General features: G+C 45.0%; 1 protein-coding gene across 9 annotated transcripts; it reads right to left on the reverse strand.

Moving 5' to 3' along the window:
• Positions 1 to 2147: 2147 nt before the first annotated feature.
• Positions 2148 to 243234, reverse strand: L3MBTL2 (L3MBTL histone methyl-lysine binding protein 2). 9 transcript variants are annotated; one of them, XM_077275930.1, is made up of 18 exons: positions 242615 to 242774; positions 194458 to 194681; positions 154533 to 154666; positions 153745 to 153865; positions 140082 to 140161; positions 139840 to 139957; positions 111437 to 111571; positions 109938 to 110026; positions 71807 to 72038; positions 67649 to 67737; positions 63068 to 63172; positions 48458 to 48605; positions 42614 to 42696; positions 42173 to 42407; positions 39752 to 39817; positions 25624 to 25707; positions 20515 to 20598; positions 2148 to 2583 (listed from the first exon to the last, which is right to left on the reverse strand). In XM_077275930.1, coding segments are annotated over exons 1-18 (2151 nt in total). In that variant the 5' UTR covers positions 242617 to 242774; the 3' UTR covers positions 2148 to 2461. The 9 variants fall into 9 exon arrangements, with proteins under 9 accessions (XP_077132045.1, XP_077132043.1, XP_077132044.1 ...); XM_077275928.1 differs by lacking the exon at positions 242615 to 242774 and adding an exon at positions 243114 to 243234 and having other exon boundaries at positions 2328 to 2583; XM_077275929.1 differs by lacking the exon at positions 242615 to 242774 and adding an exon at positions 243077 to 243130 and having other exon boundaries at positions 2328 to 2583.
• Between the last annotated feature and the right edge of the window lie 45124 nt (positions 243235 to 288358).

Raw genomic sequence — 288358 nt, forward strand, 5'->3', positions numbered from 1 at the left:
CCAACCCAAGAGCCATGTCAATTGAAACAAAGGAGAGGATTATCAAACTCTTACAGCGTAAATCATCACGCAATGTTGCAAAAGATGTTGGTTGTTCAGTCAGCTGTGTCTAAAATCTGGACCAAATACAAACAACATGGGAAGGTTGTTAAAGGCAAACATACTGGTAGACCAAGGAAGACATCAAAGCATCAAGACCGGAAACTTCAATCAATGTGTCTTCAAAACAGGAAATGCACAACAAAACAAATGAGGAACGAATTGGGTGGAAACTGGAGTCAACGTCTGTGACCGAACTGTATGAAACCACCTAAAGGAAATGGGATTTACATACAGAAAAGCTAAACGAAAGCCATCATTAACACCTAAACAGAAAAAAACAAGGTTACAATGGGCTAAGGAAAAGCAATCGTGGACTGTGGATGAAAGTCATATTCAGTGATGAATCACAAATCTGCATTGGGCAAGGTGATGATGATGCAACTGTTGTTTGGTGCCGTTCCAATGAGATTTATAAAGATGACTGCCTGAAGAGAACATGCAAATTTCCACAGTCATTCATGATATCGGGCTGCATGTCAGGTAAAGGCACTGGGAAGATGGCTGTCATTACATCTTCAATAAATGCACAAGTTTATGTTGATATTTTGGTTACTTTTCTTATCCCATCAATTGAAAGGATGTTTTGGGATGATGAAATTATTTTTCAAGATGATAATGCATCCTGCCATAGAGCAAAAACTGTGAAAACATTCCTTGAAAAAAGACACATAAGGTCAATGTCATGTCCTGCAAGTAGTACGGATCTCAATCCAATTGAAAATCTTTGGTGGAAGTTGAAGAAAATGGTCCATGACAAGGCTCCAACCTGCAAAGCTGATCTGGCAACAGCAATCAGAGAAAGTTGGAGCCAGATTGATGAAGAGTACTGTTTGACACTCATTAAGGCTATGTGCCCACGTTGCGGATTCGTGTGCGGATTTTTCCGCACCATTTTTTGAAAAATCCGCAAGTAAAACGCACTGCGTTTTACCTGCGGATTAACTGCGGATTTACGGCGTTTTTTGTGTGGATTTCACCTGCTTTTTTACACCTGCGGATTCCTATTGAGGATCAAGTGTAAAACGCTGTGGAATCCGCACAAAGAATTGACATGGTGCGGAAAATAAACCACAGCGTTTCCGCGTGGTATTTTCCACAGCATGAGCACTGCGGATTTGGATTTCCACAGGTTTACATGGTACTGTAAACTGCATAGAAAACTGCTGCAAATCCGCAGCGGCCAATCCGCTGCAGATCCGTAGCCAAATTCGCAACATGTGCACATACCCTAAGTCCATGCTTCAGAGACTGCAAGCTGTTATAAAAGCCAGAGGTGGGGCAACAAAATTCTAGTGATGTGTTGGAGTGTTTTTTTGCTTGTTCGTTTTTCATGATTCCATAATTTTTCCCCTATGCTTGGTTATAAAAAGTAACCATTACTGACTACCACATTTTTCGTTGTTGATTTCTTTTAGTGTTTCTTAAAGCCAGAAAATTGCCATTTGAAATTACTTTAGTTTTGTGCCATGTCTGTGATCTGTTTTTTTTCTACAAAATTAAACAACTGAATGAACATCCTCCAAGGCCGGTGATGCCATAATTTTTGCCAGGGGTTGTAGATTTTAAAAGTGGCTTAAAAACCCTCCTGGGTCAAGCGCTGAATGTCCGCAGCTGCTCCTGGTGTTTCCAGCATTAACGGCATGTGGACATCGCTGCAGTCAATCACTGAGCTCAACGGCTCTGAGCAGCTTGTGCCATTAACCCAGGCAAAACAATTGTGCTCAACAATTGACTGGAGTGCTGTTGGTGTGAAGTCAGGTCTGCAGACAATATTCAGGCACCTGGAGCAGAGGCAGAAAGTCACTGGTAGACCAGGAGAGGGTGAGTAAACTGCAGTTTGGCTCAGGTTTTCCAATTTAATATACATTATAAAATGTAAGTGTTCCTACTACAGATAGCACCGCACACTATAGCCCCTGCATGCCAAGCTGCGCTGTGCTCATATCATGCCATTTTAATAGTAAATTACTATGTTAATAGCACAAAGCCCTGTGTGATATGCTTCTGTTGCAGGTAGGTGCAAGTAAACCTATGAAAGATTAGATCTCAGAAAGATTACAGATTCTACTTTATTTTAGAAAGCAAAAGTTGATATTTGCAGGTAAAGATATTAACGCGTACTGGTCTAGAGTAGTTACTAGAAGCCTTCACTCAGCCGTGTAGGAGATTGGTAAAACTTGTCCTTTCTAAGCTCCATCCGGCTACAGATAAAGCTCCAGCTCCGTCTGCTCCGGGAGCTCCACAGTCAGCTGAGAAGTGTGTGGCATCGGGGTCATAAAAGCCAGGTTTACTGGGAGTCTGGCAGCATACATGAGGCTGAGAAATACAATTGGGGACACTTGGAACTTTTTATTTCCACTCAAATAAAACCATAGTTGTCCGCTCCCCACTCCTCAGTCTTAATGTCTGCAGCTTGCACACTTCCTTCTTCCCTTACAAGTGGCTCAATCGGTTTATGTTCTTTTCCTTGTACGGAACTTTCTGCAAATCAAATAAAAAATTGTTTTATTTCAATCTACCAGTTATAAGAACAACACAATGAGCACTAAAATGACACACAGATAAGACAAAATAACAATAAATAATAACATTACTGATAGCTGGACTTTACATGAAAAGATTCACAGCCAAGGAACATTGAGTCATATGTCTGAAACCAAATATGAAATAGTGAAATGAAACCCTCCTGATATACAGTGTCAATTTGATGGTATAATTACCAGGCTGTACGGATACTCCTGAGCCAAGCTCATCCCCGGTGTACACACAGGTCCATGCTACAGACCGTCATCTCCCTGTAGAGGGAGCATCAGTATTCCGTTGGAGCGGGTACACACACGTGGCAGTCTCTATTCCATATTATGGAGCAATCGCACACACGTGGAAGTTTCTATTCCATATTATGGCGCAATCGCACACACGTGGAAGTCTCTATTCCATATTATGGAGCGGGCACACGTGGCAGTCTCTATTCCATATTATGGAGCAATCGCGCACACACACGTGGCTGTCTCTATTCCATATTATGGAGCAATCGCACACACGTGGAAGTCTATTCCATATTATGGAGCGGGCACACGTGGCAGTCTCTATTCCATATTATGGAGCAATCGCGCACACACACACGTGGCTTTCTCTATTCAATATTATGGAGCAATCGCACACACACATGACCGTCTCTATTCCATATTATGGAGCGGGCACACACACGTGGCCGTCTCTATTCCATATTATGGAGCGGGCACACACACGTGGCCGTCTCTATTCCATATTATGGAGCGGGCACACACAGGTGGCAGTCTCTACTCCATATTATGGCAGTCAATGCTTAAAGTACAAGTACTATCTGTTTTTTTCACGGCTTAACTCATATCTGACAGTCTATGGGGTTTTTCACATGTCTGTGATTTTTTGCGGACCGAGTAGTCCAAGTGAAAACAGAGCAATTCCACAATTGTTTTTGGGCATTTCATTTTCAGCTTTCATTACATGGTAGAAATGACCCGGCAATATGATCCTCCAGGTGAGCATTGCAGCAATACCAAACAGGTTTTTTGTTTTGTTTTATTTATGTAGTAAATTTTTTTTTAGAAGTGTAAAAATAAAATAAATGTCTGTCTTGCCATGTTCTTAGACCCGTAATATTTTCAGTTTTCGGCCAATGGAGCCATGTGAAGACTTGTGTTTGCAACCTGAGCAGACGTTTTTATTGATACTATTTTGGTGCAGAAACAATGTTTTTATCATCTTCTGCTGCATTTTTTGTGCTGTTGCAGAAGGCAAAAAATTGCAATTCCTGTGTTTTATCCTCTTTCCCAAAAAGAAAAAAAAAATTGGAATGCATAATATACCTGATGAAGGCTGTTGCTGACACTAAGCTAAAACTGTTTAACCTTAGTGCCGGTCAGGGGGGTGTACACTGCAGAGGAGGAGCTAACTTTTTTTTGTGCATAGTGTCAGCCTCATAGTGGCAGCAGCAAACACCCATGGTTTCCTGTGTCCCGAAATGTAGTGATATAGAAAATAAGCCTTCACCCAGCCTCAGAAAAATGGAGACGCTACGGGTGTCAGAAAATAGTGTCATTTTTTTTCTTTCACCTCTTAAATAAAAAAATAACTTATACATGTTTGGTATCTGTGAGCTCATAATGACCTGGATAATCATAATGGCAGGTCAGTTTGGGAATTTAGTGAACATGGTAAAAAAAAAAAAAAAAAAAAAAAAAAATGTGGAATTGCATTTTTTTTTTTTTTTTTTTTTTGCAATTTCACAGCACTTGAAATTAATTGAATGTTAACCCCTTTACCCCCAAGGGTGGTTTGCACGTTAATGACCGGGCCAATTTTTACAATTCTGACCACTGTCCCTTTATGAGTTTATAACTCTGGAACGCTTCAACGGATCTTGGCGATTCTGACACTGTTTTCTCGTGACATATTGTACTTCATGATAGTGGTCAAATTTCTTCGATATAACTTGCGTTTGTGAAAAAAACGGAAATTTGGCGAAAATTTTGAAAATTTCGCAATTTTCCAACTTTGAATTTTTATGCCCTTAAATCACAGAGATATGTCACACAAAATACTTAATAGGTAACATTTCCCACATGTCTACTTTACATCAGCACAATTTAGGAACCAAAATTCTTTTTTGTTAGGGAGTTATAAGGGTTAAAAGTTGACCAGCAATTTCTCATTTTTACAACACCATTTTTTTTTTAAGGGACCACATCTCATTTGAAGTCACTTTGAGGGGTCTAAATGATAGAAAATAACCAAGTGTGACCCCATTCTAAAAACTGCACCCCTCAAGGTGCTCAAAACCACATTCAAGAAATGTATTAACCCTTCAGGTGTTTCACAGGAATTTTTGGAATGTTTAAATAAAAATTAACATTTAAATTTTTTTTACGCAAAATTTATTTCAGCTCCAATTCGTTTTATTTTACCAAGGGTAACAGGAGAAAATGGACCCCAAAAGTTGTTGTACAATTTGTCCTGAGTACGCCGATACCCCATATGTGGGGGTAAACCACTGTTTGGGTGCACCGCAGAGCTCGGAAGGGAAGGAGCGCCATTTGACTTTTCAATGCAAAATTGACTGGAATTGAGATGGAACGCCATGTTGCGTTTGGAGAGCCCCTGATGTGCCTAAACATTGAAACCCCCCACAAGTGACACCATTTTGGAAAGTAGACCCCCTAAGGAACTTATCTAGATGTGTGGTGAGCACTTTGACCCACCAAGTGCTTCACAGAAGTTTATAATGCAGAGCCGTAAAAATAAAAAATCATTTTTTTTCACAAAAATTATCTTTTCGCCCCCAATTTTTTATTTTCCCAAAGGTAAGAGAAGAAATTAGACCACAAAAGTTGTGCAATTTGTCCTGAGTACGCCAATACCAATTATGTGGGGGTAAACGACTGTTTGGGAGCATGGCAGAGCTCGGAAGGGAAGGAGCGCCATTTGACTTTTCAATGCAAAATTGACTGGAATCAAGATGGGACGCCATGTCGCGTTTGGAGAGCCCCTGATGTGCCTAAACATTAAACCCCCCCACAAGTGAGACCGTTTTGGAAAGTAGACCCCTTAAGGAACTTTAAACATACTGACCAACTATGCACTTATTAAACTGCGTGTTGAATCAAAGAGTGTTATAACTTTTTATAAAAAAAAGAAACAACTTTATTGACACAGACAATACACACATTTAATTAAAATAATGCCTCTAAGCCGTAGAAAAATTGTAATAACAGGTAAGCGTAGAGAAAGTTTACAATAATAGCAGGTAAGCACTAAATAACATTACAAAACAGCTTGATTTGTTAGTATTAATGATAGAGCATGCTGCGATAATATCTCAATTCAATTAAAGCATACTAAGAAAATATCTCAATTAGATTAGAGCATGCTGAGAAAATATCTCAATTCAGGTAAGCATTAGATAAGGTAAGCACTAAATAACATTACAAAATAGCTTGACTTGTTCGTATTGATGATAGAGCATGCTGAGATAATATCTCAATTCAATTAAAGCATGCTGAGGAGATATCTCAATTAAATTAGAGCATGCTGAGAAAATATCTCAATTAAGGTAAGCACTAAATAAGATAAGCACTAAATAACATATCTCAATTCAATTAAAGCATGCTGAGAAAATATCTCAATTAAATTAGAGCATGCTGAGAAAATCTCTTAATTAAGTTAAGCACTGAATAAGATAAACACTAAATAACATTACAAAACAGCTTAATTTGTTAGTATTGATGATAGAGCATGCTGAGATAATATCTCAATTCAATTAAAGCATGCTAAGAAAATATCTCAATTAAGATTCCCTGTCTGAAACATTGCACCATTTTTGTAAAAAGCATGCTAAGAAAATATCTCAAACATTTTTAAAGCGATTGTGTTTTGTTATTGGTTGTCAAAAGAGCATGCTGAGAAAATTCTCAATTGTGCTGAGGGCAACTTTGCTGATACCATGGACATAATTTATAAAGAGTGCAGAAAGCTGCATATCAAAACACAGTATATTAATGCAAAGAGCGTTAAGCGCTCAGTCAAAAGATCAATACCTTAATTTCATAATATACGCTACATAAATTTTAATGTGCAGACCCCATAAATCAAAACATAAATAAAGCTATTATACTGGCTCAAATGACCTATCAAAAACTGGACAATAAGATCTCCACAAGAATTTATGCCGACTCAATTACCCTTTCAAAAATGAGCAATAAAGCCGCAGCTATATTTAATGCTACTCACAGCCATGCAAGGATTATATCCATTTCATTGCCCAGTCAGAGTAAATACTATGACCGCACCTATATTTAGTGCAGGTAGAAACCATGGATTCCAAGAGCCCTATATACCAGCTTTAACCAGATCAATGCGCTCCAAGACCTACTGCTAACCTGGATCCACTTATATCAAAATACATCAACTGTAAAAACTGAAAATGTACGTATTACCTAAATAGGTGGTGCTCCCTGCTTACAGCCACACATGGCACGCTAGTCCTGGCCGAACCCCAACGCGCGTTTTGCGACAGCTTCTTCCTGGGGGCGTGTTCCCCTAAGGAACTTATCTAGATGTGTTTTGAGAGCTTTGCTCCCTCAAGTGTTTCACTACAGATTATAACGCAGAGCCGTGAAAATAAAAATTCCTTTTTTTTTTTTCACAAAAATGATTTTTTAGCCCCCAGTTTTGTACTTTCACAAGGGCAACAGGATAAATTGGACCCCAAAAGTTGTTGTCCAATTTGTACGGAGTACGCTGATACCCCATATGTGGGGGGGGAACCACCGTTTGGGTGCATGGCAGAGCTCGGGAGGGAAGGAGTGCTATTTGGAATGCAGACTTAGATGGATTGGTTTGCAGGCGTCACGTTGCATTTGCAGAGCCCCTGATGTTCCCAAACAGTAGAAACCCCCCACAAGTGACCCCATATTGGAAACGACCTCCCAAGGAACTTATCTAGATGTGTTGTGAGAACTTTGAACCCCCAAGTGTTTCACTACAGTTTATAACGCAGAGCCGTGAAAATAAAAAAAAAAAATTTTTTTCCCACAAAAATGATTTTTAGCCCCCAAATTTATATTTTCCCAAGGGTAACAAGAGAACTTGGACCCCAAAAGTTGTTGTCCAATTTGTCCCGAGTACGCTGATGCCCCATATGTTGGGGTAAACCCCTGTTTGGGCGCACGGTAAAGCTCGGAAGGGAAGGAGCACTGTTTTACTTTTTCAATGCAGAATTGGCTGGAATTGAGATCGGACGCCATGTCGCGTTTGGAGAGCCCCTGATGTGCCTAAACAGTGGAAACTCCCCAATTCTAACTGAAACCCTAATCCAAACACACCCCTAACCCTAATCCCAACGGTAACCCTACCACACCCCTAACCCTGACACACCCCTAACTAATCCCAACCCTAATCCCAACCGTAAATGTAATCCAAACCCTAACCCTAACTTTAGCCCCAACCCTAACCCTAACTTTAGCCCCAACCCTAACCCTAACTTTAGCTCCAACTCTAGCCCCAACCCTAACCCCAGCCCTAACCCTAACCCTAGCCGTAAGCCTAGCCCTAGCCCTAACCGGAAAATGGAAATAAATACATTTTTTAAATTTTATTATTTTTCCCTAACTAAGGGGGTGATGAAGGGGGGTTTGATTTACTTTTATAGCATTTTTTATAGCGGATTTTTATGATTGGCAGCCGTCACACACTAAAAGACGCTTTTTATAGCAAAAAAGTTTTTGCGTCTCCACATTTTGAGACCTATAATTTTTCCATATTTTGGTCCACAGAATCATGTGAGGGACGAGTTGACGTTTTTATTGGTAACATTTTCGGACACGTGACAGTTTTTGATCGCTTTTTATTCCGATTTTTGTGAGGCAGAATGACCAAAAACCAGCTATTCATGAATTTCTTTTGGGGGAGGCGTTTATACCGTTCCACGTTTGGTAAAATTGATAAAGCAGTTTTATTCTTCGGGTCAGTACGATTACAGCGATACCTCATTTATATCATTTTTTTATGTTTTGGCGCTTTTATATGATAAAAACTATTATATAGAATAAATAATTATTTTGGCATCGCTTTATTCTGAGGACTATAACTGTTTTATTTTTTCTTTGATGATGCTATATGGCGGCTCGTTTTTTGCGGGACAAGATGACGTCTTCAGCGGTACCATGGTTATTTATATCCATCTTTTTGATCGCGTGTTATTCCACTTTTTGTTCGGCGGTATGAGAATACACTGTGTTCCAAATTATTATGCAAATTGGATTTAAGTGTCAAAGATTTAATTGTTTTGTTTTTCAAATAAACTTGTGGATGGCATTGTGTCTCGGGGCTCAATGGATCACTGAAATCAATCTTAAACACATGTGATAATTGGTTTTCCAGGTGATTCTAATTAAAGGAAAACTACTTAAAAATGATGTTCCACATTATTAAGCAGGTCACAGTTTTCAAGTAACATGGGAAAGAAAAAGGATCTCTCTGCTCCTGAAAAGCATCAAATAGTGCAATGCCTAGGTGAAGGGATGAAAACATTAGAAATTTTCCAAAAACATAAGCGTGATCATCATACTGTTAAGAGATTTGTGGCTGTATCTGAGCACAAATGTGTTTGTGCTGATAAAGGCATAATGAGGAAGATTTCTGCAAGGCAAGTTCATCAGATTAAGAGAGCAGCTGCTAAAAGCCATTACAAAGCAGCAAACATATTTGAAGCTGCTGGTGCCTCTGAAGTCCCTCAAACCTCAAGGTGTAGGATCCTTCAAAGGCTTGCTGTGGTGCATAAACCTACTATTCGGCCACCCTTAAACAGTGTTCACAAGCAGAAATGGTTGTATTGGGCCCACACATACATGAAGACTAATTTCCAAACAGTCTTGTTTACTGATAAGTGTTGAGCAACCCTGGATGGTCCAGATGGATGGAGTAGTGGATGGCCACCATGTCCCAACAAGGCTGCAACGTTAGCGAGGAGGTGGAGGAGTCATGTTTTGGGCCGGAATCATGGGAAACAGCTGGTAAAGCCCCTTAAGGTTATTAAAGGTGTGAAAATGACCTCTGCAAAGTGTATAGAGTTTCTGACTGACAACTTTCTTCTATGGTCTAAAAAGCAGAAACGTGCCTTCAGGAGCAAAATCATCTTCATGCTGACAATGCCCCATCTCATGCTGCAAAGAATACCTCTGAGTCATTGGCTGCTAGGGGCATAAAAGGAGATAAACTCATGGTGTGGCCACCATCTTCCCCTGACCTCAACCCTATAGAGAACCTTTAGAGGATCATCAAGCAAAAAGATCTATGAGGGTGGGAGGCAGTTCACATCCAAACAGCAGCTCTGGGAAGCTATTCCAACTTCATGCAAAGAAATACAAGTGCATCTGAACAGCAAGGTGGATTGCTGTTGAGGGGAGATAGAGAGAAAAAAAAAATCTATAAATCTTCAGCACAGCGAGTGTGAGCGAGCTGAGTGTGACCTGAGCGTAAGTGTGAACGGCGGTAAGTGTGTGACTTGTGATTCAGTGAGGAGGTATTTGGAAGGCCTTTAACCCCTTCCCGACCCATGACGCCTATGTGGCGTCATGGAATGATCGCATCCCTGCAGATCGGGTGAAAGGGTTAATTCCTATTTTACCCGATCTGCAGGGAGAGGGGGAGTTGTACTTCAGCCTAGGGGGGGTGGCTTTGCCCCCACGTGGCTACGATCGCTCTGATTGGCTGTTGAAAGTGCAACAGCCAATCAGAGCAATTTGCAATATTTCACCTATGAAAATGGTGAAATATTGCAATCCAGCCATGGCCGATGCTGCAATAGCATCTGCCATGGCTGGAAATCATGTTCTGCCCCCCCCACCGCCCCCGATCTCCTCCCCAGTCCTCCGTTCTGTCCGGTACCCCCCTCCGTCCCCCTGTTCGCTCCCCCGTGCTCCTGTCCGCTCCCCCGTGCTCCTGTCCGCTCCCCCCGTCCTCCGATCCCCCCCCTGTGCTCCAATCCACCCCCCCACCATCCCCTCATACTTACCGATCCTCCCGAAGTCGGTCCGTCTTCTCCCTGGGCGCCGCCATCTTCCAAGATGGCGGGCGCATGCTCAGTGCGCCCAAAGAATCTGCCGGCTGGCAGATTCGTTACAAGTACATTTTGATCGCTGTGGTAGGTTCTACCACAGCGATCAAAATAAAAAAATAATAAATAAACCCCCCCCTTTATCACCCCCATAGGTAGGGACAATAATAAAATAAAGAAAATATTTTTTTTTCTTTTTCCACTAGGGTTAGGGTTAGAACTAGGGTTAGAACTAGGGGTAGGGTTAGGGTTAGGGTTAGGGTTACGGGTAGGGTTAGGGGTAGGGTTATGGTATGTGCACACAGAGCGGATCGGCCGCGGATCCGCAGCGGATCGGCCGCGGATCCGCAGCGGATCGGCCGCGGATCCGCAGCGGATCGGCCGTGGATCGGCAGCGGATCGGCCGCGGATCGGCAGCGGATCGGCAGCGGATCGGCCGCGGATCCGCAGCGGATCGGCAGCGTATCCGCAGCGGATTGGCCGCGGATCCGCAGCGGATTGGCAGCGGATTGGCCGCGGATCCGCAGCGGATTGGCAGCGGATTGGCCGCGGATCCGCAGCGGATTGGCCGCTGCGAATTCGAAGTAGTTTTCCATCAGGTTTGCAGTACCATGTACACCTAAGGAAAACCAAATCCGCTGTGCCCATGGTGCGGAAAATTCCGTGAGGAAACGCTGCATTGTATTTTCCGCAGCATGTCAATTCTTTGTGCGGATTCCGCAGCGTTTTACACCTGTTCCTCAATAGGAATCCGCAGGTGAAATCCGCACAAAAAAACACTGGAAATCTGCTGTAAATCCGCAGGCAAAACGCAGTGCCTTTTACCTGCAGATTTTTCAAAAATCGTGCGGAAAAATCTCACACGAATCCGCAACGTGGGCACATAGCCTTAGGGTTAGGGTTGGAATTAGAGTTAGGGTTGGAATTAGGGCTAGGGTTTGAAATAGGGTTAAGATTAGGCTTGTGGTTAGGGTTACGGATAGGGTTAGGGGTGTGTTGGGGTTACAGTTGTGGTTAGGGTTGGGATTAGGGTTACGGTTGGGATTAGGGTTAGGATTAGGGTTGGAATTAGGGTTACGGTTGTGTTGCGGTTAGGGTTGTGGTTAGGGGTGTGTTGGGTTAGGGTTGTGATTAGGGTTATGGCTACAGTTGGGATTAGGATTAGGGGTGTGTTGGGGTTAGTGTTGAAGTTAGAATTGAGGGGTTTCCACTGTTTAGGCACATCAGGGGTCTCCAAACGCAACATGGCGCCACCATTGATTCCAGCCAATCTTGCGTTCAAAAAGTCAAATGGTGCTCCCGCCCTTCCAAGCCCCGACGTGCGCCCAAACAGTGGTTTACCCCCACATTTGGGGTACCAGCGTACTCAGGACAAACTGGGCAACAACTGTTGGGGTCCAATTTCTCCTGTTACCCTTGCAAAAATAAAAAATTACTTGCTAAAACAATTTTTGAGGAAAGAACAATTATTTTTTATTTTCACGGCTCTTCGTTATAAACTTCTGTGAAGCACTTGGGGGTTGAAAGTGCTCACCACACATCTAGATAAGTTCCTTCGGGGGTCTAGTTTCCAAAATGGGGTCACTTGTGGGGTGTTTCTACTGTTTAGGCACATCAGGGGCTCTGCAAATGCAATGTGACGCCCGCAGACCATTCCATCAAAGTCTGCATTTCAAATGTCACTGCTTCCCTTCCGAGCCCTGACGTGTGCCCAAACAGTGGTTTACCCCCACATATGGGGTATCAGCATACTCACAACAAACTGGGCAACAAATATTGGGGTCCAAATTCTCCTGTTACCCTTGTGAAAATAAAAAATTGCTTGCTAAAACATCTTTTTTGAGGAAAGAAAAATGATTTTTTATTTTCACGGCTCTGCGTTGTAAACTTCTGTGAAGCACTTGGGGGTTGAACGTGCTCACTACACATCTAGATAAGTTCCTTGGGGGGTCTAGTTTCCAAAATGGGGTCACTTGTGGGGGGTTTCTACTGTTTAGGCATATCAGGGGCTCTGCAAACGTAACATGATGCCCGCAGACCATTCCATCAAAGTCTGCATTCTAAAACGTCACTACTTCCCTTCCGAGTCCCGGCATGTGCCCAAACAGTGGTTTACCCCCACATATGGGGTATCAGCGTACTCAGGAGAAACTGGACAACAACTTTTGGGGTCCAATTTCTCCTGTTACTCTTGCAAAAATAAAAAAATTCTGGGCTAAAAAAATATTTTTGAGGAAAGGAAACACATTTATTATTTTCACGGCTCTGCGTTATAAACTTCTGTGAAGCACTTGGGGGTTCAAAGTGCTCACCACACATCTAGATAAGTTCACTTGGGGGTCTAGTTTCCAAAATGGAGTCACTTGTGGGGAGTTCCTACTGTTTAGGCACATCAGGGACTCTACAAACGCAACCTGATGCCCGCAGAGCATTCCATCAAAGTCTGCATTTCAAAACGTCACTACTTCCCTTCCGAACCCCGACGTGTGCCAAAACAGTGGTTTACCCCCACATATGGGGTATCAGCGTAGTCAGGACAAACTGGACAACAACATTTGGGGTCCAATTTCTCCTATTACCCTTGGGAAAATAAAAAATTCTGGGCTAAAAATCATTTTTGAGGAAAGAAAAATTATTTTTTTATTTTCACGGCTCTGCGTTATAAACTTCTGTGAAGCACCTAGGGGTTATAAGTGCTCACTATGCATCTAGATAAGTTCCTTGGGGGGTCTAGTTTCCAAAATGGGGTCACTTGTAGGGGAGCTCCAATGTTTAGGCACACAGGGGCTCTCCAAACGCGACATGGTGTCCGCTAACGATTGGAGCTAATTTTCCATTCAAAAAGTCAAATGGCGCTCCTTCCCTTCTGAGCCTTACCATGTGCCCAAACAGTGGTTTACCCCCACATGTGAGGTATTGGTGTACTCAGGAGAAATTGCCCAACAAAATTTAGGATCCATTTTATCCTGTTGCCCATGTGAAAATGAAAAAATTGAGGCTAAAATAATTTTTTTGTGAAAAAAAAGTACTTTTTCATTTTTACGGATCAATTTGTGAAGCACCTGGGGGTTTAAAGTGCTCACTATGCTTCTAGATAAGTTCCTTGGGGGGTCTAGTTTCCAAAATGTGGTCACTTGTGGGGGAGCTCCAATGTTTAGGCACACGGGGGCTCTCCAAATGCGACATGGTGTCCGCTAAAGATTGGAGCCAATTTTTCATTCAAAAAGTCAAATGGCGCTCCTTCCCTTCCGAGCCCTGCCGTGCGCCCAAACAGTGGTTTACCCCCACATATGAGGTATCAGCGTACTCAGGACAAACTGGACAACAACGTTCATGGTCCAGTTTCTCCTTTTACCGTTGGGAAAATAAAAAAAATTGTTGCTAAAAGATCATTTTTGTGACTAAAAAGTTAAATGTTCATTTTTTACTTCCATGTTGCTTCTGCTGCTGTGAAACACCTGAAGGGTTAATAAACTTCTTGAATGTGGTTTTGAGCACCTTGAGGGGTGCAGTTTTTAGAATGGTGTCACTTTTGGGTATTTTCAGCCATATAGAACCCTCAAACTGACTTCAAATGTGAGGTGGTCCCTAAAAAAAATGGTTTTGTAAATTTTGTTGTAAAAATGAGAAATCACTGGTCAAATTTTAACCCTTATAACTTCCTAGCAAAAAAAAAATGTGTTTCCAAAATTGTGCTGATGTAAAGTAGACATGTGGGAAATGTTATTTATTAACTATTTTGTGTCACATAACTCTCTGGTTTAACAGAATAAAAATTCAAAATGTGAAAATTGCGAAATTTTCAAAATTTTTGCCAAATTTCCGTTTTTTTCACAAATAAACTCAGAAATTATCGACCTAAATTTACCACTAACATGAAGCCCAATATGTCACGAAAAAACAATCTCAGAATCGCTAGGATCCGTTGAAGCGTTTGAGTTATTACCTCATAAAGGGACACTGGTCAGAATTGCAAAAAACGGCAAGGTCATGAAGGGGTTAACAAATACCTGTGTGAGTTGCTGAATTGGGAGTAGCTATATTCATAAGGAGTTAACTTAGGGTGGGGGCTCATAATTAAGGGGATATAAGGGGCAGCTGTTTGGGGCTCAAGTCCTTTTTGGAAGTGCATCTGAACAGCAAGGTGGATTGCTGTTGAGGGGAGATAAAGAGAAAAAAAAATCTATAAATCTTCAGCACAGCGAGTGTGAGCGAGCTGAGTGTGACCTGAGCATAAGTGTGAACGGCGGTAAGTGTGTGACTTGTGATTCAGTGACTTTGGAATCAGGGAGTTTCCAAGGGAGGAATTGCTTCTGTTTTTTTTTTTTGTTTCTTTTTAATTAATACTTTGTATTTATTTTTAATTAACGTTTCTGTGTGGTGCAATCCCCATTAGGAAATGTGCTCCACAATTGTTAATGCCATCCGGTGCACATCTTGCCACATGTATGCAGTCCTTGACCAGCTGGTCGAGGGTGCATACTGCTGTGCGAGATGTGAGCACGTTGTGCATTTGGAAACCCAGATACTGGATCTAAATGTGCAGCTGGCAACACTGAGATCCATAGACAATATGGAGAGGAGTCTTCTGCTCACAGAGCAGACGCTCAATGGGATAGATGAGGAGGGGGATGGTAGGATGGAGCTGCAGGACAGTGTGGCAGTTAGCTGGGTGACAGATAGAAGGCGGGGTAGAGGGAAGAGTGCCAGGGAGGCTAGTCCTGATCTGGCACACCCCAATAAGTTTGCTAAGTTGGCAGATGAGGGGGGTGCCAGTACAGGGGTAGCACTGCTGCAGCCAGGCATGTCCTCTGAAAGCCGGAGGAGTGGCTGCTCCAGTAAGGAGGGAAATAGGAGAGCAGGGCAGGCCAGACAGGTGCTGGTAGTGGGGGACTCAATTATTAGGGGAACAGATAGGGCAATCTGTCACAAAGACAGGGATCGTCGGACGGTGTGCTGCCTACCTGGCACTCGAGTCCGACACATCGCTGATCGGGTGGACAGATTACTGGGAGGAGCTGGTGAGGACCCAGCGGTCATGGTGCACATTGGCACAAATGACAAAGTTAGAGGTAGGTGGAAGGTCCTTAAAGATGATTTCAGGGAATTAGGCTGCAAGCTGAAAGCAAGGACCTCCAACGTGGTATTTTCCGAAATACTGCCTGTACCACGTGCCACGCCAGAGAGGCAACGGGAGATTAGGGAGGTTAATAAGTGGCTCAAGAATTGGTGTAGGAAGGAGGGGTTTGGGTTCCTGCAGAACTGGGCCGACTTCTCAGTTGGCTACAGGCTCTACGCTAGGGACGGGCTGCACCTCAATGGGGAAGGGGCAGCTGTGCTGGGGGAGAAAATGGTTAGAAGGTTGGAGGAGTGTTTAAACTAGGGATTGGGGGGGAGGGTATTCATTTTATAGGAGGGGAAGATAGTGCAGATAGAGACCTGGGCACAAATAAGGAAGTTGGGGGTGGCGGTGGCATGGGGGGTGGGGTTAGAACAGTTAGTAATTTAAGAAAGAATAGAGGTACAGAGAGTAACATCAAGTGCATGTATACTAATGCCAGAAGCCTCGCCAACAAAATGGATGAATTAGAACTAATGTTGTTGGAGCATAATTATGACATGGTGGGGATATGAGACGTGGCTGGATGAGAGCCATGACTGGGCTGTTACCTTGCAGGGCTATAGCCTGTTCAGAAATGACCGTACAGATAAGCGAGGGGGAGGGGTGTGTCTATATGTAAAATCTTCCTTAAAACCCATCCTGCGTGATAATATAGGTGAATTTAATGAAAATGTAGAGTCCCTGTGGGTGGAGATAAGGGGAGGGGGAAAAAATAATAAATTACTGATAGGGATTTGTTATAAATCTCCAAAAATAATGGAAGCAATGGAGAATAGCCTCGTAAAGCAAATAGATGAAGCTGCGACTCAAGGAGAAGTCATTATTATGGGGGACTTCAACTACCCTGAAATAGATTGGGGAACAGAAACCTGCAGTTCCAGCAAAGGTAATCGGTTTTTGACAACTATAAGAGACAATTACCTTTCACAACTGGTTCAGGACCCAACAAGAATGGGGGCACTGCTAGACCTAATATTAACCAACAGGCCAGACCGCATATCAAATATAAGGGTTGGGGGTCACTTGGGGAATAGTGATCACAAAATAATAAGTTTTCATGTAACCTTTAATAAGATGGGTAGTAGGGGGGGTGACAAGGACACTAAACTTCAGGAGGGCAAATTTCCAACGGATGAGAGAGGATCTTGGTGCAATTAACTGGGACGATATCCTGAGACACAAAAATACACAAAGAAAATGGGAGACGTTTATTAGCATCCTGGATAGGACCTGTGCACAGTATATACCGTATGGGAATAAACATACTAGAAATAGGAGGAAACCAATATGGCTAAATAGAGCTGTAAGGGGCGCAATAAGGGACAAAAAGAAAGCATTTAGAGAATTAAAGGAAGTAGATAGTGAGGAGGCATTAAATAAATACAGAAAATTAAATAAATTCTGTAAAAAGCAAATCAAGGCAGCAAAGATTGAGACAGAGAGACTCATTGCCAGAGAGAGTAAAAATAATCCCAAAATATTCTTTAACTATATAAATAGTAAGAAACTAAAAAATGACAGTGTTGGCCCTCTTAAAAATAATCTGGGGGAAATGGTGGATGAGGATGAGGAAAAAGCCAATATGCTAAATGACTTTTTTTTCATCAGTATTTACAAAAGAAAATCCCATGGCAGACAAAATGACTAGTGATAAAAATTCCCCATTAAATGTCACCTGCTTAACCCAGCAGGAAGTACAGCGGCGTCTAAAAATAACTAAAATTGACAAATCTCCGGGCCCGGATGGGATACACCCCCGAGTACTGCAGGAACTAAGTACAGTCATTGATAGACCATTATTTTTAATCTTTAAAGACTCCATAATAACAGGGTCTGTACCACAGGACTGGCGTATAGCAAATGTGGTGCCAATATTCAAAAAAGGGGCAAAAACTGAACTCGGTAATTATAGGCCAGTAAGTTTAACCTCTACTGTGGGTAAAATCCTGGAGGGCATTCTAAGGGATACTATACTGGAGTATCTGAAGAGGAATAACCTTATGACCCAGTATCAGCACGGGTTTACTAGGGACCGTTCATGTCAGACTAATTTGATCAGCTTCTATGAAGAGGTAAGTTCCGGACTGGACCAAGGGAACCCAGTGGACGTAGTGTATATGGACTTTTCCAAAGCTTTTGATACGGTGCCACACAAAAGGTTGATACATAAAATGAGAGTAATGGGGATAGGGGAAAATATGTGTAAGTGGGTTGAGAGCTGGCTCAGGGATAGGAAACAAAGGGTGGTTATTAATGGAGCACACTCGGACTGGGTTGCGGTTAGCAGTGGGGTACCACAAGGGTCAGTATTGGGCCCTCTTCTTTTTAACATATTTATTAATGACCTTGTAGGGGGCATTCAGAGTAGAATTTCAATATTTGCAGATGACACTAAACTCTGCAGGGTAATCAATACAGGGGAGGACAATTTTATATTACAGGATGATTTATGTAAACTAGAAGCTTGGGCTGATAAATGGCAAATGAGCTTTAATGGGGATAAATGTAAGGTCATGCACTTGGGTAGAAGTAATAAGATGTATAACTATGTGCTTAATTCTAAAACTCTGGGCAAAACCGTCAATGAAAAAGACCTGGGTATATGGGTGGATGACAAACTCATATTCAGTGGCCAGTGTCAGGCAGCTGCTACAAAGGCAAATAAAATAATGGGATGTATTAAAAGAGGCATAGATGCTCATGAGGAGAACATAATTTTACCTCTATACAAGTCACTAGTGCGACCACACTTAGAATACTGTGCACAGTTCTGGTCTCCGGTGTATAAGAAAGACATAGCTGAACTGGAGCGGGTGCAGAGAAGAGCGACCAAGGTTATTAGAGGACTGGGGGGTCTGCAATACCAAGATAGGTTATTACACTTGGGGCTATTTAGTTTGGAAAAACGAAGACTAAGGGGTGATCTTATTTTAATGTATAAATATATGAGGGGACAGTACAAAGACCTTTCTGATGATCTTTTTAATCATAGACCTGAGACAGGGACAAGGGGGCATCCTCTACGTCTGGAGGAAAGAAGGTTTAAGCATAACAACAGACGCGGATTCTTTACTGTAAGAGCAGTGAGACTATGGAACTCTCTGCCGTATGATGTTGTAATGAGTGATTCATTAATTAAATTTAAGAGGGGACTGGATACCTTTCTGGAAAAGTATAATGTTACAGGGTATATACACTAGATTCCTTGATAAGGCGTTGATCCAGGGAACTAGTCTGATTGCCGTATGTGGAGTCGGGAAGAAATTTTTTTCCCCATGGTGGAGTTACTCTTTGCCACATGGGTTTTTTTTGCCTTCCTCTGGATCAACATGTTAGGGCATGTTAGGTTAGGCTATGGGTTGAACTAGATGGACTTACAGTCTTCCTTCAACCTTAATAACTATGTAACTATGTAACAAGCAGAAACTCTCCAAAAACTCACAAGTTCAATGGATACAAGAATTGTGAAGGTGACATCAAAGAAGGGTCCTATGTTAACATGTAACTTGGCCTGTTGGGATGTGTTGGCGTTAAATAGCTTTTTTGTTCAGTGAATGTGACCTCCTAATGCTGCAAATTCCACAAATGAGCATTTTCAGTTCTTTAAAACATATCAAATGTTTAGAAATTCTACTGTGCATAATAATTTGGAACAGTGCATTTTGAGTTTTTATTCATTTTGGAGATTATACTGTTATCATTGGGAGGTTTCTTCAATAAAATTCGATGTATAATCTAACGGGTGATGACTTTTATTAGACTGACTGTCATTTGCACTGACCATTTAGGAAAATCTGATAAAAATGTAATTTGCATAATAATTTGGAACATAGTGTAAAGTGTTGTTTTTTTGCCTGTTTTTTTTTTGTTTGTTTTTTTCTACGGTGTTCACTGAAGGGGTTAACTAGTGATATAGTTTTATAGGTGGGGTCGTTACGGACGCGGCGATACTAAATATGTGTACTTTTATTGTTTTATTTTTTTTATTTAGATAAAGAAATGTATTTATGGGAATAATATTTTTTTTTCTTTATTTAGGAATTTTTTTTTTTTTTTTTTTTACACATGTGGAAATTTTTTTTTTTACTTTGTCCCAGGGGGGGACATCACAGATCGGTGATCTGACAGTTTGCACAGCACTCTGTCAGATCACCGATCTGACATACAGCACTGCAGGCTTACCAGCGCCTGCTCTGAGCAGGCACTTGGTAAGCCACCTCCCTCCCTGCAGGACCCGGATGCCGCGGCCATCTTGGATCCGGGCACCTGCAGCGAGGAGGAGGTAAGAGACCCTCGCAGCAACGCGATCACATCGCGTTGCTCCGGGGGTCTCAGGGAAGCCCGCAGGGAGCCCCCTCCCTGCGCGATGCTTCCCTGTATCGCCGGTACACCGCGATCATGTTTGATCGCGGTGTGCCGGGGGTTAATGTGCCGGGGGCGGTCCGTGACCGCTCCTGGCACATAGTGCCGGATGTCAGCTGAGATAATCAGCTGACACCCGGCCGCGATCGGCCGCGCTCCCCCCGTGAGCGCCGCCGATCGCGCTGGACGTACTATCCCGTCGGTGGTCATACGGGCCCACCCCACCTCGACGGGATAGTACGTCCAATGTCAGAAAGGGGTTAATGTCCACAATTATATAATAGCTATGGCACAAAAATATTCATGATAAGGGAACTACACCAATACTCACTTTCTTTTTCCTTTGAACCTGACAGATTCAGCGTTGTGTTGAGGTGGTTTGTTTTTTGGTACGATTTCTTTATATATTTTCTTTCTACAGTAGAAAAAGGTAAAAACACACAAGTTACACCATTTTATCCCAAATAAACTGTACTGAATAATGAAAAGAGATGTGGGGAAAACAAGTGCACCGTAAACATATCTGTACTAGAAAGTCAGCGCATAAATAGCAGTCCCGCATATAGTCTGATCACATTATGTATTAAAGTATTAAACTGAAGTATTTGCACCTCCCGTTAGCTATACATACCCCCTCCTGCAGCCACTGCGCTACATATTCTAAACAGTAGGACAAGTAAAAGCTTAATAATGTACATATGGAGGGTCATAATTGTGGAAAACAAATGGTATGGCAGTTGTATCCCCCAGTACAGTAGGAGAAAATACATTTATTAGTAACAAAAAAATCTATTTTCTGTTATTGGGGGACAAAGCACATTGGGACATTTAAAAAAGTCCCTAGAGGTGTAAAAAAATAGGAAACTGTAATAGACTGTCATAAAGGGAATCTGTCAGCAGGTTTTTTCTTTGTACTCTGAAGGTAGAATGAGGTGGGGGCAGAGGCCCTGATATCAGTGATGTGTCACTTATTAGGCTGTGTGCTTAGGAGATTTTTTTTTTTATCACTGGCGGACTAGCTGCCCACGTTCCTCCCGATCACCACGCCCACAGCACTGATTATCAGCTTACCGTCAATATGCAATGTACATAAAAAGCTGTAATGTTGGCAGGGTTAGCATTCTGAGCTCTGCTACATCTACAGCAGCGAAAACTACATTTTCCCTACATTCACTGCTCTCACATAAGGCAGCAAAAACATGGTGCCAGATTCCTTAAAGCAGTCTGCCAAATGTTACAGGTGGCATACTTTTGCATCAGTTGACACTACACTAGGATGCAATATAAAGTGTGAAGCAATGACCAAATGGCTGCTATGCAGACCTGTAGAGCAGAGGCTTTGTCAGGAAAAGCCCACAACTTCCCCACCACTCGACGAGAATGGGTTGTCACAAGAAACCCACTGATTGCACATTTAGACTTAGGCCTTGTTATTTGGTTGACCAGATCCAATGGACTACTGTGGGTTTTGATGCCGTCATATCCCACCTGTGACCCTTTATAAAAAGGGAAAGCCTGGAGGCTAAGGCTGCTTTCACACATCAGGTTTTTTGTTTCAGGCACAATCCGGCAGTTTTTGAAAAAAACAGATCCGTTTTTTTTTTTACGCCGGATCAGTTTTTGTCCCATAGAGTTGTATTAGCGCCGGATTGTGCCAGAAGGACATGCGTTTCATCCGTTTTGTGCCGGATCCGTCCCTTCAGGTGTGTTTTTTTTTCTCTCTCTCTCTCCTTTCACACATCAGGTTTTCAGTGTCAGGCTAAATCCGGCGAATGTTGAAAAAACTGGATCCGGCGCAGATTGTGAAAAACGGATGCGACGGATCTGTTTTTTTGACGGATCCGGCTAGCCTATCTAGATTATCGGATAAAAAAAAATTTGGAGCATGCTCAGTTTAAAAAACCGAATCAGACCGCCGGATCCGCCTTTTTCCAGATCCGGCACCTTCCGACTCCCATTCTAGCAAACAGCCAGAAGTGCCGGATTCGGCGCTTCAGGCTTTTTGGCCTGAGACAAAAAACGTTGGTATGGACGTTTTTTTCAAGAAACTGTAAGCGGCAGATTTGCCAGATCCGGCGAAAACCGGACGAAACGCAATGTCGTCCGGTGCAATCCGGCACTAGTACAAGTCTACGGGAAAAAAAAAACGATCCGGCGGCAACATTCGCCTGATCCGTTTTTTTGAAAATTAGCCGGATTTAGCCTGACACTGAAAACCTGATGTGAAAGTAGCCTTAGTGGTTAGCACTGCCGCTTTACAGTACTAGGGTCTCGGGTTCAAATACCACCATGACTAATAGCTACAGCTCAGAATAACAAGCCGATGCACAGCTCTTGGGGTAGGTAAATATCAGCTAGAAGAGTATATCCCAAAATGTTAAAACATAACTTTTACTACGGATCTTTAAAATGAACAAACAATACACAACCAAAATATAAAAGTGCTCACGCCGAAAACCGTGCTCAGATAAAAAACTGGCTTGATCTCACCAATTTACTGTGGTGGAATGCCACATGGGATTACCTGTCTCTAACAGGGTATACAGCCACTGCGTATACCTTCTGTGTTCGATATTGAAGTGGACTCGTTTCATGGACTTGTGAATCTGTGTCTAGGCCTGTTGGCCATCGAAAACTCCCCTGATGAATCTCCGCTATCGGTGAAGAAACGCGTAGGGAGGCGTGAACTACATCATACATGGTGGGGGGTGTCCATAATAGGGCACACTTGGGCCTGTCCTTGTAAGGACGGGAGTCTTTTTTGCTGGGGCACGACAGGGGATTAGAAACAGGTCCCCGTCCCCTACAAATACTACCCTACAAACAGTGGACCCTCCCTGGGACCACCCCAAGCATCTACGTGGGGATCCCTCGTCCACAATTGGTGAGATCAAGCCAGTTTTTTATCTGAGCACGGTTTTCGGCGTGAGCACTTTTATATTTTGGTTGTGTATTGTTTGTTCATTTTAAAGATCCGTAGTAAAAGTTATGTTTTAACATTTTGGGATATACTCTTCTAGCTGATATTCAAATACCACCATGAATCACATCATAGTCTCTCCATATTTGCTTGAATTAACTAATATAAAGTTTCTTTCCACACTCCAAAGACATGTGGATAAGGAGTTTAATTTACGAGGCCCAGGGGGTACAACATTAATGACGTCTGTAAAGAACTGTGAAATATGATGGCGCAATACAAGTAAAATAAATAAATCCTGAAAGAAGCAGTCTGAAAGCAATATATGCACAATCAGTGGATTATATTCAAAGTATGAAGGTACTTTTCCCTCAGTTGGAAAGGAGAAGGACAAAAGGACAACAAAACATCCTCATTAAAATAGAATGCCAATTAGAGGACAAGAAAACCAATTCTGACACTCACCTGATGGAAGTGATGGCCAATAAAAAATCAACTCTCCAAGAGAACAAGCGTAAAAAGATCCTACCTCTAACGGGATTGTACAAATGCTTCCAACTGCTCTTCTGTAAAGTTGCTCAAAAGGAGGTAATCTCAGTCCCTGTCTGTTATTACATGTGTCACATAGGAGAAAACTTGCTCTAACTGCTTGTGTGGGCGTGTTCTTTTCCTATGGTGTTACTGCAGGCTTACAATTGGTCAACTTCACGCAGGAGGAGAAGTACATGCTACACTACACATTACTCAGCTCTGCATCCACTATTCCATGTGGTGGCCAGTTTAACATTTTCAAACTGGTGAAAGATCCTCTTTAAACATGAGTGGAAAATCCTCAGTATTTACATTGAAAAGTGACCTCCAATTCACTCCAGTAAACACTGGAGGGATCTGGCAAGCCACAAACTGCTGGAGAATGACAGGAGCAGGGCCGAGAACAGATGAAGATGGCGGCTGGTAAGTAGAAGACTAGGGGCAGGGAACCTACGTTAGTAACACCACTTTAGCGTTTTTTTTTTTTATTGCAGCGCTGGAGTGGTGCTATAACTACATAATAGACAAATCTGTATCATGCATCTCCTCCCCTGCCCAGGAGCTGTGGTATGACCAGTCCAAGTCCCTGCACAGTCAGACACAGCCATTACACATTTATAAGATTATCTCAGCACAGGAACATTTTATTTAACACATATGTGAAAATTATTATTACAAAATCTATTGATTAAAGACTACTTTGATCATGGCACAACTCCTTTAAAGAAGAACTCCCATCAAAATTTGTATCCTCAAAATACTGCAATCATATTCTACCCAGCTAATTATTCAGTTTTCCATTAGGGCTATGACAACACGTGATTAAAACTGATCAGCTGAATACTTCTATGCTCTATGTAGAAACAGAAGATCAATTTTCCCTGTATGACTCATGAGTCACTGTTAGGCTAAGCGCACACGTTGCAGAATTGCCGCGGAAATTTCTGTGGCAATTCCGCAACTCCTGCCGCGGGTATATCGCATGCGGAATTGGCATGCGTTTTCCCACTAAACACTAGCGTTTTCCAAGCGATCTGTAGCATCGCTTGGAAAACTGATTGACAGGTTGATCACGCTTGTCATACATAGTTTTTGACAAGTGTGACCAACTTTTTACTATTGATGCTGCCTATGCAGCATCAATAGTAAAAGATATAGTGTAAAAAATATAAAAAAAATTAAAAATCATGATATTCTCACCCGGCGTCCCCCGGCAGGATTCCCGCTCCTCGTGATGCTCCGGTCGCAGTAATGCTTTGTGGCATGACCCCAGATGAAGTACGGTCTTTTTTTTTTGTTTTACCAATTATATGGTTCCCAGGGCCTGGAGGAGAGTCTCCTCTCCTCCAGCCTGGGTACCAACCGCACATGATCCGCTTACTTCCCACATGGTGGGCATAACCCCATGGGGGAAGTAAGCGGATCAATGCATTCCTATGTGCGCGGAATCCCCGCGATTCGCACAAAGAATGAACATGCTGCTTTTTTTTCCAGAATGCGATTCCGTCGCGGAAAAAAATGCAGCATGTGCACAAAAAATGCGGAATGCATTCTAGAAAATTAAAAATAGGATGCTTAATGTGAGCTTTTTTCACGTTTTTATAGCAAAAAAAACGTGAAAAAACATGAACATGTGCAGCACATAGCCTAGAAGTCCCTGGCAGGTGGAGGAGCAGAGCAGCTGGGTCAGGAGGTGATGAGGGAAATGATAAATGCAGGGACAAAAGTTTGTTTCTACATAGAGTTGAGAAAAGAAAATAATTTACTGGGTAGAAAGGCAAAATGAGCAATTGTAAGTACACAGTGCCATATAATAGGATGATGACTGCAAATACATTAAGAGGATAAAAACTTGATGGGAGGAGCACTTCTTAAAGTGAATGATCACTTCTGAGTTACCCCATCTAAGAAGTATTTTCATCATAAAACTATTGTTTTTATTCTATATTATTCTTTTGTTCCCTTTAAAAAAAACTCCAATAAACTTACTTGAAGCTTCTAAAGGAGCAGGATGAGAAAGAGAAATGTCTCCATTGTTTGCAGGTCCCGTTTTCTTAACAGCTCTCCTTTTGCCTGGAGTAAAGGAAAGATATCATCAATGTAGTTCCAAAGACAACAAAATATGGCAGCCTTATTCATTGGCTTCACTACTACATGACAACATCATAGCAAACACGTTTCTAACAGAAACCAGTCATTAGATCAAAGAATGAATCAGTCGATGTGCGGTTTTACATTTTATGCCACAATAACTGGTCTCCTTCTAAATCATTTGTGACATGATAATATTTTCATAGCAGAGTGTCTGCAAGTCCATTATTAGAAGGCAGTTCCTGCCACTTTGTCTGCATGTCACACTCCCCTGGAGAAAGCGTAACAGAGAAACGCGCGTTAAGGCACTGGTGGCTATATGTGGGGTCCAATAACTTCAACATGGGTAAGCATTATATTACATCAATGTTATATATGGACTGATTAGTCTCATGTCAGCATTGAAACAGTACTCCAGTACCTTCTGTGTGGATTGATTCATTTTCTGCATACTCTTGCATATTCTCTCTTATATTACATTACCATCTACATGGATTGATTAATTTATGTTTTATATGCACTATTTGAATATTTGAACCTAATCAGTATTTTCCGTTTTTTGACAACAACAAGACTATTTTTACCCATTCTCTGACTTCAACCCGCCACCTTTCTTCTTACTTGATTAATTCCTTTTTTTTAAACCTCTAATGTACCAAGGATGTTTGGTTCCTGTTTTCATAATGTTTAGAAAAATATTTAGATTTGAGAGTCCTCAGTGGTTGATACCTTTTAATAGCTAACTGAAAAGATGGTAACAAATTGCAAACTTTCGAGACTACTCAGGTCTCATCCCGAGTAGTCTGGAATAGGGTTGAGCGAAACGGGTCGATCATTTTCAAAAGTCGCCGACTTTTGGCTAAGTCGGCGTCTCATGAAACCCGATCCGACCCCTGGGCTTGTCGGCCATGCGGTACGCGACTTTCGCACCAAAGTCGCGTTTCAATGACGCGAAAAGCGCCATTTCTCAGCCAATGAAGGTGAACGCAGAGTGTGGGCAGCGTGATGACATAGATCCTGGTCCCCACCATCTTAGAGAAGGGCATTGCAGTGATTGGCTTGCTGTCTGCGGCGTCACAGGGGCTATAAAGGGGCGTTCCCGCCGACCGCCATCTTACTGCTGCTGATCTGAGCTTAGGGAGAGGTTGCTGCCGCTTCGTCAGAAGCAGGGAGAGCGTTAGGCAGGGTCCACTAACCACCAAACCGCTTGTGCTGTAGCGATTTCCACTGTCCAACACCACCTTCGGTGTGCAGGAACAGTGGAAGCTATTTTTTTTTTTTTTTCCTCAGCGCTGTAGCTCATTGGGCTGCCCTAGAAGGCTCCGTGATAGCTGTATTGCTGTGTGTACGCCACTGTGGAAACCAACTGCTTTTTTCAAAGCACATATCCTCTTGTTCCTTTCTGCACAGCTATCTTTTTTGTTTGTCCACACTTTTTATTTAATTTGTGCATCAGTCCACTCCTATTGCTGCCTGCCATACCTGGCTTAGATTACTGCAGGGAGATAGTAATTGTAGGACAGTCCCTGTTTTTTTTTTTTTTTTGTGGGAGATTAAGATTGGCATTTCTGCTACAGTGCCATCCCTGTGTGTGCCATCTCTCACTGAGTGGGCCATAGAAAGCCTATTTATTTTTTCCGTGATTTGTGTTCTAAATTCTACCTCAACACAAAAACACTACATCAATCAGTGGTAGAAAAATATTGGCCTCAGTCAGGGCTTGTGTGCCACTGCTGTGTGTGCTATCTCTTATTCAGTGGGCTATAGAAAGCCTATTTATTTATTTATTTTTTTTCTTATTATTTGGTTTCTAAAGTCTCCCTGAAAAAAATAAAAATAAATAAAAAAACAGTGGGAGAGTAATATTGCCCTTTCAGCTTGTGTGCCAGTCTTGACTCCTGGGTGTGCCACCTCTCTCTCTAATTGTGGGCCATAGAAAGCCTTTTTTTTTTTTTTTTTTTTAAATATTATTGGGTTTCTAAAGTCTCCCTTAAAAAACAAAACATACATAAAAAAACAGTGGGAGAGTAATATTGCCTTTTCAGCTTGTGTGCCAGTCTTGACTCCTGGGTGTGCCACCTCTCTCTCTCATTCAGTGGGCCATAGAAAGGCTATTTATTTTTTTGGTTTTTTTAATATTATTTGGTTTCTAAAGTCTCCCTGAAAAAAAAAAAAAAAAACATAAAAAAACAGTGGGAGAGTAATATTGCCCTTTCAGCTTGTGTGCCAGTCTTGACTCCTGGGTGTGCCACCTCTCTCCCTCTCATTCAGTGGGCCATAGAAAGCCTATTTATTTTTTTTTTAAATATTATTGGGTTTCTAAAGTCTCCCTTAAAAAACAAAAAATACATAAAAAAACAGTGGGAGAGTAATATTGCCCTTTCAGCTTGTGTGCCAGTCTTGACTCCTGGGTGTGCCACCTCTCTCCCTCTCATTCAGTGGGCCATAGAAAGCCTATTTTTTTTTTTTTTTTTTTAAATATTATTGGGTTTCTAAAGTCTCCCTTAAACAAAAAATACATAAAAAAACAGTGGGAGAGTAATATTGCCCTTTCAGCTTGTGTGCCAGTCTTGACTCCTGGGTGTGCCACCTCTCTCTCTCATTCAGTGGGCCATAGAAAGGCTATTTATTTTTTTGGTTTTTTTAATATTATTTGGTTTCTAAAGTCTCCCTGAAAAAAAAAAAAAAAACATAAAAAAACAGTGGGAGAGTAATATTGCCCTTTCAGCTTGTGTGCCAGTCTTGACTCCTGGGTGTGCCACCTCTCTCCCTCTCATTCAGTGGGCCATAGAAAGCCTATTTATTTTTATTTTTTTTAAATATTATTGGGTTTCTAAAGTCTCCCTTAAAAAACAAAAAATACATAAAAAAACAGTGGGAGAGTAATATTGCCCTTTCAGCTTGTGTGCCAGTCTTGACTCCTGGGTGTGCCACCTCTCTCCCTCTCATTCAGTGGGCCATAGAAAGCCTATTTATTTATTTTTTTTAAATATTATTGGGTTTCTAAAGTCTCCCTTAAAAAACAAAAAATACATAAAAAAAACAGTGGGAGAGTAATATTGCCCTTTCAGCTTGTGTGCCAGTCTTGACTCCTGGGTGTGCCACCTCTCTCCCTCTCATTCAGTGGGCCATAGAAAGGCTATTTATTTTTTTGGTTTTTTTAATATTATTTGGTTTCTAAAGTCTCCCTGAAAAAAAAAAAAAACATAAAAAAACAGTGGGAGAGTAATATTGCCCTTTCAGCTTGTGTGCCAGTCTTGACTCCTGGGTGTGCCACCTCTCTCTCTCATTCAGTGGGCCATAGAAAGGCTATTTATTTTTTTTGGTTTTTTTAATATTATTTGGTTTCTAAAGTCTCCCTGAAAAAAAAAAAAAACATAAAAAAACAGTGGGAGAGTAATATTGCCCTTTCAGCTTGTGTGCCAGTCTTGACTCCTGGGTGTGCCACCTCTCTCCCTCTCATTCAGTGGGCCATAGAAAGCCTATTTATTTTTTTTTTTAAATATTATTGGGTTTCTAAAGTCTCCCTTAAAAAACAAAAAATACATAAAAAACAGTGGGAGAGTAATATTGCCCTTTCAGCTTGTGTGCCAGTCTTGACTCCTGGGTGTGCCACCTCTCTCCCTCTCATTCAGTGGGCCATAGAAAGCCTATTTATTTTTATTTTTTTTTTAATATTATTTGGTTTCTAAAGTCTCCCTGAGAAAAAAAAATAAATAAATTAGGTGGGAGATTAATATTGACAATAGTGCTTGAGTGACAGTCCTGCGTGTGTGTCATCTCTGTGATTTTGTGCCACAGAAAACAGAGTGTGTAACATTGTGCCTGATTTTCCTTGTGGTCTCACCAACCTGTTAAGGGATATTGAAATCATACTGAAGTTATAGCTCACCGTGTAAGTTGTTTGACAGCAACAAATAAAGTTACTTTGGTTAAGATTTTAAAACAATGAGGAAGTCTGGTGCAAGAGGTCGTCGTGGGCGTTCATTGTCAGCTGGTAATGATGGTAGTGGTAGTGGAGCATCAGGTGGTCGTGGGGATAAAAATATTCCACCTAAGTCTGGAGCTGTGGAGCCAGTTTCGTCGTCAGGCTACACAAGGCCTCGAACGCTCTCTTTTCTGGGAGTAGGAAAACCGCTTTTAAAGGCGGAGCAGCAACAGCAAGTTTTGGCTTACATTGCAGACTCAGCCTCTAGCTCTTTTGCCTCCTCTTCAGAAACTGGTAAATGTAAAAGCAGCGCGTCGCTTGTGGATGTTCACGGTCAGGGACAAGTCGCTTCCTTGTCCTGCTCAGCAAAAACTACAACAAGAGAGAAGGATGCAGCAGGCGACACAACGGGTCACTCCATGGAGCTCTTTACACATACCGTCCCTGGCTTAGAAAGTGAAACATTTAACAGGCCATGCCCATTACAAGTAGATTCTGACATGGAGTGCACTGATGCACAGCCACAGCCAGAGTACTATGCTGCTCCTTTGACTCAGACCACCACATTGCCCTCTCAGGGTACAGATCCACAATCAGACCCTGATGAGACTATGTTGCCCCGCCACGAACGCTATACCACCGACCGACACAGTGACACAGACGAAGTTGCACACGAGCTCGAAGAGGAGGTAATAGATGACCCAGTTATTGACCCCGATTGGCAGCCATTGGGGGAACAGGGTGCAGGCGGCAGTAGTTCAGAAGCGGAGGTGGAGGAGGGGCCGCAGCAGGCATCAACATCGCAACAGGTTCCATCTGCCGGGCCCGTATCTGGCCCAAAACGCGTGTCAAAGCCAAAACCTGTTGGAGGACAGCGTGGCCATCCGGTTAAAGCTCAGTCTGCAATCCCTGAAAAGGGATCCGAGTCTAGGAAGAGTGCAGTCTGGCATTTTTTTAAACAACATCCAACTGATCAGCGCAAAGTCATCTGTCAAAAATGTTCAACTAGCTTAAGCAGAGGTCAGAATCTGAAAAGTCTAAATACTAGTTGCATGCATAGACACTTAACCACCATGCATTTTCAAGCCTGGACTAACTATCAAACGTCCCTTAAGGTTGTAGCACCCTCGGCCAATGAAGCTAGTCAGCAACGCAACATCCCTTCCGTCACTGTAAGGCCACCATTTTCCGCACCACCGGCAGTATCTGTGCAGGTTTCTTTGCCAGCCAAAAGCAGTCAGGGTCAGGGAATCACCAGTTTTGTAGGAGGAAATATTGCATCTAGGGCACCAGCGGAAACAATACCGTCTCCAACCGTCTCTCAGTCTGCCATGTACACCGGCACACCCGAAAGTTCCACGATCTCCAGCTCTCCAGTCCAGCTCACCCTACATGAGACTCTGGTTAGAAAAAGGAAGTACTTATCCTCGCATCCGCGTACACAGGGTTTTAACGCCCACATAGCTAGACTAATCTCGTTAGAGATGATGCCCTACCGGTTAGTTGAAAGCGAAGCTTTCAAAGCCCTGATGGAGTACGCTGAACCACGATACGAGCTACCCAGTCGACACTTTTTTTCCAGAAAAGCCATCCCAGCCCTGCACCAGCATGTTAAACAGCGCATCGTCCATGCACTCAGGCAATCTGTGAGTACAAAGGTGCACCTGACTACAGATGCATGGACCAGTAGGCATGGCCAGGGACGTTATGTGTCCATCACGGCACACTGGGTGAATGTGGTGGATGCAGGGTCCACAGGCGACATCAATTTAGGGACAGTTGTGCCTAGCCCACGGTCTAGGAAACAGTTGGCTGTAGGCGTTCGCACCCCCTCCTCCTCCTCCTCCTCGTCCTCCTGCAGAAGCTACAGCTCTTCCACAGAATGCAGTCTGCCAACCACTCCATCGGCAGATGACACTGTTGCACACCAGTTGTCCCATTATGGGCCAGCTACTGCCAAGCGTCAGCAGGCTGTATTGGCTATGAAGTGTTTGGGCGACAACAGACACACCGCGGAAGTTCTGTCCGAGTTCTTGCAACAAGAAACGCAGTCGTGGCTGGGCACAGTAGATCTTGAGGCAGGCAAGGTAGTGAGTGATAACGGAAGGAATTTCATGGCTGCCATCTCCCTTTCCCAACTGAAACACATTCCTTGCCTGGCTCACACCTTAAACCTGGTGGTGCAGTGCTTATTGAAAACTTATCCTGGGTTCTCCGACCTGCTCCTCAAAGTGCGTGCACTTTGCTCACATATCCGACGTTCGCCTGTACACGCCAGCCGTATGCAGACCTATCAGCGGTCTTTGAACCTTCCCCAGCATCGCCTAATCATAGACGTTGCAACAAGGTGGAACTCAACACTGCACATGCTTCAGAGACTGTGCGAACAGAGGCGTGCTGTTATTTATTTGTGGGAGGATACACGGGCAGGCAGTAGGATGGCAGACATGGAGTTGTCAGGTGTGCAGTGGTCTAAGATACAAGACATGTGTCAAGTCCTTCAGTGTTTTGAGGAATGCACACGGCTGGTTAGTGCAGACAACGCCGTAATAAGCATGAGCATCCCCCTAATGCGTCTGCTGATGCAAAGTTTGACGCACATAAAGGAGCAGGCGTCTGCACCAGAGGAAGAGGAAAGCCTTGATGACAGTCAGCCATTGTCTGGTCAGGGCAGTGTACAGGACGAGGTAGCGGGCGAAGAGGAGGTGGAGGACGAGGAGGATGATGGGGATGAGTATATTTTTAATGCCGAACCTTTCCCGGGGGCACAGGAAATTGGTTGCGTGTCACGGCCGGGTTCTGGTTTTTTGAGGGACACAAGTGACGTAGATTTGCCTGCAACTGCCCCTCAACCAATCACAACCGGAGATTTGACAACTGGAACTTTGGCCCACATGGCGGATTATGCCTTACGTATCCTAAAAAGGGACACACGCATTACGAAAATGATGAACGATGACGATTACTGGTTGGCCTGCCTCCTTGATCCACGCTATAAAGGCAAATTGCAAAATATTATGCCACATGAGAACTTGGAACTAATATTAGCAACCAAACAATCAACTCTTGTTGACCGTTTGCTTCAGGCATTCCCAGCACACAGCGCACGTGATCGTTCTCACACGAGCTCCAGGGGGCAGCAGACTAGGAGTGTTAGGGGTGCACACATCAGAAGTGGCGTTGGACAGAGGGGTTTTCTGACCAGGTTGTGGAGTGATTTTGCTATGACCGCAGACAGGACAGGTACTGCTGCATCAATTGAAAGTGACAGGAGACAACATTTGTCCAGTATGGTTACTAACTATTTTTCATCCCTTATCGATGTTCTCCCTCAACCGTCATTCCCATTTGATTACTGGGCCTCCAAATTAGACACCTGGCCAGAATTGGCAGAATATGCATTGCAGGAGCTTGCTTGCCCGGCAGCAAGTGTCCTATCAGAAAGAGTATTCAGTGCTGCAGGTTCAATATTAACCGAAAAAAGGACTCGTCTGGCTACCCAAAATGTTGACGATCTAACATTCATTAAAATGAACCACAACTGGATTTCGAAATCTTTTGCCCCACCTTGCCCGGCCGACACCTAGCTTTCCTATGAAAAGCTCTTGCCTGTGAATTACTTTTCTAATGTCTAATTTGCTGCAGCTGATTGTACAGCATACGACATGTTTACACCTCCCTAAATGGCCAAACTCCCCACACGGGGCCGTGGTATCGCGACTTGGCGCAAGCACCCGTGAGACTGCTGTTTGTCTGAAGAGGTGGGTGTGCTCGCTTTTGGTTGACGGCATTGCTACTGGGTCCCTCATAGTACAATGTAGTGTCTCTGGCGGTGGTGGTGCGCACCCAACGTCAGACACACCGTTGTAACATGAGGGGCCCTGGGGCGGTCCCGCCGGCCTCAAGAGAGTTCCCCCCTACCCCAGCTCAAAATGTGCTCTACCACGTGCAAAATTATGTCGCACAGCTCCACCAATCTTTAGTCTATTCGCTGACATCATTCAATGTCTGGCACTGACAATACAATTTTGTAGACATCTATGATGCAACTTAAAGTAGTCTGTGTCTGTGTCCTATATTGGCACCATTAAATAGTTACTGCCAAATTACTATGTCAGAAACTCAGTAGATGAGCCCACCCCTGTACCTAAGTATGCCACCTTTTTTTTTGTTTTGGTTGTTTTGCGAGACATTAACATCTATTTATATTTTGGGAGTACTGGGACAGACACTCCTTGCACTACTCCTCCACTCACCACCAAGCTGCCTGTGTATCCATGTAACCGCAGTAAAACTGCCATGAGCCTATTGTTTGTTATTTTAGGCCTTTGATAGCCTGTCTGCGGTCCCTACTTTAAATACTCCTCCACTCACCACCAAGCTGCCTGCCCGTGTATCCATGTAACCGCTGTAAAACTGCCATGAGCCTATTGTTTGTTATTTTAGGCCTTTGATAGCCTGTCTGCGGTCCCTACTTTAAATACTCCTCCACTCACCACCAAGCTGCCTGCCCGTGTATCCATGTAACCGCTGTAAAACTGCCATGAGCCTATTGTTTGTTATTTTAGGCCTTTGATAGCCTGTCTGCGGTCCCTACTTTAAATACTCCTCCACTCACCACCAAGCTGCCTGCCCGTGTATCCATGTAACCGCTGTAAAACTGCCATGAGCCTATTGTTTGTTATTTTAGGCCTTTGATAGCCTGTCTGCGGTCCCTACTTTAAATACTCCTCCACTCACCACCAAGCTGCCTGCCCGTGTATCCATGTAACCGCTGTAAAACTGCCATGAGCCTATTGTTTGTTATTTTAGGCCTTTGATAGCCTGTCTGCGGTCCCTACTTTAAATACTCCTCCACTCACCACCAAGCTGCCTGCCCGTGTATCCATGTAACCGCTGTAAAACTGCCATGAGCCTATTGTTTGTTATTTTAGGCCTTTGATAGCCTGTCTGCGGTCCCTACTTTAAATACTCCTCCACTCACCACCAAGCTGCCTGCCCGTGTATCCATGTAACCGCTGTAAAACTGCCATGAGCCTATTGTTTGTTATTTTAGGCCTTTGATAGCCTGTCTGCGGTCCCTACTTTAAATACTCCTCCACTCACCACCAAGCTGCCTGTGTATCCATGTAACCGCTGTAAAACTGCCATGAGCCTATTGTTTGTTATTTTAGGCCTTTGGTAGCCTGTCTGCGGTCCCTACTTTAAATACTCCTCCACTCACCACCAAGCTGCCTGCCCGTGTATCCATGTAACCGCTGTAAAACTGCCATGAGCCTATTGTTTGTTATTTTAGGCCTTCGAAGCCTGTCTGCGGTCCCTCCTTCCAGTAGGCCTCCACTGACCAGACCACTGCTGCCCGTGTACCCCTGGAACCAATTTTAAAGTGCCTACAGCCAGCCCATTTTATTGTGTTAGGCCTTCGAAGCCTGTCTGCGGTCCCTCCTTCCAGTAGGCCTCCACTGACCAGACCACTGCTGCCCGTGTACCCCTGGAACCAATTTTAAAGTGCCTACAGCCAGCCCATTTTATTGTGTTAGGCCTTCGAAGCCTGTCTGCGGTCCCTCCTTCCACTAGGCCTCCACTGACCAGACCACTGCTGCCCGTGTACCCCTGGAACCAATTTTAAAGTGCCTACAGCCAGCCCATTTTATTGTGTTAGGCCTTCGAAGCCTGTCTGCGGTCCCTCCTTCCACTAGGCCTCCACTGACCAGACCACTGCTGCCCGTGTACCCCTGGAACCAATTTTAAAGTGCCTACAGCCAGCCCATTTTATTGTGTTAGGCCTTCGAAGCCTGTCTGCGGTCCCTCCTTCCACTAGGCCTCCACTGACCAGACCACTGCTGCCCGTGTACCCCTGGAACCAATTTTAAAGTGCCTACAGCCAGCCCATTTTATTGTGTTAGGCCTTCGAAGCCTGTCTGCGGTCCCTCCTTCCAGTAGGCCTCCACTGACCAGACCACTGCTGCCCATGTACCCCTGGAACCAATTTTAAAGTGCCTACAGCCAGCCCATTTTATTGTGTTAGGCCTTCGAAGCCTGTCTGCGGTCCCTCCTTCCAATAGGCCTACACTAACAAAGGTACACCTGACAACAGACACATGGACCTGTAGGCATGGCCACGGAAGGTTACGTGTCCTTTGTGGCTCAATGGGTTAATGTATTGGATGCATGGTCCACACAGGGGACAGCCTGCTAAGTCTGTCTGCAGTCCCTAATTCAAGTTGTCCTCAACTGAATAAAGCTGAGCTTCTACCTTCCGGCTCTGATTAACTGCTGTTTTTAAACACATTGGTGGTTCCGGCCTACTAACGGTGTCTGCCCCTGCCTGGTGTTGCCCTCAACTGAATAAAGCTGAGCTTCAACCTTCTGGCTCTCATTAAGTGTTTTTTAAAAAACAAAATGGTGGTTAGGGCCTACTAACGGCTTCTGCCCCTCCCTGGTGTTGCCCTCAACTGAATAAAGCTGAGCTTCTACCTTCCGGCTCTGATTAACTGCTGTTTTTAAACACATTGGTGGTTCCGGCCTACTAACGGCTTCTGCCCCTCCCTGGTGTTGCCCTCAACTGAATAAAGCTGAGCTTCTACCTTCCGGCTCTGATTAACTGCTGTTTTTAAACACATTGGTGGTTCCGGCCTACTAACGGTGTCTGCCCCTGCCTGGTGTTGCCCTCAACTGAATAAAGCTGAGCTTCAACCTTCTGGCTCTCATTAAGTGTTTTTTAAAAAACAAAATGGTGGTTAGGGCCTACTAACGGCTTCTGCCCCTCCCTGGTGTTGCCCTCAACTGAATAAAGCTGAGCTTCTACCTTCCGGCTCTGATTAACTGCTGTTTTTAAACACATTGGTGGTTCCGGCCTACTAACGGTGTCTGCCCCTGCCTGGTGTTGCCCTCAACTGAATAAAGCTGAGCTTCAACCTTCTGGCTCTCATTAAGTGTTTTTTAAAAAACAAAATGGTGGTTAGGGCCTACTAACGGCTTCTGCCCCTCCCTGGTGTTGCCCTCAACTGAATAAAGCTGAGCTTCTACCTTCCGGCTCTGATTAACTGCTGTTTTTAAACACATTGGTGGTTCCGGCCTACTAACGGTGTCTGCCCCTGCCTGGTGTTGCCCTCAACTGAATAAAGCGGAGCTTCAACCTTCTGGCTCTCATTAAGTGTTTTTTAAAAAACAAAATGGTGGTTAGGGCCTACTAACGGCTTCTGCCCCTCCCTGGTGTTGCCCTCAACTGAATAAAGCTGAGCTTCTACCTTCCGGCTCTGATTAACTGCTGTTTTTAAACACATTGGTGGTTCCGGCCTACTAACGGTGTCTGCCCCTGCCTGGTGTTGCCCTCAACTGAATAAAGCTGATCTTCAACCTTCTGGCTCTCATTAAGTGTTTTTTAAAAAACAAAATGGTGGTTAGGGCCTACTAACGGCTTCTGCCCCTCCCTGGTGTTGCCCTCAACTGAATAAAGCTGAGCTTCTACCTTCCGGCTCTGATTAACTGCTGTTTTTAAACACATTGGTGGTTCCGGCCTACTAACGGTGTCTGCCCCTACCTGGTGTTGCCCTCAACTGAATAAAGCTGAGCTTCAACCTTCTGGCTCTCATTAAGTGTTTTTTAAAAAACAAAATGGTGGTTAGGGCCTACTAACGGCTTCTGCCCCTCCCTGGTGTTGCCCTCAACTGAATAAAGCTGAGCTTCTACCTTCCGGCTCTGATTAACTGCTGTTTTTAAACACATTGGTGGTTCCGGCCTACTAACGGTGTCTGCCCCTGCCTGGTGTTGCCCTCAACTGAATAAAGCTGAGCTTCAACCTTCTGGCTCTCATTAAGTGTTTTTTAAAAAACAAAATGGTGGTTAGGGCCTACTAACGGCTTCTGCCCCTCCCTGGTGTTGCCCTCAACTGAATAAAGCTGAGCTTCTACCTTCCGGCTCTGATTAACTGCTGTTTTTAAACACATTGGTGGTTCCGGCCTACTAACGGTGTCTGCCCCTGCCTGGTGTTGCCCTCAACTGAATAAAGCTGAGCTTCAACCTTCTGGCTCTCATTAAGTGTTTTTTAAAAAACAAAATGGTGGTTAGGGCCTACTAACGGCTTCTGCCCCTCCCTGGTGTTGCCCTCAACTGAATAAAGCTGAGCTTCTACCTTCCGGCTCTGATTAACTGCTGTTTTTAAACACATTGGTGGTTCCGGCCTACTAACGGTGTCTGCCCCTGCCTGGTGTTGCCCTCAACTGAATAAAGCTGAGCTTCAACCTTCTGGCTCTCATTAAGTGTTTTTTAAAAAACAAAATGGTGGTTAGGGCCTACTAACGGCTTCTGCCCCTCCCTGGTGTTGCCCTCAACTGAATAAAGCTGAGCTTCTACCTTCCGGCTCTGATTAACTGCTGTTTTTAAACACATTGGTGGTTCCGGCCTACTAACGGTGTCTGCCCCTGCCTGGTGTTGCCCTCAACTGAATAAAGCTGAGCTTCAACCTTCTGGCTCTCATTAAGTGTTTTTTAAAAAACAAAATGGTGGTTAGGGCCTACTAACGGCTTCTGCCCCTCCCTGGTGTTGCCCTCAACTGAATAAAGCTGAGCTTCTACCTTCCGGCTCTCATTAACTGCTGTTTTTAAACACATTGGTGGTTCCGGCCTACTAACGGTGTCTGCCCCTCCCTGGTGTTGCCCTCAACTGAATAAAGCTGAGCTTCAACCTTCTGGCTCTCATTAAGTGTTTTTTAAAAAACAAAATGGTGGTTAGGGCCTACTAACGGTGTCTGCCCCTCCCTGGTGTTGTCCTCAACTGAACAAAGCTGAGCTTCCACATTCTGGCTTTCGGCCTATACTATCAGATATTAAACTGCATTTGGCCTACTAGTGTGGTTAGGCCCTTGAAACAGTGTCTGCTGCTCTTGGGTTTGCTACTCCACTGAACAAAGCAATGCCGCCTGTTTAGTCCTGTTACCAATTTTGATCTGCATTTAGCCTACTTTATTCTTTGGCCCTATATCTGTTTCCTCATCATCCTGCCCATTGCCCAGCCACTGCTAGATGAGTCTGCTGGTACATTGACCTAGACCACTACATTCCCCTTGTACTCTACACAGCCAGAATCTGACCCTGCTGAAAGTAAGGTTCCCCTTCCCGCATATTATACCACCTTACACAGGGACAAAGAGGAAGGTGCAGATGAAAGTGCAGGTTCCTTCATCAGGTGGGGGGCCATACTCGTTGGCGACGTCACTGGCACAGGGCCACTCAGAGTACGCAAAAGTGTCGCTGCTGGTGGGAGGCGCCCCCGCCATGCAAACACACCGCCGTACTTTGAGGGGCCCTGTGCCAGTGCCAATGCGAACGAGTGGGCCCCCCCTGCTTGCTCAGGATCACAGCACTTGCAACGTTGAAATACTTACCTCTCCCTGCTCCACCGCCATGACATAGTCCATGTTTCCTGGGCCCACTAAAACCTTGAACCAGCCCTACCCCCACAACTTTTGCCAAATGACCCCCAATTTCCAGTGCCCAACTATTATTATAAAGTTAATTAAGATTGACAAGCTTCAGAAAACAAGAATGGATGTTTTTGGCAGTAAAATGTGCACTGTAGGTGTTTTCCTGGCCTCCACTCACTGCCGGCTATGCTTCCCCATTGACTTGCATTGGGTTTCGTGTTTCGGTCGATCCCCGACTTTTAGCGATAATCGGCCGACTTCACTCGACTCGACTCTGGACTAAATCGGGTTTCACAAAACCAGACTCGATCTTAAAAAAATGAAAGTCGCTCAACCCTAGTCTGGAAAGCTTGCAATTCGTTACCATCTTTTCAGTTAGCTATTAAAAGGTATCAACCACTGAGGACTCTCAAATCTAAATATTTTTCTAAACATTATGAAAACAGGAACCAAACATCCTTGGGACCTTATGGAGTGACAAAGTCCCTCTATATGACTGTGGCATCTGAGGAGCTGTCCCACTGCAATCTGAGACTGCCTCAACCGCGGCAGTTAGATTTTGGTATCAGATGTATAAAAGAGATGCCAACTAACATCCACATTACATATACACATGATGCCTCGAACATGTTAAAACCCACCCTGTTACCAAAGAAATTTAAAACAAAACTTACGCCTCTTTCCAAATATCTTCTTTTTTTTCTTGATTTCTTTAGGTCTTTGTATCTCCTCTGGCTGTTCTGCATAATGGCAAGATAAAGCACAAATTACATCTGTTTAGCCTGGGGATCTGATAGAGGGGTTCTCACAAATACAAGGTGTGATAAATTTCACACAAGAACTGATCTCGAAGGCTTTGTTCACATCTAAAGAAGTGGCACCAGAGTCTCTCCCCCAGTATCTATCCCCTAATATCTTTGTAAAATGAGTTGTCTTTTAAGTGTTCATCTTCCCACCATTTTTCTTATTTTAGTATAATGCAATAATACCAAATTCTTATCGTTCTCATATGTATTGAGAATGTAGAACAATTTTGCAAGGGAACCGGTCAGCAAGTTTTAGAGCCCAAAATAAAGTCATCACCGTAAAGTACCTGTAACGCTGATGTCTTCCATACCTTTATATTATAAGCTCATGTCTCCGTTGTCTTGGAATCTATTGGGCAAACTCTTGTGCAGATGAGCTCACAAGTGCAGAGGCTTGGCCTGCACCGACAGCTCTCCGGCCTTTCCTCCCCAACTCTTGATCCCCTTCTGCTCCCCTGAATCTGCTTCCTGCCAGTGGATGACAGGTCAGTCTCCTATGTGACCTGCTCCCCGGTGAGCATCTCACACATACGCTGACATTGGTGGGGGCAGGGCATGTGCAATAGAGTGCTGATGAGGTTACAAGAGCTGGACTATGCACCTGCAATTGTGCCACCCCTAGGAATGACAGCATCTGTGCGAGATGTCAGTCTGTGTGATCTGCTGTCCCGCCTGATACCTCGTGCAGGCACCATTATTCCCAGAAACATTGAATGTGCAAATGGTTAGTTGCAATGTCATCAGAGTGATCTGGTGCATACCCCACCCCAGAGACATGGCAGCCTTTTTTTTTTTGTTTGTTTGTTTTTAAATACACCATTTAAAAAAAATAAAGTATTCCTCTTTAAGTGTACAAAACTAAAACATTTTTAAAGAATAATAGTTCTTTATTTGTTAAAGGGAATCTGATTCATGCTACCCAAAAAACAACACCATCAATTAGACACTGGCTGTGTTAAGGCTGAGTCACGCATAACGATGTTGTTAACGATATCGTTGCAACGTCACGCTTTTGGTGACGTAGCAACGATCCCGCTAATGATCTCGTTATGTGTGACAGCGACCAACGATCAGGCCCCTGCTGGGAGATCGTTGGTCGATGGGAATGATCAGGACCTTTTTTGGTCGCTGATCACCCGCTGTCATCGCTGGATCGGCGTGTGTGACGCCGATCCAGCGATGTGTTCACTTGTAACCAGGGTAAATATCGGGTTACTAAGCGCAGGGCCGCGCTTAGTAACCCAATATTTACCCTGGTTACCATTGTAAAAGTAAAAAAAAAACAGTACATACTCACATTCTGATGTCTGTCACGTCCCCCGGCGTCCACAGGGTTAAAACTGCTTTCGGCAAGAGCGCTGCTAATGTGCACACGCTGCTGCCGAAAGCTTCCCTGCACTGAATGTGTCAGCGCCGGCTGTAAAGCAGAGCACAGCGGTGACGTCACCGCTGTTACTGCCGGCGCTGACACATTCAGTGCACGCCGGTGGACGCCGGCGGGGGACGTGACAGACATCAGAATGTGAGTATGTAGTGTGTTTTTTTTTTTTACTTTTACAATGGTAACCAGGGTAAATATCGGGTTACTAAGCGCGGCCCTGCACTTAGTAACCCCATGTTTACCCTGGTTACCCGGGTGCTGCAGGGGGACTTCGGCATAGTTGAAGACAGTTTCAACGATGCCGAAGTCGTTCCCCTGATCGTTGGTCGCTGGAGAGAGCTGTCTGTGTGACAGCTCCCCAGCGACCACACAACGACTTACCAACGATCACGGCCAGGTCGTATCGCTGGTCGTGATCGTTGGTAAGTCGTTTAGTGTAACGGTACCTTTATTGCAGCACTGCATGCTTTACTCTGGAAAGCTGTGAATTATCAGACAAATCACATTATAAAAAGTCATCAGACCCAATGACTAACACATAGGGAGAGACATGTCAGTCTGAAAGAGTGGGGCGGGGAGAAGCTGCCGGGGACTGGCCTTTGGACTAGTCAGCGGAAATACATCGCTTTACAGTATGGTTTCACCGAAAACCTGCAGCTGTCCTATACACAGTATAGATTCTCTTTGTATGTCATATCTGTTTAGTCTTAGGTGAACAGAGCGGCTATAAAAATTATAGTTTTGGTGACATTGACTCCCCTTTATTTGTATTTTGTTTAGGATCTTTATTTTTACTAATGTTTGTATACATTTCAAGTATTAATTAGATATAAAACTGATACAAAACTCAGGAATACCGTCGTTTGTAAGACAAAGCTTGTAAAAGAAAAAACAATAACTAAGAGTACCTTCGGCAACAGGTGGCTGAAGCTGGTATCCAGTTAGTTCACACCAGCCAACTGGATAGATGTCAGGAGACTCACAGTCCGTCCACTGGTCATAATCATCATCCCAGCCATCAAAGTGAATACGGAGGAGTCTTTGCACTACTCGCACCACAGTGGCCACGCAAATCAACCGGGGTTCCATCAAATCTACAGCTTCTAGCTTCATCCCCGGTGTAAAGCCATGGTTGGGGAAGTCCTGCATTAAACATAAGAAAATCGTATACAGGAAACTATCAACTCAATTTGCCTGTCTTGCATCATTGCAACTACTTTGATCTCTTCATTGTCAACCTCTCCAGTTTTGGAATTTCACATTTATCGAACACAATGAAAAACGGCTTGACAGTTCTCATATATGTACTCTAGAGTTCCGCAAGAGCACAAATGAAAAGAACAACTTACAGTGTTAAATAACAGTGCTGGAGCGGCCTTGGAATTTGTTTTCTTTAGATAACTTCCCCAGGAAAAATCCTCTACAGTATATCCTAGTAAAGACAAAGGAGAACACAATATCTACACAAACCGTACAGGCTTTTTTTTTTTATATAAAGTTTTTTTTAGATTTTTATATAATGCAATTATTAGTTTTTATTACCTCCATTTCAAATATATATTTATGCCATTTAAATTGTATTTATGTTACACACAATCTATCTTAAAGTGGCACTTCAGCTATTGTTTTTGCCACATTATGCTAATTAAGTAACAATATTTTAGCTGTGTAGTTAGAGTCAGCCCAGTTAAGTTCTTATTATACATTTTAAACATAATATTGTCATATGATCACCTTTATGTACAGGTTGTCAGTGTCTGACTTTCTCTGTAGTCTGAACTAAAGGATAAGTATGTCATCACCTCAGATCCCTCCTGGCAGGACTCAGACACCTTAGGCCATGTTCACACTTTGCGGTTTTTACCGCGGAACCGCGGCGATTTTGCAGCTGCGGGTCCGCTGCGGTTTGCATAGCGTTTACATTAACATGTAAACCTATGGAAACCGCAAACCGCTGTGCACATGCTGCGGGAAAAACCGCGCAGAAACGCAGCGGTTTAAAACCCGCAGCATGTCACTTCTTTGTGCAGAATTGCAGCGGTTCTGCACCCATAGACCTCCGTTGTGAGGGTCAAACCCGCAGTGAAACCCGCAGATCAAAAAATATCTGCGGGTTTTACTGCGGTTATGGGTGGAGAAACCGCTGCAGCAGGAAGTGTGGGGAAGCGGGAGGAAGTCCGTGGGCGGAAGTGCGTGGGCGGAGTGTTGTGGCTGTAATCATGGAGGCATATCGTCGCATGGGGATCGATGTCGGCCGTTTGATAGATCTGGTATGTATGTGTGTGTATCTGTCTATGTGTGTGTACGTGTGTGTGGTGTGTGTGTGTGTGTGTGTGTGTGTGTGTGTGTGTGTGTGTGTGTGTGTGTCCCCATGCGACGATAGTGCCGCCAAATTGTGCTAAGTCGCTGTATGGGACTACTACTCCCATCCGGTATTAGGATGGGAGAGTTGTCCCTGTGTCCGGCGACTTAGCACAATTGTAAGTAACACAAAACACAAACACACACAATACACATACAATAAACGTAACATACATGACACACAGTACATACAACATAGAGTATATACTCACCAGACAGCAGATACAGGTACGCGAAGCCCTCGCCCCTAGGGAAAAAGTCCAAAAAAAACCAAAACAAATCCATACTCCCTGTCCGCAGAATCCAATAATCGAGTGTCCCACGCCGATCCCCTGCTCTCCGGCGATACACTGCCAGGAGCGAAGCTCCTAGCAGTGTATCGTGCACTGTTCCGGAGTTCAATGGCGCCGGAGTCTCTATTTACGGCACTACAGGTGCGTGTGAACTTTCCCATGCTGTAGTGCCGTAAAGCGAGAGTACCGGGGTCAATGACCGCCGGTAAACTCACGCGCATGCGCAGTAACACACCGACAGGTGCCGGAGCACCTGTCAGTGTGTTGCAGCAGCCGTGGAGAGCAGACATCTCCGGATGTGTCTGTTCTCCATGGCAGATCGTCGTGGGACATTCGTTATGGGATTTCTGCGGACAGGGCCAGGTAGTATGAATTTGGTTTGTTTTTTTATTTCTGTTGCAGGTCGAGGGTCTTCAGGTGGATTACCCGTGTAATAAAGTGATTGTCAAAAAGTGTGTGTCTTTATTTCATTAAATTATTTTTTCCTAGTGTCTGTGGGGTTTTTTTAACCCTTTAATAGCATTAGTAATGGATAGGTGTCTTATTGACGCATCTCCATTATTAACCGGGCTTAATGCCACCTTACAATAGCAAGGTGGCATTAACCCCTCATTACCCCATATCCCACCGCTACAGGGAGTGGGAAGAGAGGGGCTAAGTGCCGGAATTGGCACATCATTTTGATGCGCCTTTTCTGGGGCGGCTGCGGGCTTATATTTGTAGCCAGGGGGGGCAAATATCCATGGCCCCTTTCCTAGGCTATGAATATAAGCCCACGGCTGTCTGCGTAGCCTTTCTGGCCTAAAAATATAGGGGGACCCCAACACTTTTTTTGGGGGGCTCTCCCTTTATTTCTGAGCCAGAAAGGCTACGCAGACAGCTGTGGGCTTCATATTCATGGCCTGGGAACAGCCAGTGGTATTTTAACCCCTTCCCAGGTCACAAATATTGGCCCACAGCTGTCTGCCTAGCCTTTCTGGCCTAAAAATATGGGGGGACCCTACGTCTTTTTTTTTTTTTTGGGTCCCCCTATATTTGAGAGCCAGAAAGGCTATGCAGACAGCTGTGGGTTAATATTCATGGCCTGGGAACAGCCATGGGTATTTTAACCCCTTCCCAGGCCACAAATATTGGCCCGCAGCAGTCTGCCTAGCCTTTCTGGCCTAAAAATATAGGGGGACCCTATGTCATTTTTTTTTTTTGGGGGGGGGTCCCCCTATATATTTTTTTTTTATCCTTTTAATAGCATTAATAATGGATAGGCGTCTTATTGACGCCTCTCCATTATTAACCGGGCTTAATGCCACCTTACAATAGCAAGGTGGCATTAACCCTTCATTACCCCATATCCCACCGCTACAGGGAGTGGGAAGAGAGTGGCCAAGTGCCAGAATAGGCGCATCTTCCAGATGTGCCTTTTCTGGGGTGGCTGGGGGCAGATGTTTTTAGCCAGGGGGGGCCAATAACCATGGACCCTCTCTAGGCTATTAATATCTGCCCTCAGTCACTGGCTTTACCACTCTGGCGGAGAAAATTGCGCGGGAGCCCACGCCAATTTTTTCCGCCATTTAACCCTTTATTTTAGCAGCTACAGCACCCAAATTTTGCACATACACACTACTAACATTAGTAGTGTGGAATATGCAAAAAAAAAAGGGATATGAGATGGTTTACTGTATGTAAACCATGTCTGATATCCTGTCGGGTTTGTGAAGGAGAAATGAAAAGCCGGCAAATGAATTACCGGCTTTTCACATATATCGCGCTGAATTAAATATAAATACAGAATATATATATATGTGTCTCAATGACATATATACATATACATACATACATATATATATATACAGTTAGGTCCAGAAATATTTGGACAGAGACAACATTTTTCTCATTTTGGTTATAGACATTACCACAATTTAATTTTAAACAAAACAATTCAGATGCAGTTGAAGTTCAGACTTTCAGCTTTCATTTGAGGGTATCCATATTAAAATTGGATGAAGAGTTTAGGAGTTTCAGCTCCTTAACCTGTGCCACCCTGTTGTTTCAAGGGACCAAAAGTAATTGGACAATTGACTCCAAGGCTATTTCATGGACATGCGTGGGCAATCCCTTCATTATGTCATTCTCAACTAAGCAGATAAAAGGCCTGGAGTTGATTTGAGGTGTGGTGCTTGCATTTGGAAGGTTTTCCTATGAAGTAAACATGCGGTCAAAAGTGCTCTCCATGAAGGTGAAACAAGCCATTCTTAAGCTGTGAAAACAGAGAAAAAACCCATCCGAGAAATTGCTACAATATTCGGAGTGGCAAAATGTACAGTTTGGTACATCCTGAGAAGGAAAGAAAGCACTGGTGAACTCATGAATGCCAAAAGACCTGGGCGCCCACGGAAGACAACAGTGGTGGGTGATCGCAGAATAACCTCCATGGTGAAGAGAAACCCCTTCACAACAGCCAACCAAGTGAAGAACACTCTCCAGGAGGTCGGCGTATCAATATCCAAATCTACTATAAAGAGAAGACGGCATGAAAGTAAATACAGAGGGTTCACTGCACGGTGCAAGCCACTCATAAGTGTCAAGAATAAAAAGGCTAGACTGGACTTGGCTAAAAACATCTAAAAAAGCCAGCACAGTTCAGGAAGAACATTCTTTGGACAGATGAAACCAAGATCAACCTCTACCAGAATGATGGAAAGAGAAAAGTATGGCGAAGGCTTGGTACAGCTCATGATCCAAAGCATACCACATCATCTGTAAAACACGGTGGAGGCAGTGTGATGGCTTGGCCATGCATGGCTGCCAGTGGCACTGGGTGACTAGTGTTTATTGATGATGTGACACAGGACAGAAGCAGCCAAATGAATTCTGAGGTATTCAGAGCCATACTGTGTGCTCAGATCCAGCCAAATGCAGCAAAACTGATTGGTCGTCGTTTCATACTACAGATGGACAATGACCAAAACATGAAGCCAAAGCAACCCAGGAGTCTATTAAAGCAAAGAAGTGGAATATTCTTGAATGGCCAAGTCAGTCACCTGATCTCAACCCAATTGAGCATGCATTTCACTTGTTAAAGACTAAACTTCAGACAGAAAGGCCCACAAACAAACAGCAACTGAAAACCACCGCAGTGAAGGCCTGGCAGAGCATCAAAAAGGAGGAAACACAGCGTCTGGTGATGTCCATGAGTTCAAGACTTCAGGCAGTCATTGCCAACAAAGGGTTTTCAACCAAGTACTAGAAATGAACATTTTATTTAAAATTATTGAATCTGTCCAATTACTTTTGGTCCCTTAAAAAAACAGGGTGGCACATGTTAAGGAGCTGAAACTCCTAAAACCTTCATCCAATTTTAATGTGGATACCCTCAAATGAAAGCTGAAAGTCTGAACTTCAACTGCATCTGAATTGTTTTGTTTAAAATTAAATTGTGGTAATGTCTATAACCAAAATGAGAAAAATGTTGTCTCTGTCCAAATATTTCTGGACCTAACTGTATATATATATATATATACACTGTATATATTTTTTAATGAACATTTGAGCACATAAATCCATTAGATGTCGGTTTTGCAAGCCTGCGAGAAAATATCGTAAGACGGATGCCATACAAATTACATACGGAGGATGCCATGCGCAAAATACGCTGACACACCCTGCCTACGGATGACATACGGACCACTATTTTGGGAACATTTATGCGTATTACGGCCGTAAAAAACGGACCGTATTTTGATACGCTGAGTGTGAGGCTGGCCTTATATTGTATGGGGCTGAGCACATGTCCGGTTTTTTCCTTTGACCAAGCGGTCCGAGAAAAAAATTGAAGACATGTCCGATTTTGATCACGTCCACTCATTTTGGTGTTAGTCCCAAAATGGAGGATGGAAGAAGAAAAGGGTTGGACAAGGAAATGACATCATTTCTTTTTTTTTTTCCCCACTGCAGTAAAGCTTTATTTGTGTCAAACACACAGACAATCTGCAGAGAAAACTGCATAAAAAACCACACTAAAAACCGCATCAAAAAACGCACCAAAAAACGCACCAAAAACGCACCAAAAACCGCACCTGCGTTTTCTGCCAAGAGCTGCGGTTTTTAGTGCAGAAAAATCCGCAGGCAAATCTGCAATGTGTGAACATGGCCTTATACGTATCCAGATACAGCTCTTTTGCATGTCCTCCAATGCAGCTAACTATATCATTTCTGCCTCATAAGGGAGCAGTGATATAAAAGGTGCATCCACATAATGAGTAGCTGCAGAATTATAAAACTTCCTATACTCCCCACAGCTTATCTACATTCGATGTGTGCAGAATATCCAATGTATGTTAAGTGATACAGCTTCATTCTGACACCCCAGCCTCCTGCTTGACAAAGAAAAACTTGTCACATGCAGGAGGCAGGGAAACAGACTGCAGCTGCATTGCATTCAAAAAATTACAGCAGTGATTCGACTACTATAAAAATATGGTGCATTTATGCTTTCCACTAGCCTATGTACATAATGCTTTAAACCGTAAATAAAAGAAATACCCTTTGGATGTGTGAGTTCAATCTTATTCTTTTCACAGAATCCTGCAGGAAAAATTGAGCTTGATGTTGCATGATAGCAAAACCATCCTGAGTCATCAGAAGATGAATTACTGTCCATGGCTATCATCAAATAGCCTTCCAACAGAACCTAGAAAAAAAACAAAACAAGAAAACTATTTAAAATACACCAATAACCATTTTAAAGCGCAGATATGTCAATTCCAATTTAACTGAAATCCACTTAAACTAACAATATACATTTAAAAATTATATTTTGGAGAAAATATGTATGGGAATAGCATGTGATACTTATACTGCTGTGTAAAATTTTCCATAACCGCAGAGTTGGAGACTGACAGTACTGCCAAAACAATTTTTTGCAGATCTCACCTCCAAATCCGAAAGTGTTGGATCCCTTGAAATTGTTCCAGAAAATGAAGTGTTTCTCCAAGAAAAGTATTGCAATTTCCATGTTTATTTCCTTTGTGGGTATTGGAACAACACAAAAAAAACACACAAAAGCTCAAAAATGGGCAGACAAAATTGTTGGTACCCTAAACTTAATATTTGGTTGCACACCTTTTGGAATAAATAACTATAATCGCTTCCTATAACAATCAACAGCTTCTTACACCTCTCAACAGGAATTTTTGACCACTCTTTTTTTGCGAACTGCTCCAGGTCTCTCATATTTGAAGGAGGCCTTCTCCAAACAGCAATTTTAAAATCTCACCACAGGTGTTCAATGTGATATAGATCTGGACTCGTTGCTGGGCACTTCACAACTCTCCAGTGCTTTGTTTCCATCCATTTGTGGGTGCTTCTTGAAGAATGTTTGGGGTCTTAGGTCATGGGTCTTCCAAAAGGACAAAGTCGCAAACCCAGCTTTCTGACACTGGGCACTACATTGCAACCCAAAATTCTTTGGTAATTTTCAGATTTCATGATGCATTGCACACAGTCAAAGCACCCATTGGCAGAGGCAGTAAAACAACCTCAAAACATCTTTGAACCTCCACCATATTTGACTGTAGGTACGGTGTTCTTTTCTTTGTATGCCTCATTCAATTTTCAGTAAAAAGTAGAATTATGTACTTTACCAATAAACTCTAGATTGGTCTCATCTGTCCACAAGATGCTTTCACAGAAGGATTTTGGTTTACTCAGGTACATTTTGGCAAACTACAGTCTAGCTTTTTTGTGTCACTGCATCAGTGGTAGGGTCCTCCTGGGTCTCCTGCCATAATATTTCACTTCATTCAAATGTCAACAGATAGTTCACGCTGACACTGATGCACCCGGAGCCTGCAGGGCAGCTTGGATTTCTTTGAAACTTGATTGAGGCTGCTTATCCGCCATTTGGACAATCTTGCGTTGCAACCGTTTATCAATTTTTCTCTACCGTCCATATCCAGGGAGATTAGCTACATTGCCACGGGTTATAAAGTCTTGATTATGTTGTGCATCCTGTAAAAAGGAACATCAAGATCTCTGAAGATGAATTTATAACCTTGAGATTGTTAATATTTTTCACAAATTTTGGTTCTAAAGTCCTAAAACAGTTCTTTTCTCTTCCTGTTCTCCATGCTTAGTGTGGCATAATACACAGACACGCAATGCAAAGATCAAGTCAACTTCTCACCTTTTTATCGGGTTTCAGGTGTGATTTTCAAGTTGCCCAAACCTGTTACTTGCCACAGGTGAGTTTGAACAAGCATCACATGCTTGAAACAGTTGTTTACCCACAATTTTGGAAAGGTGCAAACAATTTTATCGGGCCCATTTTGGAGGGTTTTGTGTGAAAAGACCAATTTGCTGTTTTTCCTGGTTTTTTTTTTTGTGTTGTTCAAATACACGCAAAGGAAATAAACATGTGTATAACAAAGTATGTGTAATTGCAATAATTTTCTGGGAGAAATACTTCATGTTCTGGAATAATTTTGAGGGTACCAACACTTTCAACCATGAATGTATTTAAAGGTACTTTATTGCAGACTAAATCCTTACGTTTCTTGTAGAAATTCATTTTGCTGATTTAGAAAAATCCATAGTTGAAATTGTATGCTAACGAGACGCCAGGGCATTTTTGAAAGCAAGCCATAAGGCGTCCCACTTGCAACTGGCAAAAAGCCACATGGGGCACACAGCTAGCATGTTAAAGAAAGTGCTCTGGGGCCTCTCTCGTTATTGACAGACGTCAAAATTTTAGCTAAGGTCTTTTCTAATACACTGGCTGGAATTATACCAAAAGTGGTTCATACGAAAGGTTAAATCTTACTAAAATGGTTCTGATGCTACAGATTCTGTATATACTTCACAATGCCCCTGTCAGATACCTCTAAATAGGTTCCATAAAATTAATGTACTCTTTCATGATTTAATATGGTGAAAGGTGCACTATAGGATCCGATTAGAGACCTTATAGAGAAAGATGAATGGAGCTTGACTTTACCGACCTAACCCATAGTTAGACTTTTTATCGGCTCAGTGTCAACACTTGAGAGGGTGGAAAGAGATTTTACCAAGCATTTATATAAGCAATATTATCCAAAAGGTAGGAAAAGGACCTCTTGTAAGTAGTTTGGAGGCAGGTAGGTTTAACGGTTTATCGGCTTACACTACAGTGGGTCTAATCTGCAATGTATGGTCCAAAGTTAAACAAGTTAGAGGTAGAATATACACTTTAATGGAGCGAGGCTACGCCCTTTAGTTGACAACGCCCACTGACCGGCAGCATCAATAGACGGGGTGCGGCCTCGCTCAATGCAAGTGCATGGCGTTAGGCCACGCTCACTGGCCAGGAGTATGTACAGGTCCTTCTCAAAAAATTAGCATATAGTGTTAAATTTCATTATTTACCATAATGTAATGATTACAATTAAACTTTCATATACTATAGATTCATTATCCACCAACTGAAATTTGTCAGGTCTTTTATTGTTTTAATACTGATGATTTTGGCATACAACTCCTGATAACCCAAAAAACCTGTCTCAATAAATTAGCATATCAAGAAAAGGTTCTCTAAATGACCTATTACCCTAATCTTCTGAATCAACTAATTAACTCTAAACACATGCAAAAGATACCTGAGGCTTTTAAAAACTCCCTGCCTGGTTCATTACTCAAAACCCCCATCATGGGTAAGACTAGCGACCTGACAGATGTCAAGAAGGCCATCATTGACACCCTCAAGCAAGAGGGTAAGACCCAGAAAGAAATTTCTCAACAAATAGGCTGTTCCCAGAGTGCTGTATCAAGGCACCTCAATGGTAAGTCTGTTGGAAGGAAACAATGTGGCAGAAAACGCTGTACAACGAGAAGAGGTGACCGGAACCTGAGGAAGCAGTGGACTGAGTCTGGTGTGGAAACATCCAGAGCCACCGTGCACAGGCGTGTGCAGGAAATGGGCTACAGGTGCCGCATTCCCCAGGTAAAGCCACTTTTGAACCATAAACAGCGGCAGAAGCGCCTGACCTGGGCTACAGAGAAGCAGCACTGGACTGTTGCTAAGTGGTCCCAAGTACTTTTTTCTGATGAAAGCAAATTTTGCATGTCATTCGGAAATCAAGGTGCCAGAGTCTGGAGGAAGACTGGGGAGAAGGAAATGCCAAAATGCCTGAAGTCCAGTGTCAAGTACCCACAGTCAGTGATGGTGTGGGGTGCCATGTCAGCTGCTGGTGTTGGTCCACTGTGTTTCATCAAGGGCAGGGTCAATGCAGCTAGCTATCAGGAGATTTTGGAGCACTTCATGCTTCCATCGGCTGAAATGCTTTATGGAGATGAAGATTTCATTTTTCAGCACGACCTGGCACCTGCTCACAGTGCCAAAACCACTGGTAAATGGTTTACTGACCATGGTATTACTGTGCTCAATTGGCCTGCCAACTCTCCTCACCTGAACCCCATAGAGAATCTGTGGGATATTGTGAAGAGAAAGTTGAGAGACGCAAGACCCAACACTCTGGATGAGCTTAAGGCCGCTATTGAAGCATCCTGGGCCTCCATAACATCTCAGCAGTGTCACAGGCTGATCGCCTCCATGCCACGCCGCATTGAAGCAGTCATTTCTGCCAAAGGATTCCCAACCAAGTATTGAGTGCATAACTGAACATTATTATTTGATGGTTTTTTTGTTTGGTATTAAAAAACACTTTTATTTGATTGGACGGGTGAAATATGCTAATTTATTGAGACAGGTTTTTTGGGTTATCAGGAGTTGTATGCCAAAATCATCAGTATTAAAACAATAAAAGACCTGACAAATTTCAGTTGGTGGATAATGAATCTATAGTATATGAAAGTTTAATTGTAATCATTACATTATGGTAAATAATGAAATTTAACACTATATGCTAATTTTTTGAGAAGGACCTGTATAACTCATACATACCATCCAGTCCCAAGTCTGAAACAGGTGAATCCCCGCAGCCCACAGTGCGTGCGATGGGGGGGGGGATTTCCTAAGACTGCAGTGACTTATAGATTTGGATGGGACAACCCCTTTAAACATGCTTATAGAGCACAATGTAAAAGTCGAGAAGCATGGAAATTCAGAGAGTGTAAGGTGGCTGTTAGACACAAAGGAAGATAAACCTGGAGTAATGCTTTAGTACACATAGGACTAAAATGGGTTTATCTGCCATGACAAATTGATTATAAGCAGCTGAATAGGTGCTCATCATATCTCCATCCCTGGGTGTGGTTCTCTTTGTAAAATGAGGCCTGTTTGTCTTGTAAAAATCTATGTGTATGGAGGTGTGCAGATCTCCTGGATTGAGCCTTTGCTAAAAGTTTAAAAAGATGGGCTCTAAGCCGGGGGGCTAAATAGCACTATTGTGTGGACTTCTGACTTTATGTTTCACCTTGTGTCGGACGAAGGCTGTATTTAAGTTGATGTGGTTTATGAGGACTGAAATAAGCCAACCGGACTTTAAAGGAAATCTATCATACCCTGGGATGTATATGACCTATAAATATGGGCATAGAAATATTAACAAATGTTAATATAATAGAAACGTTACACTAGTCCTACCTGTAATCCTCATATTAACGGTCTTCTTGTTGAGAAATGTTATATTCTGTCTGTATGCTAATGATTTCTTCCAGGCTCCGGGGCGTGCGGTGCTTGTAAGAAATCCCTGCCTCCTGTCCTCATTACAGTACTATCCCCCCCTCCTGTGTACGTCAGTTACGGCCCCAGAATCCTGCGCCTGCACTACCTTAGGCTGCTTTCACACTAGCGTCGGTACGGGGCCGTCGCGCTGCGTCGGCCCGACATACCGACGCATACTGTGAAAAAAATGCCCGAAGTGGGCAGCGGAAGCAGTTTTTCGACGCTTCCGCTGCCCCATTGTAAGGTCTGGGGAGGAGGGGGCGGAGATTCGGCCGCGCATGCGCGGTCGAAAATGGCAGACACGACGTGCAAAAAAACGTTACATGTAACTTTTTTTGTGCATTCTGTAATGCTGTAGAGAAGTTCCCGATGTAACCTGAAAGATAAGAAAAACATGTTATATTATACTCACCCGGGGAACGGTCCGATGCAGTCGGGTCCGAGTCTGGCCCCTCTCATCTTCATACGATGACGTCCTCTTCCTTGCTTCTCTTGCGGCTAATGCGCAGGCGTACTTCGTCTGCCCTGTTGAGGGCAGAACAAAGTACTGAAGTGCGCAGGAGCCGGGCTTCTCGGACCTTTCCTGGCGTCTGCACACTGCAGTACTTTGCTCTGCCCTTAACAGGGCAGACAAAGTACGCCTGCGCATTAGCCGCGACAGAAGCAAGAAAGAGGACGTCATCGCATGAAGATGGGAGGCCCCGAACCAGAACCTGCGACGCCCATCGGACCCGGACTGCCCCTCGGTGAGTATAATATAACTTGTTTTTCTTATCTTTCAAGGTTACATCGGGGGGTTATCTACAGCAATTCTGTAATGCTGTAGATAAGCCCCTGATGGCGGTGGCCGAAGCTTATATACGAAAAATGAGGTATTAGACTCCCTTTAAACAATATGTCACTTGAAAGCAATGCCTTGAAGTCTTTTTTATGTTGCCAATTATGGGCTTCCGATTGGTTCCCTATATAAGCTTTACAAATCTCTCAGCAGGTTCTTGTTATGTAATCTGACAGCATGATGTAGGCACAGAGACCGTGATCCCAGCAATGTATCACTCTGTTTAACGCGCAAAAACAGTAAAAAAAGATTGGTACTTGAATAAAACTTCCATTTATTTCATCTGTTAAAAACACTTCATTTTCTGGGTGCAGCAGTTATGATAGATTTCTCTGCTGCAGATGTAGCAGAGCTGAGATGTTGGGCTGTATATATCCCCATCTACACCACAGCTTTGTGTACATTGTATAGTGACAGGGCAGCTAATCAGTGCTGGGGAGTGACTAGATTACCAGGCAATGACCAGTTGTCCTGTAGTGATAATCTCCTGCTGATAAAACACTGATTATACTGAAAAAAGGAAACGCAGCCCAGTAAGTGACACATTGCTTTAATCAAGGTCTCTGCTCCTACATCATGGTGCACAGAGTATATAGCAAAAAAGGAGAAAAAAGTTCCAGCACCAGGCGTCTCTTCATAAAAATCTTCAATATTTTATTTTCATGTCAAGGCAAAAAACACCATCATCATGCAGCCCCTAAACACCTGACGTGTTTCAAACAAAGTTCTTAGTCATAGGCATATGGACAATACATGAAAACATCCTTATACCCATTACATTAAGTAAAACCATGTACACCTGTTACTTGACATGATTGGTTTACAGTCATTACAAAATCAAATGTGAGACGGCCTACCAGAAATCATGACGCCTACACAGATTATCGCCTCCTTGTCCACACAAAATAAGTTTGTAAAAGACGTCTCTACTTACTCAGTATAGTAACTCCAAAAAAGTTTTTTTCCTTGACATGAAAATAAAATATTGAAGATTTTTATGAAGAGACAACTGATAATGGAACGTTTTTCTCCTTTTTAGCTATTGCTAATGAGTGGTATCCAGCCACTTGTTCCTGGCACCTGTGTTCATCTGGTTTCCGGTGAGGCACAACTAATCCCTTTACCTGTTCCCAGTATGATGTTGCACAGAGTATATAGCAACAGGCAGATTGCCTTTAAGATCTAAAATGAACTGTAGAGCAGCCATACCGATGCAGTATCTGATGAGTGACAGTTGTTTCACTCAACTACGCCATGACTAACTGGAGGGGGATTGTTTTTTCAGTGGAACTACAGTGGTATATAAAAGTTTGTGCACCACTGGTCAAAATTATTGTTATTGTGAACAGCTAAGCAAGTTGAAGAAGAAATGATCTCCAAAAGGCCTAAAGTTACAGATGTCACATTTCCTTGTATTTTAGGCAAAAATATATACAGATAATATATATTTTTTATTTTTAAAATTACAAAAAGGAAAAATGGGCTGATGTAAAAGTTTGGGCACCCTTGGAGATTTGAATGCTTGGATAACTTTGACCACGGTTTCAGACCTTAATTAGCCTATTCGGGTTATGTCTCGTTCACTATCATCCTTAGGAAAGGCCACATGATGCAAATTTTGCAGATTTATAAAAACCCAACCTCCTCTAACCTTGTGCCCAAAACAGTAGCCATGGGTTCTTCTAAGCAGCTGACTTGCACTCTGAAAATGGTAGAAGCCCACAAAGCAAGTGAATGCTATAAGAAGATAGCAAAGCGTTTTCTAAGTTGCCCTTTCCTCAGTTAGAAATGTAATTAAGAAATGGAAGGTAACAGGATTAGTGGAGGTCAAGATATGGACTGGAAGACCAAGCAAAATTTCAGTGAGAGCTGCTTGTAGGATCAAAACCCCGCTTTATTGCAAAAGGCATTTAGAAAGATTTAGCAAACTCTGGAGTTGTGGTACTTTGTTTCACTGTTCAGAGACATCTGCACAAATATGGCCTTCATGGAAGAGTCATCAGAAGAAAAGAGGGATTTTTGGTACTCACTGTAAAATCTCTTTCTTGGAGCCTTCACTGGGGGACACAGGTAACCATGGGTGTATGCTGCTGTCGCTAGGAAGCTGACACTATGCAAATAAAGGAAAATAGGTCCTCCTCAGCAGTATACACCCACCGACAGGCACCAAGTACCTCAGTTAGTGTAAAAGCAGTAGGAGAAGCAACCAAGAACTCATATATACCAACCCAACAACAAAAGGCCATAGGCCCAAACGTGGTACAACCAGTAAGGGGGGGTGCTGTGTCCCCCAATGAAGGCTCCAAGAAAGAGATTTTACGGTGAGTACCAAAAATCCCTCTCTTCATCGCTTCATTGGGGGACACAGGTCACCATGGGACATCCCAAAGAAGTCACCCAAGGGTGGGAAACGTCAGGAACGCAAAGAAAAACAGACTCAGGTCGGTCGGTGCATAACCGCTGCCTGCAGCACCTTTCTTCCCAGGCCTGCATCAGACGAAGCATGGGTATAAACCCTATAAAACCTTGCAAAGGTATGCAAAGATGACCAGATAGCGGCCGTACAAATTTGCAAGGCTGTAGCCTGGTCTCGAACTGCCAAGGAAGCTCCCACCGCCCGGGTGGAGTGAGCCTTAACCCCCAGAGGAGGCTGTTTGTCCTGAATGTGGTATGCTTTCAAAATTGCTGAACGAATCCAACAGGCAATGGTGGACTTAGAAGCTGGGAGCCCCTTACGAAGACCTTCGGAGATTACAGAAAGGGAACCAGTCCTTGAAAGGTAGACTTGAATAGCTCTGACCAGATCAAACTTGTGGAGGGACTTCTCCAGGGGATGGACCGGAGAGGTACATAGAGAAGTAAGAACAGTGTCTTTATTGATGTGAAATGAAGAAACCACCTTTGGGATGGAAGGATGGGAAAAGGACATAGGAAACAAATTGTTCCCCTCGCACCACCGGAAGAAGGTCTTCAAATATCTCTGGTAGATACACGAGGAAGCTGGTTTTCTCGCCCTAATCATGGTCTGAATGACCTGGTGGGAAAAACCAGCCTCCCTCAGGATTGCGGCCTCAACAGCCATGCTGTTAAACTCAGAGACTGAAAACTGTGGTGGAAGAGGGGGCCTTGTGAGAGAAGATCTGGATGGTCTGGAAGCCTCCAGGGAGTGTCTGTGAGCATGTTCACTAGCTCTGCATACCAGGCCCTCCTTGGCCAATCTGGAGCTATCAGGATTACAGGGATCCCTTCTGCTTTTGTCTTTTTTACGACTCTCGGAATCAAGGGAAGAGGCGGAAAAAGTGAAGGCATTCGGAATTAAGACCACGGTATTACCACAGCATGGCAGCCGATGGCTAGTGGGTCCCGTGACCTGGCCACAAACTGAGGAACCTTGTGGTTAATCCGAGACATTAGGTCAATGTCCGGTTGGCCCCACCTCTGGCAAATCTGGTTGAAGATGGCGGGGCTGAGAGACCATTCGCCCACTACCAGACCTTGACGGCTCAGTAAATCGGCAGCCCAGTTTTCCAACCCCGTAATGTGAACGGCTGATATGGACGTGACGTTCTGCCCAATTCAGAATCCTTGACACCTCTGTCATAACCTGCTTGCTGCGAGTCCCGCCTTGGTGGTTTATGTAAGCCACAGCTGTGGCGTTGTACAATTGAATGCGGACCAGCCAGGAAGGACTGCCAGTGGAGACGGGCAAGAAAGATCGCCCTGATCTCCAGAAGATTGATGGGGAGAGTGGCACCCTGAATGTTCCAGCGACCCTGCGCTGCGTGATGAAAGAAGACCGGTCCCCAACCAAAAAGACTTGCATCGGGGGTAATGACCTGCCACTGGAGGGGATGAAAGGACCTCCGGCGCAGGACTGAGGCGGATAGCGTCCACCGGGTCAGGGATTGCCTCACTTTGAAAGGCAAAAGCACAGGTCGGTCCAGGGAGACGGTCCTCTTGTCCCAGGCAGACAGGAGGACCAGCTGAAGAGGACGGGTGTGGAACTGGGTGAAAGGCACGGCTTCCATGGAGGCAATCATCTTCCCCAGAACTCTCATGCAGGACTGTAGGGGAAGAGGAGCTGGAAGCTTTAGAGAGCAAATTCCCTGGCGGAGAGAAGAAAACTTCTCCTTTGGAAGGAAGACACGGGCCTGGGCCGTGTGGAACTTCATACCCAGAAACAACAGATGATGAGCTGGGGTCAGGGAGGACTTTTCTCTGTTGATTATCCAGCCGAGACAGACCAGAGTGTCCAGAGTGATCTGAAGACTCTGGTCGCAGTCTCGGCACGTCGGCCCCTTGATCAGAAGATCGTCCAGGTAAGGGATTATGAGAATCCCCTTGGAGCGAAGGATGGCCATGACTGCTGCCATGACATTTGTGAACACTCTGAGGGCAGAGGCTAGGCTGAAGGGAAGGGCCGTGAACTGACAATGATCCTCCTGGATAGCGAACTGAAGGAATCTCTGATGCTGAACACAAAACAGGAATGTGAAGATAAGCATCCTGAAAGTCTACAGAACAAGGAAATTCTCCCGGTTCCATGGAGACGATCACCGAGTGTAAGGACCCCATCCTGAAGTGGGTATCCGAAAGTGGTGGTTTAACTGTTTGAGGTCCAGGATTGGGCGGAGTGATCAGTCTTTTCATCGGGACTACAAAAAGATTGGAGTAGAACCCTGAAAACCATTCGTTCCGGGGAACGGGCACAATTACTCCTGAGCGTAGAAGGGAGGAAACGGCCTGAAGCACTCCTGGAGCCTGAGATGGGAGTCTTGGTGGGCAAGACAGAAGGAAATGTCTTCCTGGAGGAGAAGAAAAGTCGATCTTGTAACAGGACGTAACTAACTCCCTGACCCAGACGTCGACCACCGACAACCATGCGTCCCTGAAGAGCAGAAGTCGGCCTCCCAGCCTGGAGAGATTCCCGGGTGGGGGCAACCCGTCACTTAGAAGAGAACCTGTGAGAGCGGGAACCTGAAGGCTAAGAGGAAAGATCCTTTGGCCTCCAGTGAGGTGCAGGTTTGAATAATGGTTTCTTCCTTTCCCTTGGGGTGGAAGAGAGGTCCTGCTGGGAGGATGTTCCTGAAGAAGAGAAAGGTCGAAAGGAACGAAAAGGCAGAGGCCCTTTCCTATTGAAAGGCCCCCCGGTAGCGTCCGAAATTATCTGATCTAGTTTGGACCCGAACAGTCTAGAACCATGAAAGGCAAGGTTAGTGAGGGGCTTTTTTGAAGGTGGATCTGCATTTTATGCCTTCAACCAGAGGATGCGGTGTATAGCAATGATGTTGCTATTTGCCCTGGCGGAACAACCAGCCACATCCAAAGAGACAGCCAGAAGACATTTGCCGGCATGAGCAATCTGGTCTGCTAATTTTGCCCTAGCGGAGCATTTTGGCCCAGGCAGAGATGGACTTTGCCACCCAGGTGGAAGCGAAGCTGGGGCAGAGGGAGTCCACAGTCGCTTCAAAGGCCGATTTAGCCAAAGACTCGATCTGCCTAACAGACGCACCATCTGGTAGAGACAGAACGGTCTTGGAAGACAGGCGAGAAACCGGAGGGTCCACCTTAGGGGACCCTGCCCATTTACCGACAAGGTCTGGGCTAAAGGGGTAAAGGATGTCTAGCTGCTTCCTTTCTGGGAAGCGCTTTTCAGGATGTTCCCAACGTTTAGCCATAGTCACTTCAAACTCTCTGTGGTTGGGCAAGGTCCGGGAAGGACATTTTACCCATTTGAAAGAAACAGAGTACTCCTGAGCAGGGACCTTGCCCTCTTTTAGTTTGAGAGTTTGGGTAAGAGCCAATATGAGGCTATATACCATGTCCTGTATTTTTGAGGTTTGGTCCGAATCAAACTCAGACTGGGAATCCACATCCAACCCAAAAGCAGCCTCCGAGGAGGGGGCTTGGGGAGAGGAGGGCATCCTAGGTGATGCAGAGGGACCCGGGGAACTGGATGAAGAGCTACAGAGAGCACGCTTCCTAGGCGTTGTACCCAATCCGTCCCTGCAAAGGTTGTGGACAGGTGCGTGTGAATCACCCTGAGAGGCGCTCTAAGCACTGGTGGCCGTAGATAGAAGTCGAAGACGTTTTAGGACCTGGACCAGGGACTGCGATACTTTAGTCAGGTCAGAGACCGACTGAGACATGGCAACAGCCCACTCTGGAGGGAGGGGTGTGATCTCACCCTGGACGTTAGGGTGCTTCTGTGGGGCAGACATGGCAGAAGGACTGCAGGACGGCTGACCTGAAGACCACTTTCTTTTACAGCAGGCGCAGGCGTAATGAATCACAGTGGGCTTAGCGGGAAGACGAGAAGCCCCTGTAGAGTTGGGCATAAGTTGAGCCTTGGAGATACTGCTGAAGAGTGACTATACAGGGTGACAGGGGTCAGGAAAGGGAGAGGATAGAGCTTACCCGATGCCAGCAGCTGAAGACTGTTAGGTTAGCTGTGTGCCCCAGTGTCAGAAGTCCGCAGGAGAATGAAGGCGTAGTCTGAAAGCAAATACAGTGTCCCAGACCTGGCGCTCGAGCTGCAGAAGCACAAGATCCAAGCAGTGTCTCATACCGGGCGCACGAGATGCAGGAGCACAACATCCAAGATGGCGTCTGTCAGCACTGACACGATGCGGAGCGGAGGGTGCGGCTAAGCTGCCGGCCGGCCAAAAAGAAAGTCTTAGTGAGTGGCTGGAACACCGGGGGCGTGACCAGCCAGGAAGATCTACCGGCCGGTGACAAACAGAAAGCGCCGCTCTGATTGGGGGGGCGCACGGAAGGGTGGGCTCCGATAGGAGGAAGGAAGGGAGCAGAGAAGATGCACGCAGAGCAGGGGGATTCCAGAGGGTGTGTCCAGCCAGGAAGATAAGCCAGCTGGCCAAAATTAAGGCACCCCTCTAATAGAAGAATCGCCGGAGAGGCGTGAACCGGCGCGGGGAGGGAGCTCTACTGCCGGAAGGTAGAAGGAGCCAAGAAGACGCGGGAAAATCTGGGGGCGTAACCAGGACATGGCGGGAAACTCCCTGACCAGGCGAGACTCCAATAGTGCAAAAAAAAAAAGGAGTGAAATTCAAACGAGCAGCGGGGACCGGTGAGTCCTGATTGGCTGAGGAACCCGTGGGACAGGGCTGTGCAACGAAGACCATGGCTGTGCAGGGAACGAGGCCAGCCGATCCCCTGCTAAAGGACAGAAAAGTGAGGTGCCGTGTGGCGCTGCGAGAGGGGGGAGGTAACATACATACCTGCAGGGTGTCCACGGTCCTCTTCACCGATGAGGATCCCATCAGGAGCCCTCGGGTTGGTGAGGGTCACTGGAATCAGGGATCCTCCTTCCCGCACCATCTCCAGATGGTGCAGAAGACGACATCAACCCATTACAAGAAAGGGGGAGGCCACCGCTGGTGACCACCGTCTTCCTCTCAGCCCTCTCCAAGGAGAGGGGTGAGGAGGGGAAAAGGCAAGGACTGGCCACCGGGAATCACCCTGAAACACCCATTGGGGTGACAGGGAATAAAGTGCTGCCTGTAGGCGATGTGGGTGACACCACACTGCTCTCTTGTTGCATAAGTGTGGGAAAACAGGGTGAGAAATTACCCCCTGTTACCCATATAAAGATGAACCTGAAAAACAAAGGAAAAACATAAAACACAAGATACCTGAAAAGGAAAAAACTGCGGATTTGGGATCAGATCCAGGTCCACCTCCTACAGACACTAAGCTTAAACTGAGGTACTTGGTGCCTGTCGGTGGGTGTATACAGCTGAAAAGATATTTTCTTTTTTTTGCATAGTGTCAGCCTCCTAGCGACAGCAGCATACACCCATGGTTACCTGTGTCCCCCAATGAAGCGATAAACCTCTTCTGCATCATCACCATAAAATTCAGCATCAGAACAGCAAAAAAATACCTAAACAAGCCTGATGCATTTTCAAAACAAGTCCTGTGGACCGATGAGGTTAAAACAGAATTCTTTGGCCACAATGATCAATGTTATGTGTGGAGAAAAAAGGGCACAGAATTTCAGAAAATTCAAGATTCAATGAAATTTCAACAAGATCTTGATGTAAACAGAACACCTTCTGATAAAAAGCTAAAGTTGGAAAGAGGATGGCTTCCACAAATGGATAATGATCCTCAACACACATCACAATCCACAATAGACGTCAAAAGGCACAAGCTGAAGGTTTTACAATGGCCCTTCACAGTCCCTTGATCGGAATATCATTGAAAATCTGTGGCTAGAACTCAAAATAGCAGTGCATGCAAGGTGACCCAGGAATCTCACAGAACTGGGAGAATTTTCCAAGGTAGAATAGATGAAAATCCCTCAAACAAGAATTGAAAGACTCTTGTCTGGCTACAAAACGTGTTTACAAGCTGTGATACTTGCAAAAGGGTGTGCTACAAAGTTCTAACCATGCAGGTTGTCCAAACTTTTGCATCGGCCCATTTTCCTGTTTGTAATTTTTAAAATGTAAAAGATGAAAATATTTATATTATTTTGCCTAAAAGACAAAGGAAATGTGTCATCTATAACTGTAGGCCTTTTAGAGATCAATTCATCTAGTAATTTTGACCAGGAGTGCCCAAACCATTATATGCCACTGTACAAGAATAACATGCTGCCAGACCAAAAATTTGAATGATGAGTGACACTTACCTTCCCCACAGTAGCAACACAGATATTACCAAGATTGAGGGGGTCAATGGCTTCAAGTTTCATTCCTTCCTCAAACCAAATACCTTTAGGATAAACAATTCTCGCCTAAAAATAAATAAATAAATAAATAAATAAATAAAAGGAACAGAGACCTGTAACTAGCGGCCTAACTTGAAACTCGTGGGCCCTGATACAAAAGCTCCAATGGGGCCCCCAAATATTACAAATCTTCAATAGTAATGGTCTTTTCATTTGGGAGAAGGGAAGTTTTGGGCCCCATAGGCTCCAGGTCGCTAGTGCAATTGCAACCCCTGCACCTATTACAGTTACGCCCCTGTCTGTAACACAACTTTATTGGTTTGTTTATTAGGTGACTTTTTGGCATCCTGTATAAATATGTGCTCTTCCTGTTTACGGATAAAGTGCCAATAAAGTATAAACTAATCATAAAAATTGTTTTCCAGGTAATTCCCGTGTTCTCTAAGCAAACATCATATGAAATACAACACGCTGACCAAAGAAAAACAGTGAATTGGGAATTTTTATCCTTTCATGACCAGTAACGTAAATATGTTATACTAGATGGTGGCCAGATTCTAACGCATCGGGTATTCTAGAATATGTATTAGACGATTATATAGTAGATACCCGATGCGTTAGAATCGGGCAACCATCTAGTATTCATATAAACATTGGTGCTTACATTTATGTTTTAACCCATTGGACACACTGCCATTGTTTTTCTCCTGTCTTTATTTTAAGAGTGAAAACTTTATTAGTCATCTATCGCTGTATGACAGTTTGAAAACTATAAATCATCCTGTAGAAAACAAAGACACCATTTATTTTACCATATGATAAACTTAAAAACGGGGAAAATTTTTGTTCTCTCCCTCACATACTGTCCTCCATGTTATTCTCTCCCTCAGACTGTCCTCCATGTTATTCTCTCCCTCACAGACTGTCCTCCATGTTATTCTCTCCCTCACAGACTGTCCTCCATGTTATTGTTTCCCTCACACACTGTCCTCCATGTTATTCTCTCCCTCACAGACTGTCCTCCATGTTATTCTCTCCCTCACACACTGTCCTCCATGTTATTGTCTCCCTCACACACTGTCTGCCATGTTATTCTCTCCCTCACAGACTGTCCTCCATGCTATTCTCCCCTCACAGACTGTCCCTCCATGTTATTCTCTCCCTCACACACTGTCCTCTATGTTATTCTCTCCCTCACAGACTGTCCTCCATGTTATTCTCTCCCTCATACACTGTCCGCCATGTTATTCTCTCCCTCACAAACTGTCTTTCATGTTATTCTCGCCCTCACAGACTGTGAGGGAGAGAATAACATGGATGACAGTCTGTGAGGGAGAGAATAACATGGAGGACAGTCTGTGAGGGAGAGAATAACATGGATGACAGTCTGTGAGGGAGAGAATAACATGGAGGACAGTCTGTGAGGGAGAGAATAACATGGATGACAGACTGTCCTCCATGTTATTCTCTGCCTCACAGACTGTCCTTCATGTTATTCTCGTTCTAGTATATGTATGTAGTTTATTTATGACCAATCAGCAACGCGGGATTTCGGTTACAGACAAACAGACCCTTAGACAATTATATATATTACCTTGCGCTGGAGTATACTCCAGAGGACAGAGAATGAACTTCAATCCAATATTGCAGCCAGCATACAGCCAGCGGGTAAGGAAAGGGTGAATCAAACACCCGAAAACCCCGCCCATATGACCCAAAACTGGTCCCGCCAAATTCAGGTAACAGGTTCCCTTTAACAGCCCACGTAGTATATAGCACAGCCACGTAGTATATAGCACAGCCACGTAGTATATAGCACAGCCACATAGTATATAACACTGCCACGTAGTATATAACACTGCCACGTAGTATATAACACTGCCACGTAGTATATAACACTGCCACGTAGTATATAACACTGCCACGTTGTATATAGCACAGCCACGTTGTATATAGCACAGCCACGTAATATATTGCACAGCCACGTAATATATTGCACAGCCACATAGTATATTGCACAGCCATGTAGTATATTGCACAGTCCACGTAGTATATTGCACAGCCCACGTAGTATATAGCACAGCCCACGTAGTATATTGCACAGCCCACGTAGTATATTGCACAGCCCACGTAGTATATTAGCCCACGCAGTATATAGCACAGCCCACACAGTATATAACACAGCCCACGCAGTATATAACACAGCCCACGCAGTATATAACACAGCCCACGCAGTATATAACACAGCCCACGCAGTATATAACACAGCCCACGCAGTATATAACACAGCCCACGCAGTATATAACACAGCCCACGCAGTATATAACACAGCCCACGCAGTATATAACACAGCCCACGCAGTATATAACACAGCCCACGCAGTATATAACACAGCCCACGCAGTATATAACACAGCCCACGCAGTATATAACACAGCCCACGCAGTATATAACACAGCCCACGCAGTATATAACACAGCCCACGCAGTATATAACACAGCCCACGCAGTATATAACACAGCCCACGCAGTATATAACACAGCCCATGTAGTATATAACACAGCCCACGTAGTATATAGCAATGTGGGCACCATATCCCTGTTAAAAAAAAAAAAGAATTAAAATAAAAAATAGTTATATACTCACCTTCCGGCGGCCCCCGGATCCAGCCCAGGCCTTTAGCGATGCTCCTCGCGACGATCCGTTCCCAGTAATGCCTTGCGGCAATAACCTGTGATGATGTAGCGGTCTCGCGAGACCGCTACGTCATCTGGGGTCATTGCCGCAATGCATTCTTAGGACCGTAGCGTCGCGAGGAGCGGGAAAGGCTGCCGCGGATGCCGGAAGGTGAGAATATAATGATTTTTTTTTAAATTATTATTATTTTTAACATTATATGCTTTTACTATTGATGCTGGCAGCATCAATAGTAAAAAGTTGGTCACAAAGGGTTAATGGCAGCATTAACGGACTGCGTTACACCGCATTAATGCCGCGGTGTAAAGCAGTCCGTTTAACGGACTGCTAAAACGCTATGTGGGCGCTGACTGGAGGGGAGTATGGAGGGGGCGCTGACTGGAGAGGAGTATGGAGGGGGCACTGACTGGAGGGGAGTAGGGAGGGGCCGATTCACGGCTGGACTGTGCCTGTTGCTGATTGGTCACGGCCGGCTGGGCGCGACCAATCATCGAAGCAGGATTTCCGTTACAGACAGACAAACAGACGGAAGTGGACCTTAGACAATTATATATATATATAGATGGGCGCTAAGGAAAAATGATATGGGGCAGGCGCCTTACATGTCGGGTGTCAGCTGTGTCATATAGGTGGGACCTGCATCTTAACCCCTTAGACGCCACCATCACTTGGTGACAACAGCATCTAAGTTGTTGGAACAGGGACAGTGGGTGCCAAGGATGTAATGTTACAGTAGTAATATATATAGTTAGTAATGACTATGCTGTGTACACAATTAGGCAATTGGTAATTTTGATAATTTTCTTATTAAACAACTCCAGTACTGTCTATCAATCCAAATGGTTTAACCTGAAACCTAAATATTTATGAAAGTAAAAGTGAGGTTTTGTCTGTCTTAGAACAATATTAATGTGTGCAGAATTATGTAACTAAATGAAAAAAAATCTAAATTTCCCATCTCAATTGTTTACTTTAATCTGGTAAAGTGAGAATTTTAACAATACCCAAAATGTAAAAAAAAAAAAAAAAATACATTTGACATTTCGAAAAAGTATTAGTGACAAATATAGCCGCCCTTCTTTTCAATACCAGTCATAAACCTTTCAGGCATGGAGTCTTGTCAGCTTCTTAATCTGTTGATGATCATCTTTTTGGGCAGCATTAACCTCAGCCTCCCATACACTGTTTAGAGAGGTAACAGTTTACCTTCAATGTAAATCTCCCGTTTAAGGAGGGTCCACCGGCTCCTTCCCCAGGACACTATACATAATCATATGTACATACACATGCATATGGTTATATATGGTTGTCCTGAGGAAGGAGTCGGTAGACTCTGAAATAGACAAATAAACCTACATTTTTATCCTTATGACTAGTTTGTCGTGAGAGCACAGAACAACTTCTTTTTCCGACATCTATTTCTGACATATCCCCAGGAAGCTGCAGCATCTAGCTTTCACACTTTATAGATGCTGTGTCTCACACATCCCTATTAGGTGAGAAGTTCTAATACTTCTGTACTAATTATTTACATTACATAAGACTATTTCGCTCTTGCATTTTTTCATTCCTAGAATACAGAACATTTTCGTTCACTAAATAGGAGCTCTGACACATGTACAGAACTCACAAATACCCATCCAGCGAGGAGCAAGAAATTAACACCCTATTTTGTGAGACTAGTACACGTCGTATCAGTCCACCACATAGTAATTTTAGAATTGTGAAAGGTCTTTGAGGTTAAAATACAGGTTTATAAGTTTAATCTGTAAGTGATAGAAAAAATAAAAACATGCACAAAAAATTAACAAAGAGGACAATCAAATGCTGATAAAGGATTACAAACCGGTTTAAAAAGGTCCGCAACAGCATCACAGTAATCACCATAAAGTTTGCGCAATGTTGGGCGAGTGGATAATTCCTTCCGCTTTTCCTCTATGAAAGATGAATATAAAACGATCAGAAAGTCCATACAGACCAATTTACACACAGGGGTACAGAAAAGTCAAACTTGGAAGAGTCATAAGGCCACATTCCCGAATGCAAAAATGCTGCTTTTATCCCACTATGATTTTTCTCCAGGTGTCTGCACCAAAATATACAACAACAATCGGCTCTGATTTTCTCCACTTTTTTTTTTTTTTTGAGTTTTTGGTGCATAATTGAAGAAGCTTTTTATGCATTATTTAATGCAGATAAGCCAGGAGTCTGCATTTACAGAGGGTCTGTCTCCCCAAAATGCAAACTAAGCTGCTAAAACATTTATTTAGGGGACTTCGCCTCAATAAAAATCATACCAGTAATATACATTAAAGTGTTGAAGCCTTATATTATAGCCTTATAATTATAGCTTATTATAGCCTTGTAATTAATATGCAAAGGAGGGTGCTTGGCTGCACCCTTGGGGTGACCAATGGCTCAGCTGCACTCAGATTTACATACCTAGCATGGTCCCTGATCCTGATCGACACAGCTAGCTTTCTCACACTCAAAGCTCCCTACACTCAAATCTCTATTCCTGCACACTGACACTGACGGTGTTCAGCAGCATGCTCAGTGTCTAGGCAGGAGGGCACTCCGTGTGGGTGAGTGGATGCTACTCTCTAAAGCCGCTCACAGACTGGCAAAAGCCTGAGATCAGAGTGTGCCAGTACCCACACTGTGTGCGCCTACCCCAACACTGAGATCATCACCGGACTCCTTCACCCATAAACCATCGCTGTGAATCAAAATAACGGACAGTGCAGACGTTGCAAATCTGTGGTTGTAACCATACCAAGGATGCACAAAATCACGCATTTGCAACACTAAAATACATATTACAACAGTACATATGAAAAAGACTTGGGTATACTAATAGATCATAAACTGAACATGAGTCAACAGTGTGATGCAGCAGCAAAAAAGGCAAATGTAATTCTGGGATGTATTAGCAGAAGCATACAGTCTAGATCACGCAAAGTCATTAGTGCCCTCTACTCCCTTTGGTCAGACCTCATCTGGCATACTGTGTCCAGTTTTGGGCACCACATTTTTAAAAAGACATCAACAAACTGGAGCAAGTTCAGAGAAGAGCGACCAGAATGATAACCGGTCTGCAAACCATGTCCTGTGAGGAACGGTTACAGGATATGGGAATGTTTAGCTTGCAAAAAAGAAGGCTGAGAGGAAACTTAGGGTATGTGTCCACGTTCAGGATTACATCCGGATTAGCTGCGGATTGAATGCTGAGTACAGCCACAGCGTGCAACCCGCAGCGTCAAGATGTTACAGCATAGTGGAGGGGATTTTATGAAATCCCGTCTCCACTATGCGTGCCAAGATGCATCCGGTGGCCCTGCGTTTACGGACATGCGGCGCATCTTTTTAGAAAGCAGCATATCTGTTTACCTTAAATCACAGGGCCCTATGTATGGGGTGTGGAGATTCAATGAACACATCTGGAATCACCGTGCGTACAGAAGGGGGAGGCGCTTTGGGCGGAGCGGGTTTTCCACTCCGTCCAAAGCGCCGTCATTACGGACCGTGGACAAGCACCCTTAATAGCTGTCTACAAATATCTCAAGGGCTGTCACATTGTAGAAGGATCATCTTTATTCTCATTTGCACAAGGAGAGACTAGAAGCAATGGGATGAAACTGAATGGGAGGAGACACAGATTATATTAGAAAAAACTTTTTGACAGTTAGGTGATCAATGAGTGGAACAGGCTGCCAGGAGAGGTGGCAAGTTCTCCTTCCATGGAAGTCTTCAAACAGAGGCTGGACAGACATCAGTCTGGGATGATTTAGTGAATCCTGCTTTGAGCAGGGGGTTGGACCAGATGACCAAGGAGGTCCCTTCCAGCTCTATCATTCTATGATTCTATATCACTGGTATGATTTTTATAGTGTCTAAGTCCCCTTTATGAATGTTTTTAAGTGGCTGAATTTGCATTTTTGGGTGACAAACTGCTATTAAAAGTACAACTGTGTTTTTTACACACCTGTCTTCAGGCTCCTCTCAGAAATCTATAGAGGAGAAACGCATCCAAGAACAATGCATGACTCAACATACTTTTTTATTGAAATATTTTTACATTTTACAGAAACAAACGGTACAGACCCCAATCCACCTCGCCCATACAAAAAAAAAATCCCTTTATCCAAAACAAAAGAATTATTGTGATTTGTCACATTAGAAAGTGTGTAATTTATAATATAGAAATACGCAATGCATAAAATAAGTGCAATACGGCATAATACATCTACAAAATGATCGCCCAACTACTCATCTCACCCCCCTTTTGATACCGCCCCCTGAGGAAGCCCATCACGTGAAACGTGCATTGGGCTACAACAGGACAGACATTCTGCATCCCACATGGGTCAGCACTTTAGGACAGCACTTCATGTAGAGCATTTGGCTTTTGGCTCAGGACTATGGGTGGAAGTGTGCCTCTTCACTCTGGTCTGATGTACTTTCCCCTATGTTATGTAGGGGACATCACACTGTGACACCGTTAAACAACTCATACTTCCCCTAATCCCCTCACTATTTGACCATGCAGCCACAGTCTTTATAGACTGTGTCCAGGACTTTTTGTTTGACCTAAGCTATAAGTATGTAGCGTCTCCCTGTTTTATCTTCACCATTTAACTCATCTTTTTACTCATTGTATTTTTGTCATTTTGTTTATATCGTGAGAATTTAATAAACTTTCCATATTGTTACATACATATGGTGTCTCTTCTCACTCTGAATACTGACTTTCTGGGGCATCTACTCCAGTTCTCATTGTAGGTCATCTTTCCCCTCCGTTAGTAATCACATTTTGTGGGCCGCTCACAATCACTCCACAGTACAACCACCTCTCCATGCGCGGGACTCACTAATGATACATCTCTTGCATCATCCTCTCATTATAGGAACTTTATGCGAAATCTCATCAATCCACAATCCTGAGGTATCTGCCACCGTTTCCATAGCTTCTCGAATTCTACAAATCAAGACCCATTTTGCAAACCATCTTCTATCTAAAGTTAGGAGCCAGTTTATCTGAACATAAAAATGACATATGAAAATTTGATATTTTCATACTTTTTTTTTGCTGATACAGGAGGGAAAAATGTGTGTTTTTCCTATTTTGTTTTATAAATCAATGACTACTATTGAAATACTTTTTAAATTTTGTACTCTTTTCCACAGCAAATATTTTTAAATATCAAACACTTTTCTCGATGGGGGAGGGGAAACAACAGGAGGGGGGACAACTAGTAACAGTGATTTTAATTGGAAGCAGCTCCCACCGCCCCTGCTACATCTTTATCAAATTTTCATTTCTTTCACTCTGTGGCCTAAAGGGTCATAAAAGACCTTTGTTGGGCATGTCAACATTTAAAGACTATTTTTTTTCCTCCGATCTCCCCTTTAACTGGCACTGGCATATTAGCCCTAGTTAGAGGAGGGATTCCGCCTCCTGGTGAAATTGTAGAGCTGACTGGCTCTTCTAGTACCCAGCAGTTCCTGCTCCCTCCCTACTTACACTTGACTGCTTGGTCCAGAGGAGAAAGCGCCAATAGGATTTCCTATTACTGTATAAACAGCTCTTATTCAGCAAAATGCATAGTGTTCAGAAAGGCAGATGATAAAACAATCTCTGTGTTCTCTATAGGAAGTCAGTCTGTCCGAAAGCCATGAACCTGCTCCCGCATGATCCATACAACTGCTCTACTATGAAGTGGCGTTTGAGAACGGCACTCCATAGTAGACACAGACCACCCGAACGGTTATGTTCTATAGGCAGTCTGTAAGTGGTTGAACAGGTAGAGAAGAATGGTGTTAATCTAAGCCACCAAATGCAATCATCCGCCCTCTCCGAATTAAAGGAAAATCTCTTGCTCTGTGAGATAGACTGGCCACAATTAGTCAATGAATTGTGCACTTTATTGTAGCCACTCCAGTTCTCATTCATAGAGATATAAATCTCACATATGCTGAGAAAATAACTGCAGACCACACATACCCGTGAACTTGATTTTGTGACCAACCCTACATGACCAACCAATTGGATGAATTAGAGGGCTATTCGTGTGACACCACAAGTAATCACTACTGTCTCCATCTTCATACATAAGCCTCAGTCTTCCTCCAATCACGGTATCAACCACTGCAATTCGCATACGAGAGATATGTAGTTTATCCACGGCCTCCAGCCGCATACCTTCCCTGAAAGGACACTTCAGGTTCTCGACCATCTACAGAAAAGAAAAAAGCTATAGACATGAAAAAGAAAAAAAAAAAACATACCGTACATATTCTATTTGTAATAAAACACTCAAGATATTCAGATGACATTTATAGAGAAACAAAAATAACATCAATGACAACAGAATTTCTGTTCTAAATATGGAGCAATTAATCTATAGTAGACAGGCTTTTCTATCTTTATTAAGAGCAAGCATGATTTCAATGATATGGATTAAGTAGGGATTGTTTTTGTGGTGGTTAAAGGACACATACCGGGTTCATCCAAAGGACATGTGCCTGGTTCATTCGAAGGACACGTGCCTGGTTCATTCGAAGGACACGTGCCCGATTCATCCAATGCACCAACAACCTACTTTCTGTGTTCTCAGGCAGAGACCCAACTGCCTTCCTAGCTTCATTCAGTGTGCCACAAGTTATACAGAAAAGAAATTACAGAGTAGAAGACTGCAGATCTTGGTATAGGAGGTATAATAGTATGGAGCTGTCTTCTGGGTTTTGGCTAAGCCCTTATTTCCAGTGAAGGCTTCTGGTTGTGCACCAGCATACACCGACATATCACATGACTCCTTGCTTCCAACTGTGGAAGATTCTGTCCTGTACGAGCAAGACTGTGCCACCGTGCACAAATTTAGGTCTATAAAGACAATGTTGGGTTAGATTGGTGTGGAAAAACTAGAAGAGCTCGCACAAAACCCAAACCTCAACCCCATTGAACACCTTTGTGATGAACTGAAATGTGAAATGCAAGTTTTATTTTTCAGTGGCACCAAAAGCTCCTCATAAAATGAACACAATTCACAGCAATGTGAAAAATACATTGTTGTGCATATATTCTGTCCTATGTCACATCATATAACCACTTCATGGTTCGGAAACACTAAAGCAGTTACAAGAAGTACCATGTTCAGTCTTCTGGCGGCTCAACAGTATAGAGTGAAAGCTGCTGGCAAAGCCGCACGGCCAAGCCAAGTCAGCAAGAAGACCCTCAACGTTTTTCTAAAACCGCTTCACCTGGGAAAACTCTGGGGGCCATATAGTTATACTTATACAGTTCCTATAATTTTAAATGTATGCAAAGCTGTTTGAGGGCTTTTTGTGTGTTACAAGCTTTAGTTTTTATTGGTGAAATATGTGCAATTTTTCTCACTTCTTGTGAAACAAAATTTTGTGAACAAAATAGAAATTTTAGCTTTTTTTGTACCACTCACCATGCGGCATAAATAATTTTGTCTGTTTATAGTACAGATTTTTTATTTAACTATCTGTTTTTTTTTTTTTCAAAACTAAAAAAAAAAAACAACTTTAAATTAGGAAAACAGATTTTTGGACTGCTTTTTTTTTTAAAAACACTTGAATATATAAAAAAATGCTTGTAATATTTTTTAATAATATGCATTCGTCCTCGAGGGGGACTTGAACATATAATCCTCTGATCACAAAGATAATGTACTGAATTGGTGTACTGGACAATTTAAGTCTGAGAGCACTAAACAGGCATCCTATTAGACCTGCTCTCTAGTCGAATCTAATCGGATGCGGTGTATGGCAGACCATATTAACCCATCTGCACCCCCAATAATCCAGTTAGGTAGTGCTGATGGGTAGACAGTCATAGTAATAGGCTTCTGCCAAACTAATCATACGCCGCCGTCAATATTGACAATAACATGTGATGGGTTAAAGTGCTAGCATCTGAGCTAGCTCTTGTCCCAACACATGCAGTAGGAACGTAGCTGTATAGTACAGCCAACTTCTACAGCAGATAGCACGGCCACGACATCTAAGTCCTGATGAAGTAACTATTACAGCCTCCAGCAGGAAGGGGTTCACTTCTTCTGGATTGCCCTTAGACTTTACATGTCCACGATGCCCATACTTTTCTCTGCCCTGGCGTTCCAAAACATCAGTGCAGTCAAAGCAACTTTCACAAAATCGTGAAGCTGTGTTGGGGCGGGAAATTGTTGTCAAAATCAGCCAGACTCCTGGAGAGATAATAAGCATGGCTTACTACCAAGTTTACCTTCTCAATCTCTGCATACACAACAGTGAACTAGTGCTGTGTATATATGTTAGGAAGCAATCAGCCTGCTTTCATCTTAAAAACCCAGTGAGTCTCGTAATCACTGAGTGCAAGGAGAGAGGCCGGATTTCCTGGGTTGTAAGAGACCCCGGCAGCTCTGCTATGCAGCCTGCAATTTCCCTGTAACTGAGGCCAATATACCAGCGCCAACTACATGGAGAAAAAAAAAGCAAAAAAATAAATAGATATGTTAAAAATTTCCCCAAAAGGTCTTTTATAGCCTTTACGACCATTGACATATCCATATGTCCAGGTCAGTAGGTAATTAACAACCTTCGACGTATGGATACGTCATATCTTTAATGCGGCACCGCATAGCAGGTGCACCTGGAGTACTCTTCCCAGGGGGTGATGCCCCCTCCCGCAACTACGATCACTGTAATTGGCTGTTCAATTTTGAACAGCCAATCACAGCGTTTTCAGTGAATTAAATTACCTAAAACACTGATGTCCAGCCTAGCAACCACGGCAAGAGGGCCAGGTATGGAATAAAACTCTACAAGCTGTGTGAGAGTACCTCAGGGTACGCTCACAGATTTAGAGTTTATGAAGGGACAGACACCTGGATTGAACCCCATGAATGTCCTCCATTCCTGGGAGTGAAAGGGAAAATTGCGTGGGATTTGGCGCACCCTCTTCTGGATCAAGGCTATCACCTCTACGTAGATAACCTTTATACTAGCATACCACTCTTCTAGCCCATCTCTGCGTGAGCTCCCGCAGCATGCAGTACTGTCTGCAAAAAATCAGAGCGCCCTCCCTAATTGGGCAGCTGCTTAGAAAGGGCGAGAGCAGAGCCCAATGTAGCGACATCCTGCTGAAGATCAAGTACAAGGACAAGAGGGATGTCCTTTTACGGACCACCATACATGGTGATGGCAGCACCCCCACCTCTGTATGAGGTACCTCTACACAGGTCACCAAGCCAGACATTCTACTAGGGTACAACAAGAACATGGGGGAATTTGTGCAGGCCAGACATCTTACCTTCTATTCCAGAAGGTAGTGATCAATGCACTAATCTTTGGAAGTCAGGAAGGAATGGACGCCAGTACTTCCGGAACTGAAGGTGCCGTGTTGTATCAGAGATACATTTACCTGGGGAAGTCCCTCAAACCACAAAGAATGGAAGGTCACAAAAGAGGTGTCAAGTGTGTTAAAGAAGGGGGATATGCAAGGACACCATTTATTAATGTGGCACCTGCCCAGTATATAAAAGAATGCTTCAAACTGTACCACACATCCAAGGACTATTAAATTCATTTCTGACTTGCACAACTCATGTATGCCAATATGACGTACTCTACACAACTTACCTGGGCCACTACATACAACATTCACATACCAGGAAACACTAGCAATTCCAATTTAGGATCACTTGTGGGAGCGTTTCCACGGTTTAGGCACATCAGAGGCTCTCCAAACGCGACATGATGCCAGCAGACCCTTCAATTAAAGTCTGCATTCTAAAAACATAAGTTTTCCTCCACATATGGGGCATAAACATAGTCAAGAGAAATTGCACAACAGATTTGGGGGTTTATTTTTTCCTGTTACCCTTGTGAAAATAAAAAAATTGGGGCGAAAACACAATTTATAAGGAAAAATTTTTTTTTTTTTTTTTTACTCAACGTTATAATTTTCTGTGAAGCATCTGGGGTTTCAAGGTGATCACCACACATCTAATTAAATTCCTTTGGGGCCTAGGGGATGGTTCACTTGAGGGGGGGGGTTCCACTGTTTAGGCACATCAGGGGCTCTCCAAAAGCGACATGGCATCTGGTCTAGATTCCAGCCAATTCTGTGCTGAAAAACTCAAACAGCACTCCTTTCCTTCCGTGCCCTGCTGTGCACTAAAAAAGTGGTTTTCCACCCACACATGGGGTATTTGAGTACTCAGGCGAAATTGCACAACAATCACAACAATTTTTGGGGTCCATTTTCTTTTGCTACCCTTGTGAAAAAAAAAATTGGGTCTAAAGTAAAATTTTTGTGAATAAAAAAAAAAAAGTTAAAATGTTCATTTTTTCCTTCCACATTGCTTCTGCTCCTGTGAAGAACCTGAAGTGTTAATAAACTTGAGCACTTTGAGAGGTGCAGTTTTTAGAATGGAGTCACTTTTTGGTATTTTCTGTCATATAGACCCTTCAAAGTCACTACAATTGTGATGATGTCCTTAAAAAATTGTTTTTTTAAATTTTGCTGGAAAAACGAGAAATTGCTGCTCAACTTTTAACCCTTATAACTTCCTAACAAAAAAAAATTAAGTTTCAAAAATTGTGCTGATGTAAAGTACACGTGGGAAATGTTATTTCTTAACTACCGTATTTTGTGTGACATAATGCTGATTTAAAGGCATAACGATTTAAAATAGTTTAGAAATTGCTAAGTTTTTCACATTTTAAATATTTTCACAAATAAACATATTGAAGAAATTTACCATTATCACAAAGTACAATGTGTCACGAAAAACTCTTAATCAGTAAGATCTGTTGAAGTGTTCCAGAGTTATTACCACATAAAGTGAAACTGGTCAGAATTGTAAAATTTGGCCTGGTCAGTAAGGTGAAAACAGGGGTGTCAAGGGGTTAAGATCTTGTATGGGAACAGTGTATAAAATAAATGAAAAAAATAGATAACATGGTAAAATAGATAAAAGGAATTGAGGGTATGTGCACACGTCCGGATTTCTTGCAGAAATTTCCTGACGAAAACCGGAAATTTTCTGCAAGAAATCCGCATTTTTTTTTTGCGTTTTTTTTCCGTTTTTTTAGCATTCTGCAAGCGTAATTGGCTTGCAGAATGCTAAAGTTTTCCAAGCGATCTGTAGCATCGCTTGGAAAACTGACTAACAGGTTGGTCACACTTGTCAAACATAGCGTTTGACAAGTGTGACCATCTTTTTACTATAGATGCAGCCTATGCAGCATCTATAGTAAAAGATAGAATGTTTAAAAATAATAAAAAAAAATAAAAAAAATGGTTATACTCACCTGCAGGCGTCCGTTCCTATAGATGCCGGTGTGGTTCAGGACCTTCCATGACGTCGCGGTCACGTGAGCGGTCACATGACCGGTCTCGACCAATCACAAGACAGTGACGTCATCGCAGGTCCTTCACCGCACACCAGCTATGGAAACCGAAGCGGCAGCATGAAGCGGAGAGGCGGGAAGACATCGAAGGTGAGTATATGACTTTTATTTTAATTCTTTTTTTTGGACCAATTATATGGTGCCCAGTCCGTGGAGGACAGTCTCCTCTCCTCCACCCTGGGTACCAACCGCACATAATCTGCTTACTTCCCGCATGGTGTGCACAACCCCGTGCGGGAAGTAAGCAGATCAACGCACTTCCAGGTGTGCGGAATCCCCTGCAATTCCGCATTTTAATGAACATGTTGCTTTTTTTTCCGCGATGCGATTTTTTCGCGGAAAAAAAGGCTACATTTGCACAAAAAATGCGGAATACACTGAAAATAATGGGAGGCATATGTTAGCGTTTTTTTCGCGTTTTTATCATGTTTTTATAGCGAAAAAACGCGAAAAAAACGCGAAAAATACTGAACGTGTGCACATGGCCTAAAAGGAAAAAAAGATATACTGCCAGACTAAATTGCGGTTTCTAGCGCCACCACCATAGAAAAATTATGTCTCATAAATAAAAATATTTCTTCTGGAAAGATGAATGCAATTTAAAATGTTTTTATGGGTCCTTTCCTGGTCTTGATAAAAAACAAGAAACAAATATAAAATGTGAAAATAGACACAGTTCCTATTTCTCTTTACATTTCCCCTGGTATTAGGAAAAAAAAAAAAAATACAAGTAACAAAAACTTAAAGAAGTTGTCCACTACTATAACTTTTTTTTTTTTTCATAAATCTTTCTATTATGTGCCACTGAAAACATCCACTGTGTTTATTTTAGCAATATTACCTTTTATCATGCTGTAGCAGCACATCCTCAGTGCTGGCTCCAGCTCTCATGGGGTTAATCGACAACTTCCTTTCTCCTGAGTTATTGTGCTCTAATACTACAAGTTCCATGATGCATAGAACTGGCCTCTAAGCCCAAACCTAGCACACCCACTCCAAAACACACCCAAACCCCTCCATTAATAATAATAATAATAATAATAATAATTTTATTTATATAGCGCCAACATATTCCGCAGCGCTTTACAACTTATAGAGGGGACTTATACAGACAATAGACATTACAGCATAACAGAAATCACAGTTCAAAACAGATACCAGTAGGAATGAGGGCCCTGCTCGCAAGCTTACAATCTATGTGGAAAAGGGGAGACACGAGAGGTGGATGGTAACAATTGCTTTAGTTATTTGGACCAGCCATAGTGTAAGGCTCGGGTGTTCATGTAAAGCTGCATGAACCAGTTAACTGCCCAAGTATGTAACAGTACAGACACAGAGGCTATTAACTGCATAAAGTGTATGAGAACATGATGGAGGAACGTGATTATGTTGTTGTTTTTTTATTAATAGGCCACACAGGGATAATTAGGTTAATGCGTTGATGCGGTAGGCCAATCTGAACAAATGAGTTTTTAGGGCACGCTTAAAACTGTGGGGATTGGGGATTAATTGTATTAACCTAGGTAGTGCATTCCAAAGAATCGGCGCCGCACGTGTAAAGTCTTGGAGACGGGAGTGGGAGGTTCTGATTATTGAGGATGCTAACCTGAGGTCATTAGCAGAGCGGAGGGCACGGGTAGGTTGGTAGACTGAGACCAGAGAGGAGATGTAGGGTGGTGCTGAGCCATGGAGTGCTTTGTGGATGAGGGTAGTAGTTTTGTACTGGATTCTGGATTGGATGGGTAGCCAGTGTAATGACTGGCACAAGGTAGAGGCATCGGTGTAACGGTTGGCGAGGAATATGATCCTGGCAGCAGCATTCAGGACAGATTGGAGCGGGGAGAGTCTGGTAAAAGGTAGGCCAATTAGTAGAGAGTTACAATAGTCCAGACGAGAATGAATAAGTGAGACAGTAAGAGTTTTTGCAGAGTCGAAAGTAAGAAAAGGGCGAATTCTGGAAATGTTTTTGAGATGCAAATCAAAAAGATTTGTGATGTCATTTCTGTCCAACCTCCTCTTTTACGTTTGTCCAACCCACACTCCATTACACACACAGATAGATAGATGGATGGATAGATAATAGATAGATAATAGATAGATATGGGATGGATAGATATATATGGGATGGATAGATATATATGGGATGGATAGATATATATGGGATGGATAGATATATATGGGATGGATAGATAGATACATACAGAGATATCTCTATTTATCTATGTCTATTTCCATAGATATGTCAATATCCATGTTTCTAAACCCCTTCACCCCTGGAGCTTTTTTGCTTTCGTTTATCGCTCCCCTTCTATCCAGAGCCATAATTTTTCCGTCAATATGGCCATGTGGGGGCTTATCTTTCGCGGGACAAGTTCTACTTTTGAACGACATCATTGGTTTTACCATGTCATGTAACAGAAAATGTGAAAAAAATTCAAAGTGCGATGAAATTGCAAAAAAAGTGCAATCCCACACTTGTTTTTTGCTTGGCTTTTTTGCTAGGTTCACTAAATGCTAAGGCTGTGTGCACACGTTGCGGATTTGATTTCAGATCCGCAGAGTTTTTTACAGCACAGAATTGCATCAAATCCGCAGTGTAGTGCACAACCAATGTAAGTCTATGGGAGCCGCAGACTTGTTGTGCACATGCTGCGGAAAAAGCCGCACCAAAAACTGCATCAAAACCGTGCAAAAAACGCACCAAAAATTGCATCAAAAACGCGCAAAAACCGCACCAAAATCGCATCAAAATAGCACCAAAACCTAAATGAAAATCACGCAAAAAACAAAATTCTGCACCCAAATCTGCAACGTGTGCACACAGACTAAAACTGACCTGCCATTATGATTCTCCAGGTCATTACGAGTTCATAGACACCAAACATGTCTAGGTTATTTTTTATCCGAGTGGTGAAAAAAAATTCCGAACTTTGCTAAAAAAAAAAAATAAAAAAAATAAATAATTGTGCCATATTTTTTGAGTGCCGAGCTGATGTTTTTATTGATACCACTTTTGTGCAGATACATTCTTTTTTTTTTTTTTTTTTAATTCGTTTATTAATAACAAAATGAATCACGTTACATATACATTTGTTTCCAAAAGCTTGAACATAATAAACAATACAATGAAATCATGTATTGGTAAGCATAATAATAGGATAATATTTCAATTGTAATAAACGCTCTTTTGAAACTGTAAAGTAAAAGCTTTAAGTTATTGGCAGAAGGCTGGAGGAGTGTTTAAACCAGGGATTGGGGGGGAGGGTATTCATTTTATAGGAGGGGAAGAACGGGGGGGGGGGGGGGGGGGGGGGGTTAGAACAGTTAGTAATTTAAGAAAGAATAGAGGTACAGAGAGGAACATCAAGTGCATGTATACTAATGCCAGAAGCCTCGCCAACAAAATGGACGAATTAAAATTAATGTTGTTGGAGCATAATTATGACATGGTGGGGATATCTGAAACATGGCTGGATGAGAGCCATGACTGGGCTGTTAACTTGCAGGGCTATAGCCTTTTCAGAAATGACCGTACAGATAAGCGAGGGGGTGAGGTGTGTCTGTATGTAAAATCGACCTTAAAACCCATCCTGCGTGATAATATAGGTGAATCCAATGAAAATGTAGAGTCCCTGTGGGTGGAGATAAGGGGAGGGGGGAAAAATAATAAATTACTGATAGGGGTTTGTTATAAATCTTCAAAAATAATGGAAGCAACGGAGAATATCCTCGTAAAGCAAATAGATGAAGCTGCGACTCAAGGAGAAGTCATTATTATGGGGGACGTCAACTACCCTGAAATAGATTGGGGAACAGAAACCTGCAGTTCCAGTAAAGGTAATCGGTTTTTGACAACTATGAGAGACCATTACCTTTCACAACTGGTTCAGAACCCAACAAGGAGGGGGGCACTGCTAGACCTAATATTAACCAACAGGCCAGACCGCATATCAAATATAAGGGTTGGGGGTCACTTGGGGAATAGTGATCACAAAATAATAAGTTTTCATGTCTCCTTTAATAAGATGTGTAGTAGAGGGGTGACAAGGACACTAAACTTCAGGAAGGCAAATTTCCAACGGATGAGAGAGGATCTTGGTGCAATTAACTGGGACGATATCCTGAGATATAAAAGTACACAAAGAAAATGGGAGACGTTTATTAGCATCCTGGATAGGACCTGTGCACAGTATATACCGTATGGGAATAAACATACTAGAAATAGGAGGAAACCAATATGACTAAATAGAGCTGTAAGGGGCGCAATAAGTGACAAAAAGAAAGCATTTAGAGAATTCAAAGAAGTAGGTAGTGAGGAGGCATTAAATAAATACAAAAAATTAAATAAATTCTGTAAAAAGCAAATCAAGGCAGCAAAGATTGAGACAGAGACTCATTGCCAGAGAGAGCAAAAATAACCCCAAAATATTCTTTAACTACATAAATAGTAAGAAACTAAAAAATGATAGTGTTGGCCCCCTTAACCCCTTCATGACCCAGCCTATTTTGGCCTTAATGACCTTGCCGTTTTTTGCAATTCTGACCAGTGTCCCTTTATGAGGTAATAACTCAGGAACGCTTCAACAGATCCTAGCGATTCTGAGATTGTTTTTTCGTGACATATTGGGCTTCATGTTAGTGGTAAACTTAAGTCGATAATTTCTGAGTTTATTTGTGAAAAAAATGAAAATTTGGCAAAAATTGTGAAAATTTCGCAATTTTCACATTTTGAATTTTTATTCTGTTAAACCAGAGAGTTATGTGACACAAAATAGTTAATAAATAACATTTCCCACATGTCTACTTAACATCAGCACAATTTTGGAAACAAATTTTTTTTTTGCTAGGAAGTTATAAGGGTTAAAATTTGACCAGTGATTTCTCATTTTTACAACAACATTTACAAAAACATTTTTTTTCGGGACCACATCACATTTGAAGTCAGTTTGAGGGTTTTATATGGCTGAAAATACCCAAAAGTGACACCATTCTAAAAACTGCACCCCTCAAGGTGCTCAAAACCACATTCAAGAAGTTTATTAACCCTTCAGGTGTTTCACAGCAGCAGAAGCAACATGGAAGTAAAAAATGAACATTTAACTTTTTAGTCACAAAAATGATCTTTTAGCAACAATTTTTTTATTTTCCCAAGGGTAAAAGGAGAAACTGGACCACGAACGTTGTTGTCCAATTTGTCCTGAGTACGCTGATACCTCATATGTGGGGGTAAACCACTGTTTGGGCGCACGGCAGGGCTCGGAAGGAAAGAAGCGCCATTTGACTTTTTCAATGAAAAATTGGCTCCAATCTTTAGCGGACACCATGTCGCGTTTGGAGAGCCCCCGTGTGCCTAAACATTGGAGCTCCCCCACAAGTGACCCCATTTTGGAAACTAGACCCCCCAAGGAACTTATCTAGATGCATAGTGAGCACTTTAAACCCCCAGGTGCTTCACAAATTGATCCGTAAAAATGAAACAGTACTTTTTTTTCACAAAAAACTTATTTTAGCCTCAGTTTTTTCATTTTCACATGGGCAACAGGATAAAATGGATCCTAAAATTTGTTGGACAATTTCTCCTGAGTACACCGATACCTCACATGTGGGGGTAAACCACTGTTTGGGCACATGGTAAGGCTCGGAAGGGAAGGAGCGCCATTTGACTTTTTGAATGAAAAATTATCTCCATCGCTAGCAGACACCATGTCACGTTTGGAGAGCCCCTGTGTGCCTAAACATTGGAGCTACCCTACAAGTGACCCCATTTTGGAAACTAGACCCCCCAAGGAACTTATCTAGATGCATAGTGAGCACTTATAACCCCCAGGTGCTTCACAGAAGTTTATAACGCAGAGCCGTCAAAATAAAAAATAATTTTTCTTTTCTCAAAAATGATTTTTTAGCCCACAATTTTTTATTTTCCCAAGGGTAACAGGAGAAATTGGACCCCAAAAGTTGTTATCCAGTTTCTCCTGAGTACGCGGATACCCCATATGTGGGGGTAAACCACTGTTTTGGCACACGTCGGGGTTTGGAAGGGAAGTAGTGACGTTTTGAAATGCAGACTTTGATGGAATGCTCTGCGGGCGTCAGTTTGCGTTTGCAGAGCCCCTGATGTGCCTAAACAGTAGGAACTCCCCACAAGTGACTCCATTTTGGAAACTAGACCCCCAAGGGAACTTATCTAGATGTGTGGTGAGCACTTTGAACCCCCAAGTGCTTCACAGAAGTTTATAACGCAGAGCCGTGAAAATAATGTGTTTCCTTTCCTCAAAAATATTTTTTCAGCCCAGAATTTTTTATTTTTGCAAGGGTAACAGGAGAAATTTGACCCCAAAAGTTGTTGTCCAGTTTCTCCTGAGTACGCTGATACCCATTATGTGGGGGTAAACCACTGTTTGGGCACATGCCGGGGCTCGGAAGGGAAGTCGTGACGTTTTGGAATGCAGACTTTGATGGAATGGTCTGCGGGCATCATGTTATGTTTGCAGAGCCCCTGATATGCCTAAACAGTAGAAACCCCCCACAAGTGACCCCATTTTGGAAACTAAACCCCCCAAGGAACTTATCTAGATGTGTGGTGAGCACGTTAAACCCCCAAGAGCTTCACAGAAGTTTACAACGCAGGGCCGTGAAAATAAAAAATCATTTTTCTTTCCTCAAAAAAGATGTTTTAGCAAGCAATTTTTTATTTTCACAAGGGTAAAAGGAGAAATTGGGCACCAATATTTGTTGCCCAGTTTGTTGTGAGTGTGCTGGTACCCCATATGTGGGGATAAACCACTGTTTGGGCGCACGTCAGGGCTCGGAAGGGAAGTAGTGACATTTGAAATGCAGACTTTGATGGAATGGTCTGCGGGCATCACGTTGCATTTGCAGAGCCCCTGATGTGCCTAAATAGTAGAACACCCCACAAGTGACCCCATTTTGGAAACTAGACCCCCGAAGGATCTTATCTAGATGTGTGGTGAGCACTTTCAACCCCCAAGTGCTTCACAGAAGTTAACGCAGAGCCGTGAAAATAAAAAATAATTGTTCTTTCCTCAAAAATTGTTTTAGCAAGTAATTTTTTATTTTTGCAAGGGTAACAGGAGAAATTGGACCCCAACAGTTGTTGCCCAGTTTGTCCTGAGTACGCTGGTACCCCAAATGTGGGGGTACACCACTGTTTGGGCGCACGTCGGGGCTTGGAAGGGAGGGAGCACCATTTGACTTTTTGAACGCAAGATTGGCTGGAATCAATGGTGGCGCCATGTTGCGTTTGGAGACCCCTGATGTGCCTAAACAGTGGAAACCCCTCAATTCTAACTTCAACACTAACCCCAACACACCCCTAATCCTAATCCCAACTGTAGCCATAACCCTAATCACAACCCTAACCCCAACACACCCCTAACCACAACCCTAACCCCAACACACACGTAACCCTAATTCCAACCCTAATCCTAACTCTAATCCCAAACCTAACCCTAATCCCAACCCTAACCACAACTGTAACCCCAACACACCCTTAACCCTACCCGTAACCCTAACCACAAGCCTAATCTTAACCCTATTTCCAACCCTAGCCCTAATTCCAACCCTAACTCTAATTCCAACCCTAAGGCTATGTGCCCACGTTGCGGATTCGTGTGAGATTTTTCCGCACGATTTTTGAAAAATCTGCAGGTAAAAGGCACTGCGTTTTACCTGCGGATTTACAGCAGATTTCCAGTGTTTTTTTGTGCGGATTTTACCTGCGGATTCCTATTGAGGAACAGGTGTAAAACGCTGCGGAATCCTCACAAAGAATTGACATGCTGCGGAAAATACAACGCAGCGTTTCTGCACGGAATTTTCCGCACCATGGGCACAGCGGATTTGGTTTTCCATAGGTGTACATGGTACTGTAAACCTGATGGAAAACTGCTACGAATTCGCAGCGGCCAATCCGCTGCGGATCCGCGGCCAATCCGCTGCGGATCCGCGGCCAAATCCGCACTGTGTGCACATGCCATAACCCTATCCCTAACCCTACCCCTAACCCTACCCCTAACCCTAACCCTACCCCTAGTTCTAACCCTAACCCTAGTGGAAAAAGAAAAAAAAAATATTTTCTTTATTTTATTATTGCCCCTACCTATGGGGGTGATAAAGGGGGGGGGTTATTTATTATTTTTTTATTTTGATCGCTGTGATAGAACCTACCACAGTGATCAAAATGTACTTTGTAATGAATCTGCCGGCCGGCAGATTCGGCGGGCGCACTGCGCATGCACCCGCCATTTTGGAAGATGGCGGCGCCCAGGGAGAAGACGGACCGACTTCGGGAGGCTCGGTAAGTATGAGGGGGTGGTGGGGGGGGTGGATCGGAGCACAGGGGGGGGATCGGAGGACGGGGGGAGCGGACAGGAGCACGGGGGAGCGGACAGGGGGACGGAGGGGGGTACCGGACAGAACGGAGGACTGGGGAGGAGATCGGGGGCGGTGGGGGGGGGGGCAGAACATGATTTCCAGCCATGGCAGATGCTATTGCAGCATCGGCCATGGCTGGATTGCAATATTTCACCATTTTCATAGGTGAAATATTGCAAATTGCTCTGATTGGCTGTTGCACTTTCAACAGCCAATCAGAGCGATCGTAGCCACGTGGGGGCAAAGCCACCCCCCCTGGGCTGAAGTACAACTCCCCCTGTCCCTGCAGATCGGGTGAAATAGGAGTTAACCCTTTCACCCGATCTGCAGGGACGCGATCATTCCATGACGCCACATAGGCGTCATGGGTCGGATTGGCACCGACTTTCATGACGCCTACGTGGCGTCAAAGGTCGGGAAGGGGTTAAAAATAGTCTGGGTGAAATGGTGGATGAGGATGAGGAAAAAGCCAATATGCTAAATGACTTTTTTTCATCAGTATTTACAAAAGAAAATCCCATGGCAGCCAATATGACTAGTGATAAAAATTCCCAATTAAATGTTACCTGCTTAACCCAGCAGGAAGTACGGCGGCGTCTAAAAATCACTAAAATTGACAAATCTCCGGGCCCGGATGGGATACACCCCCGAGTACTGCAGGAATTAAGTACAGTCATTGATAGACCATTATTTTTAATCTTTAAAGAGTCCATAATAACAGGGTCTGTACCACAGGACTGGCGTATAGCAAATGTGGTGCCAATATTCAAAAAGGGGACAAAAACTGAACTCGGAAATTATAGGCCAGTAAGCTTAACCTCTACTGTGGGTAAAATCCTGGAGGGCATTCTAAGGGATGCTATGCTGGAGTATCTGAAGAGGAATAACCTCATGACCCAGTATCAGCACGGGTTTACTAGGGACCGTTCATGTCAGACTAATTTGATCAGCTTCTATGAAGAGGTAAGTTCCGGACTGGACCAAGGGAACCCAGTAGATGTAGTGTATATGGACTTTTCAAAAGCATTTGATACGGTGCCCCATAAAAGGTTGATACATAAAATGAGAATAATGGGGATAGGGGAAAATATGTGCAAGTGGGTTGAGAGCTTGCTCAGGGATAGGAAACAAAGGGTGGTTATTAATGGAGCACACTCGGACTGGGTCGCGGTTAGTAGTGGGGTACCACAGGGGTCAGTATTGGGCCCTCTTCTTTTTAACATATTTATTAATGACCTTGTAGGGGGCATTCAGAGTAGAATTTCAATATTTGCAGATGACACTAAACTCTGCAGGGTAATCAATACAGAGGAGGACAATTTTATATTACAGGATGATTTATGTAAACTAGAAGCTTGGGCTGATAAATGGCAAATGAGCTTTAATGGGGATAAATGTAAGGTCATGCACTTGGGTAGAAGTAATAAGATGTATAACTATGTGCTTAATTCTAAAACTCTGGGCAAAACCATCAATGAAAAAGACCTGGGTGTATGGGTGGATGACAAACTCAAATTCAGTGGCCAGTGTCAGGCAGCTGCTACAAAGGCAAATAAAATAATGGGATGCATTAAAAGAAGCATAGATGCTCATGAGGAGAACATAATTTTACCTCTATACAAGTCACTAGTGCGACCACACTTAGAATACTGTGCACAGTTCTGGTCTCCGGTGTATAAGAAAGACATAGCTGAACTGGAGCGGGTGCAGAGAAGAGCGACCAAGGTTATTAGAGGACTGGGGGGTCTGCCATACCAAGATAGGTTATTACACTTGGGGCTATTTAGTTTGGAAAAACGAAGGCTAAGGGGTGATCTTATGTTAATGTATAAATATATGAGGGGACAGTACAAAGACCTTTCTGATGATCTTTTTAATTATAGACCGGTGACAGGGACAAGGGGGCATCCTCTACGTCTGGAGGAAAAAGGTTTAAGCATAATAACAGACGCGGATTCTTTACTGTAAGAGCAGTGAGACTATGGAACTCTCTGCCGTATAATGTTGTAATGAGTGATTCATTACTTAAATTTAAGAGGGGACTGGATGCCTTTCTTGAAAAGTATAATGTTACAGGTTATATATACTAGATTACTTGATAGGGCGTTGATCCAGGGAACTAGTCTGATTGCCGTATGTGGAGTCGGGAAGGAATTTTTTTCCCCATGGTGGAGCTTACTCTTACCACATGGGGTTTTTTGCCTTCCCCTGGATCAACATGTTAAGGCATGTTAGGCTATGGGTTGAACTAGATGGACTTAAAGTCTTCCTTCAACCTTAATAACTATGTAACTATGTAACTATGTAACTATATAGAGATATGAGCCATATGTTGTACCTATCTCTATTCTAACTACTAATACGCCGCAGTACCTCGTGCCTGTCGCCCATGCCATGTCCCCACTCACCACCAACATCAAACATGTTGTAACTACAGAGTAAGGTGGGAAGAATTCCATTTACCCCAAATTTTTTCAAACTTTCCCGGACATCCCCTGTTCTGATACAATGTGCGCTCATATGGGATGACCGAATTTACCAGGTCAATCCAAGTTCTCCGGGAGGGGCATGAGCTCCCCATCCACCGCAGTGCCAATGCCTTTCGTGCCATAAAAAGCGTTTCCCGCAGAAGGATCTCAGTGTAATAATCCCAAGTCCCCTCCTCCCACACTCCAAATATACGGTACAGATTAATGGGTCAAGGGGAACATGAAGCAATAACAGCGTTGTTAGTAAGGATGTCACCTCCCTCCAATAGTGAGAAGTAATAGGGCACCTCCATATCATGTGGGTAAAATCTGCATCCGATGAGTGACATCTCGGACACTCTGATGTTTGATATCGACCCATTTTATAAAGCCGTGTCGGAGTTAAATAAGCTTGATGCATTATATATAACTGGATCATCCTATTATTAACTGATGGAGATACCCTCACCGGAGACTCGAGAACGTCCTCCCAATCCTCTTCCTGTATATTGGAAGGAGTCCCTCCCATTTTCCCCTAATAACCTTAAGAGTAGATGTAGCTCCTGAAGATAACAAATAAGTGTAGAGGGAGGAGATAAGACCCTGAGGGCCCTGGGATTTGAGGATCCCTATCAAGGGCAAAGAAGAAATAGCACGACCCACACCCGAGTGTCTCATATACGATTGAATAGCGGATCTCAGTTGTAAGTATCTAAAAAATTGGGACCGCGGTATATTGTGTTTAGCTTGTAATTGCTCAAACGATACAAAAACCTCCCCACTATACAAATCACCTATGGAGGAGACGCCATGCGCCACCCAGAAGTCAGAGGACGGGTGATTAGATAATGCTGGGAAATATCCATTGTTCCACAGGGGCATCTCCGCTATAATGGTTGTAAATTGAATAATTTTCTTAATTTGCCTCCAGACCAAACGCGCCAAACGAAGCAAAGGTAGCAAACGTGGGGTATTAGTTTTCTCCATTTCCAGAAAGTGTAGCGGAGAATCAATCCGGGCAGACTGAAAAAGGTGACTTTCAGAGTTGGGAGGGGACCTATCGGGCATCCACTTATCGAGAGCTTTAGGCCATGTGCACACGTTCAGTATTTTTCGCGGTTTTTTTTGCGTTTTTTCGCTATAAAAACGTGATAAAAACGCGAAAAAAACGCTAACATATGCCTCCTATTATTTACAGTGTATTCCGCATTTTTTGTGCAAATGTAGCCTTTTTTTCCACGAAAAAAATCGCATCGCGGAAAAAAAAAGCAACATGTTCATTACAATGCGGAATTGCGGGGATTCCGCACACCTAGGAGTGCATTGATCTGCTTACTTCCCGCATGGGGCTGTGCACATCATGCGGGAAGTAAGCAGATTATGTGCGGTTGGTACCCAGGGTGGAGGAGAGGAGACTCTCCTCCACGGACTGGGCACCATATAATTGGTCAAAAAAAAAGATTTAAAATAAAAAATAGTGATATACTCACCTTCGATGCCCCCCCGCCTCTCAGGTGCATGCTGACGCTTCGGTTTCTATAGCTGGTGTGCGGTGAAGGACCTGCGATGATGTCGCGGTCTTGTGATTGGTCGCGAGACCGGTCATGTGACCGCTCACGTGACCGCGACGTCATGGAAGGTCCTGAACCACACCGGCATCTATAGGAACGGACGCCGCTGAGGAGATCCGCTGTCTGCAGGTGAGTATAACCATTTTTTTTTAATTATTATTTTTAAACATTCTATCTTTTACTATAGATGCTGCATAGGCAGCATCTATAGTAAAAAGTTGGTCACACTTGTCAAACACTATGTTTGACAAGTGTGACCAACCTGTCAGTCAGTTTTCCAAGCGATGCTACAGATCGCTTGGAAAACTTTAGCATTCTGCAAGCTAATTACGCTTGCAGAATGCTAAAAAAAACACGAAAAAAACGGAAAAAAAAACGCAAAAAAAAAATATGCGGATTTCTTGCAGAAAATTTCCAGTTTTCTTCAGGAAATTTCTGCAAGAAATCCGGACGTGTGCACATACCCTTAGCCTGACCTGCCAGATAATAGAAATAAAAATCCAGCAATGCCGCCCCACCCCCCTGTTTTGGCCTCTGCAGCGTGGACAATTTAAGCTTGGGTCTGGAAGTACCCCATATGAAGGTTGTAGTCTGAGAATTTAAAGTGGTAAAAAAGGATTTAGGGATTGGCACCGCATTGTGCTGAAGGAAGTAACTGAGTTTGGGGAGTAGTATCATTTTAATTAAATTAATGCGACCAGCTACCGAAAGTGGGAGTTTAGACCAAGCTGCAAATTTGGATTTAACCAGTTCTATCAAGGGAAATATATTAAGTTGTAAGTCGAGTCTACCAAGTTGAGAAATATGTATGCCTAGGTATTTGAAACTGGTTACAATAGGAAGGGGAGACAGGGTCCCAAGGCGAGGCATTGGAGTATGGGAGAGAGGCATCAACGCAGACTTATCCCAATTTATGTATAGGCCTGAATATCTACTAAATTCGTCTATAGTAGCAATCACCTGCGGCAGAGTTTCTTCCGATTTATCCATAAAGATCACCATATCATCAGCATATAGACCGATGGTATCCACCCGGCCAGCTATATCTATACCTTTAATGTCTGGAGAGGACCTCACGCGTATCGCCAATGCCTCTATCGCCAAAGCGAAGAGGGCTGGGGAGAGGGGGCACCCTTGGCGGGTTCCTCGGTGTAGTGAAAAGGGTGTAGAGATTGTGCCGTTTACAATTAGACGGGCTCTAGGTTTGATATACAGTAGACCCACCCATTTTAAAAATTTGTCCCCGAAGCCATATTTTTGTAAACAGGCTGAGAGGAAGGGCCACTCGAGAGAATCAAAGGCCTTGGCCGCATCCAGCGATGCCAATGCCCAGGAGTTATCTGATATTAATGAACTATATTGGACTACCGATTGAACTCGCCTAATATTAATAGAGGTATTTTTACCTGGCATGAAACCTATCTGATCTGAATGTACAAGGTCTAGTATAATTGAGTTTAGTCTGGTAGCTAGAATTTTAGCAAAAATTTTATAGTCCACGTTTACCAAAGATATAGGACGGTAAGATCCATATTCCAAAGGGTCCTTCCCCTCTTTTTTAATTACAATAATGTTTGCCTCGTAATAGGTGTCGGGCATAGAGCCTGCCTCCCACAGCCCCCGAAATATTTTCAATAAAAGTGGCGCCAGTGTACCCCGATATTTCTTATATAATTCAATGGGAAACCCGTCAGGACCAGGAGCCTTCCCAGAAGCCATCTCTGCGATAGCATATTCAACCTCCTCCAAGGTAAACTCAGCATCCATATAGGCTCGCTGTGCTGGCCTTAACGTGGGAAACGCTATGTCCGATAGGTAATTTAGGTTTTCCGGGACATCAAAGTCACATTTGGATGAATATAGTGACTTATAATATTCATGAAAACAGTGGAGTATTCTCCTCGGTTGAGGACACCAGTAGTCCGTCGGATGTTCGGATTTGTAATATAGTATTAGATATATTATGTTGGCGTACCAAAAAGGCCAAAAATTTACTAGCTTGGTTGCCCAATTCAAAGTAAGATTGGCACGCAAAGAATAATTTACGCTTGGACTTGGTGTCCGTATGTTGGACATATAGTCTCTGAGAAGATAGCCATTCAAGTCTATTGCCGTTGGTAGGGTCAGATATATATGCAGATTCCGAATCTCTCAATCTCCGCTCAACCTCGTCATCCTCCCGAGGTCACCCTCTTTATATAGTAGATTGTAGACGATAGACATCCCCGTAGATATGCCTTAAGGGCATCCCAAAATATATTAGTATCCTGGGGCTCCGGGTGTGATGAGAGAAAACATTCCAATTGATCAACAGTTCTATCACTAGAATCCAGTAATTTAAGCCAAAACGGATTCAGTTTCCAGAGTATGCTATTATTGGAGTGCCCAAATTTAAGTTTAAGGATAATTGGGCTGTGGTCAGATATTCCCCTATTACCGTGTTCAATACTATCTATCCACATTGCCACTTTCTCGGAACCAAATATGTAATCTATGCGGGAAAGGGTGTGTCTGGTAGATGAATGGCAAGTATATCCCTTCACCCCGGGGTGGCGGACCCTCCACAGATCTAACCATCCACTTCCCTCCATAAATAAAGCCAGTTAGGAAGGAGCCTGTGAAGGAGGCTCCCCAGTCGTCTCGTTACTCAGTCTCAGTCTATCCAGGCGACTATCCACAACCAGATTAAAGTCCCCCAAACAGATAACATTAGCTTCCGGGAAGCTTAGAGCAAAACTCAGTGCCCTCCGAAGAACCGAGACGTTAGCCGGAGGGGGGTTGTAAACACACAGTATAACATATTCACGAGAGTTAATTAAAGCATGTACAAAGACAAAACGACCCTCGGTGTCCCTTCTGGCCTCTCTGACCTCCCATCTGACGTCCCTGTGAATGAGCAGTGAGACCTCTCTAGAATAGCTAGTGTGAAATGCGTGGATGGACCACTGCACCCATGGTTTCTGTACACAGCGGACCGAATCCCTGGTTAAATGTGTCTCCACCAGCGCCACAATATGGGGGTGATGACGTTTGATCTGAGAAAAGACCTTAATCTTTTTCCGAGGTGATTTAATACCCCGTACATTCCAGGTCATACAGACTACCTCAGACCCCATACCCACATTTCAAAATATAATAGATAGTGGCGACCGGGTCAAGGCCGGGGACAACCCATACAAGGCAGGAGAACTGTTGGCGGCGATTTCTACCTACAAAACAAGTAAAACCAACATAAAAACAGAAACAGAACAAAAACGAAACAGTATAGGAGTGAAGTCCTATGCTCCTATTGACAAGAAAAAACGGGGATACCCTCGCTAGATTCAGCGTCCGGTATTGTTGTTAAGTGGGACGTCCACACAGAGAGCTCCGATATGCAATGATCAGCACACCTACATTAGGATTACTTTGCGTTGGACACCCCGTGGGTTCGCAGCCACCCAGCCGCCTCCTCTGGATCAGTGAAAAATACAGAGGTGCCATCATGGACAACGCGCAGACGAGCTGGATAAATCATGGAGTACACAACATTTTGGTCTCTGAGTTGCTTCTTTATATCCATAAACCGTGCCCGCTGTTTCTGGAGTTCCATTGAAAAATCCGGGAAGATTGAAATAGTAGCATTGTGGAGTTTAATAGGGCTCTTCTGCCTTGCCAGGCGCAGGATAGTGTCCCTGTCTTTGCAATTGAGAAGGCGTGCCAAGAAGGGTCTCGGCGAAGCTCCAGGGGGGAGGGGTTTCGTAGGAACTCTATGGGCTCTCTCAACGGAGAAAGTTGAGGAAAATTCGCCTCCCAGAGAGGTCTTGAGCCATTCCTCCAGAAATTCTTCAGGACGTTGACCCTCAGAGCGTTCCGGCAGACCAATAATTCGGATATTATTCCGACGTAGTCTATTCTCCAGGTCATCCGCTTTTTGTTTCCAAGCATTTATGGAGCCTGCCACCTTTGTCAGTTTAGCCTCTATGGGAGGGATGGTGTCCTCTACTTGTGACACTCTTGTCTCCACCTCTGCGATACGTCCACCCATGGTTTGCATATCATGTCTCAGGCGGCCAACCTCAGTGTGCACGTTCTCTATTTTTTCAGTAAGAGAAGATCTGGTCAAAGAGATGGCCTGCATTAGTTGTTCAGAGGCCTGCTTGAGGGTCAGTTCTTCCTGTTCACCCTCCTCAACATTGTCCGACAGGCGGCCTTTCCGCGGAGTCTGTGCAGGAGTATTTCTAAGAGTGCGCCCACCATCCGAGTGGTCTTCTCTGGCAAATTTCTTCAGTTTGTCAGCAGTTCCCGAACTCTTTGAGTGTTGCATGACTGACGAAGGTGAGGGACAGCCAGATGACCAGAATAATAAGACAGCTCCACTCACAAAAAAAATAAAAAAATGATAGAGTAATACGGATCCCGTGTACCGAGCCCAGCAGGCAGCGCACAATGAGCAGGATAATTATAGTAGCAAAAGAGTTCACTATATGCAGCAATGCCCAGTCCAGGTCAGACTTTGTGCACCAGGGTGAGGAGAGGAGAGCCCGCAGCCCCCGCAGAGAAAGCAGCCAGGAGGGGAGCCAATCCCTCCAAGTCTCTAGCACTGATAGGGATAGGTGACTGCCGAATAGGGGGAGAACGGGGCCCAATATCTCAGGGCACACTCCGACTGTCCCCGCAATGTGGATCAGGATACGTGCACACCTCCCAGACAGCGCGGTAAGGATGGCTTTCAGCGCCGCGCCTCTTCCTGATAAGGCGCGCGCTTATGAAGTGACCGCTGCCTCCCGCCGGCACAACCGACTAGCTCCCTCCAACCCCCGGTGCGCCCAGGTCCAGCCGTGCTCCACAAAGCCTCTCAGGCTCAGAAGGGTCTCAGCGGTAATGGAGGTCGGCGCCGCTCTGCATTTCCCGAGCACGGGCGTATGGAAAATGGCCGCCGCCTCTTGTGTGCCTCACCGCTCCCACAGGCCTCCCAGGATCACCGCTCCTCTTCCAGCTCCGGAACACTCTCTGCAGCAGCCGCTCACCCTCCGGGGTCCAAGAGGGTCTCCAGACTGAGTAACCCACACTGGAAGGGGTTTAGGTGCCAGGATATAATCAGGATAGCAAGAGCTCTCCCCGGGTGCGTCCTCTCGCTCCTGTTACATAGCCATGCCCCCTCCAGATACATTCTTTTGATCGCCTCGGCAACCAAAAAAACAATTTTGGCTTTTGATTGATTTTTTTTCTCGCTACGCCGTTTAGCGATCATGTAAACTTTTTTTTTAAATTGAAAACAGTTGACATGTTGCAGCTTTGAAGTGGGCTCACCGCCGAAGCCCACCTCAAAGCGGGGGATACTGCCAGCTGACATACTATTACGTCAGCTGGCAGAAAGGGGTTAATGAACAATAAAGTTAAAAAACAGTTAAAAAAAAAAAAAATGAAAAGAAAAAATGTTGTGGGCTCCCGCACAATTTTCTGCGCCAGAGGGGGAAAGCCGACGGCTGGGGACCAATATTTGTAGCCTGGGAAGGGGGTAATACCCATGGCCCCTCTCTAGGCTATGAATATCAGCCCACAGCTGTCTGCGTAGCCTTTACTGGCTATTAAACTAGGGAGACCAACCCAAAAAAATGACGTGTCCCCTATATTTTATAGCCAGAAAGGCTATGCAGACAGCTGCGGGCTGATATTCATAGCCTAGAGAGGAGCCACGGATATTGCCCCCCCCCCCCCCCCGGCTACAAATACCAGCCCGCAGCCGCCCTAGAAATGGCGCATCTGTTTGATGCGCCAATTCCGGCACTTAGCCCCTCTCTTCCCACTCCCGAGTAGCGGTGAGATATGGGGTAATAAGGGGTTAATGTCACCTTGCTATTGTAAGTTGACATTAAACCCTTAAGCCCCAATGGTGGTTTGCACGTTAATGACCGAGCCAATTTTTACAATTCAGACCGCTGTCCCTTTATGAGGTTATAACTCTGGAACGCTTCAACGGATCCTGATGATTCTGACAATGTTTTCTCGTGACATATTGTACTTCACGATAGTGGTAAAATTTCTTCTATAAGACTTGAGTTTATTTGTATAAAAAAAAAAATGGACATTTGGCAAAAATTTCGCAATTTTCCAACTTTGAATTTTTATGCCGTTAAATCACAGAGATATATCACACAAAATACTTAATAAGTAACATTTCCCTCATGTCTACATCAGCACAATTTTGGTGCCAAAAATTTTTTTGTTAGGGAGTTATAAGAGTTAAAAGTTGACCAGCAATTTCTCATTTTTACAAACACCATTTTTTTTTTTAGGGACCACATCTTATTTGAAGTCATTTTGAGGGGTCTATATGACAGAAAATAACCAAGTGTGACACCAATCAAAAAAATGCACCCCTCAAGGTGCTCAAAACCACATTCAAGAAGTTTATTAACCCTTCAGGTGTTTCACAGGAATTTTTGGAATGTTTAAATAAAAATGAACATTTAACTTATTTTCACACAAAATTTACTTCAGCTCCAATTTGATTTATTTTACCAAGGGTAACAGGAGAAAATGGACCCCAAAAGTTGTTGTGCAATTTGTCCTGAGTACGCTGATACCCCATATGTGGGGGGGAACCATGACAGAGCGCGGAAGGGAAGGAGCGCCATTTGGAATGCAGACTTAGATGGATTGGTCTGCAGGCATCACATTGCATTTGCAGAGCCCCTGATGTACCTAAACAGTAGAACCCACCACAAGTGACCCCATATTGGAACCTAGACCCCCCAAGGAACTTATCTAGATGTGTTGTGAGAACTTTGAACCCCCAAGTATTTCACTACAGTTTATAATGCAGAGCCGTGAAAATAAAAAATAATTTTTTTCCTACAAAAATGTTTTTTTAGCCCCCCAAATTTTTATTTTCCCAATGGTAACAAGAGAAATTGGACCCCAGAAGTTGTTGTCCAATTTGTCCTGAGTACGCAGATACCCCATACGTTGGGGTAAACCCCTCTTTGGGCGCATGGGAGCACTCGGAAGGGAATGAGCACTGTTTTACGTTTTCAACGCAGAATTGGCTGGAATTGAGATCGGACGCCATGTCGCGTTTGGAGAGCCCTGATGTGCCTAAACAGTGGAAACCCCCAATTGTAACCCAAACACACCCCTAACCCTAATCCCAACCACACCCCTAACCCTAATCCAAACCATAACCCTAACCTCACCCCTAACCCTGACACACCCCTAACCCTAATCCCAACCGTAAATGTAATCCAAACCCTAACCCTAGCCCTAACCCTAGCAGGAAAATGGAAATAAATACATTTTTTTAATTTTTCCCAAACTAAGGGGGTGATGAAGGGGGGTTTGATTTACTTTTATAGCGGGGTTTTTAGCGGATTTTTATGATTGGCAGCCGTCACACACTAAAGACGCTTTTTTTTATTGTAAAAAATATTTTTTTGCGTTACCACATTTTGAGTGCTATAATTTTTCCATATTTTGGTCCACAGAGTCATGTGAGGTCTTGTTTTTTGCGGGACGAGTTGACGTTTTTATTGGTAACATTCCAATTTTAGTGAGGCAGAATGACCAAAAAAAAAACTATTCATGAATTTCTTTTGGGGGGGCGCTTATACCGTTCCACGTTTGGTAAAATTGATAAAGCAGTTTTATTCTTTGGGTCAGTACAATTACAGCGATACCTGATTTACATTTTTTTTTATGTTTTGGCGCTTTTATACGATAAAAACTATTTTATAGAAAAAAATAATTATTTTTGCATCGCTTTATTCTGAGGACTATAACTTTTTTATTTTTTTTGCTGACGACGCTCTATGGCGGCTCGTTTTTTTGTGGGACAAGATGACGTTTTCAGCGGTACCATGGTTATTTATATCCGTCTTTTTGATCGCGTGCTATTCCACTTTTTGTTCGGCGGTATGATAATAAAGCGTTGTTTTTAGCCTCTTTTTTTACGGTGTTCACTGAAGGGGTTAACTAGTGGGATAGTTTTATAGGTCGGGTCGTTACGGACGCGGCGATACTAAATATGTGTACTTTTATTGTTTTGTTTTATTGTTTTGTTTTTTTATTTAGATAAAGGAATGTATTTATTGGAACAATATTTTTTTTTAATTATTATTTAGGATTTTTTTTTTTTTCTACACATGTAAATATTTTTTTTTTTACTTTCTTACTTTGCCCCAGGGGGGACATCACAGTAAAGTGACAGATCGCTGATCTGACACTTTGCTGTGCATTGTGTCAGATCAGCGATCTGACAAGCAGGGCTGCAGGCTTACCAGCGCCTGCTCTGAGCAGGCGCTGGTAAGCCACCTCCCTGTAGGACCCGGATGCAGTCCCGCGGCCATTTTGGATCCAGGGCCTGCAGGGAGAAGACGCTCGGTACAAGGTGAGCACATCCCCTTGTACCGAGGGTCTCAGGGAAGCCCGCAGGGAGCCCCTTCCCTGCGCGATGCTTACCTATGCCCCCGGAATGCTGCTTGATCGCAGTGTGCCAGGGGTTAATGTGCCAGGGGCGGTCTGTGACCGCTCCTGGCACATAGTGCCGGATGTCAGCTGCGATAGTCAGCTGACACCCGGCCGCGCTCCCCCCGTGAGTGCGGACGATCGCTATGACATACTATACGTTAAATGGGATTAAGGGGTTAAGCCCGGTTAATAATGGAGAGGCGTCAATAAGACACCTATCCATTATTAATCCTATAGTAGTGAAAGGGTTAAAAACAATTTTAAAGACACAGCCAGAAAAAAGTATTTTATTATTCTTAATTTCACCATACATACCATACTTGATCGCCTGCAAAAAAATTAAAATAATAAGCCAACCGTATACTACCTGTCCGCCATAGTTCAATTAACAACGAGTGTCCCATGACGATCTCCCCTATAGAACAGTGACATCGGGTGATGTCACTGCTCTATAGGCCTCCAGTGACACACTGACAGGAGACAATGGCTCCTGGTGTGTATCACTGAGGTTACCTTAGTTCAGACACTCTCACTTTATGGCAAAGCTGTGTGAGAATTTTCACACACAGCAGTGCCACAGTGAGAGTAGGGACTATTTCTCACAGGGGCTGAGGAAAACATTGTGAGGAATACATTGTGGAAGGATACCTTCCATCATTGTATTCCTGGAGCCCCTGGACAGCGGTCACATCAGCTGATGCTGATGCTCTCCACGGGAGATCGTCGTGGGACACTAGTTTTAATTAATTGGATATCTGCAGATCAGGGAGTATATGGTTTGTTTATTATTTTAATATTTTTTACAGGTGACACTGGCTTCGGGGATCAAAGCGACAAGGTGATGGTGAGTATGTACTCTATGTATGTTGCATGTATGCACTGTATGTATGTTATGTATGTGGCATGTCGCAAGTTGCATGTACTGTATGTGTGTAATGTATGTTGCATGTATGTTGCATGTATGTTGCATGTACTGTATGTGTGTAATGTATGTTGCATGTACTGTATGTGTGTAATGTATGTTGTATGCATGTTGCATGTACTGTATGTGTGTAATGTATGTTGTATGTATGTTGCATGTACTGTATGTATGTACTGTATGTGTGTAATGTATATTGTATGTATGTTGTATGTACTGTATGTGTGTAATGTATGTTGTATGTACTGTATGTGTGTAATGTATATAGTATGTATGTTGTATGTACGGTATGTGTGTAATGTATGTACTGTATGTGTGTAATGTATGTTATATGTATTTTGTACAGTGGCATGTAAAACTTTGGGCACTCCTGGTTAAAATTACTGTTATTGTGAACAGTTAAGCAAGTTGAAGATGAAATCATCTCCAAAAGGCCTAAAGATAAAGAGGACACATTTCCTTTGTATTTTAGGAAAAAAATATATATTTTTTCTCAATTTTTACATTTTAAAAATTACCAAAAGGAAATTGAGCTTATGCAAATGTTTGGGCACCCTTGGAGATGTGTATGCTCAGAGATAACTTTGACCAATGTTTCAGACCTCACTTAGCCTGTTAGAGTTATGGCTTGTTCACTATCACCGTTAGGAAAGGCCAGGTAAAACAAATTTCCCAACTTTATAAAAACTCAGCCTTCTCTAACCTTGTGCCAAAAAAACAGCAGCCATGGGTTCTTCTGAGCATCTGCCTAGCAGTCTGAAAATTAAAATGGCGGAGGCCAGCAAAGCAGGAGAAGGCTATAAGCAGATAGGAAAGGGCAAGTTGAAAACGCTGTGCTAAGTTTAAAATGTAATTAAGAAATGTCAGTTCACAGGAATAGTGGAGGTCAAGATAAGGTCTGGAAGATGAAGCAAAATTTCAGTGAGACCTGCTCGTAGTATTGCTAGAAAGGAAAATCGTAACCACTGCTTGACTGCAAGAGACCTTCAGAAAGTTTTAGCAGGCTCTGGAGTTCTGGCACATTGTTCTACTGTTCAGAGACACCTGCACAAATACAACCTTCATGAGAGTCATCAGAAGAAAACCTCTCCTGCATTCTCACCGTAAAATTTAGAGTCAAAAGTATGCAAAAAAAATCTAAACATTCATTGTGGAAACAAGTCCTGTGGACCGATGAAGTTAAAATAGAACTCTTTGGCCACAATGATTAAAGGTATGTGTGGAGAAAAAAGGACACAGTATTTCAGAAAAAGAACATCTCGCCAACCATTAACCCCTTCACCCCCGGAGCTTTTTCCGTTTTTCCGTTTTTCGCTACCCTCCTTCCCAGAGCCATAACTTTTTTATTTTTCCGTCAATTTGGCCATGTGAGGGCTTATTTTTTGCGGGACGAGTTGTACTTTTGAACGACATCATTGGTTTTAGCATGTCGTGTACTAGAAAACGGGAAAAAAATTCCAAGTGCAGTGAAATTGCAAAAAAAGTGCAATCCCACACTTGTTTTTTGCTTGCCTATTTTGCTAGGTTCACTAAATGCTAAAACTGACCTGCCATTATGATTCTCCAGGTCACTACAAGTTCATAGACACCTAACATGACTAGGTTATTTTTCACCTAAGTGGTGAAAAAAAATTCCAAACTTTGCAAAAAACAAAACAAAACAAAATTGCGCCATTTTCCGATACTCGTAGCGTCTCCATTTTTCGTGATCTGGGGTCAGGTGAGGGCTTATTTTTTGCGTGCCAAGCTGGCGTTTTTAATGATAGCATTTTGGTGTAGATACGTTCTTTTGATCGCCCGTTATTGCATTTTAATGCAATGTCGTGGCGACCAAAAAAACGTAAATCTGGCGTTTCGAATTTTTTTCTCATTACGCCATTTAGCGATCAGGTTAATGCTTTTTTTTTATTGATAGATCGGGCGATTCTGAACGCGGCGATACCAAATATGTGTAGGTTGGGTTTTTTTTTTATTGATTTATTTTGATTGGGGCGAAAGGGGGGTGATTTAAACTTTTATATTTTTTTTATTTTTTTCACATTTTTAAAAACTTTTTTTTTTTACTTTTGCCATGCTTCTATAGCCTCCATGGGAGGCTAGAAGCAGGCACAGCCCGATCGGCTCTGCTATGCAGCAGTGATCATAAGATCGCTGCTACACAGCAGATTTGCAGGTGTGCTGTGAGCGCCGACCACAGGGGGGCGCTCACAGCCACCGGCAATCAGTAACCATAGAGGTCTCAAGGACCTCTATGGTCACAATGGAGGAGCATCGCCGACCCCCGATCATGTGACGGGGGTCGGCGATGCGCTCATATCCGGCCGCACGGCCGGATGCGGTAGTTAAATGCCGCTGTCTGCGTTTGACAGCGGCATTTAACTAGTTAATAGCGGCGGGTGATCGCGATTTCACCCGCCGCTATTGCGCGCACATGTCAGCTGTAAAAAACAGCTGACATGTCGCGACTTTGATGTGCGCTCACCGCCGGAGCGCACATCAAAGCGGGGGTCCCGACATGTGACGTACTATACCGTCACATGTCGGGAAGGGGTTAAGCATGCGAGTGGATCAATCATGTTTTGGAGTTGTCTTGAAGCCAATGGGATGGGGAATATTTCACAGGTAGAGGGAAGAATGGATTCAATGAAATTTCAACAAATTCTTGATGCAAATATGTAAAAAAGCTGAATTTGAAGAGAGCATGGCTTCTACAAATGGATGATGATCCTAAACACATGTCAAAATTCACAATAGACTACTTCAAAAGGCACAAGCTGAAGGTTTTACAATGGCCCTCACAGTCCCCTGATCTGAACATCACTGAAAATCTGTCGCTAGACCTCAAAATAGCAGTGCATGCAAGACGACCCAGGAATCACACAGAACTGCAAGAATTTTTCAAGGAAGAATGGAAAAAAATCCCTTAAACAAGGATTGAAAGACCCTTGTATGGCTACAAAAAGCATTTGCAAGCTATAATAGTTTTAAAAGGGGGGCTACTAGGTACTATCCATGCAGGATGCCTAAACTTTTGCATGAGCCCATTTTCCTTTTTGTAATTTTTAAAATGTAAAGATGAAAAAAATATATATTTTTTTTACAAAAATACAAAGAAAATGTGTCATCTTAAACTTTAGGCCTTTTAGAGATAATTTAATCTTCAACATGCTTAACTGTTCACAATAACAGTAATTTTGACCAGGGGTACCCAAACTTTTACATGCCACTGTATGTACTGTATGTGTGTAATGTATGTTGTATGTATGTTGTATGTACTGTACCCCATGTGCAGAATTATTAGGCAAGTTGTATTTTAGAGGATTATTTTTATTATTGATCAACAACTATGTTCTCAATCAACCCAAAAGACTCATAAATATCAAAGCTTAATATTTTTGGAAGTTGGATTGGTTTTTTTTTTAGATTTGGCTATCTTAGAAGGATATCTGTTTGTGCAGGTAACTATTACTGTGCAAAATTATTAGGCAACTTAATAAAAACCAAATATATTCCCATCTCACTTGTTTATTTTCACCAGGTAAACCAATATAACTGCACAAAATTTAGAAATAAACATTTCTGACATGCAAAAACAAAACCCCAAAAAATTAGTGACCAATATAGCCACCTTTCTTTATGATGACACTCAACAGCCTTCCATCCATAGATTCTGTCAGTTGCTTGATCTGTTTAGGATCAACATTGCGTGCAGCAGCCACCACAGCCTCCCAGACACTGTTCCGAGAGGTGGACTGTTTTCCCTCCCTGTAGATCTCACATTTTATGAGGGACCACAGGTTCTCTATGGGGTTCAGATCAGGTGAATAAGGGGGTCATGTCATTATTTTTTCTACTTTGAGACCTTTACTGGCTAGCCACGCTGTGGAGTAGTTGGAGGCATGTGATGGAGCATTGTCCTGCATGAAAATCATGTTTTTCTTGAACGATACCGACTTCTTCTTGTACCACTGCTTGAAGAAGTTGTCTTCCAGAAACTGGCAGTAGGTCTGAGAGTTGAGTTTCACTCCATCCTCAACTCGAAAAGGTCCCACAAGTTCATCTTTGATGATACCAGCCCATACCAGTACCCCACCTCCACCTTGCTGGTGTCTGAGTCGGAGTGGAGCTCTCTGCCCTTTACTGATCCAGCCTCTGGCCCATCCATCTGGCCCATCAAGAGTCACTCTCATTTCATCAGTCCATAAAACCTTTGAAAAAGCCGGATTACTCACCGGTAATGCTCTTTTAGTGAGTCCACGACAGCACCCTACTGGAGAGAGGGATCCGCCCCGCAGGAACAGGAAACCTATTGAGAAATAAATGGGGGCGGTCCGCCTCTCCTCCTCAGTTTTGATTTCAGAGTACCCGGAGGACCGCCAGTATTAGGCAAATATCATTTATTTCATTGTTTAAACTTATTTGCTTATGATTAAAAGGATTTTACTCAAATAATATGTATTATATTAATCTAGGGAGGGATGTAAGAGGGTGCTGTCGTGGACTCACTAAAAGAGCATTACCGGTGAGTAATCCGGCTTTTTACTCTTCGCCACGACAGCACCCTACTGGAGATCTTTCAGAGACCATCACCTAGGGAGGGGACCACCGTGCTGAGGACAGTCCTGCCAAAGTCTAGGTCAGAAGTTGACGATAGGTCTAGCCTATAGTGGTTATAAAATGTAGAAGGGTTTGACCACGTTGCCGCCTTACATATAGTTTCAATCGGGACGTCTCCCCTCTCTGCCCAGGAGGATGCCATCGCTCTGGTAGAGTGTGCCATTATGCCTTCCGGAGGGTTTTCTTTCCTCGCGGAGTAAGCCAGTCTGATAGCCTCTCTGATCCACCGGGATAAGGTGCTTTTTGTTACTCCATGACCCTTCTTGACGCCCTGGAAGGAAATAAACAGAGCCCTACTCTGTCGCCAGCTGCTGGTCTTTTCAATGTATTTTAACACTACTCTTTTAACGTCTAGAGTGTGATATTTTTGTTCTTCAGGAGTGGATGGATTACTGAAGAAAGTGGGCAAGATTATTTCTTGTGACCTGTGGAATTTTTTCGCTACTTTGGGCAGGTAGGAAGGGTCTGGTTTAAGAATTAGCTTATCCTGAAAGGTTAACAAAAAAGGTGGATCTATAGAGAGTGCTTGGATGTCACTGATTCTCCTAGCTGAAGTCAGTGCTACCAAGAGGGCCGTTTTTAGTGATAGACATTTAATTGGTATTGAGTCTATTGGCTCGAATGGAGAGTCTGTTAGGGCTTGTAAGACTAAATTTAAATCCCAGGGTGGAATCCTAGGTATGTTAACTGGATTCATTCTTTCGCAGGCCGTAATAAATCTGGATACCCATCTATCCCCCGCGATGTTATGGCCATAGAGGGCTCCTAGCGCTGAAACATGAACCTTTAAGGTGTTTACAGTTAGACCTAGTTCTCTCCCTTTTTGAAGAAACTCCAGGATAGAATGTATCGGAATTTCTGATGTGTCGGTAGATGTATGGAATTGAAAAAATTTTCTCCATACTCTTGTATAGATTTTTGTGGTGGAGGGTTTTCTACTATGGAGAAGCGTATCAATTAAACCCCCCGAGAATCCTCTCGATCTTAACATCTGCCTCTCAAGTTCCAGGCCGTCAGGTGTAGATTGTCCACCTGAGGGTGGAAAAACGGACCCTGGAAGAGAAGGTTGGGCGTTGAGGGGAGGACCCAAGGATCTGAGACCGACATGGTCTGTAACCATGAGAACCATGGTCTCTTGGGCCAGAATGGAGCTATCAGTACAACTCTCGCCCCTTCTTCCCTGATTTTGCGTATAACTTGAGGTAGCAATATGATCGGAGGAAACGCGTACGCCAGACTGAACTGCCAAGGGGCTTGGAGAGCGTCCAGAATGTCCGGATGATCCGCTGGAGATAGAGAAGCAAATCTCCGGACTTTTCTGTTTTTCCTTGTGGCGAAAAGATCTATCTGAGGACGGCCCCAAAGAGATATTATGTCCAGAAATATCTGCTGGTTTAGACACCACTCTCCTTGCCTCAGGGTGTGTCTGCTTAAGAAGTCCGCCTGCTGATTGCTTGCTCCCCTTATGTGCAATGCCGTAAGGGATGTTAGGTGACTTTCTGCTAGATTTAAGATTTCCGTAGCAGAAGACATCAGAGTCTCTGATCGCGTGCCTCCTTGCCGGTTTAGATACGCCACCGTGGTGGTGTTGTCGGACAGGACTCTGACGTCTTTCCCCCGAATCTGTGGGAGGAAATGGTATAAGGCGTATTTTACAGCATTCAGTTCTTTAAAGTTAGAGGAGCTGCAATTTTCTTCCATGCTCCATGATCCCTGGCAATAATCGTTCCCCATATGAGCGCCCCATCCATGAGGACTGGCGTCAGTGGTTATGGTGTGAGATGGCGTTATTACCCATGGAACCCCACTCAACAAATGGTTTGAGTCTAGCCACCACTCTAAAGAAGTTAAAACCTCCTGAGATAAGGTTATTTTTGTATTTAGGTGACCAAATAACCGTCTATCCTCTTGTAAAATTTGATGTTGTAGTACCCGAGTATGGTGTTGAGCCCATCTCACTGCTGGTATACAAGAGATAAGAGACCCTAATATCGACATAGCTTGTCTTAGGGATATGCGAGGATTATTTATTGCGGCTAGGACTTTGTGTCTGATCAGTAGGATTTTTACCTGCGGCAGGAGACACTTTTGAGATATGGAGTCTAACTGGAACCCCAAGAACGCCTGACGGGAAAGCGGAGTGAGTTTGGATTTGTCGGTATTGATTATCCAGCCCAGGTCCTGTAGAGAGGAAATTGCGTGAGCTAAACGATCAGTACATTGAGTAACTGAATTTCCTATTACCAAAAAGTCATCCAGATAGGGCACAATCAAAGTTTCCTTCTGGCGTAGGTATGCCATCACCTCTAGCATTATCTTGGTGAAGATCCTCGGCGCTGTTGAGAGGCCGAAGGGTAAGGCCGCATACTGGAAGTGACGAACCTCGTTGTTGATTTTTACCGCCACTCTGAGGAATTTTTGGTATCTGTTATGAATGGGGAGATGATAGTAAGCATCCTTTAGATCAATGCCCCCCATCATACAGTTTGGGAAGAGGAGTTTTATAGTGGACCTAATGGACTCCATTTTAAATGTATAATTTTCAATGAATGAATTGAGTTTTTTAAGGTTTATGATGGTTCTGAAAGAACCGTCGGGCTTAGAGATTAGGAATAGGGGAGAATAGAATCCCCTACCCTCCTGTCCCACTGGCACTTGGACTAGGACCCGTTTTGATATTAGGGTTTGAATTTCAAGCTCTAAAGCCTGTTGCTGTATAGGCGAGCTGAGAGTTGTTATAATATAAGACTCGTGGGGTACACGAGAGAATTTTAATTTAATTCCATCTCGGACGATATTTAAAACCCACGAGCTAGATGTTATCTTCTCCCATTGGGTGGTGAAAAATTTAAGTCTGCCCCCAACTGGTATGTCCTCAGTATTTGTCTTTTGGGGGGTTGGGTCTTCTAAACATGGTACCTCTCTGCTTGTCGTCTTTAGGGGTCCATGTTGTAGACCTATCCGTTTGCCTCCTTTTGCCAAACGGTCTCCTTTTAAAGGCTCTCCTGTAAAACGGAATAGAGGTTTCAGGAAAAGCTTTCTTCCTGTCCTTTGCCTTTTTGAGTATCTCATCTAAGGTTTTACCAAAGAGGTACTCACCCTCACATGGGATTGCGCATATTTTAGACTTAGATTGCGCGTCCCCTTTCCAACTCTTCATCCATAGGGCTCTTCTTGCGTTATTTACAAGGCCCGCAGATCTTGCTGCTAAACGGAGTGAGTCGGCGGAGGCGTCTGCCAGAAAGGCCGCTGCTCCTCGGATTAAAGGGATGGCTGCTCTTAGTTTTTCCCTCGAGCTTTTCTTTTCAATTTGCTGGTCTAACTGATCAATCCAGATGATCATTGACCGGGCCGCGCAAGTGCTGGCTACTGCAGGTTTGAATATTCCTGTAGCCGCTTCCCAGGAACGTTTAAGGGATGATTCAGCCTTACGATCCAAAGGATCGACCAATAGTCCCGCATCCTCCACAGGTAGAGTGGATTGTTTGGAGGTAGAGGCTACAGCTGCGTCGACCTTAGGGACTTTGGTCCAAGTAAGAAGCTCCTCGTCACTAAACGGATATTTGCGTTTTGAGGCTGAGGGTAGAAAGCCTCTCTGATCTTGCTTCTCCCACTCTCTTTTAATTAATGTTTTCACTGCTGGTATAACCGGAAAACATCTCCTCTTTCTGTCTGCCAAACCCGCGAACATTATTTCTTGCGCGGTTTGCGCACCCTTAGACTCCTCATACCCCATGGTATTTCGAATAGATTTTACCAAGTTGTCCACACTGTCCAAGGGGAAACATGAGCGTCCCTCAATCTCTGATGAGGATGATGACGCTGGACATGATGATAGGGAGGCATCTGACAGTATCGGTTGGTCACTGTCGGAGTCTGACACAAGTGTCGGCGTTTTAGATTTAGAACTACGCGGTTTTTCCTGGGTCATATTTTTTAGTTCTTCTCTAATAATGGCCCGTAGGTCCGTAATGGACACTGCTGCTCCCTGTGTTTCTTTTAAACAGTCCTCACAAAGTTTTTTGGGGTATGAGTCAGGGAGGGGCTGGTTACACAAGGCACATTCCCTGTGCTTCGTTTTTTGTCGTTTTTTGCTCTAAGCGTGTAAGTAGAGAGAGAAAGGGAAAAGAGAGAGATAGGGAGACAGCGTTAGCTTAATAGGCAGAGTTCACAACTCACCCAGTGAAGCAAATAATACCGGATCAGAAGGCCGAGATCCTGTTCTGGAACCGTCGCTTTTACGAGCGGTGTCCGAGGATCTTTTGGCGTGATCTTTGGCGGGGGGTACTGGAACTCCGGTTGTAGGGTCCATGGCACCTGGGGATGACATCTCTGCATCGCCGATTCAGCGTTAGTGAGCGCTTTAAATAGAGCGCCAAAACGTGGGTTTTTTTTTTTTTTTTCTCCGCGCATGCGCAGATCAGTGCCGGCTCCCCCGCCCTGGATCCGGCCTAGGCGCCCCGGAAGTCCAAGAACCACTTCCGGGGTAGCCTGTATGTGCGGCGGTAGGCGCACGCGCGGCCCGGGATTCAACGCCGGCCGCTGGAAGGTCACCTTACCCGGCTCCTGCTGCTGTACCGCACGCTGGGGAGGACGCCGGTCGGCCTTTCCCGGACCCGGCCGTCTGCCCGCTCCATCAGACGAGGGGGGAGCCGTCTAACGGAACTCCCCCGACGCTGCTTCTGAGCCGCAGCCCCTGCCGTTCTCACGGATACTGCGCAGGCGGCATGCAAGCCCAGGTATGCTTTCTCAGTAAGAGTCCTGTCGTTCCCGCAGGAACAGGAAACCTAAACTGAGGAGGAGAGGCGGACCGCCCCCATTTATTTCTCAATAGGTTTCCTGTTCCTGCGGGGCGGATCCCTCTCTCCAGTAGGGTGCTGTCGTGGTGAAGAGTAAAAGTCAGTCTTAAGATATTTCTTGGCCCAGTCTTGAAGTTTTATCTTATGTTTCTTGATCAAAAGTGGTCGTTTTTTAGCCTTCCTTACCTTGGCCATGTCCCTGAGTATAGCACACCTTGTGCTTTTTGTTACTCCAGTAACGTTGCAGCTCTGAAATATGGCAAATGGCATCTTGGCAGCTTCACGCTTGATTTTCTTCAAGTCATGGGCAGTTATTTTGCGCCTTTTTTGCCCAACACGTTTTTTGCGACCCTGTTGGCTATTTGCCATGAAACGCTTGATTGTTCGGTGATCACGCTTCAAAAGTTTAGCAATTTCAAGACTGCTGCATCCCTCTGCAAGACATCTCACAATTTTGGACTTTTCAGAGCCAGTCAAATCTTTCTTCTGACCCATTTTGCCAAATGTATGTTGTATGTATGTTGTATGTATGTTGTATGTACTGTATGTGTGTATGTGCTTTTTGTTTTGAACATTCAACACATTTGCCGGAAGATGGGACTAATACTGTCCCATAATTGGGTAATGTATCACTTACTGTCACTGTAGCAGGCATAGCCCGATGGGACTTGTAGTCCCATCGGACGATGCCTGCACACAGAGACACACACACCGATGAGACAGAAACACCCCCCCGTCCGAAGCAGACCCACCGCACAGCCCCGCAGACCCCCCGCAGACCCACTGCGCAGAACCCCCCACCGCCAGCAGATCCACCGCACAGACCCCCGCCTCAAGTCCCAGCACTTGAGCACGGCCAGCAGACCCCAGCCCCGCCGGCCAGCAGACAACAGGCCAGCCCGCCCACAGACCCCAGCCCCTCTTAATGAGTGATCGCTGTCTGTGGAGGCTGGGTCACGCCTGCTCATGACGTTACGTCAATTTCCAGAGTCTGGAAATTGAAGTGACATCGGCGGAAATTGCTGGCTGCAACCTGGAGGCAGGTGTCCCGGACTCAGCCGCTGGCATAGCGCCACTCAAAGGTGAAAACGGCAACAGAAGGTATTTAGAAAATTCATTATAGGGGGTCCGGGGGGATACATTGGGGGGTTAATTGAAAGTAGTGGACAACCCCTTTAAGCCCCAAGTGTTGGGAAAAAAAGAGGCAATATTTGAAGGCGCAAACAAAAAAAAAATTGAGAGAGTGGAGTATAGAGGAGTTAAATGTGCATGTACAATAAAACCCGAAAATGTCACTGGTCAGAAGGGGTGGGGGTGGGTAAATCAAGTCATGAACTGGGTTAAGATCATAAAGATGTAAGAGCCCAATGCCCACATAGTTTTAGCCATAAAGTTTGGTTTCAAGCAGCATCGTGAGAAGCAATAAAGCTTGATAAATATTCTAAAAAGCTTTTCTTGGTAAGAAAAGAGAAACAACATGTCTGGTGACTGTGCTTACCTTAACGTGGAACTCTGCCGGAATAGTCCTGCAGCCAACCAGCTGTTTCATTAGGAATTCTTTCCAATTATCATATTTGGAATGGATAGCTGCAGATTGAAAAATACGTTATTTTATCAGGACAATTGGACTTATTATGATTGAGTTTAATTAAGGGTAATTTAAAAGAAATTGCAGTATAACCCTGGTTATGTTAAAATCATGTCAAGATTTTTATGGCAGGGAATACAAGTCTCATGTAAAGAGCATGGACAATGAAACAAGACAAAGGACATTTCTGCACTTTTTGTTATTCTATAATCATGTACAGTTGTGGCCAAAAGTATTGACACCGCTGCAACTCTGTCAGATAATACTCAGTTTCTTCCTGAAAATGATTACGCAAACAAATTCTTTGGTATTATTATCTTCATTTAATTTGTCTTAAATGAAAAAACACAAAAATAATTGTCCTAAAGCCAAATTGGATATAATTCCACACCTAACATAAAAAAGGGGGTGGACAAAAGTATTGGCACTGTTCGAAAAATCATGTGATGCTTCTCTAATTTGTGTAATTAACAGCACCTGTAACTTACCTGTGGCACCTAACAGGTGTTGGCAATAACTAAATCACACTTGCAGCCAGTTGACATGGATTAAAGTTGACTCAACCTCTGTCCTGTGTCCTTGTGTGTATCACATTGAGCATATTTTTTCACGGCCGTAAATACGGCCATACGGCGTTCCATGGAATTATTGCGGCCCCATGGAAATCTATTGGGGCCACAAAAACGGGACGCAAAACCACAGTAAGTGTAAAGGAAGCCTACGAGAATGAAGCGGTGTAAATTCATGAGGGCCAGTGAAGGAAGCATTTACACAACACAAATCCAGCAGGTATTCCTGGGAGGGAAATACCTCATGCCATCATCATTCTGTTCATTTTTTTGCTTACCGCTTTTTTCAATCCTGGCTAGTAAGCATCACAACTTATTTATTTTTAAGTCGCCACAGCCTAATGATGTTTCAGCACTAGGTAAGTACAAAGAGCGAGATCTCTCGATAACATAATATTATAAAAATTACTTGGTGTCCAAGTTTACCACAGTTTTGAGAAAACCACTATGTATCTACACTGGCATGAGCCGAGAAGGAGTCCACACAATGATCTGGTGCTTTCAATATTCATGAGCTGCAGCTTCCCCACCGCTAAATTCACATTTTTCTCCCAATGTAAATTATAGGAGAAAAAAAAAAAAAAAAAGGTGTCAGTCAGGGGGTATAGGTCGGTGCGGCTCATGAATACCAGGTAGCAATTCTCGACTCGCTCGTCCACAGTGAGGCCTGGAAACAGTCTCTTTCATATTGATACTGCCTTCAGGTGGGCGGCATAACCCTGGTGATAAAACGCCATTCTCAACTGAACAAAGCTCCAGAATACAAAAGTGGGTTACACATAAAAATGCAGAAATGTAAAGATCTAAAGTAGTGTGAACATGACAAAAAGCATTTCTTACTATGCGGAGGCACCAGGATTTTGCTATTGATCGCACACCATCCGATGGGATGTATGTCCAGAGTTCCTAAATTGCACCAGTAGTTATGGGTAGAATCATCTTCAAAACCTTCATACCGCAACAAAGCCCTATAACCTGTGAGGGTACAATACTGGAAAAGTGAGAAATGTTTGGAAAAAAACAAAACATTTCATATATGCCTTATTAACAAAAAGGTTCTTATGAACTAGAAATATAAAAAACTAGCTATTTCCAGCCAGCTAACGCTCGGCAACGCTCATTGCTACCTAATTAACGCTGCTGGTGATTATGCAATTAAATGTACGTTTACCTTGGCTGAAGTGGTTGAATTACATAGAAAGGAAGTGCTGCGTTTGGTAATGTGGGGGGGAGGAGCTTCGTGTGATAATGTGTGGGGACGCAGCCTCGTGTGGTAGTGTGTGGGGACGCAGCCTCGTGTGGTAGTGTGTGGGGACGCAGCCTCGTGTGGTAGTGTGTGGGGACGCAGCCTCGTGTGGTAGTGTGTGGGGACGCAGCCTCGTGTGGTAGTGTGTGGGGACGCAGCCTCGTGTGGTAGTGTGTGGGGACGCAGCCTCGTGTGGTAGTGTGTGGGGACGCAGCCTCGTGTGGTAGTGTGTGGGGACGCAGCCTCGTGTGGTAGTGTGTGGGGACGCAGCCTCGTGTGGTAGTGTGTGGGGACGCAGCCTCGTGTGGTAGTGTGTGGGGACGCAGCCTCGTGTGGTAGTGTGTGGGGACGCAGCCTCGTGTGGTAGTGTGTGGGGACGCAGCCTCGTGTGGTAGTGTGTGGGGACGCAGCCTCGTGTGGTAGTGTGTGGGGACGCAGCCTCGTGTGGTAATGTAGAGGGACGGAGACTCGTGTGGTAATGTAGAGGGACGGAGACTCGTGTGGTAATGTAGAGGGACGGAGACTCGTGTGGTAATGTGGGGGGGGCGGAGCCTCGTGTGGTAATGTGGGGGGACGGAGCCTCGTGTGGTAATGTGGGGGGACGAAGCGTCGTGTGGTAATGTGGGGGGCGGAACCTCATGTCGTAATGTGGGTGGATGGAGCCTCGTGTGGTAATGTGTGGGGACAGCCTCATGTGGTAATGTGGGGGGGGCGGAGCCTCGTGTGGTAATGTGGAGGAACGGAGCCTCATGTGGTAATATGTGAGGAGGGAGCCTCGTGTGGTAATGTGTGGGGAGGGAGCCACGTGTGGTAATGTGTGGGGAGGGAGCCACGTGTGGTAATGTGTAGGGACGGAGCCTCGTGTGGTAATGTGGGGGGGACAGAGCATCGTGTGGTAATGTGTGGGGATGGGATTATGTGTGGTAATGTGGTGGGGGCAGAATTATGTGTGGTAATGTTGTGGGGGGCGGGATTATGTGTGGTGAAGTGGTGGGGTGGGATTATGTGTGGTAATGTTGTGGGGGGCGGGATTGTGTGTGGTGATGTGGTGGGGGGGCGGGATTATGTGTGGTGATGAGGTGAGGGGGCGAGATTATGTGTGGTGATGAGGTGGGAGGTAGGATGAGTGGTAATGTGGTGGGGGGCGGGATTATGTGTGGTGATGTGGTGGGCGGGTGGGATTGTGTGTGGTAATGTGGTGGGGGCGGGATTGTGTGTGGTGATGTGGTAGGGGCGGGGTTGTGTGTGGTAATGTGGTGGGGGGAAGGATTATGTGTGTGGTAATGTGGTGGGGGTTGAGCTACTGTGCAAGGGGCGGGATTAGCGAGTGTGATGTGGTGGGGGGCGGGATTATGTGTGGTGATGTGGTGGGCGGGTGGGATTGTGTGTGGTAATGTGGTGGGGGCGGGATTGTGTGTGGTGATGTGGTAGGGGCGGGATTGTGTGTGGTAATGGGGTGGGGGGATTGTGTGTGGTAATGGGGTGGGGGGCGGGATTGTGTGTGGTGATGTGGTAGGGGCGGGGTTGTGTGTGGTAATGTGGTGGGGGGCAGGATTGTGTGTGGTAATGTGGTGGGGGGCGGGATTGTGTGTGGTAATGGGGTGGGGGGATTGTGTGTGGTAATGGGGTGGGGAGGGATTTTATTCGGTAATGGTGTGGAGGGGCAGGATTGTGTGTGGTAATGGGGTGGGGGGCGGGATTGTGTGTGGTGATGTGGTGGGCGGGCGGGATTGTGTGTGGTAATGTGGTGGGGGCGGGATTGTGTGGTAATGGGGTGGGGGGCGGGATTGTGATTGGTTATGTGGTGGGGGCGGGATTGTGAGTGGTTATGTGGTGGGGGGCGGGATTGTGTGTGGTAATGGGGTGGGGGCGGGATTCTGTGTGGTGATGTGGTGAAGGGCGGAGCTACTGTGCAGGGGGCAAGATTAGCGAGTAATCACGATGCCTCTTGTATATATAGATGTTGTACAGCAGGAAAGTACTGAGTACATAGATCTAAACAGAGTGCGGGGATTTCCTAGAACCACACTAAAGGGAAACAGTCGTAAGAAAAAAGGTTATAAGTAAATATATTTCAAAACATATTCAGGCATCAAATGGAAGGTGTGGAATCATAGGAAGAAAAAGATGGATAATATACAGTGGGGCAAATAAGTATTTGTTCCCTTGCTGATTTTGTAAGGTTGCCCACTGATCAAGACATTAACAGTCAAATTTTAAGGGTAATTTTAACATTGTGAGAAAGAATATCAAAAATAAAATCCAGAAAAATCACATTGTATAAATTATATAAATTTATTTGCATTTTGCAGTGAGAAATAAGCATTTGATTCCCTACCAACCATTAAGGCTATGTGCACACGTTACGGATTATTCGCGGATTTTTTGCGGGGTTTTTTTTCGGCGGTATTCCACAGCAAAAACGCATAAAACACACATATTATGCATCCCATCATCATTTCCAATGAATTCCGCAATTTTTGTGCAGAAAAACGCATGTGGAAAAATAAGCAGCATGTTCATTAATTTTGCGGCTTTTTTGCGGATTTCCCACTATGTTATTGATTTGGGAAGCTCCAGAAAAAAACGCGAAAAATCCGCAAAAATCCATGCAAAAAAACGTGAGAAAACCGCTAGAAATCTGCGTGCGGATTTTATGCGGAAAATCTCCAATTTTGCTCAGGAAATTTCCGCATAAAATCCTGACATGTGCACATAGCCTAATGGTATGTTTCCACGTTCAGGAAACGCTGCGTGTTTGACGCTGCAGAGCCGCAGTGTCAAACACGCAGCGTCCAGATGTTACAGCATAGTGGAAGGGATTTTATGAAATCCCTTCTCCACTATGCGTGGTAACACGCATCCGGAGGCCCTGCGATTCCAAACATGCGGCGCGTCTTTTTAGATCGCAGCATGTCCGTTTATCTTGCGGTGACACTGCGCCGCCGCAAGGTAAAACACAGGGCCCTATGTGTGGGGTGCAATGATTCCGGATGTGTGCAATGAACACATCCGGCATCATCGCGTCTACAGAAGGGGGCGTAGCTTTGGGCGGAGCGGGTTTTCCCTCCGTTCAAAGCGCCGGCCATCCTGAACGTGGACACATACCCTTAGGGTATGTTTTCACGTTCAGGAAACGCTGCGTTTTTGACGCTGCGTTTTTCCGCAGCGTCAAAAACGCAGCGTCCAGATGTTACAGCATAGTGGAGGGGATTTCATGAAATCCCGACTCCACTATGCGTTAAAAAATGCATGCGTTTTTGCCGCGAAAACGCATGCGCGGTGCGTTTTTTTAAAACGCAGCATGTTGCTACAATGAGCAAAACACGCAGGCACACCGCAGGTGACCTGCCAGTGACCTCAGGTGCAGTTTTGGTCAGGATTTTACTTGCATAAAATCCTGACCAAAGCCTGAAGCAAAACTGAACGTGGACACATACCCTTAGGGTATGTATCCACGTTCAGGAAACGCTGAGTTTTTGACGCAGCGTTGAGCAGCATGCATAAAAAACGCAGCGTCCAGATGTTACAGCATAGTGGAGGGGATTTCATGAAATCCGGTCTCCACTATGCAGTAAAAGACGCATGCGGCACACCCGAGAAAACTCACATGCGGCACGTCTTTTACGAACGCAGCATGTCCTTACATTGCAGAAAAAACTCAAGGACAACGCAGGTGACCTGCCAGTGACCTCAGGTGCAGATTTGGTCAGGATTTTACCTGCATAAAATCCTGACCAAATCCTGAAGCAATTCTGAACGTGGACACATACCCTTAGGGTACGTGTCCACGATCAGGATGGCCGGCGGTATCGTCGGAGCGGTAAACCCGCTCGGCGCTAATCCCCACCCCCTTCTGGGACGCGATGATGCCGGATCTGTTCACTGCACACATCCGGGATCATCGCACCCCTCGCATAGGGCCCTGCGTTATTTCTTGCGGCGGCGCAGCGTCGCCGCAAGGAACACGGACATGCTGCGATCTTAAAAGACGCGCAGCATGTCCGGAGTCGCAGGGCCGACGGATGCGTGTTTCCATGCATAGTGGACACGGGATTTCATAAAATCCCCTCCACTATGCTGGAACATCTGGACGCTGCGTGTTTGATGCTGCGGCCCCACGCAGCGTCAAACACGCAGCGTTTCCTGAACGTGGACACGTACCCTTAGAGTTCTGGCTCCTACAGACCAAGTTAGATGCTCCTAATCAACTCGTTACCTGCATTAAAGACAGCTGTCTTACATAGACACCTATATAAAAGACTCCTGTCCACAGACTCAATCATTCCCATAGTCCTAAATTTATGAAGGCTAAGACACTTCAGGATACTGAACACAACATAATTTATTATGGTAGGTGCCATAACGATAAGAAGTGATGAAAGTAAAGAAGGGTGAGGTTAAAATATATATGTTAATAAACTGATGTTTGCGCTATGTGTATCCTCTTAATGATGGTGTTATACAAAAATTATGTTATTAGGATCCGTATGGACAAAAAAGTTTATTTATTCCATGTATGCAAAACAAGTTATAATGATAAAAGAATGATTAAAGAAGGGTGATGAAATTTTACCTCAATATACTGGCTGTCAACGCCGTTTCGAAATCAATATATGGAAGAAACTTTAGTTGCTTATCCACCCAGAGTTTCAGCTTGTGGGAATGGTGGCTGTGTGGAAAAATCTCTTCCGGAGCACTGTCCCAGCCGGTGACAGACACTCCACTCCCAACTCCAAAAGGTGCGCTAGCGTGTGTAACTCGCTGTAAGGACCTGCAGCGTCTCGGGAGCTGGTAGGACCTGCGTGACTTACGCGGTCACGTGATGGAGTACGGAGCACGTTATGGACCAAATCCTTCCTATGTGTTACGGAAACGCTCGGTTTCCTTCATCAGGGAAACACGTAGGATACACATAGCGCAAATATTTATCAATTTATTTAGCTTATATTTTGACAACTTTGTGATGTTGTTCTGTTTGCAGCAGGTATCTTTCTTTATACTAGCGCCCTCCATTACTTATTATAATTAAAAATATATCTTTATTAGGTGTCATAACGATAAGAAGTGATGAAAGAACAGAAGGGTGAGGTTAAAAATATATGTTTTGGTTACCAAAAAATATAAAAGAACATGTTAAAAAGACAGGGCAAGGGAAAGGCTTCCAATAAAGGGATGGAAAGCAGCAAATAAATAGCCCAAACAAATGCACTGTGGGCCAGTAGGAAATATGGCAAACCAAGCAGATCCCTAACAAACAGATGCCCCCCCCCCCTCACGCCCCCCGGAAGAAACCTCATTACGAAACGGCGCTCGTCGGGCGCAAGGTTAGAAAGCTGCTCTTACCTAACTGAACTGTCCCACAGCAACACTATACATCTAACAGGTAAAATAACCCTATACAATACAGATATATGGGTGTGTTTTGCTCCGTTGGTTTGCTGGGTATGGACTGAATATATATATTCCTATGACACATGAATATATCCCCTAATTTGTGTATCCTACTTACTAGACTCAATTTTCCCGGGGAGAGTTCTCTAACTCTGCACAGGCAAAATCCAGCTCCTTCAAGCAACTCCTTAGTGCCCACTGGGCTTTATGTTAGTAGTTTTCAATCTCTATAGGAAATAGCTGAGCACCTGTTTTTTAGGAATCTGCTTTGTTTGCCATATTTTTCAATCCTACTGGCCCACAGTGCATTTGTTTGTGATATTAATTTGCTGCTTTCAACCCCTTTATTGGAGGCCTTTCCCTTGCCCTGTCTTTTTAAACATGTTCTTTTATATTTTTGGTAACTAAAAAGGTATATTTTTAACCTTACTCTTCTGTTCTTTCATAACTTCTTATCGTTATGGCACCTAATAAACTAATAAAGATATATGTTTAATTATAATAAGTAATGGGGGGCGCTAGTATAAAGAAAGACAGAAATATTTGCGCTATTCTTTCATCACTTCTTATCGTTATGGCACCTACCATAATAGATTATGTTGTGTTCAGACTCAGTCAGACTCTAACATCTACTGTACAATATGGGCAAGACCAAAGAGCTTTATAACGATGGCAGGGACAAGATCATAGACCTGCACAAAGCTGGAATAGGCTACAAAACCATAAGTAAGACGCTGGGTGAGAAGGAGACAACTGTTGGTGCAATAGTAAGAAAATGGAAGCAATACAAAATGACTGTCAATCGACATAAATCTGGGGCACCATGCAAAATCTCACCTCGTGGGGTATCTTTGATTATGAGGAAGGAGAGACATCGGCCTAAAACTATACGGGGGAACGTGTTACTGATATCAAGCCAGCTGGGACCACAGTCACCAAGAAAACCATTGGTAACACATTATGCCGCAAAGGCTTAAAATCTTGTAGTGCCCTCCTGCTCAAGAAGGCACATGTGCAGGCCCATCTGAAGTTTGCCAATGAATGCCTGGATGATTCCGTGAGTCATTGGGAGAAGGTGCTGTGGTCAGATGAAACAAAAATTGAGGTCTTTGGCATTAACTCAACTCCCTGTGCTTGGAGGAATAGAAATGTTGCCTATGACCCAAAGAACACCTTCCCCACCGTCAAGCATGGAGGTAGAAACATGTTTTGGGGTTGTTTCTCTGCTAAGGGAACAGGACTACTTAACCACATTAATGGGAGAATGGATGGAGCCATGTACCGTAAAATTCTGAGTGAAAACCTACTTCCCTCCTCCAGGACATTAAAAATGCATCGTGGCTGGGTCTTCCAGCAAGACAGTGACCCAAAACATACAGCCATGGCAACAAAGGAGTGGCTCAAAAAGAAGCACATTAAGGTCATGGAGTGACCTGGCCAGTCTCCAGACCTTAATCCCATAGAAAACTTATGGAGAGAGTTGAAGCTCCAAGTTGCCAAGCGACAGCCTCAAAATATGCAAAGAGGAGTGGACCAAAATTCCTCCTGACATGTGCGCAAACCTCATCTACAAAAACCGCCTGATTGCTCTGCTTGCCAACAAGGGTTTTGCAAGTGTTAAGTCTTGTTTGCCAGAGGGATCAAATACTTATTTCTCACAGCAAAATGCAAATAAATTTATATAATTTATACAATGTGATTTTCTGGATTTTATTTTTGATATCCATCTCTCAATGTTAAAATTAACCTACCCTTAACATTATAAACTGTTCATGTCTTTGTCACTGGGCAAACTTACAAAATCAGCAATGGATAAAATAATTATTTACTTCAGTGAATATAATGACACAGATTACATGTGTGGGGATATCTGCACCTGAGCTCTACAGTACAGTCATGGCCAAAAGTTTTGAGAATGACACCAAAATTATGTTTTCACATGATCTGCTGCCCTCTGGTTTTTATTAGTGTTTGTCTGATGTTTATATCACATACAGAAATATAATTGCAATCATATTATGAGTACCAATAGGTTATATTGACAGTTAGAATGAGTTAATGCAGCAAGTCAATATTTGCAGTGTTGACCCTTCTTCAAGACCTCTGCAATTCTCCCTGGCATGCTCTCAATCAACTTCTGGACCAAATCCTGACTGATAGCAATCCATTCTTGCATAATCAATGCTTGCATTTTGCCAGAATTTGTTGGTTTTTGTTTGTCCACCCGTCTCTTGATGATTGACCACAAGTTCTCAATGGGATTAAGATCTGGGGAGTTTCCAGGCCATGGACCCAAATCTCTATGTTTTGTTCCATGAGCCATTTAGTTATCACCTTTGCTTTATGGCAAGGTGCTCCATCATGCTGGAAAAGGCATTGTTGGGCGCCAAACGGCTCTTGGACGGTTGGGAGAAGTTGCTCTTGGAGGACATTCTGGTACCATTCTTTATTCATGGCTGTGTTTTTAGGCAAGACTGAGTGAGCCGATTCCCTTGGCTGAGAAGCAACCCCACACATGAATGGTTTCAGGATGCTTTACAGTTGGCATGAGACAAGACTGGTGGTAGCGCTCACCTCTTCTTCTCCGAATAAGCTGTTTTCCAGATGTCCCAAACAATCGAGAAGGGGATTCATCAGAGAAAATGACTTTGCTCCAGTCCTCAGCAGTCTACTCCCTGTACCTTTTGCAGAATATCAGTCGGTCCCTGATGTTTTTTCTGGAGAGATGTGGCTTCTTTGCTGCCCTCCTTGAAACCAGGCCTTGCTCAAAGAGTCTCCGCCTCACAGTGCGTACAGAAGCACTCACACCAGCCTGCTGCCATTCCTGAGCAAGCTCGGCACTGCTGGTAGTCCGATCCCGCAGCTGAAACAGTTTTAAGATACGGTCCTGGCGCTTGCTGGTCTTTCTTGGGCGCCCTGGAGCCTTTTTGACAACAATGGAAGCTCTCTCCTTGAAGTTCTTGATGATGCGATAGATTGTTGACTGAGGTGCAATCTTTGTAGCTGCGATACTCTTCCCTGTTAGGCCATTTTTGTGCAGTGCAATGAAGGCTGCACGTGTTTCTTCAGAGATAACCATGGTTAACTGAAGAGAAACAATGATACCAAGCACCAGCCTCCTTTTAAAGTGTCCAGTGATGTCATTCTTACTTAATCATGACTGATTGGTCGCCAGCCCTGTCCTCATCAACACCCACACCTGTGTTAATGGATCAATCACTAAAACGATGTTAGCTGCTCCTTTTAAGGCAGGACTGCAATGATGTTGAAATGTGTTTTGGGTGTTAAAGTTCATTTTCTGGGCAAATATTGACTTTGCAAGTACAGTAATTGCTGTTAAGCTGATCACTCTGACATTCAGGAGTATATGCAAATTGCCATTAGAAAAAATGAAGCAGTAGACTTTGGAAAAATTAATATTTGTCTCATTCTCAAATTTTTTGTCCATGACTGTATATGCTCGACTCAAACTGAAAGGTAGTCTGTCAGCATATACAGGTGCTTCTCACAAAATTAGAATATCATTAAAAAGTTAATTTCTTTCAGTTCTTCAATAAAAAAAGTAAAACATATATTGTAGAGTCATGACAGAGTGAATGATCTATTTCTAAGTGTTTATTTCTGTTAATCTTTATGATTATGGCTTACAGCCATTGAAAACCCAAAAGTCAATATCTCAGTAAATTAGAATAATTAACAAAAAACACCAGCAAAGGCTTCCTAAGCATTTAAGAAAGTCTGTTTCATAGGCTCCACAATCATGGGGAAGACTGCTGACTTGAGAGATTCCAGAAGGCAGTCATTGACACTTCACAAGGAGGGTAAGCCACAAAAAGGTCATTGCTAAAGAAGCTGGCTGTTCACACAGTGCTGTATACATGCATATTAATGGAAGGTTGAGTGGAAGGAAAAAGTGTGGTAGAAAAAGGTGCACAAGCAACTGGGATAACCACAGCCTTGAAAGGATTGTTAAGAAAGAGCCATTCAAAAATTGGGGGGAGATTCACAAGGAGTGGACTGCTGCTGGAGTCATTGTTTCAAGAGCCACCACACACAGACATATCCAGGACAGGGGCTACTAGTGTCACATTCCTTGTGTCAAGCCACTCATGACCAATAGACAACATCAAAGGCGTCTTACCTGGACCAAGGAGAAAAAGAACTCGACTGTTTGACTCGATTGTTTTCAGATGTAAGTAAATTTTACGTTTTATTTGGAAATCAAGGTCCCAGAATCTGGAGGAAGAGTGGAGAGGCCACAATCCAAGCTGCTTGAGGTCTAGTGTGAAGTTTCTACTATCAGTGATGGTTTCAGGAGCCAGGTCATCTGCTGGTGTAGGTCCACTGTGTTTTATCAAGACCAAAGTCAGTGCAGCCGTCTACCAGGAAATTTTACAGCACTCCATGCTTCTTTCTGCCGAAAAGCTTTTTGGAGATGGAAGTTTCATTCTCCAGCAGGACTTGACACCTGTCCACACTGCCAAAAGTACCAATACCTGGTTTAAAATCAACAGTATCACTGTGCTTGATTGGCCAGCAAACTCGCCTGACCTTAACCCCATAGAGAATCTATGTCAAGAGGAAGAGTCAAGAGGAAGAAGCGAGACACCAGACCCAAAAATGCAGACGAGCTGAAGCCTGCTATCAAAGCAACCTCGGCTTCCATAACACCTCAGCAGTGCCACAGGCTGATCGCCTCCATGCCACGCCACATTGATGCAGTAATTGATGGAAAAGGAACCCCGACCAAGTATTGAGTGCATTTACTGAATATACATTTCAGTAGGCCAACATCACGGATTTTAAAATCATTTTTCAAGCTGGTGTTATAAAGTATTCTAATTTACGGAGATAATGACTTTTGGGTTTTCATTGGCTGTAAGCCATAATCATCAACATTAACAGAAATTAACATGTGAAATAGACCACTCTGTTTGTAACGACTCTATATAGTATAGGAGTTTCACTTTTTGCATTGAAGAATCGAAATAAATTAACTTTTTGATGATATTCTAATTTTGTGAGAAGCACCTGTATATGCTGCCCCATCTGAAGACAGTATAGAGTAGAGGAAGAGAATTTCACTCAAAAATCAATGGGTTGGTATAGTGATCAGAACAAATCATACAAAAACTACTAATACCTAAAATATTAAATTTTATTAGAATACTTTAAAAACTATGTAGGACAATACCCGCAAAAACTACAAACCTATAACAATAATAAATAAGGCTCTAAATTCCCTTTATATCCGTACCACCAAAATCAATAATACCCCAGCCAGTAGTTAATATAATTAGTCTGGTTATACCCTTTATCCTAGTCGGTCATACTGCCCGCGGGGCTGCTCCATATGCCAATCTCCCTACCAGGCGTGCCGTCTAATGGATAAAAAAAGGGGGATGGTGATTTCTACGGGTACCAATTTTTATTGATAACGGGAATGTACTGGCCTAATTAGGTCCAATATTATCAGGACACCCCCAGTAGTTGTACCTCGGGGTATAATATGCAGATAAAGGTGCCAAAGGTCTAGCCCTAGTGATCCCTAAACAGGCTGACCCTGCCTAGCATGCGGAGGTTGGCACCCCTGAATAAACCACGCAAATGGCGCCCCCGGTCTCGTCGACTAGCCCTCGATAGCCCTATCCACTTTAATTATCTCAAGTATAACCAAGGGCCCCGAAAATGATTAAACCCAAGGGGAAGGGACAAGGAGAGGGATAATGTCTCCGGATGGGCCAAAAAGAATAAGCCTGCACAGTAGAGTAGAGTAGAGGAAGAGAGCCTGATTCTAACGTGCTGTTTCTTATTGGGTTACTTGCAGCCGTTTTTGTCTGCTGAAGCTGTGCTAGTCTTCTCAATGCCGAGCTCTCGCTATTCCCGCCTCCCCACCTTCCCTTTCATTGGCAGCTTACTTGCACAGTGTTGTAGAAAGCTGTAAACTATAGGTTCAGGGTTAGAGAGAGCTCATCACAGAGAAGACAAGCAAAGCTGCTGCAAGACGCCTAGTACCGGTAAGTAACAGCTAGAATCAGGATCTGTGTCTCTATATTTGTGATCATAAGGGCAGCATAAAATAAACCTGGTGAACAGATTCCCCTGGATTGTTTAGTCTAGTATGGAGTGGACCTAAAAAGACTTTCAGAGTACTGCCACAATTAGTTTGAGTATTGCATGAAATAATGATTACTACTTAGTCAAATGGAAGGCACCATCAACAATACATATAATCTGTAGACAGAGAGGTAATCAACCTGAGACATGTCAAACTGAATAGCTAAGCAAGAAAAAAGAGACAAGTCACAATCACGGACTAACCTTGTAAAAATAACAAAATAATTTTATTTTATTTTTATTTAGCGTGTACAAAAAAACAAACCAACACATTTTAAAAGCAACTAAAAACAACATAGTGCTCCATAATACCCCGTTGAACAAACACTGTATAACATATCATATCCAATATTGCACCATATCCAAAATGTACAATGTAAACAGACAAGAATATAAAAAAAGCCAACCTGGACTCGGGAGTAATATAAATACAAATGATGTCAAATACAAACAGGGTTAATGACCAATACCACAAAAACAAGCCGAAGGGTGTGTATAGAGAACTAAGAAATACAAACTCTGATAACCGTCTATTCACACATGCACTTGATGCAAAAGTGAGGGGAAATTGGTATAACCCCTGCTGAGAGCATACAGAAGAACCATGGTTATAGAGGGGAATCACATAATAGTGACACCAAAACAAACCTAACAGAGATGCCCATAGCTCAAGACCAGGTAGCTGAAATACATTTGTCAAAGGAGCCTGATAAAAAAAAAAACAATAGGTCTAATTTCATCTAATTCAATTTTTTACTCTGCAAATACCCACTAACAGCGAATATCTATGCGATTTGAAAGATCCATAAAAAGGTTATTCTCTCCGGAAACGAATACCTATTGTCTCAGGGTAATATGCACTTAATCAAAACCATAGCAACTATTTGGATCAAATGCTTAGACTCCTTGTAACAGCCTGCCCCTCCTACTTGAGAGATACCACCGATATTTGAACTAAACTAGATGGAACCACGGTGGAGCCAGAAACTATTTTCGCATCAATTGATGTGGAGGCCCTATACTCCAGTGTCCACCATGTAGCGGATCTGTCAGCGGTGGAGTTCTTTCTAAACTCTAGAGGGACAAACCTGATTTCACATTCCCAAGAGAGATTGATTAAGAAAGGAGGTTTCCAATGGGTTTCGTAGGTATCCTAGAGAAAAGGGGCGGTAAGAAGGATCTGTGGAGAATCCTACCCCAGAACTAGTGCAGCGGACGCATGGAATCAACGCTGTAAAGGAAAGGGTCTAGAGTCTGGGGAGACCTTTCCTGTTTATACCTAACATTGAAAAAACGTTTTGTCATTTGCTGTGCGTAGATCTGAAATATTGCATGCTGAGCACAAGGCAAGGGATTAAGATTTTGATGGGTATATTCTATGATGGTGTAATGTTTTAAAGAAAGGGTGTTTTTTTCTCGTTTCACCATGCTATAGGAATTGCAGCGCTCGGCAGGAGCGTCTGGCAGTATACGTATATTGTGTGTGGTTTGTTGTTTTTTCTTTCTTTGGTAATTTTTGAGGCTTTAGGCCTTTTTTAAGGATTATATTAAGTTATTTTTTAACTAATAACAGCACTACCTTGCTATATATTATTGATCGGATTGGTGGTTTCATTTTAACATACTGGGGTGACAAAATAGCCTCCCTCGATGTTATGATCTCAACAGAAGGGAATGGCTCCTTAGAAAGTCTTTATTTCAGAAGCCTACAGCAGCTAACAGCTTACTAAAGGTGGGACAGTCACCACCCACTACCCGTAAATGAGGGATCCCCAAAGGACAGTTTTTGATATTGAAGAGTAACTGTTCCTCGATGATGGACTTCAGTAATAAAGCTAACAACTTTAGATAAGATAGATTTAAAAAAAACTAAGGGATACCCAAAAATGCACTATAACAAAATGATTATCCAGTGTGAAAGAAGGTGGATATTTTGGCTAGAACCCATAAACCTAGGAAGGCTCAATGAACAGCTCAGCTTCATGATCTTCATCTAGCAAAAAAAAAAAAAAAAATATCACAGTCCCTGGATAGGAATAGTTTTAGGCATTTTTGATAGAACCATTATGGTGGTTAGAATGACCTATTTATACACCTCAGTTGTCAGATACTCCTGTTTTTGTGTGAGGGAAATAAGGGTAGAGCAAGGGTGGTGGATTAATAGGCTTAGGCTAGAAAGAAGATGCACCCAAAAAAGGATTTATAACGTCTGGGGGCTTCTATTGTACAGGTCCTTCTCAAAAAATTAGCATATAGTGTTAAGTTTCATTATTTACCACAACGTAATGATTACAATTAAACTTTCATATATTATAGATTCATTATCCACCAACTGAAATTTGTCAGGTCTTTTATTGTTTTAATACTGATGATTTTGGCATACAACTCCTGATAACCCAAAAAACCTGTCTCAAATTAGCATATTTCACCCGACCAATCAAATAAAAGTGTTTTTTAATAACAAACAAAAAAAACATCAAATAATAATGTTCAGTTATGCACTCAATACTTGGTCGGGAATCCTTTGGCAGAAATGACTGCTTCAATGCGGCGTGGCATGGAGGCAATCAGCCTGTGACACTGCTGAGATGTTATGGAGGCCCAGGATGCTTCAATAGCGGCCTTAAGCTCATCCAGAGTGTTGGGTCTTGCGTCTCTCAACTTTCTCTTCACAATATCCCACAGATTCTCTATGGGGTTCAGGTGAGGAGAGTTGGCAGGCCAATTGAGCACAGTAATACCATGGTCAGTAAACCATTTACCAGTGGTTTTGGCACTGTGAGCAGGTGCCAGGTCGTGCTGAAAAATGAAATCTTCATCTCCATAAAGCATTTCAGCCGATGGAAGCATGAAGTGCTCCAAAATCTCCTGATAGCTAGCTGCATTGACCCTGCCCTTGATGAAACACAGTGGACCAACACCAGCAGCTGACATGGCACCCCACACCATCACTGACTGTGGGTACTTGACACTGGACTTCAGGCATTTTGGCATTTCCTTCTCCCCAGTCTTCCTCCAGACTCTGGCACCTTGATTTCCGAATGACATGCAAAATTTGCTTTCATCAGAAAAAAGTACTTGGGACCACTTAGCAACAGTCCAGTGCTGCTTCTCTGTAGCCCAGGTCAGGCGCTTCTGCCGCTGTTTATGGTTCAAAAGTGGCTTTACCTGGGGAATGCGGCACCTGTAGCCCATTTCCTGCACACGCCTGTGCACGGTGGCTCTGGATGTTTCCACACCAGACTCAGTCCACTGCTTCCTCAGGTTCCGGTCACCTCTTCTCGTTGTACAGCATTTTCTGCCACATTGTTTCCTTCCAACAGACTTACCATTGAGGTGCCTTGATACAGCACTCTGGGAACAGCCTATTTGTTGAGAAATTTCTTTCTGGGTCTTACCCTCTTGCTTGAGGGTGTCAATGATGGCCTTCCTGACATCTGTCAGGTCGCTAGTCTTACCCATGATGGGGGTTTTGAGTAATGAACCAGGCAGGGAGTTTTTAAAAGCCTCAGGTATCTTTTGCATGTGTTTAGAGTTAATTAGTTGATTCAGAAGATTAGGGTAATAGGTCATTAAGAGAACCTTTTCTTGATATGCTAATTTATTGAGACAGGTTTTTTGGGTTATCAGGAGTTGTATGCCAAAATCATCAGTATTAAAACAATAAAAGACCTGACAAATTTCAGTTGGTGGATAATGAATCTATAATATATGAAAGTTTAATTGTAATCATTACATTATGGTAAATAATGAAATTTAACACTATATGCTAATTTTTTGAGAAGGACCTGTACATCCACAGAGAATCTGACCCTGAAATTAATGACCTACCAAAAAAATATGCCCTGGAAGATAGAGTACATAGAGCTTTTCAATTGTTTCAACACTTACTTCCTTCTTCCTACACTCCTTTCCTCCTCCCCACTCAATCTTATATATTTACACCAGTTAAATAGGTGCATAATATAGAGGGCATAGAGGGGATCTGTATATAATTAATTTATTTAAACACTGCTGTACTGGTTGCAGTATACATGATGCTAATCAGGTATGATGCCACTTATACCATCAGGTGGAACATAAGTTGCAGTCCATAAGTTAGGTACAGCAGAAAGAAGGGTGGAATGCATGTGTGTTCCACTGACAAGGTGTCGTGGAAGTGACAACGCCGACGTAACACACACACACACGTGGAAGTAACGTGTTGGATGTATGCATCCCTATTAGGTGGAACGCGTGTGCTTGTCATGCCTCGGAACTGCCAGGAAGCTGGGTGTGCCTTTAAAAAGGTATTCCCTGTATAAATAAGGAGGATGAAGTGAAAGTCCTCTGGCACAGACATTACCTGTCAGGGCTGAACCACACCCCCATCTGCCCATCAACCCACTGAGGTTTTCTACAAACATTGTCCCCTGATAAACCCCAAAAAGGAGGGAGTGAAACGTGTCAGGACAAAGGGATCTTATAATACGAGGCTCAGCTGAGCGGTCTTCTGGGTTTTTGTACAATTGCTGTGGATATATGAACTATTCAGGGGAGGATCTAAATACATATGTACCACTACTGAAGCGCTCTGATTTATGAGAATTGTGGGTGCACCAGAATATTTAACCCCTTCATGACCTTGGGATTTTTCGTTTTTCCGTGTTCGTTTTTCACTCCCCTCCTTCCCAGAGCCATAACTTTTTTATTTTTCCGTCACTTTGGCCATATGAGGGCTTATTTTTTGCGGGACGAGTTGTACTTTTGAACGACATCATTGGTTTTACCATGTCGTGTACTAGAAAACGGGAAAAAAATTCCAAGTGCGGTGAAATTGCAAAAAAAGTGCAGTCCCACACTTGTTTTTTGCTTGGCTTTTTTGCTAGGTTCACTAAATGCTAAAACTGACCTGCCATTATGATTCTCCAGGTCACTACGAGTTCATAGACACCTAACATGACTAGGTTATTTTTTACCTAAGTGGTGAAAAAAAATTCCAAACTTTGCTAAAAAAAAGAAAACAAAATAAAAATTGCGCCTTTTCCGATACTCGTAGCGTCTCCATTTTTCATGATCTGGGGTCGGTTGAGGGCTTATTTTTTGCGTGCCGTGCTGGCGTTTTTAATGATTCCAATTCGGTGCAGATACGTTCTTTTGATCGCCCGTTATTGCATTTTAATGCAATGTCGCGGCGACCAAAAAAACGTAATTCTGGCGTTTCGATTTTTTTTCTCTTTACGCCGTTTAGCGATCAGGTTAATGCTTTTTTTTATTGATAGATCGGGCGATTCTGAACGTGGCGATACCAAATATGTGTAGGTTTGATTTTTTTTTTAGTGATTTATTTTGATTGGGGCGAAAGAGGGGTGATTTAACCCCTTCACCCCCAAGGGTGGTTTGCACGTTAATGACCGGGTCAATTTTTACAATTCTGACCACTGTCCCTTTATGAGGTTATAACTCTGGAACGCTTCAACGGATCTTGGCGATTCTGACATTGTTTTCTCGTGACATATTGTACTTCATGATAGTGGTAAAATTTCTTCGATATAACTTGCGTTTATTTGTGAAAAAAATGAATATTTGGTGAAAATTTTGAAAATTTCGCAATTTTCCAACTTTGCATTTTTATGCCCTTAAATCACAGACATATGTCACGCAAAATACTTAATAAGTAACATTTCCCACATGTCTACTTTACATCAGCACAATTTTGGAACCAACATTTTTTTTTGTGACGGAGTTATAAGGGTTAAAAGTTGACCAGCAATTTCTCATTTTTACAACACCATTTTTTTTTAGGGACCACATCTCATTTGAAGTCATTTTGAGGGGTCTATATGATAGAAAATACCCAAGTGTGACACCATTCTAAAAACTGCACCCCTCAAGGTACTCAAAACCACTTTCAAGAAGTTTATTAACCCTTCAGGTGTTTCACAGGAATTTTTGGAATGTTTAAATAAAAATGAACATTTAACTTTTTTTCACACAAAATTTATTTCAGCTCCAATTTGTTTTATTTTACCAAGGGTAACAGGACAAATTGTACAACAAATTTTGGGGTCTATTTTCTCCTGAGTACGCTAATACCCCATATGTGGGGGTAAACCACTGTTTGGGCGCATGGCAGAGCTCGGAAGGAAAGGAGCGCCATTTGACTTTTCAATGCAAAATTGACTGGAATTGAGATGGGACGCCATGTTGCATTTGGAGAGCACCTGATGTGCCTAAACATTGAAACCCCCCACAAGTGACACCATTTTGGAAAGTAGACCCCCTAAGGAACTTATCTAGATGTGTGGTGAGCACTTTGACCCAACAAGTGCTTCACAGAAGTTTATAATGCAGAGCCGTAAAAATAAAAAATCATATTTTTTCACAAAAATGATCTTTTCGCCCCCAATTTTTTATTTTCCCAAGGGTAAGAGAAGAAATTGGACCCCAAAAATTGTTGTGCAATTTGTCCTGAGTACACTGATACCCCATATGTGGGTGTAAACCATTGTTTGGGCGCAGGGCAGAGCTCGGAAGGGAAGGAGCGCCATTTGACTTTTCAATGCAAAATTGACTGGAATTGAGATGGGACGCCATGTTGCATTTGGAGAGCCCCTGATGTGCCTAAACATTGAAACCCCCCACAAGTGACACCATTTTGGAAAGTAGACCCCCTAAGGAACTTATCTAGATGTGTTTTGAGAGCTTTGAACCCCCAAGTGTTTCACTACAGTTTATAACACAGAGCCGTGAAAATAAAAATTCTTTTTTTTTTTCACAAAAATGATTTTTTAGCCCCCAGTTTTGTATATTCACAAGGGTATCAGGATAAATTGGACCCCAAAAGTTGTTGTCCAATTTGTCCTGAGTACGCTGATACTCCATATGTGGGGGGGAACCACTGTTTGGGCGTATGACAGAGCTCGGAAGGGAAGGAGCGCCATTTGGAATGCAGACTTAAATGGATTGGTCTGCAGGCGTCACGTTGCATTTGCAGAGCCCCTGATGTACCCAAACAGTACAAACCCCCCACAAGTGACCCCATATTGGAAACTAGACCCCCCAAGGAACTCCTCTAGATGTGTTTTGAGAGCTTTGAACCCCCAAGTGTTTCACTACAGTTTATAACGCAGAGCCGTGAAAATAAAAATTCTTTTTTTTTTTTCACAAAAATGATTTTTTAGCCCCCAGTTTTGTATTTTCACAAGGGTATCAGGATAAATTGGACCCCAAAAGATGATGTCCAATTTGTCCTGAATACGCTGATACCCCATATGTTGGGGTAAACCCCTGTTTGGGCACACGGGAGAGCTCTGAAGGGAAGGAGCACTGTTTTCCTTTTTCAACGCAGAATTGGCTGGAATTCAGATCGGATGCCATGTCCCGTTTGGAGAGCCCCTGATGTGCCTAAACAGTGGAAACCCCCCAATTATAACTGAAACCCTAATCCAAACACACCCCTTACCCTAATCCCAACAGTAACCCTAACCACTCCTCTAACCCAGACACACCCAACCCTATTCCCAACCGTAAATGTAGTCCAAACCCTAACCCTATCTTTAGCCCCAACCCTAGCCCTAACCCTAGCAATAACCCTAGCCCCAACCCTAGCCCCAACCCTAGCCCCAACCCTAGCCCCAACCCTAGCCCTAACCCTAGCCCTAACCCCAACCCTAGCCCTAACCCTAGCCCCAACCCTAGCCCTAACCCTAATCCTTACTCTAGCCCTAACCCTAACCCTAATGGGAAAATGGAAATAAATACATTTTTTTTTTATTTTTCCCTAACTAAGGGGCTGATGAAGGGGGGTTTGATTTACTTTTATAGCGGGTTTTTTAGCGGATTTTTAGGATTGGCAGCCGTCACACACTGAAAGACGCTTTTCATTGCAAAAAATATTTTTTGCGTTACCACATTTTGAGAGCTATAATTTTTCCATATTTGAGTCCACAGAGTCATGTGAGATCTTGTTTTTTGCGGGACGAGTTGACGTTTTTATTGGTAACATTTTCGGACACGTGACATTTTTTGATCGCTTTTTATTCCGATTTTTGTGAGGCAGAGTGATCAAAAACCAGCTATTCATGAATTTCTTTTGGGGGAGGCGTTTATACCATTCCGCGTTTGATAAAATTGATAAAGCAGTTTTATTCGTCGGGTCAGTACGATTACAGCGATACCTCATTTATATCATTTTTTTATGTTTTGGCGCTTTTATACGATAAAAACTATTTAATAGAAAAAATAATTATTTTGGTATCGCTTTATTCTCAGGACTATAACTTTTTTATTTTTTTGCTGATGATGCTGTATGGCGGCTCGTTTTTTGCGGGACAAGATGACGTTTTAAGCGGTACCATGGTTATTTATATCAGTCTTTTTGATCGCATGTTATTCCACTTTTTGTTCGGGGGTATGATAATAAAGCGTTGTTTTTTGCCTCGTTTTTTTTTTTTTTCTTACGGTGTTTACTGAAGGGGTTAACTAGTGAGGCAGTTTTATAGGTTGGGTCGTTACGGACGCGGCGATACTAAATATGTGTACTTTTATTGTTTTTTTTTTTATTATTTAGCTAAAGAAATGTATTTATGGGAATAATAAATTTTTTTTTTATTATTTATTTAGGATTTTTTTTTTTTTTTTTTTTTTTTTACACACATGTGGAGATTTTTTTTTTTTTACTTTTTTACTTTGTCCCAGGGGGGGACATTACAGATCGTTGATCTGACAGTGTGCACAGCGATCTGCTGTGCAGGGCTGCAGGCTTACCAGCGCTTGCTCTGAGTAGGCACTCGGTAAGCCACCTCCCTCCCTGCAGGACCCGGATGCCGCGGCCATCTTGGATCCGGGACCTGCGGCGAGGAGGGAGGTAGGAGACCCCCGGAGCAACGCGATCATATCATACCGGGGTCTCAGGGAAGCCCGCAGGGAGCCCCCTCCCTGCGCGATGTTTCCCTATACCGCCGGTACACCGCGATCATGTTTGATCGCGGTGTGCCGGGGGTTAATGTGCCGGGGGCGGTCCGTGACCGCTCCTGGCACATAGTGCCGGATGTCAGCTGCGATATGCAGCTGACACCCGGCCGCGATCGGCCGCGCTCCCCCCGTGAGCGCGGCCGATCGCGTATGACGTACTATCCCGTCGGTGGTCATACGGGCCCACCCCACCTCGACGGGATAGTACGTCAGATGTCAGAAAGGGGTTAAACTTTTATATTTTTTTTAATTTTTTTCACATTTTTTTAACTTTTTTTTTTTAACTTTTGCCATGCTTCAATAGCCTCCATGGGAGGCTAGAAGCAGGCACAGCACGATCGGCTCTGCTACATAGCAGTGATCATCAGATCGCTGCTATGCAGCAGAAATGCAGGTGTGCTGTGAGCGCCGACCACAGGGTGGCGCTCACAGTTGCCGGGGATCAGTAACCATAGAGGTCTCAAGTACCTCTATGGTTACAATACTGAAGCATCGCCGACCTCCGATCATGTGACAGGGGTCGGCGATGACGTCATTTCCGGCCGCCTGGCCGGACGCGGTAGTTAAATGCCGCTGTCTGCGTTTGTCGGGGCGTGTGTCGGCATTATGGAGAAGGAGAAGGGTAAGACTGTATTATGGGATTGATAGTCCTTACTGCACATATGAAACTCTGGGTCACTGGACCGTTGAATTGGTTTTCTGGTAGTATAGTGCAGTAGTGGATCCCTGTAATGATATAGGTAGTCAGATGAGCTAAAATTAGTGACTACTGGGATTCAGTCTTTATGTGATTGTGCCCTTTCCTTTTTTGATTATGTGACACTTTGCGTGTCCTTTTGGTGCACCTTCACCCAATATTTAAAGAACTCTGTAGTATAATATTATTTGTATATGGATCTTGTTTTGTATGTTTAGTGTTTAATATTAATAAAAATTTCATTTTTATGAGTTTTTGAGCCATTATACTTCATTTTGTGAGGTTGGTATGTCTGCGTTTGACAGCGGCATTTAACTAGTTAATAGCGGCAGGTGAATCGCGATTTCACCCGCCGCTATTGCGGGCACATGTCAGCTGTTCAAAACAGCTGACATGTCCCGGCTTTGATGCAGGCTCACCGCGGAGCCCTGCATCAAAGCAGGGGAGCTGACCTCAGACGTACTATCCCGTCCGAGGTCAGTAAGGGGTTAATACACAGATGCACTTTTTTATTATTATTATTATTATTATTACTACTACTACTACATTGTATGAGGATTGTTTTGGACCTAGAAAGTAGCACTCAGTGATCCATTTTTACAAGGACTCTGATATATTAGGACTGTTGATGCATCTGAACATCCAAAGCACAGATGCACCTTATTATATTGTCTGAGGATTGTTCTAGATATAATAAGTAGCAGCCAGTAGTCTATCTCTATATATACACACACTAATACAGTCATGGTCAAAAGTATTGACACCCCTGCAATTCTGTCAGATAATACTCAGTTTCTTCCTGAAAATGATTGCAAACACAAATTCTTTGTTATTATTATCTTTATATAATTTGTCTTAAGTGAAAAAACACAACAAGAATTGTCCTAAAGCCAAATTGGATATAATTCCACACCAAACATAAAAAAGGGGGTGGACAAAAGTATTGGCACTGTTCGAAAAATCATGTGATGCTTCTCTAATTTGTGTAATTAACAGCACCTGTAACTTACCTGTGGCACCTAACAGGTGTTGGCAATAACTAAATCACACTTACAGCCAGCTGACATGGATTAAAGTTGACTCAACCCTCTGTCCTGTGTCCTTGTGTGTACCACATTGAGCATGGAGAAAAGAAAGAAGACCAAAGAACTGTCTGATGACTTGAGAAACCAAATTGTGAGGAAGCATGTGCAATCTCAAGGCTACAAGTCCATCTCCAAAGACCTGAATGTTCCTGTGTCTACCGTGCGCAGTGTCATCAAGAGGTTTAAAGCCCATGGCACTGTGGCTAACCTCCCTAGATGTGGACGGAAAAGAAAAATTGACAGGAGATTTCAACGCAAGATTGTGCGGATGTTGGATAAAGAACCTCGACTAACATCCAAACAAGTTCAAGCTGCCCTGCAGTCCGAGGGTACAACAGTGTCAACCCATACTATCCGTCGGCGTCTGAATGAAAAGGGACTGTATGGTAGGAGACCCAGGAAGACCCCACTTCTTACCCCGAGACATAAAAAAGCCAGGCTGGAGTTTGCCAAAACTTACCTGAAAAAGCCTAAAACGTTTTGGAAGATTGTTCTCTGGTCAGATGAGACAAAAGTAGAGCTTTTTGGGCAAAGGCATCAACGTAGAGTTTACAGGAGAAAAAAAGAGGCATTCAAAGAAAAGAACACAGTCCCTATAGTCAAACATGGCGGAGGTTCCCTGATGTTTTGGGGTTGCTTTGCTGCCTCTGGCACTGGACTGCTTGACCGTGTTCATGGCATTATGAAGTCTGATGACTACCAACAAATTTTGCAGCATAATGTAGGGCCCAGTGTGAGAAAGCTGGGTCTCCCTCAGAGGTCATGGGTCTTCCAGCAGGACAATGACCCAAAACACACTTCAAAAAGCACTAGAAAATGGTTTGAGAGAAAGCACTGGAGACTTCTAAGGTGGCCAGCAATGAGTCCCGACCTGAATCCCATAGAACACCTGTGGAGAGATCTAAAAATGGCAGTTCGGAGAAGGCACCCTTCAAATATCAGGGACCTGGAGCAGTTTGCCAAAGAAGAATGGTCTAAAATTCCAGCAGAGCATTGTAAGAAACTCAATGATGGTTACCGGAAGCGGTTGGTCGCAGTTATTTTGACCAAAGGTTGTGCAACCAAGTATTAGGCTGAGGGTGCCAATACTTTTGTCAGCCCATTTTTGGAGTTTTGTGTGAAATGATCAATGTTTTGCTTTTTGCTTCATTCTCTTTTGTATTTTTTCATTTAAGACAAGGTAAATGAAGATAATACCAAAGAATTTGAGTTTGCAATCATTTTCAGGAAGAAACTGAGTATTATCTGACAGAATTGCAGGGGTGTCAATACTTTTGACCATCACTGTATATACACTGCTCAAACAAATAAAGGGAACACTTAAACAACAGAATATAACTCCAAGTAAATCAAACTTCTGTGAAATCAAACTGTCCACTTAGGAAGCAACACTGTTTGACAATCAATTTCACATGCTAAGACTGATAAAAACAAATGAATCCGTGCTGAAAGGGTATGACAGATAGGATAATAGAAATGATTAACTGTTGTAATGAAAGACCCAAAACTGTACGTACTAGGCTTGCCTGCACACCCCTACCTGTAACAGGACGGCCCCACTCAAACCAAACAAAACCGGAGCACCAATACTCCTGTCCACAATAAAAGACTCACCTACAGGAGATGTACCGTCATGTAGCGTAGTGAGTGCAGACCGGTCAGAAGGGGATCCGGCGTGTGGAATACTTGCGGGGGGATAGGTGGGCAGATGTTCTGGATCGCAATGCAGGACAGGGATAGCGGAAGCTGCGTAGAGCCAGGGAGAGCCCCGGCCGGCGGCGCCCCTGGATACGAGCAGAAAAGGAAATAGCTGGCACGAGGCTCAGCGTGTGACGTCACACAAATAGTACGGGGCAGCGCAGAGACCAAAAACCGACGCGTTTCGAAGGAGTGGCGTCCTTCTTCATCAGGGTTACCGGTCACTGCATGCGCCCAGACGTATAAATGCCCAAGGATGTCAAAGTTTGCAACTTGCATGTTTAACCCATTGCAATAATGGCTGCCAATTGTAGAGCCATAAAAAACACAACGCCGCAGTTTCCAACTGAAGGATAATGATGGAAGTAATGACACATATGCCATTGTACGCAGATTAGTGCGACAGTGGTCAATTACAAGAAACATATAGATATCTATACAGAGGTGTACATGTACTAAGCACATTGAAAATAGGGCAATATTATATTATATTATATATTATAAAAACGATTAAAAAGTATCAATACAAGTAATGGTTAATAAATTCTGAATAGATAAAACGCTACTAGTAGGAAACAAGGAGATATTAAAAAATACTAGAAAGTGTTAAAAATACTAGAAATAGTTGAAAAGGGACACTGTCCCCATATATTATATACTTATATAAAAACGGTACCTAAACCGAAACAGCGCCACAGGACTAGGCCTGTGCGTAAATTGCCTGAGGAGAAGATGCAAGACTCCTCCCATTTGGCCACAAACAAGTTGGCATAGCTAGGGGCAAATCGTGTGCCCATGGCAGTGCCACAGGTCTGTACAAAGAAATCTCCTTCATACCAGAAGTAGTTGTGTTGTAAAATAAATTTGGTACATTCTTCGATGAATGTGACCTGGGTATCCGGATATATCCCCAAAGTTTGGAGGTATTGGCCTGCAATCTGGCAACCCATTTTTTCAGATCAGACAGAGCTTAAGAGGGGGCAATTTAATAAAAGCTATGTCTAGGTCGGAATCTCAGTGGATTTTCACCCTGGACAGCCTTGCCCCTAAAGGCCTTAATCATGGGTTGGAAATATATGCTTTTTAAATGTGATTTTTACTACCCCCATTACTGGTTTTTATTTATTGTTGTGTTTATTCCAGCTTGAACCAGCTTGGGGATTTTCAGACCAAACAGGTTTAGGTACCGTTTTTATATAAGTATATAATATATGGGGACAGTGTCCCTTTTCAACTATTTCTAGTATTTTTAACACTTTCTAGTATTTTTTAATATCTCCTTGTTTCCTACTAGTAGCATTTTATCTATTCAGAATTTATTAACCATTACTTGTATTGATACTTTTTAATCTTGCTGGGCAAAGTCCACATTTGTCCCCTTTTTTCGTTTTTAACGTTCTCTATTTAATATACTTTTTAGTCACTATTTAATAAAGGCTTGGTTTTATATGTTAGTTTAGTTAGCGGTAGGTATATTGTCCTATTTTCAATGTGCTTAGTACGTATACACCTCTGTATAGATATCTATATGTTTCTTGTAATTGACCACTGTCGCACTAATCTGCGTACAATGGCATATGTGTCATTACTTCCATCATTATCCTTCAGTTGGAAACTGCGGCGTTGTGTTTTTTATGGCTCTACAATTGGCAGCCATTATTGCAATGGGTTAAACGGGCAGGTTGCAAACTTTGATTGACATCCTTGGGGATTTATACGTCTGGGCGCATGCAGTGACCGGTAACCCTGATGAAGAAGGACGCCACTCCTTCGAAACGCGTCAGTTTTTGGTCTCTGCGCTGCCCCGTACTATTTGTGTGACGTCACACGCTGAGCCTCGTGCCAGCTATTTCCTTTTCTGCTCGTATCCAGGGGCGCCGCCGGCCGGGGCTCTCCCTGGCTCTACGCAGCTTTCGCTATCCCTGTCCTGCATTGCGATCCAGAACATCTGCCCACCTATCCCCCCGCAAGTATTCCACACGCCGGATCCCCTTCTGACCAGTCTGCACTCACTACGCTACATGACGGTACATCTCCTGTAGGTGAGTCTTTTATTGTGGACAGGAGTATTGGTGCTCCGGTTTTGTTTGGTTTGAGTGGGGCCATCCTGTTACAGGTGGGGGTGTGCAGGCAAGCCTAGTACGTACAGTTTTGGGTCTTTCATTACAACAGTTAATCATTTCTATTATCCTATCTGTCATACCCTTTCAGCGCGGATTAATTTGTTTTTATCAGTCTTGGCATTTAGTTGACAGCGGTGGCACCTCCCTGTCTTGTCTCCTTGCAGCTGAGGGTTTTCATTGTGTTGTATGAGGTAGCGCGTGTGCATTATTTATATTTCAATTTCACATGCCGTTGTGCAAATGGAATAGACAACAGATGGAAATTATTGGCAATTATAAAGACACACTGAATAAAGGAGTGGTTCTGCAGGTTGGGACCACAGACCACATCTCAGTACTAATGCTTTCTGGCTGATGTTTTAGTCACTTTTGAATGTTGGTTGCGCTTTCACACTCGTGGTAGCATGAGACGGACTCTACAACCCACACAAGTGGCTCAAGTAGTGCAGCTCATCCAGGATGGCACATCAATGCGAGCTGTGGCAAGAAGGTTTGCTGTGTCTGTCAGCGTAGTGTCCAGAGGCTGGAGGCGCTACCAGGAGACAGGTGAGTACACCAGGAGACGTGGATGGGGTCGTAGGAAGGCAACAACCAAGCAGCAGGACCGCTACCTCAGTCTTTGTGCAAGAAGGAACAGGATGAACATTGCCAGAGTCCTGCAAAATGACCTCCAGCAGGCCACAAATGTGCGTGTCTGCACAAACGGTTAAAAACTGACTCCATGAGGATGGTCTGAGTGTCCGACGTCCACAGATGGGGGTTGTGCTCACAGCCCAACAAAGTGCAGGACGATTGGCATTTACCACAGAACGCCAGGATTGGCAAATTCGCCACTGGTGACCTGTGCTATTCACAGATGAAAGCAGGTTTACACTGAGCACATGTGACAGACGTGACAGAGTCTGGAGACGCCGTGGAGAGCGATCTGCTGCCTGCAACATCCTTCAGCATGACTGTTTTGACAGTGGGTCAGTAATGGTGTGGGGTGGCATTTCTTTGGAGGGCCGCACAGCCCTCTATTTGTTCGCCAGAGGTAGACTTGCTGCCATTAGATACCGAGATGAGATCCTCATACGCCTTGTGAGATCATATGTTGGTGCGGTTGTCCCTGGATTCCTCCTAATGCAAGACAATGCCAGACCTCATGTGGTGGAGTGTGTCAGCAGTTCCTGCAAGATGAAGGCATTAGAGCTATGGACTGGCCCGCCCGTTCCCCAGACCTGAATCCGATTGAACACATCTGGGACATCATGTCTCGCACCATCCACCAACGTCACGTTGCACCACAAACTGTCCAGGAGTTGTTGGATGCTTTAGTCCAGGTCTGGGAGTATATGCACGGCAAGTCGTTTTACATATAAATACATATGTTCACTCTTTTGAGCGTTTTGTTAGCAATTTTTCAGGCAGGTTTAGAGATGACCCACCCTAAACACGCCTAAAAAAAGTCATTTGCACATATCCTATGGGTGGAGCAATAACTCTAGAAATACTGGATCAACAAAGGGAGGCTAAGGCAAATTAGGATTCAACTGTTAATATGGGTACAGCACATGAGCTTTCACTCAATTCCCAACGCAAAAAAAGCTTCCCTGCAAAATCTTCCAGGACTTTTACATGATAGACTTTTATAAAACAATCTGCGTCCGAGAGGTACACTATAGGCAACCACAAGAGCTTGTCTTCAGGTAGCTGAACTCTTCTCTCAGGAGAGACGTTCAGTGACATTTTGTCTAGAACTGTATTTTTGAAGGTAAGGACATTGTGGCAGACTATGCTATTCTTGCTGTCAACTGCAACAGAAACTTGATGGAAAATTACTAAGCATATTGTCGGTAATTATTCAATAAAATTACAATAAAAGGTCAGATGAAAATTGAGAAGTCGTCATAAAACAGAAGAGCAGATAAAAATTGTATAAACACTACCTGCTATCCTTACAACTGACGAAATCCAATATACACGACAGGGAAGCACAGCATCTTTACTTAAGCTCTCCACCTTAATTCCCTCCGCAATCTCATCCCACTGATCAAACAAAGGAACCTAAAAATCACGGGGAGAAGAGGGAGAAAATAACTCACAGAACTACTCTGATAACAAATGGGGTGCATGAGGAACCATGCCGCAAGCAACAGGACCATCGGAAGTATTGTCTGCTACAACTCACATGTCTGAAGCAGCTGACTGGAGCTGCTTGGTAATCACCTTCTGTAATGTACTTTCCCCAGTCAAAGCCAAAAACCATGCCTAAAGGTGAAAAAAAAAAATGTAAATCCAATTGTATACATAAGCATTAATATTTCAAATCTAATTTTCTTAAAGGGAATCAGTCAGCAGGCTTTAGGTATACAATCTGAGATCAGCATGATGTAGGGGCAGAGACGCGGATTCCAGCGATGTATCACTTACTGCACTGTGTTGTTATTTCAATAAAATCAATAATTTAATCAGCCGGAGGACTTGTTGTTTCTTGAGATGTAGTTCTCCTGCTCTGTGTAACGCCGCCCCCACTGATTGGCAGCTTTCTGCCTATGCAGCATGTACACAGGAAGATGCCAATCAGTAGTGTGAATAGGGTTATGTGGAGCTCAGCATTCAGAGAACTAGCTGATCTGCAGCAGAGAAAAATATTTATCTTCTCAAAACTATAGAATGTAGCCCAGTAAGTGATACTTCATTGGAATCAAAGTCTTAGTCACTACAGTAAGCTGCTCTTCGATAACATGGCAAACATTTGGTGACAGATTCATTTAAAAAAAGTTCTGCTCTTCTGACATGTCCATTTTAGCTAATTACACTCGTCGGGAAAAAAAATGTAACAGGCATTGTTAATTAGACAGTGCAAGGGTTACATAGTACATTTGAGAAGTAAGACATATGTCCATCAAGTTCAACAGAGGTCACACTGCTCAATGAGGAGGGGTCTGATGGATTATAAATCAACATGACAGCATTGGAAAGAATCAATGTTTAAAACGACTGGTCACCAGCTGGAAAGTGGTCAGGTTTTGCTCTCATTTTATTACCACAGCTCCCCTGATAATTCAGCGTTTTGGTTTTTTTTGGGGGGAAGGTAGTTATTCACCATACACTTACACAGTTTAATAGCCACCGAAAACTGAGCCAAACATAAGACTATTCGGACAAGCAGGTCTCTGGCATTTCTATCCGACTGCTGACCAGGGCTGTGGAGTCGGTACGCCAAACCTCCAACTCCCTCATACATGGCTCATGTTTAACTGAAACATTTACTGTAATAAAATGGTAACATCAGGCTTTTAATCACCATTATGATATAATAATCAAGCTATTTGGATAGGACAAAGTATATTTATTGGAATACAACTTTAGAACATAATACATTTGTAAATGTGCAATACACTATGCAGTATGTGAGAAGTTATTCAGAACGTTGTTAAAAACATTTGTGCAGTCTATGAATTTGTTCTGAGAAATAGTATCGCCTCCATCAGATCCTCCTTCATAGATTACTTCAAATCTGACCTAATTATTTTAAGGTTAGAGAAAGTTCTCTCTGCACTAACTTAGGTTGGTGGCAAAGCGGTAATTACATGGGAACATCTCTAACCATTTCAGGGTATAAAGGAATTGCCTCGTGCACAGTCAGGTTTGATGAATGGTTGATCTCTTCTACTTCTTTGAGAGCAAGTGAAATATTTGGCTGAAATACGGTCAATCTGTTGTCTAGGGGAGTGGAATCTTTTTCCCCTGGAGAAATCTCTTGAGGCTGAAGATATGGTAGCAGTAGCACTGGCAAGACCAAAATCCTCCTGCTCATTGCAGTCCTGTAGCCCACTCATCCTAACTACTTCAGTCAGAGCTTCTTTTCCGTTAGTAAGCTGTTGATCATCCAGCAGTATACGATGTCCAAATAAACAGCTGCCTAATAGCAGTGTCTCTCTCCGTTTCAATGAAACAGCCATGCCATCTGTGATTAAACCTCCTCTTTGGGTAAGGCTTTTACCTTTTGAGCAAGTTATTCCACTCCTTTATGAAAAAGCCAGGAGTTAAATCCTCAGCTTCTAATTTTTTTAGTCACTGTAAATGACTTATGATGCAATTATATCAGATCAGCTAACTGTGTACATTGACCTTCTTTAAAAGCGGCCAACCCTCAGGTAACATGTCAACAATAAAGGGTTTCAACTCAAGTAATCGCTCAATCATTAAATTGACTTGATCCACATTTGCCCCTTTTCCATCACATCTCTTCAAGATTGAATCAGTTAGATCTAGACTGCGGACTACACAACAAACATTACAGGGGAGCCGTATTCAATAGTTGTCGGAACAACTGGACTTGGTGGATGTCTGGAGAATGCAGCACCCAATAGAAAGGGATTACTCTCATTACTCCCATGTGCACGACTCTCACGCCAGGAAAGACTGCTGGCTATTACACTCGTCACTATAGCCATTGTTACTGCAGACAGGCATACAGAATATTCATATTTCAGATCACGCCCCAGTAACATTTACATCAAGCTTAGCAACCCCGATACACCGAGAGAAGAGATGGCGTTTCCCCTCATACCTATATCAGTCGGACGATTTTAAAAAATATCTCCAACTGTCGTGGGAGGTTTACAAAAATGACAACCGCAGTCATTGCGACGATGCACATTTATTTTCGATGACTTCTAAGGCCGTGTTAAGGGGTCAGATTATTTCCTATGTTCGTCATAAAAGAAAAGAATTAATGAAACGAACGTTGGAAACACAAAAATTACTAACCCAAGCTTATAAGGAATTCAAATTAAACAATACACCAATAACAAAACAGAAATTTTTAGAGGCTAAAGAGGAAGCAGACGCCATAGCGCATGAGACGGCCATGCATAATTTAGACTATCAAAAACATAAATATTTTAAATGGGGTAACAAACCAGGGAGGGTGCTAGCATCCCTTACACGACCATTTAGGACGGACGTAAGAATACACAAAATACAGCAACGTAATGGTCCCATATTAACAGGAAATGAGGAAATAGTGAACGAATTTAGGTCATTCTTTGGTGAGTTGTATAAATTAGAGCCAAAAGAGGGAGGGGAAATTGGGAACTTTTTAAAAAGCTATTTAGCACCAACAATTACGGAGGAAGAGAGGGAGGCCATTAGCTCTCCCATTACCCCCATGGAAATTCTACACGTCATCAACAAACTAAAAATTTCCAAGGCACCTGGCCCGGATGGGTTCAGCAATGAACATTATAAAATTTTGGGAACCTCCTTGGCATCTCATCTCAGTGATTTATACAACAATATAGTCAAAAGTGGTCATCTACCTGATCGGCTTAACGAGGCTGTTATTATTGTTCTTCCAAAACCGGGCAAGGACCACATGAAAGTTGAGGGTTATAGACCAATATCATTACTCAACTCTGATTTTAAGATATTTACAAATATTTTAGCCAACAGACTCCAAAAAATAATTCCAAATCTGATCATGCCCCAGCAAACTGGATTTGTACATGGTAAATCGATTACATATAACATTAGAACGGCTTTGGGAGCTATATCTTACAGTAGAGCGCATAAACACATGAAAACTATTGTGGTTAGCCTCGATGCCGATAAGGTGTTCGATAGAGAGTGGCATGGCATGGGATTATTTGAACGATCTGCTAACATTTAGAAATCTTGGCCCTTGGTTCTGTGATGCTGTTAAAACAATTTATAAAAATCCGATATCTAGGATCTCTGTAAACAATACTCTATCTAGGCCTTTTGAAATCCAACGAGGAACGCATCAGGGCTGCCCATTGTCTCCCCTATTATTTAATTTGGCGCTAGACCCGCTCCTGAGAACGCTGCAGACTGAGATGGCGTTCGAAGGCGTTAAAGTAGGAGCCACCTCAATAAAAATCTCAGCTATCGCTGATGATATACTTTTATTTATTGCTAATCCAACCCAGGCAGTTCCGGCCATCATGAAAACTTTGGAGGAATTTGGTAGATGCTCTGGCTTCAAAGTTAATTACAATAAATCTGAGGCTCTGGCGATATTCAGGACTGGGAGAGTGCGAGATCCCTTATTCCCATTTCATTGGAGCCCGGAGTCTATTGAATATTTGGGGATACGGCTACCGGCAGATCCGTCCATTTTATATAGTCAGTTACAAACCACTAATATCCTCAGTAGTCAATCTACTTCATTCGTGGAAACATTTTACATTATCTTTTTCAGGCTGATGCCACTTGATAAAAATGATAGCCTTTCCTAAGTTGCTGTATGCCTTTCAGACTCTGCCTCTTTTGCTGTCTAGGGCAGATCTTAGTCTACTAAATTCAGCATTTCGGAAGTTTATCTGGGGTGTTGGGGTCAGATCGCGCATAGGTCTCATAAAACTGCAGGCATCAAGGGCAGAGGGCGGAATTAACTTCCCTGACATAGGAAGGTATCACCTGGCGGCCAATTTTAGGTATGCCATCGATTGGATATGGGGTGTCTCTCATTTCGCTAATGTTAGTTTAGAGCAACAAATATGTCCACATATCACATTGTCGGCAATGCTACATCTGGGCGGGGAGGGGCTTCCGACGGAGCTACAGGAACACCCGACAGTGTGGCAAACAATACTGACTTGGAGACGTTGTAGAAGGCTTTGTAATTTATGGGCTGGTTTTTCCCCGTTTCAACCATTTCTTGGTAACCCTGGGTTTCTAAGGGGTACTCCACCATTACTCTATAGGCTTCTGGCTGATCAGGGATTTAGGCAGGCAATAGATTTGATGGACCTTAATTTCTCTGTGTTCTCCTTTGACATAGCATCACAGCGTTTCCCATTATTTGATAATAATCCATTTCTTTTCCTTCAGGCACGTAGCTTGGTACAAAAATGCTTGCAGACTGGGGGGATGGGGGAGGGGAGGAACAATTTAGACAGCTTTATCAGAAATACAAGATCACAACCGGCATCTATAAGTAGTATTTTTTTTCTATTACGTAAAAAATGGTCATGGGAGGGGAGAGACACGGGATTAGCAAAATGGTCAAAAGACCTTCCAGGCCTAGGGGCCGGAGATTTCCTTGATGCCACTACAGAGCAGAGGAAAACCTTGACATATAGCAGCTACACTGACATGGCTCTTTTGATTCTACACAGGGCTTATATCACCCCACATCTGCAGTCTCGGATGTCTCCTTCTACTATATATTCTTGCTCCAAATGCAAAACACGCAACACTGACATATATCATCATCTTTCGAGCTGTTCAAAGATTCAAGAGCTAAAGGGTACTATACATGATGATTTGCAGAGACTATGTGGGATTAGCTTCACGCTCACACCACAGTGGGCCATTTTTAACATTTTGGGGGAAGCACATCATAGGCTGCCTAAACATATCAAAGCAACACTCATGATTTGGGCCTCGGCAACTACAAAAAGCATATTGCAACACTGGTTGAGCCCGAATGTCCCACCACACTCTCTAATACATGCCAAGGTTATGTTCCTTTTCAAAATGGAGTGGTTGGACGCGCTATCCAATAGGGAGAAGATGTCCGGCAAATTTTTAACCACATGGTCTCTCTTTATTCCGTCTCTTCCTTTGGGGGGTTAGGGAAAAATTGTGAGCTCGGTTTGAAAATACCCAATGGTATCTATTACAGCGGATAAGTGGTCATACACCAATTCCATAACCTAACTAGGTTGTTGAGGGCACGTAGAGAAGGGGATGTGGGGAGGGAATGGAGAGGGTTTGGGTTCTTGTGACTGCTGATTATTTGTCTTGTTAATCTTAAAAATTTAATAGCAGATTTATTAAAAAAAAAAAAAAAAAAAAAAAAAAAAAAGATTGAATCAGTTTCAGTGCTTTTGGCAACAATAACCAATTTCCTCACTTTGCCAGAGTTCCAGCATGTCCGTCTTGCAGACTCTCTTATTGCCAGCTGCAGCGTGTGCACCACACAATGTGTGTGATGATTATGAGAAAGCTTTGAAGCAGCTTTAACAAGATCATCTCATTGTAAAGTATCACTTTGCTGTTCTTCTGTACTAATATCTGTTTGTTCCTCAGTTACAGGACTGTGGCCTTCCATCTCAAACATACTAAATTTGAAGTTTTCTTCTAGCTGCTATTCACCTTCATTATTCTCATTCAGCAGTGTAATTGTACTTATGTTTGAAGCATTGTCAGTCACAACAGCAAGAACCTGTTCTGTTTTTAGTTCATAATCTTGCAGAACTTTTTCTACTAAGGCCTGGAGAAACTGGTGTGATGAGCTTTAGTATCTTTTACTGCCAGTGTCTTGGTAACAATGTTCTTGTTGTCACAAAGAAATCAAAACTCGATAGCAAAATAGTTCACTCTGTGACATGTGCAGACATCCATTTTAAGAAATGTAAACGTCTCAAGTCTTTTTAAGATCCTCCGTTTGGTTAAGAGTCCAGAGAAATGCTAAGTTTGCCACCCATTTTTCCAGTAAGAGCTGTAAAATCTGGTTGTGCAATTAAAGGGAACCTACCACCCCGTTTTTTAAAAATTAGATAAAAATAGTGTGAAATAGGGGCAGAGCTGGGCTTTACATTAGGGCCTTTTCGGTGCCTTTACACCCCCGTTAGGCTGCCCAAATACCTTTGTGAAGTGGCCGTTTTCTGCTGTCACTCAAGTGGGTCAGGTCGGATGGGCGTGGTCACAGCGCTGTTTGTCCCCCAGGATCCTGCTCATCATTACGTTGGTGGCGTAGTGGTGTGCGCATGTCCAGCAGGCGAATCCACTGCCCAGGAGATGAATAACGGCACGGTCTTCGCTATTCAGCCGTTTACCGGTGGGCGCGGCCATCTTTCCTGTGGCCGCGCCTGCGCAGATGGAGCGCTCTGCTGCCCGGGACTTCAGGAAAACGGCCGCGGGATTCCGCGCGTGCGCAGATGGAGATCGCGGTGGCCATTTTCCTGAAGCCCCGGGCAGCAGAGCGCTCCATCTGCGCAGGCGCGGCCACAGGAAAGATGGCCGCGCCCACCGGTAAACGGCTGAATAGCGAAGACCGCGCCGTTATTCATCTCCTGGGCAGTGGATTCGCCTGCTGGACATGCGCACACCACTACGCCACCAACGTAATGATGAGCAGGATCCTGGGGGACAAACAGCGCTGTGACCACGCCCATCCGACCTGACCCACTTGAGTGACAGCAGAAAACGGCCACTTCACAAAGGTATTTGGGCAGCCTAACGGGGGTGTAAAGGCACCGAAAAGGCCCTAATGTAAAGCCCAGCTCTGCCCCTATTTCACACTATTTTTATCTAATTTTTAAAAAACGGGGTGGTAGGTTCCCTTTAATAAATGGTACACAGTCTTTCACAATAAGCTCTATGAGCGGTCTTTTAAACATATCTGCTGTCACAGTTACAGTAACTGTCACTTACAAAACATCTTGTAACTGATGTTTGTGATGCTCTTTCCTCCTCCTTTGCACGGCGGTTAGTGCTGGGCACTGGTTTCTTGGTGTCACTGATCTTTCTCAGTCATAGCATTGAAAACTTCTGTGTATAAGCGTTGTAAATGTCTTTTTAGATTGGAAGCTCTCATAGGAGCATTGCTTAGCTCTGCCTGAGTGTGCACTGATCTTGGGCTCACAGCATTTGTTTTCATCTGTCATACACTGGCACAAAATATTTTTTATCTTGAGTTAATGTGAAATTCTCAAATACAGCTGACTCCATAGAAAGCTTCTTAGCCATTGTGTAATCATAAATTCGCTTTCAAAATAATTTTGACCTATATAAAAAATAAAAAAAATAAAAAAAAAAAAGGTATATTGTAATTCCTGCAAGAATAGGGAATCCTGTATAATTATGGATAGAAATAAAACAAGCTTTGCAAAAATCAGTAGTACAGATGAAAAAAAAGTTTGTAATATATGTTATTAGATACTTTTAATCTCAGGCGTTTCTCAGGGTACAAGACAGTAAATGTTTCACATCATGAAACTTCACAGTATATGAAGGGGGGGGGGGGGGAAGTGAGGAAGCAAGTTTGCTGAATCACACCCAAGAAAGAAACTGAAACTGCTAGCAGAGCTAATAACATGAAGAGCATCAGATCAACTAACCTCCAAACATGAGCTTTTCAAAGGAAAAGCAAGCTAAAACATGAAGCATGCAGGGAAAACATACACTGGACTATTGATTTATGCACAGTTTATTGAATGTTTAGATATGCTTTAAGTAGTACTTGCCTTAATCATGTTTTCCTGTTCCTGCTAGCAGTTCTTGAGATGAGTGCAGGGCTGCAGGCATTCCTGATCAGAGCCTTTTTGCTCTGATCTGTAGAGGAAGAGCTTTACTACTCAGCATGTACAAAAAGTGCAGCCCAGATTCATCTCCACTAAAAGATGAGATTCTTAGATCTTGAACAGAGCAGATATTTATAGGACATTTCATAACCATCCCAAATTCTTATAAAAGCATATTCAGCACATATTGCATTTAAATACTGTACCCAATTTATTATATTTTAGGAGTTGGCCCATTTTATATATTTTTATATTGACTCCGACTCCACAGCCCTGCTGCTGACAGCGACTAACAAGTCTTTCCCAATACACGCAGGCAGGGAGATAAACATATAGGGCTGAAATTGTGCAGCAAGTGTTCCCATACATGCTACCTGGGAATCTTCTTCATGAATCAGGGCTTTTGGCTCTAATAATATTTTAAAAATAAGTACAATTTACTAAAAATGTAAAAAACATATATGGGTCATTCCACATCAAGTGGACCAGTTTTAAAAATCGTCCCCACTCGACCTTCTCCGACTTTGCTGAAAATTTATAAGGATGTACATGTATGTTTGAAAAGAGGTTCCGTAAATTTTTAGCGCCAGATCTCAAATACATTGGGCACTGTTGACCTTTCACTGGAGGTTCCACCAAGCCTGCAGCTTCAGCTAAGAGGATTTTGCAAACTTTGGCACATAGCCATTAGAGTTCTATACTGGCTATGATGCTGAAATTTGGCATACTAGCTCAACTTTTGCTGCTAAACACGATAAAATTATTACCGGCTATGACAAAACAATATTTCGGCCGCAATTTTGTGTCAAAGTAGCTTGAAAAACGCGTCGCATAACATTTCTGCCAAACTTTGCCCATATATAACTCAAGACCAAAAACCAATAGTAACTGGTGCTTTGCCCTGTACACCAAACATCTACATGACTTTGCATTGCTGCAATATCACGGTCAAAGCATATGTATTTGTGGAAATATTCACACCCACATATGATGAAAAACTTAAAAAAAACGAATTTTACCTATTTTTAGGTCAAATTTCTCAAAAAGGGTACCCCTAAAATATATTAATTCTGATATCATTAGAAAGACCACATTTTTCTCTACAAGGATCATTGGTTGTTTTTTTTTTGGAGTCTCTCAGTTTAAGAAATGAAAAATGCCACTGAACATGGTGGTATTTATTAATACGCAATGAATGGTAACTGCACTATTCAAACCCTTGCGTTGGTCCATGGTGGTTATACCACAACCAATTCCCTAAGAATTGGTATTATAATCCTATTAAGAATTGTAATAATGCTGTCTTTCGAGAATTGGCAGCCCCATCGCCTAGGAGCCATGGCCGATAGCCGTGCAAGGTGAGCCTCGGGCGGTCTCTTTATCGCAGGTTCCGAAGCCTGAGGGTGGGTGTCTTTGCCTAGGATCCCAAGCCTAATATTGGGTATCTTTTGTTGGTTCCCAAGCCATAATGTTCAGTCTAAGTGGTCTGGAATTGTTGCTGAATTTGCAACATAATCGGTTCAGAGAAGCTGTATTGTCGGCCCATTGCTGTTGCAGCTGGTGCTGGAATTATTGCAATGATTGACTGCTCGGGAATCCAGCATGTATCATTTCTCACAGGCCAGTGAAAGAAGCTAGCTGGTCCATGAGGATGCATAAAATTTATTAATGCATCATGCTCGTCGACTGAAATTTCAGAAATATTTCCAATCCACCAGTTCCTATCGTAAATGCAGGCAATGTATTACCCTGGCTGGAGGTTTGCAATTGGCACAAAAGGCATTTCTGATCTGACAGATCTATCTACATGGGCAATGAAAGATGATGGGTCATTTGACACCCTTAAAATGCGAATCTTTTTGTCATCAATTGGCACAAACTGGTGATTTTCTCTTGTTCCAGCAATTGTATGTCCATCTTTGAACCTTTCCTCTTGAACTACCCGTATTTAGTCAATTTTTTGTTTTGGAACAAAAAAAAACTTGATTCCATGCAGTTGCTCGTTGCAAAAGTTGAATAAATCCACCAGGGTCAGTATTTGGTTTTCAGTTGGGCGTTGAAGACTGGCACGAGCTGCCAACCTCTTTGCTGTCCCTCCAATCCCATCACAGGGTGACTTTCCATGACTGGTACCAAAAAAATTCCTTTCAGCGCTGATATTGAAATCAGCATTGTGGTGGCACAAGTAGAGAAAATTTTTGAAATTTTTGTACTGGGCTGCAGATCCATCGCTGAAGTAGTGGATATGACGAATCCCATAGATGAGAGTCTTGAGATACTCCACAATTACTGTTAAGAAAGTGTGGACTGCAACTGTGTCATGTCGTGAGCAATCACTGATTATGCACAAGCTGATGTTCTGCGCAGCTTCACCATTTAACTCCTTGAAGTAAATTACAAATGGGTGTAGCTTGACTATTTTCCCAGTGGAAGCCTTGAATGGCATCTTGAACAATAAATGAGTAATTTTCAGCAAAGTCCATAAGGATCACAAGCTCTCCAGGTCTCAAATTTTCCTTCAACAATTTCAGATATCAACTTTGATGCTTGGCGATGTAGTGATGGCTACAAAGTTTAGAAATCTTCAAAACCAATTCTTCAATGAAATCTTCTATAGTCAGTTGTTTGGTATCAAGCGTGTCTCGATCAGTGTGAATCCATTGTTTGAACTCAATAATATCTTCAGGGTCACTGTTAGCAAACACATTGACTAGAAATTCTTTTAAAACTTCAGGACCCGGGCATTTATCACAACGGCCAAGCATACAGTCCTTGGATTCAATTCCACAGACCATTTTGCATATGAGCTCTTTCTAGTCATCATTGATTGGGCATGCTGCAAGCATTAGTTTGACATTTTGGTGAATGGTACACACAAACGGAATGTGTTCCAGCAGATCCAACGGTTACGCACCACTTTGGCCGAAGCTCACAAAACTTGGAAAATCCAATTTCAGGGCCATTCCGATCCCGATAGGCAACAAACATTTCCCTCATATTGCTCAGTAAGGCTACGTTCACATTAGCGGCGTGCGCCGCAGCGTCGGGCGCCGCAGCGGCGCCGCATGCGTCATGCGCCCCTATATTTAACATGGGGGCGCATGGACATGCGTCGCACTTGCGTTTTGCGCCGCATGCGTCGCTGCGGCGCCCGCGTCCGGGCGCAGAGGACGCAGCAAGTTGCATTTTTGCTGCGTCCAAAATCAATTAAAAAAAGGACGCATGCGGCGCAAAACGCAGCGTTGTGCATGCGTTTTGCTGCGTTTTTGTTTGCGTTGTGCGCTGCGGCGCCGACGCTGCGGCGCACAACGCAAATGTGAACGTAGCCTAATAGTCGCTTTTGCATCTGCTTTTTTTCTCCTGCTATTCGCACTCATACATAGTCTTTTTTACCAGGGCACATTCGACTGAATTCATCATCCTCAAAAAATGCCTGCACCTTTTTCTTCACTTCCTCAGAAACTTTCTTGCCACACTTGATTCTAGGTAAGGCTAAGATCCCATGTTCACATTTAAGCTTTCGAGCTTGTTTGACCATTCGTTCAGAGACACCGAATTCGTCTGATATAGCCTTAATGGACCAACTTTTAGGTGCCAATGTAAAGATTTGGACCTTTTTGGACAGCAATGGGCCGACGATACAGCTTCTCTGAACCGATTATGTCGCAAATTCAGCAACAATTCCAGACCACTTAGACTGAACATTATGGCTTGGGAACCAACAAAAGATACCCAATATTAGGCTTGGGATCCTAGGCAAAGACACCCACCCTCAGGCTTCGGAACCTGCGATAAAGAGACCGCCCGAGGCTCGCCTTGCACGGCTATCGGCCATGGCTCCTAGGCGATGGGGCTGCCAATTCTCGAAAGACAGCATTATTACAATTCTTAATAGGATTATAATACCAATTCTTAGGGAATTGGTTGTGTATAACCACCATGGACCAACGCAAGGGTTTGAATAGTGCAGTTACCATTCATTGCGTATTAATAAATACCACCATGTTCAGTGGCATTTTTCATTTCTTAAACTGAAGAGACTCAAAAAAAAAAAAAACAATGATCCTTGTAGAGAAAAATGTGCTCTTTCTAATGATATCAGAATTAATATATTTTAGGGGTACCCTTTTTGAGAAATTTGACCTAAAAATAGGTAAAATTCGTTTTTTTAAGTTTTTCATCATATGTGGGTGTGAATATTTCCACAAATACATATGCTTTGACCGTCATATTGCAGCAATGCAAAGTCATGTAGATGTTTGGTGTACAGGGCAAAGCACCAGTTACTATTGGTTTTTGGTCTTGAGTTATATATGGGCAAAGTTTGGCAGAAATTTTATGCGACGTGTTTTTCAAGCTACTTTGACACAAAATTGCGGCCGAAATATTGTTTTGTCATAGCCGGTAATAATTTTATCGTGTTTAGCAGCAAAAGTTGAGCTAGTATGCCAAATTTCAGCATCATAGCCAGTATAGAACTCTAATGGCTATGTGCCAAAGTTTGCAAAATCCTCTTAGCTGAAGCCGCAGGCTTGGTGGAACCTCCAGTGAAAGGTCAACAGTGCCCAATGTATTTGAGATCTGGCCCTAAAAATTTACAGAACCTCTTTTCAAACATACATGTACATCCTTATAAATTTTCAGCAAAATCGGAGAAGGTCGAGTGGGGACCACTGGTCCACTTGACATGGAATGACCCATATCTTACCCATACATCAATAACATTTGTGTGAATTGCTTAAAAATACAAGAACTATCTGGAAAAGAAAAAGCCTTAAGACTATTATAAATATTTGATCTGGCATGCCAAAAGTAGTCAACCAAAAATGATAGAATTTAGTGGTTTCAGGGGGTTTCCACAACTATGATATTGATGATCCATTTTTAGCGTAAGTTACCAATATCTAAAGGGTGGGAGTCAGATATCCGGTACAAACGATGACCAGCAGTTAAAAGCTGATATGCTTTACCCAGAGCGGACACTAAACTGTGCACAGAGCTGTGTGGTTCCAATTGTACACCGTTTACATCTGGGTACTGTCACTTCTGGGTGTCAGACCCCCACTGATTTAATTTAGATAGGTCATCAGTATTACAGTGGTGGATAACCCCTATAAACTATTTTTTCCAACCTAAACAGGGCAAACTTGTTAACGATATATCAACAGCTGCAGATCTGCTGGAAGGACAGCAAGTGGACCTGTCATTTGTGCATACGGTACTGTATGACCTCTAACATGATTGTGATCAATTTATCTTGTGACTGTGTCCTGATAATGCAGCTCATGGCTGTTTTCTGTCCCATGTCAAATAGTTAAGTCTACCACAATGTCTGAGTGGTAATGATTTTTCAGAAAGATTAAATTCTGCAACAAAACTGAGCCATCATTTTGAATGTTGCATCAAGAATAGAATATCTTAGGTCACCTGTAAATTAACATTGACATCATCCTTACCTTTATTGCACGGCAGTTGCTCTACGGTAATAAGTGCCCATCAATAACACACAGAAGTTATTTTCGTTATACAGCCTTATAATCGTGCTGAAAACTGTGCTGAAAACTATCTTACCATCCTGTCCACTGATTCCGTCTGCTACTTGCCCTGTGCCCCCAGCACGTAGGAATGCACCAATTTTGGCAGACCATGAAGCTTTTTGTAGAACCTTTGCCTTCTTTGTAGGTGGTTTCCCCTATGGAAACAAACAAACATAAGCAGATGCTTTCTAATTTTGTTAAAACTGCTAAACCTGTGTAACTATTTGTGTAATGTCACGGATTGTCGTCTTCTCCGGTTTCCAGCGCCGCTCCACTGCACTTTGTTTTCTGATTTACGTGACATGATCTAGACTCTCTGGATCACAGTAGGAGTATAAGTTTCAGCTGCAAAACTTTTGTTTTTTATATAATATATTAGTCTATGGAGTCTCACTCTGACGCTCTATAGGCTTACACTGTACAATCAACGTCCAGATCACACAACGTGCAGTGCAAGCCGGCAAGTTAGAATAGCAGTCACGTGATTCAGAAGGAGTGAAACAGCACTGAAAACTGGAGAAGAAAGCAATCGGTGAGCATATTACCACACTTATACTACATTTACACAGGGTTAGAGAGTAGAAATGTGAGTGCCTCTAAGCTTTATAGGAGGAGTGAGACTCACATTTTCTAGACAATGGAGGCATGCATAGAGCTATAACTAGAATTAGTTTTTAAAAGCCCGATCTTTGTACAGCCAGGACTACAGCAGATCATGCCTTAGCAGACATCACATACACAATACGTGCACCAGAAACATAACAGCAAAAAGGAGAAGATTTCCTTTATGCCGGGTCACTAACTACAAAGATTAACATCCACCTGAAGCCGGGCAAGAACACTGGCTTTCTTAGAATTGGACGAATAGCTGCGTGAACAGGAGGCGCTGCAGAATCTCTTTGTTTTGGAGAAGAAGGTATCACGTGTGCCAACTATTCCACACATTTCACAGATAGCTGAGGTTCAAAAAAAAAAAATTGCATTAAGTTTGAAATTTTTACATTTTGTTTTACGTTTTAAAAATTACATGTCACAAACAGTGATAACACACATAGCAGACACCAAAAAAAAAGCAAAATGTGAACTGTGCATAAAGACTATGGCCATCTGGAGTTTATTGGGAAGGCTGGTTGTGCAGGCGCACTACTGCTTTATTCTAAGTCAAGGAATTGAAACTACAAAAAGTCTTCTGAGAACGGCTTGCACTCCATGGACCCAATATGGAGCAACAGGGCACAAGCACGACCAACAACTCCATTCAACTCTATCCGACCATGGTCTTGTGGCCAGCAGAGAACCAGGAGAGAATGAGACATATACGAGTCCCTGTTCTGCTAATTGCTGGGGATCACAGTGCATTGGTAGTGATTTACATTAACTGGAAAATCCCTTTAAAAATCCTTCCTTCTTGCTTTATTATCCAAGTTCTAATCTAAAACATAAGACCCGCATCTCACTATTAGGGTCATTCAATTGTAGCTTACGTTACAACACAATATAGTAACTTAGGCTGGTTTCACACTTGCGTCTTGATCTGCAGCGTTTTTAAAAAAAAAACACAGGTGGTGAAAAAATGCATGTAAACGCGTGCAAACGCTGCGTTTTTTAGATGCATGCGTTTTTGCGTGCAGAAAAAAAACCGCGGCGTTTTGACGCATTTACATGCGTTTTTTCCTGCATTTGCGTTTTTGAAACGCATGCTGAGAAGTGTGTGACAGCTGCCAATCATCAAAATCAACTAGAAAACCCACTATTAATATAATTAGCTAGGGTTAGGATCCCTAGGGTTAGGGTTAGGGGTAGCTTTTTATTAGAAGAATGTCCTGGTCACCAGGTCACTGATAAGCCACCCCCCACCATCAAGGTGATAAAGGGATCCAAACCCTAACCCTACCCCTAACCCTACCCCTAACCCTAGGGATCCAAACCCTAACCCTAACCTTACCCCTACCCCTAACCCTAAGGATCCAAACCCTAACCCTAGGGATCCTAACCCTAACCCTACCCCTAAAACTACCTCTAACCCTACCCCTAACCCTAGGGATCCTAACCCTAACCCTAAGGGTTAGGATCCTAACCCTAACCCTAAGGGTTAGGGTTAGGATCCCTAGGGTTAGGATCCCTAGGGTTACTAGGGATCCTAACCCTAACCGTTACCCTAGGGATCCTAACCCTAACCCTAAGGGTTAGGATCCTAACCCTAACCCTAAGGATTAGGGTTAAGGTTAGGATCCCTAGGGTTAGGGTTAGGATCCCTAGGGTTACTAGGGATCCTAACCTTAGGGTTAGGGTTAGAGTTTTCTTGGTTTTTTTTGTGTTTTCTTGTGTTTTTCTATAGAAACGCATGCAAACGCATGTGCTTGAAAACGCATGCGTTTACATAGGCAGCAATACATTTTTTTGCGGCAAAAAAACGCTGCTAGAAATTACTACAGGTTGCATTTCTGCAACTGAACGCACGCATAAAAAAACGCATGCGTTGCAAAAAACGCGTCAAAACGCATGCAAAAAAACGCATGCGCTTTTAATGTTAAGTATAGAAAAAAAACGCATGCGGTTTTTAGCGCTAAAACGCAGCGGCAAAAAACGCAAGTGTGAAACCAGCCTTACGTTACCAAGATGATGGTAACTTACCTTACAATAAGGTTAATCCAATGGATGTAACATATTGTAACGTAAGTTACCATCAGCTTAGTAACAAAAGTTATCTATATTTCTTGCAATAAAAACTGTTGCTTTTAACTTGAGAGGTTAAAATACATTTTTTAAAGTAGCTGGGACTATGGTGTTTTAATACAATAAAAATAGTGCTTCTCCCCTGTTTACCAGAACAGACAATTTGGCAGACTCATGAAGGACAATTGCCTTTCCTTTTTTTGTTACGCAAGTTACCAAGTAATAACACTGTATTTGGTATTTAATTTTATTGTTGAAAAATCAAACTGTGTTGAAATCTATTGAGAATAGTTTAACGTACAATATACATTCACTCATTTTTGTGCCTGCCTTCAAAGACCATTCTGTAGCCAGTTTTTGGCTTGTGAATGTAACGTAAGTTACCATGGAATGACCCATTAACAGAATCAACTGAATGGCACAATGCTGCAACAGTACACTGCAAGAGGGAGCAAACCTGTATGCCACTCAATGCAAGTACTGAAAAGACTACCGCACTCACATGATTGCCAAACAAATCACTGGCGGGCAGAGTCAGACCCTGCTAATCTCATATTGACAGGCCTTCAGTTTTTAAAGGCAGGAAGACCCCTTTAACTTAAAGGATTACTCCCGTCTCCAAGGTCCTATGCCAATATGTAGTAGGTGTAATATTAATACTAGAAAATATCTCAAATTAGAAAAGTAGTATATGTTGTGCTCACGCCCTGACTGATAGACGTGAGCATGGGGGTGTGGCCCCACTGTGCCACAAACCAGACTACCCTGGAAGCAGCTACCTTGGTGTTCACTGGAGCCTCTGATGGTGAGGTCAGGTTTGTGTGGCAGGTAACTTCCAGGTAATACTCCAGGGTGGTGTCTGGCTGTGGCTGCTGATCCCACTGGGGGACGGAACACTGGCAGGCGGGCACGCCAGAGACAACGGCAGGCGGGTACGGCAGAGACACAGGAACACAGGAAGGTGTGAGTGGTATATGGGAACAGGTAGAGACCGGTAAACACTAGAGGAGCAGGGACTAATTCGGGAAGGACAGGAACACGGACAGGTATGAGTGGTATATGGGAACAAGTAAAAACCTGTTCAGACTGGAAGAGCAAAGAGCTAAGCAGAGCCGCAGGGTGTGGAGCAAAGAGCTGAGCAGAGCTGCAGGGTGCAGAACAAAGAGCTAAGCAGAGCCGCAGGGTGTGGAGCAAAGAGCTAAGCAGAGCCGCAGGGTGTGGAGCAAAGAGCTGAGCAGAGCCGCAGGGTGAAGAACAAAGCTGAGCAGAGTCGCAGGGTGCAGAACAAAGCTGAGCAGAGCCGCAGGGTGCAGAGCAAAGAGCTGAGCACAGCCGCAGGGTGCATAGCAAAGTGCGGAGCAGAGAGCAGAGGAGAGCCACACAGTGCGGAGCAAAGAGCAGAGCCACAGGGAGCGGAGCAAAGAGCAGAACAGAGCCACCGAGTGCAGAGCAAAGGGCAGAGCCAGGTCGCAGAGTGCAGAGCCAGGTCGCAGAGAGCAGAGCCAAGAGCAGAGCAAAGTCGCAGAGCAGAGCCGCTGGGAGCAGAGCACAAGGAAACACAGAGAGATGGGAAGGCTCAAGACAGGGATACAAATGGACAAGTACAGGACTTAGTTCAGACAAGGACAGGTACGACACAAAGCACAGAAACGAGGATGCAGACGGCGGAAAAAAAAGAGACACAGGATACAGGAACTGACCAGGATGCAAAGCCCCACTGGTGGCAGGCACAAAAGATAAAGAATACAGGTACAGGCCAGGGTACAAAGCCCCACTGGGTGGCAGACACAGGAGTAACAGAACACTGGTACAGGCCAAGGTACGAAGCCCCACTGGGTGGCTAACAAGAGATAGAGACGAGACCTGGCACCTAAGCAGCAAGAAACTAACTGAGGAAGTAAGATGCTCAGGCATTCCCCTAGAAGAGGGAATGCCTTAAGTACCTGATGCCTCTTGGCCATTGGCTGGGGACAACTTAGGAAAATGCACACAGTCTCAAGAGTCATGGAGAGCTGGCGCCGCCCCCCTATGCACACAGCCAGGAAGTATGCAGAGAGCAGGCAGGAGACAAGGGGCACACAGCATGGAGCCGGAAAAAGACAGAACTCACAGCATGGCCCTGAGAAGTGAGAAAGTTGGCGTGTAAGGCAGGTGGGGGATGGGAGGCCATGCAGTGATGCCGGCAGAGTTGTTACAGTACCCCCCCCCCCCTTTACGCCCCCTCTTCTTCAAGCAGTATTGGACCACACACAGTCTAGGCCATCACGACATCCTTCGGGTAAAATGAGGTAGGCGTGCCATCAGGAATCACAGAATACCCAGTCTCTTGGTGCCCGACGAGATCAGTTCCCACAATGACCTGGGCCTCTTCCTCCAGGAAGATGGAAAGCAGGGACTTGGAAGCTTCCGTTTCTACAACAACCGCGGCTACCTAGAAACTGAAGACACCCTCACTGGGTCCAACTTCTGCCCATTATCCCGAAAAAACTGGACCTCTTCCTCCACATGGAAGGAAAACCGAGACATAAAAGCTTCCGTACCAACATCTTCATCCACCTGCCACACAGAATCTGAAGGTGTCCTCAAACTTATCCTGAGAACACTGGACCTCCTCCTCCAGGTTCGAGGAAAGCAGAGAATAGTAAACTTTCGTCTTGGTATCTTCACCAACCGGCCACATGGAAGCTGAAGGTACCCACATTGGATCCATTTTCTGCCCGTTATCCAGAGGGGAATAATCAAGAGGAATTCTTGGGAACATATTACTGGTATAGTCGCTGGAGCCGTGTGGAGAGAACACCACAGCTTCCTTTTCATTGGAGACTTCCTCACACCTTGACTCGATGACTAGCAGACCAGCTGAAGAAGCCGACACTGCTGACTGATTCTGGCACATGGGACCCAAACACCTCTTGCCACTTGGTTGTTTCAAACGAAGCACTTTGTTGGGTCTCCAGACCTGAAAGGGTAACAGAGTTCTTGACTCTGAATGACACATGGGCATACCAGACAGCATATGAAAGACGAACTTCTTCGTATACAATTCTCCAACTTGGAGCTGAAATTGTTCCTGAACAACTAGACTGCTCTTAAGTAGGGCTCGGCCATCACCAGACAACGCCCTCACCAGATTCTGGAGCTGTAGGTTAGAGATCATACACCGACTCAGAATAGCTGGCGGCTTAAACACACCAAAGCTCACAGAAGGCAGAGACACAATCATTTACTTTAATGGAGAGGAGGTACTTTCGCCAAGGGCAGCCTCTCTTACTGGCCCAGGGTTTTGGAGTATAAGCTTCACAGGGCAGAGACCGTCAGGATGTTCTTTACAACTGCAGTGATAACGTATTTCATTCTCAGCACTAGATTCAGACTGCAGGTTTGCCAGCCCACTCTTATCAGACCTCTTGGATCGTGCTCGGGTGGCTCCTTTGGCAGGTTGTGGAACAGGTGAGTCATGGACGGATGTGACGGTTTACCAACCAGTTTTTTCCATCTGGTCTGTCTCTGTGAGCTTGGGAGGGGGGGTAGGCTTATCGAAGACCTTACAGAAGGCCACCAAGAAGGCCGGCAGATTCGAGGTGATGGGATCCCTTGCTTCCCAGAGGGGGTTGAGCCACTTCAAAGCATCTCCTGCTAGGAAGGTCATTAAGAATCCAACTTTAATCCGATCTGTGGAGAAATAGGGAGCATGCCATTTGAAATAACGTAAGCACTGCTCCAATAATATACGGCACTGCTTTGGATCCCCATCGTAGCTTGGAGTATCAGCTGGGACGTGTTCAACTTTAAGAGCGCAAGCCTCAAGTCGATCGAATAGCTCATTAGAGATGATGATTATGGGTGGAGCAGTGAAGGACAGGATTTCAGACCGGGTAAGGAAATTATCCAGTTGCTCATGCTGGCCAGAAAAAAGTTCCTCTTGCTCCGAGAGCGAAAGGACACGGGACTCAGCGGGGACCATGGCCTGAGCATACTGTTGCGCTCGCGCCCTGACTGATGGACGTGTGCGTGGGGGTGTGGCCCCACTGTACCACAAACCAGACTACCCTGGAAGGGGCATGACAAAGCAGCTACCTTGGAGTTCACTGGAGCCTCTGATGGGGAGGTCAGGCTTGTGTGGCAGGTAGCTGCCAGGTACCACTTCAGGGTGGTGTCTGGCTGTAGCTGCTGATCCTGCTGGGGGATGGAACACTGGCAGGCGGGCACGGCTGAGACACTGGCAGGCGGGCACGGCAAAGACACTGGCAGGAGGGCATGGCAGAGACAGCGGCAGGAACTGACTCGAAAGGCATAGGAACACAGGCAGGTGTGAGTGGTATATGGGAACAGGTAGAGACCGGTAAACACTAGAACAGCAGGGACTAATTCGGGAAGGACAGGAACACGACAGGTATGCGTGGTATATGGGAACAAGTAAGAACCTGTTCAGACTGGAAGAGCAAATAGCTGAGCAGAGCTGCAGGGTGCGGAGCAAAGAGCTGAGCAGAGCCGCAGGGTGCGGAGCAAAGAGCTGAGCAGAGCCGCAGGGTGCGGAGCAAAGAGCTGAGCAGAGCCGCAGGGTGCGGAGCAAAGAGCTGAGCAGAGCCGCAGGGTGCGGAGCAAAGAGCTGAGCAGAGCCGCAGGGTGCGGAGCAAAGAGCTGAGCAGAGCCGCAGGGTGCGGAGCAAAGAGCTGAGCAGAGCCGCAGGGTGCGGAGCAAAGAGCTGAGCAGAGCCGCAGGGTGCGGAGCAAAGAGCTGAGCAGAGCCGCAGGGTGCGGAGCAGAGCTGAGCAGAGCCGCAGGGTGCGGAGCAGAGCTGAGCAGAGCCGCAGGGTGCGGAGCAAAGAGCTGAGCAGAGCCGCAGGGTGCGGAGCAAAGAGCTGAGCAGAGCCGCAGGGTGCGGAGCCAAGAGCTGAGCAGAGCCGCAGGGTGCGGAGCAAAGAGCTGAGCAGAGCCGCAGGGTGCGGAACAAAGAGCTGAGCAGAGCCGCAGGGTGCGGAGCAAAGGGCTCAGCAGATCCGCAGGGTGCGGAGCAGGGTGCAAAGCAAAGAGCTGAGCAGAGCCGCAGGGTGCGGAGCCAAGAGCTGAGCAGAGCCGCAGGGTGTGGAGCAAAGAGCTGAGCAGAGCCGCAAGGTGCGGAGCCGAGAGATGAGCAGAGTGCAGAGCAAAGAGCAGAGCAACAGGGAGCAGAGCAAAGAGCAGAGCTGCTAGGTGCAGAGCAAAGAGCAGAGCTGCAAGGTGCGGAGCAAAGAGCAGAACAAGGTCGCAGAGCGCGGAGCCGAGAGAAGAGCAAAGCCGCAGGGTGCGGAGCAAAGAGCAGAGCCACTGGGAGCAGAGCACAAGGAAACACACAGAGATAGGGAAGGCTCAAGACAGGGATACAAACGGACAAGTATAGGACTTTGTTCAGACAAGGACAGGTAAGAGACAAGGTACAGAAACGGGGATACAGACAGTGGAAACAAGAGACAAGGGATACAGGCACTGACCAGGGTACAAAGCCCCACTGAGTGGCAGACACAAAAGATAAAGAACACAGGTACAGGCCAGGGTACAAAGCCCCACTGGGTGGATAACACAAATGATAGAGATGGGACCTGGCACCTCAGCAGCGAGAAACTAACTGAGGAAGTAAGATGCTCAGGCATTCCCCTAGAGGTGGGAATGCCTTAAGTACCTGATGCCACTTGGCCATTGGCTGGGGACAACTTAGGAGAATGCACACAGTCTCAATAAGAGTCAAGGAGAGCCGGCACCGCCCCCCTATACACACAGTCAGGAAGTATGCAGAGAGCAGGCAGGAAACAAGAGGCGCACAGCATGGAGGTGGCAGAAGACAGAACTCACAGCATGGCCCTGAGAAGTGAGTTAGGCTACGTTCACATTTGCGTCTTTGGGCGCAGCGTCGTCGACGCAACCCAAAACGCAATACACAACGCAGCGTTTTTTGACGCATGCGGTCAACGCAGAACAACCCAATAAAAATTAAATAAACTACCATAAATTGCAAGAAAAAAAAATGTCACACACATAAAAAAAAACAAAGAACAAACATTGCAAAGAATAAAAAAAAAAATGGGCAGAGAAATTATATACTTACATCTCTTGAAGGCAGAGCTGTGTCTCGTGTACTCTGTTTCCAGACGTGCAGGCAAGTGAAATACAATGCAATCACCCTTTTTTTATATCTATGGGGTGGTCTTGTCACTGTCTAGACACTTCATCACTTGTTTTTTACTCAAAAGGCGCATGCGTCGAACAACGCGGGTCAACGCAGGCACCTGCGCCCTATGCGTTGTACATAGACAGTAATGTGTTTTTTTGGCGCATTTACGACGCAAGTGCATTGCATGCGTTGTTTACCGGAAATTTGGCGCAGGAAAAATGCAACCTGTAGTGTCGTCTGCGCCCTGTCTGGTGCGCCCAAATGACGCATGCGTCGTACAAAGCTTGACAACGCATACCGGCGCATGTCCATGCGACCCCCATGTTAAAGATAGGGGCACATGACGCATGCGTCGGTATCCGTCGACGACGCTGCGCCCAAAGACGCAAATGTGAATGTAGCCTAAGTTGGCGTGTAAGGCAGGTGGGGAATGGGAGGCCATGCAGTGATGCTGGCAGAGTTGTTACAGTATAATTGTTCAGATTCACTATGTCGCTTACCCCATGTGTAGGCATTGCAGCAGCTGATGTAACCATGGTTACGACCACTAAGAACCATCTGTCACTATATGTGTGGTCATAACCATGGATACTTAATCTACTGCAATGCCTGCACATGAGGTAAGGGACATAGTGAATTTGAAGAACCATACTACATTTCTAATTTGAGGCATTTGCTAATATTACACCTACTACATATTGGAATATCCCTTAAATAAGTAATACAGGTACAGCAGGAATGGGAACCCTGCTCACGGCAACTTATTATCTTTCTTTACAAGCTGTGTAAAAGAATAACATTGAAGAAGTTCAGGATGTGGCTCATTTTTTAATTGAGATCATAGGCTGTTTCTGTACCGCTAAATTCAGGAAGCCAGATTCTAATACATTCTTTTAAGGGTGTTTCTAGGCATCTCAATGCTTCTGCAAAGCTATATTGATAGGAACGTAGAAGCATCTTACGGAATCTGGGGCCTTTTTCTACCCGAGATCTGTGGGTCAAAATACAGTGGGTACGGAAAGTATTCAGACCCCTTTAAAATTTTCACTCTTTGTTTCATTGACGCATTTGGAAAATTCAAAAAAGTTCATTTTTTTTCCTCACTAACATACACTCTGCACCCCATCTTGACTGAAAATGAAAAAAAAAAAATGTAAAAATGTTTGCATATTTATTAAAAAAAAACCCACTGAAATATCACATGGTCATAAGTATTCAAACCCTTTGCTCAGACACTCATATTTAAGTCAGTTGCTGTCCATTTCCTTGGGATCCCTCCTTGAGATAGTTCTACTCTTTCACTGGAGTCCAGCTGTGTTTAATTAAACTGATAGGACTTGATTTGGAAAGGCACACACCTGTCTATATATGACCTAACAGCTCACATTGCATGTCAGACCAAATGAGAATCAAGAGGTCAAAGGAACTAGCCAAGGAGCTCAGAGACAGAATTGTGGCAAGGCACAGATCTGGCTAAGGTTAACAACAGAATTTCAAGGTTCCTAAGAGCACAGTGGCCTCCATAATCCTTAAATGGAAGAAGTTTGGGACCAACAGAAGTCTTCCTGGACCTGGCCATCCAGCCAAATTGAGCAATCATGGGAGAAGAGTCTTGGTGAGCGAGGTAAAGAAAAAACCCCAAGATCACTGTGGCTGGACTCCAGAGATACAGTAGGGAGATGGGAGAAAGTTCCACAATGTCAACTCTCACTGCAGCCATCCACCAGTCGGGCCTTTATGGCAGAGTGGCCCGACGGAAGCCTCTCCTCAGTGCAAGACATATGAAAGCCTGCATAGAGTTTGCTAAAAAACATATGAAGGACTCCCAGACTATGAGGAATACGATTTTCTGGTCTGCTGAAACGAAGAAAGACCTTTTTGGACAGATGTGTAATAGAGGGGTTACAACGACACTAAACTTCAGGAGGGCAAATTTCCAACGGATGAGAGATGATCTTAGTGCAATTAACTGGGACGATATCCTCAGATATAAAAATACACAAAGAAAATGGGAGACGTTTCTTAGCATCCTGGATAGGACCTGTGCACAGTATATACCGTATGGGAATAAACATACTAGAAATAGGAGGAAACCAATATGGCTAAATAGAGCTCTAAGGGGCGCAATAAGTGACAAAAAGAAAGCATTTAGAGAATTAAAGGAAGTAGGTAGTGAGGAGGCATTAAATAAATACAGAAAATTAAATAAATTCTGTAAAAAGCAAATCAAGGCAGCTAAGATTGAGACAGAGAAACTCATTGCCAGAGAGAGTAAAAATAATCCCAACGTAAATAGTAAGAAACTAAAAAATGATAGTGTCGGCCCACTTAAAAATAGTCTGGGTGAAATGGTGGATGAGGATGAGGAAAAAGCCAATATGCTAAATGACATTTTTTCATCAGTATTTACACAAGAAAATCCCATGGCAGCCAATATGACTAGTGATAACAAAAATTCCCCATTAAGTGTTACCTGCTTAACCTAGTAGGAAGTACGGCGGCGTCTAAAAATCACTAAAATTGACAAATCTCCGGGCCCGGATGGGATACACCCCCGAGTACTGCAGGAATTAAGTACAGTCATTGATAGACCATTATTTTTAATATTTAAAGACTCCATAATAACAGGGTCTGTACCACAGGACTGGCGTATAGCAAATGTGGTGCCAATATTCAAAAAGGGGACAAAAACTGAACTCGGAAATTATAGGCCAGTAAGCTTAACCTCTACTGTGGGTAAAATCCTGGAGGGTATTCTAAGGGATGCTATAATGGAGTATCTGACGAGGAATAACCTCATGACCCAATACCAACATGGGTTTACTAGGGACCGTTCCTGTCAGATTAATCTGATCAATTTCTATGAAGAGGCAAGTTCTGGACTGGACCAAGGGAACCCAGTGGACGTAGTGTATATGGACTTTTCAAAAGCTTTTGATACGGTGCACCCCCAAATTTTGATACATAAAATGAGAATAATGGGGATAGGGAAAAATATGTGTAAGTGGGTTAAGAGCTGGCTCAGGGATAGGAAACAAAGGGTGGATATTTATGGAGCACACTCGGACTGGGTCGCGGTTAGCAGTGGGGTACCACAGGGGTCAGTATTGGGCCCTCTTCTTTTTAACATTTATTAATGATCTTGTAGGGGGCATACAGAGCGGAATTTCAATATTTGCAGATGACACTAAACTCTGCAGGGTAATCAATACAGAGGAGGACAATTTTATATTACAGGATGATTTATGTAAACTAGAAGCTTGGGCTGATAAATGGCAAATGAGCTTTAATGGGGATAAATGTAAGGTCATGCACTTGGGTAGAAGTAATAAGATGTATAACTATGTGCTTAATTCTAAAACTCTGGGCAAAACCGTCAATGAAAAAGACCTGGGAGTATGGGTGGATGACAAACTCACATTTAGTGGCCAGTGTCAGGCAGCTGCTACAAAGGCAAATAAAATAATGGGATGCATTAAAAGAGACATAGATGCTCATGAGGAGAACATAATTTTACCTATATACAAGTCACTAGTTTTCGACCACACTTAGAATACTGAGCACAGTTCTGGTATCCGGTGTACAAGAAAGACATAGCTGAACTTGAGCGGGTGCAGAGAAGAGCGACCAAGGTTATTACAGGACTGGGGGGTCTGCAATACCAAGATAGGTATGCAGACCCCCCAAACTGCATACTGATTGCAATGGATCAGTTTTTTCAAAAATTCGCTCGATCCTGCCTGACCGAAACAAACTGATGTGTGAAAGTAACCCAACTATCCATATATCTATCTACATCTATCCATCAGGCAGGATCCGGCAAATTTAAAAAAAAACGGATCCGTTGCAAATAGTGAAATACTGATAGAACTGATCCGTTTGTTTTTTTTAGAGAGCGAGCGAGAGAGAGAGAGAGAGAATGGAAAATGTACATGATTTCAAAGGAAAAAAATGCATGAAAAAACGGATTCGGAGGCCGGATTCAACATTTCACATCTCAGTTTCATATGTTTTTCGCTAGATCCTTCGCTGGGCGTTTTTTCGCTCGACAAAAAAAACCAACATTTTTCTGTACGTTTTCTCCGTCCGCTGGAAACAGCTGTTCGGACGGATCCAGCAAAAAACGGATGAAACATGTGGCCACCAGGCGCAATCCGGCGCTAATATAACGCTATGAGAAAAAAACCTGATGTGTGAAAGTAGCCAGGTAGATATATGGATAGATATAACTATTTATCTACAGATATATCTATCTATAAATATATCTATAAATGGATATAGCCATAGATATCCATGTATAGATATATAGATATATCTATAGATATATCTATAGATATATCCATAGATATATAATAGCGAGGCCTATGTTTCTTACTGAACGTTTAATTAACCCCTTCATGACCTTGGGACTTTCCGTTTTTCCGTGTTCGTTTTTCGCTCCCCTCCTTCCCAGAGCCATAACTTTTTTATTTTTCTGTCAATATGGCCATGTGAGGGCTTATTTTTTGCGGGACGAGTTGTACTTTTGAACGACATCATTGGTTTTAGCATGTCATGTACTTGAAAACGGGAAAAAAATTCCAAGTGCGGTGAAATTGCAAAAAAAGTGCAATCCCACACTTGTTTGTTTGGCTTTTTTGCTAGGTTCACTAAATGCTAAAACTGACCTGATATTATGATTTTCCAGGTCATTACAAGTTCGTAGACACCAAACATGACTAGGTTACCTTTTATCTAAGTGGTGAAAAAAAATTCCAAACTTCGCTAAAAATAAAAAGAAAAAAAATGTGCCGTTTTCCGATATCCGTAGCGTCTCCATTTTTCGTGATCTGGGGTTGGTTGAGGGCTTATTTTTTGCGTTCCAAGCTGACGTTTTTATTGATACCACTTTTGTGCAGATACATTCTTTTGATCGCCCGTTATTGCATTTTAATGCAAAGTCGTGGCGACCAAAAAAACGTAATTCTGGCGTTTTGAATTTTTTTCTCGGTACGCCGTTTAGCGATCAAGTTAGTGCTTTTTTTTATTGATAGATCGGGCGATTCTGAGCGCGGCGATACCAAATATGTGTAGGTTTGATTTTTTTTTTAATTGTTTTATTTTGAATGGGGAGAAAGGGGGGGTGATTTAAACTTTTATATATATATATATATTTTTTTTTTTTTTACTTTTGCCATGCTTCAATAGCCTCGAAGCTGGCACAAGTGGATCGGCTCTGCTACATAGCAGCGATCATCAGGTGTGCTATGAGCGCCGACCACAGGGTGGCGCTCACAGCTAGCGGGGATCAGTAACCATAGAGGTCTCAAGGACCTCTAAAGTTACAATGCAGAAGCATCGCTGACCCACGATCATGTGACGGGGGTCGGCAATGCGCGCATTTCCGGCTGCGCGGCCGGAAGCGGTAGTTAAATGCCGCTGTCTGCGTTTGACAGCGGCATTTAACTAGTTAATAGCGGCGGGTGAATCGCGATTTCACCCGTTGCTATTGCGGGCACATGTCAGCTGTTCAAAACAGCTGACATGTTCCGGCTTTGATGTGGGCTCACCGCCGGAGCCCGCATCAAAAAGGGGGTTCTGACCTCGGACGTACTATCCCGTCCGAGGTCAGAAAGCAGTTAAAAAAACGGAAAAAAATGGTGTGGGCTCCAGCGCAATTTTCTGCGCCAGAGTGGGAAAGCTGATGGCTGGGGGCCAATATTTGTAGCCTGGGAAGGGGGTAATACCCATGGCCCCTCCCAGGCTATGAATATGAATAAATTCCCCCTGAGGAAGGAATTTATATACCGAAACGTGCGTTGGGGAGCGAGTGCTGGTGCAATTACCAGTGGCAATGATGGGTAACTAACACCTTTATAGCATGTGCTGTCAATCTATTTAGCTCAGTAAACACACATGGCAGCGTAAATACAAATAGAAAGAGTTTGTTCCGTGGGTTAAGTCTAAAATACTGGGAGGGCAGCTATTGCTGCTGAGGTCTGATGTCCACTAGGACGTATATCAACCTGGGACTACATTTCACTCATTGTAGCTCCATACGTTTGTTTGGCAGTGGAGATTTGACATATTATGCATGTGCTATATAATACCCTTTTGTTATGCTGTATTTTTTGCATCAGCACTTAGATTCATCAGCATCAGCTTGGATTCATCTATGAACTACCTTGCGCCAAATACACTTGTATATGCGCTATATTGTTTTCTGTGCTCCTTGGTTTTAATATTTTTATGTGTGATTTATTAATATATTATTATTATTATTATTATTATTATTAATAATAATAATAATAATAATAATAATAATAAAGCTTTTTCACTTTGCTATATACCAGAATTGACTCCTTTTTCTCCATGGTTTCATATGAATATCAGCTGTCTGCATAGCCTTTACTGGCTATTAAAATAGGGGGACCCCCACCAAAAAATGACATGGGGTCCCCTATATTTTATAGCCAGAAAGGCTACGCAGACAGCTGCGGGCTGATATTCATAGCCTAGAGAGGGGCCATGGATATTGCCCCCCCCCCCCCGACTACAAATACCAGCCCCTAGCCGCCCCAGAAATGGCGCATCTGTGAGATGTGCCAATTCCGGCACTTAGCCCCTCTCTTCCCACTCCCGTATAGCGGTGGGATATAGGAGTAATAAGGGGTTAATGTCACCTTGCTATTGTAAGGTGACATTACGCCGGGTTATTATTATTAATCCTAGAGTAGTGAAAGAGTTTAAAAAAATAAAGACACAGCCAGAAAAAAGTATTTTAATATTCTTAATTTAACCATACTTACCATACTCGATCGCCTGTAAAAAATTAAAAATAATAAGCCGTATACTCCCTGTCCGACGCAGTCCAATTAATAACGAATGTCCCACGACGATCTCCCCTATAGAACAGTGACATCTGGTGATGTCACTGCTCTATAGGACCTTCAGTGACACACTGACAGGAGACAATGGCTCCTGCAGTGCATCACTGAGGTTACCTTAGTTCAGGGTCTCACTTTATGGCATTGCTGCTTGGGAACTTTCTCACAGCAGTGCCACAAGTGAGACTAGGGACTATTTTTTACAGTAGCGGAGGAATACAGTGAGGAAGGATACCTTCCGTCATTTTATTCCTGGAGCCCCTGGAGAGATGTCGCATCAGCCGATGCTGCTGCTCTCCATGGGAGATCGTCATGGGACACTCGTTTTAATTGGATTTCTGCGGATCAGGGAGTATATGGTTTGTTTATTATTTTAATATTTTTTACAGGTGACACTGGCTTCGGGGATCAAAGTGACAAGTGATGGTGAGCATGTACTCTGTCGCATGCATGTCGCATGTCGCATTCATGTCGCATGCATGCACAGTATGTATCGTGCTGCACCTATGTATCGTGCTGCACCTATGTATCGTGCTGCACCTATGTATCGTGCTGCACCTATGTATCGTGCTGCACCTATGTATCGTGCTGCACCTATGTATCGTGCTGCACCTATGTATCGTGCTGCACCTATGTATCGTGCTGCACCTATGTATCGTGCTGCACCTATGTATCGTGCTGCACCTATGTATCGTGCTGCACCTATGTATCGTGCTGCACCTATGTATCGTGCTGCACCTATGTATCGTGCTGCACCTATGTATCGTGCTGCACCTATGTATCGTGCTGCACCTATGTATCGTGCTGCACCTATGTATCGTGCTGCACCTATGTATCGTGCTGCACCTATGTATCGTGCTGCACCTATGTATCGTGCTGCACCTATGTATCGTGCTGCACCTATGTATCGTGCTGCACCTATGTATCGTGCTGCACCTATGTATCGTGCTGCACCTATGTATCGTGCTGCACCTATGTATCGTGCTGCACCTATGTATCGTGTTGCACGTATGCATCGTGTTGCACGTATGCATCATGTTGAACGTATGTAGTATGTTGCACGTATGTAGTATGTATTGTAGCATAGCGCCTACTACGTGTCTTGGGGGACACTCGCTTGGCACGGGATTAACGCACTCGGGCATGGTTTTCTTACAAAACACAGTCTATTAGGTTTATTTCACATCAGCAAAACCACATCCACAGGAACTTGATAACAGCATGAACACCGTCTGCATATATTCAGCTTTACCACAGTTCGTCTCTGACCCCGGTCAGCATAAGACACGGACCTCGTCCGTTACCTGCTGGCGACCTTCACAGGTTTCTGGACACCTCTTGGCCTCAGAGGTGCTCCATACACAATGTCTCTCTCCTCTGACGCCGGTCAGCATAACACACGATCCCTTTCCGTTACGTGTTGGTGCCGCACAGGTTCTCGGATACCTCTCCTCCACAGAGGTATCCTTCAGACGTTCTCACTGACCCCGGTCAGCATTACCCACGGTTATCAGACCATTCCACAGCACTGGCATGTGCCAGGTCCAAAGCCCCACCATGTGCTCTCCAGGGAGACGACACTCCCAACACATGGGCCCTCCAGGACCTTCCAGCACAGACCATTCAGGTCCAGACTCAGAGCCCATGTGACCAGACCTCAGTCACATTATATGGAACTAACCACTCCCCTAGATGGGAGTGTGTGTGTGGCTAGTTTGACTCTCCCATCTCTCATAATTAGCCCTGCCAATCTCCCATTAGAACTACACATTTACATGTGGGACTACCGGTCCCAGACCACAACACAACTTCAGACTGACAGCGCAGAGTATCCTCCTCTGCGACACACATACCGGCCATCTACAATTCTGCCGGACTGTGTCTCATCACAACAGCTATATCTTCGATTACCAAGCATTCCTATGGCCTCCATACTCCTCCATGCGCACTCTGGAAAGCCCATACAGCGCCCCCTACCTGTAACAGAGGTCACTACACCACATATTCCCCCCCTCTGTTCAAACCCGTGGGGTTGAACACTTGTCACACACCCGGGATCTCGAGACCGGGTACACAAGTCACCTTGCCCTACCAGTCGAGAGGACCGTCTCAGTCGGATGTGAGCATCCTTCATCATCACACCCTTGTTAGGTTTTTCCCGCCCCCAGCGGTCAACATGTCGGCTTTGAGCTTTAGCCCTCATCTCACCATCTGTCTGTGTCAACAGATCTTTAGTCACCACATTTTTGCTACAAGGTCTTCGACCTATGTCACTCATCCCTAAGTTAACTGAGGTGACACTACTTCTCTCATTAGGCTGGGTACTTCCACCCCTTTGTTTGTCCACATTTCGGGTCATACGTGGCAGCCATCTTCCATCAATTGAACGCAGCAGTCCTGTAAGGCACCGTCCTTCAACCCTTAGCTGCTCCATTTCCTTCAGATATACCATACGATATTCCAACAGAGTCCGTATTTCGCCAAGACTCTCCTCTGTTCCCACAACGAAGAAGGGAACCATACCCTTTTCCCTGTGTAATTGGTCTTCATGGACACCAGGTATTCTCAACCTTACCGCTCCAGACTTATCCACCATCTCTTGCATGGCTTGACCATTCCTTCCAATGACTTTTTCTTCACCCTAGAGACGAGTACCTGTATTACATCTTCTCGAAGACTCCGAGCTTTCCTCCCATGCTCCAGTCGTCTAGCAGCTTCTTCATTCCGCAATTGGGCCATCCATTTTGTACGCACATATCTCAAGTGCATGTCACTCAGGGTAGCTACCTTCTTAGCTGTGACATCAGTTGTGGACAGTATCACTAACTGACTTGTTTCTGGGGTCCAATTCACCTTACACGCCCCACAGCCTTCTTGAACTCTTCATGCATAGACTCCCTGGCACAGGCCTCTCTCAGGTCTTCAGGTACGTCTATCATGCATTTGAACAAGGAACTCTCCTTCTCTTCAGCTGTCATTGGACACCCATCTTGTTCAGCTTTCAAAGTCAATTTCCTCTGAATATCACCAGCTTCCAGATGTTTGGCCAGGATAGACACCTGCCGCTCCATCTTCTCCCAGGCTGCTTTATACATTGACTGGCTTTCTTCCAGGCGACCTCTGAGCACCGCCAACTCTTTCTCTAAGGCACTCACACGGCACTCAGCGGTCTGTCTCCGAAGCTCGTCTTGCTTCAAACGGGTATCCACAGCCTCTTGGATCATGCTTAGCTCGCTCCCTCCATCCTCTGGATTGGCGGAGCTTTCATCGCGCGAGGTGGAATCTACTTCAGGCCCCACTCCTTTGGTGGTCTCCTCCACTTCTTCACAAGGTGCAACTGGTACCACTTTTTTGCATCATTTACGTCTCCGGTGACGGGAGGACTTTTCCTTCTGGTGGGGCTCTTCTTTACTGTACTCCCTTACTTCCTCAGAGTCACAGTTACCCGTATAGTCTGTGTCATACCCCACAGTATGGTGAACCCCCAAGTCACATTCTTTCTGGGTGTCAGCTCCACACGTTCTATCTACCCCATCACCAACAGTCATATTGTAGGACACATCAGGTGGCATCCTGTCCGTAAGTTGGGACCGTCCACCATTTTCCTTGGTCACGCCTAACTTAGGACTGTCAACTATAGGGGGTGCATTCTCTGCATTAATTTTCATACACATTAATTCCACAGACACATTTCCTTTTATCCACCAGTCCCACTGGGTTTCCAAATCTCGCCCTATTACCATAGTGTACAGTAAGTCCGGGACTACTCTTACATTGTGATACGTGGACTCCTGTCATGTCAATGTAGAGGCAGGCTGCCAAATGTCCTTTAACGTCCCCACCTGTGTCATTCACTCTTGTCCCTAACCCAAGTAACACAGAGCATTCAGAAGGGGTTTCTCAGCAAAGTCGTTTTACTCCCTGGGTCTATTAGTCCTATCACACATTCTCCATCCAACAAAAAGGAGCACTGTCGTGATAAGCCATTAGCTGAGCAATCCACAGTATAACATGGACCTGCATAGTACAATTTCCCCTGGGGCCCACCGGTCTGCACCACCCCTTTAACTTCAGGAGACTCCGCCCTTTTTTTGGACACTGGCATTCCCCGGGTTACCGCCCCCTCTTGGGACTCCACCCCCTTTAGGGTCACCACCCCTTTTTGGACAACTACTCTCTTTTGGGATACCACCCCCTTTTGGGACTCCACCCCTTTTTTGGCAACCATCCCTGTTTGGGTTTTCCGCCCCATTTTTTGGGACGCTACCCTTTAGGGACACCACCCCTTCCCTGGGGTATACCCAACAGTACCAGTTCACACAGTACAGAAAAAAAAAAACACGTCTCTTTGGGTCGCACCAGCCCTTTTAGAGTCTGCACGGAGAGAAAACATTTTTTTTATTTTTTTTTTTCAACACTTCACCAGCTCCTGCTGGTAATCACAAGCCGCTGCTGCTGAACCTCTCGCTGCAACTGCAGCTGCACTCCACAATGCTCTGTACGGCTCCACCGCAGACTTCGTGGACCCGCCGATCCACAGCAAGACGCTTGTCACCTTCGTTACCCCGCCGAGTTACAGGCATTACAGCACAAACACAATTTCTCACTAATCCCGATCAGCATAACACACGGTTGTCAGACCATCGACTCCTCTGGCTCAGCCAGCACTGCACATGTGCTTCTTGGGGAACCGTTTGCCCGCATTCGAGCACCAATTGTAGCATAGCGCCTACTGCGTGTCTTGGGGGACACTCGCTTGGCACAGGATTAACGCACTCGGGCACAGTTTTCTTACAAAACACAGTCTCTTAGGTTTATTTCACATCAGCAAAACCACATCCACAGGAACTTGATAACAGCATGAACACCGTCTGCATATATTCAGCTTTACCACAGTTCGTCTCTGACCCCGGTCTGCATAAGACATGGACCTCGTTCGTTACCTGCTGGCGACCTTCACAGGTTCCTGGACACCTCTTGGCCTCAGAGGTGCCCCATACACAATGTCTCTATTGTGTCCCACAGACCCCCCCCGGACAGCCCGCAGACCACCGGGACAGGCCGCAGACCACCCGGACAGGCCGCAGACCAGGCACGGACAGCCTACAGACCACCTGGACAGTCCGCAGACCACCCGGACAGCCCGCAGACCCGGCACGGAGAGCTCGCTGACCCTGCCCGCACACACAGTCACCGCCCACACTCAGCCCACACTCTTCCCCCCTCCCGAACTGCAACGTTTCCTCCTCAGCTAAACCGCAGATCTTTTTTACATCTGCGGATTTGCTGCGGAAGTGCCCGACTCAATGCAAGTCAATGGGTGCAGAAACGATGCAGTTCAGCACAAAGAATTGACATGCTGCGGGAAAAAACAACGCTGCATTTCCGCACGTTTTTTTCCGCAGCATGTGCACAGCGGATTTGGTTTTCCATAGGTTTACATGGTACTGTAGACCGCATGGAAAACGGCTGCAGATCCGCAGCGTCAAAAACGCTGCGTATCCGCGGTAAAAACCGCAACGTGTGAATATGGCTTTAAAAGTTTACCAGCAAGTTCTCATTTTAACAACAAAATTTACAAAACCATTTTTTAGAGACCACATCACATTTGAAGTGACCTTGAGGGGCCCATATGACAGAAAATACTCAAAAGTGATACCATTCTAAAAACTGCACACCTCAAGGTACTCAAAACCACAATCAAGAAGTTTATTAACCCTTCGGGTGCTTCACAGGATCTGAAGCAATGTGGAAGGAAAAAATGAACATTTAATTTTTTTCCCCCAAAAAAAATTTTTACTTTAGACCCAAACTTTTTTTTATATTCACAAGGGTAAAGGGAGAAAATGGACCACAAAATTTATTGTGCAATTTTCTCCTGAGCACGCCGTTACCTTATTTGTTGGTGAAATCTTTTGTTTGAGCACATGGCAGAGCTCGGAAGGGAAAGAGCGCCATTTGACTTTTTGAATGTAAATGTCATGATCCAGGCTGGTTTTTTTCTTGTTATTTTCTCCCCGGTCTGGTCATGTGGGGGTTAACCTTCTTTGCCTCGTTTTGGGTTCTGTGTGGCTATTTCAGTCTGCTGTGGCCTGCAGACTAATGTCAGTGATAGTACATGCTCCGAGGCTAGAGCAGCTGACCCCTTGATACCGTGTCTTGTCCTCTGCCCGTGTACTCTGTTCCCGTGACTTCCCTTCCTGCCACCCCGCTTTGTCTTCGTGTTCGCGCCCTGTGTTTGGACCTTTTGGTATGTGACCCGGCTTGTCTTCTGCCCTGTTTTACTGCCTTTCGTCTTGGTTATATCTGCTCCTGTCTGGCTCGGAGTTCTGCCTTGTATTTAACCACGTGTATTGCTGTGACCTCTGGTGCTTCTTGTCCTGACGGTTTTTGAAGAGTCGGCTGGTCTGACCACTCTTTCGCCACTTGGTGGCACTTGTGCTGCTGTGCTGGGTGAGGTTGCGCTATACTGCACTGCAGCAGCATTACAGTAAAATTTTCTGAAATGGATGCCACAACTGCTATATATGTGTTGCATAATGCTCCAATTTGGTTGCCCCAGAGATACTTCCTTAAGGTTAACGGCATGTTCAGGGACTTAATCTGGGGAAGACAAGCTCCAAAAATGAAGCTGGAAACTCTGAATAGAGATAAAACAATGGGTGGCCTTGCAGTCCAAAATCCGTGGGTTTATCACATGGCAGCTCAGCTCCAGCACATTCATAGGTGGGACGACCCTGGAACTCCCCCGTTCAACGTCTACTACTCCAATTACATTTTAAATCATTCAGACTCTATGAAGACAAAACACCCCAGACGGTCAAAAGAAAAATGGGAGGGCATAATAGGTCCTATTGAAGAGCGGCTGTGGTCTGAAATAATGGAAAGAGTTCGACAGTTATCTTTGAGTGAATCCCATAGATTCTCCCACTTACAAGTACTACACCAGTCATATAGAACACCCCAATTTCTCCACGATAAAGGGCTTCGACCAGACTCCCTATGTGCTAGATGTAAATCATGTCCGGGTAACATACTTCATATGATGTGGACATGTTCCACTTAGGAAATCTTTGGGAGGGGTGTAATAGCGATAATTAATAGAACACACTCAGTCGATACAGATCCCTCTTCAATAGTATGTATACTGGGATATATACAAGATCTGACCACCGACAAACTAGGCAAAATAGCAGTAGCACGCATGTTATACATGGCTAGGAAACTGATAGGCCAACATTGGTTATCAGAGCAGGCGCCCACAATAACAGAATTTACAAATAAGATTAATTGGTTATTGACTCCTTCACCTTAAAGCCTATTTTCACCTCCCTGACCTGGCCAACTTTTACAATTCTGACCACTGTCTGATTTTGAGAATGTTTTCTCGTGACACATTGTACTTCATGATAGTGGTAAAATTTCTTTGATATGACTTGCGTTTATTTGTGCAAAGAAAATAAAAAATTTGGCGAAAATTTTACAAATTTTAATTGTTATGCCCTTAAATCAGACAGTCATATCGCACAAAATAGTTAATAAATAACCTTGACATTAGCACAATTTTTCAAACATTACTTTTTTGTTAGGAAGTTATAAGGGTTAAAAGTTTACCAACAAGTTCTCATTTTTACAACAAAATTTGCAAAAAAATTTTTTTTTTTTCTTTTTTAGGACTACCTCACATTTGAAGTGACTTTGAAGGGCCTATATGACAGAAAATATCCAAAAGTGACACCATTCTAGAAACTGCACTCCTCAAGGTACTGAAAACCACATTCAAGAAGTTTATTAACCCTTCAGGTTCTTCACAGGAATTTTTAAAATGTGGAAGGAAAAAATAAACATTTACTTTTCTTTCACAAAAAAATTTATTTAGACCTATTTTTTTTCTACTTTTGCAAAGGTAGCAGGAGAAAATGGACTGTGCAATTTGTTGTGCAATTTTTCCTGAGCATGCTGATACCCCATATGTGGGGGAAATCTACTGTTTGGGCACATGGAAGAGCTCCGAAGGGAAAGCGCACCATTTTACTTTTTGAATGTAAAATTTGCTGGCATAATTAGGGGACGCCATATCATATTTGTCATGTTTTAGCTCCAAATTTTGCATAAATCATAATGGTGGAAGGAGTAAATGGACCCCAAAAATTGTTTTGCAATTTCTCATGAGTTTACCAATACCCCATATGTGGTCGAAAACTATTTTTGAGGCACAGTGCAAAGCTCAGATCTGAAGTGGTGCCATATTACAGTGCAGATTTTGCTCCAGTGGTTTTAGGGTGCCATGACCCACTGGCATAGCCCCTGGGGTGCCAGAACAGCAGAACCCCCCCCTTCCCCCATAAGTGACCCCATTTTACAAACTAAACCTCTCAATGAATTCATCTTGGGGTGCAGTGATTATATTGACACCACACGTGTCACAGAATTTTACACCATTGGGCAGTTAAGAAAGAATAATTTACATTTTCACCACCAATATTGTGTTCGCCCCAAATTTTACATTTTCATACTGGGAAAACAGTAAAAATTGCACCAAAATTTGTCCCACAATTTCTGCCGAATGTAGAAATACCCCATATTTGGCTGTACAGTACTACTTTCCCATATGGAGTGACTTGGGAGGGACAGAGCGCCATTTGCCTCCTGGAGTGCAGATTTTCCTAGACTAGTTTGTGGATTCCATATAAAGAGCCCTCAAGTGCTAGAATAGTAGAATCCCCCCTCAAGTGACCCCAGTTTGGAAATTATACCCCTTTGGTAATTTATCTACAGATGTAGTGACGATTTTGACTCTATGGGTATTTTCCAGAAATAAGCAGCAGTGGATGTTGCTGAATGAAAATTGCAAACTGCCGTTGTAGTGACCAGCACCTTATGACCAGCTCATGCTTCTGGAGGCATGCACCCGTAAGTTAGGCAGGCTCTCATCACTATAGAATTGGTAATATATCCCTCCAAGGCTATTTTTGTCGTCATCTTGATTTGGTGTTCAAGTGGTATTATTTAGATAAGGTTTTACTGGTATTTAAATTTATAATGTGGTGGCATATGTAGGTTGTGCAGTACATACAATTGCAATAGAATGGTGTAATAACAGGGTAAATATGAAATAAAAATTAACCCCTTAGTGATAGAGCCAATTTGCAGCTTAATGACCAAGCCAATTTTTACAATTCTGACCACTGTCACTTTATGAGGTTATAACTAACGCTTCAACGTATCCCACTGATTCAGAGATTGTTTTTTCATGACATATTGTACTTCATGTTAGTGGTAAAATTTCTTCATTATGACTTGCGTTTAGTTATGAAAAAAACGGAAATATGGCGAAAATGTAGCAACTTTCAAACTTTTAATTTTTATTCCCTTAAATCAGACCGTTCTATCACACAAAATAGTTAATAAATAACATTTCCCACATGTCTACTTTACATCAGCACAATGTTGGAAACAACATTTTTTTTTTAGGACATTATAAGGGTTAAAAGTTGACCAGCGATTTCCCATTTTTCCAACAAAATTTACAAAATCATTTTTTTAGGGACTACATCACATTTGAAGTGACTTTGGGGGTCAATATAACAACTAAAAACTGCACCCCTCAAGGTGCGCAAAACCACATTCAAGAAGTTTATTAAGGTGCTTCACGAGAACTAAAGCAATGTGGAAGGAAAAAAAAATGAACATTTTACTTTTTCACAAAAAAAAAAAAGTTACTTTGGAACCAATTTTTTTTTTTATTTTCACAAGTGTATCAGGAGAAAATGGACCCCAAAATTTGTTGTGCAATTTCTCCTGAGTACGCCGGTACCCCATATGTGGGGGAAAGCCACTGTTTGGGTGCTTGGCAGGGCTCAGAAGAGAGAGAGCACCATTTGACTTTTTGAACGCAAAATTGGCTGGAATTCATGATGGCGCCATGTCGCGTTTGGAAACCCCCTGATGTAACAGTGGAAACCCCCATCAATTCTAACTCCAATCCTAACCCCAAAACACCCCTAACCCTAATCCCAACCCTATCCCCAACACACCCCTAACCCTAATCCCAACCCTATCCCCAACACACCCCTAACCCTAATCCCAACAATAAAAGACAACACACCCATAACCCTAATCCCAACCCTAACCATCACCCTAACCACTAACCTAACCCCAACACACCCCTAACCCTAATCCTAACAGTAGCCCTAACCCTAGCCCAAATCACTTTAACCCAACTCTAAACCTAATGGAAAAACGGAAATAATTTTTTTTATTTCATTATCTTTCCCTATCTACTGGGGTGATAACGGGGGTTTGATTTACTATTCTTTTAATTTGATCACTGTGAGACTCTCTCAGTGATCAAATAGAACCAATAGGAAAATGTTACTATTGTTGCTAGGTGCCGGCCGGCCGATCTCGGCGGTCGCACTGCGCATATGCCCGCCATTTTCTCGCAGAAGACGACGCCGGGGGACATCACAGGGAAAATTCCTGGATTCCAGAGGTGGCAATCGGGGGACCCTATGTCTCTCTCCTCTGATGTGCGATCACATCAGAGGAGAGAGAGATTAAATTGAGAATTGGACTTTTTTTTTTTGCAGTTGGCGTTATACCGCTAGTAACGGCAATCGCAACACCGGGGTCGGTAAAAACTGACCCGAATCATGTTCTCTGGGTCTCGGTAGTCGAGACCCTGGAGAAATTCCGACTCTGGGGGGCGCTATACACTTTTACCACAGGTCTGTTAATTAACGGCGCTGTGGTTTAAGTACCCTTAGTGCCACCGTGAAAAGGCATATCGGCGGTCATTAGGGGTTAATAATCCATTGAAGTGTGGTAGACTTTGAAACATTCCTTTAGGCCAGGTTTATAGAAAACAGGTGTCACACTAAAAATGGTGTCCTTTCTTATTCCCCTTCCTTTCTTTCCAGATTGAGGGACCTCACAGGAAAAATGTAGGCCTGGTACTATATGGGCACCTTCAGTTCCAGAAGTACTGAGGCCTTCCCTTTCCTGATCTCCAGATATTAGGGACCTGATCACTATCTCCTGAAGCTTAAGGAATGTGCAGGTCTGGTCTGTACATCGTCATAGCAAGAAAGAGTTATACATTGCCATCTGTACGAAGTGCATGGACAGCTTTTTGTACCACACCTTAGCTTTCCGCATGGCACAGGACAGCTGGAGGACTTGATCAGAGAGATCATCCCCCCCCCCATGTTATTATTGTACTAGACCACACCGTCTGGTTTGGGGACCTGTGTACCTCACAAAGCAATGGAGGTGCTGCCATTACCATGTATTGTGGTCAAGAAAAGGGCATCCTTCTTGTCCTTATACTTGACCACCAAAAGGTTGTGGGTACATTGGCCCCTGCATTCACCCTTTCTGAGCAGCTGCCCAATTAGCATCCTAGGGAGTCCTCTTTTTTTCTGAGCACGGTAAAACATTCTGTGGTAGCTATGGCACAGAAGGACTAACCCTTATCCAGCAGTGGGTGCACCAAGTCCCACACAATTTTCCCACTCACTAACAAGCCTCCAGTGCATTCAGGTGGTTCAGTCTGGGTGTCCCTCTTTTCATAAACCCTAAATCTGAGGTACTCTCACACAGCCTGCACATTTTTCTGTACCTTCTCCTCTTACTATAACAGTATTGCTAGAACATGGATAAAAATTCTGGAGGCGCTTCCGTTTAAAGGTTTAACCCCAGTGTGTGGTCCAATCTGGTCTCCAACTGAATAACCAAACTGGTGGGAACACTCTGCTATTCCAAAAGGTATGGATTATTCACAAAAGTTACAAGTAAAAAAAAAAAAACACTTTATGTCCATTAAAACGGATTACTAAAAATGTGTCATAGAAAGTAGGAACATGTAGTGTGGGTACACAACGTGTTTCTGCTCACAAAGCCTTCATCAGGTGTTCTTCACAATTGCCGGAATGTAAGCTTTCTCTTGAGGTGGATTAGGAACTCATTCACACAGATGTCCCTTTAGGTTATGTATACCTCAGCAAATTTTCTGCTGAAATGGTCAGTCACTGACTGAATTTTGAAAAGTAGGTTAAACTTAGGATCCTCGGGGTGGCCAAACGTCATCATTTTTACTGCATCTAGGGGTCTAAATAACAAATGATTAAGTGGGATTATGGGGTTAAAAAAAAAAAAAAAAGAGAGAGGGAGAAAGAGCTTGCGCGAGGGAGAAAGAGCAAGAGCGAACCAGAGCCAAGACTTCTGGGCTGTGTGTAACCCAACCCACACCCCATTGGCAGAAAATTGCTAATCAGTGGTGGGGCGTGTTACACAGATTAGACTGACTGGCCAGCACGAGGCATTAAGTCCTCTAGTGATAATACACTGATTGTATTGAAACCACAGCACACAGACCAGTAAGTTACACATTCCTGGAATGTCTCTCTGCCTCTAGATCATGCTGCTCTCAAATTAAGGAGCAAAACACCTGATGACAGATTCCCCTTAAGATAGAAATAACCTTTAACCCCTTCCTGACACGCGCCATACATATATTGCTCTGCTGGAGCTGCATCCCAGCAAAAAGAAGTACATGTACGGCACATTGATATCGCGGCCTCACGCTGAGCGCCACGGTGATCAGGTGTGGGTGTCAGCTCTATGTGAGAGCTGATACCCTGCAGCAACGCCCACGATAGGTGCTAGCACCGATCGCTAGTGTTTAACCACTTTGAATTATTTTTCTATACAATAGCTTTTGTGTAAAAGCGCCAAAACATAAAAACAATACAAATGTGGTATCTCTGTAATCGTACTGACCCGAAGAATAAAGATGCCCCTATCCAAGTGTGGGCTACCTCTTTGTCGCAATCTGTCACGGATCTCACCAAGGTGTCACAGACCCTGGTGTCCGTTCTGACAGATTGCCACTTCCTACCACCACCATTACTAGAGGATAACAGAAGTCTCCAGCTGTGCCTATCAACAGGGGCCGTAATAGAGCTAGGCAGGAGGGTTGTTCTAGTTCTTCCTCCAGCTCCCTCTATCCCCCTGGCCTCTGCCGGGGGACATCTTTTTCCTGGTCCTGGTTTTGGATGTACTGTCCAAGGAGTACTCGGACCCAGATTCCCATCGGGTCTCTAATAGAGACATCATCCAGAGCCTCATTGTGGAGGTCAACCAGACCTTTAACATTAAAGTTACAGCTACGGAACCAGCAAATCAGGCAGTTTCTTTTAGACGGTCGAGACCAGCTCCTAAGGTCTTTGCCCCTCAGAGAATTTGAGGAGGTACTTTCCAAGGAATGGGACAACCCGACCAGCCACTTCCAAAGAGGGAAGTGCCTTGGCATCCTATATCCCCTTCTCCCCTGAGCGCACTGCGAACTGGACTACTTCTCAGACTATGGACCCTCCGGTTTTCAGACTGTCCAACAATACCGTCCTTCCTCTTCCGGATGGAGTATCTCTCGAAGACACCAATGACAGGCTCATTGCAATGTCAGCCTTTGAAGCGGCCACCTCTACATTGTGCCCTGCCTTTGCCTCCACCTGGGTGGTAAAGTCTATAGTGGCATTGGCTACGCAGCTCCGTCACGGAATTCTTTCTGGAGCCCGATCTAAGGAATTGGCTAACCTTGCGGACCAAATTGCTCATGCAGGGAAGTACTACATAGTACCCGCCTCCCTGGACGCTGCTGCATGTGCTGCTCGGGCATCCAGCAATATAATGGCCATCTGAAGGAAGGACCATTAAGGCGTGGCAGGCTGACTTATCCTCAACAAAGTTAGCCTGCCACCAACTTGCCTTTCCAGAGTTGCCGTCTGTTTGGCTCCAAGCCGGACCAAATTATTAAAGGAGGTCACAGGAGGGACAAGCCTCTCTGTTCTCCTTTGAAATGCGAGTTTCAGTACTTTCACCATTTCTCCTCGACAGAGTTCTCACACCAAGAGAAGCCACAGGCTCGCCAGGTTAATAAAAAGGTTTCCTTTAAATCCTCGTCTGGGCATTCCCCCTCTCCAAGCATTTCCGTGACGTGCAGGGTAGAACCCCCAGGACCAGTCCTGGTAGGTTTTCCTCCACATGACTCATTCTGGATCTAAGATTACTGAACAAAGGCTTTGTCATTTCAGGATGGAGTCTCTTCGTTCAGTAATTGCCTCCTTGGAACTGCCGAACTTATTGTTCTCTATGGGAGCCTTTATCCATGACCTTATATCTTCAGAGCATCAGAGACTCCTGCGTTTTGTGGTGGGCAGGACCATCTTCAGTTTGTCGCCTTCTCTTTCGGGCTCACGACCGCTGCCAGTTTCTTCAAAGAGATGGTGGCAGTGGTTTTTGCCCATTATGCAGATCACGGGTTCAGTGCTCTTACAATACCTCGCCAACATTCTCATCATGGCTCTGTCCATTATTCTCGAATTTTGTTTTTCAGGGGGTGCCGGTTTCTCTTTTAGCCCCAGATTAGCCCAGGAGGTCTTGTCTCACAAATGTCGTCAGTCTTCTCACGGACGCCCCCTGTAGGTTCCCAGTCAGACAGTGTCATGATCCGGTCCGGGTTTTGAGTTCTGTCTGCCCTTTACCCGGGCAGATCATGTCAAGGGTTAATTTTGCTCTGCCTCACTCTGGGTTAATGTTTGCTATTTAGCTCCGTTGCATCCTGCAGGAGGTGACAGTTCTATTTTCTGCCTTCGGCGTGAGTATCTGACTCCAGTAGTACCCCAATTTGTCCTGCTGCGCTTTCTGGCCTTGCCTGTCTCTATTCTTCCTTCCCTGACCGTATTGTCTTAGAAATCCAAAAGCAATGAGGAAACACTGTGTTTGACTCGGCTTCGACTCTGACTTGACTTTGCCTATGGTCCCTGGTACTTCTGCCTCTTGTCTGGTATTTGACCCTTTGGCTCTCCACTGACTTATTGTTTTTTCCCTTTGTACTGCGTGACGGTCTAGGTTTTGACTCGGCTTGTTTGACTATTCTGCTGCCACCTGGTGGTAGCTTCACTGCAGGTCTGCCCTTGCAGACTTGTTACTTTCCTTCCACTCTGTTGCCATCTGGTGGAAGTTGCAGTTACCCGCATAGCTGCAGCGTGACAGACAGGATCTCTTTCCCAAGGGCCGATCTGTCACCAGACTTCTCGATGGGGCATGCCATGTCCAAATCCTGTGGACTCCGGGGATTTAATCTCGTCCTGGATTCCCTTAGGAGTTGCTCCATTAGGTGTGTCTCGGAGTTGGCGGCTCTATTGTCGCCTCCCTTTTTTCTAGCGTTTTTCTCCAGGGTAAGGTGACTTTGAAACCTAATACTTTCTTTCCTTACCAGCTGGTGTTCCACTTTCAACTAAATGAGGTTATTATCCTCCCTTCCTTTTTGTCCGACTCTGACTCATCCTCAATAGCGTTCTCTCATTAGGCTAGGCCTGGTCAGGGCAATGCGCATCTATCTGGCCAAGACTGCCTCCCTTTCGGAAGGGGTCAATCCATGTCAAGTGAACCAATGATTTTTACCTCTATATTTTTATTTCTTTTGAGATTTTGTTATTTGGTAATAGTGTCAGAGAATGAAAAATGTGAAGAAAAAAAAAATTCTAGATTTTTTTTTAATTGATTTTTAAAGTTCGGAAAAAGTGGGAATTTCGGTGTTGCCTGCCTTTATATTTCTCCTCATAACTCAGGCTAGAAAAAAGATAGAGAAACAAAATAAACACCATTCTACTCAGAACTGTACAGGATTTCACCAGATATGTCACAATAGTATCTTTGATAATATTTTATCCAAGCGAACGCAAATGCAAAACGTTAAAACGCATTTCTGAAAAAAAAAAACGTTTCATTTACAAATTTCAAAAACTGCACATTTCCCTGCTATGCTCCTACCCACATATGTACCAAAATACAAGTTGGGTTCGTGATGGGATCATATTTTAAAAAATAAAACTATTACAGTGTCAGTTCGAAAATCTTGATTTCAGATCTGTTCAGCCTGTGGTCTAAAAGTGTGGGGTCTACATTTACCAAATAATCCATGATTTTTAGATATTACTGTATTATTTTATTACGTTACAGCTTAGAAGCAGCAGGGGACAGAGGAGAAAGCTTTGTTACGGCTCAACCTGAGAATTTACAGGGGTAGACAGTGAATGCAGAGCAGATGACAGGCCAGCGGCTTGATCTAGCCTCCAGAGGCCATATTCACACCAAATCTTAACACCCATGCAACTTTTCAAATGGAGTGAGAAAAATATTCTTAACATCCAGTTCATGTACTGTACAAACCAGGACTACGAAGAGGAGGAGAGTTTGTTAAAACATCGGATACAGGAAGCAGAACCCATCACAGGGACTCAGCAATACCGGACTGTCATCCCATGTAGTGAAACAGAAATCAAAACAAGGATTTTTTCATTCAGCAAAGACAGAGAAGTCCATGAAGTGGTAGAAGGCAGCACAAGATTGGCAATGGATGACAGAACTGGTGATGTGACATGTGAATATGTGATGACACACAGATCTACATCTCTGGACCAGATATCACCTCCCTACTAACCAGAATCCCTCAATGTCTGTCCACTATTTCATACTTCTTCTCCGCTAGATTTCTGAAACTTAACATGGACAAAACAGAATTCATCATCTTTCCGCCATCTCACGCGACCCCCCCAACGAACCTATCCATTACAGTAAATGGCTGCCCACTCTCCCCAGTCCCACAAGCTCGCTGCCTCGGGGTAATCCTTGACGCTGATCTCTCCTTCAAACCACTTATCCAAGCCCTTTCCACTTCCTGCCGACTTCAACTCAAAAATATTTCACGAATCCGTACATTCCTCAACCAAGAATCTGCAAAAACCCTAGTCCATGCCCTCATCATCTCTCGCCTTGACTACTGCAACCTCCTGCTCTGTGGCCTCCCCTCGAACACTGTCGCCCCCCTCCAATCTATTCTAAACTCTGCTGCCCGACTAATCCACCTGTCCCCCCGCTAATCCCCGGCCTCTCCCCTCTGTCAATCCCTTCACTGGCTCCCCATTGCCCAGAGACTCCAGTACAAAACCCTAACCATGACGTACAAAGCCATCCACAACCTGTCTCCTCCATAGATCTGTGACCTCGTCTCCCGGTACTTACCTACACGCAACCTCTGATCCCCACAAGATCTCCTTCTCTACTCCCCTCTTATCTCCTCTTCCCACAATCATATACAAGATTTCTCTCGCGTATCACCCCTACTCTGGAACCCTCTACCACAACACATCAGACTCTCGCCTACCATCGAAACCTTCAAAAAGAGCCTGAAGACCCACCTCTTCTGACAAGCCTACAACCTGCAGTAACCACCGATCGACCAAACCGCTGCATGACCAGCTCTATCCTCACCTACTGTATTCTTACCCATCCCTTGTAGATTCTGAGCCGTCGCGGGCAGGGTCCTCTCTCCTCCTGTACCAGTTATGACTTGTATTGTTTAAGATTATTGTACTTGTTTTTATTATGTATACCCCTCCTCACATGTAAAGCGCCATGGAATAAATGGCGCTATAACAATAAATAATAATAATAATAATAATAATAATAATAAGATTGGCGCTGGTGGCTGGCTATTGTACTCTCAAAAGATTGTGAAAATGAAGAAGTAGAAGTGACTTTTCTGCACCTTCTGGTCCAGAGCCATCCTTTGTGTATCCAAGAAAACTAGACATTTTAAAAGTGAACAAAAATCAGATATTATCTCAGGTGGAGCCGAGCACCATGACAGGATGTACATACTCGGACACAAAAGGAAATGGCCATTGCTAGTAAGTGCTTATGGACAAGACTACATTTCACCCACTAGAAGGGACAAATTGATGATAAAAGGCCAGTTTAAAAACCTACTATTAATTGTTTGATTAGTTCATATTTTATAGAACAAGGATTTAACTACTGTACTATTCTTCTTAAACACTTCATAAATGACATGTTTAGTGATTTAATAGAAAAAAATTGTTACATGTATAAATAGGTGGTAAAAATATTGGTTCTTTTAATCTTGTTTTTAACATATAATTAGGATGAGACTGTATTTAGAAAATCACACTTGAGGATGCGATCACCTTTTTTCTTTTGGCTTGTTCAATGAATTCAGGATGAAAATGCTGAGCAAGTTGTGATATGATGATTAAGATGTATTTATTCTGACACTTCGGTATTTGTTTTTTGTGTTTCTTTATTGTTGCATGTTAATGTTGAATTCAATAAGTTGTAATTTGAAAAGAAAAAGGGAAGCAACTCACACAAACAAAAAAAAAAAAATCAGATGATTCAAGGCTTAAAAAATAAATAAATAAATTTGATAGGTCCCAAGTTGAATCCCTGTACAAATATAAACAAGAACACAAGTAACACACTTTTTTTCACAATTGCGCATCAAAATTTTGAATTTGATTTCTCCAAAACTAAATATAAAGAAACTTAGTCTTGTGACATATCAAATGAAAGCCGGTACCGTTCTGAGAAAAATTATGCCTCTCCCACCTGTTTATCTTAAGGGGAACCTGTCACCCCCCCAGGCGTTTGTAACTAAAAGAGCCACCTTGTGCAGCAGTAATGCTGCATTCTGACAAGGTGGCTCTTTTAGTTCGGGTCCCTGGCACTGCTGAAAGAATCGTTTTTGAACTATGTCCCTCATACTGTGAAATCGCCAGGGAGGCAGGTCTTTCCCTCCTAATCCAGACGCCTCACAGCCGTCAATCATGGCCTCTGCGATCTGGGCGCCGCCTCCTCTTCCTTCACTAGCGTCCCCGGCGCCTGCGCTGTAAGTTAAAGGGGCAGCGCAACTGCGCATGCCCGAAAAAAAACAAACGGCGTAAATAACTGGTATAAAATTCTGTGAAAATATGGTGTCAATATGATCACTGCACCCTAAGATTAATTCATTGAGGTTTCATTTTTAAAATGGGGTCACTTACGATGGGGGGGGGGTTCTGCTGCTCTGGCACCTCAGGGGCCCTGCCAATGTGATATGGCACCCTCAAATCAGTGCAGCAGGTTCTGCAATGTAATATGGCGCTACTTCAATTCTGAGCTTTGCACTGTGCCTTAAAATTAGTTTTCGACCACATACGGTGAACTCAGGAGAAGTTGCACAACAAATTTTGGGGTCCTTCTCCTCCTGTTACCCTTGTGAAAATAAAAAATTGTGGGTTAAAATAACTTTTTGTGGGAAAACACGGAGATTACTTACCGGTAACGTGCATTTTCATAACCCATGACGGCATCACAACAGAGGGGATCCACACTTCAAGAACAGGAAACCTTCAAGATAAAAAAGGCTGGCTCCTCTCTCCGCATCAGTTGGTTTATTCAGCACGAGAGGAAACTCCCAGGTTAGTGTACACACCTAACTCATATCTCTAACTCCTTACCTATCCATAACACCAAGTAAGAAGGGGGTGTATGACAACATGAAGGTGCACCAAAAGGAGAGTGATTAGAAAGGGAGGGAATATAAGCGTGCCGTCATGGGTTACGAACACATTACTGGTAAGTAATCTGTGTTTTCCCACAAAAAATGTTATTTTAACCCACAATTTTATATTTTCACAAGGGTAACAGGAGGAGAAGGACCCCAAAATTTGTTATGCAACTTCTCCTGAACGTCATCCACGATGACACCACGGGAGAATTTCAGAGAATTATTATATTAGGGAGGTACCACAGCCTGCAGCACCTTTCTCCTGAACATGAGGTCAGAGGAGGAAGATAGATCCAGAATGTAGTGTTTAAAGAAGGTGGATGGAGAGTACCATGTGGCCACCTTACAGATCTGTCAATGGAGACGTCTGCTTTCTCCGCCCAGGATGCTGTCACAGCTCTTGTACAATGGGCCTTTAGACCTCCCATAGATCTTAGTAGCCCCTGGCTTCCTGATACTAAGAAGGGTAGAAATTAATCTAGCCGGAAACCTTTCCCTTCTAAAATCGTCCTCTCAAAATTCCAAGCTGTTGAATGCAGCCCAGACATCTGAGGATGGAGAAAAGGCCCCTGGGATAGAAGATCCTGATCCTCCGGAAGGACCCACGGATCTGACATTGACATTGTCCTCAGCCAGTAGAACCAAGGCCTCTTTGGCCAAAAGGGAGCTATCAGGATAACACTTGCTCTGTCTTCTCGGATTTTCCTCAAGACAGCTGGGATGAGACATACTGGAGGAAAGGAATATAGTAGCCCCGAGGTCCATTTCATCCTGAAGGTGTCCACCATGTGAGGATTGTCCTCTGGATACAGCAAACAGAACTTTCGGATCTTCCTGTTTTTGGAGGCGAAAAGATCTATCCAGGGCTGACTCCACATGTCCACGATCAGATTAAACTCCCTCTTCTTCAGCGGCCATTCTCCCTGACTTAGCCGACTGCGACTCAGGAAGTCTGCCCTGACGTTTTCTGCCCCTTTGATATGCAGAAACAACAATGAGCAGAAATACTTTTCTTTTCCGCCCATGCAAATACCTGCTCTGCCATTGACATCAGCGGACGGGAACAAGTACCTCCCTGGTGATTTATATAGCGTCCACTGCCAAGAGTTCCCAGTTGTTTGAGGAGAGTAACCTCCTCCTTCGACCAGGTTCCCTGGAGCCAGTGGCCGTCCATGTGAGCTCTCCACCCCCAGGGACTGGCATCTGTCATGAATATCCTGGATACTGGGTGATGAGTCGATCTTTAGCCACCATCGGAGGGAATCGACCACTGTTTCTGGAAGGCTCAGCTTTCTTTCCAATCATCCCTGCAGGAGTGTCTCGCTCTCCAGCACACATCACACCACTGAAGGACTCAAGTGTGGAACTGCGTCTATTTGACTGCCAGTATACAGGCGGTCAGGGATCCTAACAAAGACATTGCTCTTCTGAGGGACAGTCTTGGATTTGTCATAGCCGATGAGATGAGGGTTTTTATACTTTTTTCCTTTTCCTCCGGAAGACGGCATTTCTGTTTTACTGAACCTATTACTAGACCCAAAAAGACCTGAGATGTTACCGGTCAGAGCCCGGATTTCTTCAGATTCAGATGCCATCCTAGAGTCCCTAAAGTATGTTTTACCATATTGACTCGTTCTTAACTTTGGAGAAAGGAACCCCCACCCAAAAATCAGGAAGTCGTCCAGGTAAGGTATGACCAGAATATCCCTTTCCCAGAGATGACCTTTCACCTCCAAAATTAGTTTCCTGAATATCCGGGGAGCTATTGCTAGCCCAAAGGGGAGAGCCCTGTATTGGAAGTGTCTGATTCGAGACCCTATCTGTATCGCTACTCTGATAAACTTCCGATATTGTTAATATAATGATAACAGGCATCCTTGAGATCCAGGACTGCCATAACACAACCTGGAAATAGAACTTTCACTGCTGTCCTCACTGACCATATTGAATAAGGGGACAACTAAAAATTTCTTCAACGCCTTTAGATTGATAATAGTCCTCAAGGATGTGTCCGTTTTTTTTTTGATTTTTTTTCTTTATATCAGAAATAGGGGGAAGTAGAACCCCTTCTCTATCTCCCCTGGGGGAACCTCTTCCAATACTTGCTTCTCTATGAGAGACAGGATCTCTTTTTCCAACACCCATTGTTTGTGCAAAGATGGTTGCACGGGGGTTTCCATATAGTTTTCTCGAGGTAGGGTCTGGAAATTTAACTTCAGGCCTGATATAATCTGAAGGATCCAGGCACTTGAAGAAATCCTCTCCTAGGAAGAGAAAAAGCCTCCCTACCACCTGGGAAGACGAGACACTGAGGTGACTTCTTTTACTCCCGGGAGGATTTTTCAAAAAAGCAACTTCCTCTCTTCTTTGGCCATTCCTCTGGCTTGTCCTGGTCTCTGAATGGTCTCCTGTGAGCATAGCGACCTCTATGAAAGGAGCGCCGAAAGGATGGAATGGGCGCACCAGGAAACCCCTTCTTTTTATCCCCTGCCTTCTCAAGAATTTTGTCCAGGAATGGACCAAACAGGAATTTACCTTCACAGGGGAGGGAACAAATCTTGGTCTTTGCCTGTTTGTCCCCTGGCCAACATTTCAGCCAAACTGCTATGTGACCTGCATTGGACAGTGCCGCTGACCTAGCTGCCAATCTTGCTGAGGCGTCTGCTAAAAATGCCGCTGCTCCTTTGATAGTTGGAACTGATGCCAAGATCGTATCTCTAGGTACTTCCTGTTCCAGCTGGTCCTCCAGGTTATCCAGCCAGACCTTCAGAGACCTGGCCACACACATGGCTGCGATGGACAGCATTACAGTCCCCGCCATGGACTCCCAAGACTGCTTTGAGGAAGCTATCAGTTTCCTGTCCAGCGGCTCCTTTAGCGACCTCAAGTCTTCAAATGGCAAAAAGAAAAAAAAATTGAGAATTTGGATACCGCTACGTCCAGTCTTGGGGCTTTATCCCAGGAGGAGGAAGCTTCCTCTTCAAAGGGATACTTTCTTTTAAATGAAGCTAGGCTTTGCTTCCTATACGGATTCTCCCATTCCCTTTAAATGAGATTCTGCAACTGCTCATTTATCGGGAAGTTCCTACGCCTCCTCTGCTCAAAGCCTCTGAACATGACATCCTGAAAAGATCTTTTAGTTTTCTGGTCCATCAGACCCACAGTAGATCTTCTAGCTTTCATTAGCTTATCCGTTCCTTCTACAGGAAAGCAATATCGATCTTCCGTGCTACTATCTGACGAGGCGGCCGACTGGTCAGATGCCCTTGGGTCGTCCTCTGACCGGGTAGAGTCCTCAGGTGTTGAAGGGGGTTCTATGTATCTCCTCTTCCCCCCCCCCACCGCCTCTCTCCTCTGTTAGAGCACTAACAGACCTCTGTACCTCCGCCTTACTTAAAGGGAACCGGTCACCCCAATTTTGACCTATAAGCTGCGGCCACCGCCATCAGGGGCTTATCTACAGCATTCTGTAATGCTGTAGACAAGCCCTCGATGTAACCTGAAAGATAAGAGAAACAAGCTAGATTATACTCACCCAGGGGCGGTCCCGCTGCGGTCCGGTGGGAGTCGCGATCCGGGTCCGGCACCTCCCATCTTCATACGATGTCCTCTTCTTTGCTTCCTGTCGCGGGTCCTGCGCAGGCGTACTTATCTGCCCTGTTGAGGGCAGAGCAAAGTACTGCAGTGCGCAGGCACCAGGAAAGGTCAGAGAGGCCCGGCTCCTGTGCACTGGCCAAACCCTGGCCATCCCAGGCCCATGCATACTCTTCATGGATTCCACACCTGAATCTTAACTGAGGGTTTCCCATCAAGGACAGAAAACCAACTTATGTGGAGAGAGGGCCAGCCCCCTTTTTTTTTTTTTTTTTTTTTTATCTTCAAGGTTTCCTGTCCTTGAACGGTGGATCCCCTCTCTTGTGGTGCCGTCACGGTTTACTGAATAAATGTGATTTTTTTTTATTTTCATGGCTCAAAGTTATAAACTTTTGTGAAGCGCCTAGGGGTTCAAGAGGCTCAATACACATCTAGATAAATTTCCTGAGGGGTATAGTTTCCAAAATGGTGTCAGTTATGGAGGGTTTCCACTGTTTAGGCACATCAGGGGCACTCCAAACATGATTCCAGCAAATTTTACTTTCAAAAAGTCAAACAGCGCTAGTGGTTTTCCTCCACATATGGGGTATCGGCATGCTCAGGAGAAATTGCAAAACAAATTTTATGGTTCACTTTCTCATACTGCCCTTGTGAAAGTAAAAAAAAAAAGGGCCTAAAGGATATTTTTTGTGAAAAAAGTTAAAATGTTCATTTTTTTCTTCCACATTCCATTAATTTTTGTGAAGCACCTGAAGGTTAATAAACGTCTTGAATTAGGTTTTGAGCACCCTGAGGGGTGAAGTTTTTAGAATGGTGTCACTTTTGGGTATTTTCTATCATATAGACCCCTCAAAGTGACTTCAAATGTGATGGGGGTCCCTAAAAAAAAAACTTTTTGTACATTTTGTTGCAAAAATGCGAAATCACTGGTCAACTTTTAAAATGTATAACTTCCGAACGAAAAAAAAAAAAATAATGCTTCAGAAATTGTGCTGATGTGAAGTAGACATGTGGGAAATGTTATTTAAGAACTATTTGTGTGATATGACTCTCTGATTTAAGGGTATGAAAATGAAAAGTATGAAAATTGGAAAATTTTAACATTTTTGACAAATTTCCGATTTTTTTTCACAAAAAAAATAAGTCATATCAAAGAACTTTTACCACTTTAATGACGTACAATATGTCACAAAAAAAATCTCAGAATCAGTGGGATACATTGAAGCGTTCCAGAGTTATGACCTCATAAATTGACAGTGGTCAGAATTGGCCTGGTCAGAAAGGTGAAAACAGGCTTTGGAGTAAAATATCTGCTAAAATAACAATTTTTTACATTTCACTTTAATTTTAGTTAATATATTTGTCCCTCAAAGCCACTGCAAAACTAACTAAATTCCCAAATATTGGATTTAGAAATTTCTTTCAAAATATCAAATATGAATGCTAAACGTTTAAGCCTTCTAACATCGTAAAAAAGGACATTAAAAAGTCATGACAACATAAAGGAGAGATATGTAATAATTGATTAACTGTTTTGAGAGCATAAAAATTAAAAAAAAGTACGAACACTGCCAATTTGTAGGGTACGTTTCAGTTTTTTTTAATTAAAAAAAAAAAAGAAAAAAAAAAAAATGCAAAACATATTGATCTAAATTTACTGCCCGCAATCTGCAGTTTCAGGAGAAAAAGAACCTCACTTGGAGACGTAGACACCTCCCAAATTCATTACCATGTTAAGTGGCTTGTCAGACGTGAAAAATGGAGCTTGATCAGGACGGCGTTAAAGGGATCGTCCAGGCTTTTGATAATCGTAATTCCTATTAATTTTTATGGAACTTAAGACAAAATAAAGCAGCTTTGCGCTGCCATTTTTTGCAGCCCCACCTCTGGTGGCCGGCACCTAGAAGTAGTTCTTCCCATAGCATAGGAATAACCTTTTAACCCTTTAGTTGCTGGTCTTTAAAAGGAAAACTATTGACAACTCAATGTTAAACCTCAGTCAACAGCATACTGTAATTTCCTGATAGAAATACAAACACTACAAACATACCTGACTCGGCACCATTGTCAGCTAAGACCGACTCAACAACAGACGGAGGTTGCAGGGTGGAAGCGTCGGTTTCCGCTTTAATTTCTTCAAAACTGGAATCTCCAGGAGCAGAGCTGCTGTCACTCAGGGCACGGCTGTTAAATTCTCTCTCATTACGGTTGTCACCGGAAAGTAAGTCAAATGAGGCTTTTACGTCCATTGCCGTGCTCTTAATCACCAAGCCCCTGCAAAAATAAATATACCTTTCACATACAATATCAAGTCTCACAATCTCCCTGTAGAAAGACAGTTTTCTTAGGTTATACTTTTGAATTACGGTATTCAAATGTTTAACATTCTAGATATGACAAGATGGCAAAAAGTCCTGCAAAATTAAAAATGTGAGTGTGCGCTACAGCATTGCATGCACTGATCGTCTATGGGGTTGTGAACCACCTTTCATATAAAATCCAAACTTGTCCATCCTTGGCCGCAGAATGGAGGTCACATACCATGGATTTCATCATAAGTAATGTGCTACTTATATTCTCATGCAAAAGTTAGAGGATTTGTTAAAAAAAATTATGTGAAGTTATCCCCTTTCAATAGACTAGGGGATAACTTCTTGATGACTGGGGGGTCTCACTGCAGGGATCCCCAATCAGAGCAGAGTTCAGCAGAGCCCAGCCCTGAATAGTGTTGCGACTTCCACTCCATTCATTGACTATAGGACTCAAGGAAATAGCAGACCAATTTTGGGAATAAGTCTGTAAATAGTGCCAACATACGTTAATAAAAAGAGACAGGAACAGGAAGAAAAGGAAAGGGCTCATGATCAGATATCTTTCCCACCATCTATCACATGTGGTGGCAGTGTTCTGGCATCGAGACATATTACTGACGGTGGATCAGTCACTGAAGATAGTGATCATGGAAATTACACACTTCACAAGCAAAGAGAATATATATATATATATATATATATATATATATATATATATATATATATATATATATATATATATATATATATATATATATATATATGTGTGTGTGTGTGTGTGTGTGTGCGTGTGTATATATATATATATATATATATATATATATATATATATATATATATATATATATATATATATATATACACATATACACACATACATATACACATATATACACACATACATACATATATACACATCCCATGTATGAGTACAGAAATATATACTACAAAGCTTGATGTAGAAAGAATGGCAGACCATTCGGTAAATACACGGAGCGAAAGAGGAAAAAACGAACTAAAAGGGTCAAAAAGTAAATAAACAAAAAAAATATAGTACAAAAAATAGTTTATTAATGGTAAGAATAACCAAAGGACACAGAAATTGGCAAAACGGTGCTGGTCACACACAGTGTGTATCCGCCCATACAAGCCCAAACAAGAAATAAAATAATGGACAACTGAACAGGATACCAAATAAACAGAACATGCACAAAAGATGATGAGAGCATAAAGTGCACTATATGGTAAGTATCCAAAATGTTATGTACTATGCAGACAATACTCAAAACACTATACGTCATGCAACAAGTGAATGTGTCCAAATAGAATATAATAAGTAAATATAAATGTAAATACGTTTATGTAAAAAATCAAATGGTAGCATGAGACACTTTAGTATGAGTATATATCTAAATAGCAGTGCAACGTGCACAAAATAGTAGGTATAGCAAGTGCACTGTCAAGTAATTGGTATAAATAGTATGACTGGCAAATGCATAAAGATAGAAAAACATATGCATATACAGGTCCTTCTCAAAAAATTAGCATATAGTGTTAAATTTCATTATTTACCATAATGTAATGATTACAATTAAACTTTCATATATTATAGATTCATTATCCACCAACTGAAATTTGTCAGGTCTTTTATTGTTTTAATATTGATGATTTTGGCCTACAACTCCTGATAACCCCAAAAACCTGTCTCAATAAATTAGCATATCAAGAAAAGGTTCTCTAAACGACCTATTACCCTAATCTTCTGAATCAACTAATTAACTCTAAACACATGCAAAAGATACCTGAGGCTTTTAAAAACTCCCTGCCTGGTTCATTACTCAAAACCCCCATCATGGGTAAGACTAGCGACCTGACAGATGTCAAGAAGGCCATCATTGACACCCTCAAGCAAGAGGGTAAGACCCAGAAAGAAATTTCTCAACAAATAGGCTGTTCCCAGAGTGCTGTATCAAGGCACCTCAATGGTAAGTCTGTTGGAAGGAAACAATGTGGCAGAAAACGCTGTACAACGAGAAGAGGTGACCGGACCCTGAGGAAGATTGTGGAGAAGGACCGATTCCAGACCTTGGGGAACCTGAGGAAGCAGTGGACTGAGTCTGGTGTGTGCAGGAAATGGGCTACAGGTGCCGCATTCCCCAGGTGAAGCCACTTTTGAACCATAAACAGCGGCAGAAGCGCCTCACCTGGGCTACAGAGAAGCAGCACTGGACTGTTGCTAAGTGGTCCCAAGTACTTTTTTCTGATGAAAGCAAATTTTGCATGTCATTCGGAAATCAAGGTGCCAGAGTCTGGAGGAAGACTGGGGAGAAGGAAATGCCAAAATGCCTGAAGTCCAGTGTCAAGTACCCACAGTCAGTGATGGTGTGGGGTGCCATGTCAGCTGCTGGTGTTGGTCCACTGTGTTTCATCAAGGGCAGGGTCAATGCAGCTAGCTATCAGGAGATTTTGGAGCACTTCATACTTCCATCGGCTGAAATGCTTTATGGAGATGAAGATTTCATTTTTCAGCACGACCTGGCACCTGCTCACAGTGCCAAAACCACTGGTAAATGGTTTACTGACCATGGTATTACTGTGCTCAATTGGCCTGCCAACTCTCCTGACCTGAACCCCATAGAGAATCTGTGGGATATTGTGAAGAGAAAGTTGAGAGACGCAAGACCCAACACTCTGGATGAGCTTAAGGCCGCTATTGAAGCATCCTGGGCCTCCATAACATCTCAGCAGTGTCACAGGCTGATTGCCTCCATGCCACGCCGCATTGAAGCAGTCATTTCTGCCAAAGGATTCCCGACCAAGTATTGAGTGCATAACTGAACATTATTATTTGATAGTTTTTTTGTTTGTTATTAAAAAACACTTATTTGATTGGACGGGTGAAATATGCTAATTTATTGAGACAGGTTTTTTGGGTTATCAGGAGTTGTAGGCCAAAATCATCAGTATTAAAACAATAAAAGACCTGACAAATTTCAGTTGGTGGATAATGAATCTATAATATATGAAAGTTTAATTGTAATCATTACATTATGGTAAATAATGAAATTTAACACTATATGCTAATTTTTTGAGAAGGACCTGTATGTGTCTATATATGACAGTTTATCCAAAAATAGAGCAAGTGCTCAAATGATCAAAACAGATAACCGTTGTAGTCAGAACGACATCCCAGGAAAAGTAATGTAAAGATGTATGCCCATGGCAAAAAAGGACAAAAACTATATAAGGAAATGAGGACCTGAGAAGACAGTATGCAGCGCCGCAATGAATATCAGGTACACGCACTGTGAATTGTCCTAAATACTGCCTGAAACGGCTTCAATGCAAGATGAAATGGCTCAAACGACGAGCCAATAATGCTAGTATGGCCATTGTATATTCAATATAACTAGATGTCAGAGAATAGAATGGACGATGTCCTAAGACAAGGTTACCTGTACGATTGGGTGGGTATGGGCAGACACGTGCACAGACGCGCGTTTCGGTTCAGAGTCCTTTGTCAGGGAGACGATAGTGATAGTGTATGAAGTAATAAATCTGATATACTTTTATTTGTAAATGGCAGAGACAGTCAGCACACATCATCCTGGCTGAAAGCAGAACTAGCCAGACCCACAAACCAAGCAGCTGCTGAAAATGGTTTCCGTAAAGGCCTCTCATAGTACTCAATGGAGGAAACTTCATGTATTCTAGACTTCACGTAATCAGTATCTGCACCCTCACATTAAAACTTCTCTCTTTATTTATGATTAAGGCTAATATAGTAAATCTCTCCCCTCAAAAAGCAATACTTTATTATGGTTCTAAATTAAAAAACGGCTTTTCAGATAAAAACATACTTTCCCCAGGACGTCCCTCATGACAGCACAACAGGAGGTAAGTCCCATTTATCTTCCAGGAACAGGATACACGAGAGGTTAAAAGGCCCCCCCCCCCCCCCTTCCGCCTCTCCCCCAGTGTTTTTCCTGTCCTTAGCAGCACAGGGCGAGCAAGAGGAGTGCAGGAGCGCAATACTTGCTGGGGCTCAGCAGGATCGGAGGGGACTGAATCTCTTCCCTTCCTGCTGTCAGGTGTCTCCATCGCGGATACCTCACTGGGCGGGAGTCCCTCAGCTTGTCGATGGAGCAGGGTAGCTGCCGAAGTTGCCGCTTCCCTCTCCGGAGGGTTCTCGGCTCCACGCGACCGCTGGTTGCCGACTTCCGTTCACATGAGTGAGAGTGCGTTCCAGCGTGGAACGCATTTCCGGCCAGACGCCTTTCGAGTATGAACACACTTCCAGTTTAGAGGGGCACTTCCGAGCGGAGCAGAGCAGTGTGCGTTACAACCAGAAATAAACACTCAAAGATACTCCCAAAATAGCATGAAGGACATATAACTCATAACCAATAGACTAACAAACTGGTACAAAAAGACCAAGACCTGAGTATAATCCAAAACAATAATATCTTTATTGTATAGTACAAAATGGATACATAAATCTAAAACCAAATGGACACCAAGTCAAAGAGACCAGGCACTCTAACACAATAGCAGCCTAAGAAGTATAAGAGGAGACATTATCCAACTTCAAACCACCACCCAGCTGCAGGAAACAGCTAGGTAAAATACCTTTCCATACACATTATGTTTATGGAAAGGTATTTTACCTAGCTGTTTCCTGCAGCTGGGTGGTGGTTTGATGTTGGATAATGTCTCCTCTTATACTTCTTAGGCTGCTATTGTGTTAGAGTGCCTGGTCTCTTTGACTTGGTGTCCAGTTGGTTTTAGATTTATGTATCCATTTTGTACTATACAATAAAGATATTATTGTTTTGGATTATACTCAGTTTACAACCAGGAATGCATGAAAGAGCTATGGGGGTAATCTGAAGGCCACCTGGACAAGGTAAAACCCTTTAAAAGGGTACTCACAGAATGGGTGGTGTGTGCAGTCTGAACTATGGAGGTTAATCCGCCCCACTCAGATGCACCAGCCAAGCAGTCCTTGGCCAGTGTAAGTAACCCCATAGCATCTGCTTTACCACAGGTTAGTGGTCACTCCGTAAGAATAGAATATGTTCTGTCTTTTGTATTAGGATAAAGGGCCTCCCATAAGATCTGGCTCCTCTTCCCGAAAAAGAATGAGCAATATAGGATACTGTAGGAGAGAAAAGCGCAAACAGGGTCTTATCCGATGGAGATCACCGAGTATAAATGAGTTGGCACTCACTTGATATTTCTTGGAGTTATGGCATAAAAGGAACCCGTCAGTTAGCAGATGCCGCAGATCCACTGGTCAGACAATGACCGATTCAGAATTTTCAATTTTAGAGATTCGTGGATATTACCCGCGCTGCTGCATAAAGGAATGTCCAGGCGTATTGGAGATACAATTGGTGGTTTATTCTCAACGCGTTTCAAAGTCACTAGGACTTGTATCATCTCCTGAAGAAGTGCTAGTGACTTTGAAACACGTTGAGAATAAACCACCAATTGTACCTCCAATACACGCCTGGACATTCCTTTATGCAGCAGCGCGGGTATCCACGAATCTCTCCAATTGAAAGTTCCAAAAAAGAATGAGATGCCCGACATGCAACACTAAGTTAACTGTTTCATACACAAAGCAGTTATCTGCAGAGTGTGTTGCAAAATTCCTGACAGAGGAACAAGTGTCCTTCTTAACGGATATGCGGGCCATAATTAGGGAAGAGGTCCAGAGCATTGGTACCAGTCTCGTGCAGCCACAGCCAGATCCAAGAATCTCCCATCACAAGAGAGCCAGATGGGAAATGGAGGAATCTTCAGAGGAAGCATATCCATATTTGTACTACTCAGAGGAAGATGCTGAAGACTGTGAAGAAAATTTTTCCCAGAGGCCGTCAGAGGAGAGGAAGAAGTATTTTTTCTCATCCGAAAATACAGACGACCTATTGAAGGCCGTTAGAGCGACTATAAAAATTGAAGAAACGGAAGTATCTCGCACAATTCAGGATGAGATGTTTGGGGGACTGAGAGCACAAATGAATAGAGTGTTCCCGGTCAACCAGCATATTAGAGCTATGATCTTGGAAGAATAGGAAGATACAGAAAAATGCCTGGTCATCCCTCAGGACTTTAAGGCCTATCTTCCCTTTGACCCTTTGGAGATCAAGGAGTGGGAACAAATCCCCAAAGTGGACATTCCTATTACCAGAGTGGCAAAAAAGACCTCTATACCGATTGAGGACTCTTTCTGCCTGCGGGACGCCATGGATAGGAAAGCATAAGGACTGTTAAAGAGGAGTTGGGAGTCTTTGGCAGCGGTTATTAAAGACTAATATATCGGCCACCTCGGTAGCTAGGTCCATGTGTGTCTGGATTGACGAACTGTCCAAAGAGATAAAATTAACACCCCAGAGAGGTTATATCAGAGTCCCTCCTTATGTTAAAGATGGCGAAGCAGTTTATGGTGGATGCTTCAGCAGTCTGTAAGGTTTGCAGCTAGCAGTAACATGCTCTCTAACTCGGTGCGGCGGGCCATTTTGCTTAAAACATGGTCAGGGGACAGCCAGTCTAAAAGCAAGCTCTGCTCCATCACTTTCTCAGGTACACGTCTTCGGTCCAGTTCTAGACAACATTTTAGAGAGGGCCACTGACGACAAAAAGGGGTTCCCAGAGGAAAAGCCAGGAGATTTCATCCCTTTCGCAGGCTCCATCAGTCCCCTAGGCAGGACTATAAGGGAAAGGGTAAATCAGGCATGTGGATTTACCCCAAGGGAGGCAAGGATAGATCCATCCAGTTCTACTCCCGCTCACATATAAGGTCTTGATGCCAGGAGGGGGGGGGGGGGGGGGGGGGAGATGGCAGTTTTTCTCGGGAGAAAGGGGAACCCTGGATGGTTGGTGGATGGACACAATGTCCCAACAAGGCTGTGACATCAGCAAGGAGGTGGAGGAGTCATGTTTTGGGCCGGAATCATGGGGAAACAGCTGGTAGTGCCCTTTAAGGTTCCTGAAGGTGTGAAAATGACCTCTGCAAAGTATATAGAGTATGACTGACAACTTTCTTCCATGGTATAAAAAGCAGAAACGTGCCTTCAGGAGCAAAATCATCTTCATGCATGACAATGCACCATCTCATGCTGCAAAGAATACCTCTGAGTCATTGGCTGCTATGGGCATAAAAGGAGATAAACTCATGGTTTGGCTACCATTTTCCCCTGACCTCAACCCTATACAGAACCTTTGGAGTATCATCAAGCAAAAGATCTATGAGGGTGGGAGGCAGTTCACATCAAAACAGCAGCTCTGGGAGGCTATTCTGACTTCATGCAAAGAAATACAAGCAGAAACTTTCCAAAAACTCACAAGTTCAATGGATACAAGAATTGGGCAGGTGATATCAAAGAAGGGGTCCTATGTTACATAGTAACATAGTTATTAAGGTTGAAGGAAGACTTTAAGTCCATTTAGTTCAACCCATAGCCTAACCTAACATGCCCTAACATGTTGATCCAGAGGAAGGCAAAAAAAAACCCATGTGGCAAACAGGAAGCTCCACATTTGGGAAAAAAAAATCCTTCCCGACTCCACATACGGCAATCAGACTAGTTCCCTGGATCAACGCCCTATCAAGTAATCTAGTATATATAACCTGTAACATTATACTTTTCAAGAAAGGCATCCAGTCCCCTCTTAAATTTAAGTAATGAATCACTCATTACAACATCATACGGCAGAGAGTTCCATAGTCTCACAGCTCTTACAGTAAAGAACCCGCGTCTGTTATTATGCTTAAACCTTCTTTCCTCCAGACGTAGAGGATGCCCCCTTGTCCCTGTCTCAGGTCTATGATTAAAAAGATCATCAGAAAGGTCTTTGTACTGTCCCCTCATATATTTATACATTAAAATAATATCACCCCTTAGCCTTCGTTTTTCCAAACTAAATAGCCCCAAGTGTAATAACCTATCTTGATATTGCAGACCCCCCAGTCCTCTAATAACTAACCTTGGTCGCTCTTGTTTAGCTATGTCTTTCTTGTACACCGGAGACCAGAACTGTACACAGTATTCTAAGTGTGGTCGAACTAGTGACTTGTATAGAGGTAAAATTATGTTCTCCTCATGAGCATCTATGCCTCTTTTAATGCATCCCATTATTTGCTTTTATAGCAGCTGCCTGACACTGGCCACTAAATGTGAGTTTGTTGTCCACCCATACAGCCAGGTCTTTTTCATTGATGGTTTTGCCCAGTGTTTTACAATTAAGTACATAATTATACATCTTATTACTTCTACCCAAGTGCATGACCTTACATTTATCCCCATTAAAGCTCATTTGCCATTTATCAGCCCAAGCTTCTAGTTTACATAAATCATCCTGTAATATAAAATTGTCCTCCTCTGTATTGATTACCCTGCAGAGTTTAGTGTCATCTGCAAATATTGAAATTCTGCTCTGTATGCCCCCTACAAGGTCATTAATAAATATGTTAAAAAGAAGAGGGCCCAATACTGACCCCTGTGGTACCCCACTGCTAACCGCGACCCAGTCCGAGTGTGCTCCATTAATAACCACCCTGTTTCCTATCCCTGAGCCAGTTCTTAACCCACTTACACATTTTCCCCTGTCCCCATTATTCTCATTTTGTTTATCAACCTTTTGTGTGGCACCGTATCAAAAGCTTTTGAAAAGTCCATATACACTACGTCCACTGGGTTCCCTTGCTCCAGTCCGGAACTTACCTCTTCATAGAAATTGATCAGATTAGTCTGACAGGAACGGTCCCTAGTAAACCCATGTTGATATTGGGTTATGAGGTTATTCCTCTTCAGATACTCCAGTATAGCATCTCTTAAGAAAACCCTCCAGGATTTTACCCACAGTAGAGGTTAAGCTTACTGGCCTACAATTTCCAAGTTCAGTTTTTGTCCCCTTTTTGAATATTGGTACCACATTTGCTATACGCCAGTCCTGTGGTACAGACCCTGTTATTATGGAGTCTTTAAAGATTAAAAATAATGGTCTATCAATGACTGTACTTAATTCCTGAAGTACTCAGGGGTGTATCCCATCCAGGCCCGGAGATTTGTTAATTTTAGTGATTTATAGACGCCGCCGTACTTCCTGCTGGGTTAAGCAGGTGACATTTAATGTGGAATTTTTGTTATCACTGATCATATTGTCTGCCATGGAACTTTCTTGTTTAAATACTGATGAAAAAAGTCATTTAGCATATTGACTTTTCCCTCATCCTCATCCACCATTTCACCCAGACTATTTTTAAGGGGCCAACACTATCATTTTTTAGCTTCTTACTATTTACGTAGTTCAAGAATATTTTGGGATTATTTTTACTCTCTCTGGCAATGAGTTTCTCTGTCTCAATCTTAGCTGCCTTGATTTGCTTTTTTTTTACAGAATTTAATTTTCTGTATTTATTTAATGCCTCATCACTACCTACTTCCTTTAATTCTCGAAATGCTTTCTTTTTGTCACTTATTGTGCCCCTTACAGCTCTATTTAGCCATATTGGTTTCCTCCTATTTCTAGTATGTTTATTCCCATACGGTATATACTGTGCACAGGTCCTATCCAGGATGCCAATAAACGTCTCCCATTTTCTTTGTGTATTTTTATGTCTCAGGATATTGTCCCAGTTAATTGCACCAAGATCATCTCTCATCTGTTGGAAATTTGTCCTCCTGAAGTTTAGTGGCCTTGTAACCCCTCTACTACACATCTTATTAAAGGATACATGAAAACTTATTTTGTGATCACTATTCCCCAAGTGACCCCAACCCTTTTATTTGATATGCGGTCTGGCCTGTTGGTTAACTCCTTCGCGACCTGTGACACAGCGTATGCGTCATGAAAGTCGGTGCCAATCCGACCTGTGACGCATATGCTGTGTCACAGAATGATCGCGTTCCTGCAGGTCGGGTGAAAGGGTTAACCGTAATTTCACCCAACCTGCAGGGACAGGGGGTGTGGTACTTCAGCCCAGGGGCTGGCTTCACCCCCCCCATGGCTATGATCGCTCTGATTGGCTATTGAAAGTGACTGTTTCACTTTCAATCAGAGCAATCGTAATATTTCACCAATGAAAATTAGTGAAATATTACAATCCAGCCATGGCCGATGCTACAATATCATCGGCCATGGCTGGAGACCACGATCTGCCACCGATCTCCTCCCCTCCGTCCTGTCCTTTAGTGTCCTCCGCTCCCCTTTACTGTCCTGTGCGCTCCCCCCATGCTCCGATCCCAGCCCTCCATACTTACCGAGCTCCGGTGTCCCTCCCGGTGTCCGTCCATCTTCTCCATGGGCGCCGCCATGTTCTAAAAAGGCGGGCGCATGCGCCCTTCAAATCTGCCGCCTGGCAGATTCATTCCAGGTACATTTTGATCACTGTGATAGAACCTATCACAGTGATCAAAATAAAAATAAAAAAAAGTAAATAAACCCCCCCTTTAGCACCCCCATAGGTAGGGACAATAATAAAATAAAGAAAATATATTTACTTTTATTTTTCCACTAGGGTTATGGTTAGAACTAGGGATAGGGTTGCAATTAGGGTTAGGGTTGCAATTAGGCTATGTGCACACGGTGCGGATTTGGCTACGGATTCGTAGCAGTTTTCCATCACATTTACAGCCATGTAAACCTATGGAAAACCAAATCCGCTGTGCCCATGGTGCGAAAAATACCGCACGGAAACGCTGCGTTGTATTTTCCGCAGCATGTCAATTCTTTGTGCGGATTCCGCAGCGTTTTACACCTGTTCCTCAATAGGAATCAGCAGGTGAAATCCGCACAAAAAACACTGGAAATCTGCTGTAAATCCGCAGGTAAAACACAGTGCCTTTTACCTGCGGATTTTTAAAAAATGGTGCGGAAAAATCCTCACACGAATCTGCACCGTGGGCAAATAGCCTTAGGGTTGGAATTAGAGTTAAGATTAGGGTTAGGGGTGTGTTGGGGTTAGGGTTGGGAGTTAGAATTGAGGGGTTTCCACTGTTTAGGCATATCATGGGTCTCCAAACGCGACATGGCGCCACCATTGATTCCAGCCAATCTTGCGTTCAAAAAGTCACATGGTGCTCCCTCCCTTCCGAGCCCCGACGTGCGCCCAAACAGTGGTTTACCCAAAACTTTTGGGGCATAAGCGTACACAGGAAAAATTGCCCTACAACTATGGGGGTCTAATTTCTCCTGTTACACTTGAGAAAATAAAAAAAATGGGGGCTAAAAAATTATTTTTGTGGGAAAAAAATGATTTTTTATTTTCACGGCTCTGCGTTATAATATTCTGTGAAGCACTTGGGGGTTCAAAGTGCTCACCACACATCTAGATAAGTTTCTTGGGGGGTATAGTTTCCAAAATGGGGTCACTTGTGGGGGGGTTTCTACTGTTTAGGCACATCAGGGGCTCTGCAAACGTAACATAACACCCGCAGACCATTCCATCAAAGTCTGCATTCCAAAACGTCACTACTTCCCTTCTGTGACCTTGACGCGTGCCCAAACAGTTGTTTCCCCCCACATATGGGGTATCAGCGTACTCAGGACAAACTGGACAACAACTTTTGGGGTCCAATTTCTCCTGTTACCCTTGTGAGAAAAAAAAAATTGCTTGCTAAAAAATAATTTTTGAGGAAAGAAAAATGATTTTTTATTTTCTCGGCTCTGCATTATAAACTTCGGTGAAGCACTTGGGGGTTCAAAGTGCTCACCACACATCTAGATAAGTTCCTTGGGAGGTCTAGTTTCCAAAATGGGGTCACTTGTGGGGGAGCTCCAATGTCTAGGCACACAGGGGCTCTCCAAATGCGACATGGTGTCTGCTAACGATTGGAGCTAATTTTTCATTCAAAAGTCAAATGGCGCTCCTTCCCTTCCAAGCCTTGTCGTGTGCCCAAACAGTGGTTTACCCCCACATGTGAGATATCGGTGTACTCAGGAGAAATTGCCCAACAAATTTTAGGATCCGTTTTATCCTGTTGCCCTTATGAAAATGAAAAAATTGAGGCTAAAATAATTTTTTTGTGGAAAAAAAAAGGACTTTTTCATTTTTATGGATCAATTTGTGAAGCAACTGGGGGTTCAAAGTGCTCACTATGCATCTAGATAAGTTCCTTGGGGGGGCTAGTTTCCAAAATGGGGTCACTTGTGGGGGAGCTTCAATCTTTAGGCACACAGGGGCTCTCCAAAAGCGACATGGTGTCCGCTAAAGATTGGAGCCATATTTTCTTTCAAAAAGTCAAATGGCGCTCCTTCCCTTACGAGCCCTGTCGTGCGCCCAAACAATGGTCCCCCCCCCCACATATGGGGTATTGGCAAACTCAGGACAAATTGTACAATAACTTTCGGAGTCCAGTTTCTCCTTTTACCCTTGGGAAAATAAAAAAATGGTTGCTAAAAATCATTTTTGTGACTAAAAATGTAAATGTTCATTTTTTCCTTTCATGTTGCTTCTGCTGCTGTGAAGCACCTGAAGGGTTAATAAATTTCTTGATGTGGTTTTGAGTACCTTGGGGGGTGCAGTTTTTAGAATAGTGTCACTTTTGGGTATTTTCTGCCATATAGACCCATCAAACTGACTTCAAATGTGAGGTGGTCCCTAAAAACAATGGTTTTGTAAATGTAAAAATGAGAAAATCGCTGGTCAAATTTTAACCCTTATAACTATCCTAGCAAAAAAAAAAAAAAATGTTGTTTCCAATATAGTGCTGATGTAAAGTAGACATGTGGGTAATGTTATTTATTAACTATTGTGTGCCACATAACTCTCTGGTTTAACAGAATAAAAAATTCAAAATTTGAAAATTGTGAAATTTTCAAAATTTTCGCCAAAGTTCAATTTTTTTTCACAAATAAACGCAAAAATTATCAACCTAAATTTACCACTAACATGAAGCCCAATATGTCACGAAAAAACAATCTCAGAACCTCTACCACATGCCACCGCCACCCCCAACTTCCTTATTTGTGCCCAAGTCTCTATCTGTACTATCTTCCCCTCCTATAAAATGAATACCCTCCCCCAATCCCTAGTTTAAACACTCCTCCAACCGTCTAGCCATTTTCTCCCCCAGCTCAGCTGCACCTTACCCATTGAGGTGCAGCCCGTCCCTAGCATAGAACCTGTAGACAACTGAGAAGTCGGCCCAGTTCTGCAGGAACCCAAACCCCTTCTTCCTACACCAATTCTTGAGCCACTTATTAACCTCCCTAATCTCCCGTTGCCTCTCTGGCGTGGCACGTGGTACAGGCAGTATTTCGGAAAATACCACGTTGGAGGTCCTTGCTTTCAGCTTGCAGCCTAATTCCCTGAAATCATCTTTAACCCCTTCATGACCCAGCCTATTTTGGCCTTAATGACCTGGCCGTTTTTTGCAACTCTGACCAGTGTCCCTTTATGAGGTAATAACTCAGGAACGCTTCAACGGATCCTAGCGATTCTGAGATTGTTTTTTCATGACATATTGGGCTTCATGTTAGTGGTAAATTTAGGTCGATAATTTCTGAGTTTATTTGTGAAAAAAAAAACAGAAATTTGGCGAAAATTTTGAAAATTTCGCAATTTTTACATTTTGAATTTTTATTCTGTTAAACCAGAGAGTTATGTGACACAAAATAGTTAATAAATAACATTTCCCACATGTCTACTTTACATCAGCACAATTTTGGAAACAAATTTTTTTTTTGCTAGGAAGTTATAAGGGTTAAAATTTGACCAGTGATTTCTCATTTTTACAACAAAATTTAGAAAACCATTTTTTTTAGGGACCACCTCACATTTGAAGTCATTTTGAGGGTTCTATATGGCTGAAAATACCCAAAAGTGACACCATTCTAAAAACTGCACCCCTCAAGGTGCTCAAAACCACATTCAAGAAGTTTATTAACCCTTCAGGTGTTTCACAGCAGCAGAAGCAACATGGAAGTAAAAAATGAACATTTAACTTTTTAGTCACAAAAATGATCTTTTAGCAACAATTTTTTTATTTTCCCAAGGGTAAAAGGAGAATCTGGACCACAAACGTTGTTGTCCAATTTGTCCTGAGTACGCTGATACCTCATATGTGGAGGTAAACCACTGGTTGGGCGCACGGCAGGGCTCGGAAGGGAAGGAGCGCCATTTGACTTTTTGAATGAAAAATTGGCTCCAATCTTTAGCGGACACCATGTCGCGTTTGGAGAGCCCCCGTGTGCCTAAACATTGGAGCTCCCCCACAAGTGACCCCATTTTGGAAACTAGACCCCCCAAGGAACTAATCTAGATGTGTGGTGAGCACTTTGAACCCCCAAGAGCTTCACAGAAGTTTATAACGCAGAGCCATGAAAATAAAAAATAATTTTTATTTTCTCAAAAATGATTTTTTAGCCCACAATTTTTTATTTTCCCAAGGGTAACAGGAGAAATTGGACCCCAAAAGTTGTTGTCCAGTTTCTCCTGAGTACGCTGATACCCCATATGTGGGGGTAAACCACTGTTTTGGCACACGTCGGGGTTCGGAAGGGAAGTAGTGACGTTTTGGAATGCAGACTTTGATGGATTGATCTGCAGGCATCATGTTACGTTTGCAGAGCCCCTGATGTGCCTAAACTGTAGAAACCCCCCACAAGTGACCCCATTTTGGAAACTAGACCCCCCCAAGGAACTTATCTAGATGTGTGGTGAGCACGTTCAACCCCCAAGTGCTTCACAGAAGTTTACAACGCAGAGCCGTGAAAATAAAAAATCATTTTTCTTTCCTCAAAAAAAGATGTTTTAGCAAGCAATTTTTTATTTTCACAAGGGTAACAGGAGAAATTGGACCCCAATGTTTCTTGCCCAGTTTGTTATGAGTACGCTGATACCCCATATGTGGGGGTAAACCACTGTTTGGGCGCACGTCAGGGCTTGGAAGGGAGGGAGCACCATTTGACTTTTTGAACGCAAGATTGGCTGGAATCAATGGTGGTGCCATGTTGCGTTTGGAGACCCCTGATGTGCCCAAACAGTGGAAACCCCTCAATTCTAACTTCAACACACCCCTAACCCTAATCCCAACTGTAGCCCTAACCCTAATCACAAGCCTAACCACAACCCTAACCCCAACACACCCGTAACCCTAATCCCAACCCTAACCCTAATCCTAACCCTAATCCCAACCCTAACCCTAATCCCAACCCTAACCACAACTGTAACCCCAACACACTCCTAACCCTATCCGTAACCCTAACCACAAGCCTAATCTTAACCCTATTTCCAACCCTAGCCCTAATTCCAACCCTAACCCTAAGACTATGTGCCCACGTTGCGGATTCGTGTGAGATTTTTCCGCATGATTTTTGAAAAATCTGCAGGTAAAAGGCACTGCGTTTTCCCTGCAGATTTACAGCGGATTTCCAGTGTTTTTTTGTGCGGATTTCACCTGCGGATTCCTATTGAGGAACAGGTGTAAAACGCTGCGGAATCCGCACAAAGAATTGACATGCTGCGCAAAATACAACGCAGCATTTCCGCACGGACTTTTCCGCACCATGGGCACAGCGGATTTGGTTTTCCATAGGTGTACATGGTACTGTAAACCTGATGGAAAACTGCTACGAATTCGCAGCGGCCAATCCGCTGCGGATCCGCGGCCAATCCGCTGCGGATCCGTGGCCAATCCGCTGCGGATCCGCAGCCAAATCCGCACATGCCCTAACCCTAACCCTACCCCTAACCCTACCCCTAGTTCTAACCCTAACCCTAGTGGAAAAAGAAAAATATATATTTTCTTTTTTTTATTATTGTCCCTACCTATGGGGGTAATAAAGGGGGGGGGGGGTCATTTACTTTTTTTTTTATTTTGATCACTGTGATAAAACCTATCTGGAACGAATCTGCCGGCCGATTCGGCGGGCGCACTGCGCATGCGCCCGCCATTTTGGAAGATGGCGGCGCCCATGGAGAAGACGGATGGACACTGGGAGCCTCAGTAAGTATAAGGGGGTTGAGATCGGGGCACGGGGGGGCGTCGGAGCACGGAGGGTGGCATAGGAGCACGGGGGGAGCGGACAGGACGGGGGAGCGGAGCACAAGACGGAGGGGAGCGGACCACAGATCGGTGGCTTGGGGGGGCGATCGGTGGGGTGGGGGGGTCACATCAGTGTTTCCAGCCATGGCCGATGATATTGCAGCATCGGCCATGGCTGGACTGTAATATTTCACCAGTTTTTAGGTGAAATATTACAAATCGCTCTGATTGGCAGTTTCACTTTCAACAGCCAATCAGAGCGATCGTAGCCACGGGGGGGTGAAGCCACCCCCCCTGGGCTGAAGTACCACTCCCCCTGTCCCTGCAGATCGGGTGAAATTGGAGTTAACCCTTTCACCCGATCTGCAGGGACGCGATCATTCCATGATGCCACATAGGCGTCATGGGTCGGATTGGTTGACGCCTACGTGGCGTCAAAGGTCGGGAAGGGGTTAAGGACCTACCACCTACCTCTAACTTTGTCATTTGTGCCAATGTGCACCATGCCCGCTGGGTCCTCACCAGCCCCTCCCAGTAATCGGTCAACCCGATCAGCGATGTGTAGGACTCGAGCGCCAGGTAGGCAGCACACCGTTCGACGATCCCTGTCTGCGACAGATTGCCCTATCTGTTCCCCTAATAATTGAGCCCCCACTACCAGCACCTGTCTGGCCTGCCGTGCTCTCCTATTTCCCTCCTTACTGTAGCAGTCACTCCTCCGGCTTTCAGAGGACATGCCTGGTGCAGCAGTGCTACCCCTGTACTGGCACCCCCCTCATCTGCCAACTTAGTAAACTTATTGGGGTGTACCAGATCAGGACTAGCCTCCCTGGCACTCTTCCCTCTACCCGGCCTTCTAACTGTTACCCAGCTTGCTGCTCCACTGTCCTGCAGCTCCATCCTACCATCCACCCCTCATCTATCCCATTGAGCGTCTGCTCATTGAGCAGAAGACTCCTCTCCATATTGTCAATGGATCTCAGTGTTGCCAGCTGCACATCTAGCTCCAGAATCTGGGCTTCCAAATGCACAACGTGCTCACATCTCGCACAGCAGTATGCACCCTCGACCGGCTGTTCAAGGATTGCATACATGTGGCAAGACGTGTACTGGATGGCATGAACAATAGTGGAGCATATTTCCTAATGGGGATTGCACCAGACAAAAGCGTTAAATAAAAATAAATACAAAGTATTAATAAAATACAGACAGCAATTCCTCCCTTGGAAACTCCCTGAATCCAAAGTCACTGAATCACAAGTGACACACTTACCGCCGTTCACATTTACGCTCCGGTCACACTCAGGTTGTTCACACTCGCTAAGCTGAAGATTTAACCCCTTTCTGACATTGGACGTACTATCCCGTCGAGGTGGGGTGGGCCCGTATGACCACCGACGGGATAGTACCTCCAGCCCGATCGGCGGCGCTCACAAGGGGAGCACGGCCGATCGCGGCCGGGTGTCAGCTGACTATCGCAGCTGACATCTGACACTATGTGCCAGGAGCGGTCACAGACCGCCCCCGGCACATCGCGATCAAACATGATCGCGGTGTGCCGGCGGTACAGGGAAGCATCGCGCAGGGAGGGGGCTCCCTGCATGCTTCCCTGAGACCCCCGGAGCAACGCGAAGTGATCGCGTTGCTGCGAGGGTCTCTTACCTCCTCCTCGCTCCAGGTGCCCGGATCCAAGATGGCTGCGGCATCCGGGTCCTGCAGGGAGGGAGGTGGCTTACCAAGTGCCTGCTCAGAGCAGGCGCTTGGTAAGCCTTCAGTGCTGTAAGTCAGATCGGTGATCTGACAGAGTGCTGTGCAAACTGTCAGATCAGCGATATGTGATGTCACGGGGACAAAGTTTAACAAAAAATTTCCACATGTAAAAAAAAAAAAAAAATTCCTAAAAAAAAAAAAATACAAAAAAAAGTACACATATTTAGTATCGCCGCGTCCGTAACGACCCCACCTATAAAACTATATCACTAGTTAACCCCTTCAGTGAACACTGTAGGGAAAAAAAAAAAAAAAACGAGGCAAAAAACAACGCTTTATTATCATGCCGCCGAACAAAAAGTGGAATAACACGCGATCAAAAAGACGGATATAAATAACCGCTATAACCGATATGGTACCGCTGAAAACATCATCTTGTCCCGCAAAAAACAAGCCGCCATACAGCGTCATCAAAGAAAAAATAAAAAACAGTTATAGTCCTCAGAATAAAGTGATGCTAAAATAATTATTTATTCTATAAAATAGTTTTTATCGTATAAAAGCGCCAAAACATAAAAAAATGATATAAATGAGGTATCGCTGTAATCATACTGACCCGAAGAATAAAACGGCTTTATCAATTTTACCAAAAGTGGAACGGTATAAACGCCTCCCCCAAAAGAAATTCATGAATAGCTGTTTTTTTGTCATTCTGCCTCACAAAAATCGGAATAAAAAGCGATCAAAAACTGTCACGTGTCCGAAAATGTTACCAATAAAAACGTTAACTCGTCCCACAAAAAACAAGACCTCACATGACTCTGTGGACCAAAATATGGAAAAATTATAGGTCTCAAAATGTGGAGACGCAAAAACTTTTTTGCTATAAAAAGCGTCTTTTAGTGTGTGACGGCTGCCAATCATAAAAATCCGCTATAAAAAATGCTATAAAAGTACATCAAACCCCCCTTCATCACCCCCTTAGTTAGGGAAAAATAATAAAATTAAAAAAAATGTATTTATTTCCATTTTCCCATTAGGGCTAGGGCTAGGGTTGGGGCTAGGGTTGGAGCTAAAGTTAGGGGTAGGGTTGGGGCTAAAGTTAGGGTTAGGGTTGGTGCTAAAGTTAGGGTTTGGTTTACATTTACGGTTGGGATTAGGGTTGGGATTAGAGTTAGGGGTGTGTCAGGGGTGTGGTTAGGGTTACCATTGGGATTAGGGTTAGGGGTGTGTTTGGATTAGGGTTTCAGTTAGAATTGGGGAGTTTCCACTGTTTAGGCACATCAGGGGCTCTCCAAACGCGACATGGCGTCCGATCTCAATTCCAGCCAATTCTGCATTGAAAAACAGTGCTCCTTCCCTTCCGAGCTTTCCCTTGTACCCAAACAGGGGTTTACCCCAACATATGGGGCATCAGCATACTCGGGACAAATTGGACAACAACTTTTGGGGTCCAAGTTCTCTTGTTACCCTTGGGAAAATATAAATTTGGGGGGCTAAAAATCATTTTTGTGGGAAAAAAAAAGGATTTTTTATTTTCACGGCTCTTGTAAACTGTAGTGAAACACTTGGGGGTTCAAAGTTCTCACAACACATCTAGATAAGTTCCTTGGGAGGTCTAGTTTCCAATATGGGGTCACTTTTGGGGGTTTCTACTGTTTGGGTACATCAGGGGCTCTGCAAATGCAACGTGACGCCTGCAGACCAATCCATCTAAGTCTGCATTCCAAATGGCGCTCCTTCCCTTCCGAGATCTGCCATGCGCCCAAACAGTGGTTGCCCCCCACATATGGGGTATCGGCATACTCAGGACAAATTGCACAACAACTTTTGGGGTCCAATTTCTTCTCTTACCCTTGGGAAAATAAAAAATTGGGGGCAAAAAGATAATTTTTGTGAAAAAAATCATAGTTACTTACCGATAACGGTATTTCTCTGATCCCATGATGGCACCACGGAGAGAGGGGTCCGCCCCCAGGGACAGGAAACCTACAGGTGAAAAAGGGCGTACCTCTCTCCCACATCAGATGGATTACAGAGCCTTATACAGAACTTCAGCTGCAACTCAATATTTGTACAAATTAACTTAACCAATTTAACTTAACAGAGGCACCGTGACTAAAGTTAATCATTAATATATTATAACTAGCTATTGAACCCGTTCTACGCCCGGGTGGCGAGCATTTATATTGGAATATGGTCTCCATCCTGGTATGTGCTGCTCCTATCCTGTCATATGCTGCTCCATCCTGCGCCCCCATCCTGTCATGTGCTGCTCCACCGTGTCATGTGCTGCTCCATCCTGCGCCCCCATCCTGTCATGTGCTGCTCCACCGTGTCATGTGCTGCTCCATCCTGCATCCCCATCCTGTCATGTGCTGCTCCACCGTGTCATGTGCTGCTCCATCCTGCGCCCCCATCCTGTCATGTGCTGCTCCACCGTGTCATGTGCTGCTCCATCCTCATCCCCATCCTATCACGTGCTGCTCCATCCTGCGCCCCCATCAGTGCGGGCGGCTGTGCTGAGTGCGGGCGGCTGTGCTGAGTGCGGGCGGCTGTGCTGAGTGCGGGCGGCTGTATGTGGCTGTGCTGAGTGCGGGCGGCTGTATGTGACGTGGCTGTGCTGGGTGCGGGCGGCTGTGCTGGGTGCGGCAGCTGTGGACGGCTGTGCTGGGTGCGGCGGCTGTCCGTGGCTGTAGGCGGCTGTGCGTGGCTGTGCTGGGTGCGGAGGCTGTGCGTGGCTGTGGCGGCTGTGCGTGGCTGTGCTGGGTGCGGCGGCTGTGCTGGGTGCGGCGGCTGTGCTGGGTGCGGCGGCTGTGCTGGGTGCGGCGGCTGTGCTGGGTGCGGCGGCTGTGCTGGGTGCGGCGGCTGTGCTGGGTGCGGCGGCTGTGCTGGGTGCGGCGGCTGTGCTGGGTGCGGCGGCTGTGCTGGGTGCGGCGGCTGTGCTGGGTGCGGCGGCTGTGCTGGGTGCGGCGGCTGTGCTGGGTGCGGCGGCTGTGCTGGGTGCGGCGGCTGTGCTGGGTGCGGCGGCTGTGCTGGGTGCGGCGGCTGTGCTGGGTGCGGCGGCTGTGCTGGGTGCGGCGGCTGTGGGTGGCTGTGCTGGGTGCAGCGGTTGTGCGTGGCTGTGGGCGGCTGTGCTGGGTGCGGCGGCTGTGGGCGGCTGTGCGTGGCTGTGCTGGGTGCGGCAGCTGTGCGTGGCTGTGGGCGGCTGTGCTGGGTGCGGCGGCTGTGCTGGGTGCGGCGGCTGTCCGTGGCTGTGGGCGGCTGTGCGTGGCTGTGGGAGGCTGTGCGTGGCTGTAGGCGGCTGTGCGTGGCTGTGGCGGCTGTGCATGGCTGTGCTGGGTGCGGCGGATGTGCTGGGTGCGGCGGCTGTGCTGGGTGCGGCGGCTGTGGGTGGCTGTGCTGGGTGCGGCGGCTGTGCGTGGCTGTGGGCTGTGCGTGGCTGTGGGCGGCTGTGCTGGGTGCGGCGGCTGTGCGTGGCTATGGGTGGCTGTACGTGGCTGTGGGCGGCTGTGCTGGGTGCGGCGGCTGTGCGTGGCTGTGGTCGGCTGTGCTGGGTGCGGCTGTGCGTGGCTGTGGGCGGCTGTGCGTGGCTGTGGGCGGCTGTGCTGGGTGCGGCGGCTGTGCGTGGCTGTGGGCGGCTGTGCTGGGTGCGGCGGCTGTGGTCGGCTGTGCTGGGTGCGGCGGCTGTGCGTGGCTATGGGTGGCTGTGCGTGGCTATGGGTGGCTGTGCGTGGCTGTGGGCGGCTGTGCTGGGTGCGGCGGCTGTCCGTGGCTGTGGGCGGCTGTGCGAGGCTGTGCGTGGCTGTAGGCGGCTGTGCGTGGCTGTAGGCGGCTGTGCTGGGTGCGGCGGATGTGCTGGGTGCGGCGGCTGTGCTGGGTGCGGCGGCTGTGGGTGGCTGTGCTGGGTGCAGCGGCTGTGCGTGGCTGTGCTGGGTGCGGCGGCTGTGCGTGGCTGTGGGCGGCTGTGCTGGGTGCGGCGGCTGTGCGTGGCTGTGGGCGGCTGTGCTGGGTGCGGCGGCTGTCCGTGGCTGTGGGCGGCTGTGCGTGGCTGTGGGAGGCTGTGCGTGGCTGTAGGCGGCTGTGCTGGGTGCGGCGGCTGTGCTGGGTGCGGCGGCTGTGGGTGGCTGTGCTGGGTGCGGCGGCTTTGCGTGGCTGTGGGCTGTGCGTGGCTGTGGGCGGCTGTGCTGGGTGCGGCGGCTGTGCTGGGTGCGGCGGCTGTGGGTGGCTGTGCTGGGTGCGGCGGCTGTGCGTGGCTGTGGGCTGTGCGTGGCTGTGGGCGGCTGTGCTGGGTGCGGCGGCTGTGCTGGGTGCGGCGGCTGTGCTGGGTGCGGCGGCTGTGCTGGGTGCGGCGGCTGTGCTGGGTGCGGCGGCTGTGCGTGGCTGTGGGCGGCTGTGCTGGGTGCGGCGGCTGTGCGTGGCTGTGGTCGGCTGTGCTGGGTGCGGCTGTGCATGGCTGTGGGCGGCTGTGCTGGGTGCGGCGGCTATGGTCGGCTGTGCTGGGTGCGGCGGCTGTGCGTGGCTGTGCTGGGTGCGGCGGCTGTGCGTGGCTGTGGTCGGCTGTGCTGGGTGCGGCGGCTGTGCGTGGCTATGGGTGGCTGTGGGCAGCTGTGCTGGGTGCGGCGGCTGTGCGTGGCTGTGGGCGCCTGTGCGTGGCTGTGGGCGGCTGTGCGTGGCTGTGCTGGGCGCGGTGGCTGTGCTGGGTGCGGCCATTTTCTTGGTCCTGCTCCCGGAGTCGGCGCCTGCGCAGTCCGCGCTTTCCGGCGCCATTTTCTTGAAGACACTGCAATGTGTCTTCAAGAAAATGGCGCCGGAAAGCGCGGACTGCGCAGGCGCCGATTCCGGGAGCAGGGGGACAGTCACGGCCCGGAAGCGCGTCGGTGGAACGGGTCAGGTAAGTATACTCACCCTCCGCCTCCTGGCTCGTCCCTGCTTGTCCGGTGGAGATCGCGGTGTGCGTTCAGCGCTTACGCATACCGCGATCTCCTGGGAGCGTCGCTCTGTGCGGTCCAGACTGCGCCGGCGCTTGCGCTTGCGCAGTCTATAGAGGCTTCGGACAGAGTGACGCTCCCAGCGTTATATTATAGATGTGCACACCTGTGTGTGAAAAGGGAGGGAATATACGGGTGCCATCATGGGATAAGAGAAATACCGTTATAGGTAAGTAACTACGATTTTCTCTATCCCCATGATGGCACCACGGAGAGATTTGCATAGATAGTAATTCTTAGGGAGGGACCACTGCCTCTAGAACCCTTCGCCCAAAGGTAGGATCAGAGGAGGTCAAGTCTAGACGGTAATGTTTGAAAAATGTAGACTGGGAAGACCAAGTGCCCACTCTACATATCTGTTGTATCGAAGCGCCAGCTCTCTCTGCCCAAGATGATGCCACTGCTCTGGTCGAATGAGCCCTTATATTCTCCGGGATGGCTGTCCCGCAGGATGAGTAGGATAGGGCGATGGCGTCTCTTATCCATCTCGCTAGCGGGGCTTTCGATGCTTTCTGTCCCTTCCGTGGACCCTGGAAGCAGACAAACAGAGCCCTATCCTTTCTGCACTCCCTAGTGGCTGATAGATATTGGACCAGACATCTTTTTACGTCTAGGGTGTGTAGTGTTTTTTCCCCCTCATTTTTAGGGCTGGGACAAAAGGAAGGCAAAGATATCTCTTGCGTTCTATGAAATTGTGACTATTTTAGGGAGGTAAGCCGGGTCAGTTTTAAGAATGACTTTGTCCTCGAGTATTTGAGTAATGGGTGGGCATGCAGATAACGCTTGTATATCGCTGACACAACGAGCCGAGGTTAGGGCCACTAGGAGTGTGGTTTTTAGAGATAAGATCTTTAACGGTACCTCTGCCAGGGGCTCAAAGGGAGGTTTGGTTAGGGCATTTAAAACAAGGTTTAGATCCCAAGGAGGAGAATTGTGGAGGGGAATAGGTGTGGACCTACTTGAGGATTTAATAAATCTCATGACCCAGCGATCTCTGGCCAAATCATAATTATACAAAGCTCCCACGGCTGCTACCTGAACCTTTAGAGTGCTTGTAGCTAGACCTTTTTCCAATCCCTTCTGTAGGAACTCAAGAATTTTCCCTATTGGGATTTCCCCAGATGGGTCTGCACCAGATACTGACATGAATTTTTTCAACACTTTCCCATATATTTTGGTGGTTACGAGTTTCCTACTCTGTATTAGGGTGGACACTAGATTGGGTGAAAATCCTTTATCACTTAGAAGCTTCCTCTCAAAAGCCAAGCTGTCATGTGTAGGCTCTTTACATTGGGGTGGAAAACTGGTCCCTGGGATAACAGGTTCGGAGTGTCTGGTAGGACCCAGGGGCTTGATATGGACATTTTTCTTAGCCAAGAAAACCATATTCTGTGGGGCCAGAATGGAGCTATTACTATCACTGTTGCTCCCTCCTCCCGAATTTTCCTCAGCACTAAGGGGATAAGAGATATCGGAGGGAACGCGTAGGCGAGGCGATAGTTCCAGGGAATTGTTAGGGCGTCTAGAGCTACTGGGCCCCCCCCCCCCCCCCCCGAGGGTCGATTGAGCAGAATGTTTTCACTTTGTGGTTTTGACTGTTCGCGAAAAGGTCTATTTCTGGCAGTCCCCAGAGTTTTACAATTTGACTGAATATCGACTGATTTAGCTCCCACTCCCCCTGTTTTAAGCATGTCCTGCTCAAGAAGTCTGCAGTTTGATTCTCTGAGCCTTTCAAGTGGAGAGCTGTCAAGGACTTTAGACTGTGTTCTGCTATGTGGAAGCTGGATTGGGTTACCTCCATCAATGCTCGACACCTGGTACCCCCTTGGTGGTTTAGATATGCAACCACTATCTGGTTGTCCGAAAAGACTTTTACGTGATGGGAGTGAAGGAGATTTAGAAAGTGCGTTAGAGCTAATTTCACCGCTAACAGTTCTTTCATGTTTGAAGAAGCTAGCTCTTGACTTTTGCTCCAATTCCCCTGTGCCACTTGATCGTCTATATGTGCTCCCCACCCCCAGGGGCTTGCATCCGTCGTTAGGATTTTTTCCGTCGGAAGTGCCCAAGGAACCCCCTTGGTTAAATTCACTGGGTCTGCCCACCAAACTAGGGAGTGTATCGTGCTCTGTGAGATACTTAATTGCCCGTCTAAATTTCCGTGCAGAGATATGCTTGAATCTAAAGTCTCCCATTGTAGGTCCCGGGAATGACATTGTGCCCACTGCACAGCCGGGATACAGGCAGTCATAGAGCCCAGCAGGGACGTAGCTTTTCTCAGGGTAGTGACTGGGGATACCATCAACTGTAACACTGCCTGTGTCATTTTTTGAATCTTCCCCTGAGGAAGATAACACTTCTGCGTCATCGAGTCTAGGACTATTCCTAAGTACTCCTGTACTTGGGACGGCACTATTTTGGATTTGGGTATGTTCAGCAGCCAACCTAGACTCGACAGTAAAGCCATGACCAAATCCAACTGTTGTTTGCACTGTTGGAATGAGGTCCCTACCACAAGGAGGTCGTCCAGATAGGGAACTATTAGGACATTCTGTTCCCGTATGTGGGCCATCACTTCTGACATTATTTTCGTGAATACCCGAGGTGCGATGGCTATCCCGAAAGGGAGAGCCTGAAATTGGTAGTGTTTTACTTCCCCCTGGATATTCACTGCCAGTCTGAGATATTTTTGATGATCTTTGTGGATGGGCACATGGTAATATGCGTCTCGTAAGTCTAGAACAGTCATGAAACACAAGGGAAAGAGTATTTTCAAGCAAGATTTTATTGTGAAATTTTTGAAATGTTGAATCTCTAGGAAACTGTTTAATCTTTTGAGATTTATGATCGCTCTGTACGATCCGTCCTGTTTCCTGCGGAGGAAGAGGGGAGAGTAGAAGCCCGTGCCTCTTTCCTGGTATGGGACTTCTTGCAACACTCCCTTCTGGATTAAGTTCAGAATTTCCTCCTGGAGAGCTGACTGTTCGTGTGACTGTTTCTGAGGTGTTACCATGACGTAATTGCCGGGAGGAATACGGAATTTGAGTCTGAGACCTTCTCGAATTATACCTAATATCCAGGGACTGTTTGAAATTTTTTCCCAGGCTGGAAGAAACTCGGCTAGTCTCCCTCCGACCCGGGGAGTACCTTCATTGTGATTTTTTACTATCCGGAGGGGGGGTTTGTTGAACAGGAAGCCTCTGTTCTTATTCCTTCTGTCTTCCCATCCATCTTTGTTTCCTTTTTGGGGGTCTTCTCCGCATGAATTTTTTGTGCTGAAAGGAACGCCTATAAGACTGGTTGGGGAACCCGGGAAAGGATTTGTTCTCATCCCCCGCTTTTTCGAGGATGTCGTCCAATGTTGACCCAAACAGGAATTCACCTTCGAAAGATATTGAGCAGAGTTTGGTCTTCGTTTGAAAGTCCCCCGGCCAGCACTTTAGCCACAGGGCCCGTCTCGCGGCGTTTGAGAAAGACACGGACCTGGCTGCTAATCTAGCCGAATCTACCGATGCGTCGGCCAAGAAGGCTGCCGCACCTTTCATCACAGACACTGAGTTTTGTATTGTCTCTCTTGAGACTTTTCCTTTTAATTGGGAATCCAAGTGCTCGAGCCATACCATTAGGGCACGGGCCGTACAAGTGGCCGCGATGGCTGGTTTTAGACCGCCTCCTGCTGTTTCCCAGGAATTTTTTAAGAAAGCGTCAGCTTTTTTGTCCATCGGGTCCTTTAGGGTACCCATGTCCTCGAAAGGCAGGGCGAATTTTTTAGAGGCCTTTGCTATGGCCACATCCAATTTTGGTGCCTTGCTCCAGGATGAGCAGGCTGGGTCATCAAATGGGTATTTTCTCTTGGGGGTCAAGAGAACTTTTTTGTCTGTTTTTTTCCATTCTTTTTTGATCAAAGGAGAATTTTTTCATTTATCAGGAATACTCTTCTTTTCTTTTGTTCCAATCCACTGAACATTATATCTTGTGCCGTTCTTTTAGGGCGTTCATCCACCAGACCCATGGTTGATCTGACGGCTTTTACCAGCGCGTCTGTCTCTTCGATAGGGAAGCAACTGCGTCTTCCTTCTGAGGATAGCGAAGAGGTCTCGGATGTTGAGGAATTACTAGAATCAGATGTTTCACTTTCTGACTCGTCTACACTAAATTCAGGAGATTTGTGACTTCGTTTTTTCTTTGAAGTTTTAATGCCTTTGAGGGCACTCTCCACCTGACTTTTTATTAGCAATTTTAGGTCCGAGGCAAACGCCGGGGATTCCTCCTGAATTGTTTTCTCTATGCAAGAGCCGCATAGCTTTTTCTCCCAGGAGGAAGGTAGCTCTTCTAGGCATATAGCACACACTTTGTGCTTCGATTTGCCTGTACATTTTCTTCCCTAGTAGAAAGAGTAACCCCGTATTACATCAGTACTTTCATGTAGATCACTCACCCGCTGTGAATAAGAGATACCGTCTTTGGCCTGGGGACTATATCCACTGGATTCGTCACCGGTCGTGTAGTTTTCCCAGAGACCCGGCTGCGTTGCGACCCTGAGCGTCCACTGCTGCTGCGCTGCTGAGAGGAAGTATTTCCAGGTCACCACCTGACAGCACCATGGAGGACGTCCTTATCTATAGTGGGACAGGAAACCACGAGAGTTTAAAAGGACCCTCCCCACTCCACCCTTCAGTGTTTTTCCTGTCCCACTGTGGATGGGAACGACGAGAGATTCGCTGTCCCATGCAGAGAGTGTGGATCGGGGGGGCTCGGCCTCTTCCTTCCCACAGGGTGTCCTCTGTATTGCTGACACCCAAGTAATCGGGTCCCTCAGCAGCACCAGTGCAGTGCAACTCCTGGTGGAAGGGTCGCTTCCCCCTGGGGGGGCTCTCGACCCGGGATGAAGCCCCCTGATGTACCTGCATATTCGTCCTGCAAGGACGCTCCCTCCGCAGGCGGATCCATCGGTTTCAGGCATCTGAGAATGCTGGAGCGGTCAGAGACGCCGGCGGCAACTCACTTCCGGTTCACCGCTGCGGTGCGCGTCACTTCCGGGTCGCGGCCAGCAGCAGGGGCGATCATCCTCTTCACTCCTCGGTGAGGAGTTCTGGGACAAGAAAGCAAAGGATAAAAGAGGTATGTGCACGTGCATTAGGGCAGCAGCGGCAGGAGAGATGGAGGATTCAGTACCCGTAGCTGCAGCCAGCACGGAGGTAATTACTCAGGCACACGTCAGTCTCCTCTTTAAGGTGCTACAGCCCCTACTAAAAATACCGTCTGTGGTCTTTTTATCTGTTTTAGGGGCGTCCCTCATCCGGAGATAGGAAAGCTGGCAAATCTAAAAGATGCCCTATATGTGCCACAAAGTTTACCGTCTCATGGCAGAAGCCTCTCTGCAAGACCTGCACGGCTCGTATTGTAGGAGAGGAGCAGGCCTCCCTACTAACTAGCATGAGAGCCATGGTTAGAAAAGAAGTGCAGGCTTCGATTTCTAACCTATCTGCTCCCCAGTCAATCCAGCCTGATATCCAGGATCCTCCCAGGTCCAGAAAGAGACAGAGGGAGTCGGATCTGTCATCTGAGGACAGTTCCTTCGAGTCTGATGGGGAGGAAGAGGAGGTGTGCAGAGACCCTCCACATAAGGGGAAAAAGTACTTGTTCTCCTCTGATGATATCGATGAGCTTCTGGGTGCGGTGAGACAAACTATGCAGGTCGAGGAGCCTTCAACCACTCAGTCTATTCAAGACGAGATGTTCGGGGGACTCCGTTCACAAACATCAAAGGTCTTCCCGGTTAATGCCCATATTCGGTAAGTCCGGGCGGCCAGGCTCTGACTCTGCTTACAGTGGCAGCCGTTAAAATCCTCTTCATTACCTCTTCCCGCAGCTCAATGATTTTGGAAGAGTGGGAAGAAGCAGAGAAGAGGATATCCATTCCAAGAGACTTTAGGCTACGTCTTCCCTTTGACCATGAAGAGGTTAAGGATTGGGAAGATATACCAAAGATCGACATCCCACTTGCGAAGGTGTCTAAGAGAACTGCCATACCCTTTGAGGACTCCTCAAATTTGAAGGAGCCTATGGACAGGAAGGCAGACGGTCTCCTAAAGAGAGCTTGGGAGAGTACGGCCGCAGTAATCCGCACACATATAGCGGCAACATCTGTGGCAAGAGCTATGCACCTATGGGTTGACGATTTGAAGGAACAGTTGTCGGCCAAGGCCTCTAGGGAATCTATTGTAAATGCTATCCCTTTATTAAAACTAGCAACAGGGTTTCTGGCAGACGCTACTGCAGAATCCGTCAGGTTTACAGCAAGAGGCCAATCATTATCAAATGCAGCCCGAAGGGCTATATGGTTAAAAAGCTGGTCAGGGGATGTACATTCAAAAAACAAAATTATGCTCTATTCCCTTTTCGGGAGGCAGAGTTTGGGCCTGTACTAGACGACATTCTGGAAAAGGCTTCTGATGAAAAGAAGGGTTTTCCAGAAGAGAAAAAGAAAAAGTTTCAGCCCTTTCGTAGGCCCTATTACAGTCAAAAATCAGACTATAGGGGTAAGGGTAAACAAGGGAGATGGAGCTACCAGAAAGGGAGAGAAAATAGGAACGGAAATAGAGATCCAGGTCCCTCAAACCCTAGGTCAGAGTTCCGGAGGAAATGACGCCACCAGGATAGGGGGACGATTGCTGAACTACCTGGGGGAATGGGTGAAAATTACCACAAGTCCGTGGGTCTTTCAGGTTATATCTCAGGGGTACAGGATAGAGTTCGACTCCCTTCCCCCAGAAAGATATTTTGTATCCAACGTCCGTCTCTCTTCAGCCTCTCCAATGTGGTTGGACGTACAGGATCTCCTCCGGATGGGGGCAATATCTCCTGTTCCTCCTCACCAAATAGAAACAGGTCACTACTCGGGTCTTTTTTCTATAAAGAAACCTTCAGGAGAGTCCCGAACCATCATAAATCTCAAGCCTCTAAACAGATGGCTACAGTACAAAAGGTTCAAGATGGAGTCCATCTGCTCCACAATTCCCCTATTAGGAAAGGATGTGGTAATGTGCACTTTGGACTTAAAAAGTGCATATTACCACGTGCCAATATTTCCACATCATCAGAGATATCTAAGATTTGCAGTGGAAAAGGAAGGGTCAATATTCCATTATCAGTTCCGTTGCCTCACATTTGGTTTAGCGTCGGCTCCAAGAGTTTTCACGAAACTCATCATAGAGATCGTGTCTTATCTCAGGAAACGAGATATCACGATAATTCCATATCTCGACGATTTCCTGTTAGTGGCAGACTCTGTGGGGCAACTCAAGATCGATTCTCAGTTGGTGATCTCCACACAGCAGAAGTTAGGTTGGGTGGTGAACTGGGAAAAATCACACCTAACTCCAAAATCAAAAAGACAGTTCTTAGGCGTAATACTGGATTCGAAGATCAGAAAATCGTTTCTTCCGGACGGGAAAAGGTCCGACCTGATAAAGAAGGTTCGACAGTTCGCAAGAAATCTAGTGACAATAAGAGATGCAATGAAGATCCTAGGCATCATGACAGCCTGTATCCCATGTGTCAGCTGGAGTCAATTCCATTCCCGTCAGTTACAAAGTGCGGTTCTAACATCATGGGACAGAAGACAGTCTTCGTTGGACAGGGAGTTTCTCCTATCTCACCGGGTCAGACAGTCCCTACGATGGTGGATGGTGTCGGAAAACCTCCAGGTGGGGGTCCCTTGGATCCAGACCCCAGCAGTCACGGTAACAACGGACGCAAGTCAACAAGGCTGGGGTGGCCAGGTACTCGGAGAATACTACCAGGGACAATGGAATCGGGAAGACAGCAGCAATTCCTCAAACCACAGAGAGCTGCATGCGGTTTGGAAGGTTTTGCGTTCAGCCCGAATCTTGTTAAAAAACAAACACCTAAAGATCCTATCGGACAACGTGACGGTGGCTTTTCTTCGTCATCAGGGAGGTCCAAGGCATCCGAAACTACAACACCTGGCAAATCAGATTTTCACCTGGGCAGAAAGATCGGTACTTTCGATTTCAGCGGTCCACTTAGAAGGCTCAAGAAACCAGATTGCGGACTTCCTGAGCAGAGAAAAATTATCACCCACAGAGTGGGAATTGAACAGCAAGGTTTTCGATATCCTGTGTCAACGCTGGGGAACCCCGATGATCGACTTGTTTGCTACCAGAAGGAATGCAAAGGTAACAGCATTTTATTCCCTGAACCCTCAGGAGAACCCGGCAGGGGTAGATGCCCTCTCTCAGTCATGGAGCAGGGGTCTGCTGTATGCATTTCCCCCTCTGGCTTTGGTGCCGAGGGTCCTCAGGAAGATATGCAAGGACAGAGCTCGAGTAATCTTAGTGGTTCCCTTCTGGCCCGGAAGAAGCTGGTTCCCTCTCCTAAGGAAGCTGGCAGTGGACAATCCTTACCATCTTCCAGTGTTGAGGGACTTACTCTCTCAAGGTCCAGTCCTTCATCAGAACCCAGAGAATCTGCAGTTAACCGCGTGGATCCTGAGCGGCAGATCCTAAAAGCAAGAGGCTTATCAGACGCAGTGATTTCTACCCTACTAGCAAGTAGAAAGCCAGTGACTTCAAAAATATATCTTAAGATCTGGAAAAGATTCTGCAGCTTCTGTGGAGATAGGGCAATCAACATCGATTGTTGTAACATACCAAAAATTCTTGATTTCTTACAGCAGGGATTCAGGAAAGGGCTTAAACCGAGTACCTTAAGAGTTCAGATATCAGCCCTTAGCGTGTTTTATGATACTTCCCTGGCTGCCCATCCGTGGATCGCTCAGTTTTCTAAGGCAGTTATGAGGTTAAGGCCTGTAATTAGGAAAATGATCCCTCCCTGGGACCTTAACTTAGTCCTTAATGAATTATGTAAGGAGCCCTTTGATATAAAAAAGGATATAAGCATTACCAATCTTTCCCTAAAGACCGTTTTTTTGGTAGCCATCACTTCGGCCAAAAGGTTGGGGGAACTTCAGGCCCTGTCCATCCAGAATCCTTATCTACAAATATTCGATGATAGGCTGGTTTTAAGGCTTGACCCAGGTTTCCTTCCCAAGGTTGCTTCAGTTTCAAACATAAACCAGGAAGTTGTACTCCCATCCTTTTGCCAGTTTCCTAGGAACCAAAAAGAATCTTTCTTCCATAACCTAGATGTCAGGGAAACGGTACTTAAATACTTGGATGTGACTAGGGCCTGGAGGCGAGATAGTAATCTCTTCATCCTTTACGGGGGTCCTAATAAGGGGAAAAAAGCGTCAAAGTCCACCATAGCCAGATGGATTAGATCCGCTATTAGCGTAGCCTATCAGACACAGGGAAAGAATCCCCCAGAGGGCCTTAAAGCTCACTCGTCTAGGGCTATGTCCGCATCTTGGGCAGAGAAAGGGGGGGCCTCGGTAGATCAAATTTGCAGGGCAGCATCTTGGTCTAACATTACCACCTTTACAAAACACTACAAATTAGACGTAGTCTCTTCTCAATTAGCTTTTGGCAGGAAAGTGCTTCAAGCGGTAGTCCCACCCTAGAACGGGAAGTTTTCCTTTGGTACTTCTCCATGGTGCTGTCAGGTGGTGACCTGGAAAACGGTAATTAGTCTTACCGATAATTGTATTTCCAGGAATCCATCCTGACAGCACGGTTAGTTCCCTCCCTAATATTAATATGGGATATACTTATGTGAAGTAACATTTGTATTTAACTTGTTATGTTCGAAATAAATATTCTGTTTGCATCCATCCAGATGTGTTACTTTGGAAGATCACTGAAGGGTGGAGTGGGGAGGGTCCTTTTAAACTCTCGTGGTTTCCTGTCCCACTATGGATAAGAAGGACGTCCTCCATGGTGCTGTCAGGATGGATTCCTGGAAATACAATTATCGGTAAGACTAATTACCGTTTTCCCTTGCGCTGTTGCTGTGAGCGCTGGTGCCGCTGTACCTGCACTTGCTGAGACAATTGTGCACTCTCCTGTGCATCTTGCTGCTCCTTGTCACTCATAGTGGCCTCCACACTGCGTTTAGTGAAGAGTAGGTTTAATCCACACATTCCCTCTGGAAGTGCTCCTTTTTTAAAATTCCCGCCGTCGGAAGTGGCGATCTGCGCATGCGCACGCACTACTTCCGGTCCCGACCACGGGCGCCCTATAGGGAAGATATAATCCGGGACGCCCGCGCGCTCTAACGTTCCGCCTGCCGTCTCTGCCCGCACTGTGCTTCCGGTTAGGCGGCCGGCGTTACATCGGTCCCATGTGTGCCCCGCTTCTGCGCCTGGGACTTTATGGTAGCGTAGCCGCCGCTACCTCCATGTACCGTCAGCGGTACGGAGGCTGTATCGGTGACCGCCGTCACCTGCCTCCTTCCTCCCCCTTTTTTTTTTTTTTTTTTCCCGTGGGGAAGGCAGGCTCGATCGATCCTTCACTGCCTCCCCCCACCACACTCACCCATAGGGCCCGCCGACCCCAGCGGTGGTGCTTCAGGGCCGGAAAAAAAAAAGGGGGGGGGGGTAGAAAAAACCTGCTGGACCCAGCCATAACAGGGCGCCCCCTGTCAGGAACCGACCGGACCAGCCCCCTGGAATCCCACAAAGAATCCTTCAGGTACGTGCTGTAGGTTCCCCGTCAGGGACAGGAAACCAACTGATGTGGGAGAGAGGTACGCACTTTTTCACCTGTAGGTTTCCTGTCCCTGGGGGCGGACGCCTCTCTCCGTGGTGCCATCATGGGGATAGAGAAATATGATTTTTTATTTTTACGGCTCTGCATTATAAACTTCTGTGAAGCACTTGGTGGGTCAAAGTGCTCACCACACATCTAGATAAGTTCCTTAGTGGGTCTACTTTCCAAAATGGTGTCACTTGTGGGGGGTTTCAATGTTTAGGCACATCAGGGGCTCTCCAAACGCAACATGGCGTTCCATCTCAATTCCAGTCAATTTTGCATTGAAAAGTCAAATGGCGCTCCTTCCCTTCCAAGCTCTGCGGTGCGCCCAAACAGTGGTTTACCCCCACATATGGGGTATCAGCGTACTCAGCACAAATTGTACAACAACTTTTGGGGTCCATTTTCTCTTGTTACCCTTGGTAAAATAAAACAAATTGGAGCTGAAATAAATTTTGTGTATAAAAGATTTAAATGTTAATTTTTATTTAAACATTCCAAAAATTCCTGTGAAACACCTGAAGGGTTAATACATTTCTTGAATGTGGTTTTGAGCACCTTGAGGGGTGCAGTTTTTAGAATGGTGTCACACTTGCGTATTTTCTATCATATAGACCCCTCAAAATGACTTCAAATGAGATGTGGTCCCTAAAAAAAAAATGGGTGTTGTAAAAATGAGAAATTGCTGGTCAACTTTTAACCCTTATAACTCCCTAACAAAAAACAATTTTGGTTCCTAAATTGTGCTGATGTAAAGTAGACATGTGGGAAATGTTACTTATTAAGTATTTTGTGTGACATATCTGTGATTTAAGGGTATAAAAATTCAAAGTTGGAAAATTGCGACATTTTCAAAATATTCGACAAATTTCAGTCTTTTTCACAAATAAACGCAAGTTATATCGAAGAAATTTTACCACTATCATGAAGTACAATATGCCACGAGAAAACAGTGTCAGAATCGCCAAGCGTTCCAGAGTTATAACCTCATAAAGGGACAGTGGTCAGAATTGTAAAAATTGGCCCGGTCATTAACGTGCAAACCACCCTTGGGGGTAAAGGGGTTAAAGAGTTGTGTTTTTTTTCTTTTTCCCCCTCAGCAGCAATCCACCTGCTGTTCAATGCACTTCCAACATGTAACTTGGCCTGTTATGATGTTTTGGAGTTAAATAGCTTTGTTGCTCAGTGAATGTGACCTCCTAATGCTGCAAATTCCACAAATGAGCATTTTCAGTTCTTTAACCCCTTAACGACCGCCGATACGCCTTTTAACGGCGGCCGCTAAGGGTACTTAAACCACAGCGCCGTTAATTAACGGCGCTGTGGAAAAAGTGAATAGCGCCCCCCAGAGTCGGATTTTCTCTGGGGTCTCGGTTGCCGAGGGTAGCCGAGACCCCAGAGAACATGATTCGGGGGGTTTTTACCGACCCCCGAGTTGCGATCGCCGGTAATTAACCGTTTACCGGCGGTCGCAACAAAAAAAAAAAAAAAAACGCGATTTGCCGTTTAATTTCTCTGTCCTCCGATGTGATCGCACATCGGAGGACAGAGAAATGTGGTCCCCGATGGCCCCCAATAGCCCCCCAATACTTACCTACCTCCCCCGGTGCTCCTCGTGTCTCCCCATGGGCGCCGCCATCTTTTTTCCGGGGAAAAATGGCGGGCGCACGCGCAGTGCGCCCGCCGCCCGGCACCCGGATGTTCTTTGGGGTCTCGGCTGCCGGGGGTAGCCGAGACCCCAAAGAACATGATCGGGGTCGATTTGCACCGACCCCTGCTTTGCGATCGCCGGTAATTAACAGTTTACCGGCGACCGCAAAAAAAAAAAAAAAAAAAAGCGATCAGTTATTTCTCTGTCCTCTGATGTGATCGCACATCAGAGGACAGAGAAATAGGGGGATTCGGGGACCCTATCATACTCACCCGGGGTCCCTGGGTCCTCTTCTGTCTTCTCCTGCCAGCCGGCTTTTTCATCATGGCGGGCGCATGCGCAGTGCGCCCACCATCTGCTGCCATCTGCCGGCCGGCAGGAGAAGACAAGTTGGGGCTAAAATTAGGGTTAGGGTTAGGGTTAGAGTTAGGGTTAGAGTTAGGGTTAGGGTTGGGGCTAAATTTAGGGTTAGGGTTAGGGCTAGGGTTAGGGTTAGGCTACTTTCACACTAGCGTTTTTTGGCTTCCGTCGCAATGCGTCGTTGGAGAAAAAACGCATCCTGCAAAAGTGCTTGCAGGATGCGTTTTTTCTCCATTGGCTTGCATTAGCGACGCATTGCCACATGTCGCATCCGTCGTGCGACGGATGCGTCGTGCTTCGGCGGACCGTCGACACAAAAAAAACTACATGTAACTTTTTTGTGCGACGTGTCCCACATATTTCAGTGCCACGTATTTAAGTGACACGTGCCACGTATCAAAGTGCCACGTGCCACATATTTCAGTGCCACGTATCAAAGTGCCACGTGCCACGTATCAAAGTGCCACGTGCCACGTATCAAAGTGCCACGTGCCACGTATCAAAGTGCCACGTGCCACATATTTCAGTGCCACGTATCAAAGTGCCACGTGCCACGTATCAAAGTGCCACGTGCCACATCTTTCAGTGCCACGTATTTAAGAGACACGTGCCACGTATCAAAGTGCCACGTGCCACATATTTCAGTGCCACGTGCCACGTATTTAAGTGACACGTGCCACGTATCAAAGTGCCACGTATCACGTATTTCAGTGCCACGTATTTAAGTGACACGTATCACGTATAAGTGCCACGTGTCACGTATTTAATTGCCACATATTTAAGTGCCACGTATCAAGATTTTCCATGGAGAACAGACACATCCAGAGATATGTCTGCTCTCCACGGCTGCAGCAACACACTGACAGGAGCCATAGTTCCTGTCGGTGTGTCACTGCGCATGCGCGAGCGAGTTTACCGGCGGTCATTGACCCCGGCACTCTCGCTTAACGGCAGTGCTGCGTGGGAAAGTTCAACGCAGCTGTACTGCTGTTAACCGAGACGCCGGAGTCATTGAACTCCAGAACAGTACGCGATACACTGCTAGGAGCTTCGCTCCTGGCAGTGTATCGCCGGAGAGCAGCCGATCGGCGTGGGACACTCGTTTTATGGATTCTGCGGACAGGGAGTATGAATTTGGTTTATTATTTTTGGATTTTTTCCTGGAGGATCGAGGGCTTCGCCTACAAGTGTGCTGTTGGTGAGTATATACTCTGTGTTATATGTTGTATGTACTGTGTGTCATGTATGTGTATTGTGTGTAGGTGTTTTGTGTAACTTTACAATTGTGCTAAGTCGCCGGACACAGGGACAACTCTCCCATCCTAATACCGGATGGGAGTAGTAGTCCCATACGGCGACTTAGCACAATGGTGGCACTAGCGTCGCATGGGGACACACACACACGCACACACACACACACACACAGAAGGACTCCATGCTGCTTCACTGGGGGGCGGGGGCTTCCCTCTTCCTGTCCGACGTCACGTCCGGTCCTGGGTGTCAACCCCTCCGTACAAAGACGCCAACACCCAGGACAAAGGCGCTGTGTGTGGAAGGTAATATGGGGCCCTAGGGGGATACGCAGACACGCCGCTGCGTAAAGAATTGACATGTCAATTCTTTTTACGCCGGCGTGTTTGCAGACAAAAGCGCCGCGTTTTTTTGCGGTGTGTCTGAACGGCAAAGTGAATTTCTCATTCACTTTGCCGGCAGACGAAAATGACATTGCGCATTTTTGAAAAGCGCCCGCAAAATAGCGCTCAAAAATGCGCTATGTCTGAAAGTAGCCTAAGGCTTCTTTCACACTTGCGTCGGTACGGGGCGGTTGCAATGCGTCGGCCCGATGTACCGACGCACGTTGTGAAAATTGTGCACAACGTGGGCAGCGGATGCAGTTTTTCAACGCATCCGCTGCCCAGTCTATGTCCTGGGGAGGAGGGGGCAGAGTTACGGCCACGCATCCGCAGAAATGGCGGACGCGACGTACAAAAAAAAGGTTACATTGAACTTTTTTTGTGACGACGGGGGCTAAAGTTATGGTTAGGGTTGGGGCTAAAGTTAGGGTTGGGGCTAAAGTTAGGGTTAGAGTTGGGATTAGGGTTAGGGTTTGGATTAGGGTTGGGATTAGTGTTACGTTTGGGATTAGGGTTGGGATTAGGGTTAGGGTTGGGATTAGGGTTAGGGGTGTGTTGGATTTAGGGTTTTGATTAGGGTTATGGTTAGGGTTGAGATTAGGGCTGTTTTGGGGTTAGGGTTGTGATTATCGTTAGGGTTGTGATTAGGATTATGGATCGGGTTGAGATTAGGGTTAGGGCTGTGTTGGGGTTAGGGTTGGAGTTAGAATTGGGGGGTTTCCACTGTTTAGGTACATCAGGGGGTCTCCAAACACGACAGCCAATTTTGCGCTAAAAAAGTCAAATGGTACTCCCTCCCTTCTGAGCTCTGCCGTGCGCCCAAACAGTGGTTTACCCCCACATATGGGGCATCAGCGTACTCGGGATAAATTGGACAACAACTTTTGGGGTCCAATTTCTCCTGTTACCCTTGTGAAAATAAAAACTTGGGGGCTAAAAATCTTTTTTGTTGGAAAAAAATATATTTTTTTATTTTCACTACTCTGCATTATAAATTTCTGTGAAGCACTTGAGCTTTCAAAGTTCTCACCACATATCTAGATAAGTTCCTTAGGGGGTCTAGTTTCCAAAATTTGGTCACTTGTGGGGGTTTCTACTGTTTAGGTACATTAGGGGTCTGCAAACGCAACATAACGCCCGCAGACAATTCTATCAAAGTCTGCATTGCAAAATGGCGCTCCTTCCCTTCCGAGCTCTGCCGTGCGCCCAAACAGTGGTTTACCCCCACATATGGGGTACCAGCATACTCAGGACAAATTGGACAACAACTTTTGGGGTCCAATTTCTCTTGTTACCCTTGTGAAAATAAAAACTTGGGGGCTAAAAAATCTTTATTGTTAAAAAATATATATTTTTTATTTTCACGACTCTGCATTATAAACTTCTGTGATGCACTTGGGCATTCAAAGTTCTCACTACACATCTAGATAAGTTCCATGGGGGGTCTAGTTTCCAAAATGGGGTCACTTTTGGGGGGTTTCTGCTGTTTAGGCACATCAGGGGCTCTCCAAACGCGACATGGCGTCCGATCTCAATTCCAGTCAATTTTGCATTGAAAAGTCAAATGGCGCTCCTTTGCTTCCGAGCTCAGCCATGCGCCCAAACAGTGGTTTACCCCCACATATGGGGTGTCGGCGTACTCAAGACAAATTGTACAACAGCTTCTGGGGTCCATTTTCTCCTGTTACCCTTGGTAAAATAAAAATTTGGAGGCAAAAAGATCATTTTTGTAGAAAAAATGCGATTTTTTTATTTTCACGGCTCTACGTTATAAACTTCTGTGAAGCACCTGGGGGTTTAAAGTGCTCACCACACATCTAGATAAGTTCCGTAAGGGGTCTAGTTTCCAAAATGGTGTCATATGTGGGGGGTCTCTACTGTTTAGGCACATCAGCGGCTCTCCAAACGTGACATGGCGTCCGATCTCAATTCCAGCCAATTCTACATTGAAAAAGTAAAACGACACTCCTTCTCTTCCAAGCTCTGCGGTGCGCCCAAACAGTGGTTTACCTCCACATATGGGGTATCGACGTACTCAGGAGAAATTGCACAACAACTTTTGTGGTCTAATTTCTCCTGTTACCCTTGTGAAAATAAGAATTTGTGGGCGAAAAAATCATTTTTGTGAAAACAAATGCGATTTTTTATTTTCACGGCTCTACGTTATAAACTTCTGTGAAGCACTTGGGGGTTCAAAGTGCTCACCACACATCTAGATAAGTTCCTTGGGGGGTCTAGTTTCCAAAATGGTGTCACTTGTGGGGGGTTTCCACTGTTTAGGCACATTAGGGGCTCTCCAAACGCGACATGGCGTCCGATCTCAATTCCAGTCAATTCTGCATTGAAACAGTCAAACGGTGCTCCTTCACTTCCAAGCTCTGCGGTGCGCCCAAACAGTGGTTTACCTCCACATATGGGGTATCGGCGTACTCAGGAAAAATTGCACAACAAAATTTGTGGTTAAATTTCTGTTTTTACACTTGTGAAAATTAAAAAAAAATGGTTCTGAAGTAAAATGTTTGCAAAAAAAAGTAAAATGTTAATTTTTTTCTTCCACATTGTTTTAGTTCCTGTGAAGTACGTAAAGGGTTAATAAACTTCTTGAATGTGGTTTTGAGCAGCTTGAGGGGTGCAGTTTTTAGAATGGTGTCACACTTGGTTATTTTCTATCATATAGACCCCTCAAAATCACTTCAAAGGTGATGTGGTCCCTAAAAAAAACATGGTGTTGTAAAAATGAGAAATTGCTGGTCAACTTTTAACCCTTATAACTCCCTAACAAAAAACAATTTTGGTTCCAAAATTGTGCTGATGTAAAGTAGACATGTGGGAAATGTTACTTATTAAGTATTTTGTGTGACATATCTCTGTGATTTAAGGGCATAAAAATACAAAGTTTGAAAATTGCAAAATTTTAAAAATTTTCGCCATATTTCCATTTTTTTCATAAATAATCGCAAGTAATATCGAAGAAATGTTACCACTAACTTGAAGTACAACATGTCACGAAAAAACAATCTCAGAATCAGCGGGATCCGATAAAGCGTTCCAGAGTTATAACCTCATAAAGTGACAGTGGTCAGAATTGTAAAAATTGGCTCGGTCATTAAGTACCAAATTGGCTCTGTCACTAAGGGGTTAAAACATATCAAATGTTTAGAAATTCTACTGTGCCTAATAATTTGGAACAGTGTATTTTGAGTTTTTATTCATTTTAGAGAATATACTGTTATCATTGGGAGGTTTCTTCAATAAAATTCGATGTATATTCTAACGGGTGATGACTTATTAGACTCATTTGCACTGACCACTTAGGAAAATTTGAGAAAAATGTCATTTGCATAATAATTTGGAACATGGTGTAAATACTTGGTGCCAAAACCCTTATTGGCAAGCATGAAAGTCTGACATTTATTGTCATTGATGATGAGGTTTGCGCACATGTCAGGAGGAATTTTGGTCCATTCCTTTTTGCAGATCATCTCTAAATCATTAAGATTTTGAAGCTGTCGATTGGCAACTCGGAGCTTGAACTCCCTCCATAAGTTTTCTATGGGATTAAAGTCTGGAGACTAGATAGGCCACTCCATAACCTTAATGTGCTTCATTTTGAGCCACTCCTTTCTTGCACTGGCTGTATGTTTTGGGTCATTGTCTTGCTGGAAGACCCAACCACAACACATTTTTAAAGTCCTGGCGGAAGGAAGAAGGTTGTCACTCAGGATTTTACGGTACATGGCTCCATCCATTCTTCCATTGATGAGGTGAAGTAGTAGTGTGCCCTTAGCAGAGAAACACCCCCAGAACAAAATGTTTCCACCTCCATGCTTGACAGTGGAGAAGGTGTTCTTTGGGTCATAGGCTGCATTTCTCTTCCTCCTAACATGGCGACTTTGAGTTAATGCCAAAGAGCTCAATTTTTGTCTCATCTGACCACAGCACCTTATCCCAATCACTCACAGAATCATCCAGGTGTTCATTGACAAACTTCACACAGACCTGCACATGTGCCTTGTTGATCAGGGGGACCTTGCAGGCACTCCAGGATTTTAAACCATTACGGTGTAATGTGTTAGCAATGGTATACTTGGTGACTGTGGTCTCAGCCGTCTTGAGATCATTAATAAGTTCCCCCTGTGTAGTTTTAGACTGATATCTCACCTTCCTCATGATGAAGGATACCCCACGAGGTGAGATTTCGCATGGTGCCCCAGATCGATGTCGATTGACAGTCATTTTGTATCTCTTCCATTTTCTTACTATTACACCAAGAGTTGTCTCTTTCTCACCCAGCGTCTTAATTATGGTTTTGTAGCCCATTCCAGCTTTGTGCAGGTCTATGATCTTGTCCCTGACATCCTTAGAAAGCTCTTTGGTCTTTCCCATGTTGTAGAGGTTACAGTCTGACTAATCAATGGAGTCTGTGGACAGGAGTCTTTTATAAAACTGACTATGTAAGACAGCCATCTTTAAAGGGAACTTGTCACCCCCCTCAGGCGTTTGTAACTAAAAGAGCCACCTTGTGCAGCACAAATGCTGCATTCTGACAAGGTGGCTCTTTTAATTATGCTCCCTGCACACGCTGACATAAACGTTTATAAAATGCGCCCCTCATACCCTGAAATCACCCGGGAGGCAGGTCTTCCCTTCCTAAGCCAGACGTCTCCAAGCCGTCACTCCCGGTCTGTGCGCGCCGGGCGCAGCCTCCTCTTGCTTCATTATCGTCCCCGCCGACTGTGTTTTAAGTACGAAGGGCAGTACAAATGCGCATGCCCGAAAAAAAACTTAATGCGCAGGCGCCGGGGACGATAAATAATAAAGCAAGAGGCAGCGGCGCCCGGCACGCACAGGCCCAAAGTGGCGGCTGGAAGGCGTCTGACTTAGGAAGGAAAGACCTGCCTCCATGGCGATTTCAGGTTATGAGGGGTGCATTTTATAAACGTTTATTTCAGCGTGTGCAGGGAGCATAACTAAAAGAGCCACCTTGTCAGAATGCAGCATTTGTGTTGCACAAGGTGGCTCTTTTAGTTACAAACGCCTGAGGGGGGTGACAGGTTCCCTTTAATGCGGGTAATGAGTTGATTAGGAGCGTCTAACTGGTCTGTAGGAGCCAGAACTCTTAATGGTTGGTAGGGGATCAAATACATTGCTCAAAAAAATAAAGGGAACACTTAAACAACAGAACATAACTCCAAGTGAATCAAACTGTCCACTTAGTAAGCAACACTGTTTGACAATCAATTTCACATTCTGCTGTGCAAATAGAATAGACCACAGATGGAAATTATTGGTAATTATCAAGACACCATCAATAAAGGAGTGGTTCTGCAGGTGCGGACCACATCTCAGTACCAATGCTTTCTGGCTGTTTTGGTCACTTTTGAATGTTGGTTGTGTTTTCACACTCGTGGTAGCATGAGACGGACTCTACAATCCACAGAAATGGCTCAGGTAGTGCAGCTCATCCAGGATGGCACATCAGTGCGAGCTGTGGCAAGAAGGTTTGCTGTGTCTCTCAGCGTAGTGTCCAGAGGCTGGAGGCGCAACCAAAAACGTGGAGGGGGCCGTAGGAGGGCAACAACCCAGCAGCAGGATCGCTACCTCCGCCTTTGTGCAAGGAGGAACAGGAAGAGCACTGCCAGAGCCCTGCAAAATGACCTCCAGCAGGCCACAAATTTGCATGTGTTTGCACAAATGGTTGGAAACCAAATCCATGAGGATGGTCTGAGTGCCCAACGTCCACTGATGGGGTTGTGCTCACAGCCCAACACCGTGTAGGACGCTTGGCATTTGCCACAGAACACAAGGATTGGCAAACTCGCCACTGGCGCCCTGTGCTCTTCACAGATGAAGGCAGGTTCACACTGAGCAAATGTGACAGTCTGGAGACGCCATGGAGAGTGATCTGCTGCCTGCAACATCCTTCAGCATGACCGATTTGACAGTGGGTCAGTAATGGTGTGGGGTGGCATTTCTTTTGAGGGCCGCACAGCCCTCCATGTACTCGCAAGAGGTAGGCTGACTGCCATTAGGTACAGAGATGAGAACCTCAGACCCCGTGTGTGACCATATGCTTGTGCAGTTGGCCCTGGGTTCCTCCTAATGCAGGACAATGACAGATTTCATGTGGCTGGAGTGTGTCAGAAGTTCCTGCAAGATGAAGGCATTGAAGCTATGGACTGGCCCGCCTGTTCCCTAGACCTGAATCCGATTGAGCACATCTGAGACATCATGTCTCGCCGAATCCACCAACGTCAAGTTGCACCACAGACTGTCCTGGAATTGGCAGATGCTTTTAGTCCAGGTCTGGGAGGAGATCCCTCAGGAGACCATTCGCCGCCTCATCAGGAGCATGCCCAGGCGTTTTACAGTATGGAGGTCATACAGGCACACAATACTGAGCATCTTTTCCTTGTCATGAGGCATTTTCACTGAAGTTGGATCACCCTGTAATTTGATTTTCCACTTTGATTTTGAGTATCATTCTAAATCCAGACCTCCATGGGATATTCATTTTGATTTACATTGAAAATTGTTATGTTTTATTGTTCTGAACACATTACACTATGCAATGAATAAAAATTTGCAACTGGAATATTTCAGTCAGATATCTAGGATGTGGTATTTTAGTGTTCCCTTTATTTTTTTGAGCAGTGTACTTATTTCTCACTGCAAAACGCAAATAAATTTATACAATTTACACAACGTGATTTTCTGGATTTTATTTTTAATTTTCTCTCTCTTAATGTTAAAATTAACCTACCCTTAAAATTATAGACTGTTCAGGTCTTTTTCAGTGGGCAAACTCACAAAATCAGCAAGGGATCAAATACTTATTTCTCCCACTGTATACAATATACGTCCACAAGTGCCAGTCCACAGATCATGTAGTTTGTACATAGTATACATCCACAAGTGCCAGTCCACATGTAGTGTGTACATAGTATACATCCACGAACGAGTGCAGATCCACAGATCATGTAGCATGTACACAGTATACATGCACGAGTGCCAGTATAGTGTAGTATAAGTCCGAAACGCATCAGACTTGTGGGGGATGTTTGCCCCCTGACATGTAATGACACGCATGTTTTTAACTTTTTACAAGCAATGGATTAAATAAAAAGAATAAATGTGTATTTTTATGGAAATCATCTGGTGCTAGTTTTTCATCTTTGCCTGCATTCACAAGTGGACTCCAGCCACATTGAACCTGGTACCCGTGGTCCTGTGATACTCTGGTGAGCACTGAGAAAATCCTTTTAAACAACTTTTCCCATGTTGATTTATACATCCACAAGTGCCAGTCAACAGATCATATAGCATTTACATAGTATACATCCACGAGTGGCAGTTCACAAATCATGCAGTATGTATATAGACTGTGTGCAGAATTATTAGGCAAGTTGTATTTTGATCACATGATACTTTTTATACATGTTGTCCTACTCCAAGCTGTTCAGGCTTGAGAGCCAACTACCAATTAAGTAAATCAGGTGATGTGCATCTCTGTAATGAGGAGGGGTGTTGTCTAATGACATCAAAACCCTATATAAGGTGTGCTAATTATTAGGAAACTTCCTTTCCTTTGGCAAAATGGGCCAGAAGAGAGATTTGATGGGCTCTGAAAAGTCCAAAATTGTGAGATGTCTTACAGAGGGAAGATATATATCTTGGTACCGTGTTAGAGAGGGATGCAGCAGTCTTAAAATTGTCAAACTTTTGAAGCGTGATCACCGAACAATCAAGCATTTCATGGCAAATAGCCAACAGGGTAGCAAGAAGCGTGTTGGGCAAAAAAGGCGCAAAATAACTGCCCATGAATTGAGAAAAATCAAGCGTGAAGCTGCCAAGATGCCATTTGCCACCAGTTTTGCCATATTTCAGAGCTGCAACGTTACTGGAGTAACAAAAAGCACAAGGTGTGCGATACTCAGGAACATGGCCAAGGTAAGGAAGGCTGAACAAGAAACATAAGATAAAACGTCAAGACTGGGCCAAGAAATATCTTAAGACTGACTTTTCAAAAGTTTTATGGACTGATGAAATGAGAGTGACTCTTGATGGGCCTGATGGATGGGCCAGAGGCTGGATCAGTAAATGGCAGAGAGCTCCACTCCGAGACGCCAGCAAGGTGGAGGTGGGGTACTGGTATGGGATGGTATCAAAGATGAACTTGTGGGACCTTTTTCGGGTTGAGGATGGAGTGAAGCTCAACTTCCAGACCTACTGCCAGTTTCTGGAAGACAACTTCTTCAAGCAGTGGTACAAGAAAAAGTCGTTATCGTTCAAGAAAAACATGATTTTCATGCAGGACAATGCTCCATCACATGCCTCCTACTACTCCACAGCGTGGCTGGCCAGTAAAGGTCTCAAAGAAGAAAAAATAATGACATGGCCCCCTTGTTCACCTGATCTGAACCTCATAGAGAACCTGTGGTCCCTCATAAAATGTGAGATCTACAGGGAGGAAAAACAGTACACCTCTCGGAACAGTGTCTGGGAGGCTGTGGTGGCTGCTGCACGCAACGTTGATCGTAAACAGATCAAGCAACTGACAGAATCTATGGATGGAAGGCTGTTGAGTGTCATCATAAAGAAAGGTGGCTATATTGGTCACTCATTTTGGGGGGTATTGTTTTTGCATGTCAAATGTTTATTTCTAAATTTTGTGCAGTGATATTGGTTTACCTGGTGAAAAACAAGTGAGATGGCAATATATTTGTTTTTTATTAAGTTGCCGAATAATTCTGCACAGTAATAGTTACCTGCACAAACAGATATCCTCCTAAGATATACAAATGTAAAAAAAAAAAAAAACACTCCAACTTCAAAAATATTAAGCTTTGATATTTATAAGTCTTTTGGGTTGATTGAGAACATAGTTGTTGATCAATAATAAAAATAATCCTCTAAAATACAACTTGCCTAATAATTCTGCACACAGTGTAGTATACGTCCACAGATCATGTAGCACGTACACAGTATAAGTCCACAAGTGCCAGTCCACAGATCATGTAGTATGTGCATAGTATACATCCACAAGTGCCAGTCCATAAATCATGTAGTATGTATATAGTATACGTCCACAAGTGTCAGTCCACAGATCATGTAGTATGCACATAGTATACATCCACAGATCATGTAGCATGCACATAGGATACGTCCACAAGTGCCATGTAATGACACGCATGTTTTTAACTTTTTACAAGCAATGAATTAAATAAAAAGAATAAATATGTATTTTTATGTTAATCACCTGGTGCTAGTTTTACCTCTTTGCCGGTATTTACAAGTGGACTCCAGCCACATTGACCCTGGTACCCGTGGTCTTGTGATACTCAGGATTTTCTCAGTGCTCACCATTTTCCCATGTTGATTTATACATCCACAAGTGCCTGACAACAGATCATATAGCATTTACATAGTATACATCCACAAGTGTCAGTCCACAGATCATGTAGCATGTACATAGTATATGTCCACTAGTGCCAGTCCACAGATCATGTAGCATGTACATAGTATATGTCCACTAGTGCCAGTCCACAGATCATGTAGCATGTACATAGTATAAGTCCACTAGTGCCAGTCCACAAATCACGGTAGCATGTACATAGTATGCGTCCAAAAGTGCCAGTCCACAAATCATGTAGCATGTACATAGTATACGTCCACAAATCATGTAGCATTTACACAGTATACGTCCACGAGTGCCAGTCCACAGATCATGTAGTATGTACATAGTATACGTCCACAGATCATGTAGTTTGTATATAGTATACGTCCACAAGTGCCAGTCCACAGATCATGTAGTATGTACATAGTATACGTCCACGAGTGCCAGTCCACAGATCATGTAGCATGTATATAGTATACATCCACAGATCATGTAGTGTGTATATAGTATACATCCACAAGTGCCAGTACACAAATCATGTAGTATGCACGTAGTATACATCCACAGATCATGTAGTATGCACATAGTATATGTCCATAAGTGCCAGTCCACAGATCATGTAGTATGTATATAGTATACGTCTACAAGTGCCAGTCCACAGATCATGTAGTATGTATATAGTATACGTCTACAAGTGCCAGTCCACAGATCATGTAGTATGTATATAGTATACGTCTACAAGTGCCAGTCCACAGATCATGTAGTATGTATATAGTATACGTCTACAAGTGCCAGTCCACAGATCATGTAGTATGTATATAGTATACGTCTACAAGTGCCAGTCTACAGATCATGTAGTATGTATATAGTATACGTCTACAAGTGCCAGTCCACAGATCATGTAGTATGTATATAGTATACGTTTACAAGTGCCAGACTACAGATCATGTAGTATGTACAGATTATACATCCACGAGTGCCAGTACATAGACTGGCACATAGGCAATAATTCAAGAAGAAACCATAGCTTAAAGTCATAACATGTGTCTGCCCATTGTTACGAGTCCACGTGTGACACCTACACCCCTGCCAATCAGCTGTTTCTGAAGGCTGGCTGTGCCCAGTTGTGGAGTGGAAGAGCACAGCTCCATCAGCTGTATAGTGGGCACACCTGCGTACTGCACATCCCACACTATGCAGATGTGAAGTCCCACACGGCATTCACTATACAGCCCTGCTCCACGACACCGTATGCCGATCACAGAGTTCCGCGGTTCCTGCTGTGTATACTGGCATCATTGGCCGCCTGGTGTCTCTTTTCTCCTTGTCCTATGGACGCCCCTGATCATCATTGAGCACAGTGTTAATTGAGTGAAAGCTACAGTGGTGCTAAGGCCTCCGAGACTGGAACACTTTATTGTTTTGTGAACCTTGTGGGTTACTTGTATACTGCTATATAATTAAGGCAAATACACATCTGTACTCACATTGTTTCTTCCAGAAATGTAACCTACACTCACATGTGCCCCTTTTATCCAAGTGCTGAATAGTTAGTGTTCATCAGGGAGAGGGGAAGCTGAAGCCAGCGCTATGTCTGGCCGTTACCAGGCACTGAGGTGCTGCTGATCTCTAACAAGCTACAAGCCTGCAGGGTCACGTGAGATGGACACTACCTCTAGTGTAGCTTGGAGGACACGTGATACTACTGACCTTTCTAATATCCCATTACGTCACTCAGGTCACCAATGGAAGTAGTAGCATGTCTCGCTGCACAGTGCAGGGAAACTCCGCTCCAAGGGTTAAAGGAGACAGAAGCGGAAATGTGAGTCTGTCCGGTGTGTGTATCAGTGACCGGTGACCACAGCTGACTACGCTCAGTCTCCTCACAGCCGCACACTGACAAGCCTCCTACCATAAAGTTCTGTATCTTGCACAGACCGCGTCCTTACCATAGAGCTTCACATTGTGCATAGACCTCCTACCTACCATAGAGGTCTCCGTGTTGTACTAACGGCCTCCTACCATAGAGCTTCACATCGTGCACAGACCGTCTCCTACTCCATAGAGCTCTGCATCGTGCAGGCGACTGCCCTCTACCCACAGGGAGGATGCTGGCTTATAGAAAATACAGTTCTATGACGTCACTGTTATGGGATCAGCCACGTGCTTGGGAGGGGTCTGACTCTGAGGGCCGGCTAAAGACCACCGAACAGCTTCTGCCTAGCGTGCTGCCAGTATGAACGTGCCCAGGACATTTAACCCCTTAGTGACAGAGCCAATTTTGACCTTAATTACTGGGGTAAATTTAACAATTCTGACCGCTGTCACTTTATGAGGTTATAGCTGTAGAACGCTTTAACGAATCCCACTGATTCTGAGACTGTTTTACTGTTTTCTTGTGCCATGTGCATGATAGTGGTAACATTTATTCAATATAACTTGATGATGTACAATAACAAATTGTATTGTGGTATCGTGTTAGCCAAAAAAATCGATGGGAATACTTCTCTGCCCGATGATGACAGAAGTATTCTAGGAGTGATACCTTTATTAATAATATTTTCTGGTTAGCCAATAAAGGTATCACTCCTAGAATACTTCTGTCATCATTGGGCAGAAAAGTATTCACTTTGATATAATTTGTATTTGTGGAAAAAAACGGAAATTTAGAAAAAGTGTGGACAATTTTGCAATTTTCAAACTTTGAATTTGTATTCCCTTAAATCAGAGAGATATGTCACACAAAATAGTTAATAACATTTTCCACATGTCTACATCAGCACAATTTTCGAATCAATATTTTTTTTTGTTAGGACGTTATAAGGGTTAAAAGTTGACCAGCGATTTCTAATTTTTCCAACAAAAGTTTACAAAACCATTTTTTAGGGACCATCTCACATTTGAAGTGAGTTTGGGGGCCTATATAACAGAAAATGCAGAACTATGAAATATATGTAGAAAATTAGGAAATCAACATAGATACATAAAAACAAGTACATATTATATTATATTCCCTGAGCCTGATAGGTGGAGAATGAATATGGAATATATGTAGAGAATAGGAGAATAAACACATATCCCATATAAACAGGTGTATATTATATTCCCTGAGCCTGATAGGTGGGGAATGAACATCTATCTATATAAGAGGCATCGTGATTACTCGCTAATCCCGCCCCCTGCACAGTAGCTCCGCCCCCACCCCATCATCACACATAATCCCGCCCCAACCCCATTACCACACACAATCCCGCCCCCCACCACATTACCACACATAATCCCGCCCCCCACCACATCAACACACATAATCCCGCACCCCCACCACATTACTACACATAATCCTGACTCCCACCACATTACCACACATAATCCTGACCCCCACCACATTACCACAGATAATCCCGACCCACCACAATACCACACATAATCCCGCCCCCCACCACATTACCACAGATAATCCCGACCCACCACAATACCACAGATAATCTCGCTCCCCACCACATTACCACAGATAATATCGCCCCCCACCACATTACCACACATAATCCCGCCCCCCCACCACATTACCACACATAATCCTGACCCCCACCACATTACCACACATAATCCTGACCCCCACCACATTACCACAGATAATCCCGACCCACCACAATACCACAGATAATCCCGCCCCCACCACATTACCACACATAATCCCGCCCCCCACCACATTACCACAAATACCGCCCCCCACCACATTACCAAACATAATCCCGCCCGCCCACCACATTACCACACATAATCACACACCCCCACCATATTACCACACATAAACCCGCCCCCCACCACATTACCACACATAATCCCACCCCCCACCATATTACCACACATAATCCCGACCCCCACCACATTACCACAGATAATCCCGACCCACCACATTACCACAGATAATCCCACCCCCCACCACATTACCACACATAATCCCACCCCCCACCACATTACCACACATAATCCCGCCCCACACCACATCACCACACATAATCCCGCCCCCCACCACATCACCACACATAATACCGCCCCCCACCACATCACCACACATAATCCCGCCCCCCACGACATCACCACACATAATCCCACCCCCAACACATCACCACACATAATCTCGCCCCCCAACACATCACCACACATAATCCTGAATCCCCACCCCATTACCACTCATAATCCCGCCCCCATCACATCACCACACATAATCCCATGCCCCACCACATCACCACACATAATCCCTCCACCCCACCACATCACCACAAATAATCCTGCCCCCCCAACCACATTACCACACATAATCCCGCCCCCCACCACATTACCACACATAATCCCGCCCCCCACCACATCACCACAGATAATCCCACCCCACCACATTACCACACATAATCCCGCCCCCCCACCACATTACCACAGATAATCCTGCCCCCACCACATTACCACACATAATCCCGCCCCCCACCACATTACCACACATAATCCCGCCCCACCACATCACCACAGATAATCCTGCCCGACCACATTACGTCAGATAATCCCGCCCCACCACATTACCACAAAATCCCACCCCCACCACATTACCACACATAATCCCACCCCCCACCACATCACCACACATAATCCCGCCCCCCCACCACATCACCACACATAATCCCACCCCAACACATCACCACACATAATCTCGCCCCCCAACACATCACTACACATAATCCTGCCCCCCACCCCATTACCACACATAATCCCGCCCCCCACCACATCACCACACATAATCTCACCCCAACCACATCACCACACATAATCCCACCCCCACCACATTACCACAGATAATCTCACCCCCAACCACATTACCACACATAATCCCGCCCCTCACATTACCACAGACAATCCTACCCCCCACCACATCACCACACATAATCCCGCCCCCCACGATATTACCACAGATAATCCTGCCCCCCCACCACCTGATCACAAATAATCCCGCACCCCACCACATTACCACACATAATCCCGCCCCTCCACCACATCACCACACATAATCCCACCCCCCACCACATTACCACAGATAATCCCGCCCCCCCACCACATCACCACACATAATCCCGCCCACCACCACATCACCACATAATCCCGCCCCCCCACCACATCACCACACATAATACCGCCCTCCCACCACATCATCACACATAATCCCGACTCCCCACCACACATAATCTCACCCCCCAACACATCACTACACATAATCCTGCCCCCCACCACATCACCACACATAATCCCGCCCACCACCACATCACCACATAATCCCGCCCCCCCACCACATCACCACACATAATACCGCCCTCCCACCACATCATCACCACATAATCCCGCCCCCCACCACATCACCACACATAATACCGCCCTCCCACCACATCACCACACATAATCCCACCACATCACCACATAATCCCGCCCCCACCACATCACCACACATAATCCCCCCACCACCACATCATCACACATAACCCCGCCCCCCACCACATTATCACACATAATCCTGCCCCCCACCACATTATCACACATAATCCCGCCCCACCACATTACCACACATAATCCCGCCCCCACCACATTACCACACATAATCCCGCCCCCCACCACATCATCACACATAATCCCGCCCCACCACACTACCACACATAATCCCGCCCCCCCACATTACCACACATAATCCTGCCCCCCACCGCATCACCACACATAATCCTGCCCCCACCACATCTCCACACATAATCCCTCCCCCCACTGCATCACCACACATAATCCCGCCCCCACCACCACATCATCACACATAACCCCGCCCCCACCACATTATCACACATAATCCCGCCCCCACCACATTATCACACATAATCCCGCCCCACCACATTACCACACATAATCCCGCCCCCACCACATTACCACACATAATCCCGCCCCCCACCACATCATCACACATAATCCCGCCCCACCACACTACCACACATAATCCCGCCCCCCCACATTACCACACATAATCCTGCCTTCCACCACATTACCATGCATAATTCCTCCCCCACCACATCACCACACATAATCCCGCCCGCCCCATCATCACACATAATACCGCCCCCACCACATTACCACACATAATTCTGCCCCCACCACATTACCACACATAATCCCTCCCCTCCACCACATTACCATATAATCCCTTCCTCATCACATCACCACACATAATCCTGCCCCCCACCACATTACCACACATAATCCCGGCCAACACATTACCACACATAATCCCGCCCCCCACCACATTACCACAGATAATGCCGCCCCCCACCACATTACCACACATGATACCGCCCCCCTACATTGCCACACATAATCGCTCCCCCCCACTACATTACCACACATAATCCCGCCCCCCACCACATCACCACACATAATCCCACCCCCCACCACATCACCACACATAATCCCGCCCCACCACATCATCACAGATAATCCCGCCCCCCACCACGTCACGACACATAATCCCGCCCCCCACCACATTACCACATAATCCCGCCCCCCACCATATTACCACACATAATCCCGCCCCCACCACATTACCACACATAATCCCGCCCCCACTACATCACCACACATAATCCCACCCCCCCACCACATCACACATAATCCCGCCACCCCACCACATTACCACAAATAATCCCGCCCCCACCACAGTCATCACACATAATCCCGCCCCCCCACCACATCACCACACATAATCCCACCACATCACCACATAATCCCGCCCCCACCACATCACCACACATAATCCCGCCCCCCCACCACATCATCACACATAACCCCGCCCCCCACCACATTATCACACATAATCCCGCCCCCACCACATTATCACACATAATCCCGCCCCACCACATTACCACACATAATCCCGCCCCCACCACATTACCACACATAATCCCGCCCCCCACCACATCATCACACATAATCCCGCCCCACCACACTACCACACATAATCCCGCCCCCCCACCACATTACCACACATAATCCCATCCCCCCACTGCATCACCACACATAATCCCTCCCCCCCACCACATCATCACACATAACCCCGCCCCCACCACATTATCACACATAATCCCGCCCCACCACATCATCACACATAATCCCGCCCCCCACCACGTCACGACACAATCCCGCCCCCCACCACATTACCATATAATCCCGCCCCCCACCATATTACCACACATAATCCCGCCCCCACCACAATACCACACATAATCCCGCCCCCACTACATCACCACACATAATCCCACCCCCCCACCACATCACACATAATCCCGCCACCCCACCACATTACCACAAATAATCCCGCCCCCCACCACAGTCATCACACATAATCCCACCCCCACCACATCACCACACTTAATCCCGCCCCCCACCAAATTACCACACATAATCCCACCCCCCATCACATTAACACACATAATCCCACCCCCCACCACATTACCACACATAATCCCGCCCCCACCACATTACCACACATAATCCCACCCCACCACATTACCACATAATCCCCCCCACCACATTACCACGCATAATCCCGCCCCCCACCACATCACCACATATAATCCCACCCCCACCACATCACCACATAATCCCTCCCCCACCACATACCACACATAATCCCGCCCCCCCACCACATCACCACACATAATCCCGCCCCCCCACCATATATAATACCGCTCTCCCACCACATCATCACACATAATCCCGCCTCCCCACCACACATAATCTCACCCCCCACCACATTACCACACATAATACCAGCCCCCCACCACATCACCACATAATCCCGCCCCCAGCACGTCACCACACATAATCCTGCCCCGCCCCCCACCACATCACCACATAATCCCGCCCCCAACACATCACCACACATAATCCCGCCCCCCACATCACCACACATAATCCCGCCCCCCAACATATCATCACACATAATCCCGCACCCCACCACATTACCACACATAATCCCGCCCCCCACCACATTACCACACAAAATCGCGCCCTCCACCACAATCATCACACATAATCCCGCACCCCACCACATTACCACACATAATCCCACCCCCCCACCACATCACCACACATAATCGCGCCCCCCACCACATTACCACAGATAATCCCGCCCCCCACCACATTACCACACATAATCCCGCCCCAACCACATTACCAGACATAAACCCGGCCCCCACATTACCACACGAGGCTCTGTCCCCACAAATTACCATACGAGGCTCCGTCCTCACACATTACCACACGACTCTGTCCCCACACATTACCACACGAGGCTCTGTCCCTACACATTACCATACGAGACTCTGTCCTCACACATTACGACACGAGGCTTCGTCCCTACACATTACCACACGAGGCTTCGTCCTCACACATTACCGCACGAGGCTGTCCCCACACATTACCATACGAGACTCTGTCCTCACACATTACGACACGAGGCTTCGTCCCTACACATTACCACATGAGGCTCCGTCCCCACACATTACCACACATAATCCTGCCCCCACCACATTACTACACATAATCCCACCCCCCCACCTCATCACCACACATAATCCCTCTCCCCCACCACATCATCACACATAATCCCGCCCCCCACCACATTATCACACATAATCCCGCCCCACCACATTACCACACATAATCCCGCCCCCACCACATTACCACACATAAATCCTGCCACCCACCACATCATCACACATAATCCCACCCCACCACATTACCACACATAATCCCGCCCCCCACCACATTACCACACATAATCCTGCCCCCACCACATTACCATGCATAATTCCTCCCCCCACCACATCACCCCACATAATCCCGCCCCCACCACATTACCACAGATAATCCCACCCCCTTACCACATTACCACACATAATCCCGCCCCCCCACCACATTACCACACATAATCCCTCCCCTCACCACATTACCACAGATAATCCCGCCCCCCACCACATTACCACACATAATCCCGCCCCCCCACCACATTACCACACATAATCCCACCCCCCCACCACATCACCACACATAATCGCGCCCCCCCACCACATTACCACAGATAATCCCGCCCCCCACCACATTACCACACATAATCCCGCCCCAACCACATTACCAGACATAAACCCGGCCCCCACATTACCACTCGAGGCTCCGTCCCCACACATTACCACACGAGGCTCCGTCCTCACACATTACCACACGAGGCTCTGTCACCACAAATTACCATACGAGGCTCCGTCCTCACACATTACCACACGAGTCTCTGTCCCCACACATTACCAAACGAGGCTCTGTCCCTACACATTACCATACCGCCCCCCCACCACATTACCACAGATAATCCTGCCCCCACCACATTACCACACATAATCCCGCCCCCCACCACATTACCACACATAATCCCGCCCCACCACATCACCACAGATAATCCTGCCCGACCACATTACGTCAGATAATCCCGCCCCACCACATTACCACAAAATCCCACCCCCACCACATTACCACACATAATCCCACCCCCCACCACATCACCACACATAATCCCGCCCCCCCACCACATCACCACACATAATCCCACCCCAACACATCACCACACATAATCTCGCCCCCCAACACATCACTACACATAATCCTGCCCCCCACCCCATTACCACACATAATCCCGCCCCCCACCACATCACCACACATAATCTCACCCCAACCACATCACCACACATAATCCCACCCCCACCACATTACCACAGATAATCTCACCCCCAACCACATTACCACACATAATCCCGCCCCTCACATTACCACAGACAATCCTACCCCCCACCACATCACCACACATAATCCCGCCCCCCACGATATTACCACAGATAATCCTGCCCCCCCACCACCTGATCACAAATAATCCCGCACCCCACCACATTACCACACATAATCCCGCCCCTCCACCACATCACCACACATAATCCCACCCCCCACCACATTACCACAGATAATCCCGCCCCCCCACCACATCACCACACATAATCCCGCCCACCACCACATCACCACATAATCCCGCCCCCCCACCACATCACCACACATAATACCGCCCTCCCACCACATCATCACACATAATCCCGACTCCCCACCACACATAATCTCACCCCCCAACACATCACTACACATAATCCTGCCCCCCACCACATCACCACACATAATCCCGCCCACCACCACATCACCACATAATCCCGCCCCCCCACCACATCACCACACATAATACTGCCCTCCCACCACATCACCACATAATCCCGCCCCCCACCACATCACCACACATAATACCGCCCTCCCACCACATCACCACACATAATCCCACCACATCACCACATAATCCCGCCCCCACCACATCACCACACATAATCCCCCCACCACCACATCATCACACATAACCCCGCCCCCCACCACATTATCACACATAATCCTGCCCCCCACCACATTATCACACATAATCCCGCCCCACCACATTACCACACATAATCCCGCCCCCACCACATTACCACACATAATCCCGCCCCCCACCACATCATCACACATAATCCCGCCCCACCAGACTACCACACATAATCCCGCCCCCCCACATTACCACACATAATCCTGCCCCCCACCGCATCACCACACATAATCCTGCCCCCACCACATCTCCACACATAATCCCTCCCCCCACTGCATCACCACACATAATCCCGCCCCCCCCACCACATCATCACACATAACCCCGCCCCCACCACATTATCACACATAATCCCGCCCCCACCACATTATCACACATAATCCCGCCCCACCACATTACCACACATAATCCCGCCCCCACCACATTACCACACATAATCCCGCCCCCCACCACATCATCACACATAATCCCGCCCCACCACACTACCACACATAATCCCGCCCCCCCCACATTACCACACATAATCCTGCCTTCCACCACATTACCATGCATAATTCCTCCCCCACCACATCACCACACATAATCCCGCCCCCACATCATCACACATAATACCTCCCCCACCACATTCCCACACATAATTCTGCCCCCACACATTACCACACATAATCCTGCCCCCACCACATTACTACACATAATCCCACCCCCCCACCACATCACCACACATAATCCCTCCCCCCCACCACATCATCACACATAATCCCGCCCCCCACCACATTATCACACATAATCCCGCCCCACCACATTACCACACATAATCCCGCCCCCACCACATTACCACACATAAATCCTGCCACCCACCACATCATCACACATAATCCCACCCCACCACATTACCACACATAATCCCGCCCCCCACCACATTACCACACATAATCCTGCCCCCACCACATTACCACAGATAATCCCGCCCCCCACCACATTACCACACATAATCCCGCCCCCCACCACATTACCACACAAAATCCCGCCCCTCCACCACATCACCACACATAATCCCACCCCCACCACATTACCACAGATAATCCCGCCCCCCCACCACATCACCACACATAATCCCGCCCACCACCACATAACCACATAATCCCGCCCCCCCACCACATCACCACACATAATACCGCCCTCCCACCACATCATCACACATAATTCCGACTCCCCACCACAGATAATCTCACCCCCCACCACATTACCACACATAATCCCACCCCCCACCACATTACCACACATAATCCCGCCCCCCACCACATTACCACACATAATCCCGCCCCCCACCACATCACCACACATAATCCCACCACATCACCACATAATCCCGCCCCCACCACATCACCACACATAATCCCGCCCCCCACCACATCATCACACATAATCCCGCACCCCACCACATTACCACACATAATCCCGCCCCCCACCACATTACGACACATAATCGCGCCCCCCCACCACATTACCACACATAATCCCGCCCCCTCACCACATTACCACACATAATCCTGCCCCCACCACATCACCACACATAATCCCTCCCCCCACTACATCACCACACATAATCCCGCCCCCCACCACATCATCACACGTAACCCCGCCCCCCACCACATTATCACACATAATCCCGTCCCCACCACATTATCACACATAATCCCGCCCCACCACATTACCACACATAATCCTGCCCCCACCACATTACCACACATAATCTTACCCCCCACCACATTACCACACATAATCCTGCCCCCACCACATCACCACACATAATCCCTCCCCCAACTACATCACCACACATAATCCCGCCCCCCACCACATCATCACACATAACCCTGCCCCCCACCACATTATCACACATAATCCCACCCCCCACCACATTATCACACATAATCCCGCCCTACCACATTACCACACATAATCCCGCCCCCACCACATTACCACACATAATCCCGCCCCCCACCACATCATCACACATAATCCCGCCCCACCACACTACCACACATAATCCCGCCCCCCCCCACATTACCACACATAATCCTGCCCCCACCACATTACCATGCATAATTCCTCCCCCCACCACATCACCACACATAATCCCGCCCCCACCACATCACCACATAATCCCTCCCCCACCACATCACCACACATAATCCCGCCCCCCACATCACCACATATAATCCCGCCCCCCACCACATCATCACACATAATCCCGCACCCCACCACATTACCACACATGATACCGCCCCCCCACATTGCCACACATAATCGCTCCCCCCCACCACATTACCACATATAATCCCGCCCCCCCACCACATCACCACACATAATCCCACCCCCACCACATCACCACACATAATCCCGCCCCACCACATCATCACACATAATCCCGCCACCCACCACGTCACGACACATAATCCCGCCCCCCACCACATTACCACATAATCCCGCCCCCCACAATATTACCACACATAATCCCGCCCCCACCACATTACCACACATAATCCCGCCCCCCCTACATCACCACACATAATCCCGCCCCCCACCACATCACACATAATCCCGCCACCCCACCACATTACCACAAATAATCCCGCCCCCCACCACAGTCATCACACATAATCCCACGCCCCACCACATCACCACACTTAATCCCGCCCCCCACCAAATTACCACACATAATCCCACCGCCATCACATTAACACACATAATCCCACCCCCCACCACATTACCACACATAATCCCGCCCCTACCACATTACCACACATAATTCCACCCCCACCACATTACCACACATAATCCCACCCCCCCACCACATTACCATGCATAATCCCGCCCCCCACCACATTACCACACATAATCCCGCCCCCCCACCACATTACCACACATAATCCCACCCCACCACCACATCACCACACATAATCGCGCCCCCCCACCACATTACCACAGATAATCCCGCCCCCCACCACATTACCACACATAATCCCGCCCCAACCACATTACCAGACATAAACCCGGCCCCCAGATTACCACTCGAGGCTCCATCCCCACACATTACCACCCGAGGCTCCGTCCTCACACATTACCACACGAGGCTCTGTCCCCACAAATTACCATACGAGGCTCCGTCCTCACACATTACCACACGAGTCTCTGTCCCCACACATTACCACACGAGGCTCTGTCCCTACACATTACCATACGAGACTCTGTCCTCACACATTACGACACGAGGCTTCGTCCCTACACATTACCACACGAGGCTTCGTCCTCACACATTACCACACGAGGCTGTCCCCACACATTACCACACAAGGCTCCATTCCCCCACATTACCACACGAGGCTCCGTCCCCACACATTACCACATGAGGCTCCGTCCCCACACATTACCACACATAAACCCGCCCCCACCACATTACCACAGATAATCCCGCCCCCTCACCACATTACCACACATAATCCCGCCCCCCACCACATTACCACACATAATCCCTCCCCCACCACATTACCACAGATAATCCCGCCCCCCACCACATTACCACACATAATCCCGCCCCCCACCACATTACCACACATAATCCCGCCCCTCCACCACATCACCACACATAATCCCACCCCCCACCACATTACCACAGATATTCCCGCCCCCCACCACATCACAACACATAATCCCGCCCACCATCACATCACCACATAATCTCGCCCCCCCACCACATCACCACACATAATACCGCCCTCCCACCACATCATCACACATAATCCCGACTCCCCACCACACATAATCTCACCCCCCACCACATTACCACACATAATCCCACCCCCCACCACATTACCACGCATAATCCCGCCCCCAACACATTACCACACATAATCCTGCCCCCCCACCACATCACCACACATAATCCCACCACATTACCACATAATCCCGCCCCCACCACATCACCACACATAATCCCGCCCCCCACCACATCATCACACATAATCCCGCACCCCACCACATTACCACACATAATCCTGCCCCCCACCACATTACGACACATAATCGCGCCCCCCCACCACATTACCACACATAATCCCGCCCCCTCACCACATTACCACACATAATCCTGCCCCCACCACATCACCACACATAATCCCTCCCCCCACTACATCACCACACATAATCCCGCCCCCCACCACATCATCACACATAACCCCGCCCCCACCACATTATCACACATAATCCCGCCCCCCACCACATTATCACACATAATCCCGCCCCACCACATTACCACACATAATCCTGCCCTAACCACATTACCACACATAATCCCGCCCCCACCACATCACAACACATAATCCCGCCCCCCACCACATCACCACACATAATCCCTCCCCCAACTACATCACCACACATAATCCCGCCCCCCACCACATCATCACACATAACCCTGCCCCCCACCACATTATCACACATAATCCCACCCCCCACCACATTATCACACATAATCCCGCCCTACCACATTACCACACATAATCCCGCCCCCACCACATTACCACACATAATCCCGCCCCCCACCACATCATCACACATAATCCCGCCCCACCACACTACCACACATAATCCCGCCCCCCCCCACATTACCACACATAATCCTGCCCCCACCACATTACCATGCATAATTCCTCCCCCCACCACATCACCACACATAATCCCGCCCCCACCACATCACCACATAATCCCTCCCCCACCACATCACCACACATAATCCCGCCCCCCACATCACCACATATAATCCCGCCCCCCACCACATCATCACACATAATCCCGCACCCCACCACATTACCACACATGATACCGCCCCCCCACATTGCCACACATAATCGCTCCCCCCCACCACATTACCACATATAATCCCGCCCCCCCACCACATCACCACACATAATCCCACCCCCACCACATCACCACACATAATCCCGCCCCATCACATCATCACACATAATCCCGCCACCCACCACGTCACGACACATAATCCCGCCCCCCACCACATTACCACATAATCCCGCCCCCCACAATATTACCACACATAATCCCGCCCCCACCACATCATCACACATAATCCCGCACCCCACCACATTACCACACATGATACCGCCCCCCCACATTGCCACACATAATCGCTCCCCCCCACCACATTACCACATATAATCCCGCCCCCCCACCACATCACCACACATAATCCCACCCCCACCACATCACCACACATAATCCCGCCCCACCACATCATCACACATAATCCCGCCACCCACCACGTCACGACACATAATCCCGCCCCCCACCACATTACCACATAATCCCGCCCCCCACAATATTACCACACATAATCCCGCCCCCACCACATTACCACACATAATCCCGCCCCCCCTACATCACCACACATAATCCCGCCCCCCACCACATCACACATAATCCCGCCACCCCACCACATTACCACAAATAATCCCGCCCCCCACCACAGTCATCACACATAATCCCACGCCCCACCACATCACCACACTTAATCCCGCCCCCCACCAAATTACCACACATAATCCCACCGCCATCACATTAACACACATAATCCCACCCCCCACCACATTACCACACATAATCCCGCCCCTACCACATTACCACACATAATTCCACCCCCACCACATTACCACACATAATCCCACCCCCCCACCACATTACCATGCATAATCCCGCCCCCCACCACATTACCACACATAATCCCGCCCCCCCACCACATTACCACACATAATCCCACCCCACCACCACATCACCACACATAATCGCGCCCCCCCACCACATTACCACAGATAATCCCGCCCCCCACCACATTACCACACATAATCCCGCCCCAACCACATTACCAGACATAAACCCGGCCCCCAGATTACCACTCGAGGCTCCATCCCCACACATTACCACCCGAGGCTCCGTCCTCACACATTACCACACGAGGCTCTGTCCCCACAAATTACCATACGAGGCTCCGTCCTCACACATTACCACACGAGTCTCTGTCCCCACACATTACCACACGAGGCTCTGTCCCTACACATTACCATACGAGACTCTGTCCTCACACATTACGACACGAGGCTTCGTCCCTACACATTACCACACGAGGCTTCGTCCTCACACATTACCACACGAGGCTGTCCCCACACATTACCACACAAGGCTCCATTCCCCCACATTACCACACGAGGCTCCGTCCCCACACATTACCACATGAGGCTCCGTCCCCACACATTACCACACATAAACCCGCCCCCACCACATTACCACAGATAATCCCGCCCCCTCACCACATTACCACACATAATCCCGCCCCCCACCACATTACCACACATAATCCCTCCCCCACCACATTACCACAGATAATCCCGCCCCCCACCACATTACCACACATAATCCCGCCCCCCACCACATTACCACACATAATCCCGCCCCTCCACCACATCACCACACATAATCCCACCCCCCACCACATTACCACAGATATTCCCGCCCCCCACCACATCACAACACATAATCCCGCCCACCATCACATCACCACATAATCTCGCCCCCCCACCACATCATCACACATAATCCCGACTCCCCACCACACATAATCTCACCCCCCACCACATTACCACACATAATCCCACCCCCCACCACATTACCACGCATAATCCCGCCCCCAACACATTACCACACATAATCCTGCCCCCCCACCACATCACCACACATAATCCCACCACATTACCACATAATCCCGCCCCCACCACATCACCACACATAATCCCGCCCCCCACCACATCATCACACATAATCCCGCACCCCACCACATTACCACACATAATCCTGCCCCCCACCACATTACGACACATAATCGCGCCCCCCCACCACATTACCACACATAATCCCGCCCCCTCACCACATTACCACACATAATCCTGCCCCCACCACATCACCACACATAATCCCTCCCCCCACTACATCACCACACATAATCCCGCCCCCCACCACATCATCACACATAACCCCGCCCCCACCACATTATCACACATAATCCCGCCCCCCACCACATTATCACACATAATCCCGCCCCACCACATTACCACACATAATCCTGCCCTAACCACATTACCACACATAATCCCGCCCCCACCACATCACAACACATAATCCCGCCCCCCACCACATCACCACACATAATCCCTCCCCCAACTACATCACCACACATAATCCCGCCCCCCACCACATCATCACACATAACCCTGCCCCCCACCACATTATCACACATAATCCCACCCCCCACCACATTATCACACATAATCCCGCCCTACCACATTACCACACATAATCCCGCCCCCACCACATTACCACACATAATCCCGCCCCCCACCACATCATCACACATAATCCCGCCCCACCACACTACCACACATAATCCCGCCCCCCCCCACATTACCACACATAATCCTGCCCCCACCACATTACCATGCATAATTCCTCCCCCCACCACATCACCACACATAATCCCGCCCCCACCACATCACCACATAATCCCTCCCCCACCACATCACCACACATAATCCCGCCCCCCACATCACCACATATAATCCCGCCCCCCACCACATCATCACACATAATCCCGCACCCCACCACATTACCACACATGATACCGCCCCCCCACATTGCCACACATAATCGCTCCCCCCCACCACATTACCACATATAATCCCGCCCCCCCACCACATCACCACACATAATCCCACCCCCACCACATCACCACACATAATCCCGCCCCATCACATCATCACACATAATCCCGCCACCCACCACGTCACGACACATAATCCCGCCCCCCACCACATTACCACATAATCCCGCCCCCCACAATATTACCACACATAATCCCGCCCCCACCACATTACCACACATAATCCCGCCCCCCCTACATCACCACACATAATCCCGCCCCCCACCACATCACACATAATCCCGCCACCCCACCACATTACCACAAATAATCCCGCCCCCCACCACAGTCATCACACATAATCCCACGCCCCACCACATCACCACACTTAATCCCGCCCCCCACCAAATTACCACACATAATCCCACCGCCATCACATTAACACACATAATCCCACCCCCCACCACATTACCACACATAATCCCGCCCCTACCACATTACCACACATAATTCCACCCCCACCACATTACCACACATAATCCCACCCCCCCACCACATTACCATGCATAATCCCGCCCCCCACCACATTACCACACATAATCCCGCCCCCCCACCACATTACCACACATAATCCCACCCCACCACCACATCACCACACATAATCGCGCCCCCCCACCACATTACCACAGATAATCCCGCCCCCCACCACATTACCACACATAATCCCGCCCCAACCACATTACCAGACATAAACCCGGCCCCCAGATTACCACTCGAGGCTCCATCCCCACACATTACCACCCGAGGCTCCGTCCTCACACATTACCACACGAGGCTCTGTCCCCACAAATTACCATACGAGGCTCCGTCCTCACACATTACCACACGAGTCTCTGTCCCCACACATTACCACACGAGGCTCTGTCCCTACACATTACCATACGAGACTCTGTCCTCACACATTACGACACGAGGCTTCGTCCCTACACATTACCACACGAGGCTTCGTCCTCACACATTACCACACGAGGCTGTCCCCACACATTACCACACAAGGCTCCATTCCCCCACATTACCACACGAGGCTCCGTCCCCACACATTACCACATGAGGCTCCGTCCCCACACATTACCACACATAAACCCGCCCCCACCACATTACCACAGATAATCCCGCCCCCTCACCACATTACCACACATAATCCCGCCCCCCACCACATTACCACACATAATCCCTCCCCCACCACATTACCACAGATAATCCCGCCCCCCACCACATTACCACACATAATCCCGCCCCCCACCACATTACCACACATAATCCCGCCCCTCCACCACATCACCACACATAATCCCACCCCCCACCACATTACCACAGATATTCCCGCCCCCCACCACATCACAACACATAATCCCGCCCACCATCACATCACCACATAATCTCGCCCCCCCACCACATCACCACACATAATACCGCCCTCCCACCACATCATCACACATAATCCCGACTCCCCACCACACATAATCTCACCCCCCACCACATTACCACACATAATCCCACCCCCCACCACATTACCACGCATAATCCCGCCCCCAACACATTACCACACATAATCCTGCCCCCCCACCACATCACCACACATAATCCCACCACATTACCACATAATCCCGCCCCCACCACATCACCACACATAATCCCGCCCCCCACCACATCATCACACATAATCCCGCACCCCACCACATTACCACACATAATCCTGCCCCCCACCACATTACGACACATAATCGCGCCCCCCCACCACATTACCACACATAATCCCGCCCCCTCACCACATTACCACACATAATCCTGCCCCCACCACATCACCACACATAATCCCTCCCCCCACTACATCACCACACATAATCCCGCCCCCCACACATCATCACACATAACCCCGCCCCCACCACATTATCACACATAATCCCGCCCCCCACCACATTATCACACATAATCCCGCCCCACCACATTACCACACATAATCCTGCCCTAACCACATTACCACACATAATCCCGCCCCCACCACATCACAACACATAATCCCGCCCCCCACCACATCATCACACATAATCCCGCACCCCACATTACCACACATAATCCCGCCCCTCACCACATTACGACACATAATCGCTCCCCCCCACCACATCATCACACATAACCACGCCCCCACCACATTATCACACATAATCCCGCCCCCCACCACATTATCACACATAATCCCGCCCCACCACATTACCGCACATAATCCTGCCCCCACCACATCACCACACATAATCCCTCCCCCCACTACATCACCACACATAATCCCGCACCCCCACCACATCATCACACATAACCCCGCCCCCACCACATTATCACACATAATCCCGCCCCCCACCACATTATCACACATAATCCCGCCCCACCACATTACCACACATAATCCCGCCCCCACCACATTACCACACATAATCCCGCCCCCCACCACATCATCACACATAATCCCGCCCCCCCACATTACCACACATAATCTTGCCCCCCACCACATTACCACACATAATCCTGCCGCCACCACATCACCACACATAATCTCTCCCCCACTACATCAACACACATAATCCCGCCCCCCCACCACATCATCACACATTACCCCGCCCCCCACCACATTATCACACATAATCCCGCCCCCCACCACATTATCACACATAATCCCGCCCCACCATATTACCAAACATAATCCCGCCCCCCACCACATTACCACACATAATCCCGCCCCCCACCACATCATCACACATAATCCCGCCCCACCACACTACCACACATAATCCCGCCCCCCCACATTACCACACATAATCCTGCCCCCCACCACATTACCATGCATAATTCTTCCCCCCACCACATCACCACACATAATCCCGCCCGCCCCATCATCACACATAATACCGCCCCCACCACATTACCACACATAATTCTGCCCCCACCACATTACCACACATAATCCCTCCCCTCCACCACATTACCATATAATCCCTCCCTCATCACATCACCACACATAATCCTGCCCCCCACCACATTACCACACATAATCCCGGCCAACACATTACTACACATAATCCCGCCCCCCACCACATTACCACAGATAATGCCGCCCCCCACCACATTACCACACATGATACCGCCCCCCCCACATTGCCACACATAATCGCTCTCCCCCACCACATTACCACACATAATCCCGCCCCCCCACCACATCACCACACATAATCCCACCCCCCACCACATCACCACACATAATCCCGCCCCACCACATCATCACACATAATCCCGCCACCCACCACGTCACGACACAATCCCGCCCCGCACCACATTACCACATAATCCCGCCCCCACCATATTACCACACATAATCCCGCCCCCCCTACATCACCACACATAATCCTGCCCCCCCACCACATCACACATAATCCCGCCACCCCACCACAAATAATCCCGCCCCCCACCACAGTCATCACACATAATCCCACCCCCCACCACATCACCACACTTAATCCCGCCCCCCACCAAATTACCACACATAATCCCACCCCCCATCACATTAACACACATAATCCCACCCCCCACCACATTACCACACATAATCCCACCCCCCCACCACATTACCATGCATAATCCCGCCCCCCACCACATACCACACATAATCCCGCCCCCCCACCACATCACCACACATAATCCCGCTCCCTCACCACATATAATACCGCTCTCCCACCACATCATCACACATAATCCCGCCTCCCCACCACACATAATCTCACCCCCCACCACATTACCACACATAATACCAGCCCCCACCACATCGCCACATAATCCCGCACCCCAGCACATCACCACACATAATCCCGCCCCCCACCACATCACCACATAATCCCGCCCCCACCACATCACCACACATAATCCCGCCCCCCACATCACCACACATAATCCCGCCCCCCACCACATCATCACACATAATCCCGCACCCCACCACATTACCACACATAATCCCGCCCCCCACCACATTACCACACATAATCGCGCCCCCCACCACATTACCACACATAATCCCGCCCCCCCACCACATCACCACACATAATCCCGCCCCCCACCACATCACCACACATAATCCCGCCCCCCCACCACATCATCACACATAATCCCGCCCCCCACCACATTATCACACATAATCCCGCCCCACCAGATTACCACACATAATCCCGCCCCCCACCACATTGCCATACATAATCCTGCCCCCCACCACATCATCACACATAATCCCGCCCCACCACATTACCACACATAATCCCGCCCCCCACCACATTACCACACATAATCCTGCCCCCACCACATTACCATGCATAATTCCTTCCCCCACCACATCACCACACATAATCCCGCCCCCACCACATTACCACAGATAATCCCGCCCCCTCACCACATTACCACACATAATCCCGCCCCCCCACCACATTACCACACATAATCCCTCCCCCACCACATTACCACAGATAAAAATTACCACACATAATCCCGCCCCCCCACCACATTACCACACATAATCCCACCCCCCCACCACATCACCACACATAATCCCGCCCCCACCACATCTCACACATAATCCCGCCCCCCAACACATTATCACACATAATCCCGCCCCACCACATTACCACACATAATCCCGCCCCCACCACATAACCACACATAATCCTGCCCCCCACCACATCATCACACATAATCCCGCCCCACCACATTACCACACATAATCCCGCCCCCCACCACATTACCACACATAATCCTGCCCCCACATTACCATGCATAATTCCTCCCCCCACCACATCACCACACATAATCCCGCCCCCACCACATTACCACAGATAATCCCGCCCCCTTACATTACCACACATAATCCCACCCCCCACCACATTACCACACATAATCCCTCCCCTCACCACATTACCACAGATAATCCCGCCCCCCACCACATTACCACACATAATCCCGCCCCCCCACCACATTACCACACATAATCCCATCCCCCCACCACATCACCACACATAATCGCTCCCCCCACCACATTACCACAGATAATCCCGCCCCCCACCACATTACCACACATAATCCCGCCCCAACCACATTACCAGACATAAACCCGGACCCCACATTACCACACGAGGCTCCGTCCTCACACATTACCACATGAGGCTGCGTCCCCACACATTACCACACGAGGCTCTGTCCCCACAAATTACCATATGAGGCTCCGTCCTCACACATTACCACACGAGTCTCTGTCCCCACACATTACCACACGAGGCTCTGTCCCTACACATTACCATACGAGACTCTGTCCTCTCACATTACCACACGAGGCTTCGTCCCTACACATTACCACACGAGGCTTCGTCCTCACACATTACCACACGTGGCTGTCCCCACACATTACCACACAAGGCTCCATTTCCCCACATTACCACACGAGGCTCCGTCCCCACACATTACCACATGAGGCTCCGTCCCCACACATTACCACACAAGGCTCCGCCCCCCCACATTACCACACGCAGCACTTCCTTTCTATGTAATTCAACCACTTCAGCCAAGGTAAACGTACATTTAATTGCATCCGCATTCTCCAATACAAAATGAGCCAAGAAGAGTCGCCAGGTCCATCTCACAGGCCGCAGGAACATCCGGACAATGATGCAGTATCTGATCGACAACAACAATATCGACTAAGGGTACCGTCACACATTGAAATTTCCATCGCTACGACGTTACGATTCGTGACGTTCTAGCGATATCGTTACGATATCGCTGTGTCTGACACGCTACTGCGATCAGACACCCTGCTGAGAATCGTACGTCGTAGCAGATCTTTTGGAACTTTCTTTCGTCGCTTGATCACCCGCTGACATCGCTGGATCGTTGTGTGTGACAGCGATCCAGCGATGTCTTCGCTTGTAACCAGGGTAAACATCGGGTAACTAAGCGCAGGGCCGCGCTTAGTAACCCGATGTTTACCCTGGTTACAAGCGTAAACGTAAAAAAACAAACCGTACATGCTCACCCGTCGGTGTCCTTCAGGTCCCTTGCCGTCTGCTTCCTGCTCTGAGTGCCGGCCGGAAAGTGAGAGCAGATCACAGCGGTGCTGCGCTCTGCTCTCACTGTACGGCTGCACTCAGAGCAGGAAGCAGACGGCAAGGGACCTGAAGGACACCGACGGGTGAGTATGTACTGTTTGTTTTTTTACGTTTACGCTGGTAACCAGGGTAAACATCGGGTTACTAAGCGCGGCCCTGCACTTAGTTACCCGATATTTACCCTGGTTACCCGGGGACTTCGGCATCGCTCCAGCGCCGTGATTGCAACGTGTGACCGCAGTCTACGACGCTGGAGCGATGATTATACGACGCTGCGACGTCACGAATCGTGCCGTCGCAGCGATGAAAATTTCAATGTGTGACGGTACCCTAAATCGTAGGATTGTTGTCATTATTTACTTTAGTTTAATCACCAGAAGCGTTAATTAGATAGCAATGAGCATGCCGAGCATTAGCTGGCTGGAAACAGCTAGTAAAATATATGTAGAGAATAGGGGAATGAACACATATCCCATATAAACAGGTGTATACTATAGTCCCTGTGCCTGATAGGTGGGGAATGAACATGAAATATATGTAGATAATAGAGGAATGAACACATATCCCACATAAACAGGGGTATATTATATTCCATAAGCCTGATAGGCGGAGAATGAATATGGAATATATGTAGAGAATAGGGGAATGAATACATATCCCATATAAACAGGTGTATACTATATTCCATGTGCCTGATAGGTGGGGAATGAACATAAAATATATGTAGAGAATAGGAGAATGTCAAGTAAAAAAAGGCAGCACACTGCAGCGCTAAGACATGCAAACATGAAACATGAAAACTGAACTGCAATACTGCACTAGAAATATGAAAAATGAGAGCGTTTAGCGCATAAAAATGGCCAATTTTATGTGTACCTGATAGCCCCTTTACGGCATCTCTCGTATATCAGGTCCTACGCTTGCCTACCTCGCTGAGAATAAACGTCTCCATGTGAATGGGTACCTGTGAAAACCTCTTCCCAGACTCATATTCTCTCTCTCTGTGGAGGGGTACTGGACCTGTTGCGATTAAAACACCTGGGCTAGGAGGCGGAGTGCTCAGTCAGAAGGCTAAATAATATATTTGAAAAAACTGACCGTCACATCCATACATAGACTAAGTGTGAACAGGTGCTGAACCTAGAGTAACCAACTCATATATAGTCAAGTAAAAAAAATTTCAAATATAGAGAATAGGAGAATGAACACATATCCCATATAAACAGGTGTATACTATATTCCCTGTGCCTGATAGGTGGGGAATGAACATGAAATATATGTAGATAATAGAGGAATGAACACATATCCCATATAAACAGGTGTATATTATAATCACTGTGCTTTATAATAGGTGGGGAATGAACATAAAATATATGTAGAGAATAGGGGAATGAACACATATCCCATATAAACAGGTGTATATTATAATCACTGTGCTTTATAGGTGGGGAATGAACATAAAATATATGTAGAGAATAGGAGAATGAACACATATCCCATATAAACAGGTGTATATTATATTCCCTGAGCCTGATAGGTGGGGAATGAACATGAAATATATGTAGAGAATAGGAGAATAAACACATATCCCATATAAACAGGTGTATATTATATTCCCTGAGCCTGATAGGTGGGGAATGAACATGAAATATATGTAGAGAATAGGAGAATGAACACATATCCGATATAAACAGGTGTATATTATATTCTTTGAGCCTGATAGGTGGGGAATGAACATAAAATATATGTCGAGAATAGGGGAATGAATACATATCCCATATAAACAGGCGTATACTATATTCCCTGTGCCTGATAGGTGGGGAATGAACATAAAATATATGTAGAGAATAGGGGAATGAACACATATCCCATATAAACAGGTGTATATTATATTCCCTGTGCCTGATAGGTGGGGAATGAAGATGAAATATATGTAGATAATAGAGGAATTAACACATATCCCATATAAACAGGTGTATATTATATTCCCTGAACCTGATAGGAGGGGAATGAACATAAAATATATGTAGAGAATAGGGGAATGAATACATATCCCATATAAACAGGTGTATACTATATTCCCTGTGCCTGATAGGTGGGAAATTAACATGAAATATATGTAGAGAATAGGAGAATGAACACATATACCATATAAACAGGTGTATACTATATTCCCTGTGCCTGATAGGTGGGGAATGAAGATGAAATATATGTAGATAATAGAGGAATGAACACAAATCCCATATAAACAGGTGTATATTATATTCCCTGAGCCTGATAGGAAGGGAATGAACACGAAATATATGTAGAGAATAGGAGAATGAACACATATCCCATATAACAGGTATATATTATGTTCCCTGAACCTGATAGGTGGAGAAGGAACATGAACTATATGAAGAGAATAGGAGAATGAACACATATCCCATATTAACAGGTGTATACTATATTCCCTGAGCCTGATAGGTGGGGAATGAACACGAAATATATGTAGAGAATAGGAGAATTAACACATATCCCATATAACAGGTATATATTATGTTCCCTGAGCCTGATAGGTGGGGAATGATCATTAAATATATGTAGAGAATAGGAGATTAAACACATATCCCATATTAACAGGTGTATACTATATTCACTGAGCCTGATAGGTGGGGAATAAACATGACATATATGTAGATAATAGAGGAATGAAAACATATCACATATATGCAGGTGTATATTATATTCCCTGAGCCTGATAGCTGGGGAATGGACACATATCCCATATAAACAGGTGTATATTATATTCCCTGTGCCTGATAGGTGGGGAATGAACATTAAATATATGTAGATAATAGAGGAGTGAACACATATCCCATATAAACAGGTATATATTATATTGTGACATATAAGAAGAAAATAAAAGCGCACTCACCAGTTTTGAACTATCAAGGCGGTTTATTCACATGTAAATCATGCGGTGCAGGGAGGGATTCAATCTGGATCTGTTGAAGTGCACACCTAGCACGAAACAGCTGTCATCCTCTTTGTATTCACAAACCCTCCCTGCACCGCATGATTTACATGTGAATAAACCGCCTTGATAGTTCAAAACTGGTGAGTGCGCTTTTATTTTCTTCTTATATGTCACAGTGAAATTGTTTTTTTCAAAAGCAGCACCAAGGTGGAACCTTTGCAGCGGTTTTTTGGTTTATTTGACAAAAGGTATAGACGGTGCGACTTCATGCCTCTGGAGCAAAAAGGGTCTGGCATATAGCGGCTGTGCGATAGCATTTTTTTCTTTATTGTATATATTATATTCCCTGAGCCTGATAGGTGGGGAATGAATATGGAATATATGTAGAGAATAGGAGAATAAACACATACCCCATATAAACAGGTGTATACTATATTCCCTGTGTCTGATAGGTGGGGAATGAACATAAAATATATGTAGAGAATAGGGGGAATGAACACATATCCCTTATAAACAGGTGTATATTATATTCCCTGTGCCTGATAGGTGGGGGATGAATATGGAATACATGTAGAGAATAGGAGAATGAACACATATCCCATAAAAATAGGTTTTTACTACACCATGTTCCAAATTATTATGCAAATTATATTTTTCTGGGATTTTCCTAAATGGTCGGTGCAAATGACAGTCAGTCTAATAAAAGTCATCACCCTTTAGATTATACATCAAATTTTATTGAAAAAACCTCCCAATGATAACATTATAATCTCCAAGACGAATAAAAACTCAAAATGCACTGTTCCAAATTATTAGGCACAGTGCCTAATAGTACTGCTCTGCGGGAACTGCATTCCCACAAACAGCAGTACAAGTACGGTGGCACAATCGTGCGGTCTTGCTGTGAGCACCGCGGCGATCGCGTGCGGGTGTCAGCTGTATGTGACAGCTGACACCCTGCAGCAATGCCCACGATCGGAGCTAGCACCGATTGTGGGCATTTAACCCCTCTGATGCCGCTGTCAGTAGTGACAGCGGCACAGAGAACAATCGCGCAGAGATTGGGCTCCCTGCGCTCTCCCATAACAACGTGATGCAATAGCGTTGTTCCGGAGACCTTGGATGCAAAATGGCCGCGGGGCTCCTTCCTGGTCCTTCACTGAGGTGGCTTGCCGGCGCCTGCTGAGAGTAGGTGCCGGCAAGCCTCCTTCAGTGCCTGTCCGATCGCTGATCTGACACAGTGCTATGAAAAGTGTCAGATCAGTGATATGACTTTATATAGTAATGACCCAACCTGGGACAATGTTATAAAGTTATAAAAAAAAATAGAATGTATAAAAAAAAATCCCCAAATAAAGAAAAAATAAATAAATGTTTTCCAAAAAATCCATTAATTTATGTAAATAAAAAAAAACAATAAAGTACACATATTTAGTATCGCAGTGTCCGTAATGACCCGCTCTATAAAACTGTACCACTAGTTAACCCCTTCAGTGAGCACCGTAAAAAGAATAAAAAACGAGGCAAAAAAACAACGCTTTATCATCATACTGCCAAACAAAAGTACAAAAAACGCGATCAAAAAGACAGATATAAATAAACATGGTACCGCTGAAAATGTCATCATGTCTAGCAAAAGAATGGCACCATACAATATCATCAGCAGAAAAATAAAAAAGTTATAGCTCTCAGGATAAAGCGATGCAAAAACAATTATTTTTTATAAAAAATAGTTTTTTTGTCGAAAAGCGCCAAAACATTAAAAAATATAAATGAGGTATCGCTGTAATCGTACTGACCCAAATAATAAAGCTGCCTTATCAATTTTACCACACGCTGAACGGTATAAACGCCCCCACTAATAGAAATTCAGGAATTGCTGGTTTTTATTCATTCTGCCTCCCAAAAATCAGAATAAAAAGCGATCAAAAAATGTCATGTGCTAGAAAATGGTACCTATAAAAACGTCATCTCGTCCCGCAAAAAACAAGACCTCACATGACTCTGTGGGCCAAAATATGGCTAAATTATAGCTCTCAAAATGTGGTGATGCAAAAACTATTTTTTGCAATAAAGAGTGTCTTTTAGAGTGTGACAGCTGTCAAACATGAAAATCTGTTATAAAAACCCGCTATAAATAGTAAATCAAACCCCTTTTATCACCCCTTTAGTTAGGGAAAAATAATAAAACTAAAAAAATTTATTTATTTCCATTTTCTCATTAGGGTTAGTGTTAGGGTTCGGGCTAAAGTTAGGGTTGGGGCTAAAGTTAGGGTTAGGGCTAAAGTTGGAGTTAGGGTATAATAAGTATAGGGGATAACTCAGGAGACTCTGCGTGGAATAAGACAACTACAGGACACAGTTTGTTCAGAGTCCTGACATAGGGTTTGTATTAAGCTTACGGTTGGGATTAGGGTTAGGGATGTGTCAGGGTTAGGGGTGTGGTTAGGGTTATGTTAGGTTTGGGATTAGGGCTGGGATTAGGGTTAGGGGTGTGTTGGGGATAGGGGTGTGTTGGGGATAGGGGTGTGTTGGGGATAGGGGTGTGGTCAGGGTTAACGTTAGGGTTGGGATTAGAGTTAGGGGTGTGTTCGGGTTAGGGGTGTAGTTAGGGTTATGGTTGGGATTAGGGTAAGGGGTGTGTTGGAATTAGGGTTGGAGTTAGAATTGGGGGTTTTCCACTGTTTAGACACATCAGGGGCTCTCCAAACGTCACACGGCGTCCGATCTCAATTCCAGCCAATTCTGCGTTGAAAAAGTTAAACGGCGCTCCTTCCCTTCCGAACTCTGCCGTGTGCCCAAACAGTGGATCCCCCCCACATATGGGGTATCAACATACTCAGGACAAATTGGACAACAACTTTTGCAGTCCAATTTCTCCTGTTACCCTTGTGAAAATAAAAATTTGGGGGCTAAAAAATCATTTTTGTGAAAAAAAAATATTTTTTATTTTTACGGCTCTGCGTTGTAAACTTTAGTGAAACACTTGGGAGTTCAAAGTTCTCACAACACATCTAGATAAGTTCCTTGGGGGGTGTAGTTTCCAAAGTAATTTCACTTGTTTTTTTTTTTACTGTTTAGGCATATCAGGAGCTCTGCAAACGGAGCATGACGCCCGCAGACCATTCCATTAAAGTCTGCATTCCAGAACATCACTACTTCCCTTCTGAGACCCGATGGGTGCCCAAACAGTAGTTTTCTCCCACATATGGGGTATCAGCATACTCAGGATAAATTGGACACCAACTTTTAGGGTCCAATGTCACCTGCTACCCTTGGAAAAATACAAAATTGGGGGCTAAATATCATTTTTGTGTAAAAAATAAATATTTTTTATTTTCACAGCGTTATAAACTTTAGTGAAACACTTGGGGGTTCAAATTTCTCACAACACATCTAGATACATTTCTTGGAGGTTATAGTTTCCAATATGGGGTCACTTGTGGGAGATTTCTACTGTTTAGGTACATCAGGGTTCTGCAAACGCAACGTGACTCCCGCAGACCAATCAAAGTCTGCATTCCAAAACGGCGCTCCTTCCCTTCCAAGCTCTGCCATGTGCCCAAACGGTGGTTCCCCCCCCACATATGGGGTATCAGCATACTCAGGACAAATTGCACAACAACTTTTGGGGTCCAATTTCACCTTTTACCCTTTGGAAAATAAAAAATTTGGGGCAAAAAAATCATTTTTGTGAAAAAAATATGATTTTTTTATCTTTACGGCTCTACATTATAAACTTCTGTGAAGCACTTGGGAGTTCAAAGTGCTCACCACACATCTAGATAAGTTCCTTAGGGGGTCTACTTTCCAAAATGGTGTCACTTGCGGGGGGTTTTCACTGTTTAGGCACATCAGGGGCTCTCAAAAGACGACATGTGTTCCGATCTCAATTCCAGCCAATTTTGCATTGAAAAGTCAAATGGCACTCCTTCCCTTCCAAGCTTTGCCATGCGCCCAAACAGTGGTTTACAAAACTTTTAAACAGTTAACTTTTAACTATTTGCAGTCATATTCTTCTTATTCACTTTGGCTGTCTCCAAGGCAATATTTGGCGTTGGTTGCTTCCTGGCCTGGGAACAGCTTGAGTTAATGTTACGTCTGCTGCCAAGTAAGCATCATGTGTTTGATCCTCATGTACAATCAAGTCATGTCCTGCAATAAGAGTTTGCATAGCCTGGGTACGCGTTATGATTGGTGAGGTTGCCACTGCTGTTTCAATGGTGGTTATTGTGCACACTGTTGTTTTAGTGATGGCTTTAGAGGCTGGTGTCACAGAAGGAGTAGTAGTGGTTGTGGCTACTTTGGCACTAGGTGGCGCTACTGGTGTATTTGGTCTGGTTTCCTTTACTTTTGGAACAGTGTCTCTGAGTTTTCTGACGTTTAAGGCGTACCACCAGGGCCGGACTGGGACTAAAATTCAGCCCTGGCATTTGAAGTCACACAGGCCCACTTGTCACATGGTGACTGTATAATATCTTTGTACACTTGTAGGCAGGGCCGGTTTTAGGCAAAGTGGGGCCCTAGGCAAAGTTTAAAATGGGTCCCCAAATGCTAACATATTGCACATCACACAGAAGCCTTTCTGTTGTATTTACGTGCGCTGAGTTCAGGCCGCTAAATGAGTTTGATCGACAATACTGAAGTTGTTCAACGCTTGTTTCCCGGCCTCTTTCCACCAGCTGAGGAATAATGATGAGACAGAACGATCACTAATAGATCACTAACAGATCACCATACAGTATCATGTTTTCAGCAGCACATCTACAGTTTACACTGGCAATGTGCTGCTGACAACAAGGCTTTTTGTTCCAGCAAAAACAATCCGAATATGCAGCATTTTACTTGTTTAGTAAAATACACCCCATAGTCCTCCATATATTATAATGTGCTCCATAGTCCTCCATATAGTATAATACACTCCCTATAGTCCTCCATATATTAAAATACACTGCTCAGTCCTCCACATAGTATAATACACTCCTCATAGTCCTCCATATAGCATAATACAATCCTCATAGTCCTCCATATAGCATAATACAATCCTCATAGTGCTCCATATAGTATAATGCACCGCCACAGTCATCCATGTAGTACAATTCACTTCCCATAGTATAATGCACCCCATAGTTCTTCATATAGTTTAACGTATTCCCCATAGTCCTCGATACAGTATAATGCAGCCCACATATAGTATAATGCAGCCACCCCAGAGTATAATGCAGCCACCCCAGAGTATAATGCAGCCACCCCAGAGTATAATGCAGCCACCCCACAGAGTATAATGCAGCCACCCCACAGAGTATAATGCAGCCACCCCAGAGTATGTAACCCCCATAGAATATAATACAGCCCACCTCCCCATAATATATAATGTAGCCCCCCATAGAATATAATGCAGCCCCCCATAGTATATAACGCAGCCTCCCCCATAGAATATAATATACCCCCACAATAGTATATAACACAGCCACATAGTACATAACATGGCCTCCCCCATAGAATATAATATACTCCCCATAGTATATAGCAAAGCCCGCATATTATATAGCACAAACCGCATAGTATACAGCACAGCCTGCATACTATAGCACAGCTCGCGTAGTAGATAACACAGCCCACACAGCAGTATTCAGCACAGACCACACAGTAGTATACAGCACAGACCACACAGTAGTATACAGCACAGCCCACGTAGAAGTATACAGCACAGTCCACACAGTAGTATACAGCACAGCCCACAGAGTAATATATACAGCACAGCCCACAAAGTAATATATACAGCACAGCCCACAAAGTAATATATACAGCACAGCCCACAGAGAACTATATACAGCACAGCCCACAGAGAACTATATAAAGCACAGCCCAGAGTACTATATACAGCACAGCCCAGAGAGTACTATATACAGCACAGCCCAGAGAGTACTATATACAGCACAGCCCAGAGAGTACTATATACAGCACAGCCCACAGAGTACTATATACAGCACAGCCCACAGAGTACTATATACAGCACAGCCCACAGAGTACTATATACAGCACAGCCCACAGAGTACTATATACAGCACAGCCCACAGAGTACTATATACAGCACAGCCCACAGAGAACTATATACAGCACACAGTAGTATACAGCACAGAGCACAGCCCACAGAGAACTATATACAGCACACAGTAGTATACAGCACAGAGCACAGCCCACAGAGTACTATATACAGCACAGCCCACAGAGAACTATATACAGCACACAGTAGTATACAGCACAGAGCACAGCCCACAGAGAACTATATACAGCCCACAGTAGTATACAGCACAGAGCACAGCCCACAGAGAACTATATGCAGCACAGAGCACAGCCCACAGAGAACTATATACAGCCCACAGTAGCATACAGCACAGAGCACAGCCCACAGAGAACTATATACAGCACAGAGCACAGCCCACAGAGAACTATATACAGCCCACAGTAGCATACAGCACAGAGCACAGCCCACAGATAACTATATACAGCCCACAGTAGTATACAGCACAGAGCACAGCCCACAGAGAACTATATACAGCACAGAGCACAGCCCACAGAGAACTATATACAGCCCACAGCAGTATACAGCACAGAGCACAGCCCACAGAGAACTACATACAGCCCACAGCAGTATACAGCACAGAGCACAGCCCACAGAAAACTATATACAGCCCACAGCAGTATACAGCACAGAGCACAGCCCACAGAGAACTATATACAGCCCACAGTAGTATACAGCACAGAGCACAGCCCACAGAGAACTATATATAGCACAGAGCCCACAGTAGTATACAGCACAGAGCACAGCTCACAGAGAGCTATATACAGCCCACCAGGGTGGATAAAAATCAATGTTTTTTTTAAAAAATCAAAAAAATCAGATTTTTTTGATTTAAATCGGATTTTTTTGATTTAAATCGGATTTTTTTCAATAAACTGCTTTTTGAGGAAAATATTTTACCATCCAAAGGTTCTTCCATCATGAGATAAAGCTGAGTTGTTTAACTCAGTAGAATAAAGGCTGTATATGTGTAACATTCACAATGCCATGCTCTTCCAGAGGTTTCTGTAGGATGCTGACTATCCAACAAGTTTGGGCATGTCAACTGAATGGAAAAAGAAACTAAACCAAAAGTGAAACCAAGCTAGAAGTGTGGAATTAAAGGGGCAGTATGAACAAAATGTGGAGGCTATTAATAGTTTATACAATTAAGACATGCTGCTTTTAAACACCTACCTATTGCCATATAGTAAAACAAAAAAGATTTTTACTTACTTTGGGGTCCCCCCCTCACCCTGGCGTTAGATCGTTGCCCCTAGTTTCGTCCGTGTAACTATGGGCGCACATGCGCACTGCTCTCCTCATTTTAATCGTGATTTATATTAAAAAAAACCTTTTGATTTAAATCAGTGATTTAAATCATGATTTAAATCGGCGTGATTTAAATCAATCCACAGCAGTATACAGCACAGAGCACAGCCCACAGAGAACTATATATAGCACAGAGCACACAGTAGTATACAGCACAGAGCACAGCCCACAGAGAGCTATATACAGCCCACAGCAGTATACAGCACAGAGCACAGCCCACAGAGAACTATATATAGCACAGAGCACACAGTAGTATACAGCACAGAGCACAGCCCACAGAGAGCTATATACAGCCCACAGCAGTATACAGCACAGAGCACAGCCCACAGAGAACTATATATAGCACAGAGCACACAGTAGTATACAGCACAGAGCACAGCCCACAGAGAGCTATATACAGCCCACAGCAGTATACAGCACAGAGCACAGCCCACAGAGAACTATATACAGCCCACAGTAGTATACAGCACAGAGCACAGCCCACAGAGAGCTATATACAGCCCACAGTAGTATACAGCACAGAGCACAGCCCACAGAGAACTATATACAGCCCACAGCAGTATACAGCACAGAGCACAGCCCACAGAGAACTATATACAGCCCACAGCAGTATACAGCACAGAGCACAGCCCACAGAGAACTATATATAGCACAGAGCACACAGTAGTATACAGCACAGAGCACAGCCCACAGAGAGCTATATACAGCCCACAGCAGTATACAGCACAGAGCACAGCCCACAGAGAACTATATATAGCACAGAGCACACAGTAGTATACAGCACAGAGCACAGCCCACAGAGAGCTATATACAGCCCACAGCAGTATACAGCACAGAGCACAGCCCACAGAGAACTATATACAGCCCACAGTAGTATACAGCACAGAGCACAGCCCACAGAGAACTATATACAGCCCACAGCAGTATACAGCACAGAGCACAGCCCACAGAGAACTATATACAGCCCACAGCAGTATACAGCACAGAGCACAGCCCACAGAGAACTATATACAGCCCACAGCAGTATACAGCACAGAGCACAGCCCACAGAGAACTATATACAGCCCACATCTCTTCTCTTCCTCCCCTCCTCCGAGAATGGCCCCACAGTCCAGAAAAAAAAAAAACTCTCCTCACCTCTCCTCGTGCCCAGCGTTGCTTCCTGGTTCCTGCTCCGGTCTCAGCAGCTGCAGTCTGCCCGGGACACAGCAGGTGCGCGATGATATGACATCATCGCGCACCCGCAGTGTCAGAGGCAGAGCGGGGAATGATGGGAGAGGAAGCGTCTGTGGACGCTCTCCTCCATCATTGCATTCAACTGTACCGGCGTCTATACGCCGGTATAGTTGAATGCGACGGCGGGGGCGGCGGATTGAGCGGCCCACCACTGGCACCGGCCCTTCTGGCATTTGCCAGAAGTGCCCTATGGCCAGTCCGGCCCTGCGTACCACCCTTTGTCACCAATATACCTGGTGTAAGTCACAGTGTCCCCTGGGTACAGGTCCTTGTCCGGGTGTCCTTCTCTGAGATGGGATTCCTATTGACGAATATCTCAGCATACAGGCCTGGCTCCTTAAGAAACCCCCAGCCGCTTTTTAGCTTGAAGGCCACTACAGTGCCCTGCCTCAGCAGGGCCTGGAAAATTTGTTTGTCCTTGCGGGCCTGAGCCTTAGCTCATAGATCCGTTTCATCAAAGGCTTTGTGCCCTGCCTGGTACTCCTTGTCCTTTTCCTCACACTTATAGGCGAGCTGCTGTTAGTACTCCTCCCAGCTAAGGACTTCCATGACCTGTCCTTCCTTCCTTTCCGTCCCGGGGAACCCCATTAGATCTGGGACAGGTCCCAGGGTTCACCCAGCGGTATACAGTCTTTTCAGTGTATATTTCACTGGGCATACTGGTGGGCTGGATCTGGGCTCTTCAGGGAGTTCCACAAATGTGATGGTGCTCTCTTGAGAGTACGGGGTATTGATGCCATTAAAATAAACATTCGAGGAGGTAATTTAACTAAACGTTTGGGTAAGCTGGAGGCGAGATGGATTTGGCAGCTAAACACGGTCCATCCCTATGGCCTCAACGAATGCCTTTCTTTTGCCCCCTTTCTCTAGTCGGTTAGCTGCTGGGTATCTATCATGTATCTATATATGCCGTCATCCACATGGATATATACTATTTTTATCCATATGTATTTTAACCTTTTATTATCTTTATTATTTTCTTAGTATGTTGTCGCTGTTTGATCATGACATCCATATTCAGACTGCAATAATATCATCTCGCCACCAGAGGGATTCAAGATTATACTATGTATAGTTCATGTCTGGTATATTTGTATATGAATTTTCTCCCCTTGTGATTTATGTATATATACCTCGGGTAGACGTTTTGCGTCATGTTTTTTTGGATGCGTTTTATGTTTATTATTGCATGTTTGCCTGTCTTGTTATTTCTATGCAATTTTCCTATGCATGTATTTATCTTGCCTGTTTGGTTGGTAGTTAGACAATGTTATCTATATATATATGAGGCATCGTGATTACTCGCTAATCCCGCCCCCTGCATAGTAGCTCCGCCCCCACATCAACACACATAATCCCGCCCCCACCACATTACCACACACAATCCCGCCCCCACCACATCACCACACATAATCCAGCCCCCCAACACATCACCACACATAATCCCACCCCCCCCACCCCATCACCTCACATAATCCCGCTTCCCCACCTCATTACCACAGATAATCCTGCCACCCCACCACATATAATCCCGCCCCCCACCACATCACCACACATAATCCCGCCCCCCACATCACACTCGCTAATCCCGCCCCCTTCACAGTAGCTCCGCCCCCACCCCATCACCACACACAATCCCGCCCCCCACCCCATTACCACACACAATCCCGCCCCCACCACATTACCACACACAATCCCGCCCCCCACCACATTATCACACAATATCACCCCCCACCACATCACCACAAATAATCCCACCCCCCACCACATTACCACAGATAATCCCGCCACCCCACCACATTGCCACACTTAATCCCACCCCCCACCACATTACCACACATTCCCCCACCACATCACAACACATAATCCTGACCCCCACCACATTACTACAGATAATCAAGCCCCCCACCACATTACCACACATAATCCCACCCCCCACCCATTACCACACACAATCCCGCCCCCCACCCCATTACCACACACAATCCCGCCCCCACCACATTATCACACAATACCACCCCCCACCACACATAATCCCACCCCCCACCACATTACCACAGATAATCCCGCCACCCCACCACATTACCACACTTAATCCCGCCCCCCCACCACATTACCACACATAATTCCCCCCCACCACATCACCACACATAATCCCGCCCCCCCACCACCTTACCACAGATAATCCCGCCCCCCACCACATTACCACACATAATCCCGCCCCCCACCACAATACCACAGATAATCAAGCCCCCCACCACATTACCACACATAATCCCGCCCCCACCACATTACCACAGATAATCCCGCCCCCACCACATTACCACAAATAATTTCGCCCCCCCACCACATTACCATACAATCCCGCCCCCCACATTACCACACGAGGCTCCGTCCCCACACATAACCACATGAGGCTCTGTCCCACCACATTACCACACGAGGCTCTGTCTCCACACATTACCACACGAGGCTCCGTCCTCACACATTACCACACGAGGCTGCAACCCCACACATTACCACACGAGGCTCCGTCCCCACACATTACCATACAAGGCTTTGTCCTCACACATTACCACACGAGGCTCCGTCCCCACACATTACCACATGAGGCTCTCTCCCCACATATTACCATACGAGGCTCCGTCCCTCCACATTACCACACGAGGCTTCGTCCCCACACATTACCATATGAGGCTCCGTCCTCACACATTACCACATGAGGCTGCGTCCCCACACATTGCCACACGAGGCTCCGTCCCCCCACATTACCACATGAGGCTCCGTCCCCACACATTACCATATGAGGCTCCGTCCTCACACATTACCACACGAGGCTCCGTCCCCACACATTACCACACGAGGCTGCATCCCAACACATTACCACACGAGGCTCTGTCCCCACACATTACCATACGAGGCTCCATCCTTACACATTACCACACGAGGCTCTGTCCCCACACATTACCATACGAGGCTCCGTCCCTCCACATTACCACATGAGGCTCCGTCCCCACACATTACCACACGAGGCTGCATCCCCACACATTACCACATGAGGCTCTGTCCCCACACATTACCATACGAGGCTCTGTCCCCACACATTACCACACGAGGCTCTGTCCCCACACATTACCATACGAGGCTCCGCCCCTCCACATTACCACACGAGGCTCCGTCCCCACACATTACCACACGAGGCTCCGTCCTCACACATTACCACATGAGGCTGCGTCCCCACACATTACCACACGAGGCTCTGTCCCCACACATTACCACACAAATCCAGTTTTTGATTTTACACTGTGAATAAAATGTATTATTAGTATTATTCAGATTTTTATGATTATTTTTGTTATTAACATCATTTTAAGTTAATTTACCACCTGCGTAGGCGCTATTGAATGTTGTCATTATTTACTTTAGTTTAATCACTAGCAGCGTTAATTAGATAGCAATGAGCGTGTCGAGCGTTAGCTGGCTGGAAACAGCTAGTATATAACTATGGCCATAAATACAGTTATGCACATATATTCTAGTTGTATCTGTAAGATGCTGATATTGAGGATAATCTATGTATCACTATATACGTGTCATATATTTGCTGGAATTGAGTGATTATGTTATTTGTTTTGTATATATTCTTTGATATTGTTACCATTTTCTGTACTGTATGGTATTTATTCCATTCTGCTGTAAGTATGCGCACATACATGCACTTTATATCTTTTTTCCTTACCCCTTTCTGGACATGGTGCTGATCTGTGGGCTATTTGTTTGTTTGCCCTTTTCCAAAATGGCTGCGTCTTCACTTCCGCTTTTGCGCAAGTTATACCTGTTCTCTCCCTCACTTCCGGTCTGCTGTCTTGCGCCGGATTGCATGGGCCCGTGCTTTCCGGTGCCTGTCAGTACGCCGTGCTAAGTGCGGTGAGATCCGGATTGGTTCAATTAACCTTATGGCAACTATAAATAACACGCATGGTAATGTGATGGCACTCCCCATGAAGAAGGATCACTCCGAAACGCGCGTCGGGGTGGGTTGGAGCTGACACGTCCCCTCTGCTACATCATCGGTATGTTCCCTATTTGGGCCACTTCTACCTGACATTGGCGTGTATCTATGCACTCTTTAACCTGGGTGTTCTTGGTCTAGTATATGATACACTACTACTTATAGAACATGCAGGGTTATAATTACTGTTTATACTTTCCAATGCCTAGTGATTTAGTGGATGCTATGGGGATGTTTTAACTCCGTGTGTTCCATGTAGCCTGTCGGCAATTGTAACCCCCTATTGTCTCGTTCCTGTCATTTATGTATTTATATTTAATAAATTGATTTATCATTATTTGTTGGACTTTTTGCACCATTTTTTAGTGTTTTTTTTGCTATGTAAGCATTGGTTTGTTCCATATTATTCCATTTACGGGCTCATGATACCTCCATTTATATATTCTGTTGGACATCATGATTAGATGGTTGTACTATTATTGCCTGTTTTGTTTTCCTTGCTTTCATCTCAGCATACAGGCCTGGCTCCTTAAGAAACCCCCAGCCGCTTTTTAGCTTGAAGGCCACTACAGTGCCCTGCCTCAGCGGGGCCTGGTATATTTGTTTGTCCTTGCGGGCCTGAGCCTTAGCTCATAGATCCCTTTCATCAAAGGCTTTGTGCCCAGCCTGGTACGCCTTGTCCTTTTCCTCCCACTTATAAGTGAGCTGCTGTTGGTACTCCTCCCAGCTAAGGACTTCCATGACCTCTCCTTCCTTCCTTTCGGTCCCCAGCGGAACCCCATTAGATCTGGGACAGGTCCCAGGGTTCACCCAGCGGTATACAGTCTTTTCAGCGTATATTTCATTGGGCATACTGGTGGGCTGGATCGGGGCTCTCATATGGCTTTCCATCCCCGTGGCCTGGTCCCATTCTCCCAGGATCTGAATCCGTCTGGATCCATAGCGTGGTGGTGCAGCTAGCGGGCCCACTAGGAGTTCCTCGGCTACCGGGGCAGGGTCAGTTTCCTTACCTGCCGCTGCGGTGTCTCCGGGGCCGGTCTCCTCCGCTGGAATCAGGGGCCGCCGGATGGGACGCTGCTCCTGCAGTTTCACTTCCAGCGCTGCCTTCCACCTGGTCTCAGCGCTCAGCTGCATCTGCATGAGTTGGTCGCTCAGCTCCTCCACTTCTGCTTGCAGGAACTCTGGGACTGCTGGTGACGGCTCGCCGTGGCTTCCATTCCGGTTGGCTGGGGGAGTCCTCAGCTTCCACCCCACGCTCCAGGTCCAGGATGCTCGCCATGTCATCCTCCACTTTCCTTGCTGCGTCCTCATCTCATTCCTGCTCTCTCCTGCGGAAGGGAGCTTCTTCTTCCTCTTTCTCCCGCCATTCAGGATCTGGAGGCGGATCTCAATTGCTGATGGGCATGTCCGCATGGTACAGAAGTGGAGTGGAGTGGACGGCCATTATTTTTGTGCCGCGCAACTAGTCCCCGCACACGATGGCGCACTTTTCTTTTACAGCGCTCCTCTTGGCACTATAATGGTGGCACTTTTGGCAGCAATTCACAAGTAACAGTCTCTCAGCACAACACAGTCTCTTAGGCGCACATGACCCGATTCTCAGGGTCGGTCCATCCTGTTCGTGATGCCAAGATGAGTCGCCCGCCAGGGCTGTGGGGTACCCAGTACCGGGTCCAGTGTTCACAGGGGGATGTCATGGTGGCGACCCGGTCCGTGGCCCTGGGCGCCCATGTAAAAGGGAAATTGAATAAAGTTTATGTTCGTGACGCCACCTGTGGTATTCGGTCAGTGGGGACCGACGCTGCTTTAAGGGGTCCTCTGGGGTGATGTTATGGCAGCTAGAAGGTATAACTTCCCACAGGTAAAGTATATCCCCATTGCTCCCGGTGTGTAGATGGAAGATGGTGAATAGCAAAAAAGAAAGAAAAAAGCGTGTGCATAAACATAGGGATCACCACAATATATAGTTAGAAATAGAAAAAATCTTTATTCAAAGAACAACATGCACAGAACATTTAAAAACATCTAAAAACAAAGAAAATAATGGGTCCACCGTTATAACAGATAAATGCTGACAGAAAAAAGCACCCTACACAGCTGATACATATCCTCAAAGCTCATTAAGCAAAGTAAGCAACAGGACCAAATAGCATATATAAAAAGTACAATAGGAAGGTGTACACCGTAAGAAACACTATAACAAATTGCTAGGCAGTTAGAAAGGTACCCCTACACCACAAAATAACATGGTACCAAAGGCACGATATCCTCAGGTGGGGATATATATATTGGAGAGCACCCCAAAATCCAGTGACTACCTCCACCTAGCCTTCCTCAGCAATCCTAGAGAGCCTCTTACCCAGCCCGGTGTAAGCACCTAACAGAGCGGTCCTGAGCTGTCATACTGACCTTGAGAAAGACGCCGTGAGCGTCGATACGCGTGGGTCTTGGTACCCACACAGCTTGACTGACTTGACATGCTTGACAGCAATGTCACTGTGACGACCAGGACCCTGGGACACCACACTTCCAAATTATATAGTGCACCCTTCCATAATCCTCAATACAGTGTAATGTGCCCCCCATAGTCTTCCATACAGTATAATGCTCAGCCCATAGTAATCCATGTAATATAATGCACAGCCCATAGTCTTCCATATACTATAATACATAGCCCATAGTCATCCATATAGTATAATGCACAGTTCATACTGGTATATGTTCTTCATCCTGTCCCCATCCTGGTATATGTTCCCCATCATGGTATATGTTCCCCATTCTGTTATATGTCCCCATCCAACAATATAACCCCCATACTGGTATCTGTCCCCATCCAACAATATGGCCCTCATCCTAGTATATGTCCACATACTATAATGCACAGCCCATAGTGTTACATGTAGTATAATGTACAGCACAGTCATTCATATAGTATAAGGCCGGAGTCACACTAGGTGTATGAAAATACGGTCTGTTTTTTACGGCCGTAATACGCAGAAATGTTCCCAAAATAGTGATCCGTATGTCATCCATAGGCAGTGTGTGGCAGCGTATTTTGCGCATGTCATCCTCCGTATGCAATCCGTATGGCATCCGCACTGCGATATTTTTTCGCAGGCTTGCAAAACGGACATACAATGGATCCATGGACTCAAATATTTGTTAAAACATATATACAGTCTATATATATATATATATATATATATATATATGTCAGTGAGACATATATATATACTGTATTTATATTTAATTCAGTGCTAGATATAAAAAAAGCCGGTAATTCAATTGCCGGCTTTTCCTATCTCCTTCACAAACCCGACATGATATGAGACATGGTTTACATACAGTAACCCATCTCATATCCCTTCTTTTATTACATATTCCTCTTTACTAATGTAAGAAGTGTCTTGCTGTCAAATTTGGGGGCTCTAGCTATTAAATTAAAGGGTTAAATCGCGGAAAAAATTGGCGTGGGCTCCCGCGCAATTTTCTCCGCCAGAGTGGGAAAGCCAGTGACTGTGGGCAGATATTAATAGCCTAGAGAGGGACCATGGTTATTGCCCCCCCCCTGGCTAAAAACATCTGCCCCCAGCCACTCCAGAAAAGGCACATCTCTAAAGATGCGCCTATTCTGGCACTTAGCCTCTCTCTTCCCATTCCCGTGTAGAGGTGGGATATGGGGTAATGAAGGGTTAATGTCACCTGGGTATTGTAAGGTGACATTAAGCCAGGTTAATAATGGAGAGGCGTCAATTATGACACCTATCCATTATTAATCCTATAGTACAAAATGGTTAATAAAACACAAGCACAATATTAAAAAGTATTTTAATGAAATAAAGACACATGGTGTTTTAATATTTTATTATACTCTTAATCCACCTGAAGACCCTTGTCACCTGGAATAAAGTAAAAAAAAAAAACAACAATATTCCATACCTTCCGTCGTTCAGTCTTGTCCCATGCTGTAAATCCATCTGAAGGGGTTAAATCATTTTACACCCAGGAGCTCTGCTAATGCAGCTGTGCTCCTGTCTGTAAAACTTGGTGAATGAATGGAATGCAGGGGAATGTACTGTAGTTACCTCGAGTCGCGGTGATGTGCCCTCTGCTGGATGAACTCATATGAACTCGAGCATGGGAACTTTTCTGAATAATTTCCCATGCTCAAGTGAGAGGCTAAGTGCCAGAATAGGCGCATCTTTACAGATGTGCCTTTTCTGGGGTGGCTGGGGGCAGATGTTTTTAGCTGGAGGGGGGGCCAATGACCATGGTCCCTCTCTAGGCTATTAATATCTGCCCTCAGTCACTGGCTTTCCAACTCTGGTGGAGAAAATTGCGCGGGAGCCCACGCCATGTTTTCCCGCGATTTAACCCTTTAATTTAATAGCTAGAGCCCCCAAATTTGACAGCAAGACACTTCTTACATTAGTAAAGAGGAATATGTAATAAAAGAAGGGATATGAGATGGTTTACTGTATGTAAACCATGTCTCATATCATGTCGGGTTTGTGAAGGAGATAGGAAAAGCAGGCAATTGAATTACCGGCTTTTCTGATATCTAGCGCTGAATTAAATATAAATATATATATATGTGTCTCACTGACATATATATATATATATATATATATATATATATATATATATATATATATACCTATTCTATGTGTACACATTTATTCTACCTATTCTATTCTATTCTATTCTGTCAGTGTGATTTTACTGTACACCGCACTGAATTACCGGCTTTTCTAAAGAACACCGCTGCGCATTTCTTGCAAGTCACACGCATTGGTCCGTGTGTAATCCGTAATTTTCTCACCCCCATAGACTTTAATTGGCGGATTTTTTGCGCAATACGGTGACAAATTTAGCATGCTGCGATTTTCTACGGCCATACAAGACCGTATAATGCGGATACGTAAAATACGGCAGATAGGAGCTTGGCCATAGAGAATCATTGTACCGTATGCAATCCGTATTTTCTGCACCTCTCATACGTCCGTAAAACTCGCTAGTGTGACGCCGGCCTCATGCACAGCTCATCCTGGTATACATTCTTCATCCTGGTATATCTCCCCATCCTACAATATGGCCCTTATACTGCTATCTGTCCACATCCAACCATATGGACCTCATCCTAGTATATGTCCACATCCTGTTATATGGCCCTCATCTTGGGTCCCATCCTGTCCTGGTATATTTGCCTCAACCTGGTATATTGCCCTCATCCTGGGCCTCATCCTGGTGTATGTCCCCAATCTAGGTATATGGCCCTCATCCTGGGCCCCATCCTGGTGCACGTCCCCATCCTGGTATATGGCCCCGCTGTTGTTCCAAACACAGAAAAAAACAACACTCCTACTCACCTTCCCAGTTCTCCCACGCCACGTGGCATCCACTTCTGAAGCCAGCAGCTGACTTTGGCTTGCGACATCACTGTCATGTGCCCCCGGTCACGTGCACACTGATGTCAGTTGCCGGCCTCTGATTGTATTGTGATGTACGGACCTGATGGGTCTGTCCGCTGCAATACACATCAGCTGAATGTGCATGCATACACTGGACGAAGAAGACGGGTATCGTCGCCGGACCTCCATTTGGACTACGGCATGAAATGGTGAAAGAGGGAAAATTGTCAAGGAGTGATTTTTACAAATAAATGACTTTCGAGTCTGTGCTTGTTTCTTTTAACTATGGGGTTAATAACATTGGTGTCTGACAGACACATCTACATTACTAACCCCAGGGCTTTATGTCAGCCAGATGCTGATATCAACCCCACAATCCCATTACCCTAATTACCACCGCACTAGCGCAATCAGGAAGAGCGGATGCTAAGTACCAGAATTGGCTTATCTAATGAATGCGCCATTTCTATGGCAGATGAGGGCTGGTCTTTTTAGGGTGAGAAGGGTCAAATATCCACGGACCCTCCCATAATAAAAATATGAGAGACAGCATGTCATTTTTTGGGAGTAACCCTTTTTAATAACCAGCAAAAGCTAAGGGGACAGCTGTGAGTTGATCTTAATAGGCTGGGAAGCTCCATGCGCATTGAGCCCTACCCATCATAATGAGACCAGCTCACAGCAGTCTGCTTTTTCTTAGCTGGTTATTAAAAATAGGGGCGACTCCACAACATTTTTTTTTCTTGAAAATACACATTGCGCTAATTAGATATCTCACGGACATCTTTCTATTTAGCTATCTATTCCATACATCTGTCTTTGGACATCTAACACCTAAACATGTCATTTCTATTCTGCATTCTATTCCGGTACAAGTCACACGGATGGCCCACGAATGACGCATTGATGTCATTCGTGTGCGGAACGTATTGGCGTCTGTTCTGCTGAAAAATATGGACAGGTGTGGGTCACACAGACACATGGATATATGTGCAGCCCTATAGATTTAAATGGGTCTACATGTGTATGTAACTCATTCTATCTCCTGCATTGAGTCGTGCATGTATCCAGCTTTGCTAGCCAACAGCCATATTAGTCTACGTTCACATTTGCGGTGTGCGCCGCAGCGTCGTCGCCGCAACGCACAACGCATCAAAAACGCAGTAGCAACGTCGAAAAACGCTGCGTTTTTTGGAAACGCAGTTGCGTTTTGACAAAAAAACGCTGCGTTTTTCGACGCATGCGTTTTCCTACAGTGAGTCATTCTTCATCACCCAAAAAAAAAAAAGGGTCTACACACTAGATAAGGACCACCAATGGCTAGAAGAGGGTTGGTGTTATGTAATTGTGTATATATACCCTGGCAGAGATGAATTCCTCCCATTTTGCTGGTATTCATGATAGAGCGTCCCATGGACAGTATCTACATGGATATGGAGATGGAATTTGCCTTGGCTAATGCCTATGCTGTCGCCTGTTTTCATCAAAGGGAAAGGGAAAAACGGAGATGGAGTCGTCGCCGCTTTTGGATACACCCTATCGTGGAAGTCCGGGAGAGCCGTGGAGCATACCATTGCTTGTTTGGCGAACTGAATGACAACCTGGAGAAATATTTCGAATATACCAGGATGTCTCAGGACAGCTTCCGCTATCTTCTGCGTCGGGTGGAAGGATCCATTAGCAGGCAGGACACGCAGCTTCGGAGAGCTATTTCCGCAGAGGAACGGCTGCTGGTGACTCTACGGTATGTA

The sequence above is a fragment of the Ranitomeya variabilis genome, chromosome 8 (genome assembly GCF_051348905.1).
Source record: "Ranitomeya variabilis isolate aRanVar5 chromosome 8, aRanVar5.hap1, whole genome shotgun sequence".
Taxonomy (NCBI): domain Eukaryota; kingdom Metazoa; phylum Chordata; class Amphibia; order Anura; family Dendrobatidae; genus Ranitomeya; species Ranitomeya variabilis.

Excerpts from the sequence above, each read along its gene's own strand:
- L3MBTL2 (XM_077275930.1), bottom strand. Across the intron at positions 42,408-42,613 it reads CAGCACTGTTATTTAACACT|GACTTCCCCAACCATGGCTT; the intron begins GTAAGTTGTTCT and ends TGTTTAATGCAG. Across the intron at positions 2,584-20,514 it reads AGGTTCAAAGGAAAAAGAAA|AAAGTTCCGTACAAGGAAAA; the intron begins GTGAGTATTGGT and ends TTTGATTTGCAG.